Consider the following 226,326-nt stretch of genomic DNA (forward strand, 5'->3'; position numbering starts at 1 on the left):
GTTCCCGGCGGTGCTCCCGCACTGCCTGAGGGTCTCGTGTGTGGACAGGGCAGCTCCTTCCCTGGCAATATACTTGTACTGAAGGAGCCACATCACTCGGTGTCACGCCCCTTAATGAGCAGTCTTTGATATGAATGTAATTGATAAAGTGCTCTGTCCCCATTGCCACCCCGGTGAACACACCGGAATAAAACAGATGGGAGCCGGTTCCCCTTTCCCATTCCTGCGTGGATGAGACTTTTCTCCCCACTCGTAGGGACACTGCAGCCCCAGCTTTGGGGCTTCCCTGCTGCCACCAGTTCCACGGGGTCACTTGTCAAGAGGCTCCTGTGAGCTGTGGCTGTGGGGTGCGAGGTTGTGCTTTTGGCAATAGCCCGTGTCTTAAACTCATCACACTCTAAATATCGTGGAAATAAACAACTGATTGAAAATACAAGAGAGCTTTGGGAGCAGCAAAGCTTCAGCTCAGCACCACTTTCTCATTAACTCCTCAGACAGAGAATTTTCTGCAGCCACTTCCCAGAAAGCTGAATATTTGCTGCTTTGTCTTACTGAGTGAGCCTCTGCAGTGTAATATTTTCCCACCTGCATTGTCCAAACCCTTCACAGCGCTCAGGAAACATATTCCAGCTTTCTCATCCACATTTTGTCGGGTTATTTTTTTCCCTGTAACTGATCCTCTTTTTCTTTTTTACTGTTCTCTCAGTTCTACAACATTATCTCTTTTTCCTTTTTCTTCTAGGACACTTACACCAGGAAGCAGTGCTTGATCCTTTTGCAGTCATGTTCTTTCCTACCGTGAAATCCCTAATTTTTACCACTTTTCTTGTCTCCTTCACCCTTTTGAAGTGTCCTTTTCCTTACTCTGGGCTTTGACAGGAGATTGCTGATGTGTTGGGGAACCAGTAATCAGTGAGTTTATAACCAGAGTGAATCTATGTCAGTAAGATCTTATTAATCTGTGTCTGATATTACATGTGGCAGGGACATGTGCTTCCACATGGGATCTGTCAGCAGTGTCACTGTGTGTTTAGCAAACTTCACAGGGATTAGTTGGCTTGTAGTACGCTGCTCAACTCTTGTCCCAGTTCGTATCTAGGAAATTATTAATTCTCTTTCCTATTTTTAGATGAAATAAACAATAACTACCTTTTCTGTATAATAATGTAGAATATAGACTAATATTTTTGTAATAAAAATAGAAGTGAAACTGTAAATACAAAAATGAACATTGAAGAACTGTGATTTCTTAAAGATGCTGGAGCTGGAGAGCTGGACTTTTTTTGAGGGGAAAATGGTAAAATAGCATTGCAAAATTGTTTTTTTAAGGCATACTGATGTGCATTCTCATTCCTATCTTCTCCATTTGTTCTGGTTTGGATGGCTCTCCATTTCCCATCATCTTTTTTCAGTATTTTATTTGCTTTGTGAAATGGAAAGATTAACCCCCAAAATCTTCACACCACAATTAATATCAAGGAAGGTCTGAGGGAAAGGTCTTCCACTTATTTTCCTTTCTGGCACAGTGGATGGCAAATCATTCATTAAGGTACAATGAGGTAGTGCTAGAGAGTAAATTGCCCATTTTGCAGCATGGAGAAGTTTAATTAAATATATTTTAGTGTACTCAAAGATCTGAACTTTATTTTCACTTCCTTTTTTAATCTGTCACAGCCTTACTATTTCCTTTTGTTTTGTTGGAAGAGTGCAATGCTCCAAAAGAGCTTTAATGGTTCTAGAAATACACTTTTCACAATAGGACTGGTTTTCATAACTGAGTCCAGCGAAGAAAAAGGATGGCTTCTTTAAAAACATCCTTTTTTAACCGTCATTTTGGTTTAGAAAAAGAAAATAGCTCTATGGGCTGAAAGTGCTGGTCAAACGCACTGTCAGCTCGGCTGATGTGAAGCCGTGCTGACATTTTTTGTTAAAAAACCCCCCAACTTTGTTTAATGAATTTCGAATGTAAAAGGAAAAAAAAAAGACACTATAGGGTGATCAGCGAAATGCTGAATACAGTAAACATCTTTCATGACAAAGAATACAAATACCCTGCAGATCTGCTTTCAATAGCAAGTCCTAGGCCCCCTGCTTTCAATAGTTAATACCGAGGCCCCTCTCTCCCCAAGCCTTAGTGGTAACAATCACAAGCCAATGCTTAAAATGTTGACATGCTAAGCACATTTAGAAAAACCTATGTCTGCATTCCCTATGGATGGTGTAGCATAACTGTCTAACACCTAAAGAGCAGCAATTAAAACCAGTGAACTGGCCTAATCACCTCACCTCCTGAACAGTTGTGAGGGCAATGAGCTCTCTTAGATATTCCCCTTCTCATGATGTCAGTGGACCTGTAGCTGACCCGTACATGTATTTACACCCTGACAGGCTTTATGTGTCCATTGGAAAATATTTAGGAATAATATCTCTATTAGAAAAAGAATTGAGAGCTGTTGAGAGAGGCATTTTTATTATGCCCATTCATTCCCAGCTGCATCATCATCACGGATTGTAAAAAGCATCATAGCTTGAAAAAGTGTATCAGCAAAGGTCTTGGGGGAAACTTTTGGAGAAACAGTGGAAATAAAGATGACAAGTTGGTGCTGAGGGAGAGATATAAAGAGTTGCAAAGGAGAAATGAAATTAATATGCTGAAGATTCTGAACCCTTATCTGAAGAGAGTGATGAGAGGCAGGCAAGGATTAGTAGATTTGTGGAACAAACCTCTGAAATACCATGTTTGCACTGTAAGCTGACATCCTTTCTCTTCTTTCCTTCCCCCTAGACCTGTTGGGAGCTGGTGTACAGGCAGTTTCATGTGCAGGGTTGGAAACATGGCAGAGAAGTTACAGAGCATTTGCTGTGCCAGTTTTGGCCAACTTACAAGTCCAGTTAATCCTGACATGAAAAAGGGCAGCATCCATTGCATCCTGTGCACTGAGTCAGACCAACAGCTCTCAGTCTGCTTTTGGAGACCTTTCTCCTGGCTTTTTTTCCACAGGACTCCACAATAAGTGATTCTGAAGGATAAATGAATTTCTATCAGCACTACAATCTGTGTGTGATGGGCTTTACTTGTCCATCGAAACTTTTTGGTGGGGGTTTCAACTGAAAAGGGCTGAAAAACCTTTGCAGGTGGCTTTTAAACTTTGCCCAGCACTTCTATATCTGAAGATGAAGGTTCCTGGAGAGCTGGGAGCTGCCAGGGCTGTCCTGGCGCTGAGGACTGTTCCTGAAGCACTGCAGTTTGCCCATATTATTCAGAATTGATTTAGGATTTACAAAACCCCAAGGAGAAGAAAAGTCCTAAAAGTGGGAGTGGTTTGATTCTGGAGAGAAAAGCAGCTGGTGGATTTTGTGCTGGCATTGCAAGACGGACGTTGGGAGCACAAGTCAAACCCATTTGGTTCCCTAAATGGCTCTTAAATCCCTGCTGCAAAAAACCACGTGTATCTGTATGTGACTCCTCAGGGAGTTAGTGGTGTATCTGGATAAAAACTTTTGCCCGAGAGATAATGTCAGAATTAAGGAATTAATGTTTCACAGGCTCTCAGTCTCTGAGCCAGACAATTTTCCCTGCTGTTGCCTATGGGATTTTCAGCTATTTGGACTCAGTGAAGTGTCTTCAGGTTTACTGAGAACGAAAAGGGCTCTTGCAACATTTAATAGCACATAGATCAAATGGGAAAGCATCATGGTGATGGCTGATAAGACACCCGGCGCTGACGAGTCGACGGGTGCTTTAAAAGACAACAGGAGTATTACACAACTACTTCAGCCTCGCAGCACATGGCTAGAGATGAGATTTGGAAGGACCTTCGCGACACTGCTTTGACTTTATCATATTTAATAGCGGCTAATTGTCGATCTGGGCGAATTTTCAGGGCAATTTTAACTTCTTTTTCTAGAATGCGTACAAAGCGAGATGCGGGAAGAGAATCTTCATCGCCGGCATTGGTGGTTCAGTGGTAGAATTCTCGCCTGCCACGCGGGAGGCCCGGGTTCGATTCCCGGCCAATGCAGTCGCCCTTTTCTCTTTTTTTTTTTTTTTTTCCCCCCTTCCTCCTTATTTCTCCTTCCCTTTCCGCTTCCGTCGCGGCCGCCAAACCTTCCTTCGGCTCAGCCTCCCCTTTTGCCCCGCTCTTCCCCCTCCGTCTCCCACCGGGCCGCGGGTGCCCGAGCCGAGCGGGAGGAGCCTCAGGGAGGCCGCGGCGGGGCGGACAAGATGGAGGTGTAAGGCACGGGGAGGAACCGGGGACACGGGCTGCTGTGGGGACAGCGGGGGCTGCGGGGCCGGGGCTACATCTGTGTGGGTGTGGGGGGTACATCCGTGCGGGCCTGTGAGGTGTCTGTGTGTGTGGGGTACATCCATATGGGCCTGTGAGGTGTCTGTGTGTGGGGGGTAAATCCATATGGGCCTGTGAGGTGTCTGTGTGGGGGGGTACATCCGCATGGGCCTGTGGGGACAGTAGGTGTATGAGAGGTGTAGTGGGCCTTTAGCCCCCCCAGCAGCGGGTTCAGGCGTTCTAAGAAACGGAGGGGTTTTATTTGCTTTAACAATCCTGCTTGGAGCAGCTGTTTGGGCCAATCTCGCTCTGGTCCCATCTCCCCGCCCGCCTGTGCCCCGGGAGAGGTGGAACGGGAATCCTCTGGCGGCATCGGGAGGATGACTGTGTAGGAAGGAGCTGGACATGCCGGAGAAGGAGCAAGCCTGGAGTCTGTGCCAACAATTGCAAACGCAAGAGAATCGTGGCCGATATTTCAGGGCACTTACACCAGGCAGCGTGTTCTGCCTTCCTGTGCTGACAGTGCTGCGTGTTTCCATTTTTGGAGTGTAACCTGGGCACAAAACAATAGGATTTGACTAATTTTGAAGCTTAGAAACTCCCGAGTTCTGTGGAGCTCCTTAAACTTCATGTTTATATATACAGGGTGCTGGTTTCTTAAGAATGGGGGCATGGAGGATGCCAGTCCCATGGGATGTATCAGCATCCCCCAAAATCAGCTGAACTACTCTGGTCATGTAATCCATGGATGCTTTATTATTATTAAATCTTCTATATTATAATTATTAGATCTTCTAGACATAAAATTCAAAAGCAGATAAGAAACATCTGTTGAAAGAGGGGTTTGCATGACACAGGTCTCAACACGAGTGGCAGCCTGCAGGGAAAGGAGCTGATCCTGCTGTTGTACGCTGAGAAAGGTGCTTTTGATACCAGTAATAGTAAATCTGTGAGACTTCTTATACATCCACTTGGTTTTATTACTTTGGGTAGCCCAGTATATTTTAGTGATGCTGCCTCTTTTAGTACCAAAAAGGAGGTGCTTCAGAGGCAGAAGATGTGGGGACTGAAATCCGGAGCTGTTGGTGAACGTTCCTTTAATTGGAGTGGAACAATTTAGTCCATTTTGCACTTAAATTACTGTAGGAATTTAATCTTCCTCATCTTTTACCTCCTGCTTGATGGCATTCATAGAGGGAAGTTTTGCAACTAGGAAAACTGCTCCAGGATTTACCCTGCCAGAACTATCTGTTATTAGAGAAAAGAACCCTCCAGAAAATATTGCTTTTTAAATATGCACCATATTTGAAGCAGTAGACTTAAAAGGGTGAAGTGTCAGTGATATTTGTAGAGTTGGGATGCCATATACTAAGGTATTTTTTGATATATGCAGCAGACCTCAAGAATATCTTGGTTTGGACTAAAATTTGGGCAAATATTACCTATTTAAAGATTCTGTAAAGTGTTTATGCTTCTGGCATTACTATGAAAATTCTTTTCCTTTCTGCTTAAGTCTTAATCTCATAAAAATTAAGCACACTGTTCAGTCGACTGCTTAAAATATATGTTAGAATTCATTATTTAGAGTTCATTATGTAGAATTTCTTGTTTCCTGAATCTAAAATTGATAGTTGCTTCGTGAGAGTGGGGGCTGAAGAAAATTTTGTTTCTACTTTATAAGTTCTGCAAAAGTTCATCAGTTCATAATTTTGGTATTTCAGCACGACAGAAATTGTGCTGAAACACTATGAAAATATTCATTGTATTTTCCTTCTCCGTGCTCTTGACTTATAAAAAGGTGTGTAATGTGAATTATTTTTTCCCGTCCGTCTTTATCCAAATAAAACTGGAGGCCTTTTTTGTTGAGGGTTTGAGACTGAATCATTGGCTGTCTGTAGGGAAAAAATAAGTATTTTTCTGAATGACAGAGTGGGTTTGAATGAAAAAAGGAAGCAGTTGTCTTAAATAATTTAGCCTCAGATTGATTCCACGGGCTCATTTGCATAGCAGCTCATCGACTCTATATGACCCTTTCACTTACTCAACTCAACAATTCCATATGTAATTCTCCTATAGCATTATTATCTCTGACAAAGAATGTCTTTGATCCTGGGGGATTTCTGCAGCCACGGCCTGAATGCAAACATTCTGAAGAATTGCATTTACCTAACAACCGAAGCTATATGGTTTGTAAAACATGAATGAAAACTAATGCGTGCCTGAGCTCACTCGCTGGAGTTTCACTCCAGTCAGCAAATGGAAGTTGGAGTTCATCTCAGCGTATTTTAGGAGGTCCTTTTCATTTAAAAACAATGATAGAACCTGTGGAAGTTTGTGGACTCATTTAACTCGTTTGAAAGTGATGAACGTGACAGTTCTATTCAGGCAGTCGCCGGTGCTTAACAACACATTGTACCTTTTTTGTTCTTTTTTTTTTTTTTTTTCCCCATAAGCTGCTGCACAGACCTGAGAAAGGCCTTTTTTTCCTTTTGTATGGAAACTTTCTGTTGTTGTGGCTACTGACTGCTCAGCAGAACGTGTTGTTCAGGGAATATAGGATGTCCCCCTGTCAGTTTTTCCTCCCTTTTTCAGTTTAAAAATATAAAATTACAATATCCAGTAGTAATAGAGGCCTGATTAGTCTAAATATGTCACCCTGCCAGTGGTGGATAAGGATTCTTGCTTAATTAGTGGGGAGGTGTTTGGTTGCTGGAAAATGGGAAACTTGCCCTCCTGTTAAAGAATTAGGCCCATAAAAATGCAAAAAATAAAGAGGAAATGCAGTAAGTTTTTTTTACTCAGTAAAAAAATTGACTGATAAATTAATTTACCCATGTAAATTAGTGCCCTATCTATGTCTATACACACACATATGTACAGTGTACTAAAATACTCATTGTATTTTTTTTCTCTGTGCTCTTGACTTATAAAGAAATAGTGTGTGTAATCTGAATTATTTTTCCCATCAGTCTTTATTGAAATAAAACTAGAGGCCTGTTTTATAAGGAAGAGGCAAAGCAATTTGATTTTAGTGTATGAAATTGGGTGAGTGAATAAAATGGGGTGGCTGAGTAGGAGTGTGTTGTACAAGTGTATTGTGATTTTTGGGGCAAATTGTGCAAGATATATTCTATATGTCATAATTCTAGTAACAATGTGGAAAAATAAGGTGGCAACAACTTGGTAATGTAGAATCACAAAAAATAGATTTCTTGGGGTTTTCTTTTCTTAAAAAAACTTAATCAAAATAGTGTCTGTTCTTTAAGAGTCTGCAGGACTCAGCAAAGAAAAACTTTAAACAGTTTCATTTGCAACCTAATTAATTGGGTTTCATCTTTCCTTTTAGAAAAGATGCAAATGCTGCCTTGCTGAGTAACTTTGAGGTAAGTTTATCTGCATCCTGGTTTTAAACCAGCAGTTTAAAGCTGTCACCAGTCCCTTGTGTAACCTTTGGAAGCTGAAAATTGGCAGTGGCAATCAGCAGGACCTGTAGGTGATTTACACCCCCCTGCATTTGGTTTGTTTTTAAGAAAACAAGCTTTTTAAAGAAGATTTGGAGATGGTTTTGCCAGTAATGGATACTGCATTATTATCTGTTTGGTCCCGGAATTCTTCCAGAAAGTTTAAACGTTTTTCAGCTGCTGGAGTCAGTGTTTCCTATTTAACTGAATTGTTGTGATGTACAGTCTCATCTAAGAACCTGTAACTTATCAATGCAGAGTTGTATTAAAACCAGAGCTACTGGAAATGTGGGTTTACACCCTGGAATGGTTGACAGAAATTTTTTTTAAAGCTGGTCTGAGATCTGTTACTCAGGATAAACACTCCTAGAAGCCAGTGATGTACCTTAGCCTGGAGTCATGAGGAGGCTGCAGTGCCCTGTCACAGCAAACAGTGAATATTGGCATTCATATAACAAAAAATAATCTTACTCAGAACTTATCTACAGCAGAAAATAATTCTCCTCTCTCCTCAGTAAAGGTTTTTTTTTAGTGAGGTGGAAAGAAATGTCGTGGCCTTGTTGGTTTAACTTCAGCCAGGTAATGCAAAGATTTCAGTGCTTGTTTATTAAAGTAATTTTTGGAACAGTTTTAATAACCCAAGTGCTTTGTTTATATTATTTTATTGCTGAAGCTGTTTTTTATTGCACAGCTGTTTCATTCTGTTCTGAAATAAATCTTGAAGTGTTTTATCCTGAGCTGCATCTGCCTGTGAACAGCAGAGCAACCATCTGGTGACTTAGAAGGGCTTTAATGAGGTACCTGGAAAGAACTCTCTTGCCTAAGAAATAGATGGTACTATGTCAGCCAAACTAATATTAAGTGTCTGTTAAAAACATACTGTTGCAGTAAAGAAAATAGCAAGTATGGCTTTTCAGTGCTCTTCAAAGTACTGATTCCCTTAAAACTGCCAACACCTTTCCATTGGCTCCTCCTGCCAGTTGCAATTTGACTGGCACAGCCAACATTCTCCAAACTGAGGTGATACTTTTCACAGAAAGTGGTGTTTGACAGGAGCATTCAGGACTGACAGGTGTTTTCCATGCCTACAGTTCTTCTGCGAGTTTGGAGTTGTCATTTTGTGTTTTGTTGCCACTTGGCTGCATTTTCTTCAGATACTTATTGGGTAAAAGTTCACAGCTCGAGTTTTGGATTTCAGGTCAGGATTGACAGGGGTTCCTTTTTCATAGAAGATGCAGTGCAAAGTAATTGCTGGATTTATAGCTGATCATGTTCATGTTTCTCACTGTCTAGAAATGCTTTTTTCTTATTTCTGTGGCCCTGTCAGTTTGGAATGCCATTGGATCTGGATCTTGAATTAAGCTGGTTAAAAATGAGGGGATAAACAGTAAGGCATGGTACTTTGCTGTGGGTGTTGACTCTGGGTATACTGTAAAACCAGAAGCAAAACATCTGAAGAAATATCATTCTAGTGTGGTTTAATAGAGGAATAAAACAGTAATGGTGATGCTGTCTGCATGTTTTGCTGCATGTCTAGGAGTGATGAATCTCACTCCTACACTGATATTCATGGCATCATAAATGTGAAGACAACTTCATTACATGCTTTTCAAGAATGTCTGCTTGTATTACCTCGTGATGAAAGCTAATTTAATCCTTGTGGTTTAACATACCACAACACCATGCTGGTCACTGTAACACTTATGAATAACTCTGCTGGAATTTATGATGGGATCGTTAATCTCAGGAGCATCTGTAGGTCAAGCCTTGAGTTAGTGGGTTCCTGGCAGTGTGACAGGTGTAGAGTTTACTTTTATTTTGCAGACAATGGAAAAATGCCTCTCTGGGAGGCAGGATATGTATCCAGTTTAATGCTGTAGGTACATCTGTCATAACAAATCCAGTAGAGCCATAAACTGCTGCAAGATGTTGCTTCAAGCATCACTCATGTAAATGGGAGCTCAGTGCCAGCACAGCAGGGCATGACCCAGCTCTGTTCAGGACAGGAGATAAACAAGTCACATTCCTCCTGGCAACTTCTCCCTTGGGGCTCTTGGGTGACATTGAACAAGTGTTGAAAGTCTGTTTAAAATAGCCACAGTTATTAAAAAACAATTTACATACCTGTTCATCGCTCTGGGGCCAAAACAGCCACAGTTTTTTTTGCTGTTTGGTTGATAGGATTTTTTGTTGATCACTTATGTTTTCCTGTTATAATATTTTTAGGTAAAATACTCTCAAGTGGTCTAAAACACTTTATTTTTTCCCCTCAGGTGTTCCAGTTACTCACTGATCTTAAGCAGCAGCGCAAAGAGAGTGGGAAAAACAAGCAGAGCTCTGGCCAGCAGAACCTGAACACAATCATGTATGAGGTGAGTAGCACTGTCAAAGTCCTTTGAAAATTAGCCCAAGCTGGAGAAATTGACATCCTTAGGTCTGCATATTAATAATTCAGTATCAAATCTCCCCTATTAAGAAGCACAGTAGAATATTTGATTTGCCACTGGTCTGTGGTCAGTTTATTCAGGTTGCAGGGTAACTGTGCTCTCAGGGCAGAGTCATGCAGCTCTTGTTATTAAAATCTATCACAAAAAGAATTTTAACCCCCCCTGGTTTTGAACTCTTTAGTTTTATGTGTTGTTTTTTTTTTTTAATTCCAAATATTCTCTCTTTTTAATACACGGGGCAGAACTTGCAGTCGTCTAAGGAATTGATATCACATGATCAATGATTTCAAAACTGATCAGACAGATCACATATGGCATTTTTTTATTAACAGAATGAAACTAATGATTTCCTACTAAAATAGATTATTTTAAATTCTATTTTTTGGTCAAAGGAAAAGCAAAATCACGTGTACAGATAACATCAGCCGGACGCCAGGTTGGTCATAAACCTTTCATCTCCTGCCAGGAAGAGCCCCTCAAATCACATAATGCAAATATTAACATTTTAAATATCTCAAATTAGCAACTTGGTCCGGACTTGCAGTGTGACCCTTTGTGTCTGTGCTGGAGAATTGCATGAGCAGCACCCCGATGGACAGTGAGCTGAAAGCACTTTGCCCTGCTTGCATGAGTGATTCCGTTGAGCACTGAAACTGCTCATGTGAATAAGATTTGGCCTAGGCTCTGGTTTTGTTTTAGTTGTGGCTTTGTTTGAAAAGGTATAGAGTTTGTAATTCCCAAGCCTCGTGTTCAACAAAATAGTGGCTTAGAAAAAAATCTAAATTAAACCTTCATGGAGACTGACAGTCTCTCCCTGTACCTCTCTGAAACAGCTGAGAAAGATCCTGTAAGTAAATTTTATCAGGATGCACCTTAAAGCTTTAATTGCCTTGTTATATTTCTGTATGTTAAATACCCATAGGATGCTTGGTTTTGTGCATGGTATAAACTCTATGTCTATTTTCTTTATATTTGCCTGAAAGGAAACCAGAATTTGATCTTACAGGATTGTCTTTATTCTTGCTGAGTGTGTCTTCACGAGCTCTGTGCAGACTTGTGGCCATTGGTACTGAAATAACCAGATGAAGGGAACTTTGTTTTGCTGTATATTTGTCATTTTCATGATTTGAAATTACCAAGAAACAACTAAACTGGAAAAGGAATTACTCCTATTAAATAATTCTGTTACATGACAATATGATGATTTCATTCCAGTCATTACTGGTGAATAACAACTTCATTTCATCTGAAAAGGTCAGACAGGGCTTACATAAAGGAGGTTTATCCAGCACCTTATTGTGCTTTTAAATGTATTTCTCAGCAGTCCAGGGAAACTGGTCCTGAAATTTATGTTTCATCAACTCTCTCTCTGTTAAACAGGATGAGTTCTCATGTGCTGTTGAAGCCTATTTTCCTTACCAAGCATTTTTAAAGGAGAGCAGATTTTAATGGAAATACATTGAACATACATTTACATATTTTCTTGTAGCTCATTTTCTCCAGTATCTGTTGTTTTCTGCTCTGTGAACACAATTCAGCTTTTTTGGCTTCTGACATTTCAAGTATAAATATTCAGCTTAAAGATTTTCTGACAAAGAAACTCAGAGTATTATGGGAGTATTATTATTATTATTGATAATCTGTGCATGGGATATCCTACCACACATATGTCTGCATTTACAGTGCATTAAATGCATCACGAATCAGTTGTGCTGGTATTTTAAGCTTTAAGTGCTGTGCAGTATCAGCAGGTGAAGATTTTCTTCCTAAATTCCAAACAAGCATTGACAGTGCTCTTTGAAACCCTTCAGCTGCTGATTCACACAGTTCAGGAAGGATTTCCTTGACTTTTCTGTTGATGCTTATTATTTCCAACTCTTCATTTTGGGGTCCAATTCAAGCAACAATAAATACTAAAGAAGACTAAGCTACTTCCAGTGAAAAGTCAACTGTGAACTGGAATTTGTGTGGGGTTTTTTATCAACAAATTGGTTTTTTTTAACTCAGGTCGAATTACATTGTGTCTTGTCCATCTGTTAGAAATTGTGTTGTTTTAAATAAAGCAAACTAATGTAACATCTGCAAAAGTTAGCTGAGGTTAGTGGGTGTTACATGCAAAAAAATGGAGCAAAGATAAACTGTTTCAAGTCAGATAAACATTTCTAATAGTACAGTGTCCTTTCAGATTTGTGGCAACCCACCTAATCTGCTTCTGTGAACTTCAAGAAAGCATTGCCAAATGTGCAGATAAAGGATGAAAACAATCATAGATTAGAGGGTTTAAAGAGTGATTTATGGGTTGGCAGTGAGAGTATCCCTGGCACTGAGCACAGGAAAACTTGGCAGAAGGTAATGTGGGTTTAAGGATGAATAGGAATTCAACTTTCCTAGGTGCTTTTAAAAACAAAACCAAAACAATTAAAAAAAAATAAACACCACAGTAAACCCCCAAGCCTCCTATCTTGGTTCTTTTTGAAATAGCTGTGGATCTGTAAATATTTATTGGTTTGAAAAGGAAGAGTAAATAAGTGATACTATCCAGCACAGCTGTGTGTCTTGATCACAGTGTTACCACCACCTGAGATTATTTCAGACCAAGGGAGCAAATGTCTCTTCACAAAACAGCAGGTGGGTTTTTAGTAGACAGAGCTAAAACTCCCTCCTTTGCTGTGCCCTTCAATGTGCAGCTTTGGGCTCTGGACAGGTCAGATAATGTTGGTCCAGAGCCACAGAGGGAATAGTCAATGCTGTATTTCTCACCTGGGTGTGGGGGGAGCTGGCTGGGTTGGGGCTTTATGGAAGGAATTCACTGGGGCTTTGTGGATAAGTATTAATGTGGTTTTCAAGTACATGGAGTTGTAGTTAGATAAGATTTCTTACTCCCTCAGAAAATTTCAGTATATTCTTATTGGAGGCAGAACAATATGAGTGACCTGTCTCATCTATGACAGCACTTCCATATGTTAAAAAAAATTAGAAAGCCAAACCCCAAAACCTGAGTTGACTTTCCCAGTTTTTCTGAGTAGTACTGAGGAGGCTCTTCGAGATCTGCTTGTTTCATACACAACTGGTAAAGCAAATAGTAACTGTGCAGTGAAATGTTCTTTCTTTCTGTCCTTTGCAGACACTGAAGTACATTTCAAAAACACCCTGTAGGTACCAGAGCCCCGAGACTGTGAGAGAATTCCTCATTGCAATGAAAGGCCATAAGCTGACCAAGTAAGTACAGATGTGCCTTTGAACAGAAGTATAAACTCATGGCAGTGTAGAAAAACTGATCCCCATGTGCAGTGTGTGATAATCTGTCTGGTTTTAATGTGTTTTCTGCCATTGTTTAAAGACTCAGACAAACATCTTTTCCTTCAGTCATTAATGCCTACATGAATGAGGATTTCCTTCAGTGGGCTTGTGTTTATCAATGTATTTGTCAAACAGATTCTTGTCAGTATATTGATTTCAGAATGGTTTCACATGATCCAAGCACAAAGAGTTCATAGAGTGTTTTCTGTGGAAGAAGCTGGAAGTTGTAAAAGGGTTTTGAATGCAGTAAGAGAACTGCAAAAAAAATCCCCCCCAACTCATCCTTGGTTTGTTATTATCTTATTTTTATGAATGTCCTTAAGCAAAAATGTATTCATTTCTAAAAGGCAAAAAAAGAGCCATAAGCAAATAAATTCCTGGGAAGGAATAAGTAAATAAAAGTATAGAAGTATGGGAAAGAACATTACTCTTAATTTTTATATGAATCTGTGAACCCCAACTGCTGCAGATCATCTCTCAGGGTTGGGCTCTCTTCTTGAGTTTAGGAAAGTAAGATGTTTGTCTTTTCTTTATGTGCTGTTGGTCCACTCATATTTATATAACATTTATATTTACGTACATTTCAGTTACCAAAATATTACGTCAATCAACCTTCCACCCTCCCTCTGCAGTTTCTAATGAGGCTGAATATGCAGTTCGTTCTTATTTGGGGAATTTCTGCATAGAAAATAAAAGATTTCCTTCCCAGTTACAAGGAGACTCAAAGGGCATTTTCCCTCTTTGGCAGTGGTGAGAGTGGCTGTTCACAGTGCTTGAAACACATAATCCTCTTGAACCTCTGTGCAGGGTGGGAGTGAAGCCTGTTGTAAACAGTCAGACCCAAAGGAATGGAACCACTTGGCCACTTGCTCAGAGAGCTCCAATCGTTCATCTGATTTTTAAAGCAGAAAGAACTCATATTTAGCTGCTTCTAAATGACTCCTCCTTCACTTCAAAGGGGTGGTTTGTGGTTTATTCTGTGTAGACACTGTCTGTTTTTCTTCCCTGCTGGCAGGACTCCCGAGGAGTTTATCCCCTGGGAAAGAGGCTTTTATTAATTTGGTTGTGTCACAAAAACAGTGATACAGTGAGAGCATCTGGAGGGTGCAGTGCTACAGGGCAAGTTTTTTACCCTGTCCAAAGCAGAGGAAGTTGAGTAGAAAGCAGATTGTCAGCTATTTTGTTGACTTTCAGTGCCCCCTCTCTACAAACAATCACTCACATCCAGGATATCAGCAGCTCTGGGGCTGCTGGAATTGCAGACATAGGAGTGCTGGTACTTGGAAGCTTTGTCATGGATATTGGAACTGGGCTTGTAGTGCTTGCTTTGGTAGAACTAAAGTTGCCAGGTCAGTATGTCAGTGTTTAGTCCTCCTTTTATATAGCAGGATACTAATTTATGTAGTGGGGAAGGTGTCCTAATTGTTTTCTGACACAGAGGTATTGAAGCATGGGGAAAATACTCTATTATAAAAATACTGCTTGTTGTAAAGACCTGGTGGTATGGCAGTGAAAGTGTCTTAAAACTGGGAACAAACTATTTCTTGGGTAAATAGTGAGCATCCTTCATTTCTGGTAATGTGAAACAGTCCTGTTTGAAGTGAAATAGGCTGGTTCTGTCTGTACAGGGCAGCAGTTCAGGAAGGCACCAGCAGAACAATCTATCACAGCAAAAAGGCAACAGGAGTCAGAAAGGCAGAGTAGGATTTTTCAGAGAAAAAGTAACTGAATGATGCAGGTATAAAAGTCCCACTAGAAGTCAAAGGGTTTATTTTTATTTAAAGCTCATTTTTAAACTTCTTTCAGGTAGAATTTGACCAGAACCTTGGGGTTAACTCTTACAAAAAGTCAGGAGAGCTCTGTTACCACATTAGATACCTTGACTGTAGCTGCTCCCCTGCATGGGATCTGCAAGACTGCAGTACTACATTATTTGAGTCATAACACAGAAACTTGTAACTACAAAATCTGTGTCCCATGGTGCTGAGATATTTTGTAGAAGATCTACCCAAATATTCACCTTCCCACTCCTGCTCATTCAGTGAGCTGGAATACAGCACTGCTGCAAAGGTTGAAATAGTTACAAGCTTTAAATGAGCTTTTTGACTATTTAATTTTGTTATGGATGCTAGGAGGTGCCTTTGTGTTTAGGTATCATCCTCTCTGTCCTTTTTCTCTGAATCAGTCTGTAAGCTAAGGAAGAGGATTATTCCCAAGTCATTTCCTTGTGCATAATGGCAGAAGGATGAGAGTGAAGAGCCAACCACTATTTTATGTGGCAAATTTATTCTGTTTATGGCTTATCAGAACTCACATTGGGTGGTGATACCTTAGTTTTGTGAGCATCCTGTACAACTTCTGCTTTGTTAATATCTTTGTCATCTGGTCAAGAACTTGCCAACTCTGCATTTGCCATACACTTTACAAAATAAGGAACAGAATTGTTTAGTGTGATCCTGACACTTTTTTCCATCTTCTAATCTTTTCCATTCAGACACTTCAGCTTAGAAGTGTCAGAGCCCATCTGGCAGCCTCTTCACACCAAAACACAGAAAGCATATGGTGTGCAATTACTGTATAATGCACTTTGTGTTCAAACCACTTAAAATAGTAATGCCTCCAAGGAAATTTTGAACTACCCTTTGGTTCATGACCAGGGTCATTTCAACACTGCTCTCTTGTTGAATAGATGAAAAACTAAAGGCTTTGATCATTTCCATTCCGTGGGATGGAGGTGGTGTTTGTGTAAAAGACTTCACTAGAGATTTCATTCCAGCTATCTGGTGGAGAGCTTTCTTCCCTCTGAGAGGAAAGAACCTGCAGTGTTTGCTCTCCAGGACCTTCCTTGCATGATCTCTGGGATGACCTTTCCTCCCACGAAGAGTAATGAATTCCAGAGTCTGCCTTTGCTGCTCCCTTTCTGGGTAAGGCACTCCAGGATGGGCTCTCTCCCTTAATCTCTTAGCTGGTCAAACACTGTCTGTGCTGGTGACAGCTCTCTGAAGGTACCTGATTTGATTTCAGATATAGATATATGTGTTAGTTGGTGTCTGTCCTCAGACAAATCAATCTGGTTAAAGGGCATGACTGGCTAGAAACACCCCATCCTCTCAGGCTGCTTCCTCTGCTTTAAATTCCTCTGCCTCTAATCAAGGAGGAAACAATTAAACGGTGTCTTCGAGCTCATAATTAGGCTCAGAAACTTCTTTTCCAATACAAGGACTTTGAAGGTAAGAGAGGGATTTGCAGCCCTCCCTAAAAGCCCGCTGGAGGCAGGCGGTGGGACGAGCTGCTTCCCCTGCTCAGCGTGTGATGACGGCCCTGGGCACTAGGCTGTGCTCGTGCATGGGAGAATTCCCGGGGAGGGAAGGGACGCCAGACACCATCCGGAGAAACAGCAGCGATTGAGGCACAACAGAGCTTTTAATCAAGGGAATTCTTCTTTTTCCAGCCCTCCTTCCCCAAGCCTGCAGGACTGACCGTGCAGGATGTGTGCCAGGCTGCACAGCAGAGGGCTGATAGCACCGTGCTGGCAAATGTGCAGCTCCTGTAAAATCACCTCCAGTCATCAGTTATTGCTGATATTTGCTACTCAAAATACCAGGTTAACAGACCAGCATCCGTTTTCTGATGGGTTTTTCTCGTTAGTGTTACAGGCAGGGGAAAAAAAAACACCTAAAGGCGAATTTTAAATGTAAATACTAACGTGTGCAAGCAAACCTTTCAGAGTCATTTCAGAGAGCTGCCTTGCTACATGGAGCAAATTCAAAGACATCTAAACATATATTTCACTCATATAGTAAGGTTTGGTAAAGCACAGTTTTCTCCATGGTTTTTTATCCGTTTCATCAGTTATTTTGGTAAAATTGAAACTGTAGAAGTGGGATTTTTTTTTTTTTTTAATGAAAAACCTCTGAACTGACAGTGAATTTTATTATTACCTTGTTGAGGCCTCAAGCTTTGGCTAACACTGCAGTACAGTAAGCCATGTTGTACTTGGAAATACAGTATGCCACTAGCAGCTAATTTTCCAGTTTTTCTCCCTGGAATGGCTTCATATTTTGTAAGGTAGGGGGAGTGGAGTTGCATGAAAAGAACATTTATTAAGCTTGAGCTCTGTAATTATGGTTAAATGAAAACTGGCTCTACTTGTGCTTCTTCCTGTTACTGATAGCCTATCTTGGATCTAATTTTGGAATAACCAAATTTCCAAGCACTGCATATTACTATAATTTTCAAAAAACTGGACAGAAACATTGCCCTTTTTGTCTTTAAATCAACACAGTCAGGGAAGTGTTGAGCTGAAAATCGGTGATACTTTTAGAAAGTATTTTCCCTCATTCCTGCCAAAAACTACAACCTCTACAATATTAAAGGCTGAACGATTTACTTTGTAATTTTTGTCTCCTCCAAAGCTTTCCAAATGAATATTCAACAGCAAGTCAGGATGATGCTTAGTTAACAATGGCATCATTTAATAGACTTTACAAAGACTATTGTGTTTCCCTCTGGATTGATTGGAAATTAACCCTCTGATCTGGAGCAGCGTGGCTCCCTTTTGGTTTTTTTGCATTCAGATAACCACTGTCAGCCCTCAGATTTTGTCCTGGAGAAATGTCCTGGCTTGGAATTGCAGAGAACGCTGTGATTTCACATTTTGGGGCTCCTGTGATCTGGGTTCAGATGTCACACACGAGTTGCCGTGGTCGGCTCAAGGCCACGGGATTTGACTCTGAAGTATTTTCAGCAGTAATAAAATCCGTGGTTATGTGTACAGCTGTTACTTTATGGTTTTCTTAGCAACTATAAAACATACATTCCTGGGGATAAATTTGCCTCTGCACAGTCACAGATGTTTTAAGGGGGTTTTTTTGTAGCTCTGTGTGCTGTGTCTTGGCACTGATACTATAGATCTCTTACTAGAAAAACAGCACATGCTTGCTTATATATTTATGTACTGTCTGGGAGCTCAGTAGATAAAAGATGAACAATACCAAGATACCTAATAGGAGATTTTGGTTAAAATATAAATGCTGCAAGAGTTTGCTCACTGCTGATGCCATGTGATACATTTTGCCTTTAATTTCCACAACAGAATGTAACTATTTTTATTATTTTTTAGAATTGATGTACTGTAACAACATGCTGTCTGTGCTGTGTGGGATGTTAGACACATGACAGTGGGGTTGTTATTTTGTCTTTTAGGAGAACTGTTTTTTAGGATTATACTCTTGTAACCCTCCATCCTCAGCTCCTACAGCAGACACCCTCCCCTCAAACACAGACCTCAGACCCGTTTTCTTGCCCATAACTGCACACATTTTTGTCTCCTGCAGCCTGAGCTTTGTGTGTCCCCCAAGCCCACTCCACAGCATTTTGCCCTCAGCTGGAAATGCTGATCTTGGCTCCAGCTGAGTCCCAGAGCTGCTGGATGTGGCCTGGAAGCAGGAGGCTCTGCTCAGCCCCACAGCAGTAATTGCCATTTTGAGATTTCTCACCAGGCAGGTCCTGTGCAAGTCTGTAACACGGCCCATTAACTCTGATTAGTGGAATCTTGCTTTTATGTGAGAAAATTACTTTCAGCTGTCACTCATCTTTTGTACGTATTCTTCTCTTGAAAGAGCAGCTTTCATGTTCCAAACTGTTACTAAAATCCAGGCAGTCCAGAGAAAATACAAATATGTATGTTTGGGGGCAATTAAGCTGAAAATATCCTTCACCTTCTGTTTAGATGAATGGGAACAGTTACCCTTTTTATTTAATGAGTGTCAGTGTAGCAGGCATTCCATAGAAAGTGTGAAGATGAATTCATAGGAGTTGAAAAAAGTTAATTTTATTTTTTAGATTTAAGGGAGCACGAACTAAATTCAGGCTTATGTCTGTGCCCATGGCAAATACTGCAGTCAGGACTGATCCTGATGCATGTTCAGGCTTGCAGTTTGCCTTTCTCAAAGCTTATTTTTGATGGAATTGGGGTTATTCAGGTTCAAATTTGTGCCTGGGCTGTCAAGAAATTCCAGGTACACAGAGACCCTGATCCTGGCAGTCAGTTTTTGGTGTCAGTGTTAAAAAGATCAGTGTGGTGGGTTCTGAGCTCCAGCTCATACCACATATGCTGCTTTGAGGTGTCGAGGGCTCAGTAACCCAATTTTCTATCACACCAATGAGATTTAGAGACATTTTTTGAGTGTTTGTTTCCAGGGGATACCAAGATTCGTGGCCTCCTGGTCACTCCATTTGTGATGAGCTGGAAAAGGTCAGAAATTGCACAGGGGGAGAAGAGCTGGGACCAAACCATCCAGAGGGTCCCCTGGGCTGGTCTTGGATCTCACACTTGGAGTCCATGTCTGTGTTCTGGGCAAACAGCAGGAATTGCTGCTCACATGGAACTCCTGAATAAGCAGAGATAACCCTTCATGTACTGCACACACAGGCTTGATGTTTCTTAAATAATCCTGGGAGCTGGATATTTCCTGAGCAGAGGAGGAGAGAGAAATCCTACAGTTCTCTGTTGCAGGAGGAGCAGATCTCCCCAAACATGTGGTGTACCCACGTGTGTGTCAACATGTTTGTCCACATCTTCAACTACAATCAGTTCTCCCTTTGCAATCTTGCAGTATTTTTCCAAAATAAAACAACTTTATATCTTCATTATCAGAACAGTGTTTAGGTAGAGCAGCAAGTAACTGGCCTGGTACCAACTTTCAGATGGCAGTTACTGAACAGTTGGTTATTTCTCTGTGCCTTTGGATTCAATCTCGATGGAAATGAAACAAATACATTGCTTACATTGTAATTATGTGTGAACATGGCTAAAGGTTGTTATGTTTTAGTGTTAATTAGTGTTCATGCTACACGAGCACCTTCATTTATGTAGCTTTTGGGGTTTTTGCAGCCTGCTGTGAATTCCTTTGTGTGATGTTCTGTGTCAGTTTTTTCCAGTAGGGAGCTTTGCTGATGAAAAACAGGCATGCAATTCTTCAGATAACATATTTTTATGACTTGCAGGTTCTCTCTCATTCTTCTGTACATATTTTTAAAACTGCAAATCCCCTGAATGGTGCCACCTTTGCTGAAATGATGTGTTTGAGATCCCTTTGGCCCTACTGTAAAACTTACATCAATTCACTGAGTTAGAGTGATGTTAATGCTTATAAGCAAAAGGTCTTTGAGAAGTGACCTTTTTTATTGTGTTCTGTGTTTCTTGTCTTCAGGAAACATGAACAATTTCACTAATTGATTGTTTTAGTCACGATGTGTAATTGGTTTTAATTTATTTCTGTTTCCTGCTCTGGCAGTGATCTTCCTGTGATAAACATGATGGAGCTCTACCTGCTTTAAAATACCTCTGGATAAGTCAAGTTTGCATTCTTTAGCTCAGGCATGAAATGGCTTTGGCTATTTGATTCAGTTTATTTGGCTTTGAAGTTTTGTTGGCGAGAAATTTCAGAGGTGCTGCTTTGGAAAACGAGAAGATGAGAAAATTTATTTTATGTGTTCTTTTGTAAGATTCAAATAATATGCTTTGTCTGCAGCTGTGGTGGAGCTGTAGGATTGAACTGGGATATGTTTTGCTGCAAAAGAGAAGAAAGACTTGTTTGAAAAGGCTCTGATCTCAGAAGTGGCATGTGAGTGCAGTGCAGTGAGAAACTTGTATAAAGTATGAATTCATTACACAGCCTGTCTTTGTAAGTAGGGCTCTGGGAGGAAGGGGAAGTCTTTTACAAATAGGTGTCCTCAGAGAAACTTGTCTCTGTTTCAGAGGTCTGGAAACTGAGGCACAAACTCAGGCCTGGCCAGGGACTAAAAAGCAAATAACACTGAAAGCCAGGACTGGAGCACCAGCTTCTGCACCTCCATCAAGTGCTCCAGGCACTGAACCAGGCAGTTCTCAGCTCTTGAGGAAAAAGCACTAAATCTTTCATGCATTCAGCTGAATTGGCCAGACTTTTGTACAGTGAAGATGGTATTTAATATCTTTACCCAGCTCTGTTCACTTCTACGTGGGTGGGTTTTTTCTCATTGACTCCCTAAATGACCTGCTTTCAATTTTAAAGGATTTCAATGCTTGTCTTCTGTCATTGCTGAGGTTTTATATCTGTCCTTTCATTAGTTATGACAGTAGTAGATGGCAGCAGTTATAAATACCTCATCTCTTTGACAGTAGAGCAGCCACGAGTGGTGCTCTCAGCTCAGAGTTAAATCCTACCATGCTCTCCACAGTCTCATGTTGTAAACATCAAACTGCCAAATAGATCTAAGTGATTAGCATGGGGAAAAAAAGGAGGTGTATTCACTGCTTCCCACCAGTGGAAACATATTTGGTTTTCACCCTCGATTATCCAAAAGCAAAGCAATCCAATAATAAGTAAATAGGAGGGTTTCTTTGAGCTTTCTGTTGTGAATTGTTCATTTAAAAATCACAAGCTTTTCTTCTGAAGCTGAAAGTCATAATTAAAACAATTAAAACGATTTTCCAGCATTTATAAAAATGATGGCAGAATAACTCAGGGTCTAGGTGGGTCAATTAAAAACTGCCTTTTTTTTTTTTTAGGATTTTGGTTTTATTGCCAGCAGGTTGGATCTAAAACCGACAGCGTGTCATCTCTCTGGAGCTGTTTTCTGTTCTTAAGGGCTGTGATTACACATCACAAAACCCTCTGGTGTAACAAAGTTTGGTATCAGCAGAGCAGTTGTCTTTCCTGAGCCACAGTCCCCTCTCTTCTCCTGTTCCCATCACTGAGTCACTTGGAGTTATGGGCATTTTAGCTGAAGAGGGTCTGTTGGATCATCCAGTCTGTGGCAATACAGGATTTCTCCTTCAGGACACATCAGCCAGGAAAATGTGATGCCAGTGCTGCTCATTCTGTGTGTTCAGTGGGTAAATGCAGGGCCTTATTCTCTGGGGGTCAGCTGTGTGCTGCTGAAGTGCTGAATTCAGTCTCTGGACACGTCCACGTGTGTGAATGTACGACCAGAGCAAGGCATTGCTCCTCACAGGCTTCTCCCGAGCCCCTCGGGCTTTGGCCGTGCACCAGTGCCTGTCCCTGACTGCTGGAGGGCTGGAGTGCCTGGTGAGGGGGTTGGATTTCAGGGGCAGACGCTGTCAGAGGCCATTTGAGATGAGCTGGTGTCTCTGAGGTGTCTCCAGACACACAGACATCGCCCCGTTGGCTGTAAACGCCTGCGTGGAGTGATCTGTGCGCTCTCTTGAAAGCCAGAAGGTTTCCTTTCTAAGCAACCCACAGGTGCAGTAAACTGAGGGAAAACCCTTCAGAATTGTTTTCAACATGCATCAAAATGCCCTTTAAATAGTAATAAATTCCAAGATTTAGTTCTTCACAATTGTAGTTTACTAATAGTGATCTATTTGTATTTACTTTGTGTTTGCGACGGGCTAAAAGAATAAGCAAGTTATTGCCATTTGGCTGATGGATTGTGACTTCTTAGGTATGATAATTGTTCTTGTGGTTGTGTGTTCATAACAGAAGAGTCTCTGATTTCTGATGAGTTGTTTAGCATTTCTGCACAGCCTTAACAAAGTAACAGTGCAAGTTAATTAATGCTTGTACAGTGATGGTCTAAATGTCTCTGCTTGCCACCTTGGACTAGAGGTGGCAACAGCAGCCTGTCTAAACACACAAGAAAATACTGTTTTTAAAACACCCAAATTATGTCAATTAAACCACACTGCAAACCCAGTCAGAATTATTCCTGGCAGTGGCATTTCATGCCTAAGTTATCAGGAATGTATTTGCATCACACCAGTCAGTTGAGGGGATCCTCAAATTACATAGTAATGTGGATTGTCTTACACTTTGCTTTTAACCAGGGCAGAAAAGCTCCAGCTGCTGAACCACAGGCCTGTGACGGCAGTTGAAATCCAGCTGGTGAGTAACAATGCCTCTGACTGTTCAAAGCTTAAATGGAAGCAGCTTTAACCTTGAAGATCAATTGAATAATTACTTTCTCATGGCCAGTGATTGAATATATCCCTTTATGCACATCTTTACATCCACTGTTTCAAATCCACTCAGCTTCCTGTCTGAGACCTCCTTAGAGACTTGCCCATCTTTCTCTCAGACAGATTCTCCACCTCTTTTTTGCTTCAGTGTCACATGTTTAAAATGCTTGATGCAGTCATTAAAAGGTTAGTAACTAGAGTATTGCAACTAAGATTATATTTAACCTGGGTCTTTTTGCTGCTGCAGCTCTGCAATCATGTACTTCCCTTTTTGACAGCTGCCATGACATGGTTGTTTTGGTGGCAGAGTTCTGTGTTGCACTAAAACCAAACGTGGTAAAAAGAAATTAATGACTGATAGCGAATTGTGAGCAGTGATGCAGAATGAGATATGGATATAAACAGACCTCCTCATGTAAAAGTAGCCATTGCCAACCTGTTAAGCATAATTCTGGTGTAAAGAGGGATTGTCACTAAATAAAAAGAGATGATTGTATTCCCGGAAGGATCTCCTTAGGAATCCAAACCCCCGTGGTAATAAAGAGCTTGTTATAATCAGGATATTATTTCAATGAGGATCTCTTGCATTAAGAACATCTGTTTGCCATCTTAACCTGAAACCAAAGCGAGGAGTAACAGGATCGTATTTTGCTGCAAAGAGGGGAAGGATTAAAGAGGCACCAGTAGGACTATTTTTCTTCTGTAGCCACAGAATAGGGATTATAACGCTGAAGGCGTCTCTTGGAAGAATGTTTCTAGCTGAGGAATTAATGCTGTGTTTTGTGATTGAGGAGATCAGTGTCAATCATCAGCCCAACCAAGAGCATTAAGGCTTCATGAGCTCTGCTTAGGCACTTAGTCATAAGCCATGATGTGGAGCCTGTCTCGTGCCTTTGTTAGCCTCATGTGCTTAGACACAGATTTATTTTATTGCCATAGACAGTTTCTTTTTCCCTTCTTTAAATGCAATAATCTTTTGCTGCTTTCAGGTGACTGTATGGTTTTGTTTGTGTCTTCCCTTCTCTCCTTGTTAATCCCCCTTAGTTCCTTATTATCTTACCTACCCATAAAATATTGAAAATATTGCTTCTGTGTCATGTTTGAAGTCCAGGAGGTAAATATAAGAAATTTGGGCCTTTCTATTAGAAGTCAGGTTTCTGTAGAGTGTCGTACTTTGGATATTCCAAGGTTTGTAGTGTGAAAGTTAGATAAAACTCATTGCTAAAACTTGCAGAAACACAGACACGAGATTTGAGTTCAGTGGCAGTTCATTATTTATCCAGAACCTGTCCCTAATGGTCAGTTGTGAAAAATGTGATATTCATACATTTGGGGATTAGCCTGAATTTCTGTTGTCATGGAGGTGTCGGGGATGTACTTACTCCTGTTCCATTGCAATTCCCCTGTAATTCCCAGGGCTGGTTTCTCCAAAACTAGCATCACAGTGATCTGAGTTGGCTGGGTTGTTAACGCTGTTTGATGAAGCCTCCCCGAAATTGCAGTACATTTACTCTCTCATCAAAGTGCATCAAAGTTCTTTTGAGCTCAATAACTGCTGGGAAACTGCAGAGTGGTTCATTTAAGTGAAATCCAGAGCCTGGGAGCCTCAGCAAGGAAATGATTTTGCTGTTCAGTTGCTGTCTTGAACCATTTGGGGTTTTGGTGAGGACAGGGGAAGGAGATTGTAGCAATCACTGAACACACAGACCCTCTGTCTTCTGTGAGTGTGAAATAAGGCAGAGCAGGGGGGGCTGCTCTGTTTTCCTTTGATGTCCGTGGGGAGAAGATTATCCACACACAGATTTCATGCAGGCAAGTCAATTCACTGCAGCTGATGGATGGGAGACAACCTACTGAGAAGTGAATATTAGGGTCTAAAATTGCCTTGATTCTCTTTCCACTGAACTTCCCCCTGCCTCTTAAAAGCTGTGAGTTGCTCCTGGAGTTGAATCAGAAATAAATGATGATGAAAGCTTCTGACCAGTTCATTTAATGCAGGCACATCAGTCTTCTTTTTAAAAAAGCTTTAAACAAAATGCTAAACAAACCATATCTATCTCTCACTTGCTCAAAGAGTTTTGATGTCTCAAACTCTTATTCAGTGTTGCCCGTCCATGGAATGAAGACAAATTTACCTGACAGGCTTTTAATTGCTCATGTGACAGGATGGGTATATTTATTGTTGCTTTTTTGCCTTTCCAGCTTTTTAGTTTTTTACTCTCCCTCTACGAAATTCCCTGGTTTTAGTTGTATGCAAATAATAGATCAATTTTGATAAAAATATATTTAAGCTAAAAAACCAAATTTATGTTGTGATCTTTTGATCCCAGGGTCTTCTGTAAGTCTTTCTGCATAAATTGGTGCCATTGTCTGTATTTGTCTTTTCCAGACCGTGTGCCAGGGTTTATTTTCAAACAACAATAGCAACAAAAGGAGCATGAAATTCTAATTCATACCCCACAGGGTAAAACACTGTACACACTGCAGCTATCTTGACCTCCTGTTTTAATCTTTAACATATGTTGTTCCTGGCTCAGTAATTCACAAAGGAGGAAGAAAAAAGACACTGATGTTCATCTAACCATGACAGTGGTTCAGCTTTGCTTAGTGCTGAACTGTGGTGGGGTTGAAGATTAAACATCTTCTTTTCTAATGAACAAATTGCTCCACGTTCTTCTCTCCAAATGGAAAAGTAGATTTTAATTCTGTGCTTTTTAAAACTGGATTTCCATCTGTCAGACCAGACAACCTTGTACCTGTGTGCTCTGCATAACCAGGCTGGCAGATTCTCTTTTATTCTTGACTAGAAAGTAATAATGTAAAGTATTCTTCTGGAAAATGGAAGATCTTAGAGGATTTAAACATTTTATTTTCTCAACAATATATTCTGCTTCCCACTTGGTTAATTAGCTCTGAGGGACATTAATCCAATCATTCAGTCTTTCACTTTATTTCTTTTTTTATGTGTTTTTTTCCTATTAGTGTGTTAGTGCTGAACAATTTCAAATTACTGCTCAAAGGAGGAAATAACAGTCATTTTCTCATCAAACATCTACCTCCTACACTGGAGTTAAATTATGTACTTGATTGCTTTGGAAGTGATCAGAACCCCTATTTCCTTTATTACTGTATTTACTGTTTATTTTTTAAATAGAACTCTTGGCTTATGATTCAAATAAACAGTAGCTTTTGGCCCACAGGTTGTTCTGCTCTGTGATGCTGAGGTTTGTTCCCCGCCAAATATTACTTGTCCTTCAGACAGTTCCTGACTTCTTTCATTACTTTTTGGGGTTCTTCAGTGTGGCTTTATTTATTCTTCAACATTTGCACTGTGTCCTCCTGTCTCAGGAGACTAAACGAAATAAACATTAGCACTGAAAGCTTGAAAGAAGCACAGCAAGGACGAGGAAGTTTCTTATACTTGGCTTTTATTTGGGCAAGCAGAAAAGGTATGGTTTTAATTAGGAAAAGCGTGTTCCAAAGTGTTTGTCCTTGTTTCACCAACTAAAAAAAAAAAACCTACACAATTATGTGTGTTTATGTCTGCGTTCATATTTTGTGCTTACATCCATACGTGGCACTGTGAAGGTACAGATTTGCACATTTAATTTATGAACAAACGCTTTAATCTTTGAAATTATCTTAATAGACTAGCTGTTACTTTCTGATTTACCTCCTCCACAAACCAAATCTTTAAAAGCTTCTGAAAAATGACTTTCTGCCCTGAGAATTCACCAGCAGGTCTTGACGTGACTCAGCGCTTAATGTCGTTCTGTTGATTACGTCCTGATTTGGTAATTAGGGTTGTTTTGTTCCTCTGAGAAGTTCAGGCATAGTGCTCCATTTAAAAAAGCTCCTGTTAAAATGTGCAGCTGGGAAGGGCTGCGTGGAGGCAGTAAAATATCCCACATCCACATTTGTTTAATGAGCACAGCTCTGGTTCCCAGTAGTGGTTCCGTTATGGAACGAGGCATCTGCCAGGGCTTCAGGCTGCACTTGGAGAGGGATTTGTCTTTGCATTCTCTTACAGCAAGATTCAGGGATGGGTGTCAGATGCCTGTTTCATTTTCCAGGGTTAGAAAGCCCATGCACAGATGTATCTAGAGAGGAAAACTGGCATCATTTTCTTGAGCTATTCTCCATTTAGTAAACATTTGCCTCATTTTAAGCTTCAAGTCCAGTTAAGTTAGTTGGAGCTCTTAGATACTTGAAATTAAGTCCAAACATAAGCTCTGGCTTAACAGTTGTATGCACAAGGTGCTTAAGCAAGTGAAAAATGGGTTATTAGATTTCTAAATAAAAGTAGCATTGCTCTCAAAGGTGAGCAGAACTGTGGCTTCAGCTGCCCTCTGAATACTTGTATATATTGCACAGTTCTGAAAACCTGGCTGTTTTTATCAATACATGATCAATAAAGTAAGAAGCAACTCTGGGTACCCAGGCTTGAAAAGTAAATACAAACTGCAGAGGGAACGTGCCCCTTTTATTTTTAGCTGTAGGAATTTTATGCCAGTTAAGTTCCCAAATAAGGTTTTCTTGATTCCTTCTTTGGTTGTCTTGTAGATTGTATTGTGTAGAGCATTAGCTCTATATTATATTGTTCAGAGGATTGGGGAACTGAAATGTGAAAATTGCTTCCTGTATGAGTATATTGCAATGGGAATTTAATAACTAACTGTTAGGAGTTTGGGTGAAATAGAAGTTATTAGTGAGGCCTGACTTGACTGAATTATCTCGACCACAGAGTTGCATTTCACAGATAATTCATCCTGTGTGTATGTATGAATGACACTGTGCTGTAGCATTTGCTACTAAAACCCTGGAGTTATTTTGGGATGGTTTAGACTTGAATGTAGTGACTTGGGAATTATTTATTACGGAAGCCACAGAGCTGCCACAGCTCACTGCCCTTCCCTGTGTTCACTTCCAAACCCCCTCGCTCAGCCCTGGGAAAGGGACACGCTTGTCTTGCTGCACATCAGGGTGCTTTTTCTCTATAAATTGTATTTCTGTAACACTGCCCAGTTCTGTTACTTACCCAAATCCCTGAATATTGAAAATAGGTGGGTCAGCAGCGCTTGGGTTGACGAGACCCTAAACTTTGCACATGGCACAGTCTGTGAGGGTGAGCTGTTTCCATTTGGGGTGTGTGGCACCGCCAACATCAACATCTTAGGTCATACACTTACTTCAAACATTTGCATTTTTGTTTTCCTTACTATAAACTTTGCATTCCTGACTGCTTATGGTTTGAGTCTGTTGCCTGAGCAGTTTCAGCCAAGTGCAAGTTAGGGGTTAGCAAGGCTTTCTGTTAGATATTTTTTCATAGATTGGTAAAATGCTTGCTAGAAAAGTAGGTGCTTGAATACAGTCGTTTCATTTTGCCTCTTAGGCTTTTTCTTACACATAATTTCTCAGCACCATATTTTCTAGTACTGTGGGTAGCATTTTGTCTTATAGTTGTAAATCAGAAGGCTGTGAGAACATCTGTTGAATGCAGGAAAAGCCTCTGGGTGACCTTCTGTTCCCCTTGAGATCTGTTTTCCTTTAGGACAGTTTCATTTGTCTCTTTATCTGCATGCTGTCTGTGCTTAATTTTTGAATTCTGCCTTTTGGCCTTCTGCTTTGCTGCTTCCTCACTGCTTATGTTTTCATAAGTCAGGCTCAGGCTGGTTTTTTTCACTTCCCTAAAGACTGAAAAAAATTGATTTTTATAGTTTATGCTTTTGATCCTTTGAACTCTTGAATGGTATCACAGCAAAATAGCACTGGAACATCAACCTGAATAGTCAGCTGTCTGTCCATCCTGCCAAATTTGTGTCTTTTGGTGGTTCCTGATGTGAGAGCTGGTGGAGAGGCACCAAGAGGGATGAGCACTTGGTGAGGCTGATGCAGTAGTTTAAGGAATTACCACTTCCCTCTGGCAGAGGTTAGGGATCTGTCAGCAGAAGGGAATCTGGAGCTACATCCCCCCTTCTCAGAGCAGTGTCTGGCATCTTGCTTTAAAGATGCTTTTCTCAGTTACGGCACCGGAGCGTCTGAAACACGAGAGCCTATTTTCCTTCATCAACTCTGTGCTAAAGTGATTCCTTGAGCTGCCAGGGCAGTCACCAGAGCTCATCTGTCACTGTCCAAGTTGTGTCTGCAGTTTGTCAGCCGGGCAGGGCTCGTGCTCAGCCAGTACAAATGACATCAACGGGGTTGTTCGTCCTGGGAGTTGGGGCATTACTCATTTGGAGTGATGTGCTCACTGAGGAACATGCAAGAAAACAGTGATTAGATTCTCACATAAGTATATTCTGTCTTAAATAAGACTCAGTGCTGATCTAGAACTCAGTTTTCTGTTTGAGTTTTGATTCTGTCCTTGTGTTTAACTCTGTCTCCCTGAAGCAAGCACCTGAAGGAGAAAGTGTTCAGAGAAAAAGAAGGGAGAGGGGAGATATAAATAGGGAAGGATAAAATTAAAATGGGTGGACTTCATGCCATCCAATAAATCAAATCTAAACTAGGCAAAGTGCCATTTTTCTGAAGATCAGAAAGCAAAGGGGGACATTGGCCACTAAGAGCTCAGACATCCTGCCTGGAATGATATTGCCTGTCCAAAGCATGTGGGCTGGTTCTTTGTATTTTCCTGCTGCTGTGGGGCTGTCACCTTTAAAATTCAATGTAACAGTAATTAATAACACTATAGTCCAGTCTGAAAACCAGGCTGATAATCCTCTAAGAAACTTAATAGCACAGGGCATCTGTAGAGTAATGCAGAGTCAGCAGGATTGGTACCAAGGAGTGGGTGTAACATACTTTACTTTATCATGGAATCACAGAACCCCAGAGTTTTTTGGGTTGGGAGTGACCTGAAGGAACATCTAGTTCCAACCTCCCTGCCATGGAGAAGGACACCTTCCACTTCAACATTTCATGATATGGTGTTGATGCTCCAAGATGTGCTGGTCAGGCTGCTGGAATGATCCCCTCTGGATGCAGCCCAGCAGCAATCACCTGACCCCACTGCAGTAGCTGCAGCAGTTCTCACAGAAAAGGAGGATTTTTAGTGTGTTTTTAGTGTATTTTAGTGTGTTTTAGCACATGGAGTACAGTGGAGCAGGTGGCTGGAACAAGAGCCAGGACTGTTGTTCAAGCCAGTGTCCTACAGTAGTTCTTGAGCTAACAGTACTTGGAAAGCCACTCCACAGGGAATTTCATCCTTTGATCGGGGATAGTCCCCAGAAACAGTCATTTGCAAATGGATATTCAGTGTCTGCCTTTTGCTACATGAGTGGATTTGAGCTGTGTGCACTTCCACTCATCCAGGATCTGTGGATAATGCTGATGAACTATGATCAGATTGTGCAAAGAGGGCTCGTAGGACTCTGAAGAAAAAAACAAGTTAATTGAATATACCACTCAGCTTTTCAAAAGGCACGATGCATCTGAATAGCTGACAGTTTATAGCTGGAGCTGATTAAACCTGCATTGACTTGGAACCATAATTAATATAAATCACTGCTCTTCAAAGGACATTTTAAAGGACTTTGTGAAAAAAAGAAAACTCAAACCCCACAATCCTAATTGGTTTCATTTGCATTTGAAGAGTTCTTCTGACTTGCTTTTCCAGTCCTCTGACAAGCTTTTTTCCCTTTTAACAGCTGCCTATAAATTAGGGCAGTTGTTTTACTGGTGGCAGTGATATAAGAGTTCCCACAGCTCCACAGTGGGAGTAGGTCCCCAATTAATCTCATGGAATCATATAGTTGATTTTGTGACAGCATATTTTGTGTTGCTCAGAGCTTTTTAAATGCCTTTATACCCAGGAATCTCCAGTCTAAGCAAATTCCAGTAAAGAGTAGCTGCTGGAGGATTAGGTGGTTTCTTTTATGGGCTGGTTACTTACAGTCCAGGTGCCAAGGTTCAGGGAACCACTCTCAGGACATCTCATTTCAGTGCTCCCATGGAAGCACAGGAACTTGGGAAAACAGGTCTGGAAGGTGGGTCTGAACGAGACCTAGATGAAAAGCCTGGCTCAAGACATGGATGTGTAGGTTGAGAGAGACTTGAGGAGAAACCAGGGAGGAAAGACTGTTCCAAGCACGGTGTGTTCCTTGTTGGAAGGAAAGCAGGGTCTCATTCCAGAGTGCCAATTGTAGTGGTTAACAATGGAGCTCTCCTTTCTTTTTTTTTTTTAAATATTGCAAGAGTTCTGCTTTGTAAAATGCTTTTGTAATGAGCTCAGACTGTATCTTGCCTCCACTGACAAAGTATTTCCCGATGAGTTGAGCTCTACTCTTTGGAGCTGAGGAAGGAAGTGTGGATTTAATGCTGACAATGGATTGTTTTTTGACCTGCAGATGGTAGAAGAAAGCGAGGAAAGGCTCACAGAGGAGCAGATCGAGTCACTTCTCCAGACAGTCACGAGTATTCTTCCAGGGGATCCGGAAGAACAACAGAGAGACTCAGCAATGGCAGTGGAAGACAAAGGTGACCAAGCATAGGAGGCTCCTAGACCAAAGCTGGCAGCAGTTTCAGAAGAGAATCAGCTAATATTTTTCTGTTTTTAACTTGATACCGGTTTAATCCTGTACTGGACATAATTGTAAAATATATTACCATTTTTATTACTTGGAGGAGGTGGTGAGGGAACCAATTGTTTACAAGAAAGCACAGAAAAGGACACTATTGTTTTGGTGTTTTGTCATCAACAGGGATGGCAGTAACTGAGCCTGTAATGGAGCAGCCTGAGAAGGCATGGGGCACAGGATCTGAAGCTTTTGTAATTTTTCATTACCCATGTAACAGCTGTACATTTGAATAGGCCCATGTACAGCTGGCAATGTTTGAATTATCACAGCAGTGCTATAATGGTAATTGCTTTCATAAGCTTTGGAATTGCCCAACTGCCTTTCAGAGTAGGGGCTGCAATGCAAAGCCAGCTTCTGGGGCTGTTTGGTGAGCAAAACAGAGGGAGGTACAAGAGCTGCCTGGGGTCTGGCCAGGCACTTCCAAGGAGGCTTTTGGCATCACAGAAGTGAAAGGATCTGTTCTCAAGGGTGTCTGGCAGTCCCTCCTCAATAACAGAGAGATCCAGATCACCAGCTAACTCAGCAAATTGCCTCTGAAGCCAGGGAGTTGGGCCAGTTTACAGCAGAGAGGCTCTGGACTCAAATCTTAAAGCTCTGACTAACAAACAGCAGAATATTGAGGGGTGAGGTGTGTATTTGCCCTTTGAACATTAATTCCAATATTTATACACAGACCAGTCAGTCCTGTGGACGTGCTGTTGGTGGTGGAATAAATGAGTCAACACCGAGGTCCTGATCTGGTTTAGGAGAATGAGAGTCTGTCCTGGATGAGGCAGAATTTTCTGTGTGCTGAGCTTTTGTCTGGTTAAGGACTTCAGGATCAAGTGTTTAATGTTGAAAGCCTTGATGATTATAATAAATCATTTGTGTGTGAGTATATATACACACATAAAGTCAGGAGCTACCATGGCACTGCTTTATGTTATGGCTGCAGACCATTCTTTTGTAATTATTATAAGGTACTGGAAATAGAAGTAAAATTTTAAGTACATCCTGGGAATTTTGTGAATTGCAGACAAGATATTAAGACCTCAAATCAGACATCTGACTTTTTTCCCTCCTCAGGTCTATCATGGCTTTATTTTGTGTTTTTATGCAAAGAATTTACGCTTTCTGAGCTTTAGTTGTGCTGTATATGGAAGGGACTGATAAAGTCCCGTGTCTGGGGGATTTGTGATATGTGTTTCCGTGGTATTTAAGCTTCTTTGATGTTTGGAGAGGAAAGAAAATTATTGGAAAATGTATTTGTTGCCTCTAAAAGATAATTTATCTTATATTAAATGCTTTCCAAGGCTGGAGACTAAAGGTACATTTTGACTGGGTAAGTGTAGTACAAGAGGGGGAAAGTCCTCAGTGGTTTTGTGAATACATCAATAGGTATTTTTCTCTCTAAATGTGCAAGAAAACAAGAAAGATAAGTGGATCGTATCACAGAATGGCATTCAATTAATTTTAAAATTAGCATTTTTATTCACAGCAGTGACTGATGTTGTTTGACATGCTGCGGCCTTGGGCTGCGGGTGTTTACATTTTCATCTGTCCTTCTCTAAAATTAGGTTATTGAAGTATGTTCTAAACTTATAAAAAGCAGATGGAACCAGATCACAAGTATCCTTAGCCAGCAGGAATGTTTTAACAGATCCCCGAAGCTGGATGCTCCATCCTGGGAATTGGTGGTTGGTTATCATCATGGGTGTTTGCCAGCATCCGTGTTCTCTTGATGTGTGGGTGTTGCACAAGGTGCAGGAACTCATTCATTTGCTGCTGTATTTAACCTTTTCCTCAGTATCAGTTCCAGATGGATACATCTGTTGAATTCATGGGTCATTTGTTGAGACTCAAAGGTGCATAAACGATGCATAAATTTCCCTAAAAAATGCAATACTAAATGACATTTGAAAGGATCTGGGATTTTGGCATCTGCATTACATCAAGAAATGATTTTTAGATCTCCAGTCCGTGCTCTCTGTCGCTGTAAGTCCAGGGGGGGAGTTACTTGGGCTCTGAGGGCAGGTTTGTGTTGTGTTTTTCACTCTGGTCCATGTTGGAACCCCAAGGTCAGAAATGGTTTATGGAAAGCAAATGTCACTTTGCTGCTGTGACACCATTTTTCCAGTGTCTTGCATGTTGCACAAAAGCCCTGCCCCTCTCCCAAAGCTGCTTTTTGTTTCCTTAACTAACCAGTTAGACCACAATAGATGGACCCTGTGACAGTTCTGGTGGAGGAGAGGAGGCAGCACCAAGAGTGGCTCTGGGGGTGCAAGAAAGGAACGTGTGTGTTGGGCACTGAAAAGCTCAGTCCCTACTTTTTGTGAAGAAACACAGTCCTCAGCACCTTCTGAATGTTTAAGAAATTTATATTATTTTTACTTTTCTCATTTTTTTCTCTCCTCACTTTTATTCTCTGTTGTGTGTTTGGGTTTTGGCAGATGAATGGCTTTGCCCAGGGCAGCTCTTGTGCTCTCAGTGGGAGAAAGGGGGAATGAGCTGCCAGAATTCCTTTGCTGTTGAGATACTTTAAAACACCTGGGGTTTCTCTTTTCATAAATTCAAGCCTGAGAAGCCCAGATTTCTTTGGCTGGAGAAGTTTTATTAGAAGAAGCTTTATTTTATGGGAGGAGGAGGAGCTGCTTCTCCTACCTGGCTGTGCTCTGCTGCTGGGCAAGGGAAATAGAGATGCTGGAAACAGATGTCCACAGGGAATTTTGTGGAAGATACAGGAAATCCCTCCTGATATGCTGAGCAGCTTGGGTGGAGGTCAGGCTGTGGCAGGGCTGTGTGTGAGGCTGTGCCCACCACTAAAATGCAGAGTTTGACAAGCAGGGAGCAAACTGCATTTGATTTGTGTTTGTATGGCATGTTCATTAGCTCAAGGTGTGCAGTCCTAGTTAGAAAAAGCAAACCCACAAAATTTGGAGTTTTGGTTTTCTTTGGAAGCAGGTTTTCTCCTGCAGCAGGTCTTCAAAGAGCACTGAAGTTGTACATGGAAATGGTGTCCACACATGTGTAATTCATACTTTGCTCTTCATCCCATTGGAAATACATGTTTTTTCCAACTGATGGTTGAAGGGGGAGGACTTGGTTGACCCTGTCTGAGGTGGGAGGTTGGACTAGGTGATCTCCAGAGCTCCCATCCAACATCAACATTCCTGTCAATCTGTTTTTCCTTCCTCCCACTATGAACTCGGGCTCTCATTAAGGACTGGGGTGCAGCAGACTGGGAGTTCCTCCCTTGTCCCCCTTCCCATCCATGCCTTTGCAGATGGGAGTTTGAGGCTCTGACAAAATGCAAATACTTTATTTCTGGGATATCAGCAAAGAGAATGGGACAGACTTGAAGGATTGCAGCGGGATTTCGTGTCGTGGCTCTGGGTTTATCAGTCGCTTGAGGCCTTGAAATGGGGGTTTATGGAGTTGCTCCATGTGAGCAGCTGAGTCTGCTCCAAAAGAGGCTCCTCTGGTGTGAAGGATGTGTCCCAGGATGCTGCTGAGATAAGGTGGTGTTGCAGTTTTCTCTTGAATTTTGCTTTGTTGGAGCAAAATTTTCTCTTGAAATTTGCTCCATGGGCCAAATTAATCAGTGGTGCCTCTCCCCTGCCTTAAATTTGGCCCCAAACTCCTGCACTCTGGCTGTGCTGGGCCCCTCTGCATCGAGCCACGGGTGAGTTATCCCAGCCCAAACTGGGATCATTCTGGATCCCAGTTTTTAGACACACACATTTTTATTCTGTATTGCATTTTCTATGATGAAACTTTTTATTGCCTCTGCCTCCCTGGGGTGGCAGCTCTGCCACATTTGGCAATGTGCAAACAGCACGTTCGGAATCCCAGAAATTGCCTCGCTTCCTTTGGCATGACATCCACTTCCCTTGTCCCTTCCCATGACATCCACTTCCCTTGCCTTTGGACACAGGCTTGGGAAGCATCGGCCTCAACTGGGAGCTACTGTTGTTTGAGTGACTTATGAAACACTTCAGGCTTTGGCAGAGGGGAGTCAGGAGAGCCTGTGTGCACCTCAGCCTGGCCAATATCAGGCTTTTCCTTCTTTTCTTTTTCATTTCTACCCATAACTAGCCTTTTCCAGCCTGTTCTTGTCCCAGCTTCCGGAGCAAAGGGGATACCAGGCTGTTCCAAACAGAAGGAACAGGAAGATCTTCCATGCCTAAAAACTTGTCAGGTTTGTTTTTTGTTTTTTTTTTTCAATATTACCAGTTGGTCTCAATAACAGCATCTGGTCCCAGTATCTCTCACTGATAAGGACATCTGTGGTTATGAAATGTTCCTGGTAATTCAGAGGGACTCAGAGAAGTGTCTCAGTTGACTCTCCAGTGCAGGCTCACACGTTCACCACACAGCAGCTGCCTCTTCATCCTGTAAAACAAAGCCTTACATCTGAATCTGAGTGACAACTATTGTCCTTTCTAGATGACACAGTGACCAGACAGGCATTAACCCTCGGCTCCTGCTGTTCCCAGAGCTCAGTTCTTCACCCTTGGAGATTTATTCCCTTCCTGTGGATGAGCAGTGCTGGCTGGAGGATGCAGTGTGTGAGGAGCCAGCATGGCAGGACAGGTGATGGGAGATACCCATGGATGGCTGTGTGGAGCAGCACTTGGGGAATGAGGTGCATGTGGAGAGGGGACTGGATTGCAGGGTCGGTGTTTGCCACCTTGAGAGCTTTCCATGGGGTCCAGCAGAAGGAGAGTTACACAGTGCCTTTGGAGCTGGACTTGATCAGCCAGCTCTCCCACCAGCCTGTGGCCTCAAGGAAGTTGTTTCTCTTCTCCCTGCCTTGGTTTCTTCTTTGGCCAAAGCCCTCGGGGGTGACAGGGGTGATCCATGGGCTGGGCACTGCAGGGCTGGGGGTTCACAGCCCCCCAAAACCCTCAGGGTGATCTGTGGGCTGGGCATGGACAGGGCTGTGGGTTCCCAGCAAGGCTGACCCCTGGAGTGCTGCCCAAGGGCCTGTTTAACATTTTTGTGCATCCCCACGGATAAAAGAGCCTTTTGTGCTGACAGCTGGGAGCTGAGGAGGAGGCTGCAGCCCTCAGCTTCCCTGTGCTTTGGGAGCAGTGTGTGGGTGTCCATGACTGCTGTGACCGTGATCCCATCCTGGACACGCGGGTGTCGGTCGTGCTCGGGGCTCTGCTCCCAGCTGGGCCAGCCCTTCCACAGCAGCCCTGACACGACCATGTCCTTGCATCTCTGCAGTGGATGCTTGGAGGTTGTTCATTACAGGGACAAGAGTGTGGAATTCCACAGGGCACGGAGCTGCCAGACATCCCAGGAATTACCCCACCACGAAGGCACGTCCTGCGTGTGCTGCACAGCGTCCCCATCGCTCGCGGCAGAGGTAACGGGGAGCTGACCTGTGTGGGGGAATGACTTCCTGAGGAAAACATCTGTGCTCTTGAGTTGGGCACAGGATCAAGTCTGAGGGTGGGGCTGAGCCATGGAGCCAAAGGAAAACATTCCCTTGCAGCCAAGCACTGGCATCACAGGGCTGATGGCCATGTCCCCTTGAGGGGACAGCCACGATCCCCAGAGCAGCAGTGCAGTTAATTTATTTAATGGTGGACAGAGGGTTGTGTTTCTTCAGGAAACATAAATTGTACAGGTTTCTCTTGTGTGTAAACTGCAATTGTAGGAGCAGACCCTGAGCTGGGGCACATGGATGTTGCTCTCTGGACCTCAGTGACATGACTGTCACATGTGCCAGAACATCCTGTAACTCAAGGAAAACAGGGAGGGAGCAGCACTCAGTGTTATCCCAGGGAGAGTTTGCAAAGGGCAAGCTGGGAACACCAAAACTGGCCTTTTTGCATCAGCAGGGGGCTGGTGTTGGTAGGGAAGACCCAATTTGTGTCCCAAAGTGAATGCCACAGTAGAGCTGCTGATGCTGGGGATGTGGGCAGGGACATGAGAAGAGCAGGGCAGCGAGCAGGCAGCTGGAAAGCCACCAGGAGATAAAAGAGTGGTGAGTACCAAAATGAGCAAAGAAACTTCACTACCTGAGAGAGCAACACCTTCACCTGGGCAGCAAGAACCCGCCCTGGGGATGCTGGTCCTTCACCACCAGCTTGATAACCCAACACTCCTGATGCTCCTCTGTGAGATGAGGGAACGGGATCCCTGTTCCCAGGTGAGATCCTGTAAAAGGGGAGGTGCTTTGGATCAAGAAAGGCAGAGAACTGATTGTCCTTGGGGTGTTAAAGCTCTTTAAAACATTTAACAGCAGCTTGGATGCATCCAACTCCCACACACCCCCCCAGAGGAGCCCAGGGACTTCTCTAAAGAAGCCCAAAGTACCTTTAAAACCACGAGTGATATTTTATAACCATCCCAGAACGAGGAAGCTCAGGTTAGCCCCCTTTCCAAAGGGCTGCTCTGGAGACATGGATTGGGATCCAGCCAGCTTCCCTGGGGGGAGTTGATGGCAGGGTTGTTTAGGTTGGAGCTGCCGGAGACATTGACAGAGAAAATATTTTCTGTTCCCACAGAAAGAAATCCTGCTGCAGAGTTTTTACTGAGCAAAAAGAAATGCTTGTGCTGAAAAAAAAATGGGAGCTGTGGCCAAAGCACAACTGAAATGCAGAGAGCACTTGGGAAAGATTTGTTAAGCCCCAGAACTTTTGCTTGCCACGAGCAAGAGTCTCCCTGCACATGTTGCTTAAATTAATTTACCTCTGCATTAAGGAGCTTTATTTTATTAACTTTAATGTTTATAAAAGCAACCATCTGAGATGCTGTTAAACTTTAAAGATACGTAAAACAAAGCCAGCCTGGAACCAGCCAAATGGGGTGAGAGAACATCTGAAAAGAGAGGGGAAAGCCAGAAAATCATCGGGGAGGGCTTGGTGCAAACAGTGCTGCTGGGAAGGGACCTGCAGGGGGGGTCAGGGCCGTTGCAAATATTCCCAGCAGGGCTGAGTGCCTGGTGCTGCTGGTACCTGGGGGATTAGAGCATCCTCTGAAGGGCTCTCCCAGCACCTCTGACATCCAGCCTGGGGAGGCAGGTGGGTGAGGCTTCCTGGGAGCACCAGACAGTGCTGGAGACACTGCACTGGGCACAGGAGGGTGGGGGTGGCACTGGGGCCTTTGGTCACCTTGACAAGCTTCAGCACTGAGCACAGGGGCCTGTTGAGTGCTGTGTTTGGAAGACTTGGTGAGTGAATCCCACCCCTCGTGGGGATGAGTCCTCCTCCTAAGGAGCAGCTTCACTGCCCCACCCTCTGTGGGCAATTGGTACCTGGTCCAGCTGAGCTCCTGCTCCAGCTGTGAGAGGAGAGCTGGCAGGATCCCCCAGCCTTTGCTTTATGGGGCCTCATTGTTCATTTAAAAAAAGAGGGGAAAAAACCAAAACCAAAAAACCCCAACAAAACAAACAAAAAAACACAAGAACCCAGCTCTTTTCTTGAAAATCCCTCCACCTCTCACCCCAAAACCCCACAGCTGCCCCACCACTTCCCAGCCAGGATGGTGCAGTCTGCCATGAGCTGGGGCATGGAGCAGGGCTTTAACCTGGCACCTCAGTGCAGGGGGAATGGGGATGAGCTCAAACCATCAGTTCCAGCTGGAAACAAGTAACCAGATGCCTTCCCCACTGATCCCATCAGCACTGGGATGCTGCAGCAGGACGAGAACCTGGTATGTTTGTGTCTCTTCACAGGGCCATTCCTCTGGCTGGGTTTGCTCCTTATGCACTGGCTGCTTTTTTTTTCTCTTAAAAAACAGAGGTTTAAATAACTCATCAATTGCTGCTCTTGGATTTTAGGGCATTTGCAGCTTTTCCCTGCCCTCACGTCTCACCCCACGTCGCTCCCTGGGGCTCCCCTGTCATGGGATGTCAGGTATGGGGAGCAAATCCCTTTTATTACAGACCAGACACTGTCAAGAAATAGTCATCCCAAAATAGAAAGTCTGAGTTGTTGAAATTAGCCAGCTCAGCAGTGAGCAGGGGTGGGTGGAGGGGCTCTCCCAGCTCTTCCCACACTTTATTTATGCATATGCTTTTATATGTAGTGAAATTTAACCCCTGGAGATGTGTTAAAGGCTTTAAACTTGTGCTCTGTTGGACCAGAGGTGTTTTTGCCAGATCTAAAAGGATATTCAAGATTTTTCCTCCCTGTGCTGCCTGTCAAGGAGGGAGGGCATCAGCAGAGAGAAACCCAGGGGCTTTTTTTGGCAGTTGTGGGTCAAGTGTCTGCTCTGGTTCTGGGCTGAGAGGGCTCTAAAAAAATGCAATTTTTTTGTTAATTCATTGAGTTCAGTTCTCTGAGTGCCCCAGGACAGGATGCACAGCAACATGTGGTGAGCTCCAAAATGTCGTGGGTGGACAGAAGGCAGGTGGGGGCTGGGGGAAATGTGCAGAACAAGCACTTTGATGCCCCTGCAAAGCATCATCCCAGTCCCCATCCTGATGCATTGGGCACCTGGTGTCCCTTATCCCATATGGTGAGTGTTTGGTGCCACCACAATGGGACTCACCTTCCTGGGGCTTGGCCAGGCCCTGCTCCCCATCCCAGGTGGCTCCAGAGCAGCCCCTTCCCAGCCTCACCAGCTGCAGTGTTACATTTCAATCCTCTCTGAATCGTTTCAAGACACAGTTGCTTTTTTTTTTTTATACTCTTCAAGTTCATCTGCAAAGGTCTTTTTTTTTTTTCCCCTTTTGTGTTGTCCATGGATTTCCTTGCTGTCGTGGCACAGCAGCCCTTCCTTGGGGTGCAGCAGCTGGAGGGAGGGAAAAGGATGCTCCAAGAACGCCCACACAAAACCTAATGGGATCCAACTGCTTCCTCCCAGCAGGTTTGCTCCTTCATCACCCAGTAAAGCCCAGAACCCCCCCCAAATGCTGCTGCTCCCCCTGCCCACACCCAACATCCGTGAATGGGCTGGGGGATGGAAACGCTGTGTCAGGCCAATGTAAACATTTTCCTTTTTCCTGTGCAGCATCCAGCCCCCAGGCATGGGATCAGCAGGAAGTTGCCTCTTTCCCAGCCCCATGGGGCTGCTCTGAGCAGGACAGGTCCCTCTGCCTGTGTGTCACTACCCCAGGTGAGACCCCAGCAGTCGAAGCCACTGAAGAAGGTGGCTCAGACACTGTGTGTGTTGCACTGGAAATGGCCCTAAAATGTTCCTCATTCTCCAAGAAGCTGAGGGAGAGCAGGCAATTCATCCCTGCCTGGTGCTGGAGTTGTCCCATCCATGCCAGGTGCCTGCAGCAGGATCATTGCTGCCCTATCTTGGAAACCACCAGGTTGGTGAGATGAGATGGGATGTGCAGCATCTGAATGTTCACCCCAAAACCTGTGAGTGACTCTTCAAATGCTGCTTCTTTCATGATTCAGCCTCCAAATGCTGTTTCTTCCTCTTTGGACTCTGCGTTTTGAGCTTTTCCCAGTCTCTTCCCCTGCCTTTCCACAGCTTCAGCACTGGAGCCTTCCCTCCAGTGCCAACTGAGCTGGTTGTATCAGGACAGGAGCAGAGGCTCCAAGGAAAACCATAAATATTGTGGGACCAGTGCTGAAGCAGGGAGCTGGCAGGAGGGGGGTGAGGCTGAGGATTCGGCCTTTTCTGCTGGAGCCTCAGCAAAGCCCAATAGTTAATCATTAAAATATGCTTATGTGTAACTAATCTCTGCAGGACAATGAACTGAGAAATTATTTAATGCAATTTAAATGGGTCATAGTAGTTGCTATAATAAGTGTGTCCCGAGCCAATGGGAGCCATCAGGCTCCTATAAAAGCGGGTGGGGAAGAAATAGCAGCTGGTGGGAAGAGATCACCAAAGCCCCGACGCGTGTCCTGAGCTGCCTCTGGCCGCGCCGAGGTCCTCCCAGTCCGCCCCAAATCAGGCTCCGGCTCCAGGCTGAGCCCTTCTCCAGGCATTGGTGATCCCTGGCAGTGGATGCAGCGGGAAGGACGGGATCTGCCTGGAGCAGGCACTGGCTGTCCCTCAGCGCTGCCCGGGGGGCCGGGATCGCCTGTTTGAGACTAAAAGGATGAAATGCAGCAGTGCCGTGAGTCGGGGGCTGCACTGCTCTGCTCGGGGCTGAGGGGATGCTCTTCCTGAGGTGGGTTGGATCCATGGCAGGGGCTGGTGTTGGTGGAATCCTATTTGGAGCTGAGCTGGTGTCAGCAGTGTTCTCACAGTGTTATCCCATAGCACACCGAGCGGGTGCTGCTGCTGGAGCCAGAGGGGTGGGGAATGAATGGGAATGGATTTTAGGGGGCTTTAATCTGCCTGTGAGAGGGATTATATCAGCTGGGCTGACCCCGACAGCTGTCTCAGGTCCCATCCTCCTGCACACTCATCCCTTGGCTCCCAGCCTTCCCACCGGTTTTGGCAGGTTTTGGCTTTATCCCTGATAATGTTTGCAGCCCCACGGGATTGATGTGCCAGGTGCCACTGGTGAGCAGAGCTGAGACCCTCCAGCACAGCGCTGACCGTGGCTGGGAGGAGAATGTATTTGCTGGAGGGAGAAGTGACACGGGAGATTTCTGCCAGCCTCTTGCCTGCCTTAAAAATACCCCAACGAGGTGTTAAGTGCAGCTATTTCCAGCTCCAGGGTACAGACATTTATTCTCCCAGCAATGCCAGTCCTTAAATAAGCAGTAAATCTTAACATCTCCAGGCATCATATTCATCCTGCTACTTGCTCTTTCTCCAGGCTTTTAGTTTAACAGTATTTTATCTGTCTATTTTTGTGACTTTTCTGCCTTTTGTCTGATTTTAAGGCATAGGCAGATGATTTATACCAAACCCCACACGAAATCAGCTTTCAGCCCCCTTTTTTCCTGCTTGCAAAATGGGTGCAAGGAGTTTTGGATGTAATTGTTGCTGTGCCGGCCAGCTGCTCTCTGATCCAGAAAATAAAGAGCACAGCCTGTTTCCTGTTAAATTTTGCTGGTTGCATGGGTTTACATTGTTTGTCTCATGTTTTATGGCTTTCAAGCTGATGTTGCATTAAGCTGGCCCGAGTTTAGGCAAGAAATCAAATGCAGGCACTGGCAGGGTTCCCCAAACACATTCATGAGGGTTGATCCCATTTTCTTACTCACTGCAGGAGCCCTCCCAGCGCAGCCTCGCTGTGTCCTGGCCCTTTGCATCGGTGCTGTGCTGGGAAAAGGTGCTTGTTGGACAATGTGGGAGATGGGTTTGCTGGCTGTGAAGTGTCTCCTGCCTTTCTCTTGACCCAGGAGTTTGTTTTTCATCCTACATTCTTCCCTGTCCTGTTGAGGAGGGGAGTGAGAGCAGCTGGGTGGGCGCCAAGGCCACCCCACAAAAACCACAGACTGGGGCAGGAATTCATATATATATATATATGTATATATGTATGTATGTATGTATGTATATATATACATGTATACATGTATATATGTACATATATATACATATATATACATGTATATATGTATATATATACATATATATATATATTTATGTGTGTGTTTATAGAATAGGATATAGAATCATAGAATAGATCAAGTTGAAAGGGACCCCTAAGGATCTTTGAGTCCAATTCCCTGCCTCTCACCCCTACCTAAAACTAAACCCTGTGTTCTAAGAGCATCATCCCAGTGCTCCTTAACTCTGATGGGCTTGGTGCCACCACCCTTTCCCTGGGGAGCCTCTTTCAGTGTGTGCATGTGCATTATATGTATGGATATTATATATATATGGATATTATATACATAAAAATGTGTTTTAGGCAAAGCAGGGTGAGTTTCTCCCATCCCTGCACAGGCCATGCCATGGGGGCTTGGTGCAGATGAACAGGGCAGGGCTGATTTGAGGTGACATGTTGCAGACCCGGCCCCTCGATGGTTTGGTGTTGTCATCCTTGCTGGCTCTCAGCAAGCCTGTGCCATGAGCTGTGATTACATCCACAAAAAAACCCCCACCAAAACACTAAAAACAACTGCTTTCCCTCCATCCCAGGTTAGTCAGAGGCTGCCTGAAGGGATTTCTGCCCAAAGGAACCAGAAATACTTGGAACCAGAAGCCCTGACCTAAGGGCTAAAGCTTCTTGCTGGCCACATGAGCGAAGAAAGTTTCTTGCTTGGTTTTACAAGCATCAGCAGTGTGTTGGCCGAGGAGTTCTGCCCTTTCTGTGCCAGCTCTGGCAGAGAAAGCCTTGGTTTTTTCCTTAGGAAAACAAGAAATAGAGAATTGCTATAGGACTGAATGGGAGAGGGTGTGCAGAAGTTAATAATGGGAAAGACACCGACCAAATTTGACAGGTTCCCATGGCAATAGGTGGAGGGGCATTGAGCATTAACTGTAAATATCTGTTTGTGTGTGTGTGTGTGTGTATTTAGAAATGATGGAAAAGCTGTGCAGGGGGTCTTGGAACCAGGATGGGCCGAGTGACTCCTGATTTTGCCATTTCTGTGCCCTCTCTCTCCATCACAGCTGGAAAATTGCTGTATTGATGGCTGCTCTCTCTTATTGATTTAAAAGTGCTATTGCAGGGGGATAAGTTCATTATTTGCCTCTGCTGGGGCAATTTTGAGTTTCTTAAGGGAAAAAAAAAAGGAATTGTCTTTTTTGTGCCCCACATTTTTCACATGAGGGGGCAGAGCTTCAATAGATTATTTCTTTGCTGCATTTTATTCTTCTCTGTCCTGCTTTTTTAATTTCACATCTGTTTTATGGTTGAGGGGGATGTTATCCGGTGATTAGAGCAGGGGGAGGGGAGAAAGGAGGTCTGGATTTCATAGTTTATCTGCAATGAGTTTATAGTTGTTTTTTGGTGGGTGAAGATTTCAGTTGTCCTCACACCCTCAGGTTGTCCAGTTGGATTTCACCACTCCCATGACTCTAACAAGTCTGATGATTCCATGGCAGCCCCTGTGGAGGGAGAATTCAGGTTTAATTCAGTTTCTTTTAGCTGATAAAATCAAGCTGAGCCATGCAGGAGGCAGGGGATGATAAAAACGATGCTCATCTGGAACAAGGAACCGTGGTGGGGATGGGATTTAAATTCTGCCTCGTCTCACCTTTAATGGTGTGAATTTTAACATCACCTGTAGGAAACTCAGAGAAAAGGGCTGCACTGCTTTATTAGCAGCATTGGTGGTGTTCCTGCAGAGCTTTATGTCATTTTAAGATTGTTTTCACTTCTGTAGCTGCTTGTTCCTGCCCGTGGAATGCAGGGATGTGTGACAGACCCGCTGGGCACTCGCACAGTCGCTGCCTCCGAACGCCCGTGCCTGGCACGTGACAGAGGTGCCGGTGGATTTAGAGGACAGGATATTTTTGTTTTCAGAACTGCTGTGGTTGCAAGAGCCAAGTCCTGCAAGACCAGCCAAGCTGGCCAGCTTCTTCCAGAAAAACTCTGCATGGACTGAGCCAACTGCCCGGGCAGGAGGCGATGGCACTGATGTCTCACTGCCACCATCCCAACCAGAGGGTTTGAAAGCCTTTGATTCCCTGCAGGCAGAGCTCTGTGTCTTTGGCAGCTGGATTTATTTAGTTTTTTAGATGGTGAGGTTCGTGAGCTGCTCCTTCACCTCCTTGTGCTGTTTTCCAGACACAGATGAGATAATTTCTTGTATCTCCGGTGTTATAAATAAGCTGATGGATATTTAGCTCACTAAGTGGCCACCACACGTGGTAAAGCTTTACTAACTCAGGACTTGATCCTGCAAACCCCTGGGGATTTCCAGCTATTTAATCTTCATGGGACAAGCCCCACAAAAAATATCCCTCTTCTCTCAAGGGTCAGCTGAGAGCATCACACATCACTCAAAGCAAAATGCCTTCAGCAGTGTGGTCATGAGACTTTATAGAGCAGCTCCAGCTTAGCCAGTCTCTGTGATATTGCCTTTTTAAAATATATATATGTGTGTGTTTTTAGGGAAACTTAAAGAAGGGGAGGGAATTAGGCAGTGGCTTGTTCTCAGAGGTCCCCGTGCTCCGCCTGCACGCACCCGTCGTGCCACATCAGCAGCTGTGTGCAAGCCAAGGACATGGGGAGATAACTGGAAAAGAGGAGAGCATTCCCCCCTGCACTGTGACTGGAAAAACAGCTACTTCTGTGTTTATTGGATGGCTGGGACTGCCTACCAGCTGGAAAAACCTGAGGACACTGCACCTCCAGGGGCTCCGACAGCTGGGGGAAAAAAGTCTCTCCCCATGAAATAAATCCATCTGATGCCTAAAACACCTCTCCTGCAATAAGAGGGATGAGAACTGCATGGAGATATTCCTGTGCCTGTAATTATTTCTCCAGACACGTGGCAAAATCAATTTTCAGCTGTCACGTCTAGAAAGCAGCGGACACGAGATCAGAGCTGGGGGAATGTGGAGCCATTTATCACAAAATGCTGCTTTATGGGGTGGGAGCAGAAACAACTTCGATCCTCTCTGAGCCACAGGCAGGTTGAGGTTGGGTTGTAGTGACGTAAAAAGAAAGTCCACGTTCTCCTGACTTCAATAACCTCAGTTTAAATCCTCCCAAAATGGTGCTTGCAGCAGAAAAGGCAGCCCTTGCAGCAGAAAGGCAGCTTGGTGATGGAGCTGGCCCGGCTGGGATTTGGGCTCTAAGGGGTCACAGCCGGGGCTGGAGCTGATGGGGAGGTGGGTTTCTTGGGGCTGCAGCACCCAGGTGGTTTGAGCTGGGAGGGTCTGACTCACAAATGTGCCCAGACATGTGGCCTGTCCCTAGAGCAGTGGGCTGAGCTGCTGCAAAGTGTGTCCGATGTGTGAGCACATCCATGTCAGGCTTTGCCCTGCCAGGGCAGTGGGGAGTGAGCTGAGCTGTTTGTTTTTCAGGCTGATGCCCTTCCTGGCAGGTAGATGCAGCTGCAGCTTGGGATGAATGAAGAGCAGGACGAGTCCAAACCCTGCATGACCCAGGGATCACTGCCTGGGAGCCCAGGGCAAAGCTGGAGGTGGAGGAGAGATGCTTTCAGGTTTGCACAAGGGTGATGCTGTGCCTGCAGTTCAGGTGGATCCCTGAGCTGGCAGCTGAGGCCTTTTGCAGGCAAACACACCACGAATGGCACCTTTCTGGTCCCACAGTGATTCCCAAGGCTTGGTTTGGGTGGCTTTGGCTGTGGAACACAGACTGTATGGCTCCCAAAAATGCCCAGCAGGGCCCCAGCCACGGGTGCAGGCACCAAGTCTGCTCCAGCATCCCCTGGAGAAAACCTTGCTCTGCCAAGGACAAACTTTGCATGGCCACTGTCATCAGTACACAAGGCAGCCAGGCCAGAAAAATACCAGTAGCAGAGAAAAGCAGTAAAAAAGAGTGTTCCTCTGGGAGTCACTGAGACAGACTTCAGCATCCTTCTGAATTAACCAGTGTCCTCACTGGGTTCAGGGCTGACAGGTTTAGTCTGCCCCCAAGATGGACTGTGGGAGGTGCAAGGTGTGATTCTGGGTGCAGAATTATCTTATTTCTCCTGCTGTGAGGGGATGCAGAAAATGTCATCAGCTTTATGTCTCGTGGTGCCTGTTTTCCCTAAACTCAGAGGCTTGTGAACACAGTTCTTGGATCTTTCTCCTCCTCTGGGAATTGTAATTCTTCCCTGAATGTCCAGGCTGGGGTTTTTGGCTCAAGCTGCATTTACAGACACTGTTGTGGTGCTGGGTGCCAGCTGCCCCCATTGCTCCCCATCCTGCTGTGCTGTGCAGCCAGGAGTGGGTTGTTCCCATTCCCTGCCCCTCCTTCAGGGGTCTGGAATCACCCTCAGCCCAAGATCAATTTAGGGCATCTCAGAGACCCAGATGTGGAGAGGGACACCCCAGGCACCTGCCCAGGGCTTGAAATCCGTGCTGATTTAATGGTTGGCAGTTGGCTTTGTCAGTAAGGTGCTAAGTCCATCCTTTTTCCCGTGGTCAGAGGGCTGTTTGTTCATACCCATAAAGGCACAGATAACAGGATTGACTTAAGCACATCTTTGACACAGAGCCAACTAAGCACTTAGCAGGGTTGCTGGGGGAGGGAAGGATGCCCAGCCAGTGCTCTGAGCTGTGAGACAGCACAGGGAACACACAGGGCTGGAATTTCTGAATTGCTTCTACCCAAAGGCCAAATGAATTTCCCAGACACACAGGACAAGCTGAAATCCAACCCCCTTGCTTTGTGCTTTATCCTTTCAGTATCCTCCAAATCCCTCTGTCCCCTCAATGCCTTCTGTAAAGGCTCCATCTGTAGACAACCTTCTACAACAGAGGTAACAGGGAGATTTTTTTGAGGCTGAAGTGGCAGCTGAGCCCCTCACCCCTCCCTGGCTTTCAAAACCACCTTTACTGAGTTTAGGGGATGAAAACCACAAGCACCAACCCTCCTCCAGCTGCCTCTCAGTGAAGGAGAGATCCTCCTCGTGTGAGACAGCCAGGGAAAACTGGGTTCTGCAACTGCTGCTGAGGTATTCGAGGAAAAAGGATAATATTTAACAGTTCCAACATGAACTGGCCAGCAAGCTCAACTCTCCTTGCTCCTGGCTAGAGGAATAAGCTGGACAGAGCCAGAGGGAAATTCTTTGCATTCTTGGGATTGGGAAGGTGGAATTAAGGTAAAATACTCCTGGATGAGGGCCAGAGTATCTGGAGTAGCAAGGTTTCTCTTGCTTTTAAATATCACACTGGAATTGAATTGAAGAATATACTTTTGGAGTGGAGTTGGTGTCAGGAAAAGCATTGGATTGGAAGTCCAGGGAGGGAGAAAAGGACTCATTTTTGCCTCTGAATGTGCCAGACCTCCAGCTAGCAGAGGTCAGGGCAGCAGTGCTGGGGACTGTGCTTGCTCACCTGCTGGCCCAGCAAATTGTGTGACGTGGCAGGAAAGATGCTGTTCACCAGGCAGGCCTTGGGATGGGTGTAAGGAGGTAAAATCTGTCACTGCTGCTGGAGCTGTGGCAGGCTGGGCTGCCTGGGGCTGTGCAAGATGTGCCTGCCTGGCTCCTCTAGCCTGCCCTGGACCCAGAGCCTGGAGGGAGCACGGATACAGGCACTGGGCAACAGTGTCCAGCTGGTCTCTGCCACAGCAGTGATGTGGAGAAAACCTTTGGTTTATGTTGTGGCTCATGTTTGGAAGTAACATGGGAAAAAGGGCTTGATGTAGGCTCCTAAAGAGCACCAGCTTTCTGGACTCAGGGATGCTCTTCCCTCCTCCTCCTCCCACGAGCAGTCCCAGACATGCCATGTGGAGTTCCACGCATAGCAGGAACTTAAAGCATGGGAACAACAGTAAGCCATGTCTCTGCTGAGGGAAAACCAGGCAAAAAGCAGGCACAGCCACCAGGACCTTCTTCTGCTTCTCCTGGAGCTCTGCAGCCCCCAAGCTGTGCCCCTGCAGCCCCTGCTCTGCTCCCCCTGAGCTGTGCCTTTGGTGGGGGCTCCTCCTGAGCCGCGGTGAGGAGGAATTACTTCCAAGGAACAAAACAGGAACAGGCCAGCAAGGAAGAGCCAATGCAAATGTCAGAGATGAGCAATTGAGTGCTATCACTTCTCGTGGTGTTTATCCAACAGCAGCAGCCGGGAGCTGAGCTCTGTCTGTGCTGAGAGCTGTGTGATGCAATATTTGATGGGTTATTTGATCTGTGGCTCCCGGGTGAGCATTGATTAAAGAAGGGCCCAGCGTGGGGCACCCACTACACACAGTAGCTCTGTCTGCTTCATACAGCAGCATCCTGCTTTCCCCCTTCCCCCTGGAGAACAGCATTTTCTCCCCCCTGGAGGTACTGTTTGATTGCCACAGATTGGAAGGCTTTAAAAGGGACTATCTCTGTGAGTCACAGTTAAAGCCATAAAAGAAAAACCAATAAAGCCATCTGAAAAGTGCTGTTTAATGGATTGAGGCAAACTTACTGGAAACAGGATACAGATTGTTTCATCTTTAAATCGTTAGTTCAAATCCAGCTGCATTTGGGAGCAAAGGACATTTATTCCTCATCAACAGCTGTCAGAGAAGAGAAATGGGGGAGGGATTTTACCACCTGAAAGGAGTTGTTGGTTTTTCTGTGCTCCCAGCAGCTCCCTGAGCTGAAAAGCCTTAGGGGTGTTGAGTACTCTGGAAACTCAGTCCTTACAGGGCAGAACTTTCCATATAATGAAAATACTCATCACTGTGGTGAACACAGGTATCTGCTCACATGGAAAATATTTGTTTGCTAAGAAAATACTTATTTTCTTAGCAAATAAAACAGCTATGAGCTACACTGTGTTCACCCCTTTTGACAGTGATGCTTTTTCACCACCTCAGAGAAGCAGGAGCAGCACAAGAGCTCCTCCGTGTCAGCTCTCCAGGCAGTTCAGTGTCGGTGGAAACCGTGTCCTGACAGGCTCGTAAAAGTTTTATAACAGGCACTTTGCAAGGGCCCTGAGACACGAGGTAATGGGCTGTGATTAATTCCCCCATCCTGATGGTGTCACTGTCAGCTCAGGCCCCATCCCATGAGTCGGATGATGGCAAAGCCCAGCTGGTTGTCGCCCCAGCCACGAGGGATTTGTACCATCCCTCTGGGAGACAGGACAGAGAGTCAGATCTGATATGAGGGATTTCAGGATTAAAAGGGGATGTTTTCCCACATGGTGGTTTCCATCCTTTTTATACCAAGATCTTGCTGCTGGTGCCATCTCCCAGCCCCAAGCCCTCGAGTCTCGTGGCTCTGGTCAGCTGCCAGCCCTGCTGCAGTGATGGCAGAGGGGATGTCCCAGCCACAGGAGGATTTGGGACACAGAGGCCAAAGGGCACAAACATCTGTTGTGGATGAGCAGGGATGAGTGTCCCTTACACTGCTCATTGCAGAGGTAGCTTTTCCCAGGCTGAATTTTGGGATGTTAAATCCCTTGGGCTGATTTTTTTTTCCCTCCACTTGGCAAGCAACACAAATTTGGGGAATATCCCGTGGGATTGTTCCCCTTGATATGACCCTGCAGCAGCACTGGCATTTCCACAGGGTGTTTGTCTGCAAACAGTGACAGCTGCTGGGCCAGAGCTTCTGTATGTAAAGAAGAAATATGTTTTCAGTTTGATTTAGCTTTTACATATCACTATGTTAATGTTAACGAGTCCAACTCAACCTGTTTTCCTGCTCTTGAGGAACAAAAGTTGGCTCTCTGCATGGAGCACCGAGAAGGAAGTGGTTAGGATGGCCTAGGGCCACTCTTTGTCAGAGATGAGCTAATCTATAGAGGTGAGGCTCCTCCTAGAGCTGCACTTCCAGGGGCAAAAGAGCTGCTGCAGGTCATCCTCACTCCTTGCCTGGCCAACTCACCCGGCTGTGGGTCAGAGCACTTGGGAGATGTGCCAGCAGCTGGCGCAGGCTCAGGCTCGTGCTGCAGCCTGACGCTATTCCAGATGTTTTCACAGTCTCACACGTGGTGGGCACATGGCTTGTGCTTCCCCACTGCTGCAAACCAGGTGTGTGACCCCCGGGGACACCTGAGCCCTGAGCGGGGCTGTCAGCGCCTCGTGCCTGTTGTGATGCTTGGCTGTGACTTTCCTCAACTTACAGGGCTGCAGTTGGAGCACTGCACTCAGACATTTGCCCGGGACAGTGGGACTCTGTGTTTGGGATGGTTTCACCTGCAAGACCCACCTGCAAAAGCCAAACCGAGCGGCAGCACTCGCCAAAATATCCTTGTGTGAGAACCAGCCTTTACCTTTAGCGACGCGGGGGGTGCGGGGGGGGTGTTTTCGTGGTGTGAGCGGTGACCGGGCTCCCTCTCCCAACATCCGCCCGGCACAGCTGGCCAGATGTGCGTGCACGTGGGCCCCTCCAGACGCTCACGTGGCGGCGGCGCCGCCCAGATGTGCCCGCGCGCGCCGCCCGGCCCAGCTGTGCGCGCCAGATGTTCCCGAGGCCCCGCCCGCGGGGGGAGAGGCGGCGGCCACGCCCCCTCAGCTGCCAATCATCCGCTCCGGCCCAACCGCGGCCCGCGACACATCGAGGCCCGCGACCAATCAGGGCGTGGTTGTGATTTCCATGGCAGCCGCAGCCGCGCGGCTCCAGGGCAGGCGGCGGCGGCGGCCGGTCCCGGTCCCGGTCCCGGTGCCTGTCGCGATCGCGGGCCCTGTCGCGACCCCGGTCCCTGCCGCGATCCCGCTCGCTGCCCACTGCCATGGTGCCCGAGCGGAGCCGCGGCGGAGGAGGGGCGGCGGCGCCGCTGCCGCGCGGCTCCAGCCCAGCGCGGGGGCGGCGGCAGCAGCAGCGCAGGTGAGGGCGCGGCCGCACCTGGGGCGGGCGGGGCGGCCCCGGCAGCCGCCACTCCCCGTGCCCGCCCTGCCCCGCCCGTGCCGGGGCCGTTTTCAGTCCCGGCGCCGTTTTCAGTCCCGGCCGGGCTGTGGCGGCCGCGGCCTGAGGCGGCGGGAGCGGGTCGGTGCCCGCGGGGCTCGGGCCGGGCTGTGCTCCCGCAGGATGCGCCGCGGGGCCGGGGCGCTGCTCCCCGCGGATCCCTGCAGGGTAAATCCCAAAGTTTCCGTGCGGGGCGGGAGAACTCGCTTGGAGGAGCGCCCGGCGCTTTGTTCGGCGGAGCGGTGCCGGGGCGGCTCGGAGCGCCCGCGGGGGGTCGGGGATGGTACCTGCGGGTGCGGCGGTGGCGGGCAGGGGGTCGGGGAAGGGCTGGGTCGGAAGGGACAGGGAAGCTCATCCCGTTCCATTCCCTGCCGCGGGCAGGGACACCTTCCACCAGCCCGGGATACTCCACGCCCCATTAGATTTAAAGCTTTGCAGCCCTGGACTTTTATGTGCCGCTCAGCTGGACGTGGGTTCGCTGCTGGCGTGGCTGGAATGAGCCCGTTCGCGTTTGCTCCGGGGAACGTGTTGTGCACATTTCTGTAGGTCCGTGTGTTTCCAGCGCTGTGAAGCAGTTCGGTTCTCTGCAGTGCCTTACCCAGGGAACGGGGTGCTGAAATCCCTCTGCGGAGCCACAGCACATATAAAAGTGCACAGAGCGGTAGCTCATCTGCTCTTAGGGTGCCACTGAATTTTTTTTCATCTTTTTTCCCTTTCTTTTTCCTTTATATGTAACTTGAAAGAGCTTGAAGCCTCTGTGTGTTGCCAATAAAATTCCTCTCGTTGAATTGTTCTCAAGCAGTAACTGTAGAACTTAACAAATGCTGTTTATTCTTGCATAACCGGGAGCATGTTGGTAACTCTTTTTTTACCATCTTATGTGCAAATACAGATAATTTTCTCTATATGTCGTATATGTAAGTAGAGCAGAACGTATGGAGTTATTTTCTTTAATTTGAAGCAGAGCTTTTTAATTAGCTGAATTTCAATTAGTCGAATTTTAAGTGCTTTGATAACCTTATTGGCTGTTTTGGTATGTTTTTTCTAATGGTTGTTAAGGAAACCTGTAAGTGTTGCTAAATTCAGAGGAAGGACAAACACTTCTGAATTTCTCTGTACACACATATGTATTTATTCATGTGTGTATCTATTTATCTGACTAATGGAGGATTATGAAGAAAGCTAGATTTAGGGATGTCTTTTTGAGGGGGATAACTGGTAAAAGGAAAGTATACAGCTTTCTTTATCTCTTACTGATTATAGGGTGGAAATGCATAATAATGCATAAAAAGCATATTTTTTTTTTACTCTTTGTAACATGACTGTACTAGAAATTGTGGAATTATCACATAGTTGTATGTGTTATTCACCTGTTATGGAAATTTAAGATTCAGCAATAGAGTATGACCATGAAGGTTAATCTGGCCTTTTAAATTTCTCAGAGCTTTAGAGTTTAAAAAAAAAAAAGGTTCAAGGGAATGCAAATGTATGAACAATATTTCTAAAGCTCCTACAGTTTGCACTATAAGGGAAAGTTGTTCACACATCTGCATTTCCTTATCTTGTCCATCTTTGTTCTGTCATTCTAGCTGTGAAACTGCTTTTCAGGAAGACTGGCTTCACTAGGTCAAGTTTGCTGTCTTTCATCCCAGATGCTTTCTGCCACTGGTTAGTTCTTTGTGGACTCCTTATTTCTTTGTGGAGGTGAATAAAAATTGCTCATTCAATTTTATCATCCTTTTTTTCCCTATATGACTAATGGGAGGAGAAATCTGGGGGGGAAACAGCTGCAGGGCTTGAGAGCCATGAGGTTTTAAACAGCTAAAGATGGACTTGCTACTCAAGGCTTCTTGATTTTTATTTTTAGCTTTGAGTATTTTGCTTGGGATTTGCTTCCTGGTGCTGTTCCGTGACTGGTAGTAACACACATCCAGTCTTTGGGGGAATCATTAAGGTGATTGTGCAAACACTGCTTTGAAGGGATAAAAATGCTTCCTGAATACTCAAATTATTTTTGGAGCAGTCTTCTAAATGACCCTGTGATGGTTTGGGTGGCTCCTTGAAGTGGTGTTCTGGGAATATTTCAGCTGTGTTCCCTGGTGTTGTGCTATACCATTATCATGTAACTGTTGGCTTTCCTGTGCAATCTCCTTTGTGGTGAACACGCACAACCAACCAGAAACAAACCAGTTCATTGAAGGAAAGGTGTCAGGGAATTCCTTTCTTTAGCTTTCATTAAGGAATGCTGACAGACTTAACACTGTGTGCAACTTGGACTATTTCATCAGCTTAATATAGAACTTCCTCTAAAAAATATATTGTCTCCAGTTTTCTAAATGGGCTATTTCAAAGATGATTCTTGAGAATTCTCAGTAGTTGCTGCCTTTCCAGTATTTATGTTTACATTGTGAACTATAAAGGAAAGTTGTTCAGTGCACTTGGGCAGCTGCAGGAACAAGACACACTCCACAAAAATCTAAGCTGTACCACCATACTTGTCCTTCCTAGAAGATGATCCTGTTGTCAGAATCTGAGCCAAAAGCTTGAGACATGGAAGCAGAGGACAAGCTAATCACTGAAAAATGCTTTATATACATGTAGAGTTGGAATTTTTTTTGAGATGGATAATGCCAGTGTTGCTGTCCTGTCAATTTAGCCTTGGAAAAAAGCTGTCTGGTTGAACATGAGAAGGGAGATGGTCCCTTTCCAGCCTCCAAAGTGCAAGTCTGAGCTCTGGAGCTCGAGAGAATTCCTCGTGATTGGGTGGTAAAGGAACATCTTTTTTTCCTTTGGCAGGGGATGCTTCAAACAACAACGAGACCTGAACTGTTCTAACATAAAATACAAATGAATTATTTGCCTCTTGACTAAGCTAAAAATCTTCAACATTTTTTGGATGAACTCAAGGGAAAAGGTCTTGACCTGCTGCATGCAGGGGGAGGGAAGGAGAATGAGCGTCTGCAGCAGAAGGAAACAAAGCAGTCAGTTTTGCTTTACTAACATCATCTAGTGGCTGACTCATAGGCCTGACTTTTCTGGGCATAAAACTCAGTTACATACAATTCTGCTTGGCTGCACTTTCTTGTGATGAAACTTGTAGATCCTAATTCTTTTTTTTTTTTTTTTTTGAGTTACACTTAAATTTTTCTGGGAGTTCTTTTTAGTCTGTCATTTGAAACTTGCTGCCAAAGGCCTCTCTACCATTGTAATCATTGTAATCATCTGCAACTTCCTCACTGTGTTGTGTGTGTTAGGGGGTTGTGTTAGTTTTTAGTGGGTGATTTATATTTTTTGTTTTGGGGTATTTTTATTAAAAAGTTGTCTGTGCTTGTAGGGTGAGTGGCACTTTGCTCTCCTTGGGTCACAGTTGGTAAAAGCAATATTTCAAAGCTCTGCTTAAATGCTGACAAGGGATTGCTGATTGCCTTGTGATTTTTTTTGAATGCTGTCAGTTTAGTTACTGTCAACAGCAGAGCATTAATAACTTCTCTAATCCTTCAGGTTGACAGATGTGCTCCAGAGCACTTACTCATGGGGAGGAGGGGGAAGGTGGGGTTGATTTGCAGGCTGTTAGAAGGGCAGTAACTTCCATATGTCATATTTATCCCAAAGAGCTTTACTTGTAACTTCAGGCCCAGAGGGGAGTTTGCTGGCTCATAGAATAGATTAATTTGCTGAGAGGAGCTGTTTCTGACTGCTCCTCTCTTGGTTTCTTGACATACAAAGCCCTGGTCTTGCCACAGTTTATGGCTCCAGGTATTGATTCCAGGCAAAAAAAAACCAATACAGAAGGTTGTGGAAGAGTTTAATTCTGATCCTTTATGGTCTCACAGCCTTTGGCATCTTTGAACTTACCCAAGCGAGTTACTGCATCAAATGAAAGTATTTGTGGTTGATTGATGTGGGTTTTTTGTCACGTGGGTGGGGGTTTGGTGGGGTAGGTGAGTGGTCAGTACTCAACCCACTCACAGGCTGCAAGGCTCCTTTGCATTCCCAGCTGGAATTGTGCCCAGCATGAGTCATCATTTTGCTTTACCCAACCTGTGAGTTGAGGATTTCAGCCTTCAGTCTCCAGGCTTTCCTCCAACACTGCTTGTTGTGAAAGCTGGTGTTGGTTTTGTTCTGGTTTGGGGTGATATTCTGATAGAAATGACCAGAGTAAAGCAGTGGATGCCCTCGGTCTTGCTGCGTTTTTCTCTAATGATCAGTTACCAGTTACTTTAGAAGAACATTACTGATTTCAAGGAGTGGTTTTTAGTTTGGAAGATGGAGATTTTTGTGGAAGGTTTTTAATTTTATGGAATTTACTCAAACTGAGTAATGTTAGGGATTGTATGAAGTGTAAATATTTGCAGGTCTTGTGTGCTCTGTGGTAAAACACTGTTTCAGTTGTGTTAACTTTTCTCTTGAATGAGTACTGACTTTTAACTAAATCTTTACTGTCTCTAAAGAATTCAAAGAGATTCTGTGTACTTTTTGCTAGTTTTAAGCAGAACAGTTTCACCTTCCCTAACTGTAAGTTAGGTCTGCATGCTGAATCTTTCAGAAGAGAAACTTTCTGATTCTTGGTGCTCTGGAAGTATTGACTTCATGTTCTACATTTTTCTTTCTTTTTGAGCGTTGTTCAGATGACCTCCACTTAAATTTCTGGGAACTTGTTTTGTTTTGGTTTGGTTTTTTTTAATATTCAGATATTTAAAGTACAGTTCAAGCCAGCTCTTCAGCAAGGAGAGGTACGTACGTAGAATGAAACATGTTACAGGGGATGAATTGTTTATAAGAGCCATATTCTGGCCAGAGAGTGTGGGGAGCTCCTTGGCTGCTTTACAGAAAAAGAAGTGAATTAATCTTCAGGCTATATTTCCAGTTTAATTTTGGTAACAAAGACTAGAAGCTGAACTTTGAGTGCAGCATTGTGACAGCTGTTGATTGGAATAAGCTTTGTTAGTGCGAAGGGGCGAGACGTCCTCGTGCAGGTTGGTGACCGGCTCTCTTGGATGGAAAATTACTGTTGTGACAGGTGCCTGCATGAGGAATTCCTTCCTTTTTTTTTTTTCCCCTTGCACTGCTGTGGTGCTGAGTGGGAATTGGGTGCTCTGCCTGTGTGGCTGCCCAGCCTCACAAACAGGGGCTGTGGGGCGCGGGGGGACAGGGCCTTGCACAGATCCTGCCTTCGGAGTTACCGACTGGGTTGGCGTGGAGGGAAAGGTTAGGTGGATAATGCTTTGGAGGGAGTAGGCACAAGGGTGTTCTTCAGTCAGGGATGTGCTGTGCCTTGCTGACAGAGATGGAAAAGCTTTGAGGAAGCCAGTCATTTAAAAAGTTGGCGGTACCTCAGTGCTTGGAGATCCTCACAATTAAAAGCATCTGTGATTCAGACTGTTCACGGAGCTATTCCCGCCCTGAGCAGCCAGCTCCTACTTGAAAATTCAATTAGAGTACCAATTTGGTTTGAGTTCTGAGAGGAAGAGTCAGTTTTCAGCCTATCTTATCTGAAAATCCAAAGCAGTTGAACTACAGAACACAGGTAAAATGACTGTCTGTACATTATCTTTATTTTTTTTCCAGGCATCACAGTTACAGGTTGGCAAGAACAGATTGAATCATCCAGGCAGCAGAGTAGCAGATTTATGTAAGCCAGTGTTGGATGTGACCCTCTGGTATTCACTGTAGGACATGGCATGTTCTTAATCCTTCTTGTGAATGTCTACATTGGAATTCATCAGACAGACATTTAAATCTTTTGTTTCTATCTAAAAGTTTTATTCAGACTCTGAATAAAATAGTCAGAAATAGTCTAATATAGTCTGTTTTTTTTCTCATTTGTAAAAATTGAAATGACTTTTGAATAATGCGATTTTAAGAAGCTGAACTGAAAAAAAATAAATCATGAAAAACCTTGGGTTTATTTTGTGTATCTTGGGGTTTCAGCCTTAATCTCATCTCATTACAGCTTGGAGAAATAATTGCTCTGTTGATTTATTGTAGTAGTTCTTAACAATGTTCTAATTTTTTTTTTCTTTACTTTTTCCTCCCCTTTGACAGACCTTAATTTATTTTGGGGGATTCCCATGGCACGTGAACTAGAAGATAATTCAGACTAGAGGGTCTCCTTACTTTGAAGTGACAGTCTTTAACCAAAATGGTAGGAAAACTGAAACAGAACTTGCTGCTGGCGTGCCTGGTGATCAGCTCGGTGACGGTGTTCTACCTGGGCCAGCACGCCATGGAGTGTCACCACCGCATCGAGGAGCGCGGCCAGCCCGGGAGGGTGGAGAGCGTGAGGAGCACGGTGAGAACTGCTCCCAGTGGGAACGCCACCAAAACCTTTGCCTACAACAAGGACATGCCTTTGATATTTATCGGGGGAGTCCCTCGCAGCGGCACCACCCTGATGAGGGCCATGCTGGACGCCCACCCGGACATTCGCTGCGGGGAGGAGACGAGGGTGATCCCAAGGATTCTGGCGGTGAAGCAGATGTGGGCGAGGTCGAGCAAGGAGAAGATCCGGCTGGATGAAGCCGGAGTCACGGATGAGGTTCTGGACTCGGCCATGCAGGCGTTTCTGCTGGAGATCATCGTCAAACACGGGGAGCCTGCGCCCTACTTGTGTAACAAAGATCCTTTCGCTTTAAAATCCTTAACTTATCTTGCTAGGATTTTCCCCAATGCCAAATTTCTTCTAATGGTACGGGATGGCCGTGCATCAGTGCATTCCATGATATCTAGAAAAGTCACAATAGCTGGATTTGACCTGAACAGCTACAGGGACTGCTTGACCAAGTGGAACCGTGCTATAGAGACCATGTACAACCAGTGCATGGAGGTTGGGTTTGAAAGGTGTATGCTGGTGCACTATGAGCAACTTGTGTTGCATCCTGAAAGGTGGATGAGAACTCTCCTGAAGTTCCTCCGCATCCCATGGAACCAAGCAGTGCTGCACCATGAGGAGATGATTGGAAAAGCTGGGGGTGTTTCTCTTTCAAAGTGAGTATGAACGTTCCTCCTTTACCCTGGGTTGTTTTAAGAGTTGAAATAGTCCCAGTCATGACTTGGTTTCAGTTTTTACATAGCTGATGATTCCTCAGGAAGCTGATTTATGATGCACCTGGAAAATAAGAGTCACTGTTAACTAACAATTTGCAATCTGATTTGTTCCACTGAACAACTGTCCCGTGAACATGCATATGGAGCATATGAACAAACTTCTAATGGTCAAGTCTAACTTGACTTTGGATGTCTAATATCAGCTTTGCTTTTCTCTCTGCTCCAAAATAAACCTGAACTGCTTTATCTAGGCTGGTGTTATCCATCCCAGCAAGATCACCCATTTGATTTCAGGAGCAATGTTGTTGTCAATGCAAAAATGGCCTTTGAGTTATATTTGCCAAGAACAGACTCTTCCAGGAAACTTGAGAAGCTGTTCCAACAGAATAGAAAGCAGAGTTGGCCTGCTCTTCTGTTGGCAAGTGCTCCTAAAAGGACAAGCATTTTGATGAAAATTAACCTTGTTGTGAGCAAATCTCTCTCTATTCTGTTCAGCCATCTGTGCACCTGATTGAGCTGCTTTCAGAAACCAGTCCAGCCCTGCTTAGAAAACCTAGATGGTTATTGTGAAAAGCAAATCTATTAATTCTCTGGTTAAACTACTCTGGTTTCTTTGCCACTGTTTGCAGTTGAACAACTGAAATACAGAAGCTGGCTCATCTTTACAATGAGAGGGAAAAGTGTAAATGTTTGACTCTCTTCCCTGTTTTTGCTGTGGCAGATGCATCTACCAGGTTGTCTTGTTTAAGTTTCTAAAATATTGATTAAAAAGGCCCTATTCCAGCAGCAAATTAAATTACTTGGCTTCTGTTTTTTGAATATTCCTCACTGGCCAAGTGCTTCTGAGTCAGAGGCACCTTGCACAGCAAGCAGGGTGTGCTGGGCAGAGACATGTCTGACTGTTCCAGAGTGGGTGTATTCTTTGTAAACTGCAGTTTTGTGAAATACAAATTGTAAGATTTTTTTATTTTCTTTATTTCATACCTAGGAATGTGACTGTGGATTTTCTGATATATCATAGGGGCATATGATTTAAATCATAGAATTGTTAGTCAGTGGTTACAACGAGAACTTAAAATTCAGGTAATAGTTATATACTTACAGTCTGGAGGTTTTACATCACCAGCACTGTGTTCCCAGAGCTATCAGGAAGGGATCTCATCCCTTTTTTTTTTTGGCAGTGTTGTTTGGTAGCAGATTGGAGGCTTCTGGAAGTGTTAGCCCCAAGCACTGCACTGTTGTACCTCCCTGGAAGATGATCTGCTTGGGAATTCTCTGTAGTTACCTGTCTTTTGTTGCTTCTTCACAGTGGCAGCTGAGGGGGGAATAATGTTACATTTACTGATGTACATGGGTGGTTGCCAAGTTCTGTTAAGTGTCCTGTAGAAAATAACTATTCATAATGCCATCTCTAGTAAAATATTACTCCCCTGCAGCTTCCAGATTAGTGTTTTTAAAAATTAATGGACCTTTATACTATAAAACTCAATAACCTTGCTGAATTCATACAGTCTCAAGTAATATTTCTTGCTAAATGTGGTAGAATGTGATATGAGGAGTTGGGAATACTTGTTCATGGTTCTAAAAATTACAGAAATGGGCTGTTCAAAGTAAAATGTGGCTTGATGTTTATTTTTTTTTTTTTAGTGAAACTTTCCAGCTTAAGACAAATGAGAATGGATGTGTTCTTGTGATCCTCAATTCAGTCTGTTCACTGAATTCTTTATGCTTTTATTATCTCTCATGAGATGATATATGACAGTAATTTCTTATTTCAGAAGGCTCTGGCAATAGTGGAAAAAAGAATGAGTTATGAGTGTTATGTCTGTGGTGAGTTTTATCTAATCAAACAGCCTGGCAGAAGGTGGTGAGATTTGTTTTTCAGTTGCTGGAGACCTTTATGATTTGATAATGATTTCAGTGACTCAGTCTTTTGAGGGCTGCAGAAAAAAAACAGTGCATGTGAAAGCCTTGAACTTAGATGCCTGTGTTGTGTAATTATATGATACCAGTTGAAATTGTGCAGGGGGAGCCTGAGATTCCCCACTTTGTTCTTGTGCCAGTTCAAACCTGCTGGTTTTGGCATCCCCAGCCCCAAGGGGGGTCCTTGCCCAGGGCAGGGGGTAAGTGCCCAGGGGAATTTCTCTTTGAAGAGGTGCTTGGTAAGTAGTTTACTGAGAACTTGAGAGTCTGCCACAGCTTATCACATTTTGACAGCTGGACAAAATACACCTTGTGTTAGTTTTCCTTCTCTCCAGTTGCCTTTGGCTTGTTCTCAGCTGCAGCCAAGTCCTTTAAGGCCTCAGGTGTGTGTGGCTCTTACTTTCTGGGTCAGATTCTGACCAACATTGTTCTCTTCTGACTCCTTTCGGCTGAAACAACAGAATCTGCAGCAGTGGAGTTCCATATTCCAATTAGTGGCTTTCTCCCACCTCACTTTCCAAAGGGACAGTGCTGGAGATCAGAGATAATTAAGGAAATTCAAAGTGCTGCTGTCTCCTGCAACTCTGTCTTCTCACAGAGCTTTATTTTACCGTGTGCCTCATACCAAGTGCTCCAGGCTGTTTAATAATAGCATATTAAAATCAGAACACTCAAATCATATTGCAGTTTGTACTGACAGGAGGAGGAGATCACAAATAGCAAATCCCCTCTGTTGAAATGGGATGTTCATTTAAAAGATGTCACCGTGTAGGCCTGGCCTCTGTCACGTAGTGGGGAACAATATGAGAATCTTGATAAAATTAGTTCCCTGGTTGTCAGCAAGGTATTAGGTAGGGTAGAAAACCTCTGAAATCAGAGGATGAAGTACTATTATAATCTGCAAAGGGTGTCATACTGTGTAAAGGCTTAAGAAGACAAGCAGAGACACCTGCCTTAATCATCTTTCTGTCACCTTTGAGACTTGCAGGTCTTTCAGATGGGCTCAGCATCCACTTCAGAGGCATGGTGTGGGTCCAGCACCAGATGCCTGGAGGTATTTTAATTGTTGGAGGTTTTTTTGAAATGAAATCTGTCAAGAGTTTGTTGTCTTGAAATATTTAAAACACTTCAAGAAAGATATCCCACTAAAATACCTTTATGGTGATGCTGTTACCTGCTAACAGAAAGGAAATGTTTGAGAATATATTTTTCACTTGTTAGAAATCAAAATTAACGCTTTTCAAATGAAATCTGTGTCAGATGGAATGAGGCTTGTAGGCTGCAAGATGTTTTCTATTCAGTTGTGTATAGAATTAAACTGTGCATGCAGGTTGTTTCTTTTCCAGAGATGAGCCAGCCCCTGGATGGCAGAATTCTTCCAGCAGTGAGCTGACTCCACTTTTCTCTTACTGCAAACTCAGAAACTCTTATGCATTATTCTGGTAATAGCACTAGGAGATAGCAAACAGCCTGGATTTAAGATTCTGACTTCATTTGTTCCCCTGGCTGCTTGATTTGAGGAAACTTTTGGCTGCCTCACTCTCCTCTTCTGCATGTGTTTAGTAGTCCCTGCTTTGTCTGTTGCTGATGCAGCCCTTCCCTCACTGTTGTTCTGTTGTACTTAGGATTTTTGCCCTTATTTTGATTTTTGTCCAGCTGCAAGGAGAAACACTGCAAGGGTTCTAGAGATGAGCACCACAGCATTTGCAGTAGTGTGAAACCTTCTGTGGTTTGAAGTAATTGCCAACGTGGCTGTTGAAGGAATGTATTATGGCTGGACTACAAGCTATAACTAGTATTGTTAATAGAGCTCTGGCATTTGCCTCCTAACTGAAAGCAGCTGTGCTGACCACTGATGCAGAGAAATGTCAACCCTTTTATAGCAATTTTTATTAGGCTTATAATGGAAATAGCTGTCTAGGCAAAATTACTTCACAATATACACTGTATTTAATACATACCTTTCATTTGATTCTGGTGCAGATGCAGAATTACTTGGGGTTAGTCCTGTGTTCTGTCCTACCAGCTGCTTCCAAAGCTGAAACTGTTCCTGGGGTTTTCAGTGGAGCCTGGAATCACTGCCCAGCATTTGCCATAGACACACTTAACAAAAATTGCCAAGACTTGATGTGTTTCCTTGTTTTGCTGTTTGGATTTTTGGGTGTTTCTCTCCCCTAGCCCTCAGAAGTTCTTTATCTGAAGAACCTTTCCCTCAAATTGTGTTTTACTTTTCTTCCCACCTTAACTGAAAGGACAGAAGAGGATTTAAACAGCCCAGATGGAGTGGGGTGTTTCTGAGTCAGTGCCTGGGAGCAGCTCCTGTAGTCCCTGCTTTTCTATTCCCTGCTGTTAATCACCAGGAAATGTTTCATGCTGAGGGTGTTGTTACCAAAGTGGGGGCAAAACATACACCTTGAAAATGTGCTTTTGCTTCAGGATGAGGTATCCACATGTGTACAAATTTAGGTCCAAACTGATGTATAGCACCTGCTGTTTTGGGGTTCCATCAAGCTGTTAGACAAGCCCATTGCTTGGTTCTCACCCTTATTTTAATGGTAAAATCAATCTGCAGTTTTGGTGAAGGGATTTTGGGCTTGACTGGCTCAGTCTGAGGACCATAAATCTTACATTTTTCAAACACCTAGTGATAATTTTTTTCCTGAGGGTCCCAGCCTCCTTTTCCCCTGGACTCGTGACTGTTGTGGTGCTTTTGCCTGTGCCTTGGTACTTTGAGCTTCTGAAACTCAACTCTTAACAGCTATTTGCTTGCTAATTTGATGCTCATCTTTTAATGAGAAGGATCAAAAAGGCAATGCCCAGGCTTTTTAGTTTTCCATACAGACTTGGGAGCCTTCAGGGAGGCTGAAATTCAGTTGCAGCTCCCTGGTCCCAAAATCCCCTTCTGCGTTCCGGCCTTTGGTCTGAGTTACTGATAAGGGTTGAAGTGACTAAGGCTGAAAAATCTGGGGGTTGTTTTACAGGTGCTCTTTTGTTTGTCAGACCCTTACTCATCAGCTCCCATTAAACACCTTTTGCAGCAATCTGAGGGCCAAGACATTTTCCCTGTGGGTGACCATTTCCCTGTCTGGTTTGTTCTTTGTTGATTGTGGTTAAAGTACTGAAGTCACTGACCTTCCAGCAGTCTGTGAGTAATTTCCTTCCTCTAACCTGGAAGAATTTTAGTTATGATGATGAGTAAAAAAGAGGAACAAGGTAAAGCCTGGTGTTAAGATCAAACTGAGTTAATGACTGGCAGACATATACAGGTTGTTATTTAAGGCTCTCATTCTTGGTGCCCCTGTGAATGGGATGCCTCTTGCTATTGATTTATTGTTGGTCTGTACAACAATTCTTCAGCCTCTTCTTGGACTCATGAGGTTAATTTGAGAACTGTAATCAAACTTCTTCCTGTTGTAGTTGAGTGATGTCAGACTTGAGAGCAATTTCACTTCAGGCTTCTGACCTCAGAAACTGTTGTATGGAAATTTCTGTCCATTTTTCTCAGATGTTTTCTCACCTTGTGCCTGCTGAATATCTGAAGAATTAGCTGCTTGAGAATGAATTTGAATCTGTGTTCTCATTCTTTACCCTGTGTAGATGAGGTGCTGGTATTACGCTTTGTACTGTTACTTTCAGGTATAAAAATTCCATTTTCTGAGTGATAGAGCTCTTTGAGCTCAAAATTCTTTATGATGTAAAGGAGGGCAGTAGCCCCAAGTGGATGTGATGGGGTGTGCTCAGGTTTGAGGCAGGTGTAGCCAACCAGCAGCAACTACTGATATTAATTGCAGTGCAGGTACAAATATTCCTTTAGGGAACTTTATATATACAGATGATGTATATATAAAGAGTGCATGTGCACTCTTTTTTAAGGCCAGGAAAAAAAAAGCTTTAAATTATTCAGAGTAAAAAGTCAGAGTTTTCAATTACTCTGAGTCTTGCTGGCCTGTTCCAGAAATACACAACTTTACTGTGTTTATCTTATAATCTGAAAGAAGCAAATAATGTGTGAGAACAAAGCAGTGCCAGAATTCTTCCCTTGAAAAAAAGCACAACAAAACTAGAGCAAGAATGAAAATTGCATTAGGACCTTTGGTTAAATGACAGCTATTTTCTGTGACACTGCTGTGATTGTGCACTTGCCTTTAAGAACTATGTAATGACCAAACAATCAGTTAAAGGAATGGTTATGAAAAATATTACTGTAGTCCACAGCTTTCTTTCAAGTCTCAGGTCTCTCTTTTATTAAACAAAGGAAAAAAAAAAGAGATAAGTCACAGAATTGGCATGGGAAAAAATGGCACATGTATTTTAATTTAGAATGCAGCTTTTAAGAGCATCTGAGACAATTAACCAGCAAATGTGGGAACATGCCAGTGGGAAAACAGCTTTATATGTAGGTGTGTGCTTACTTCTCACTTAACAGCTCCTTGGGTTTCACTGCTGCCTTTATGTAAAGAACTTGCTTCAGTGTGTTCTGTGTGAAAGCCTAAACCAGGGAGCACGTGCAAATGTTGTGGTTAAAACTTCACTTCCCTCAGCTCTGTAGAAACATGAAATTTTGAGAGAGAAGAGGGAGGGGGAAAAAAAAAACCCAACACAGACAAAACAAGCTGAAGGTCTTGGTGATGGTGAACTGGCAGGTGTTGGTTGGAATGCAGAAAATAACCTTCCCTTCTCCCTCCACAGGGTTGAAAGATCCACTGACCAGGTCATCAAGCCAGTCAATGTGGAAGCACTGTCCAAGTGGGTCGGGAAGATCCCTGCTGATGTTCTGCAAGACATGCCTGTGATTGCCCCCATGCTGGCCAAGCTGGGCTATGATCCATATGCCAATCCACCAAACTATGGAAAACCAGATCAAAAAGTTGTGGAAAACACAAGGAGGGTAAGGCTGCTGTGTGTTTAACTACTGACTGACTGGCTGGGAGCTGTAGAGCAGAAGTCTTGTGTTTTGTTTGGGTTTTTTTTAAGTCTGTTTCTAATACCTTTTGATACTCCTTGCCCTGGAGGAGAAAAGAATTCTTTGGGACCTTGAGCACTGCAAGTCTGGCTCCTGCTGTTTGTCCAGTTTGATTCATCTCCCTTTATCCCAACCACAGGCTTGAGCTGTGCTCTTTGGTGTGTGGAGCTGGACCTCTTGAGAACTGTCCAGATAGTTGGGGAACTAGCTGGTAGTAGAAAAAAAGCTTTCTTGTCTGGATGTCAAACTTGATTGAGCTCAGCTTTTTATACATGAGGGTTGGCAGGAGCTCTGTCACAAAATTACACCCCAAATACTTGTTAGAGTTTGAAAAATGACCCATGGAAAACGGCCCAAGATGATTAACCTAAACTTAAGCATTTTAGTCTGAATTTAATGTTGTTGGAATTTGAGTAGTTAGGCTATAGGGCTGTTTATCCCTGGAGGTACCCATTGAAAAGTTCACTGCCATTGTTAGAAACAAAATTATTAACTCTGCTTCTGTTCTTCTGAGCACGTTTACTTTATTAAAAGATGGTGACTTTTGCTGCTGCAGCGAAGTAATCAGTGGAAAAATTGAATTAAACAATTTAAAAGGACTGTCTTCCACCAGCCTTCTGATACTGAAAAACTGTGGTAGGGGTAGTGGTTGGCATTTATAGCTCTCCTTGTACTTACTGTCTTAAAAGGCTCACAAACAAACTGACTTTTCTGCACTTAATTCAACCACTTTAAAAATCCAAATTTGTATTGTAATGCAATAATTCAAGGTTGGTTATGTCTTACTGATAAAATCTACATAAGTTTTCACAGCGTGTTGACCTTTTTGAGGCCTCTACCTGTGTGTGGCAAGCTCAGTCCAAGTTGTAAAAACTGTCTGGATTTCAGTTGCTTCTTGAAATCTATGTCAGTTCAAAATCCAAGAAAGAAAATCAGCTAATGAAGCTTTTAAAGAAATTAAAGCCTAATTTCAAAGGCTCAAGTGTTTTGAGGCTTTTTCCAAGTTTGTTTTGAAGGACAGTTTGTTATTTTTTTTTACTAATGTAAGAACAGCTGTTCAAAACTGAAGGCTAGTGCTATAATAGCTGATCTAAATATTGCAGACATATGGGACACTTGTTAATATTTTGACTGCTATTTTAATTAAATGGGTTTACTTACAGCCCGAGATAGGATTTTAATTTTGTTGCTTGTTGTAGTAGCCAGAGTATATTTTCCTAGTCACTTGCTCTTTATAATAAAATTCCATTTGCACATATGGTTTGATAGACAAAACGAGGGAGATGTCCTGAATTAAGGCTAAAATCCAAAAATTGCAAAAGAATTAAAGGTGGTTACACTTCAAAACTTAAAATATTCCTTTTGAAAGGGAATATTGAAGGGAATATTTTGAGGAGGGGCAATGTGAGGCTTTCAGAATGTCGTGTACCCCAGGAGCTGCTTAAACTATGGTTCAAATGAGTGTTTGGGTTTGCACTTGGAAGCTTGAATTCCTCCCAGGGCAGCAGGCTGGGCACCCTCTGGCAGTGCCAGTTCTGGCCATGCCATGTAGGGAATGCCCCTGGATGGCCTCAGAGCCAGGCCCTTGGGAATACCCAATATCCTGGTTGGTGTCAGGGGAACTGACTCACTTCTCAAAAACTTTGCTTTGTTTCCTCCCAGCATCTTTATTTTGTTTTTATTTGGGGAACAGACACATCAAAACACTTGAAGGTTTTGGGGAGAGGGAGAGAAGGAGCAAACTGGGATGTCAGTTTTGCCATCAGGGACAGCCTCTGTTGTCCTATGGATTTCCCTTTCCCTTCCATCAGCCTGTGTTAATTTATCCCTTGCTGCTGCAGCTTGGAGAAGGGAGCATTTATTTAAATAGATAAGTAAATATGTCTGGATTTTTCCAGCCTTTTGGAATTGGCACTTGGCAAGTTAAGTGTGTTCCTGTGAATTTTTAAATCACTGTAGCACTACTTTCCCTCTTGCTTTCTTTGAATTTCTTCACCTGGGATAGTTTTTCACAGCATTTTGCACTGGGTGTGTTTCTGGAGGTGAAGCTGTCCAAATAAAGCCTTTCCAGAGTTGCTGTTCAGTACATAGTAAGATTATGTGTATCTTGCTTGTAACCATTTATTCCTTCACTTTGTGTTTGGAAGCAGTTCTACTACGTTTATATTTGTGGTTTCCAAGACATTAAACTGAACACAGAACTTTATCTGTTTCCAATGAATACAATTCAAGTTCAGACTTCTAAAGCTGACCTGTGTTGTGTTGGTGTAGTAACCCCTCAGAGTGACTAATTTGAAATAAATTTGGATTATCTGACACTTGCTACTCTGATACCAGTCTCTTAGTCCAATTAAAATGGCATGAATGGCACTTCAGATGAAGGAATTTGCCCCTGCCTGGCAAACACAAAGCAATAATAAGGGGGAATAACTGATTATTTTATTTTAACTTTTTTGGAGGGGAGCTTGTCACTTTTGAGGGGGTTATGTAATGCTTAAATTTATTATGGAAGTTGCAACAGGAGGGTGGAAGCCCAACACCACTGAAATTATTGGCAAGGCAGATTCTGGCTCCACCTAAAGATGGAACAACACTCTGTCATCTGGTTCATTGCATAAAGATAAGTGGAATGAAAATTAAAAAAAATTGCTTAGTATGCAGAACATACTTGTAGCTAAAAAGCCTCTTTGGGATGTAGACAGGTCAGTATTTTATGATCAGTCCATGTATTGCCCTGTTGTAGAAGATAATTTAAAAATATTTCAGACTTGCAACTGCAAGATGTCTTTGTTCTAAAATGTGATTAAATGCAGCTGTAGATCTGTGTTTATACTGCACTGAGCAAAATCTGTGACTTCTTGGAAAAGACTGCAAATTGGACTTAACAGCGAAAATACTGTTCAACAATTTCAAAGCTGCTGCTGTTAGTTCAGAAGGGAAGAACCAAGTGTGTAAAAGTGCCTAAAACAAGGGCTGGTACTGAAGAAAAATGGAAAGAAGTGGCTAGTCTGGTGTAAAATACTGGTTTCCCCATAGCTTTCTGAGCAGTCAGGTCCTGTTCTTGTTTTTCCTCTTCTCTCCTTTCCTGTCCCCTGCCGGTGACTTGCATGTGTACAGCTTTAAATATTTCTCTTTTTCTTCAGTCTGATGACAAAATGATGGTTCTCTCCAGCTGAAATGCAGTGCTTGGATTAGAAATTCTGTCCACTTGTAGATAATGCAAGGAAAGCAATGCTCTCTGCCAAATTTGGATTTTTCACTTTGCTGTTACCTGTGTAGGACACCAAAACGCTGAGGCTGGTTTTCTGTGCACAGAAATAATAAGATACAACCAGTGCTTGTGCTTTGTCATCTTAGCTCTGCTTTTCTTTTAGGAACTAACAGAGCACGGAGCCAACTTCCCCTCTTCTTGTGTTGGTGTCCCAGTGCTGTGGGGTGTTATGAAATAAGACACCTCTGACGGTACCTGCATGGGGGGAGTGCAGAGCTGTCACAGTACAGCAGATTTTTCTGCTGTTTTCAATAACAAAGCCATTAACTTTCTGTTTATCTGTTTCATGTTAAGCCTGACAATATTATCTTTTATGGCAGTTTATCTTGTCTCAGTTAAGGAATGCAGAGCAGAGAGAACAAGGTCTGGACAGGATTGTGCTGTTCAGCAGATCTCTGCATGTGACCTCTTTACTTAGCCCAGTTCTGCCATCACTGAATATGTTGTGGTTTTCTTGTAAGTCTGTTGCTGGTCTGTTCATTTTATAATGACTGCAAGGGCTCCTTCCTTACAGATGCATAAATGACTACTTGTTTTTTCCCCTCCTAGAGTTTGAACAAATTCTACATCCTGAACATAAAGGAAAATAACATCCTTAAGTAAATGGAGTTTTCATCTGCAAACGATGCAGAAAATGCAAATAATTAAGCAGTGTGAGCTGATTACCCAGTCACTGTGTGATGGAGTACCAAGGCAGAATCACTTCTGGTTAGAACAGTCTCCTGTGTCCTTTCACTGTTGGGAGTTTGTGTGTGTCAGCAGGCTCCCAGAACACCCCAAAAGTGGGGACCAGCTCAGGGCTGCAGGGCTCTGCCTCGTGCCCAGCAGAGACTGGAGTATTGTTGTGTTATGGTTGGCAGAGTGGTTTCCTCCCACATCTGTAACACATTACATCAGATTTTCTTTGGCACATCCTAACCACTAAATGAATTTGTATGCTTGGAATACACACTCTAGTAAGTTCTTTTAACTTCTTCGTGGAGTTGTGTTCCTTGCCCTGGAGAGGTTGGGAGATGGAAGTGTAGAGAACTCTGTAGGAAAAGCTGTGGTTTAAATACACATGGTCCTTCTAATCACATCCAAAAGCTGTTATCTACCTCTGGCTTGTGTTCAGTTGGTGGCATTTTCTGCAGTAACATCTTGGAGGGAAAAAAAAAAAAAGAGTTTTCCTAACTCCAGTTTTGTGCCTGGTTTAAATTGTGAGGAAACATCTCCTGTCAAGAGTCGAAGTGTCCATGACAGCTGTGATTTCAAGACTTTGTTTCTATCTTTGGAAATCTCAATCTATGAAACAAATATACAAAGTATATTTATACTATCTGTATTTGTATTTATGCATGAGAATAATTTTGCTGCCAAAGATGTGTCATGGTGGAGGTGGCTGTAATGCAGGGCTGCTCAGGGCTGTGTCACCACTTACACTGGTTAATAAAGGCATTTGGCTTGTTGGGCATCTTCTCTGATATTTGAAACAAAAATTGGGGGAGGATATTTCATCTCACTTGTGACCACCAACAGCACAGAGGTGTTTAATACCCTCTTTAGTGGGTGTTTCTTCCAGCATGTGGATTTCCAACTGCACAGTTTTTTTCCAGAGGTGCTGATATCTCATTTAAAAAAAAAAAAAAAACCAAACCCCTCGAGTATGCATATATGTGATTAGTAATGCATGAAGAGTTATTAACAACCAAAGCAGAAAATGAGGTATGGTTGCAAGCTGCCTTTTGGCAGATATTCATGCCTGAAGTCCTGCTCTCAGTGTTGTTCCTGCTGGGTAAACATTTACATCTCAGATGTCCCTTCCTTGGCAGTTCCAGCAGAGGTGAAGAATTGTGTAAACCTTGAGAGCTGCTTTCAAAGTTAAGGAGAGTCTGAAAGAGCAGGATGAGGGTGTGCTGTGCAGTAGAGGATTGGTTGTAGGAAGAGGCTCTGGTCTGGTTTTGCCAGTGTTCTTTCTTTTTCTGACAATAAACTTGTACTCTGCAACTTTGTTTTTGAAGTCTACCAAGCCTAGACACACTTAGTTGCAGGGTGACTTTTACACAAAAAGAGCCATTATCTCTGTGACTGGAACTGGACAAATATACTGGGGCTCTTTCCAAACCAGGCAGGAAAGTGGGTGAAAAGGAGTGCTTTAATCTTCTGTAAAGATGAATTATAGGTTACACTTCTGTGTTATGCTTCTGTTCTTAAGTTTTCTCTGTGTTTTTTAAACGGATTTTTTCAGACAACTGGATGTGAAACTTGTTTTCTGATCTCTTTGAGAATATTGTGCATTTAGTTTGGCTATAAGAATGTGTTTTGTTTTTTTAATAGAACAGCTTGAATACTGCCAGCACTGAACATCAAACTGACACAGACTTAAAATCCCCCTCTTTTGGAATTCCATTTGGACTTACAAAATAATTCCCTTAGAAATGGCAAACACCATTTCTTCTCAATTCTACTGAATTCTTGCTCAGGCTGGAAATCATTCCAATGTCCTGCTTCTGTCTCTCTAATGCCACTCTGAGTAATGTGTTTTAGACTTATAAATTGGTCAGGAAGGAATTTTGAATCTGAAGCCTCTTTAATTTCTTTGGCTGCAGATGGAGTCATTGTTTTTAGAATTTCTGGATTGCCATTGATCCCTGGCTTTTGATTCAGAAGGGACCACTTACAGTTTTTGGAACTCCTTTAAACCAGTCTCTGTGCAGTCTCAGTCCTGACAAAACCAGCCTTCTAGGTAATGTCAGTTCTGAACTGAAATTAGGCACATTTGTGTGTTAAACCTGATCTTGGGCCTGCCACTGGTTAGATTTGCCTTTGTAAATTGTGGTGTATAATTGGTGATATTTCATGTGAATATAACATCAAATGCCCTCAAAGCATTTTCGTTCCAGGCTGTGACATTATTTTTCCTATGGATGGATGAATGCCCTTGGCTATCCACTGCTGGATGCCTGTTAGGAGTAAATGCTGTTCCTACAAAGGACATTACTGTGGTGAAGTTTTTAGGGCAGACAAATATATATAAAAGAGATAGATAGATACACATATATAGATAGAATGTAAAAATTAAACTGAGTCATAATTGCAGGAGAAGGGAAAAGGAGGAGGCTTCTAGAGAGACAGATGTGGCTTTGGCCACTGTGGTTCTGAATCAGTCACAAGGTACCATCATCTCATCAGTATTAACTGTTTTTGAGAATTCCCAGCTGATGACTGCAGTGCTTTGCCAGAAAAGGTGAAGACTCCTGCCTGTTATTCTGTAACATTTTTGATGTGATACTATTGTTCATTTGTAACTTCCATTCCTGCTCTCTGGGACACAGCCTGCATTTTAATGGCTTGGTTAAAAGCTGCAAATGTGAAATCCTCTCCTTCATTTATAAATATTTATGGTGTAAGAAGGCTCCAGTAGCCACCCGCTGGATTTCTGACCAGGGTGACTTTCATTAAGGTTTCCATGGGAATCACAGCAGCCCCTGGCTGAATACAAATGAGAGCTGTGCCTTTTGCTTTTCTATTTTAACTAAAACACGGAATATTGGAAGGAGGAGAGTTCCACAATATATGTTGGGGCTTAGTGAAGCCTCCTTTGGGTCTGTTTAGCCCAGGGATGAGGAGTGATGAGAGCTGCCAGCCCTGAGTCCCCCCCCCCAAGAGTCACAGGGTCCGATGCTTTCAGGGCTGAGGCTGCTGGGCAGGAAATTCCGAGCTGACTCAGCTGCACTGCCGGGCCACTGCAGCACATTGACAGAACCAGACTGGCTTTGTATTCTGGTCATCCCTTCGTGGGGAGCAGAGAAAATGGATATTGTTAATAAGCATCCCCTGCCTTCCTGAGTCTTCTCCCTTTGGCGCAAAGCAGGGAGTGCAGCTCTGAGCGAGGCTCTGGAGTAGCCCCATTTCCATTTTAGGGCCCATTTTCCACTTTTATAGAATTTTTCTACGTAGGTTTGTGCCTTTTGTAAAATTTTTTTTTAATTATTTTTAAATGATTACACAAGACTACAAAGAACTTAGGACATTGGGATGATTACTCTTTATGGTTCAGTAGAAAGAATGGTAAAACTCTTCAAGTGTACTTTTTTTTTTTTTTTTTGGGAAAAACTAGAACGAAACAACAAAAAAAAAAACCCAAACAAAACCAGAATACTTTTTTTCCCCCTTTGGAATATTTAATCTCAGAAGCTTTTAAGAATTATCCTCTGGAGAGAAGACAATATGTTGCCAATTTATTTCCTAATTGGTCAGATAGTGGAAAGGCTTGTTTGCTGTGGTTGTTGGTGTGTTGGAGGATGTTTATTACTTGCTCTTTCTCCAAACAGTGTTGTTTCAGAATTAATATTATGCTCTAAAAAATTGGAAATCTTGATAATTCCCATGCAGTCAGGCTGGTAATGAGGCTGCAGTATGTGTTGTAGCAAGTCACTCCTAGTGTTTTTAATCATCCTGTTGAAAATCTTTTTCTGAAAGCTTAGTGCATGGATTACACTGGACTTAGATGAGATTTCAAACTTGCTTGAAATAACTTGAATATATTTGAGTTGCATATTTTTACCATTTTAATGCAAACAGGGTCAGAGTGTTGAGTACAGACCAAGCCTGGAACTGAGAGAGCAGCTGTGGAACCACTTTGGAGAACCAAGCCTTGGGAATAAAACTTGCTTTTACAAAGACATTGTTCTCAGTTTAAGTAGATCTGTTCTAGCTTTACTGGATGCTAATAACACAAAGGAATCTTTTTTTCTTTTGTTCTTTTTTCCTTCCCTTAACAAGCTCTTTAACATTTCAAACAGTAGTGAATGAGGGCTTTGAGTAGTGTATTTTTTGTTTGTTTTTCCAGGTCTATAAAGGTGAATTTCAGCTTCCTGACTTCCTTAAAGAAGTGCCACAGGTACAGTATTGAATTAATTTCCTCATTTGTAGCAGCAAATCAGTGTGCAAACAGTCTTTATAAAACCACTTCTTCATGAACCTGATTTTTCTGAGTGATGACAAGAGAACAGCTTGTCCATGAGGTGGAATCTCCAGTTCCAAGCCTCTCTTGAGTCCATGTGTAACTCCAGTTGATGCTTGTCAACCTGAGCTGCCTGAATGTTGCTGTGAAACTCCAGGAAAGTTGGAGTTTCTTTTGTAGACCAAACTGAAAAGTGTGTTATTTGCAGAGGAGCTTTTATCTTTTGTTACCTTGCATGGAAAGGTTTAAAGCAAGTATAATACAGAGAGAGCAGAGTTATAAGTACTGAGAAACTTCTAAAAAGAGATAGTAATGTTATCAGACATAAACAAAACCAGTTCAGCCATGGATAGGGATGCTGTGTTGGGTTAATAATCAAGTGAGCTATTGAACTTCAGATTTTACTGAGAATTCATAAGTTGGTACCTTCAAATGCTGTTAATTGTCATCAGCTCCCTGAGGGGCCTGACCTGTGCAATTGCAGTTGAAAAACCAAAATCCTTGTCATGGAGCTCTCAAACTGCAGGATCTTGTGGCACCCTCCCCCAGCCATGTGAACATCGTGGAATCATAGAATCACAGGATGGTTTGGGTTGGAAGGGACCTTAAAGCTCATCCCTTCCATGGGCAGGGACACCTTCCACTAGACCAGGTTGCTCCAAGACCCCTCCAACCTGGCCTGGGACACTTCCAGGGATGGGGCAGCCACAGCTTCTCCGTGTGGGAGGCACACAGGTTAAGAGTACACAGGGGAATCTACCACGTGCAAACAAAGCATTTTGACTTTTTCCTTTTGTTCAAACAAAAATGAATTGCTTAAAAAGGAAAATCGGTTTCTTTTGTTCCAGCCAAAGAAGACAGTAGAAAGGAAGTCTCGTGGCAAGACAAAATGAACGTGGACCAGTGAAGTCAAATAGCTGTAGTGTCTGTGTCATGTTTTCAGAACATAACTTTGCTGTGGGCACCAAATCTCTCTGATCAGTCGTTGTGTGATCTCTAACGTGGGCTTGGCTTTTTACTGGATGTCTGCCTGCTCTCACCCTTGGAGCAGTTAGTGCTCCTGCTTTGCAAGTCGTGCTCAGCTCCTGGAAGCCATTCCAGGGCTGGCACCACGCAGCTGCCTGGGCTGTGCTCACGGCATCGTCCCCTCTCCACTGCTGGCCCGAGTCTCTGCAGCTTAGCGGCAGAAATGCTCTTTAAATGTTCTTAATGTGCTGCTTAACGGTCCTGTCAGCAAACTGTGCTGAGAGAGCTGCTGGGGTTAGTTCTGATGCTTTCACGTGCCATTCCTGTGGTGATTCCAAGATTATCTGCAGCCTTTCAGATAATCCTGTGGCATTATCTGGCTGCAGGCACAGGGTGTGCCATGACAGACTAAATATTCCTGATAAGGATTTATGGAAAAGGCAGGGATATGAGTTATCTTCAAAACTGAGCACACTGTGTGTGTGCTAGCAAAGTAAATCCTTGATTTTTTTTGAATGAATCCTTGATTAAATCCTTTAAATCCTCGATCTTTGTACAGTGTCCACTAGTTAAATTTTGCTATTTTTGTTTTTCAGTTATCTTGTGACACTTCAAAAGAACCTGGGCCACTCTAACTAGTAAATGTCCTTTCACTCCATGTGACAGGGAGGTTTCCAAATGGGACTCTGCTAAATTCCAGGAGGTGGATTTATACAGTTAGCTTGGTGCATTACAGTATTTACCAGACTCTGAGCAGATTTATCCAGAGTAAAAGAAAGATCATCTAAAAGGCAAAAAATAAGCTTTGTGAAATAGTAAAAGAATATTTCTTAAACCATAAAAACTGACACTGGAGTTGAAGTTGATAGTGTTCTCTTTTAGTGTATTATAGAAAAGATAACATTAACATAATGTAACTAAACACCTCAGTGGTTTGGAGTACAAACATAAGTGCTCATAATGATATTTTTTTTTCCTCTAATGTAAAATAGCTAATTTTAGTTATTTTTTTGACAGACTGAACCTATGGAATAGAAGATAAAATGGACATTTCTTGCACAGAAGGTAATAAAAGAGTGTTGCAGTCCTGCTCATTTGTTGCTCTGAATTTAGTTTAACTGATTTTTTTAAAACTTATGTTAAAAAACTCTGTGTAAGAAAAACATGAAGTACAGACCTTAGTTCAGAACATGTAAAAATCACTGTGAGGTAAGTGCAGTCCTATATGGCTCATCATAATTTCAGTATTTGCTATGAAGGAAGGAGTAGATAAAACTATACTTTTATTATTAAAAAAACAGGGAAACTTTAAGGATGACTCTTCATTACCTGTGTAATTTTGTTTTTAAAGTAATTGCCCTTTTGTGATAGTGGAAACTGATAAGCTCATTTGTTTTTAATGTGTCCCATAGCCAGTATTTTTAATAAACTGCATTTTAGTAATTGAATAAACAATGGCAAATTGTGCAGTAAATTCCAGACTAATTAAGGAATGAATGATGCAAGAATTACTGTATTAATCCAGGATTTTTACTTGTCAGCTATGTTATCAGATATTCTGGCTTGACAACAAAAGATGACAAAATGCTTCCAGTTTAAATATAGCCAAAAGCAACATGCCCCACCAATACACCCAAAATAGATCCTTACATGGCCATAAATATAGTGCCCTAAATATAGCCAAAAGCATTGCACCACTTAGAAATAATGGATGTAAAAGGTTTCCAAAGATTAATTGCAGGCTTTCAATCTGAAAGGGATAGAGAAACCATAATCTTTTCCTGTAGTCAATGTTAAAATGACTAAAACATCAACTTCATTTTGCCACTTAGCTCTGAAAAATATATTTAAAACTGCAATATTTCTGTCTAAAGCTGCTGCCCAGTTTCTGGGAAACCAAATTGTGAACTTCCCAGCAGTAACTTCCCCTGGTACAGTGCTGACTTCCAGCACGTCAGTGCAGCCCACTGTCACAAATTCTTGGAATGTGAGTGGAAAACCAATATATTTTTTGCATCTAAATGTTCTCCAAGAAGTCACTCTAATGATAAACGATGGACAAAGCAGCCACATTCCTTACAGGAACGTTTTAGTGGCTGTGTTTTGTCTCAACAGTGACTTTCCACCTACTGAAAGAGCAGTTAATTAATTCTGCATTATATGTAATTCTAAAACGTTGTCGAGGATAGGAGCCAAATATTACACAGAAAGCTCAAACATAACTTTATTTTTCCTTTTCTTTAGAAAATCGACTGCTGCCTTTTCCGTGGGGATGATCCATCCTGCCTGTCCCCTCAGGATCAGTGAGGTGTGCTGCTCATGGCCTGCTTCCTTCAGAATTTTCTCTCCCATTTCTTTCATACTGTTTTTGTTCCAAATTTTGCTGTTGTGAGCGCATGTAAACCTGTTAAAGAAAATAAAAAACACTGACGTTGATGTAGAACTGTATTACATTCGCACAACTATTTTTTTAAGGTTTTAAAAAAATGCAAAGCAATGCTTGTCTCTGAAATTGCTCTTCTGTCTTAATTACAAAGCTCCATCTTCAAAGATTTTGTTTGTTTGTTTCTTGTAGCAGTTTGGTTTTAAATGTATGAAGCTTTCAAGAGTGGTCTGTGCTTGTCCTAAAAGATTTCTGGTGGAACAGTTGTCTGTTTTATTCATATGTGGGAATTGTTAAATATCTTTTATTTAAAAAAAAAAAGTTGATAAATTACATGTATAATTACAATTCAATGATCTTTTGTATTTTATTTTTCAAAATAAATGCTTTAAATGTGATTTTTCATTTATTTATTAATATTTTTGCTTCGGAGTTAAGATTTTAATAATTCAAGATGTTGATGCATTAGTGGAGGGGAGATATGATCTCATGTCCTGGGTCTGGGTCTCTCTTTGAGGTTTGCAATTCAATGCTTTTTGTTTGCTTTTAATAGCTGGGTGATGAGGAGAAAGTAAATTGGAGTGTCCCACTGAGAGTTATAAAGAAAGTAACATGAGATTTCTTTACTGCAGGAGAACGAAGGTAATTTTAGCCTCTTGAATTTGTTCCTCCAAAGCCGTTGTGTTCAGAGTTGTGCTGCTGGGGTGAAACTGCTGCTGAACCCCTGCTGTGAAACTGTATCCTGGGTATCAAAACTTTAGGATACAACGTGGAAGGTGATTATTCCAGTAAGGTATTTTTTAGGTGGTTTTTACCTCATTTTGTCCCATTTTCTGTTCACCTCAGTGGCTCAGGATGCCGAAGTTGGGCTCAGCCTTCCCCACTGCTTTTAAGAGAAGTTCTTTCAAAAATACTTGTGTTTCCACAACTTTTGCCTCTTCGGCTCTGAAACAGTTTTGGTTTTTTTTTTTTATTTCCCTCCGTTCTTTTTGTTGCTCCAGTTGAGATGATTAACGTGTGTCTCTAAAACCAGCGCGAACACCAGTGAAGGATATCAAAGTGCCTTCAGGGAAGAAGGGAATTCGACGCCTCCCAGCTCCTTCACCGTCGGCTCGTTCTCAAAAGTGATCCCGGGGCCTCCCCTAGTGCCCGCCGGGGGCAGCGCGGCCGCGGAGCCGCCATCGGTGCTCCCGGTGCTCTCCGGCAATTAATCACGGCTAATTAATTACCCGCGGGGCGTTTCCTCGGGGATCGAGGAGCGAGGCGCAGCCCCGGGCGGGGCCGTGAGGGGAGTGGGGGGGTGTGGGCGCTCCCGCCGCCCCCCGTGTGGGGCCGGGCCCGGCCCCGCCCGCGCGGGACCCGGATGGGCCCTACGTGACGCGGGGCCGGGGCAGGTGAGGGCGGGCGGGGAGAGGCGGCCCCGCTGCCCCCCTCCCGTCCATCCCCCGGCTGATGCGGCGGCGGCTGCTCCCCCCGGAGCCGGGGCTCTGCTACCGACCGCCGGCGGCAGCGCGGGAGGGGCCGCTCAGGTGAGGGGCGGGAGGGGCCGCGGGGCGGGAGGGGCACGGAGCGGGGGCCGCTGCCCCGCGTCCGGGGACTCCGTTCAGACTGTGCAGGAGGCCCCAGCAAGTCGCTAGGTGACAGTTAATGGTTATTAATTAATTAATTAATTATTGATTTACTTGCCGGACGCCTGGTGTACCCACCTGAGCCCGCCTGGGGGCTGTGCTGCCCGGTCGTGGGTGATGCCTCTGCTCCTCTCGGCTCTTGGACTGCGGAGCGGCTCCAGGCTCTAAAAGCTGTGGAATTCTGTGTGAGGTGGCAGTGCCAGCCACCAGCGAGTACAGCCCCAGTGTCCTTTACCCACTGGTTGCTCGCAGCTCCCAGTCAGGTCTCCCTGCTGTCCTGCTGCTGCCCTGGAAGTCACTGGTGATGGAGGGTCCCATCGTACACACCCATACACCGTGTCTGTGCTCCCTGCTGCAAAGGTTAAGTTACACCATCCCTTCATCATACTCTGTGTTGGCTTTTGCTCGTGCCTAGAGGTGCTGAGAATGTCCAGGATTTTATAGTCCGATGTATAATACTGTTCACAGCAGCTCAGGGATCCTGCCCCCTTTTTCAGGGTGTTCCTTCGCTGTTCTGATGCAGATTTATGAGAATTTACTGGATGTCATGTCTCGTCCCAGTGTGTTCACACAAGCCTTTGATCATCTGAGTCTTTTGAAGATAGGTATGGAGAGACTGCTAAGTGACATCTCCTTCTGTGACCTCACAGGGACCCAGTTGCTCTTGAAAAAGGGGGAGCCTTCCTAAAATCCAGTTGGTATCTCCTCAAAACAAGCCCTTCCCAAGGAGTTAGCTTTGAACTGAAGTCTGTGTGGATCTCCTAGGATGGATTCATACATCAGTACTTTACTGAAAAAGACTTTGACCGTGTAATCATTATGTCACTTTTTTTGTAGATATGTAGCTTTTTTAGGTGTGTCACTTTGCCAACACTCATGTAATCTCAAAATATTTAAGAAAAGGTTGTTTAAACCAATACAGAAAAGCTGAGGGAACAGCAGAGCCTTGAAAAGTTTTGTTGACTCTTACTATCCAGTCCAACTCAATGCAGCTCTAGAGTTGCTATCATTCCCTGGGGAATGAAGCCAGACTGGCAGGGCCAGTTCATTTACTGAGATGTCTTTGGGGGGTGGGGGGGTGTGTGACAGTATCTGAGCTGTCCATAACAAAGCTCCAGGAAGCAATCTCTGCATTTAAATGCCGGGTAGAAGGACTGGCAGGAGGTATTTTTGGTAGAGTTGGATGCTGCTGACCTTGGTTCAGTTAAATATTTGATTTAATAATTTTGTTCATTGATGATACCTTCTCATTAACTGTCTGTTGATCTGCACTCAGATATACTTGAAAGTGAAATGGATGCATTTACTTAGTTTTAATAAATAAAACAAACCCTGTAACTTTAATGAGAGATTTAACAAAAGGAATATTTTTGTGCAAAATTAAAAATAATTATTGCACGTTCTTTAAATGGCAAGAAGAGGATAAGACCAGGTTGGATGGGGCTTGGAGCAACCTGGTGTAGTGGAAGGTGTCCCTGCCCAGGGCAGGGGGTTGGAACAATATGAGCTTTAAGGTCCCTTCCAACCCAAACCATTCTTGATTTTATGATACAGATGGATGCATATTCTTCATGAAATGCAGAGAACTGAGTGTCTGTCAGAGAACTGGGCAGTGATCAGCTTCTGTTTTTCTTTCAGGGAGACTCTGCTCCTGTCACCACTCCACTGTTCCACTGCTCCGTGCCCGGGGGTGAACTGAACTGGTGAAGCAAACCTAGAGAGGGACTTCAGTCACCTTTTAATGAAGGTCAAAAAACAGGTTAAACTTGTCAGTGATTAATCTCTTCATTTTACTGCCACTAAACTTAGTCTTGAAATCCCAGGCCGAGAACTTGTCTGCCAAACCTCGCTGTTGAGGGCATTGTTTGTGTGAATGTTCCAATGGCAAAGGAGGCTGTTACTCCTGGGTGTAAGAGAATTAAGGTATGCTCTCTCATGGTTTTTTTTTCTCAAACCTCTAGTTCTGGTAGGAAAGGGGCCCTTTTTGGTACAGTGCCCAATGGAGGAACTTACCCCAAACACATTCTGGGGTCGATGATTCCCATATACTTAATGGAGCTGAATGTTGTTTACTCACAGGATGATCCATTTAAGTGAAATATATGGGACATTCTTGAAAAATGTAGACAATTACAGAACACATTTTTGGTCAATCTTGAGTCTTAAGAGAACTGGAAATAGCAGGCAAAGCACTGGTGTCAAGTGACAGCATTATAAATAATACATTCACAGTAAATACAGGCTCACTCAATTTTGACTGTGCATCTTATAAATGAAGCTTCTGCAAGCTGTTTCTGGGTGATAATTTGTTTACTTCTTTAAAGGAGCCCTACCAAAATAATATTTCATTTATGTTGTGTCTGTTCTTTATCTGTGAGGCGTAGTTGAGTTGTTTTGATAATTGATAATGTCAGAACAAATGTTGTTTCAGGACAAATATTAAAATTGCTAATAGGGTGTGGACATTGAGAAGCCCTTCCACCCTTATTTGTCTGCCTATGCATTGGACTGTGGTGGAAAAATGGTTATAAACTGTAGAGAAGAGAAGTTAAATACCTGTCCTAAGCTGAGCCAAACCTCTTAACGAGCTGCAGCTTAAAGGGAATGTTTGACACTTCAGGGTACCTATTTATCTGTGTTTATTATGGTGTTAAACAGGGTGTAGAATTCACATCCAAATTCTGGTAAAAGCAGGCTGTGAGCACTCCCTCAGAACGTGGAGACTGTGGTCTGATCAGCTCTCTGCAGAGTATCTGTTTTGCCCAGGAGCATCCAGGGTCTGTCTGGGTTCTTTCTGAACTTGCAGCATTTCCTTTAAGAGCTGGGATCTACAAACAGGCTGATGATGTGCACAGTGCACTGTATTAGCAGAATTATACAGTTAATCATGTCTTTCAAAATTTTGTGTCATTTCTTCTTGCTGACTTTGATGGGAAGCACCCTTTATGAAACATTTGTTTAGTCAATAAATAAACGCACCAGATGTGCTCGTGTAAATAATCCTTCTCTTTTTATATTTCCTAGTGATTTCAGAGAAGGAGCTTGCAGGGTTAGAGCTAAAGCCTCTGGTAGTGCCTTTGTTATGGCGTTGTGATGCTGCTGGAGGCACCACAGCATTCCTGGAAATAGGGATTTTACATAATGCAGCGTAAAGGGAGCAGCAGGGTTTCCTCCTCTTTGCTGCTCTGCTCTTTCAGTTATTATTTTTATAGTGCAGCTGGTTAGTCCATCCCGTCCTGAGACTGAAGGTGGACTGTGAGAGCCTGCTCTGTGCCGGAAAGGAAATGGATAATTAGCAGTAAATGCGCAGGATAATAAGCAGAATTAAATACATGTGTGTCAGATGGGCGCGTTCATGTGCGATGAGATGTGATGCTGTGGGCACGGAGACATCAGTTTTCTCCGGCTGAGAAAATTGGAAAATTTGCCAGGGAACGCTGAGCGGAGCCTGCCCGTGCCCGTCCCTGCTCCCGGCTGAAGGTGACAGACGGAGCGCGGGTGTCGCCCGGCGCGGGGCCAATGGCAGGACGTGTTCCTGCATCCCGCCCATGGCGAGGGACAGGCTGGGCCAGCGGCCACCCAAATCCACCCAGCAAATGACATTTTCCTGCAAAAGCGCGGCGGAGCCAATCGCTCCCTGCACCGTGCAGCCAATGGATGCCGGGCTCTTACCCAGCCACTGACAGCGGCTCCGGGGCTGGAGGGCCTTGGGACAGCTCTGCCGAGCGCATTCCTGCACAGCCCGAGCCCCCGGTGTGGTCCCGTCCGTGCCGTGATTCATTTCCCGGCCGTAGCGATGCCATTGTGAGCCCTCGGGGTGACGCGGCCAGCGACGCGTCCCGCCCGCCCCGACCCGCGGCTGGCGGGGGCAGCCCGAGGTGATCCGGGGTTTGTGTTCCCGTTTAGCAGTGCCACGGCTGCCTACCCAGCAGACCTGCTCCCGAGAGCCAGAGGGATGGTGGTAGTTACGGGGCAGAACAAAGTGAGCGGAAACCCGGATGATGCCATGTCGAGCTCGGATGCAGAGGATGATTTCCAAGAGCCGGCCACTCCTACTGCAACCCAGGCAGGACAAGCTCTACCTCTGCTGCCCCAGGAGGTAAGAGCTCCCCGGTGCTGCTCACCTGACAAGGTCCAGTGATGGCAGCACGCACTGCTCAGCTGCCAAAGAATCCAGGATTTATTTGCTGGACTATTTGTGGATGCCCAGTTCAGTTTCCATTAGTAGCTAAATGTTTGAATAAAACTAAGCCTCTTGAATTTATTTCAGTTGCTTGGCGGCTTTAGTTGTAAGTTCCATCCATGTTTGGAGCTGAGAAATACAATGAAGTGTTTATTCTGGTACTTCAGGCGTCTTAGAGTGTAATACTAAGATTTTAGGCCTGATGTAAATACAAAATCACTGGGGATTTTTAGTGTATGGTTTAGCAGTGTAAAGAAACCACAGAGTAGAAACTGAGTGCAGGTCCCAAGGCTGGCCTGAGATTTCTTCCCTTTTTTTTTTTTTTTAGCTCTGCATGTGTGTCTGTCTCTGTGTAAGGGTGGGGAGCCAAGAGGAGGCGTTAATACTTTAAATTAATATCTGGCATTAAAGCTGAGTGGAATCTGCTGTTTCAGATTCCAGCTACAATTAAACCACTCATTGATTCCACCCAGAAGCCAAAGTATCCAAGCTGTTAACCCTCAAACCTCTCTGGTTTGTGGCAACAGGGCAGGCAAGAGGAGTTTGTCACGGCGGCAAAGACCGCATGCTGCGTTTCGGAAGCTGCAACCCTGCAAAGGGCTGGAGGCTCCTCTCTGATGATGTGATTGCTTTTGCAGTTTCCAGAAGTTGTCCCCCTGAACGTGGGAGGGATGTTCTTTACCACGAGACTGTCCACCCTGAGGCGGTACGAGGACACCATGCTGGCAGCCATGTTCAGCGGGAGGCACTACATCCCCACGGACGCTGAAGGCAGGTACTTCATCGACAGAGATGGAACCTACTTTGGGTATGTGCAGTGTCCCCAGTGCTCCCAGAGTTCTTCCTGAAGAAAGTCAGTTTTCAAGAAAAATAAGTTTTATAGTGTTTATTTTCCTTCTGGTGAAATCCCGTTTGTGTGGGGAGGTAAATGTGACTGGCTGGCATCCACACCCTCAAAACATACCAATAGTATATGGCAATTAAACATATTCATTTTGCTCTCAAGTTATGCAATGGGAAAGGAAAAGCAACCAACATTTTGTATTTGTACACTGTCTCCTCTAGAGTGTCTCCTTTCAAGGTATTAAGTTGTTTTGATGTTGCTTTACATAGGAAGCTCCTTTGAACAGCACTGGTTTTTAATTGATATTACAGTATCTAGGATAAAGAAGGAATGGAAGGAATGCCTCTAGGTTTCTTACACAGTTGAAAGTATGTTATTTTCAGTCTTTAAACAGGATATAACAGAACTGGTAAAAAAGCCCAAGCCTCAAAGAATTTCTTTTTTTAAAATTATTTTTGCTGGTAGTGCCACATCCCTTCACCTTCAAGATTCCTTCTTAAGGAAGGTCAGTAATAGTTTTGTTAGTTAATACTTACAAAGTGATTTCTTTCCCTTGTAAAAAATCTTGTCACATAACATTGTCAGAGCTGCAAGGAAATGTTCTCTCTCTTCTTTTTAAAATTCTTATTCTGTATATGGCCCTGAGCCTGTGTAGAGAAACCTCCTTTGCAGATGAACCATCCATTCAGATACAACCCTGGATCTGTGTGAGATAAAATGTCCATGCATATAATTCTCTAGGAAAATATTATTTTGTCACAGACCTAAATTTGAAATGCAGTGACTACAATCTCTTTCCCGTGGAATACTGTATCCTCTTCTATTTGAAGTGGTTCCTCCTCATTGAACTTTTTGTTTAAAATATGATTATGTTTTTTTGAATGAGTTTTGACATTAACAGAGGCAAAATATGGAATGGTGACTTGGAAACTTGAACGTGGCAAATGATTTTAAAACCAGATGTTGGGAATGTGGATCACTTGTTTCAGTTACTGTCTAAACATAAGGATTTCTGTCTCAAGAGAGTAAACAATAAATATCCAGCATTTCCTCTCTTTTACCACCTGCAACAGTTTTGGCAGAAATGTGTTCCTTAATAATATTTTTGCCCTTTTTTTTAGAGACATACTTAACTTTCTACGCTCTGGTGACCTGCCACCAAGAGAACGAGTGAGGTCAGTTTACAAGGAAGCTCAGTATTATTCCATAGGACCATTGCTAGACAATCTAGAGGATATCCAGCCTCTGAAAGGAGAAAAAGTTAGACAAGCTTTCCTGGGCCTAATGCCATATTACAAAGGTAAATAAATGAAGGAGTGTTGACTGTTTCTTCTAGTGTGATTCGAGTGTTGTGCTTTCAGTCTGCTTTCAGCTTCCAAGCTAATTCCACTGCAGTTGAGAAGTTCATTATGTGCTTTTCATGCTGGTTAGATCTGTGAGGTCTCCACATCAGACTTGTTACAAGGATGTGGATTTTTATTTAAGAAGGAGCAATATCTAGGCCATAACATGCAAGGCTTATTAAATGAGAGGGTTTTCTCTGCTTTTGTTGTGTCAGGACCTGCAGCTGAATAAACTTGGGCCTATTGTAGGGACACCAAGTTCACCAGATAACTGAGGTTGATTTGATTGCTGTCTATTTTGCTACATGCAGTTTCCTGTTAGGCTGAGAATAACTCATCAAACACTGCAGTAATATGTTTCACGTGAAATAGTTGCATTTGATCTCTTTTACTTGATACTTCATTGTAATTCTCTATTTTGGGGTGTTCTGGGTTTTTTTTTTAGATCACTTGGAGCGGATAATCGAAATAGCAAAGCTCCGAGCTATGCAGAGAAAAGCCAGATTTGCAAAACTGAAGGTCTGTGTCTTCAAAGAGGAGATGCCCATCACTCCCTACGAGTGCCCCCACTTCAATTCCCTGCGTTTTGAGAGGAGTGAGAGCGAGACCAAGCTGTTTGAGCACCACTGTGAGGTGGATGTGTCCTTTGGGCCCTGGGAGGCCGTGGCCGATGTCTACGACCTGCTGCACTGCATCGTGACAGACCTGTCTGACAGGGGCATCACTGTGGATCACCAGTGCATCGGGGTGTGTGACAAACACCTCATCAACCACTACTACTGCAAGAGGCCCATCTATGAGTTCAAGATCACTTGGTGGTGAGTTGTTTTGTGCGGGACAGCGCGAGGGATAAAAGGACTTCTGGGTGACGGTCGATTGCTTTGGATATTTTCGCACCGTGTCTCTGGAAATGCATTGCTGCTAACATTCCTGGGAGTCAGTGAGCTGCTCAGCAAAGGGAACCTGGTGCAGAGGTTAAAGAACCTCTGGAATCTTGACAAACCAGCCTGACATCAGACTGTTGGCTCAGGTACCTTAACGAGGCACAACACACAAAAATCACCTCATGGAAATGGTGGAGAGGAGTGTCTGACATCTTCTAAAAGGTGCCCCCAACCACGTGGCTTTAGTGTCCCAGTCTGCAGAATGGAATTGCAGATCTCTCCTGCTTTATTGGGAAGCTGGGGTGCTAATAATGCTGACATGTGGTTCAGCTTTACCCACTTAGAGATGTTTTAGTTCCTACTTAAACTTACCACTTTATAAAATTGAGTAATACCCAGCACAAAGATTCTGGAAATGTAATTTTGATGTAATAGATAATTTAAAAAAGGGGGGAAAAAGAGTGTTCCCTATATATTATTAATTGTTGTCAGGATTAAGGTGTATTTCTTTTTTAATTAAGAATCTACATTGTGAATTATAATGTTATATTTCAATTATTATTATTGTTATAACACGGAATAGCAGATTTGGAATATATTCCTTAATGCTTTTAGGAATAATAACTGTCCATGGAAGACTTGTGCCTGTTTTTAGCCTTAGAAATTCTAAATGTTTACAATATCTACAAAAAAAAAAAAAAGAAGCTCTATAGAATCAGGTCATTTACAAAGGCTTTTGGTAAATGAGAAAACCCTATATGTATGTTCCTATTAGCAGAAGTAAGAGGAATATTTAATGTATATTATTTTATTACTGACTCTTTTTACATTCTGTGATATTTAAACTTTGTTCTAGAGTTAAAGTCAGATGATACTGTACAAGTGCTTCCTTCACCTCACCTTCTTCAGACAATTAATTCTTATTTTTATCATTCTTGTTGACCCTTCCTGGTGTCAGATAAGGAAAAACAAAATTCAACCTTCCTATTCAAATATTTCTCCAATTATAAATCAGTAGATCTGGGTAATAAATCCCTTTCCATGCCAAAAGAGGCAGCCATTGCAGAATCACATTCTTTTCAGAAGGCAATTGTTGCACTTCTGACAGGAGTAACCACATCCCAAAGTTGAATTACTTGATGTCCAAAACCAAAAGGGAGATTTAAACATCTGCAGATATTAATGTTTTGTGAGGTACAGGAAACTCAGCTGTTTTTCTAAAATACTCCACTTGAAGGGACTTCCAAATAATCTTAAGGAGGGAGAAAAAGTAAATATTTGCATATTGCATTCCACTGGATTAGATGATCCAACAATATTGCTTAATTAAGCTTTTGACCAAAACGCTTAAGAAACACATTAATTACAGGGATCAAAATTCTTAGTTACCTGAGGTAATTTTTAGTGTAATTCTAAAAACTTTATGGTCAAATTGTCTTGCAAAAAAAGAGCCAAATTGTTTGCATTGTCACACTTTCAGGCACCTAATTTAGCAATTTTTAGTAAATTGTCTCTCTGTAGTGGGGGCTCTAATGATCTCTTTGCAAATGTTTACTTACAGAGGCTCGTTGTCAAGTGCTGAGTTTCAAGTCCAGAGCTTGAAATGGCATTTGGATCTTAAGTTTGTTTTAATTGTTTTCTTAAATATTGGCCTTTGAGTTACAAGTTCTTGTACTTGTGTTTGGCGACCCAAAATTAAGAGTTAAACTGAGACTAGTAAAGCTTCCCTACAATGAGAGGAACTTGGTTTCTTTGCTGCTTTGCTGGCTTCATTTATTTTCATTTTATTTTTTTTTTCCCAGGGAATCTTAAACTGCAAACCACAATTTCTTCCAAAATTACGTAAGATCTTAAAGCTGAGGCTTACAAACTTTTGACTGCTTGTCCACTTCAGACATTTAAGTTCAGGATTTCCAGCATAGTTTATTTAGGGATTACAATGAGAATTGCAGTTTTAAGGGGAGGTTTCAGTGTTTTTTTGCCATTTCCCATATATGTATTTACACAGGACAGAACTCTGGTTTGAATTTCAGCACCACTTGCAGAAACAGGACACAGTCTGATTTTTAACAGTGTGTTTTTTGGTTTGGCTTTAAGAATTTTCTCACTGTTTTTACAGAGAAGCTGTGACAACAAAACCCCTGTTTTGACCACGTTTGCTATTTCTTAATATGCACATGCTGATATTTTATTACTTTTCCCAGTTCATTGCTTTAAAAAAGTAAGGAAAACCACCAACCCAAAAAGCTAAAATGAAAATCTTGGTCTGTATCAGCTGCATCTTAATCAAAGCTCTCGTCCTTCCAATCCTCCTGGAGGCAGCAGACATTCAGTGCAATAATGGGAAGGAAAACATGGATTTAAGCCCCCGTGCTTTCATCAAACACATCCGTTCTGTGCTGGGATTTGGGCAGGTTAACCCCATTTTTATTGACTGCCCCTGTTCTAAGCAGTCTTTGTTTACAACCATTTAGATGATCTTGCCTAATCTGTGCTCATTTTTTGACAGAAGCAGAGGAGTTGTGCAGGAGGATGGCAGGGGAGTAGAATCTAATCACTGCTTTATGTAACATTATTGACTTTTCTTGGCGTGTAGCATAACTTTGGAAATTCTCCATTTGCAACAGAAATGTGAGTAGCTGATCTACTAAATCTCTGTTTAACAGGATTGATGTTTTTGTACATTGTGGATGCTTTAGAATTGTCTGATTAAACTCAATGCCTATGGAATACTGCTTTTTTTTTTTTTTTCCTTTAGGACTTTTCTTTATATCCAGCCAGGCCAGAGGCTTGCTAGAACATATTTACCTATTTCTCCGTGCTTCTCTTGGCTTTTTTGCCACTTTAGCATCTACAAAGCTACTTTTCCACCCCTACACTCTCAAATCCCTGTGTTTGTGAGCTGGCACTGGAAGCAAATTGGGCACAGTAAATAATCTGGTGTCATCAATATAACCTTGCTGTGAATATCATGTTTGCAGATCATTAAAAGGACAGTGCATGTCCATTTAGCTGATTCAGTTTGAAGGACATACATTTTTTATTTCATATTCTGAGACTGGATACAGGCCCTTTTTCCATTTTTAGTTCCAGATTGATACACAGGAACACACATATTACAAATGACTTTTTTTCCTCCCCCAAATAAGTCTGAAATATTTTCAGAGCCCAGATCACACACCTGGATTGCAGTGATTATTCTGCTTTTATCAATACTGGTGGGACAATTGGGGGATACTTATTTATAATTAAAATTGTTAGCTATTGTTTTATGTTGCTGTGTGTATGAAAAAAACATGACAAGACTAATTCTTTTTAACATTCCCTCTGGAACATTTAACATTCCCTCTGGAATACACTCTGCAGTGGTTTTTAACAGGGAGCAAAGGGAGGTCTAATTATCAGGTCTCATCTTAAATGACTTGGCCAATTCCACAGCACATTCAGTATTTCTGCATCTGTTTTACACTTGTAAAATAAGAAGGGTGAGAAAAGGAAAATTTAAAAATGAAGGGAAAAAACTCATCTTTCTGAATCACTCAAAATGACCTGAAAATATATTTATGTGCAGCAGCCACTTTATTGATTTCAAGAGCTTAAAAAAAAAAAATTAAAAATAACTTTTGAGCTTGGTGTGGGCTTCTTAACTTGAATACCCAATACCCTACATAGGAATCTGAAATACTCCTTGGTGAACTTCAGTCCTCCTTGGAGGACAGTGAAGGTGCTGCCAGCTTTGATCTGGGAAGCCTTTGAGCCATAAACAGATTCTCTGTGGTCCTCTCTGTGGTGCATGTTTTCTTCTGAGACTGCTGGGCTTTTATTTTTATTTTAAAGCTTATTTTAACCAAAACTTTTAATGAGGGATCAGCTTCTGCATTGGTGAGGGTGTGAGTTCTCTGGTTTGTTTTGGAGCACTTCAGGTCTTAGTTACCTGAGTAACAAAAGCAGTGAGTTATCACAGCAGGGAGTTCTGCATGACCCCCTTTTGATGGATTTTTTAAAGTTTTTAGGAAGTCTGCCTGGGAGACACCTCATGATGTAATATATGCAAATACCTGAACTTGTTAATGTGAATATTTTTGAGATTTTGTGGTTCAGTTTTGTAATATTCTCCCCTGAAACTAGCAAGAGTGCTAAGGGTTGAGTTAAACACTGGTTTTCTGATAAGCCAGCTTATGCCTTAGATATCTCCTGCCCTCATTTTGTAAAATCACTCATCCCAAAGGCGTTTGATGTAGGAAAAAGTCAAGGCTGTTATAGTTACAGGAAAACCAGGAATCTTCCTTGATTCTCAACAATGAGTCATTTAGAGAATTAGGGCTTGTTAATCCACTCACACCCTCCATTCTTTGCTCTGGTGGTCTCAGGGCTGGGTCTGGCTCACAAGAGTCCTTGAAGGCAAAACTCAAACACTTCTGTTATGAGAAACGAGCTGATTTGCATAAGCACCTAATTTGGCCTTTGCTGAGTGGTTGTTAAAATTCCTGCAAACCGAAGGATGTCGATATTTTAAACTGTTCCAAGCAATAGCTTTGTTAAACCCTAATCTGCTTTGAGCCAGTGGATGTATTGTCAGGGGTTGGCCAGGTCTTTTATCTGTGCTTCTCGCTGTATCTGTGTTTTCCCAGTGGAGTCTGAAGCCCAGGGAGGTTGCTGATCACATCCAGGGAATACATTTTCAGGTGTGTCCTGAGCTCGAGCTGGATTTTGGAAATGCAAAAGTGGGAGGGAATTAGTTCTGCAGTGTGTTCCCCAGGGATGATCCTCACTACCTCTAAGGGAACACTTTGGTGAGGTGCTGATCCACACTCCCCCACAGCTCCCTTTGTGAGCTGAAGTGTAAAAGGCAGGAGGAGATGAGGTGTCTGGGCTGAACACTCACAGTGAGATAATGACTCTGACTGGATCCCCCCTGGGCCTCCCCCCCTTCTCTGACCCTGCAGATGTACAACTCTGTGTGCAGGAAATTTAGTACTTCTCTCTGCTGCACCCTCAGATTTGTTTGCAAGGTGAATGCTTAGGGGTTGTTTTAATATTGCAATATGGTGACTGATAGTTGCTAAAGAATCAGTGAAAACCTTATTACTGTCAAAAATACCTGAGTAAATCAATTAAACTAACTTATAGCATAACCACTTTAATTTCACTCTTCTTATTTTTTTTAGTAAAGACTTACTTCTTTTAAGGGCTTACATTTGTTTGTCCTTCAGCTTGCTATGAGCTGAAGGATAAACTGCACAATCCCTCATCTGTTTGGGGTTTTTCCCTTAAAATCTAATTACTCATATAATTAAAGGTCATGATTTTCTAGCTTCATTTGGCATTTGCAAGCCCTGGGAACCCTCCTTCCCAGCTTTATTCTCACTGCTCATTCTTTATAGATGACGTGGGACAGGTGACATGATGAGGAAGATGATGGAAGTGCCAGCAGGGAAAAGCTCCTGTCAGAGCTGGTGGTTTCCATTGCAGGGTGTTCTTTGGGCTTGATTTCAGCTCTTGTTCTGTGTGAGGCACAGGAACCTTCAGCACCATTTGTGTGAGCTCAGTCTGTCAGGAATTCAGGGCAACTTCCACTGGTCGTTCATTTCTGTGTGAGTTCACTGTGGTGTTGATTCTGGGAGGTAAGAGGGTGGGAAAATCCAGTGGATTGCTGGGTCACACTGCTTGAACTTTATGCCACAGCTGGATCTTTCTGCATGGCAAAGCAGAGGAATCATTTGGGACACAACTGCAGGACAGGTAAGAGAAGACTTCAGAGCAGGGACTGTAGAAAAATCATCTCTGAACTCACTATAAAACTCTGGGATATATTTCTTTCACTTCCATCATTTAATAACTACTTTGCTCTGGGCAATTTATAGACCCCACTGGCTTTAAGCTGTGGTTCCTGGAGTTGTGCTGACCTCTTTGGTCATTTGTAGGTAAACAATTGAAAATGTTTTCAGGTCGTTCACACACAGCAGAGAGGACCGAGGATGGTTCTGAGTTTTGGGCTATGGAAACAGAATTTCACTTAACAGAATCCCCCCCCTCCAGTCTTTCGTTATCTTTCTGCACATAAGCTGATTTCAGAGGGTAATTATGCTCTGTTTATTATCTCCTGTATATAGTTCTCTAACTGGAAATCACTTTCCAGAACAGCAGTTCTTAGTCATTTTACTTACACAAGCTTAGTATTAAGTTTACCTCCACTTTCACTGTGACTTTTATAAATGGATTTTGTTTTGCTGAATTATGAATTGTATGTGTCTATGCATTGTAACCCGTAATGCCTTTGAAAATCCAGCCTGGATGCTAACGATCAGGGTTTGGAATTCTCTCCAAATGTGTTTTGTTAATAATTCTGTTGACGTGTGATGTTCAATACTGTGAGTACTGCAGTGTATTATTTCTTAATATTTTTGACTTTTCAGTTCGGGTAATATATAGTCTATGTTTTTTATTTAAAACACATAGAAGAAAATGTGGATATAAATTTGTGTTGTGCAATAAAAGATTATTATACTGAAAACTCTTGGAATCTGGCTCCTCTGGTCTGCAGCCCCTGCGGTGCCCCTCCTCACCTTCCCTGGCATTCGGGTTTGCTTTGCATGACTGCAAATGAAAATTAAGACACCAGTCTCTGTCTTGGGCTGTTTTAATGGCACCAAGTCGTTCATCATCACTTCCCTAGCAGATGGCATTTGTGCAGTGTCTGCTCTCTCCCCGGGGATGCTGACTGGTGTCAGATCATTTCAGTTCTGTTTCCTTCCCTCCGGTCCATGTGACACAGCGCAGAGAAAGTCCCAGTAGCTGTCCCTGATTGTGCAATGCTCAAAAACAAAGTTTCTGGATTTGCTTAGCTGGCTGCTTTCAGAAATATGTCTCTGAAGTAACTAAAATACCATTTCTTTGCTGTCCATCTGTCCTGTTGTTTCACAGCACGATGACTGAGACCCAATGTGGCAGGGAAAAAAAAGAGACCACAACCAGGTAACTGAGAATGGGAGGAGGAGTAAGTTTGAAATAGCAGTGGCTATTTCTCTGTTTGCTGCAGTCAGCACAAATGCAGCTCTGGGGCAGGGCCTGGCTTTGGGGCGACAACAGAGGAGCTGGCCTGGGGGGTGTGTGGGGAGAGGGAAGGGGAGGCAGCCGTTCCCTGGGCTGGAAGGGGAGGAAAACAAGAAGCCGAAGAGAACCGCGGATCTATTCGCATTTCCAGGACTCAGGAACATGTACGTGTGTGTAACAGCCCCGGTGCCGCCGTGCCAGGGCAGCTCCCGGCGCTCGCCCTTCCACGGCTCCCGCTCCCGCCGGTTCCCCCTCAGGGCGGCGGGGCCGCTCCGCCCGGCCCGGCCGGGCTCCGATCCCCCCTCGGGGCGGCGGGGCCGCTCCGCCCGGCCCGGCCGGGCTCCGATCCCCCCTCGGGGCGGCGGGGCCGCTCCGCCCGGCCCGGCCGGGCTCCGATCCCCCCTCGGGGCGGCGGGGCCGCTCCGCCCAGCCCGGCCGGGCTCCGCTTCCTTCCGTGCGCGGTCCCGCCCCGGAGGTGCCGCCCGCCCTTCCGCCGGAGCGGAGGGAGGGCCGGAGGCAGCGCCGGGCCGGGCCGGGCCGAGCGGGGCCGCGGGAGCAGCGCAGCCGAGCGGGACGGGACGGGACGGGACGGCCCCGCCGCCCGGGGCAGCCGGTGAGAGCCGAGGGGCCGCGGGCCCTGCCCCGGGTGCGGGGGCTGCGGGGACCCTCCGGTATCGCCACACTCGTTATAAGGGTCGGGGGTCGGGGTCCGAGGGGCTTCGCTCCGGCCCCGCTCCCCGGGGCTGGGCGGGGGGTCCCCCGGGCCCCACAGGGCGGCAGCGTCGGGATACGCTAAACTTGACCTTCCTCCGTGTGCGGCTCCTAAAACTAACCTTTATTATATGTGTATATATATTAATTCCATGGGTGTGCTCCAGCAGTTAAGCAGGTGTCACTGATACCTTTCCCAAAATGCCCCCCCAGCCTGTTTTCCTGATGAGTTCCTTGTGGATCAATGAGTTTTTGGCTTTTTTCTTGTGAGTATTCCCACTGCCTAGCTGAGGGTTAAAGCCCTTTAAACTCAAGCCCGGTGAAGCTGGGAGAATTATTTAAGATGCCTCTGAGCAGTGCGTTTTGGATGCTTTTGTGGGTGTTTGTCTTCTTCCATGTGCAGCTCCTAAAACTAATTTCTTTTTATTACGTGTAAATATTTTTATATTTTTTAATATACTTAATGTGGTTTTAAAGAATTTCTTTTTTTTTTTTAATTCCATGGGTCTGTTTCCATAGTTAACAAGGAGCAGGTGTCACTGATACCTTTCCCAATATGCTCTCCTTCCCCCCCACCCCTCCCCGCCTCTTTTCCTGATGAGCTCCTTGTGGATCAATGAGTTTTTTGGCTTTTCTCCTGTAAGTATTGCCACTGCCTGGCTTCTCACTGCACGGCTGGGGATCAAAGTCCTTTAAATTCAAGCCAGGTGAAATCTGGAGAATATTTAAAGATGCTGAGCAGCATGTTTTGGATGCTTTTGTGGGTGTTTGTCACTCTTTGAGGCACTTTGTGTAGTGTTCAGGTTGTTCCTTCCAGCAGGGAGTGGCTGTACCCTCAGAGAGGGTGTGAGATATTGAAAGATGAATGACGTGCTTGGAGTCACAAAAAAGTTCTCTGAGGGGTTGGTTCAATGCTGTCCTAAATCCTGCTGGTGTATGGCAGGGGCAGCATCGTTGTGATGTGGAGCTGGGTTGGTTTGAGGGGGTTTTAGAAGAAAAAGTAAACTGGTTTGGTTTTTTTTTTTTTGGGTTGAGTGAGGCCCTGATCTGGCCCAGTGCTGGGAATTAGCAGCACTGCACGGTTTTGGAGAAAGGGTGGCATTGTGATTATGGTTTAAATCCCAGTAGTCACTAAACTGTTTTTGAAGCAGTGCTTTGTGTTGGCAGTACCTCACACCAGCACTTTGGGAAGAGCACTGAGCTGCTCTTGGCTTTCCAGTTACTCAAGACTCCTTTGAGACCAATGACCAACCAGCATAGAAGGACGGGGTGATATCCAGGAACAGTGCTTTACTCTGGAATTGGATCTGTTGGCCTTCTGGATGTGGTTACAGAAGTGTTTTGCAGCAGGGAGGATTAGGAAGAGAATTATAGCTCAATGGAATGCTTTGCTGACAAAAAAAAACCCCAAAGCAGCATAAAATAGAATGGAAGAATAGGATAAAAAGCCAAATATAGCGATTCCCAAGACCCCTTTACTTACCCCTTTACACAACAAACTTGTTGATTATAAGCTTGAAGATAGTCCATGATTCTGGTATTTAATTTTGCTCTGCAGTGTTATTTAAGATGGAACAGTCTTTCTTAGCTCCCTCCTCCCCCTCTTGATGTTTGCTGTATAATCCCCAATTATGCTTGGTTTTTTATCCAGATGATTAACTACTTGTGATCTAAAACTAGACCTTAAAATTATGCTTGTGAAGTCCTGCTAAAATGCTGTAACGAGCCAGGTATAAAGTGTATAAGATGTTTTGAAGTTTTTCTCTGAGGTTATAGCCAACTTAAATTTAATCTGTGTCCAGGTGAGCATGGCTGACAGGTTTGCAAAACATAGTGTGGAGAAGAAGTTTCTGAGGAGATTTTAGAAGTTTTAGCTAATCCTCTTCATCTTCTTGAATTCCCAGTGAAAGAGTGCAAAGAGTTTTTAGATGTTTCCTGTGATTTCATTGAAAAGCACGGTTGTGAGTCACATGTAGAGGGTGAGGCACAGTCTGTTAATTCATGAGTATGTGCTACTCCTGCTGGTAGCTGAGTGCTCATGGCTACAGGCAGGAGTTAAGGATTTAATGGGGACAAACAAACCTGTAGCTTCAGGCCTCTGCTGACATTTGAGGGGGGAAAGCACATCTCCAAGCTGAGTAAACTCTGAGCTCTCTGGGCAGCGTTGGAGCCTCGTGGCCATGAGGTTTTGGAGGTTTGAAGTAGTGGCTGCAATTTCCCCTCCAAATGACAGTCCCCAGCAGTGTGGTTTGTTTGAGGTGGCTGCTCAGCCCTTGTCTGGCATCACAGTAACGACTGTTTGTTTCCTTGGCATCATTTTTTTAGCAGCCTGCACTGTTTGTCCAAGGAAACAACTGCTCTGGCTGGAATCTCTCAACTGCAAGAAAGGGGCACGTTAAAACTGTGAACACAGCAAAGATAGCAGCTGGGTTTCTTGCCTAATTCCCAAGTTGTCTAATGGCTTTTGTATTTGCTGAGATCATATTGCCCCACCCTTTCCTTCGGAGGAAATTAGCTCATGTTTAATTAGCCTTCTGCTAATTACATACCTGAATGTTCGGGGTTACACCTGAATCACAGCTATTTCAACACGTAGGTTGCTCTTAGGAGTTTTGTGGCATTTGGGTCAGTGATTGTTTTTTGGATTAAATACGTTTTAAGGGGCCTTTTCCACTGGCAAAATACACAGTTGTTAGAGAACTTAACCCTGCTCCATCCTTCCACCCCCTCAGTTTCCATGCACTTTCTAATCTACCTCGTAAATTTATTTTTAGTAAATGAAGTTGCTTGTTTCTCTCTTGATCTGAAGTATGATGTAGTATTCAGGCACCAGTAAAATGTGAAACAGCAGCACTTAATGTAAGCATTGTGTGTTTGGAGACTTCCTCAGTTTTCCTACTTTTCCTGCTCTAAAATCCCACGTCTGGGAATGGCCATCAATGACCAAACAGTTGCAATGAGTGATGTTTTTGAATAAGAGAAATTAAAGTTGTGTATTAAGTGCTATGAAGAAACTTGAAGAGCTGAATCACGTTTGCTTCAGTTCAGTGAAAGGGCTGGTGTGGGTTGTTGCCAGTAGTTGTGCCAAAGGCTTTTTGAGAAGACTGTTGGTTTCATGGAGGAAAACAAAAACCCCAAAATAACAACAGCAAAAAGAAACCAAAACAAAGCCACAACCCAAAGCAAACCCCTGCGTTATGAGTCTGTTTTGTAAGTTTTTTCCTGATTTAGATACATTCATTAATGCACTTTGTTACTAATAGTGAAACTCATTTACAGAACAGTCTTGCAAAGCTGCTGCTTTAATTTCCAGCGTTAGTGTGCAGAGTTTCTACCAAACTGTTTTTCATAGCTTTCAGTAATTATATGTTGCCTTGCAATTGCCTCTTACCAGAGGTGTTTATGGATTGATTAAACGAGACCCTTCCTATTCAGCTTTGGTGTGTGAGCTTTTCCAGCCAGCTCTTCTCTCAAAGGTGACCTCAGCAATCCAGGACTAATAAATAGTTTATGACCCAGTCGATATCTTGTCGTTGTGGTGGTGACACAACCTGCACTGGCAGCAGAGGGACCTGCCTGCTCCAAGCCTGGGAGCTGGAAAAGAAGGAGGAAAACAAGCTGGTGGTGCTGGAGCCCATGGGAAATCTGTCCTGCTCCTAAACTGTGTTTCACACAGTGCCTTTCCTGAAGCCAAAGCTGTGTCTGCAGTCTTTGGAAACCCTGATGTGTTATGAAAACTATCTTGGGTTTATTGCTGAAAAGAAGGTGTTATGTAAGTTTAGTCTTTCATGTGTGCATTAAATCAGCCCTCAGTGACAGATCCTATTTGGATTGAAGGAGCCCCTTTTTCCTACCACATAAAAGCTAAGGATGCACATGCTCTTTGCTGTGACTGATACCTGCTTTAATAGGTTCACTGTGAATTTTTCTGGCTATTTTGTGATCTGGTATCCTTAAAATACAATCCTTTCTGTGTCATACAAAAGGTCCAATGGCCTGGAGCAATGATTGCTGCTCCTCCAGTCCCCACTGTGGGACAAAAATGGGCTGAGGATTTATGGACTCATAACAAAATTCGTGTTTCCTGTGTCTTAACCCCTTCTGTGTTTTCTTCAGTAAATCATCAAAGGCAGATCAAAGTATGTGCTGGGGAAAGTGATGTGGCTGTCAGCCAGAGTATTTTGCAGAAAAGTTGGTTTTGCTGGTTTTGTTCATGGTCTGCTTCCCTGGCTGTGGTAACTGAAACCCTGTACTGTTTGCACATCTGTTCTCAGTTTCAGTTCTGACAGAGGCACAGAGGAACTGGTAGGCAGGCAGCTGGTTTATCCTTCCTAAAAAAAAAAAAAAAAATGATGTGAATTTCCATTTTCTGGAGTCAGAGCTGTGATTTGTTGCATGTTCTTCTTGGATGACAAACTCGACAGGAAAAACCTGGGAGTGTGAGCAAGGGATGAGAAACCTCTGAGTTGGTATTGCACTTTTTAAAATGTATTTGCTCTAAGTAAATAGGTGAATAAAAGAAAAAATTTAGGTAAGCCTAGGCACAAGAAAAATGTGTTGATAGGAAGATGGATTTGACAGCTTCAGAATAAATTGCATTAAAGCAAGTAAAAAGCTAATTTTGAATCAATCCACAGTGGCTTGGGGTTTTTCTCCACATGCCAGACATCATAAGAAAACTGCTGTAAGGTGCTTATGAGAAAGTTGGAGAAGGAGATCTGATCTGTCATCAGAGACCTTTGATGTGCAACCCTTCAGATACATCTGAGTTAATATGAATCACATGCCTCATTTACCAGCTGTGCACCAACATTCATCTGCTCCTGATGGCTCTGCAGTTTGGAAAAGCAAAGCTGGATGTGTGGAAGAGCCTGGAAGGACGTGGCCATGGGCAGCTGAAGCTGTAGCTGGGGACCAGCCTGGGGGTGCTCGTGGCAGTGAGACCAGGGGAGCTCTGTGGTGTCCCCACAGCCTCGTCCTCTGGGGGCTGGGGTACAGGTGCACTGCTTGCCAGCAGGGGGACAGCTTTCCATGGTGGGATTGCCCAGAATAAATCCCCTTTTTCAGCCAGGCTGTAACAGCACGTTTGCAGTGACCCTCTGAGGAGCCACACACGGGGTGTGAGGTGGAGCTTAAAGATCCTGATCATGGAAAGGAGTTTTCCATTTTTCCATTTCAGAGGAGAACGGGAGGCAAGAAGCTTTTACTTGCAAATGAGTAACAAGGGGAAAGGGATTTTATAAATTAATAACTAAGAGCCCATTCTTTTTCTAAACTCTTCAGAGGGATGTTGCTAATTAACATAGATATTAATGTGTGATGGGGTGTAGTACTGGTACAGAAACCCTTAAAAGAAGATTCTGTACCATGGTATTTGTGAGGGGATGTGCAAGGAGGTGTCATTTCCCTGCTTTCCCTGATGATATTCACAGCAGAGCTATTTGAGGCACTTAAACAAAAGCAGTGTATGAGTATATTTTAAATTACAGGTGTTTGCTCCTGGGAGAGAGATGTGTTTTAACTGGGATACAGGAGATGCAAGAAGGATGTTTGGTGTAAATCACCTCTCCAAATGTTACTAGTTACTTAGTTATTATCTTCTGATACTTTATTGTCCTTGATTAGTTTTGTGGATTTTTTGGCTGAGTTTTTCTGTTGGTTTGGGCTGGGGTTTGTTTTTTTTTTTTATAATGTGGAAGTTTGTTACCTTCTTTACTGTTGTTTTCCTGGCTTCTCAGTGGTCAGGTGGTATGAAAGCTCTTCAGAGTTGCCTGCTCTCTGACTCCAGGAAAACAACAAATTTGTTCTTTGTTTTGTATCATGTTGCTCAGAGTTGAGCTTTGAACAGGCCATGCACAAGTAAAATAAGAGGTCTGACCCTGCAAAATGAGTGGTGTGACTGTGCAAACACATCGAGGAGTTGATCTTTGAATAAGGAATGATACACCTTTAGCTGGGGTGGGAGGGAGAGAAGGGAATCGAGAAAGGGGGGGAAAAAAGAATTTTGGACACTCAGAAGTCCCAACAAAACATTTCTAGGTATGCAAGATCATAAAGTACACAGGGATTTAGCTGTTGAAAATTGGCTCCAGAGGGTTCTTTTCGTCAGTTTAATCAAAACTCGAGTTGTTCTGCTCATTAAAACGTTGATGCTGACCTGCAAAAATTGGCTGCAAAACTTTTTCTGTAATGGCCTTTTCTGTTTGAAGGAGGCAGAAAGGCTCTGCTTTATGTGCAGCATGTGACTTCTTCCTATTGATTCAGGGTGACCTCTTCAGCCCCTGGATCTGGAGCTGATGTAACTGCGATCGAAAACACTTGAGAGGGAGGGAACAGAACAACTTTCTAGTGCCTTGACTTCGCAGCTGTTTACAGGCCTGGGGAAAGCTGCTGGACTTTGACACTAAACAGAACCTTATTTTTAGCTCTGGTGTGCACAGAGGGTGAGCAGGATGCCAGAGGTAATTGTGGGTAAAGCTCTGTGGGCACAGAAAGCTGATTTTTGTGCTTCTCTGGAGAGAGTGAAAGTGCACAACTGGCATAGAAACAGCACATGGTGGCTTTCAGAGAGGCAGAAGTTATTCAAAACATCTGAGTGTCTGGAGCACGGGTGCTTTTGAGTAAGAACACGCACCTGAGTTCCTGACATGGGCCTGCAGACTGCAGTGGCAAAGCTGTTGTGACTGCTGTGGTGGGTGAGAGGAACTGGGCTTTATTTCCTTGGGTGCTACAGAATTTCTGGGAAGTTCGTGTTATGAAGATGTTTTTGTGTGTTGTGTCTTTATAGCTCCCTGTGGTTTCCAGTGAAAACATTGAGACTGCTCAGCTTTACCAGTAATGGCAATATTGAGCATTTTAGGCATGTTGTTTTTTTTCTAGTGCAGGCACCTGCAATAGAAGCCTCTGATCAAAATGCTGCTGCAGCTTCTGGTTTTAAGAAGTGATCTTGAAACTGAATCAGCAGCAAGTAAAGATTTTCAGGCTTTTGCTTCCCTTTTCTTTCCAGAGTTGGTGGTAAAGGGCAGGTGTGATGCTCTGAGAGTGGGCAGTGTGTCCAGATAGTGCCAAGGTGCAATTTCTGTCCCAGGCTCTGCAGCTGACAGACAGTAGGTGTTTAATTTCTGGGCTGTGAGGTAGATTGTCAGATAGATTGTATAACATACACCATCAGTATGTTATAGCCTTCCTTGAGAAGTCAGTAAATGAAACCAAAATATTTCTGTGAAGGCAATGTGTTTATGTTTGTTAGTTTGTCCATATGGGAATGAAGTAAAGCTCTCAAATATTTAAAATCTAGGTTTGGGGATTTTTTATTATTTTGCTTTGCAGAAGCACATTAATGTCTGTTTAATTGTCAGACATATCAGAGGGAAAGAAAAGAATATTCAGCTGCTCTCTGTCTATATAAATGCAAAAATGTATCTTCATAAATTATGCTGTTAAGAGACTGATTCCTTTAATATACATGTCTCTACAATGAAACTGTTTTTAGATTATTTTTCAAAACTCATTACTTCTTTCCAAGATAGAAAAGATGTTAGTGAAGAAGGAGTCTTAATGGATAAGATGGAATATTCCCCCCTCAGAGAAAATCATGTTTCCTGTTACTGTACTTAAAATAACTTGATTAGATTAATGGGAAATGTTAAACATTATCAGTCTTTTTAAGTGGTTGACCTTAGATAATCCATCTTGGAAGAAAATAGCTGTTATTTCCTCTAGTAGAAAACTGTCAGTGGCAGTGACAGTTGTGCATCACATCTGTTTTGGTGGATGACTCAGGGAGGAGTTTGAGGCAGAATTTTAGGGGAAAACAAGATAATTCTGACAAGCTACTGCTATTCTTCAGATTAAGAAAATCACTTTTCATCTTGCTTTCCATCCATGGCATCTCCAAGTGTGTTCTGGTTGCCTTGTGTGATCTGAAGCCATGTGCTGGAGGGGAGGGCAGGGTCTTCAGGCTGGGGCAGTGTTGGTTTAAAAATCTGCTGCTCCCGTTGCAGGAAGGATGTCCTGGGGCACCTTTGATTGCCAGTGTGAGAGCAGTTGCTGAGGTGTTTGCTCAGCTTACAGAAAGCTCTCTGCTGAGAGTGGCAGGAAGAAAAAGGGGCTGGATTTGCTGGTCAAGACCTGCTTTCCACTGCCTCACTGATATTTTGTGTGTGTGTGTGTGTTTGTCAGTATTGTAATCCAGATATTAATATTTGAATAGGCAGGCCTTAGACTTGCTAATGCAGATGATCCTGTGCTGCTTTTCTTCTCAGATGAATGCAGCATTTAGCATTAGAACACAGTGTCTGAGGTGCCTTTGGGAACAAGCTGGCATGTGGGATGGTTTGTGCCAAGGGAAAGGAAGAGGAGGGCTGGATCCTTGCAAGACAGGCTCGGCACAGCGGTGGTGTGGGCACGAGAATCTTTTTGTAGCAGTCACTATATATAAATTCTATAGAGCTGTGCTGTGTGCAGGCACCCAGCTTAACTCTGGAGTAACTTGAGCACTGGAGGAAAGGGAGATGCACCTTCTACACGTCAGTGTGCCTGGCTGGGTCGGCTCGGATACCTCACTGTGCTCTGAAGACATTCTTTGCATCAGACATGATACCTAAAGCCTCACCAGGGTGATTCTGTGCAGTCTGAACACAAACCCATGTTCATTCTGTCTCTCACTCAGCCTGCTCCCTTTGTTGGTGGTTGGAACTTCCTATATTTCTTTTTTCCTCTGTTGCTTTGTGCCTGTGACTGGTAGAACGTTGTGCTGGTGAGATCAGAGCCTCTGGCTTTTCTCCCTGAGTGTGACTGGCACTGCTGCTGTGCCCCTGGGCCAGCCCTGGTGCTGTTTGCAGGTCACAGCCATGCAAACACATTCTAAGGCTGGGCTGGCTTTGGGGCTCCCTGCTTATATAACTGTGCTCTTCCTCCTCTGGCATTTATTTCGTTGCTATGGAACTGTTAAATAATTAAAACAGGTGACTTCCTTCTGAAAGGCAGACCTTCAAAAGAAATTATTTCTAGCTGGCTGTTGCCATGTCTCTGACTTTAACCCTTTTTCTCTTTAAACAGGAAGAAAATGAACCTGAAATCTGAACGCAGAGGAATCCACGTGGATCAGTCGGAGCTCCTGTGCAAGAAGGGATGTGGTTACTATGGCAATCCTGCTTGGCAGGGATTTTGCTCCAAGTGCTGGAGAGAGGAATACCATAAGGCCAGGCAGAAGCAAATCCAAGAGGATTGGGAGCTGGCAGAGCGGTAAAGAAGCCCCTTTATTCCTTCAGCTTTTGCAGTAGGGTGACTTCACTAAGTGCTATTCCTGGCTCCTGTTTGCTCTGGCTCAGTTTCATCACAAGTTCTCATATTTGACCTTTCCAGCAGGAATTAAAACCTTCCTCTTGATGCAAAGATGAATATTTATGACATTCTAATTTAAGAGGATTCAGAAGAAAGTCTATGAGTAGCAAGTGTAAACACCCACCTACCTCTCAATAAATACTTTGACCTAATTTGCATACTTAAATCTGTAATTTTATGTAGCAGTTGGAAGGGTGGAAGTGACAATGTTGATTAAAATACCCCTGCCTCTGGAGTTGGCAGTTATTGTCTTGCATAGCCAGCACCATGGTTTTACATTTCAGTAGCTGATTGAAAAAAATGGTTTTAGTCTTGTCTATGGTCATTCTTTTAAACTGCAGGGTTAAGCCCAAAAGCATCAAAGCTTTGGCTTTAATAATTTAGGTAATTTTTCTTAGCAGTTATTTTCTGCAACACAGTTTAGCTTTCTTAGTGTGATAAATGCTTGACCCTAAAAATGGGTGTTAGAGGTGTTCTGTGCTTGGGTGAGAAAATACAAGCAGCTACAACTGCTTTTTGTTGGAGCTGGGTAGAGCTTGGAACCCTTTGGAGACCTTGAGTTACCCAGTGATACATTAACCAAGGTCACTGAGGAAGGAAGAAAAGTTATTAAGTGCACTGGAGGAGGTGGCATCTGTGGAAGGTCTCTGAGCTTGAGTTGGGTCCAAACTGATGGTTACAGTTTGGAAGCCCTAAGTTTTCTGACATCTCAAAGCCTTTGAAGTAGTTACTTGGTTTGTTTTTCAAATTCTCTTTCCTGTCAGGCACTGGAACAGATTAACTGCAGAGAAGGTGTTTGGAACCTTTTCTAGCCCAATCCAAAGGTGCCAGGACAGAGGACATGTCATTTTATAATTCTGCCATAAATTTGTCTTAAACAGTTACTAAGAACTTAAGTATTATTAGAGCAGATAGTTATGCTGTCAGTCTTGTAACATCTCTGTACAAGAAAGTGGGGTATTTAAGGAGTTCTTCAATAAGTAGCTGCTCAGCAGGGAGATACTAAAGGCACAGATAAGCTGTGATTGTTTGTTGTAGTGCACAGACAGGCTTTCAGCACAGATAAGATACAATTCCTGCCTCAAGAGATTGCAGATCCAAGACTATTTATGGTCCATCCTGAGCTGGATGGATGTTTAAAGACAATGGCTCAACCTTCTAGCATCTTGAAGGGCAATATAATTTAACCTATTTTAATCCTCCTGCACAGGAAGAAGAGTTGAAGGATTGGTACATTTGGCCTTCCCTGCTTTGTACCTGTAGATTAAAAGCTGGCCTTGGTCTCTGCAGAGCACCCAGCAGAGTTGCAGTGAGGGGGTTTGCCCCATTCCTTCAACTTTATCTATTACTAAGACTTAGAAAACAAATGATGACAACAATGATGTGTTTCCCAGAATATTTGTGAGATTGTGACAGGCTGTTTCCCTTCAGTGAGGGGGCAGAGGATTGAATTGCCTGTGGTTGTGAAACTCAGCATGATGCAGGGAGGGAGGCCATGAATGGATTTTTGGAAATCCTCCCACAGTCTATCCCCTCACTTCTGCCTTATAGAATTGAGGGCTGTGACATGAGGGGAAGGTGACCATGATTATACCTCAGTCTCCTCCCTTTTGACCTTACTATTTAATCTTCCCTGGACATCTTGACCTTTCCCTCACTTGGACCATTGCACCATGGAAAAGGTGGATGTCATGTAGCCAAGGGAGGAAGCAAGAAATGAAGATGGGCATAGGGGAAATCAGTGTGTCAAATGAGTAATTAATTATTGCAGAGGAAATTAGCTTATTTGTCTTGTTTTTAAGCCCTTAAATTAGACCTATATTTTTCTAATTCCAGGCTTCAGCGTGAGGAAGAAGAAGCCTATGCCAGTAGTCAGAGCACCCAAGGGGCCCAGTCACTGACCTTTTCAAAGTTTGAGGAGAAGAAAACCAATGAGAAAACACGAAAGGTCACTACTGTGAAGAAGTTCTTCACTGCTTCTTCCAGAGCAGGAGCTAAGAAGGGTAACTGTCTCCTTTGCTTTTAATGGTTCTGTACAACACGGTAAATTAAAAAGTATTTTTGACAGATGTCACGTTCTAAAAGGCAGAGGAGTGCTCTGTGGTTTGACTTTAAAGAAGCTGCAATAGTGACACTTCTGGAGAGCAATTGCTACTGAAAACACAGAAAAATGTGGGCTTTTGAGTGATGCCAAACAATCTTTTAAATAGAATCCTATGCAATCCTAAACCTGTGGCTGTGTTTGTGTGCATTCCACAGTTCTTCCACTAAAGTACAGCATAAATGTATTCCTGGTGGGGGTCTGCCACTGAAGGACCTTGTTCCTCTGACATATATCCTTGCTAAATTCCTGAGTCAGCCACAGTGTCATGCCATGGTTTAGGAGTTGAAGGGGAATATCTCCTGAAGGAAGCAGGAGAAAAGGTACTGGCTGTCACTCACCTTGAAGAAACTGGTATGTCTAAGTGTGATAGAAACACTGAGATAACATATCAGCTGATGCTGCCAGAATGGAGCACTTTGACAGCCTGAGCAGGAAAAATGGGATGTGTAAACAGGGTGTCTTTAACTGAAAATAAATGTGAGACTTGTAGTGTTTGTGTGTATGTGGGTTGTGAATACCAAGTTTGTGGTTGTCTGGATGTTTGTTCTACAGAGTGTGTTCCAAGTAAGAATGATTAATGGCACTGATGCCTTTGCACAGCAACAGCTTAGACAGGCAAAAACCAGAAAATGCTGGGCTGTGGAGTAGGAATTCCAGAAGGGAAATCAACACAAATCTACCTTAGCCTTATAGACAATGCATTTCCTTAATAAGAAACATGCCTGAATTTCATCCTGGAATTGTCCTGGTGCATGGCAGCAGCTGGCTACATGAGGCATTCATTCACCTGTGTAATTAAAGCCTTTTTTTATGTTCACTCTTCTCACTTTTCCATATTTTCTTTTTTTGCCCCCCTGCCATCTCTCCTGCCACGCTCCTGCTCTCGTGTCCCGCTTGCTCTCGCGTTCACTGCAGCTGCTCAAGAGAAAATCGTTAAGCAAGGACAGCCTGGGAGGGAGAGAAATGCTGATAACATTCTCAGGGATTTGAAGGAGATTTTTACTCCCTCCTGGGAACTGGCTTCCCCTTCTGAAGGTAATGCAGCACAGCCTGAGCAAGCTGTCTGCCTGGTTTTAGTGAGCTTACTTCTTAGTTGGGCTTTGCAAAGTACAAACTAGGGTTGTGCCAGTTCAAACTCGTGCTCTTGAACATGAAGATGACCAAAAAAGCAAGTCCAGCATCTTGAGGTGAACTTGAATCTCTAAACCAGTTCTTTGCTTTTTGGTAGGGAGAGTACAAGAATAAAGCTGAAGCTTCTTGGAGCTCCACCTTAGTGTGACCACTCTTTCAAAAAATAAGAATTTTGTAAGAAGTAGCTGGATCTTGTGCTGCTTCACGTTTTTTTATCAAAAAAGAATTCCAGATTGCTGTTCTAAATCTGATTATAAGTTGAAACTGCTGTTTCAATTTAATAGTTGACACTTCAAGCACTTTTGCATTCTCAAAACATCTCCAGATGTTTGTTATGTTAACCAAGAAGACAATTTCATATCAAGAGAAGACATCCTAGTTCCATTGACACCAAAAGGATGCCAACCCTCTTGATGCAAACAGCTTCAGGAGCTCGTCCTGTGTTATTTGTGTGCAACTCTGACTTGTTGTGCTGACTAAAGAAATTTGAAGATGTACCATTCTTTATTTTGCAAATTATATGGAGAAGAGGAGTGGCTGTGTGTAGCAGAGCTAATGACAAACCCTTTTTTTGTGTTCCTTGCTTGGACTCAGATCCCTGACCGTGGCACAACCATAGTGAATCACTGGAGTGCTCATGTTCTGCTGTGACAATTAGCATTTCTGTAGAATGCCTTTAGAAAGATTTTACTATTAATAGTGTTTGTTCCTTGTGAAGGTGATCCTTTCTTAACTCCTCCAGTGCTCTTCCTTTTCATTTGGGGCATATTTCCTCTACTGGGTTCTCTTTAACTTGGTCAAATGGAATTTCTTTTCCGTAATCGGCTTCTTTTTAGTTGGACTTAATTCTTTTAGAGCACGTGACAAACCTGAAAACAGTTTGTTGCTGAAAGTACATTTGTTCCTGCAGTCCTTCAGTAATCAGTGCATATTGTACAGATCAATTTTCCTTAAACCAGGATTTCAGCTCAGAGATTAATGAAGCTGCAACACTTCTGAGTGACTACAAGTAGTTCTTGGTGTGACTCGTTGAAGACAGTTCATTCTAACATTGTTTTTTAATACTTAACAGTAATCTGCCTCAGCTGACTACATCTCTCTAATAACTAAAAAAAATAAATCTGTTTTCAATTTGTGACTGAAAAAATCATATTCTTTATGGCCAACTAGCAGAATGAGGTTCATTATTTTTATAGTAGAGTGAACTCAGTGTTGAAGTAAGTAAATAAATCTTCAACTGTACTGCAGACTGAGATCAGTAATTAATCATGGAAGAAATGTCATATAATTCTGCCCTTCTGAAAGCAAACCTGCTTTCTTTGTTTATTATTTCAGAACTAGGCTTCCTACTTATTGGTTATCTAATATGAAATGTGACAAATTTAGATCAACATGCAGGAGTGGTCACCCTTCAGCCTGAACCCTGTCCAGGCATTTGTATTGCACTGCTGGGAATCTTAAATACAAAGAAATCCCCTCTGGAAAAATGTCCTTGTGGAACACAAAAGGAGGGTTTTTTTGCACTTTCTATCTCGATTGCTACAGTTGGAATTTAAATATTTGCTAAACCTTTTCTGTTCTTATCACTTAAATACCATAAATGTTCTAATGGTGCCTGACCAAATTATTACCCAGAGAAGGTTATGCTGAAGTCTTGTGCTTTGGTCAGATGATCAGTGTTTGTTAATCACTGGATGACACAGCTTTGAATTTAGTGCTGAATCTTTTTAAAAGCAAATAACAGCAAACAAACAAAAAACCCTAGTAAGATACCTTAAGTATATTAATCCCATGTATTTCTTTTTATTTTGGAGTTCTGCATGTGTGCTTATTGAAACACGGATTTTTTGTTGTGCATGTTAGTATTTTCAGATTGAAAGATTTCTTTGTATCGTGTTGACCATGAATATTTTCATGTTTTCTGTCCCTCTGCTGCTTGCTTTTCACCATGTTCATTTACATCATCTCTATTCAATCCTTCCATTTTGAACAGTGTTGGCTGGCAAGTTGAAAGGTGGGTGAACTAAACTTGGTTAGTGAAGGTATTGGAGCAGCAGAATTAACTTGCAGCTTGGAAAATCTTGTGTTTTGTGTGGGGAGAAAAAAAAACCTCTGTGGTTGCAGCTCTCTAAACTTACATCCAGTGGTGTGTGCAGTGTCCCTGGACTAGAACTGCCCAATCTGCTGCTCCCTGAGCTGGTTCATGAGCCAGTTGGATGAATACTTGTGTTGGTGCAAGCAAAGGAGCAGGAATTAGAGGTGAGGGGGAATTATCTTAAACTGCTGCTGTCTGGAAGCCTTGATCTTATATGGAGATACCTTACCTGGGAATGAAAATGTAAGAAACCCAAAAGCAAACCCACATTACAGTCATTTGCTGCTATAAAAAGGCCATTAGTGCAAATGAGTGTGTGGCTGAAAATGTTTCCTTTCCGTGGAATACTCAGTTTCCTGGAGTTCTGTTTAACAATATCCATCATTTCACTGGCAGAGCCTGAGAAATAAACGATTAATCATCTGCACAGTTAAAAAAAAAAGAAGAAAAGACCAACCTGAAACTTTAATACCTGTTAAACACTTGCTGAATTTATCCATCAGTGTACAAAAGCTTATCTGATGTGCCCAAATTTTCCCAGCAGAGATCCAAGAAGCCAAGGCTCCCAGCCCTTCCATAAACAGGCAGGCGAGCATCGAGACAGATCGAGTGTCCAAGGAGTTCATAGAATTTCTCAAGACATATCACAAGCCTGGACAAGACATCTATAAGCAATGTAAACTATTTTTGGACACAATGAATCATAAAAGGGTAAGTCCTGCATGCCTTTTGCATCAATCAAATGGGGAAACTGGGGAGAGATGGAGAAAATGCTGCACTTCTTCCAGCAGTTTGGATTTTATGGAGTGTACACAGGAGCCTTCAGGGGATGTGCTTAGTCAAGTGAAGATCTCAGGGCAGCTTTAAGTTCTGGCTGCCTTGTTTTTTGGTGTGGTGTGTGACCAAAGAATCCTTCCAACTCCAGTATCTCAGACAACTTTCCTTTGCAACCCAAATAAATTAGTCCTGAATAAATCCCATATATATTAGTCTGTCCGATGGTTTTCTAGATAAATATGACTTGTGGAAATTAAAAGATATTACATGCTGAGTTTTTAGATATCATGGGATCACCACAGAATGGTTTGGGTTGGAAGAGACCTTAAAGATCATCCAGTTCCAACTCCTGCCATGAGCAGGGACACCTTTCCCTAGCCCAGGTTGCTCCAAGCCCCATCCAACCTGGCCTGGAACACTTCCAGGGATGGGGCATCTTAAGTCTAAAAGGTTATAAAGATAATAAAACATCAACCCACACATCTTTTATTTGGGGAACAGGAACTTGACTGTACTTTTCTTTTTAGTATGGAATAAGGGTTACATCTTCATTTTCCTTTTAAAAAAAAATCAATGGTTTTGAAATATTAATCAGTCTGTGGTGCCACCTACGGTTGGAATGAGTCAGTATTCAGCACAACTCTTTTCTTCCCCCTTCTCCTACCTTTCCTGCTTAGTATGTAGTTACTCAGGTTGTTTCCTCAAATTGGACTGAATGTTAAAGGCAGTTCTGATGGAATCTTACATTCCCTCTACTTTGAAAACATCTTGAAGGCTTTTTTTTTTCTTTTAGAACTTATTCATTCTGAGTTTCACAAACTGAGAGTTTGTGAAAACAGCGTGGTGTTATTATTGGTTTCAAATACTGAAGGTGCTCTCATTTCCTACTTCCTTGATAGTTTGTGCTGGTCAAAAAGAACTCAAAACATACAATTTGCTATCACACACAAACCAGAGCTAAAATGCAGCACTGCCAGCAGAGCTGAGACTTTGTGTTCAGGGCAACTGTCCAGTTTTTGCCCTTAGAGAATTCAGATGCCAAGTTCTCTCTCCATTTTTTTAAGTGTGGCTTTATGATGCTATTTAATGGTGAAAAATGACTTGATCAGTAATGTTAATTTTAACCCTTCAAACCTCTGTTATGTTCTTCAGGAGCTCAGTTAAGTAATGCCCAAAAGACAGTGTTGTTTTACAAATAACATTGTGAATGTATTTCAGAGTAACTTTATCATTAGAAATGTTTACTGTATAGATACTCTTCCAAACTATGATCTGTGTTCTTGGGTTTTTGATACATCGTATATAATATTTTAAAAATTAGAGGCAAAATAGGGACAAACTTTCTCTTAGTACTCTGTTATTTTGTCAGCATTACTCAGGGATGTGCCTGGGGAAAATGGCATTGCACCTATCCAGTCCCATTGCTAATATTGATCTGTTCAGCAAATAAATGCGAGTCTTTCCCATGTCAAAGAGCCAGTGTGTCTTGGTTTCTCATATTTTTTAATATAATTTAGCCAATATAAACACCTCTGACGATACCTTTGCATTCTCAGACTATTACTGCAGCTGGACACTTTCCTTAAACAGAAACAAAACATCAGAGGTGTTGCTGCCAATCCTTACACACACAGCCACCTAATCTGTGTTCTGTTACAGGACTTAAGTATTGAGGAGCAGTCAGAATGTGCCCAGGACTTCTACCAAAATGTAGCAGACAAGTTACAGACACGTTGGAAAGGTATCAAGTTCCTCTTCCTGTTGAAAAAGTGATTATTTGAAGCTCAAGCCTCTTGCATTTTCAAGTAAAACTCAAGTAAAAATTGTAAAATATTGCAGCATTCCAAACCAGCTTTCAGAAATGCTGGTAGCAAATTCTAGTCCCATAGTTGGAATTATTCCCAGTTCTGTAAGGTTTTGCAGTCTAAATTATTTGTTTGTACAGGTTTTGCTTGAAGTCTCTAAAATTTGGTTCAGTTGTTTTAATTTTTTGTTTTAAGTCCAATACTGTTTGTTTAAAACTCAAGGTGAATGTGTAGCCTCCACTCAGGTAACAAACAGGCTTTTTGGGCCTTGTGTTACCCTGTAATGCTCCAGCAGCCAGTTCTGCTGGGAACTGCTTTTGTGTGTCTGGGATGTGAGAGACACAGCTCCAACCCAGGGAGTTTTTCAGACATAAACAGCAACAGAGGACTTGGAGGACCTCACTGGATTTATTTTCAAAGGATGACAATATTCTTGTAGGCTACAAGCAGCTGAACCTGCTCTGTGTGCTGAATGTGCTTCACTGTGACCCTTTGGCATGTGATGTTCGACCCATTATATTTTTGCTTCTGCTGTAGAGAGAGAAAATGCTCCAATTATGTCCATCCTGTGTGAGCTCAGGTTGGCTCGAGTCAGTCGTATTGATTTGATGGTGTTGGGGTCAAACTGTATTAAATCTTCAAAGGAGCCATGGAATACTTCATTTATGGGATTTGTACCTTGCAGTGCCCCCTGAAAAAGTTGAGAAGGCAATGGATCAGATTGAAAAGTACATTATGACTCGGCAGTACAAATATGTCTTTTGCCCTGAAACAACTGATGATGAGAAGAAAGACCTTGCTGTCCAAAAGAGAATCAGGTAATGCTTTAAAGGAAAAATAGTTGAGTAATCCCCAGCCCTGTAAATGAGCTCTGAATCAAACATGTTAAAAACTTTGTGCTGTGCACACAAAAATGGCAAAATTGTTGAGCAGAAAGGGTTAAAACCACCCTATTTAAAAACCAGAAGAAACTAAGGGAATGGATAATGGAAGTTGCTACACTGGGAAAACCAAGTGGTTTGCTTTTGTTAAATTATGGCAAAAATACAAGAAAGTATTTCTTCTGAAAATAAATTACTTCAGTGGAATAAACTGGCTTAAGGCTGGACTAGTGCCTCACCCACACAAAGCACTCCTTGTGCCTTGAATTCAAGAAGCAGCTGGTTTCAAACACCTGAATGTCACTGGCACAGAAGAGTTTAACACTTCTGTCCTCTCACAGGGCTTTGCACTGGGTGACTCCCCAAATGCTGTGTGTTCCTGTCAATGAAGAAATTCCAGAAGTCTCTGATATGGTTGTAAAGGCAATTACAGGTTTGTCAATGATGAAATTTGAAGCTGCAAATGTAAACTTTATCTCTCTTGCTTATAGAGAGTCGATCACCAGAGGGGGGTCCAGGCTGTTAGATTTGCAGGAGTCTTTGTGGTATTGGACTGGAATATCACATGTGAGGCAGGAATAATTTTTCCACCACGGAAGTGTTTAGGCCTAACTGATCTGTTTGAAACACTTGGACTGAACCAAGAGAAAGTTGAATAAACAGATACTTTTATGGAACAGCAAGAACCACAGATAGAAATGATGCAATATTAGCATTGCCTGCTCATTCAGGTGTCTGATTAATACACTTTTAATGATCTGAGAACTCTTTTTATCTTACAGATATTATTGAAATGGACTCGAAGCGTGTGCCCCGTGATAAGTTAGCCTGCATCACCAAGTGCAGCAAGCACATATTTAATGCTATTAAAATCACAAAAAATGAACCAGCCTCTGCTGATGACTTTCTCCCCACACTCATATACATTGTTCTGAAGGGGAACCCCCCCCGCCTGCAGTCCAACATCCAGTACATAACACGCTTCTGCAACCCCAGCAGGTTAATGACAGGAGAGGATGGCTACTATTTCACCAACCTGGTAAGTGCAGGAATAGTGTGGGTTTTATACAAGGAGCTTGTCTTTTATTTGGATGTAGGAATTGCCAGTAAAGGGAAACATAACATAAGGTAGAAAAAAAATTAAAATGGTGGTTGAGGTTACTTAGAGTACAGCCAGTTCTGCTGTGTTTTATCTCCTCTCTCTTCCTTTTCTGCTTTCCAAACCAGGAAGTGCTTTTCTTTCTTTATGATATTAAGTCCTTCGTTTGAACAGTCTGATGCTAAGACTGGTGTATTTTCACTCTGCCAGGAAATAAGTCCTTTCTATTCCTAAAATCCCAAGTTTGGACAGTGCAGATGTTACAGATGCAAAGTTTCCTACTTGCAAGAGCCCATGAGATTTTTCTCTTGAAGGGGCTGCAGAACTAGGCCATTAATTTGTGGAGGTAAACAGGCTTTTTAAAGCTCCAGCAAGAGGCGTTGATTGGTGTGCTCTGCATTTCATCATAAAGCAATTTGTGAGGGAAATAATGTAGTTGAATGAAATACTTGTAATATTAAAATTTTACTTCAGTAGGAGCAGAGAATCCACAAGATGAGATGGGGATTTGACATTGCTTCCTTCAGAATATTAAGAGCATGGCAGATCTCTGCTGATCAGATTATTAAATATTAATTTAGTGCTCTTGTCCTGTTGTCGTGTTCCTTCTGTTCTCCCACCTCCCAAACACCCTGAGGTGACCCTGAAGTTTGGAATGTACATTGCCCAGCTAGTCACTGCTGTTCAACTGGGTTTTTGACTTCTTCAGACTTTGGGGAGAGGAAAGAGGCATATGAACTGTTTGGTACAGTGATCTTCTGGAAAAGATCAGTCTGCTGGGGCATTAAAAAGAAATAACCAGTTACTGGTCTAACAGCAGGATGGAGAATAGAACACACACATTCCAGTCTGTGGCTTGCAGTGATCTCTCTCTGTTTTGTTTGCAGTGCTGTGCTGTGGCCTTCATTGAAAAGCTGGATGCTCAGTCTCTAAACCTAAGCCAGGAAGATTTCGATCGTTTCATGACGGGTCAGACGTCCCCGAAGAAGCAGGAATCCGACAGCTTCTCCCCTGACGTGTGCCTGGGGGTTAAACAGATGTGTAAAAGCTTAGACCTCCTCTCTCAGTTGAATGAGAGACAGGAAAGAATTGTCAGTGAAGCCAAGAAACTTGAGAAAGACCTAATAGATTGGACTGATGGAATCACAAAGGAAGTGGAAGATATTGTTGAGAAATATCCGTTAGAAATAAAACCAAAAAGTCAAGCCTTAGCAGCCATTGACTCTGAAAATGTGGAGAATGACAAGCTGCCCCCACCACTGCAGCCTCAGGTTTATGCAGGATAATTATCAGTGTTAACTCTGAAAAGCAGCATTATCCTCACCTAGTACTATCTGCTACTTGGGAAGGGAAATAAATGTAACGCTAAAAATCAGACGAGCTTAAATCAGTACATTTTTAAAGGTACATTTTTCTTTTTGTTAAGTGTAATGAATTGTATTTATTTTAGTCGAGTAGATTTCTATTAGGCTTTTGTGGGTTTTTGAACTGAATTTAAATTTTCTACACAAACTGGTGTAATTTTTAAGCAACACTAGTCCATTGACATCTTTCCTGAAAGCTTCCTTCTGAGCATGCACTTACTCGTTTTTAATGATTAGTTTAACCTGAATCCGAGTTCCAGCAGAAACTCAAAAGGTACCAATGTTAGTTTGAATTCATTCTGTAGCTGTAAAGATGAAATATATATTGTAAAATATGTAAAATTGTAAATAGATTTAAAACCTGATGTCTCAACTGTGCATGACAGCTTGTGTATGAGTGAAAATGATCTAAAAGTGTTCATTTTAGCACCTTTCAGTTACATCATGTTGCAGTGTAAAGGCAAAAACACTTAGTATTTGGATAAGCTGGATGGGAGAACTGATGAATTGCAGAGGATATTGTTGTAATGATTTGAAAACTTGACACTCAATCTGCTTTGTAAAAAAAAGGAAAAGTGCTATTTAAAAAATGACATTTCCCTTCATGTAAACCTTCTCCCTGCTTTGTCAGGACACCTGGTAGCCTTGAGTGGTGCACAAAAGTGCTGATATTACTGCTTTGGAAGAGAATGTGGAGCCAGGCTTCAGAACCAGGAAGGAGTATTAGTATTAAAAAATTACATAATGTGGAACAAGAGGTGGGAGGGGAGAAGATCATGCAAGAATTGCACCAAAAGTGGCTTTCTCTTCTGGCATTGCCTGGTCATTTCCAAGTGGGATAAGTCTTGGTTGCTTTTGTGACAATCCTGGTAGATAAATAAGTTCATATAATTAGAGGTTGCTTTTTAGAAGAAGCATGAGCAGAAAAATGCACTTTATTTTCATGAAATATCAATCTTCTGATCTTTAGTTACCCCTTTAGCAAAGGGATTGACCTTGAACATCAAGGTACATATGGCTTTGTGTCACTAAAAGTTTAGATCTGTATTTCAAGAATAACAGCTCACTCCACAAAAGAAGTAACCTCTTGCAATATAACTTTTTTATGCCAGTGAAACATTTTATATATCATTTGAAGTATCTTCCAGCTAATCCAGTTCTGCCGTGACTCCTTTGTGTACCTGAGATATTGAACATGGAGCTGCTTTTAAGCAATGTTAAGTTCTTACCATCAAGGAGGAAAGTACCTACCTCTTTTATTAAGTTCCACTGCTTTAAAACACTGCTCTATTAAATTTGCACTGCAATAATTTCAGACCACGACTGTGATTTGTCCCTTCCTGTCAGATGTATTTATCCTTATAAACTATGCATCCCTGGTGTTCCAGATAACCAGCTCCCCAAAGCACCACTGCTGAGGTGCAGCAATGAGCTCACTAGAAATTAAATTGAGGTTTCAATTATTCAGTGTATCCATGTGTCACCGCGCCCAAATTGCTTCGGATCTGACCAGTGCTTGCAGTAAATAATACTGTAAAGGCTTTAGTTTTTAAACACTAGGTGCTAATTCTGATATCCAGGTACACAGGTTTTCCTGAGGCAGGGTGGGGGGGAAGCAAACTTTTAGCTATTGTGTAAATTACCATGTTTAAATAAAAGTGTGTACATTATGCCCTTGTTAATGAGTTCCTGAAAACTTCTTCACCCGGGTTTTGTTATGCTGTTAATGATTAATGTGAATATAATTAGGGCTGCTTCTGCATTCCCTGTGATTCAGAAGACAGCAATTCTCAGCCATTCAAGTGCAAGTCTGGGTAAGTCTTTTTTTTTTTCCTTTGCAGAAAGGTCATTGTAGTGATTAAGCACTTAAGGATTTACTGGTGCATTTGTAACTGAAGTATCTTTTATGTATATGCCATCTTGTTATCAAGCCACTAAAGGGGGAATGTTTTCAGCAAACAAATCGGGCAGGTAAGATGGATTTCCAAACCTTACTTAGCAGTCAGAAAGCAGGAGTGATTTCCTCCTGGGCAGGGCTGTAGTACAGGGGTGCTCTGATGAATTGCAGAGTTTGAGTAAAAGACAGTGAGAGACCCCTGTTCTGCAAAACATTATGGAATTGTATCCATGAACAAGTTACTTGTGAAACTGAGTTTAACTGAAATATGCTCTTCCAGTGAATTGGAGTACAGGTGCTGTGCTGTGGTGAGTCATAGTATTGGGGTTTTTTTCCAACAGCCCACTGCTAGTTCAGTATGACTGAAAACAAAGACTGCAGCTCATCCTTGGGAATCAGAATTTACGCTGTAAAATACTTCTTTGCATGTGAGCTCCCTGTTTTGTTCAGTAAAGAAGATATTTTACAGGAAATGCTGGTTAATTAAACTGTGCGGCGTCTTTGGTTCCGCACAACCGAGTTACAAAATTCGATTGATTTCTTCTACCCAGTTATCATCAGTGTTTACAAGTGCTCTAGGGTATATTCTCCTGTGGCTGGGGAGGGAGGCACTGGCAGATGCTGGTACAGCTGGTGCTGCTGAACAGCGGTTTGGAAACGGGGGTTACGAGGGTTGGGGCACAAGGAGCGTTTTTCCATCTGACACAGAGCTGACCCTCGGAGACTCAGACGCTCGAGTGGCTGCCACAGGAGACCCGACAGCTGGACACTTCATCCGGGCATCCTGTGAGAGGTGAACACGTCCTTGTCCTGGATCTGCAGCCAGGTGTGTACAGGACTGGTGTTTTTTACAGGATGATTTTTTGCTGTCTGAGAGGCTGCCAACTGTGCTACCTCCTGCCTTCCACAGGCCTCGGGCGGGAGGAGGCTTTGACTGTGACTAGTAGTCATTAATTCAGGGCTGTCTTGGACATCTTTGAAGGCACGAAGTTCAGGAAACTATTTAGTTTTACCCTCCTAAAGTACCAATTCCTGGCAGAGCCCGGCTCTGTCCCTTCACCCATCCCCACACCATCCATGTGCTTCCCTGGAATCACTCCGGTGTGTTACAGCTTCAGGGGAAAAGATTTCACATTATCCTCCTGTGAACAGCATAATCATCACCATACTAATTATATCACCATTATATTAATATTACTGTTATTACTGATAATTATAATGATAAATATTAATGGCGGTTATGATGACGGTTTCTTCTGTTATGCCCTTTGCTTTAAGCATTTAACCCCGAACCCTTCAAGGTATTGGGCACCTTTAGAAAACTATCGAACAAAAGAAAAGAGATGTTTTGGGTAGTTTTTATTGGAAGTTTTTTGTTGGAAAAGGGGGTGAAGAGCGGCTGGAGAAGGCGAGGAGTGTCGGGAGGGAGGGAGGAGCGGGGCTGCACCGGCCTGAGGGGACAAGGCGGTGAACCCCGACAAGGTTCGGCGGAGCCGCTCCCGGGGCCTGTTCCTGCTCGGTGCCGCTCCCGAGCCCACTCCCGGTGGAGCCCATTCTCGTGGAGCCATTCCCGAGCCCGTTCCCGGTCGCAGGCGCTGCCAGGGCCCCGCCCGCCGCCGGCTCCTCCCGCGCTGCCGGCGCCGCCGCAATCTTGTCCCCCCCGCGCCACCGTCGGCCCGCCCGGCGGGTGAGGGGTCACGGCTGCGGCCCCGGAAGCGGCGGCGGGGGCGGGCCCGGCCGTGTGTCTGTCCCGGGCTCCGTGTGTCTGTCCCGGGCTCCGTGTGTCTGTCCCGGGCTCTGCCCGGGCAGCGGCCTCTCCCCCCCGGCCGGGCAGGACGATGGTGCAGAGCCCGCCCGCTCGGCAGCGCCGCCGCCTCTGAGCCCCGCCCGGCCCGGGGCGCCGGTAAGGAGGGGACGGGGGCGGCCCCGCGGCCTGGCGGGGGTGGGTGGGGGGACCTGGGGTCCCGCCGGTGTCGGGAGCGGGCTCTGGGCCGGGCGGGTTGGTTTGGCTGTGGTTTGGCTCAGCCTCGTGGATTTTAGCCTTGACTTGGCTTTATTATTTAAATTATTATTATTAATTATTTTTAAACGGGGTCCGTTAGTTTGAACTTTGTATGTGTGGCGTCGTACCAGAAAAAAAAAAAACCAAAACGGCAAAAAAAGAGTAATTTCAGTAGCGCTGTATTTCCGTTTCAAAATAGCTTCTGAATAGTGATTCCTACATTAGGGTTTTTTTGTTTGGTTGCGCCTTTTTTTTTCTTTTCTTTTTTTTTTTATTTTTTTCCTATTCGCTACGTACTTGTGTTTCATCCTCTTTTACTCTTCTGGGGTTTAACTTGACTAACGATCTCATGACGTCTTTAATAATAAAATTTCTGGTGCATCATGCCTGGGAACATGGCTGCTACATCCCCCTGTTAAATTCAAACTATGTATCGGAAAGGTTGGAGAGAACAGATTACAGCACAGCTGGGTGTTGGGTTGTTTTTTTTTTCCCCTCCTTTTCCCTTTCTTTGCTGTTTAAGAATTTGTCTTCTCTGGGGAAAATTTATTGGCGGGATTAGCTCTGGCGGTGTAATTTTCCCTGTTAGACAATCCTGGAGTGTAGATAGGGATTCATTAAGGGTTGCTCTCCACATCCTCGTCGAACTTCCATGAACTTTTTGCGATTGGGAGGAGAACCTGTCGTGGAAGGAGAGACCCTCTCACGGCCGGGCCTGCTGTGGGAAATCATTACTGCGTTTTTATAAAGGCTGAGTTCCAGGAGATAACGCACTAATCCTTGAGCTTTTAGGCTGCACATACAAAATGTTTCGACTTTCATCCGGTGAGTTATTGCCGCTTCCATCCCCCTCCGGTCCCTGGGAATCAGCCGGTGGCTGCAATCCAGCTCCTGGTCAGCAGGTGTGCCCAGGACAGGGATAACTTTTGTAGGCAGACTGAGCAGAGATCGTATTGAATTGCGAGATAATATTGAATTGTGCCTGCGGGACTGAATGATGCTCCCTGACCCCAGATTTAGTCGCATCGGAGAGGATTAAGCCCTTGGTGGCTTTGTTACCTCCCGCGATTTGAGGAGTGGCTCGGGGCCGGTGGAATGCGATTCTTCTCTTCCACTTGAAAGACAAGAACTTGAAATGCCGCCTGATAAGACAAAATAGTCACTGTGCTCTGTGAGCACCGGGGAGCATCCGAGGGCACGAACAAACAGACCTTGGTGCCCTTTGTGTGAGCCGGATGAGCCCGGAGAGACAGGGGAGAAGGAACCTGGCACATCCAGCCCCCTGTGTGCAGCTCCCTCCTGGAACACCTCCCGACCTGATCCTGCAGGTCTGTCACCTGTGATCATCTCGGGTTTTATTAAAGCATCGGAGGTTTTGCAGAAATGAAGCTGTTTTATCAAACGAGCCCTAAACTGGGTGTTAATGAAACTCACTGGTGTCAGAATTCTGTTGCTTTTCCCAAAGCTGCCCTTGCCAAAAGCAAGTATGTGTGGGAGTTTATTTTCTCTTTGAGAAGACCGTCCTGACCTGTGAATAAAGCTGGTTCCCAGGACTCAGAACTCCCAAGTTTTGTTTTGGAAGAAAACTGGTGTCCTGGCATGTCGGTTTTTGTTAGTTATCTGTAAAATGGAAACTGAACTCACCTACGGGAGTTTGGGCTGAGCAAAATAAAGTCCTGTTTCCTTTGACCAGTGGGGGTGAAGTGATAATATTGCTGATGTGACATGATAATATTACTGCCATAGCCTTCATATTTCAGCTGTTGCCCAGGTCCCTTATTTCAGTTGTTTTTGCTGCTGTTTCTATTTTCATAAGTGGCTACTGGCTGCTTTCCTGCTTGTCTCACACAGCCAGAATTACCTTCTTTCTACACCCAGAGCTCTTTATTTTGCCATTCCCCAAAGCTGCCATTTCCTCCACTTGTCAGTCATTTTCTGCTTGGGATTCAAGCTGTGTATCTCTCTGCAACCTTGTCTCCTTACAGTTCTCATTACAGGCTGAAGAGCCTTTTTCTAGCATTTCACTGCTGAATTTGGTACCACATTCCTTGACAGGTGGCTTTAAAGAAGTCAGCAATTAACCTTATTAAACTGGGCACTCAACCAGTTCCTGATTATTAAACTGTTAGTGAGCATTTACATATTTCTTGATTAAAGATGTCCTGTATTTGTTTGGCCGTTGTCAGTACAGTATACACAGAATTTAATTTCTCATGGGTCTTTAAAGATCCTATAAAACAACATAACTTTACTTTTGCCTTCCTCTCCCAGGTTCTCTTGCTAAGCAGCAGTAACCAGAATATCATTTTTAATACAACTTCAAAGCCCTTCAGTCTATTATTGTATGTTTTATTGTAGTCTGTATTATTTAGATTATGGTAAGTCATGTTGTAAGTCATGACTTTGGCTTGTAGAAGTTGGAAGGTTTAAAAATGCCCATATACCTTCCTATATGGAAGTGTCCTCGTCCCCATGGCACAGGCTCGCTTGCCCTTTTCAAGTTTGGCACCAAAATATGTATTTTCAACCAGAGGTAAGGTTCATTTTGATTTTACAGCTGGCTATGTTTTAAATTGTGTTTTTCACTTTTAACAAAAGTCAGAATTCAGAGTTCATTGGACCAGTGAAAAAAGGCTTCCTCACATTATTTATATTTCCTAACTTATAACTTCTTAACTTATAACCCTTTACTGATTCTTTTTTTTTTTTTTTAAACTCCTAGCATTTAAAAAAAAAAAATATTTGGAGCTTGTTTGGATTTGTCTGTTTCTGCATCAATTTTTCTTCAAGTGGGAAATGAAAATCAGCTTTGCTGTCCCAGGAGCAGCAGCTGGCACAGAGTTCAGGTGCTTGTGGTAAATCCACCACAGACATTTTGGGCTACAACACGTATTTTTTGGGAGGGGCTGTCATACACAGGTTGAGTAATGGGTGATCCACATATTTTCCATTTGATTTCTTAAGTCACCTGCCTTTTATAGTAACTTTTCTGTCTTTATAGAGAGTTAAAGTCAGAAACATGGGTGTTTGAAATTCAACATCAATTTGGTCTTTAAAATTTGCTATAACCAACCAAATTACTTCCTTGGCTTTGTTTTATGGGCAGAACTGAAACGTTTGCTGTTCATGGAGCTCTTGGGGACGTTGAAATGCTTAATTATGCTTTGAAAAGGGTTTTGAGGGCTGGAGAGAAACATTTCATGCAAGTATGAAGCATTTTGCTTCATTCTGTTCTCGCGAGTCCCCAGGCTCTCAGGCTTTTGTTAATAATCCGCTTCCATATTTATTATTTATCAGAATAACACCAGGAAGGAATGTCCTTTTCAACAGGTGACATTCTCACTCTTGTTCTGCCCTGTACAGTGTCCTCTGCCTGTGCTCTTTGCATATGCAAAGGGCCAGGCCGTTTTTCTGCCACAATTTCTGCTTCCAGGCTGTAGGGAAATATGGGGAGTTTTATTTGTAGAATAAAATAGCTCAGAAAACTGATAAGCCACTGTCTGGTTTGAGCCAATCCTCTGTTATCTCCCACTCAGGAGCTTTCTCCTGGAGCAGTCCTGGGGGAGGAGATGTGCTTGTGCACATCTGGCTGCAGATCTTTTGGTTGTGTTCGGTTGCAGTGGGTTCAAGAATCCAAGGTGATGTTTTCAGCAGGTTTCACCCTCCTCCACACACCCCAGTCACTTCTTTTCCTCTGTGTTGTGGAGAAGTCCAGTGGCATTTACTGGGAGGTTGTTTACTTTGGTGTATATTTTAACAGTGAAGAACAGGAGAAGGAGAAGAGGCTCAGCTGGACAGAGGTAGTGCTCTGCTCTGGAGGATTCCCCTCCTTTCGTTCCTCTAGGATGAATTCCTCCTTCCTGCCTGCCCTTCTGCTGCTGACAGAGATTTTAGGCTGTACAGTTTCATCCCACACGGTCCTTATCTGCTTTCTAAAAGGATTTCCCCGCAGATATCAGTATGGTAAAGTAAATCTTGCACTTGGCCTTGTTGGACCTCATGAGCCCCACCTCTCCAGATCCCCCTGGGTGGGATCCCTTCCCTCCACACGGCTTGGTGTCATTGTCAGACTTGCTGAGGGTGCCTTCAATCCCATGTCCATGTCATTTGCTTATCCCAGCTCCAACCCCAACTTCCCAGCTCACACACCTGGGATCTGTTCTGCTTCACTCTTTTAGTTTTTTCGGTGTTGGATACCAAGTTCGATTTGAAGAGAAGAAAACAAAATTAAAGGTAATTTTGGTACCTGCTGCTGTTTACTACTCTGAAATGAGTGGCACTTTAATTTGAGATGAACAGCACTGCTTTGTTTGCATGTTATTTAGGGATGGTTTGCTAAGAAAATCACCCTTGGATTGATTTGTGTTAGTAAATATTTTTCTGGCAGCAACATTATTTTCATTCAAAGTGGTTAACCCTGATGTGACCCATTTCCTAACCCCATTGTACTGCTGGTAATGGGGCAGCTTTGAAAACCTAATTGATTTATAAATAAACTGAGCTGCACAGCTCAGATTAAACTCTGTTCTGTGCAGTGAGATGTTCAGGCTTGGAAAACATCCGAGGTCTTCATGGGGCAGTGCTGCCTGTGTCCTTCCCTTCCACCCACAGTTTTCTTCCTTAAGATATTTCAGTGGTGGTTTTGTATTTAAACCCTTCCTCTAGACTGAATATCTTTACATGCACAACAAGAATGGGGATTATTTATAAGGAAATTCCATCATCTTAAGCTTTCTAGTGGGAAGATGGTAGTTGACATTATGGTAAGATACAGGTAAAAAATGTCAAACAGTTTTGATCTCTTTAAAATTCATGTTTGGGTGGGTTTTTTTCCTTTTGGCAACTGCAATTTTGCTTTTAATATCTGCTTTAGTACAGCATACATTTTTTTATTGTTGTTAGGGATTCAGTTCCTTTGATATTAAGCTCTGAAATGGGAATTTAATACTTCAGCTGTGACTCACTTCATTGACTTTTTGGTCTTTGCAACAGACTTCAAGATTTTCCTTATTTGTAATTTATTCTCAAAAAACCTCATCTGTCTGTTTCAGCAGTTTCCTTTTTTCATATATAAATAAGGAGGAATTACAAATGTTATTCCTTTGAGGTTGCTGTCTGTGATCTTGAGCTGTACCGGAGGGAAATTCCCCGAATTGCAGAATACGTGACTATTTTCTTGCTTTTTAGACAGCTGCCCAAATCTCTGTTTCCCTGGGACTCTGGTAGATTAACTGTTATATTTCCATCCTATCCTTTTCCATTTGTATCTCTTCACCTGTATAACAGAATTTCCAGGCTTTGTGGGGCCTGATTTAAGAGCATCTCCAGGGCTTGTCCAGGGTTTCCCAGTGAGTTCCATCAGCTGTAACTCTGCATTTGGTCCCGATGAACACCCTTCACTACCCAGCAATTACTTTGGAGCTGGTGGCCAATGTTCCAGGCTGGCAGTTTTCATTCTTCCCGTTGTACTTGAGCTACTTGTGCAGTAAAAATCTCCCCAGTCAGCCTAACAAGTATTAAAAAGCTTAGCCAGAGTGGGGAGAGGCAGCAGAGTCATTAGAGCCACTCACTAAATTATTTATTTGGCTAAAAAGTGAAATCTGATCTTGCTTGCCTGACCTGCCAGGAGGTAATAGCATTGGGTTTCTTTTTTTTAACTGTGTGAAGAAGAAATAAAAGTCTAAATCATAGTCTTTAAGTTATTCGTTTACACAGAGGAGGGAGTTAGTTACAGCTGGAGCTGGTAAAAGAATTGTGTCTGTGTTGTGATTCTCACGGGTCCTAAGAGAAAGGAGGAGGTTAAGAAAGCCCTAAAATCTAGTGGGAATATACATTTAGACGTACCTGCAGTGATCTGGTTCACGAATTCTTTAATAATTAATGTTATTTAAGTACTTTGATAAAAAATCAGTAGCTCTTCGGGCAGCAGTGTGGAAACGTTTGTCATTCTGGTTTGCACCAGCCATATCCAATTGCTGTTTTCATGTCAGCTCTAGTATTGAAATCCACAGTTGTTCCCTTTTCTCTCACAAATGCTCAAAAGGCATATTAGGCCTCGGAAATTGAGGCTTATAGCATTTTCTAATTGCTTTCAAAGCCGTTGAGTTATGGGAGCATATTAAGCAACTGGCACTTAAAAGCCGGTGCTCTCTTACATAAAAATATTAGCCCAAATATTTTCCTGCGTGTGCTTTTCAGCACATCCCGTTTTATGGCTGAATTTAGGCCCTGTGGTAAACAAACATGCTAATGGAGCTGTTGGAAGCCCCTTTAAAAAGGACTCACAGCCCTGTATATGCTGTGAGTGACACTCAGCTCTGATTAAATGCTGCAATAAACCCTGCATCTGTGGTGTTTTCAAAAGGAAATTCAGAAGGGAGCACTGAATACAACTCTGCTTTTGGTTTATCTTTTGATCTTTTTCCATCTCAACATGTGTCTCCAATGTTTCTAGATGGAGTGTTTGGGATTTTTAACTAGGGCTCATTTAAGAAATTTGCTGCCAGGGACAAGACAGGCAGAACATGCGGGAGGGCGGATCGTCCCCAGCATGATCCCTGCCAGCACCAGCTCTGCCTTCCCCTCTCATTCCTGCCTTCTGACACCTTCACTGGCCTGTTTGGCCGTGGCACAGCTGGTCTGGGACAAAGAGAGGAGTTCTGGTAAGGTGCACATTTATCATCACCTTTTCTTTCCTCTCTCCTTCCCCCCCTTCCCCTGCACTGTGCTCTCACTCAGAGGCACACCTTATTTTTGGAGAGGTGTTTGCAGCACCCGGTTGTTCTCCCTGATAAAAACTTGCTGGCTTTCCTGGTCTTTGCAGAGTGGATGAAAATGGGTTGATGGTGCAAAATAGTAAACCCAGGACGTGGTCTTGTGCTCTGCAGAGCACTGTCTCAGCAGGTTTCACCCAGGAGAGCAAGTAGGTGTGTGGGGAGAGTCAGCAGGCACAACTCAGTGTTGTGTTATTGTTGCAGGACCTCGGGGCTCTTCTCTGTAAGCTGAATTTTTCCCTCTCTCTGGGGCAGTTTTGCAGGTTTTGTCGGTATTTCTTCTGTTAATACTAATGGGAGCATTTCTGCCAGTAAAATCCTGAGTATACACAAGGAAGTTGTGATCATTGTATACTGAAGGATCTGAAAAAGGCTTTGTTTCAATGCTTGTCCTTTACCCTTCTTTTGTTTTCTTTTAAATCAATAGATCAGATCAAAGATCACTCCCTCCCTTGCCCTGTTTCTCAAAACCTGTCCCTCTCATCCTCAGCCCTGCTGCACCTGGATTCTAAATGACAACTGTGTGCTTTTAATAAGAGTCAGTGAGGATCACCCAGACCTGCAGGGAGCAGAGTTCCTGACTTAATTAAATGTTACCAGACCTGTATGGATGCTCAAACATTAACTCTAGCAGTGTGGAATTCTCTAAGATGCTGGTTCTGAAGCTGGCCTTTCCCTATGAATTTTGGAGATAGGCAGCACATTGGTGGGAACTGCCTTTCTAGTTCAGTTGGGGTTAAAAGCCTTTTCAGCCAGGATTTTAGGTATGACATAGATAAGAGGTTGGCTTGAAGTAACTCCTTGCAGACCTTCTCAAGTAGATGTCACAAGACTGCCCTTTAACACTGGACTGTTTGCTTTTCCTTTTGAGTGGAGATGGGGAAGTTGATACAGTAAAGTTAATTTGGGTCTTTCTGCTCTGTAAATGAAAATTCAGGAGTGGAATCAGACAAAATATTATATTTTGGACAAAAATTAATGATGCAGTACATTTCCTCAGCATGTGTAAGTCTGTCTTTGCTTCCAGACTCTAGCAAAAGTTCTAGATCCTGCAAGAATCAAATAGAGTCTTCCAGCCTCCACCCTAGTGCAGTTCTTAGGTGTTTCTGACCTCAGGATTCTTGATGCAGAAGCCTAAAATGCTTCTCAGATCCTGTTTTGAAAGTAGAGGCATTTGGGGCTAAGGATGGTGTAAAGAGGGATCCTTAAGGCTCCAGCCTCAGTTTTGAAAGGGTATACAAGGTTTGACCTGTGGGCTGTGTTACAACTCTGTCCACACTGTAATTTGGTGAATCCAAACCTCACTGGAATTCAGGTGTAACAGTGTGTATATATCCTGCCTCGGGGTGTGGGGAAAGGAAAGAACTGGGTTTATTTCTTATCAGTGATACTGGGCTGTGCTGGAAGTTCTCCTCATTTCTTAAAATCTGTTCCCAGCTGGCAGTTTCAGGTGCTGAGAAGGTGATGTCGAGCATGTTTTGATTTATGCTGTATTTAAGGCTCACAGTCTGTGTTCAGTGAGCAGTGCAGTCGGATAATTGAATCTCACTTCGGCGTACGATTCCATTTCTTGTCGTCAAACTTTTGTCTGGTGTGATCTGCCAGCCCCTCCACACTGTAGCACACAGCCCAGTCACTCTGTTGTAATATTCTTTCTTTTCAGGTGAACAATCAGAATAATGTTCTACATAAACCTGTTGGAGAACCTGAAGGTTTACATCAGCAGCCGACCTCCGCTCGTGGTCTTTATGATCAGTGTCAGTGCTATGGCAATAGCTTTCCTGACACTGGGTTATTTCTTCAAAATCAAGGAGATCAAGTCACCAGAAATGACAGAGGTAGGTACAAAAAGTTCCTGAGCTAAGCAGTGGATTATTTCCCCCCCCCCAAGAACTCTGTCTTGTGTTGTGGTTTAGGAATGTTCAGTGCCCCCACTGAGTGTTCCCTGCTCCCCCTCTCCAGCTGGAAGCACAAAAGGCAAAGATCACAGGTTGAAATAAGAACAGTTTACTGGAAACAGCAATGACATAGCAAAACAAACAGTAACAGCAACAATATCAATGACAAAAGGTGTAAGAAAAGAAATTATTTACATGGACTGACATTCCCGAGAATAGACAACACTGGACAGCTCCCGCCACCATGTTTTCTCAGCTGGAAGGAACACTCTTTCCCCCACCAATGATGTGAGGTGGTGTAGCATAACTCAGCTCCTGCAAAAAATTACCCCTGTCCTGGCCAGAATCAGAACATTATGGGAGAGCACAGAGTCTTGTGGGAGATTGTCTTCATTTATACTTGCCTCTCAACAGGGGAGAGGCTGTTGGTGTCACTGTTTGGCAGTCTTGTTTTATTTCGAGAATGAGCCCAAATCATCTGTCATGGATCTTCCCTACTATGTCTAGAAACCTTCCTGTTTCTTGCTCTGTTGGCCCAGCTGGCTGTTTTGGGGAACTCCTTACCTAGCAGGACTGTTCTGTAATGAGGGAAACCTCACCAGAAACCGCTCCTACCCTGGGCACGGTGGGAACAGACCGAGTTAGGATGTTCCCTTTGTAGTTCAGAGGATGCTGTGCTGAGCTGTGGTCAGGCAGTGGCTGGGATTGAACACATCTGACTTCTGCAAACAGCTTGCCCCGTTGTTGAGACAGCCCTGGTGGTGTTTGTGCTTGCTTTGTGAGCCATGTAATTTTTGTTAAATGGCTTGGAACAGGGCAGGATGGTGCCTCTCAAGGCGTGCACAGCTCCCCAGAGGTGGCAGCCAGCAGAAACTGGCTAATCTGGTTGAAATCTCTGTGTTTGTTTTAAGGACTGGAATACTTTCCTCCTGAGGTTTAATGATTTGGACTTCTGTATATCTGAGAATGAAACCTTGAAGCATCTCATCAACGACACCACAACTCCAGAGAGCACCGTGACCAGTGGACAGGCGAGATCTTCCACACAGTCCCCACAGACTCTGGAGGACTCTGGCCCAATAAACATCTCAGTTACCATCACACTGACCCTGGACCCACTCAGACCATTTGGAGGATATTCTCGCAATGTCACACATCTGAGCTCCACAATTTTTGGGCACCAAATTGGACTTTCAGGTATGCAAGACTGGGCCTTTAAAAATTCAGTTTACAGTTGACTCTTAGAGGTTTTTTCATTTCAAGAGGGATTGGCTTCAAGCTGAAAGAAAGTAGGCTTAGATTGGATATTAGGGAAGAAATTCTTCCCTGTGAGGGTGGTGAGGCCCTGGCACAGGTTGCCCACAGAAGCTGTGGCTGCCCCATCCCTGGAAGTGTCCAAGGCCAGGTTGGACAGGGCTTGGAGCAGCCTGGGATAGTGGAAGGTTCCCTGCCCATGGCAGGGGCGTGGAATGAGTTGAATTTTCCCTTCCAACCCAAACTATTCTGTGATTTAAATGCTTCTATCATTTGAATGCTAACTGTATAATCAAAGTTCACCAGCTAATTATTGGTATATAAATCTTTTGTGTACAACAGAGATGTGTTTCCAGATTTGTTGTGAGTATATTCCTGTGTAGAGCCCTTTACTTCTTTGTTAGAAGAACTCTTCCCTGCATTCAGAGTGGCAAAGAACCTGCAGATGGACCCAGATCAGTCTTTGCAGTTTTAAATGATTAACCTAATAACAATGGAAGGTAATTTTTAAGCCAACAGAATTCCAAACAGCAAAAGCTTGTAAAGTGACTGTATTCAGATCTGTCTTGATACATCTTCAGGTCCTTAACTGACATTTTAAAGGCAGTGACAAATATACATTAGAGAGCAAGTATCATGTTGTCTAAAAAAATGTGGTTTATCTGAAATACATATGTGAATAAGCTTTAATATCACAAACAGCAACAGATAAGATGATTACAGTTTCTGTGGTGGGGAATGACCAGTCTGCTGTGTGGCTGCCTACCAGTAAGTTTTGACAGGAGTTTTTAGAAAATTAATGGAAATTGATAATAGAACCTCACTGAATTTTAGCTTTTAGCCAGGGTTGCATTTTATAATAATCCCTGAAGGAGTCTTGAACCTGAGAGACCTGTGGAGAGACATTGCCCATAGCTGCAAATCTATATTATTGTGTTTCCTGTTGTTATTTTGTTGCTGCTTTAAGAGCTATCAAATGCAAGTTCCATTTCCAGCAGCCTGGATTTATTTTGAGTCTGAATATATTCACGTGGAGTTATTGTACCTGACTTTATTTGCAGTCCAGTGTCTGCTGGTACCTTTTTGTCTACACAGATACCTCCAATTTGAAAAGTGAGCATCAGAAAAAACAAATGTGGAACGAAGTTTTTAAGAGGAGAAAGGCTAAAGATCTAAAGATTTTACTTTCTAATAAAGTTCTCTGGAACATGCAGGAGTTCACTTATAAATAGTTTTTAATTTCTGAAAGGAGCTTAGTGACCCCAGTTCTTCTGGAGCAGGAGAGATTAGAAAGATCAGCAGCTGGGGTTTTTGTAGTTTGTTTTGGTTTTTAACTTTGTTTTTGCTCTCTTTGTTGCTAGTAAAGATCCGGGATGACTTCAAAGGTACAGATTCAGGGTGGTGGTTGCTGCCTTAGTCCTTTGTGTGTTGTCCTTATCCTGGTGATTGTTGCTCAGATACTTTTGTGAACTAAAACCAGCTTTCCTTCTCTCTTTCTCAAAGGCAGAGAATCCCATGAGGAAATAAATATTACATTCACCCTGCCAGCTGCCTGGAATTCAGATGACTGTGTTCTTCATGGCCACTGCGAGCAGGTCGTGTTCACAACCTGCATGACTGTGACAGCAGCCAGCAATGTATTTCCTGTCACTGTGTAAGTGCTTTTTAAACACTCCTTCCCAGACTGGTTCCTGGGTGATTAATTCCTCAGCTGGTTCTCTGAGGATGTTAGTTCCTGATGAACATTCCTGTTGACCGTGGAAATTATGTCCCTTCCCTCCTTCCCCCACAGTAAAACATTTGTCTTGGAACTTCTGCTGTCTTTTAGCAGCACTAGATTTTTCTGAGGGTGTTTTAAACCATAGCATGTTTTTTAAACATGCCTTTCAACATGCTACCTAAACTTCACTGGGAGCAAAACAATCCGTGGAGATTTAAGAAAGATACCCTATAATTTAATGTCACTGCCTTGGGTGAGAGATAAGATTTGACCCTAAGGTTCTTATCCTCTTCCCTGCTGAGAAATCAGCAAAATGCTATTGTGCTGCCATGCCCCTGCCCCAGCAGGCACAGACCTTCCATAAAATAGTTTCCCTTTGTCTTGTCTGGATTCCCTGACACTGTTCAACCCAAGCTGGAGAACCACCAGATAGATTAACACGTGTGAAGCCTTATGAAAACCAGTGTTTTCCCAATTAAGCTGTGGGATGTTGACTTACTGGAACAACATGCAGTTAAAGTCTAATCTTAGTATGGGAATCATATGGTTTTTATAGACCCTTTTGGTTAGGCTTTGGGTTTTGCTGTTGTTTTGGAAGGTCCAAATTAAAACCGGGTTTTGAGAGGGCAGTAAAAGTTGTCCTTACTGAACATGGAGAATGTGCTCAGGGTGCTAATTATTTCTGTTTTTTCTGCAGTCAGCCACCACATTGTGTTCCTGAAACATACAGCAATGCTACCCTGTGGTACAAGATCTTCACCACAGCAAGGGACTCTAACACCAAATATGCACAAGATTATAACCCTTTCTGGTGTTACAAAGGAGCAATCGGAAAAGTGTATCATGCTTTAAATCCCAAACTAACTGTTATAGTTCCAGATGTAAGTGCTGGGGTGTTTCTATGTGTTATTTTGGATAAATGCTTAGCTCTGTTTTAATTGAATGTGGTTCTGTTCACGTCCTAAAATAGGCATGTTCAGTGCTGGTTTATTATGCAGGGCTGAGACAGAGCTGGGAATGCTCTGCCCCCAGTGATGGTCTTCATGTAATCTCCATGTGCCTCACCGCTCTTAATAACAAACATTTATATTTTGAAATCATTTAAAAGCCTCTGCCAGTATTTGGGAAAAGATCTATAACACAGGTTTTTAACACAAGGAACATTTTGGCTCTTTGTGCCACAATTAGGAATCGCTTTCATTACTACACCAGCTGCATAAAGGGGGGAAACTTGATTCATGAAGTAATTTCCGTGTTGATCTGATAATTATTGCTTTAATATAAAATGCCAACCTTTGGTGCTCTGTCAGTAAATGGTTTTAATTCTCTGTGCAGGATGATCGCTCCCTAATAAACCTGCATCTCATGCACACCAGTTACTTCCTTTTTGTGATGGTGATTACAATGTTCTGCTATGCAGTTATTAAAGGCAGACCAAGCAAACTGAGGCAAAGCAATACAGAATTCTGCTCTGAAAAGGTGAGTCTGGGTGGTAACAAAATATTGACTCTGATAAGAAAACACAGAAGATGTTTTTTACACAGGACAGACTGGTTTTTCTTGTCTCTGGAGATGTAGATTTAATGGCCTTCCAAAGAGACATGGGTGTTTCACTGTGGACAGTATAGGTGGGTGCTACAAAAGGCATATATGTGCTTTGTACATCCTAAGAATTAGATTTCTGTCCCACAGAAGTGGATTATTGCAGCTCAGTAAGTGCAGGGCTGCAGCTCTTCTGCCATAATTCTGATGTTACTTGAACTGTTTTGTGTGAAGCACTGAATAGATGGCATTGAGTAGTTCTATTTATCTTTTATCACAACAGGCTGAAAGCTTTGACTAAAACATGATACATACTTCTAATGGTTGTTAATCAGAATTTAATTAAAAACAATAACAAAGCTATTGAAGCAGTCATTGTTCAGTAGTGCATTGGAGGATTTGCACTTTGCTTGAAGGATTAAATATTAAATTTATTAACTTGTGAAGTAGAAAGCCGTTGTTGACACCTTTTGATCTTAATGATGTTTTGTAGAATAAGCTGGTTTGGTTTTTTGGGTTTGAATGGTTTGAGTTTTTTAATTTTATTGATTATGCTGAGTACAAAACACCTTCAGACTTACTTTGATTTCCTTTCCAAGTTAGACTTCCCAAGGTTCTTTGAAAAGGCAAGCACAGATATGCCAGCTGCACAGAGATAAGTAATATCACTGTAACAGGATTAAGAACTTGCCTTTAATTAAATGTTTTCTTTCTCTTTTGTTTAGGTTGCTTTGTCAGAAGCATAATCCATCCTCTCCTTTTACCGAGAACGACCGAGAACCGTAATCATTGCCTGCTGAACCCAGAATGGGTCTTGACACTCTGTGAATACATTACCTTGCAATGTTGGTTTATTCCAACCAAAGACATTTCAAGTGCCTGTAATTGATTTGTACATATTTATAAAAGTATATTCAGACTAGGTCAGGTGATGCACTTGTTCCGCATCGTAGTGCGGCCGGAAACCTTCAGTCTTTCCCTGTGGACATAGCGGAATGTTTGTGTAGATATGTTTAGTGATATGGCTACTTATAGTCAGAGCAAGATATTTTTGTCTAGCTGCATCTGGGCAGGTTAAGATGCCTTTGCAAGTGTCTCAAAGAAACCAAGAGATCTTTGGTTATTTTTTTTTGCCCAATATGTACAGTGTGTTTGAAACAGTATGCACCTTTGATATAATACTGCATTTCCAAAGCCACCAATCTACTACATGACTTAAATGTGTATTTGTGTGGCCTAATACTTTCTTCCATTTGCTCCTTGCTTGCAAGAAAAGATATCGACATTTTAGAATTTTTTTTCAAAAAAAAAAAAGAAACACATATTCACATTTTAATAGTGCTCTATTTAGGACAAACTTGTGCTTTTATTCATAGTAAAAAAATTAAGAAGTGAAGTCCCATTTTAAAATGTTTCTTACTGAAAAGTACTGATTGATTTTTTTTTTTGTAATTTATTTTTTGGGTGTTTTTTTGGTTTTTTCATTTGGCTTGCTGAATGCCAGAGAACCAGTCAGCACAGAGACTATCTGGAAAACTTTCCACTTGGCCTCCCATCCGCAGCCCTCAAGCCAGGATTGTGTGTCTCTGCTGCAGAGCAGCTTTCTGTAAAGTTCTTCTTTTTTTTTTTTTTTTCTAGAAAGTGAAACTTAATAAAAAGATGTATTGTATTAACAGTCTGTCAGGGCTCTGCACAGCCTTGGGCAAGTGCAAATAATGAAAGGAAAAGAAATCCCATAGTCTGTTACAGAGCTTCACTTTGGGACTCTCCATCCATCTCCGAAGGGCAGCTAAAATGACCCTTTGATTGGCTTTGTCATTCCCATTTAATGCTGTCCACTCAGGGGAAAATGACAAGAAGAGTAGGGCTGTTGTGATTAAGGTCAAAGAAACCACACAGTCAAACACTTTCTGTTCTCTGTGTCCATTCTTAAATCCGAGGTTTTATTCTGTGCATTTCTTCTCTTTCCCATTCTGCCTTTTGCTGTTTTTCTTTCTGGTTCCTTATTGAGTAGCCTCCTTGATTTCAGGAGTCAGGGTCTTCCTGCAGACATTTCCACCACTGCTTTTAAAATCTCACTGGTTGCCTTAATTGACCTTTCATCGTCTCTCAGCTTTCTCATCAGTGTAACAGGTCTGCGTTCATACCCACAGGCTTTTTTTTCCTCCTCCTTCTGCTCTAAACTACACAAAAGAAAAAAGCCAACTCAGAATCTCATAGTCTCAACTATGCTGGCATAAAATTCTCAGTTTGTTACCTACAGACACCATTGATTGGTATCCACTGGGCTGTGTGTGGGACTTCAGTAACTTCACGAGTCTTAAGAGTGTTTGAAGCGAGTCACAGTTTTCTTCAGAACATGTTTCCTTTAGAGTTTCAGTTACTTAAGTGGTATTAACTAACATGTTTTCTCCAGGGATGTTAAGGCAGAGCTTTAGACATGGCCTAGTTTGAAGTCTAGGGACAAAACGAAGCTTCCAGTTTTCTCCTGATGCTGCTATGGGCTAATGCTGCTTCCCTGAAACGAGTCAGAGGAGTCAAACAGGTAGACAGCTTCTCCTGAAAACAGTTCCTAATTCACCCATGCCCAGCCTTCTGTGTTAATACTGACTTTGAGAGTTGCCTACAAGGGTGGCTTGATCTGGGGACCAAAGGCAGGAAATAGGAAATGGATTGGGGGGGGAGGTATTTCTGGAAATACCTAGAAAACATCCAGTGTAATGTGACTCCTTTGGAAAAGCAAAGCCAAATCCTTTCCCTTTCACAAAATTAAGAATCAAACTCCAAATGTCCAAACTGGAATTTGGTCTGCTGGGGAAAAGAGATTTGGTTTTTTAATCTGGCTTTGCTAGTTGACAATTAAAGGAGCCTGCTCAAAAACTTCTCACCCACTGTATTGAAGCCCTCAGAAGTACTAAGATTGTGACCCACAAATGCAAAAGGGAAGATGTTAGAGAGTTGTATTTTTGGCCTTAGTTTATCCCTTTGCACCCCTGTATTGCAGCAGAGAGGTGAGAGTGTCCCTCCAGGTGGACGTGCTGTAATACTGAGGGATATTGGATTGTTCCTAGGCGCGGTGTACAAAGTTAAATGCAGCCAAACAGAAGAGTTAAAACTTAATATTAAAGTTCAGATCATATTGATCTTTCCTTTTTTTGTTTTCTTTTTTCTTTTTAACTATGACTTGAATCAGTTTTGATTCTATTTGTACGTGTTTTCTTGTTCTTAGAAAGCTGCCGTTTTCTTTTGCGTTTTCTTTGGCATTACATAGAAAATCTGAGCCTTGGTTTCAACCCTCTGCAGGTGATTGTAGGGTTAAAGATGGCTGTTTTGTTTTGTTTTGTTCTTACATTTCACTTGTCTTGTTGCATGATGGTTAATAGCTGATTTGGAAATGACATTTCTCTCCTAGATTAATTTTGTGTTTGTAAGATGTGCATATTGCTTTGCAGAATAAAAACTATGAAGTTTATTCCGTTGTCTTTATTTCCACAGCCCAGTTGCTGCCGAGGTTTCATAGATCACCTACGTTATTTGGGCCACTGGAGGAAATTAGTAGTGACAATCTGCAGCAGCGTGGAATTTCAAAACCTTTGTGTACCTAAGGTGGAGTGAGCACCTTATGTAGACTTGTTTTCTTCATGTTTTGTGCTGTAGGGAATGTAGCCTGATGCCCATCACACAGACTTTGTGTCCTAGCCCCACCTCTCCTCTTGCTATTCCTTGGTGATGATCGTTCCTTCCACTGCCTCCTCTCTACAAATACTGGGTAACTTACTCAGATGAACCAAGACCAGATGCTGAGCATTTCCCAGTGTCTGCAGGTGGCTGGAGGATTTATATGGATGAGGGTTGAAATGAAGATAATGTGGCCTGTTAAGTTCTAACCCCAGCTGGAACAATTTGCACCTGCATGTTTTCAGTGCTTGACAGAGTGGGAACATCCTTGTTTTGCTCTTGGAAGCTTGTTAAGAGCCAGGCACTGTGTGTTTGACAAGTGCAGGAAGGCCAGCCTGCCTTGCTTCTCTGAAAAACACTTCAAAGCATCCAAATGCTGCCTATTCACATCTGGTGGTGAAAGGGAGCATCTTTTAAAAGCAAATCTGTGACACTGTTTTATAATTTCTACTGAGAGACCCTGAGAATTAGTAGAAAAAAAGTGATTTTAATATAATTCTTTTTTTTTACAAATCCCCTTGGGATGGGTCTAGGAAACCTGGCTAGTTCTGAAATGCCTGGAATGAGCCTTAATGCCCTGTGTTAGCACTGTCCCAGGTTTGGGTGAATGTTGCTACTTCAGGGAGCAAAGCAGTCGTCTTGGCCTCCTCTGAATTCTGTCCCTCAGCCAGCAGAGAGGAAGAGAAAGGCAGTTGGACACGTATCCACTTGTTTTGTTAAACAAACTCTCTTTTCATAATGAGCAGCTACTATTTGGCAAGTGCAGGGCTTTGTTCAAAGGGTTTTATACAAGTGCAACTTCCTTGAAGAAAGTCCTGGTTTCATACTCATGGAGTTACACTTGAGTAAACTGACAGGAGGATCCGTGGGGAGTTCCTGCTGGGGGAAAAGTACTGAGCAAATCAATAGGTGATTGAATTTGGTTTGTTCTAAAGTTAAAAGGTGAGCAACCTGCTGCCTGGACTATTTCCCAAAGCCTTTTACTTAGCAAAAGTCCTGCTGCAATTTAGTGCCACAGCCTTAAGTCAGGTTTTTCCAAAGCTGGCTCCTGATGGTATGAGCAGCTTAGAAGTAGGTGTTTTAAGGAGGTGGAGGGGAGGGGAAGAGGCCATTCTGCTGATATTTCCAGCTGCTGGAAGGGTGGGGTTCACTGGATAACACTGCAATCAGGCTGTTTGCTCATAACAATGGTGTTTGTTAACAAACTGAAATAAGGGCAATGAAAACTTACATAAAGGTTGCTCATCTGGAAAACACACACGTGCTGTGTCTGCAAGCAGATTACACCCAACGTGAGCAGGCTGGGATGAGAGGGACCATCTGCCATCAGCGATGGCATTTCTTTAATCGGGTGTTTTGTGCCAAATATTTTGGTCTTACGTGAAAGCGTTGCTGAAAATTAGGAGCAGCATCTGTCTCCTTGCAGCAGCATCTTCTTCCTGCAAGGAAATTGCTCCAGCTTTCTTCGTAAAATGGAGAGTTTCAATGAAATGTTGCTCTCCAAAGTTCATATGAATGAGTGTGCCGGCAGCTGCTGGAATTTGGATTGTAAATTCTCCTTTTCCCTCCAGCACTAATCAAAACCTCGCTGGTGATGAATTGCCTGGCAGAGTCAGAAAATAAATCTGTAGCTAAAGGTAGAAACCCATGTTTCTGTTAAGCTCTTGTGACTTGTTTGTCTGCTGGCAGCAGCTAACTCGGTGACATTCAGACTTTTGATTTCTGGGCCCCACAACTGTCCTGGAAGGTCCTCAGAAGCTGCACACACAAAGGTTCCTTTGTGGTATCCTTTCTGTCAGCTTTTGCCAACCTTTTGGATGTAGTCTGTGGACTGACCTTGAGGTGTCTGTTAACCCTGGGTTGAAAACAGCTCAGCTAAATAAACCAGCCGTGCTGAGGAGCAAGGTGGGAGCTGGCTGGGTTTGGATCTTGCCCCAGCACCGTTGCTGAGCAGTGTCCCTGTCCCTCAGTGCCCTGCTCTGGAGATCTGGGTTCCTTGCTGTGCCTTTTGCTGGGTTGCTGGGACAGCCTGCTCTGTGTTTCTCCTTTACAAAGGGGTTTTACAGCTCTAAGTGCTGTGACCTTTACTGATAGCAGGAACTTATCCTTGGCTTGCCAATGCATCTGACCAACCAGGCTGCTACAGGGAGGGAGAGACACTGTCCTGCCCTGCAGGGCTTCCCAGCAGAACCAATATTCCCCATTTACCTTTGGAAGATGTTTCTTTACAGGATATTAAAGAAACAGTTGGGATCTAAGCATAGACTTCCATGTGCTGTCTCTATTATTAGCTCCTTGCAACATGATTCTTGCACCTTAATGAAATAAATAACAACATTAGATTTAATCTGTAGTGACAAAAGAGTAGGGCAAGGCAGAGACCAGCTTTTGAGTAGACCTTACTAATGTTTGTGAATAAAAGATTTTACAGCACACTACCTTATCCTTTGGAAAGGTCCTTGCTGGTAATCACCTCTATTTTCTAGCAAGAGGAGACTGGCAATATATTTTCTGTGGTCTTGGTGTAAATCACACCATGGAGTTGTTTTGTCACTGGGGAAAGGATGAGAGCCCATGGGCAACTTGAGTAAGGTGAGTGACTGAGAAACTCAGTGGTTCAACTCGTGATGTCCTTGTACCCCATTTCACAAAATTGTCACCTTTGAGCAAGCACAAAGGGGTAAGAAAGGTGATTATGGGGCTGTGGCCTTGTGCAGCTCCTCCCAGCCACCCAGGTGGGGTTTTCACCCTGGAATTTCATTGTTTTCCCTGGTCTCTTCCCCTCTCCTTCCCTTGCCAGCAGAATTGGTGGAGCAGCTGAGACTGGTCACTGCCTGCTCTGTTGTGGAGGGTCCCAGGTGGGTGGATTCACCGTTTTGCAGAGTAATGAGGATGAGCAATCCTGCAGGACAAGGGGCAGCTGCAGAGGGTTTGCTCTGCAGTTGGGGTATAGCCGGGTAGGCTGGAACCCTGGGCAGCCCAGCTGGAGCCTGGCCCTTGCCCACAGGTGATGCCAATCCCCCTGATAACCTCACAGGTGATGCCAATCCCCCTGATAACCCCACAGGTGATGCCAATCCCCCTGATAACCCCTCAGCCGGGTGGTGGGGGCTGTGCCAGACCTAGGGGAGTCACCCCCCAGCAGTCCCTGCTGCTCCGTGGTCAGGGGGGTCACTTGTCTCCCCGGGGAGACCCCAAAGAGGTATTTTAAGCAGTAAATTGATGGTTTGTGTGTGATGGAAGTGAACAGGCTGCACTGGAGCTGCTGGATTCCTCCGGCCCTGGTGAGTCCCTGTGGGTGTGGGGGGCTGCAGGGGTGTATTTGCTGTTGTGGGGCAAAACTGAGCTTTGGAGGGAACTCAGGGGGGTTTAGGAGACTGTGGTCAGTGGGCTCGGGGGGCACTGTAGTGAGGGGAGGATAAGGAGACCACTGTCAGGGGCCTCAGAGCAAACGAGGGTGGCTGGATGTGCCCTAAACTTGAGCCTGACTCTCCTCAGCCTGGAGGGGGGGTCCTTAAGGCTCAGGGAGGAGGGAAACAGCTTGAAAGTGCAGATTTCCAAGGAAATCCTCTCACAGGCAATGCAGGTGACCTGAAAATGCTTAGAAACAAGGAGAAACCCAGCACTGATCTGGGTCAGGAAAAGAAACCTGAGCCTCCCGCAAGGGAGAACTGAGGCGAGCTGAGAACTGTCAGCGGGGAAGAGGGGCTGGAAAGGGGAGCCCGGAGTGAGGGGAGCCCTGTGGTCTCGGGGCTGGAAGAGGGAGCCCGGAGGACGTGGGGGCTGGAGCGGGGAACCTGGAGTTGGGGGAGTCCTGCGGAGGGAGGGGCTGGGGGGGAGCCCAAAGGAGGGGTATCCCCGCGGATGGAGGGGCTGTATTTGGGGTATCCCTGTGGCCAGAGGGGCTGTGTTTAGGGTGCCCCCGGGGCCGGAGGGGCCGTGTTCGGGGGTATCCCCGCGGATGGAAGGGCTGTGTTCGGGGTTATCCCTGCGGATGGAGGGCTGTGTTCGGGTTATCCCTGCGGATGGAGGGCTGTGTTCGGGGTTATCCCCGCGGATGGAGGGCTGTGTTCGGGTTATCCCCGCGGATGGAGGGCTGTGTTCGGGGTTATCCCCGCGGATGGAGGGCTGTGTTCGGGGGTATCCCCGCGGATGGAGGGGCCGTGTTCGGGGTTATCCCCGCGGATGGAGGGCTGTGTTCGGGGTTATCCCCGCGGATGGAGGGCCGTGTTCGGGGTTATCCCCGCGGATGGAGGGCCGTGTTCGGGGTTATCCCTGCGGATGGAGGGCTGTGTTCGGGGTTATCCCCGCTCTGCCCCCGCAGCACCGCGAGGTGGCGGCAGGAGCTCGGCCTGAAGGCGCCGAAAGGAGCCGATGGAGCCGGGAAAGGCTCCCCCGAGGGGTGTGTGCGGGGCACCCCTGCGTGGGGCTGCTGCGGGCTGGGGTCTGTGTCTGTTGGGTTATGTCACATCTGAGCGGCTGCTGCCCTCCTTCCCCTGGCGACCGGCTCCTTGTCCGATGTTGTGGACCCCCTAAATTAGCGGGTATTGGTCTAGGAAGGGATGAAAAACTGTGTGAACAGTAGCAGTTTTCCAGCCTTTTCCCCCCCACGATGTTCCCCAGTGGTCTCTCACTTCAGGTGCTGTTTGGACTTGGGTCAGTTCTCAGGTTCTGTGTGCTGAGCGCAGGTGTAGGAGTGAAAACGGGGATTTTCCAGCGAGGTTGACTTTATCTATAGCTCCTAGCCGAGGCCGTGTCCCTTGGCAGGCCCTCTTGTAGCAGACCCAGCTGAGGTGCTGGTGAGAGGGAGAGCTGTGAGATCTCCCCATGGGAGAGGCATTCCCAGCCGGCACAGGGAGACCTGCGTGTCTGGGGGGGCTCTGGTGCTCCCTCCTGCATCCCTGCTCTCCACCGTGCCCCCCACTGCCTCCAAGCACAGCAGGAGACCACGCTGTGCCGAAACACCTACCTGACAAAATGCCTTGTGTCTTTCCCTCCATCTGTATTTCCAATAAACAGCAAACCCAGCCTCAGCACTCACTTAGCAGCAGGCACGTGGTGTCCCTCTGAGCAGCATCCGAGGCGGTGGATGCACTTGTAATTACAAACACTCCACATCTGCAGTTGCTTGTGGAAAGTCTGGGGAATGAGTTTGTTTTTCCCAGGTCTTGCTTCTGCGTGGGGAAAAGGAAGAGCAGGAAACTTGTAAGGAATAAATTGGGCTTGTGGATCTCCCCCATCGAAGCCCAGCCTGGTGAGGAGAAGGTTTACTGAGCAAGGGTCAAAGCAGCTAGACAAACCTTTTCCTGCTTTTGATTAAAGGAAGAATTCCATAGGATTTGCTTTTCTCTGTTGTGACAATTGTAAACCTCAGCCCCCAGGTCTGATGCTGGTGCTGGTTGTCACACACAGGGTCTGTCTTAATTCATAATTAACATCAGTGGTGATATTGGGAGGAAAGAGATGGTGTTTCTAGGTCTGTGCCTCAGATCCCTGATGGCAGCAAGACATTAGTACATCTTGACCAGGACCCAACTCCCGTGCCTAACTTTGCCCTGAAGGCAGTGGGAATTAGTCACCTAATTGTTCTCTTGAGGATCTGAGCTTTTCCCCAGTCTCCTACTTCAAATAAAGCCACAGTTCTGTGTTTCCTGGCCCTGGTGGATGAGGGAACTCTTCTCCTTTCTCCCTCTGCTTTTGAATGAAGATGCTGTGTGCGTGGTTCCCTCTGGCTCTTACGGAGTGAGGCAAACTCCTGGCACACTGTGCTGCACCCTGTGCTCTGGGAGCACAGCCTGCTTGTAATTATTTATGACACTCCATTGTGCATGAATAAAATGGTTTGTAGGAATACAGGAAGCCTTAATCATGGGAAATCTCCCAGGAGTGCCTGCCCTGGGAATGTCACTCGCATGAGGATGCTCTGCCATCGCTGGAGCACCATGCAGGGTTGCTGACTCCCCAGCATTTTGTGTGCAGAAGGGATGTAGACCGACACAAAGCAGTTTTTCAGAAGGAAATCTCTCTCCCCCGGGCATTGACTGTCCGTGTGTGGAACAAACAAGTGGCTGTGGCACAGGGGAAGCCGTGCCCTGGCACACAAGGTGCCCATCATCTCCTCAAAGCCTGGGCACAGCTGGAGGCCGGCAGGGACCCTGGTGTCAGTCAGAGCAGCTTGAAAGCTGCTGTGTTGGAGGTGACTGGCAGGAGGAAGGAGTCCCCCGGAGCCCAGGGCTTGTTGGAGCCCAGCATGCCGGGACTTGCCTGCTTCTGCTTGACTGTGGTAGCTGAATATGCAGGGGCACATAATGGCCCCCTAGAACGGTTGCCCTGACAAAATCAAAATGCTTAGAGAAGCACTTCTGTGTGGTTGACAACTGGGATCTGAGCAGATCTGCTGAAAACTGGAGGGCTGAGTGTGAGCATGCACTGAACACACCCTGGGCTACTGCAGCATCAACACCTCGAGTCATCTGTGGCATTGCAGCAGCAGATAGAGATAAATGTGAGCTAAGGTTTATAGCTGCCCAAGAATAGAGTCCAGGCTACCATTCCTGGATGGGAGGACATGGGGATGCTCCCTGGGAGGAGCAGCAGGCTGTGCAGGGTGGGTGCTGGCAGCCCTGCTGCTGAAGGTGAGGGGCTTCTCCCTATACCTGCCATCTGCTGCTGGCATCTCCACTGAACTCTCCCAAAGCCCTAAGTTCCCTCAGGCCTTCTGGTGCTGTGCAGATCTGGCTGCCACGGGAATATCTTGATCGTCAGATTAGAGCTCAGTGGTCTTTACCCAGGTGTGGGGAGCATCAGCCTTTGGGGGCTGACAGCGATGGGAACAGGCCTGGTGAAGGTTTGCTGGGTGGCCTGAGCTGCTGTGTATGAACAGGGTCGGTGCTTCAGATCATGGGCAACAGAAACTTGCTGAATCCAACGTTTCTGGTAGCATTGAGTCCTTCCATGTGTGGTTTATAACCTACTTTGAGCAGTAGGTGTGTGATGTTACGAGTGCTCTCCATGTGAGTCTCATGGTGTGACCTCAGGAGGGTCAAAAGTTTGTGACTCTTGAGGATAGCACGTCTGCTATTTTTGGCCACATTTCCTGAGAGCAGCTTGCAGATGTTCATGTTGTTGGAAGCACAGAGTTTCCAAGAGCTGGCTGGGACAGCCCAGGAGAGCCACTGGGTGCCTGCTGGAGAGGTCTCTCTGTTGGGGTCTTCTTCTGGGGCTTTTAGTAATGCTGGCAATGCTGCTGCCTCCTCCTCCTCCCAGCCTCATGTCATGTGACACTCAGCCTTGCCCATAAGTGTGCCATTGACTGCAAAACCAGATGGTACCTTGCCAAGAGATTTTGGGAAACATCCCTCCCTGCTGCTCTCTCTGTGGGGAGAGGGTGCTCTGGGCATCATTCTGCTCGTTTCCCCTAAACAGGTCACCTCCAGCCACAGAGCTGTGGGGTTTCTGCTGTTGCAGAAAGCTGCCAGTAAGGCTGCAGCCTTCAGCATGGCTGTGAGGGAGCCCATTCCTGGAAATGGGAAGCCCTCCACTGGGCTGACTGTCCATCCAACTCATCACCCAAACTTCTCCCCGCCGAGTGTTAGCAGGGATTGCTTTTCCTTCTGGCAAATGAAAGCACTGGGATTTGTTTGTTTGCTTTAACCTTCTGGGAGAAGATGCCAAGGATGTGTTAGAGGAGTTTAATTTAATTTCTTGGGCTGCCAGAGGTGCTGAAACCAGAGGGTGAATCACTAATCCGTCCCGTGTGGGAAGGCTGGGGTCTGGATCTGCATCGTGCCAGGGTGGATGTCTGTGAATGGCAGGGGGGCATTTTTGAGGCTCATGCAAAGGGAAGGCAGAGTGATTTATTTGCTACCAAAGCCACAACAGAGAATAACCCCCTCAGCAGAGCCAGAAAGATCATTTAATCCAAAAATCTTTGATGTCTCTGTATTGATTTGGGGGTCTGTTTGGGGCATTTGGCCTTGCTTATCCAGGGATGCTGTTACAAGTGGGTAGCTGCTGGTGACTGGGGTCATCTCCTGGGTGGATGGATGGAAAGATGGGGTGGGAATGGCAGCATGCCAGATGGGAGTGGGCAGCCCCAGTGGTTTCTTTTAGGGGTGTTTTTTTGGGGCTGTCATAGTTTTGACGAATGTTGATACGGAGCACCCAAGTCAGGCTGCACTGCTGTGATGTAGGACCTGACTCAGATGGATTCCAAGCTGCAGCTCTACCCTTTCCATGGATGGAAGTGGCTCTGTTGGGCTTTCCCTCACCCACCACAACCATTTACTGTGACTGTGTTAAAAAAAAACAACCAGTATCATGTCTCACCTTGTACAAACCTCACCTGCCTCGATGCCTTGGTGCTGAGGGATTGGGGTTTGTGTGTGTTTCTATTAAAATTCATGATGCACAACAAAAATTGTGGCCAGACTAAAAGCTGTTCATGAAGAATTGAAGTCTGTTTCGGGTTGGGAAATGCTTTACAGGGCTAGGGGTGTGTTAAGATAAAGCAGACTTGAAGCAAAGCATGGCTGTACCTCTGCAGTTTAGGTATTTAAATAAAAAACTATCAAATCTCCTGTTCTGGCAAAGATACAAACTCAGGTGAATCGGAGAGAAACCCTGTTTTTTGGGGACCACCTCATGCCCAGTCTGCCTCTTGTTTCATGTCCTCATCTGCAAAACAGGGATAAAACCTCTCTGTCCTGATGGTTGAGAAGGGGGAAAGAGCTTTGGACTGGGAAGGGATCAATGCTCCCCCCAGGAAGAGCACTGGTGTGAGGCTGCTGCAGTTGTGGGTGGCAGTCCCACATCACTGCCTCGATGTTTGCTAAAGGAGAGGTGGTGTTTGGAAGGATTTTGGGGGGGTGGTGAGGTCTGTAAGCCCCCCTGGGATGGCCAGGAGGAAAGGCAGGGCTCGTTGCTTCCCGCTGTGCTCGGGGTTAATGCTGCTGGTGCTCACAGTGCTGTGGCTTGAATCCAAAATCAGATGTTCAGAGCCCTCTCTGCAGGAATTCAAAGCACTCCTGGATTATTTCAGCGCTGGAGGTTGTAGTGAGAGGGAGAGCTGCAGCATTTAGCTTTGATTTGATTTCTCTTTCTTCTTGTGCCTTTTAAGACTTCCAGGCCTGTAACTTTCCCCTCCTACCCCCCAGGATCCACCACACCACGTCCATCTGCTCATCCCTTATCTGCAGCTGCCAGACAACCTTGGCAAACCTTGCTCCTGTCCTCAGCAGCAGGAATGTGGCTGGTTGTGTTGACAGCCTGAGAGTGGAGATCTCCCTTGTGCTTTCACAAGTTTTCCCTCCTATTTATGGCCAGGGCGTTCCCACATGACAACAGAGGGAAGCCTGTTGTGTCTGTTGTCCATAGGTGGGTTGACCTTCCAGTGCCAGATGTGCTGCTTGGGTAACATATCCAAGCACAGGTTTCCTTCTGAAAGTGTCATATGGAAATCCAGATGCCATTCCCTGCAAATCACAGAATGGTTTGGGTTGGAAGGGATCTTAGAGATCATCTTGTTTCAACCCATTGCCATGGGCAGGGACACCTTCCACTAGACCAGGTTGCTCAGGTCTTCATCCACCCTGGCCTTGAACACTTCCAGGGATAGGGCAGCCACAGTTTTTCTGGGCAGAGTGAGAGAAATCACTTTCAGAGTGATCCAAAGAGACACAAGCTTGGCTTTACCCCTGGGATTTGCTTACAGGTGGCCTTACTGTAGCATTTGGGTCCTGTATAGTCTTACAAACCTGGGTCTAAAATGTCTGAAAATTGGCAAAATCCTTATTTCAGGGGTCTGAGCTGTGGTCAGAACCAACTGAAGTTACTTTGAAGAGCTTTGGCTCTTCTCTCCTGGTGGGGATATAGCCTGTCCCAGGTCACCTGGTGATTTACCTCCAGCTATGAGGGAGGGTGAGATTGGGAACGTTTAGTGCAATATCTGAAACATGTTTCATCACCTTCTCTAAATAGCAATACTCCCCTGGCTCTCCACGATTTAACACCCTCATCTTCTTAGTGGGGAAAATAAGCTCTTTGCTCAAGAAGCAAGGGCTTTTATCTAGATTAGGGCTGAGAAGACTAAGCAGGGAAGAGGCCTTAGAGTCTGCTCAGGACTGCTACCATCTGGTGCTTGAATGAGCTTTCTGTATTCTTTGCTGAATCTCTTTGTGGCTTTGGGTTAATTTGTGCTTGTTCCCTGACAAAAATAAACCACTGAGTGTCTGACTGGTTGTCCCAGGGACAGAGGGTCTCACTGATGGGAGCTGGTAATAGCAGAGGCTCTGGGTGGTTGAAGAGCTGTGAAGTGATCACTGTTATCATTGTGCTGATGACAGAGAGCCCTGAAAATGCTGCTCTGGACATGGCAGAGTGTTGGCTCTGCAGAGGAGCCCCAGCACTGGAAGGGAGTTTGGAGCACGGCCTCTGTGTTGAACCTCTGCAGAGGTGAAGGTCTGATCCACTGCTGAGAGATTTCTGTGGCAGTTTATGTTATTTTTATTATGTTATTATTAAGTGATGGTGGCTGTTGCTTTTAACTGCTCTAAGTACAATTACTGCATTTAAAAATGTGGGTTTTTTGAGTCCTGTGGTACTTTTTTCTTGCGTGTGGTATCGCTGAGATGCTGAGCAATGTCACAAAAGGAGCCCTACAGTAAAAGGAAAGTAGATCCACACTTCTCAACACCGTTTCTAAATTATCCCTGAGTTTTCAGTCTATATTTTGGGTTGTGGCTCATCTGCACATCTCCTTTTTCTTTCTAAAGTGCCCTAAGCTTTTGGTGCTCCTGCCTGTGGGAGGGAGAGGACTGTCCACCTGCATCCTCTCCCTCTAACCCCATTCCTCTTCTTTAAGCTGCAGTTTCTTTCCTTCTATTTACCCTCACAAAGTGGTTTGTGCTGTTATTTTCTTGCCATACGTCCTCTTGTCCCGACGAGAAAAATAATCCTGGTTGTGCTGTTGAAAAAATTTAAATAAATAAAATTGGGAGGAGCAGATTTTGGCTTTCCAGGGACTGGGCATCACCTGCAGGGAGCAGGCCGTGAGTTGTGTTGCTGTGGCTGTTCCCCTTCCATTCCTGCCTGTCTGCATTTCTGCATTCCCCCGCAGTTGCTTTGTATTTAACATCTTCCTTTTATGAACGCATTTTCCATCTGGGCTGGATTATTTAGGCATCCCAAGGAATGTTTTAAGCTGCGTCCCCCCCTCCCCCTCTTCCCGGGAAACAAGTATTTTATGCAAAAGGCTTCACCCGCCCCTCGCGCGGCGCTGGTTAATTAACTTTCTGGCAATGAATGGGGCTGTTGGATACGGACAAGCCGAGAGGGTGGAGATGAATGAGCTCCAGTGACTGAGCACCCGGCTCTGGGCTTCTCTGCCAGGTTGGAAAAGGGAAAATCCGTGATTCCATCAAATCTTCTGACCCTTTGTGGGGGGGATCAGAGGACGGGGAGCACTCACCAGCGAGGTTAAAACCTGAGCTGTACCCACTGCTGTGCTGATGGGGGGTCTTGGGCAACTGGGCTGGGAATTGGGGCCGCTTACCTGGGGGTGTGCTCGGGAACCAGCCCGAGGCAGCGTCGGGATGTTAATGCCTGGTTAAATCTCTTTGCTATAATCTAAAATCAGGCGTGGTTCTGCAAAGCCCTGGGCTGCTCCGCTCCCCTGCCGCGGTGGGAGGGGATGGGGAGCTGTGACCCTGCGAGCCCTCAGGATTGCTCGGCACAGTCCCAGTTCAGCCCAGCCGTGTTCTCTGCCAGGGGAGTGCTGAGAGAGCACATCGTGCTGGATCGGGTCAGCCTGACTTGCATTACTGCGTTTCTGAAATGACCCAAACCCGTTTGATTATTTCAACGAAATTAAGTTGAATCTTGCTGCTGGTGCAAAAGGGGTTTTTTTATTGCCTATTTAATCCCGTGGATGAGGCTTCCCAGCAAGGTCTATCCCATCCCTGCCTGGCAGGTACCTCGTTAGGTCCACTTGGAGAAAGGCATCATCCCTGGAGCCCAGCCAGACCAGGAACCATCCCTGAGAGAGAGGAGGAAATGCATTATTAAGGAGATACACGGTGTAAAGTTGATTCCAGCTGCCTTGATCTAGTCACCTTATCACAGTAAACTGATAACAAAATTAGTGTTTCCAAAATCAGAAAGTGTTCCTCACACAAGTGAATGCAGACTTTGATTTATATTTATTTCTGAAATTCCAAGTTTTTACTCCGAGTTGGAAAGAAATGTGATTTAAGCCTCTCTGTGGACAGGAAGTATTGGATGTAGGTCAGTTTTAGCCCATGCTTGAGAGATTTGAGCTGAAAACACAAAAGATTTTACTTATTCCTTCTCAAAAGAAAGGATGAGAAAGGTGCCTGAGCTGCACCATGGCATTACTTCAGACTTTGGGAAGGTCCAGATCTTGGTGTAATACATGCTGGGGATCTTGTTCCTGTTTGGAAAAATATGCCATTCCACTCTTTCCTCTAAATATTGTATTCTCTAAATAGAATTCAGCTTCAGCAAAGTTAAAATGAAGAGGGCAAAAATTTTGCAACTAAAGGCTGTTGTGCTGCACATGGAGGAGTTTGCAATCTCCAAACAATTGAGAGTTTAAGCCCAAATCTTCTGCTTTTTTGAATGCCCTGGAAACAGTCCCTTCATCCTAGCTAAAGCCTGGGATGACAGCACAGCTCGCTGAGGACACATCCAGTCAATGAACATTCACAATCCGAAAGGCAGATGAAATTATGAGGATTTATTTGCTGCCCTCCCCCTCCCGTCTGCCTCTATCTTCCTTTCAGGCTCCGTTGAGCAGCAGGTAACAGAGCTCAGAAATCACAATTTATTTATTATTTTAATCCCAGGGAGCTGCAAATGCCTTGCCTGCCTGAAATGCAGCCCTCAGGTGCCGGGGCTGATGGCAAACCCAGGCTGTGGACCTGTTTTTCCCTGGCCCTGGTCAGCAAACGTGCCCAGCGCCTGCACCGGGCAAAACGAAAAGGCTCCGAACGAGAGGGTTTTAAGCAGCTTTGCACAAATAGGATTTGTACCAGTTTGTTTCTGATAAACAAGCCCTGAGTTCAGCTCCTCCTGCTCAGCCCCAGTAGCTCCAGTGGAGAGAGGTTCTTTTGTTCCTCCCCTAGCAAAAGGCACCGTGAGCTGGGCTGTGTGTGTTTGTGAAGGTAACTGGGCTGGCATCGCTCTTGCCCTGCCTCTGGCACCCAGATTTGACAGGGCTGAGGCTGCCAAACAGCTGCAACTCGATCTCTGCTGTGGAACTCTGGGTCCTGGATTAGGTTATGGAAGCAGGGAGCAGGAGGGTTGGGATGGAGGAGAGATGTTTGTGCTCCTGCATGTGAAACCTTTCAACTTCGGAGGCCACAAATTCAAACTGGGAATGGGCAGTGATGGCTGGAAAGGCAGTGCCTGTGGTGGGAAATGGGTCAGCCTTGTGTCCTCGTGGCCCCACGTTGTCCCCAGAAGCCACCTCAGCCTGGGGCTTCCAGCAGCACATCCATTGCCCCAGAGCTGCTCCTCCAAAGGGGCGTTAATGCCGAGCAAGAATTAGAGAGCAGGTACCCAGAAGTGCTTCATCCCGGGACTCTGGCACGTGCAAAACTCAATAAACTCCTGTAATAACCAGTCACCCTCCTCCCGAGACAAAACATGCTCGGAGTTGGGCTGTGGCAGCGATGGATGGGGGTGGCCCCTCCAAAACATTCATCTTCACGTCATGGCTGGATTCTGGGAAACATTTGGAAACCATCAGGAGTGTGAGTCAAACTGACTTGTGGCTCTTGGCTCCGACCGGGTGCTGTGCTCGCTTCTCCCTCCCTGCAGAGGCTCCTCCAGGAGGGCTGGGTGTGATCCTGGTGGGGCTCCCCTTCCCAGTGATCGGCAGTGGGGTTGGCTGGGGATGGATCAGCCCCTCTGGCACTGCTGGGTGTTCATATCCCACTGTGGATCTGGTGCTGGAGCCCGGGGGGGGATACAACTGTGGCACAAAGCTATCCTTGGGAAAAATCCAAGAACACGCTCCCAGAGTCTTGTCTCCCAGTTCCACATGTGAATTAGTGTTTTCCTTACAGCACAAAAAGGTAATTCTCCATGAAAATGCTCACTGATCTTTATTCCTGCTAAAGCATCTCAAGGTTCCCTGCAGACCAAAGTGCAGAAAGTTGCCCAAGACTTTTTAATCCTGCTGGCAGGAAAGCAAAGGGTAGCTTTCAAGATGACTCCAGAAAAATGTTTGGCAGCTTTAACCTCTTGCTAAACAACTTTTGGACAGTGTGTAAACAGCCTTTTGGTTTCATAAACACGGCATCCAGACTGTTGAGTGGGAAAGAAGCTGAAGCCATCACGTGAAGGGAAGATGAATTGCTTCCGGCTGCTTAAGTATTTTTGTGTTTGCTCAGGGTTAAGGGTTTGAGTTTGGACATATTTTGCATGGGAAATCTGGGAGGAGAGAGAGAGAGGTGGCACTGCAGGGGGGAAAGCACCTGAATTTGGAAAAATATGAGATTGTAAAAGTGCTTCTAGACAGCAATCCCCATGCACGTCTGATACCTGAGTGTGGGGGAAGGTCAACACTGCTGCCCTCTGCTCTGGAGGGATAAGTTTGGATGCAGAGGGGTCCATCCTCCCAGCACCCATGGGTGTGACACAGGCCTCTACAGACCATCCCTTTGGACTGAGGAAAGGCTTCTGGTACCTAACAAATATTTTTCCGCTCTTCTGATTTGACTAAGTGGTTAAACACTTGTCAGTGGCAAAAAACACCCCAACCATCACTCAGAAACTGAAACCAACAAATCCCTCAGCATGCAACCCCTGGGAGATGAATGCAGCCTTTGCTGGAATTTAAATTTTTTAAAGTTAAAAGTCCCACAAGAAAGCAGCTGGTGGTGGGATAACGGGATGACAGCACATTTTGGTGGCACCCAGTGAGCCTGGCTTGGTGACAAGAATGGGGCATGGGGAGGTGAAGTGGTTTGGCCAAGGGTGTTGCATGAAAAATCCCCATTTCCATCTGTGGCAGCAGAATTGCTGGGAAGGGGTGTGGGATTTGCTTTGAATCCTAATCCTTTTCTTCTGAAAACACTTGTGTAGGTGCAGCTGTTGCAGTGTAACGAACGTGATAAGGTGCAGCAAATTAACAATTAAGAAGAAAGCTTTCCACATTGTGGTTTGGGGATTTTGGCAGCTCTGTGCTCTTGCCTGTAGGAGCTTTTTCCCCTGGTACCCAGCCCTGAGGAACATGCCTGCTTTCCTCATCCCCAGCCCCTCTCCAACCTGGGCGATGCTGAACTCAGATGAAATTGGAGTTCAGGGCAGATTTCAGGCAGCAAGGGAGAGCAGGAGGAGGGTGTTTCCCTCTGCATTGCACTGATATTTCTCTGGCTGCTCAGGTTGTGTTCTCCCTTGGTTTGGGGGATGAAGATAGGGATTTTTTAAATTTTTTTTTTAATTCTTTTCACCTGCCTTTTGTAGCTTAGGCCAAATGTGGAGAATTAATTCAAAGGTGAATACAGGACAACTTCATTCATTTCCAGGAGGAAACATAAGTGCTTCTACATGAGATTCTTTCATTTCTCCTCAGAAACATCTCTCGGTACATTCAATGTTTCTCATCCCCGTTTATCCTGGAGTTCAGTTCATCTGCAATTCCACCTTGCAGCATTTCACAAGGCCCTTCAACCCTGTCTCACTGCTGTGCCTTGTCAAATCTGAACTGAATTAAGCTGAGGATGTGGATAGCCTTTTGTTCTTTTAAAATCACATTTTTCAATTGGACCTTCTTCCCCAGAGATTGTCTGTTGAGACTGACTGCTCTCCTCCTGTTGGATTTGGTGGTGTCTTACAGTAAGGTTGCTTTTTTTAAAGTAAGAGACAAAAATCACATTAACTCTGGGATTCCTTTAAATGCCATCTTGAAAGTAATGTTTCTCTTAGTCAGCTTAGTCTTTTCACAGAGTGAGTAGCACTAACCTGAATCTGATGCTGACATTTAAAATTAATCCTAATAATTCCATCCCAGTCAAGAAAAATTGGCAAGTCCTGTGCTGCCCTTCAAAGCAAGAGGGTTTGATGAGAAACTGAGCTTGGTCCCTCTTGCAAAATACCCACTTATGAAGGTCTGCAGGGTTAGACCCTCTTTTGAATATCCCACGCTGGATCATACTTGTCCCAAGTGGATTTTCCAGTTCAGGGTGGGAGTCCTGGGCAAAACCTGGGATCAGAAAGGGCAAGTTATGAAATCAATCTCCCCCATCCAAGCCTGTGAGTTCATGGATAGAGGGGGGAGCTCCAGCACTTTACAAAGCACATTGCAGAGGACAGCACAGGTGGGCTGGGAAGAGAGAAGCGTGACTGGATTGTGAACTTCCAGTAAAACCAGTCAGTGCTTCCTGGAAGTGGGAAGTTAGTTTTGTCTGTGACTAATCTGGAGCCAAAGGTATATGCTACAGGTGTGCCAAGCAGTTTGGTGGTGGGTCCCCACACCTGGGATGTTGGGGAACTGAGGGTGAATGTCTCCATTTTCAGGTATTTGATGTCAGACTTGCTGCACACCAGCTTATTCCATCAGGTTATTGACTCACACGGTGTGGATGTTCCCTGGCCTCTGCAGAATGCACTGAAAAGCTTTAATTTCTTTTTGATGTAGAAGCAAGAACATTCTTAAATCTGAGTTTTGTGGGGGAGGAGAAACTGTTGTCTTTCACGATTTCACAGTCTGAAGTTATTTCCCTTTAAAGCAGCAGATTTTTCTAACTCGCCCTTAATATTAGACATCATAAAAAGCATGAAAGGAGTTTTTAAAGAAAAAAAAAAAAAGAAACCCCCTTAGACAAACATCTACTAATTTGAAGTTTGCACACATCTGCACTAAGGAAAAAATGCACATTGGCTGTGGATCCACTAATGAGTTTAGCAGAACATTTCATCAGTCAGAGCTGCCGAGCGAGCCCCAGCCCCCAGAGCACTGCAGGACAGCCCCAGTTCCCAGCACACGAGGGCTGGGCTCAGGTTTTCTGGTGCTGGGTGGGCTTGGTTTACATGTTTTGAGTGTGTATGGAAAACTGTGGGTGTCCATGAAAGCTGAGCGTTGCCATAAGGTTGGGTCTGCAGCTGGATGGGACCTTTCGAGGGTGTAGAAGTGAACAATGCTCTGGGATGGAGCGTTGCTGAGGGATCTGCACATTTTGTACCATTGAGCCACCAGTGCTGAGCCTGGAGGTTATTCTTGAGCTGCCCTGAATGGTCATAGTTCCTTTGCATCCACTCACAGGGAACATAAATCCAGCTCCTCCAACCTGGCAGTGCTTGGTGTTTGCTCTGCATTCGTGTAACAAGAGCACACCCCACAATTTTGTCTCTTCTTTTTTTTCCCCCAGGCTTTGTCCTGTGTGCTATAAGTAAGTCTGATCAGAGAGGTTGATGAACTCTGCCCTGCTGACAGAAGTGTCAGGAGTGCAAAGGTTGGGCTTTATTTATTTACTCGGGCCATGGTTGCTGTGCAAAGCCACCTCCTTGGCCAGGATCCTTGTGGGCCAAGCTCCTCTCTCCTCTGGGCAGCAGGTGGGAAAGGGAGGGGGTCTGTAGCTTTAGTCCCAAGGGGATAGGTATGGTGGTATCCCACAAATGTGAGGTGGCCCCCTGGATGGACCTGAAGAGGTGGAGAGATGTCTGTGCCTTCCTGGCGTGGTCAGTCCTGCAGCCTGTGCTGATAAAGCTGCCCCAACTCATGGGAAAGGGCACAAACAGCCCTTTTTTAAGTGGTTGAAAACCAGAGATGGGCTGGATTTGGTTCTCCATGTGCCTGGAATGAGTGATGGCTCTTGGCATAAGGGAGGTGTGTGCTTTTCCCTTCATCCTGGATGAGATGCTCTGTTTGTACAGAGCTGTGTCTCTTTGGAGGAGGCCCCGTAGCCTCAAATTCTGGAGGAGTGCAGGGAACGGGGGATCTCAACCCTGGCAGGGGTTTCTCTTTCTGTTTCTTTTCCATTATTCAATATTTTTGTTGGAAAGGTGAACTGACCTGACCTCGCTGGCTTCTTGCTGTACCACAGGCTTACAGATGTAAGTAAGGAACAGGCTCTGAGATGAAACTCAGGGACAGGCAGAGGATTTTAGGGCTGGAAGCACCTTGTCTGCCAGCTCCTGTTAGGCAGGAAGGTTGTGTGTACCAGCAGCACTGTGTCTGCAGTTGCTGCTCAGGAAAGTACTGACAATGCTGCGTCTATTCCAGTGCAGAACGAACACATGAGGTGACCAGTCCTGTCCCACGGATTTTGGGGCACAGTGTAGGGCTCCAGGTCTGAAATGACTCTGCTTCAATTGCATTTTCAGACACAGACCCCACACAGCATCTTGCAGGGTCACAAAAGCCCTTCTTTAATGTCATTATGTGTCATAACCCTGCTAAGAGGACTGATCCTTTCGAAGGGAGGAGGCTGTACCTGGGATGACGTCTGCAGGGGAAAATGCTGCTGGAGGGCTGTCAGGCACCGCTTCCCGCTGCCTCCTGTTGACATTGGCAAACTGGCTGCCTCTCCCTGACTTCTCCAGGGAGATTTACTGCCAGGTGAGGCCTTTGGTTAACACAAACTTGTGGTTTCTGCAAACCATTTGGCTGCGTGTTTCCTCATCTGACTTTACCTGATATGGCTGAACCACTGAAGTGTAGTTTTTGGCTCATGACAGCAGTCATGAGCTGTTTTTTGGGGGAAGACACCAGTGTTTGGTCCTGTTTTGGATCATGTGCTGCATGACTCTGTAAACCAGGGCCAAACTCTAGTGAAGTTAGTGGAGGTCTATGTTGTTCTCGTGGTGTGGGTACAAAAATGCATTACATGAGTTGGCCTTTGGACTTTTAGGAACAATTACATGGGCCTCCAGCTGTTTGGTGATTGAGGAGAGCTGCCTTTTATACATCAACATAACACAGCATTTGTGTGTCCATGGATGTGCAATTGCACAGGATGCAGAAACTTCTCACGTGTTGCTTTGGGATTGTTTCTAACACAGTTGCAAAATGCCCCCATAGCTCGTTCCTACCACAGGAGGTGATGCTTTCCCAGCTTGGGCACTGCACAGTGGCTGTGGTGTGTCTTCTGCCCTGGCCAAGCGGAGGTGTGGGGGTGGATGGAGAGTTTGCTGCGTGTCTGTGTTGGAAAACAGCCCCTTGCATTGGGATGGGGTCTGAGGCTGCTGCTGGGCCTCGTCAGTCCAAACCTTATCCCTCCCAGGCACTTCTGGAGCAATCTGTCTCCTGCAGCAGGTGAGCAGTGCCTGTATAAAGAGTTGTTCATCAAAAGCTTTATCCAGGAGCTTTAATCTGTGCCCTAAGTCCTGCCAGCGGAGTGCCTGGAAGATAAGGAGTGACTGAATATTGGATGGGAAGCTGCTGGAAAGGAGCAGCACGTGCAAGGCGTGGCTGGAAGCTCGGGATGGGGTGGCAGGGGGGCTGTAGATGGGGCAGGGGATGGCAGGGCACAAGTGGTGACTTCCAGGTGGGCACCGGAGCGGCCGCAGGCAGGGGTGGAGGTGAGGGAGGAGGCCAGCGGGTGCAGGAGCACGGCTCGGTGTGGCTCGGCAGCCGGCAGTGCCCAGCATCACCCTGCGCGGAGCTTTCTCCCGGAGAGGAGCCCGGAGGGGACCGGCACGTCCTGTCCAAAGCACATCCCTGCGGGGCACGGGCACGGCCAAGCGCCTGCAAATCCCCTGGGGCGAGAATCCAACGGGAATCCCTCCGTGCTCCTCCCCGGGAAGCACCGGCGGGGATGCCCCTCGCTGCCTCGGGGAGGGGCTGCCGGCAGCCGAGCCCCGCTGCCATCCCCGCTACACAAACCCGGTGCGGCTCCCTCCGGTGCCCCCGTTCGGTGCAGCCCCTCGGGGTGAGCAGCCCCCAGCCCCGCCGGGCTCGAGAAGGCGGCGGAGGAAGGAAGAGAGCCCCGTCCGGCTCCGGCTTCCTCCGCAAGCCCTGCCTCGGTGCCCGGTGCCCGCCCCCGTTCCTCCCCCGGCTCTCCCCGCTCCGTGCACCCCTCAGCCGGGCGAGCCGAGCCGCCTCCCGGGGGAGCCCCCGCCGAGCAACAGTTGCCCCCAAGTCGCGGCCGCCGCCCCCCGCCCTGCCCGGGGGAGCCCCCTCGGCACCGGGAGGAGGAGGAGGAGGAGAGAGCAGCTCGGGGGGGGCTCGGGGGCTGCGCGGAGCCGCCGCCGCTTTGCAGCGCTGAGCGCCGCCGGTCTCTCCCACCGCCCCGGGGCCGCCCGGAGCCGCAGGAGCAGCTCCTCGGATCCGGCTTCCCGGCTCCCCGCGGCGATGGAGCGGAGCGGCGGGGCCGCGGCGCGGCTCCTCTTCGCCGGGCGCAGCCTCCCTCTCCTCCGCCTGCGGGAGCGGAGCCGCCCCGCCGCCGGGCACCGACCCCCTTGCTAGGCTCCCGCACCCCCTGGACCCTTCGTGCATCCTCTGAACCCTCCGCGCATCCCTCCCCCCTAAACCCTTTGTGCATCCCCCGACCCCTGTTCACCCCCCAACCCCCTTTGTGCATCCCTCTGGGCGTCCCCCAACCCTTTGTGCGTCCCCCCTGTGTACCCCACAACCCCTTGTGCATCCCCTCCATCCTCCTGTGCGCCCCTCAGCCGCCTTGTGCCCCCCCCTCCGTGCCATCCAGCCCCGTCCCCCCCCTTGCATGCAGCCCCAGGGCTGCGGGAGCCGGGGTTGCACACCATGGGCACGAAGCAGACCAAGGGCTGCCAGCCGGGCAGCGCCGGGGAGAGCTCCCCGGCCCACCACCGCAAGAAGGTGCCCCCCAGGGAAAGAGGGGACTTCCTCGCTTCCCTCGTGGTGAAGTCCGGCGAGAAGTTTGGGAAGGGCGGTGGCAGCAGCTTGCCCCCTTACCACCGGCGGATCTGCATGATCCAGGACATGCTGGTGCTGGTGAAGCAGGGGAAGCAAGAGGAGGCCACCGAGCTGCTGAAGAACCTGCGGCAGGTGAGGATGGGCAGGTTTCTCCGGGCGTGGGCTGCCTGCTTTCGGTGGGGAAAAGACAGTCTAGGAGCAAACCCCAAGCTGATTTCGAAAGCCTGTTAGCAAAGAGGGGCACGCTCTGTTTTTGTGGGTCTGACTTTCGTGGCGTAATTTTGGGGAAGTGACTGAGGAGCTGCAGGGTGGTCATGGTGTTGGAGATGCTAAAATACCCCCGGGGAGGTGCTTTGCATTGTCTGCAGCGAGGAACCCTGCCGGGTGCATTTTTCTCCTTCCCTTCACTGCTGGCGCTGATAGCTCTGGGTTTTGCAGCGTGCACAGCCCACTCAAGGTGGTTCCCACTCAACTTTCCAAAAGTTTGGTGTTTAGAGCAGCTCTGTAACAGCGCTGAGGCAATTTGAGCTGGCAGCTTTTGAGGATCAGCTCTTTTCTTCCTGGCTCAGAAATACCCAGAGTTGGCAGCTTTGCTTTTTATCTCGTTCTTTTTGACGCACGATCGCGTGGTGGAGTTTTGCTGGTGTTGGCTTGGAGAAACGAGACGCTGTGCGGGAGTGGGGAATTAATTGTACAGAGCTCGAGACCTTTTGCCTTGAAAGTCTGTTTGAGCTGGGCATTAGCTGAGAAGCAACAGGACGGAAAGTTGCTGTGAGCAAACAGAAAGGCAGCTGAGGAGCACTGCTCTGTATCCAGCAAATTAGCATTTAATCTTTTCTACTGATAGGTGGTGATAAAAAGACCGAAGTGCTGGGCATTTTCAAGGCTCTGGGGTACGCAGGGCTTTGAAAGGCAGCAAGTTTTCCATGCAAACCAAAAGTAGACCTGTCTTTAAGCTCAGGTTTTCTCCCAAGGAGCCTGCATGGCACTCAGCTGTTCAGTGTAACCAGTTCTGCCACCTGGGAAAAAGTTGCTCAGAACTTCGCTGGGCACTGGGAGCAGCTTTCTTGCCCTGTAGTTAGTCTGTCCACAGGAAAACACAGCTGGTGCAGAGTCTGATGATTTTCTTTTTGGATTTTGTGTTTTGATTTTAGCATTTTCCACCCCCACTCCCACCATTTTCTGGTCCAGTTAAGTTTTTAGCAAGTGGATGTGTCATTTGGGGCATGTCCCTGACCCATTTATCCTGTCAGCCAGGGTCCTTCTGCCCAGCTGGTTTACATGGTTTAGGACTATCTTTGGAACAACTCAGCTAAGAAATCTGAGCAGTGTCATATCTGTTTCTGTTTCTTTATGGAAAGCTCTTGGAACTTACTCTCAACCTTGAGATAAGGTGCTTTTCCCCAGATGAACGTGCCCCATCACTGGGAGTTGGCAGTACAACTGTTTGGGACAATGACCTCTCCATTTGGGATCTGTGCAGCAGTTGTGGGTTTCCTTGGCTGGGAAAACCCCGTGGGACAGGAGTGGCCATGAGTTGGGCAGCAGATCAGTGCCCAAATGTTGCACCCTCTCAGCCACGCCAGAGCTTTATCGCTGCCCCAGCCCACTGGAGCTGGCAGAAAGGCAGGTGCTAATTTTAGAAGGTGTTTATCTCAAACACCTCCCCAAAAAACAAATCTTGGTGCCTGGGGAGTGCCATGAATCACTCTCAAGTTCTCTCTGGCTTCGGAGACTGTTTTTTCTCAGCGATGCTCTGGACTGTCCTCGCCCTCCACACAAGTCGATTGTGCAGAGTGAGGGAGCTGGGAGGTGTCACAGTGGATGCCCTGATGACAAATCTGACCGTGGGGGCATTGTGTCATCTGACTTGGGGGGGGGAAAGGGGGGGGAGAAAAAGCTAAAAATTCATTCTAAAATGCTGGGGGAAGCAAGGAATCTGTTACAATCAAGTATATCTTTGTCAGTGAGTGTTTCTGAAGAGCTTGCTCTGATAAAATGTATCTTAGAGTGTCAAAATAGGGAACACTTTGTCCTAGATACTATAATAGACTCAAAGCACGTTTTTAATGAGGTGGTATTATTCCTTGCCTACAGGTGGTGAATGTGGGATGCCCCAGTGAACAAATCCTGATTGCTGTGGTTTTCCACCAGCTGGCTTTTGGGAGGGGACGTTTTAGAGGTGCATTGGTGGCTGCAAGGGACACTTGGTTTGCTCCCCACCAGCGGGAGCCTCCAAAAGCTGAGCCCCTGGCACGTCTCAGCCTGAAAGTGAGGATTTGGAGGGAAGGATGAGCTTCCCCCTGTGGAGAGGGATGGATGGGTGAGCCTGGTGGGGCAGAGACTTTTCCCCTGAGCCATTTATAGGGTGTCTACTGCAGAGGGGCTGTGGCACTGGCTGATGTAACGTGGGATGCTGCTCCTGCAAAACTGGGCTTTTCGAGCAAACCCAGTGACCTGGTGCCCAGCTCTCAGTTGAGATTTTTTAAATCCCAGCCATTTAGGTCACTGGGAGCCTTTCCACTGACTTCATCAAGCTTTTTAGCCAGCCCAGCACGCTAGTGAGGGGATAGGTGACAGCATCCCTGCGTTTGGAGGTGCTCCATCCTTTTTTTTTGAGCAGGATGAGCATTCCAGCCCCACCACTGGTACCAACATCCACTGTGGCCTTTTACATTTCACCAGATTTATCCATCCTGCTCCCCTCCTGAGATAGGAGCGGTGCTGTCTTCTTTTCAGGCTCTTGTAAGGACTAATTAGTGTTTCCAGGAATGCTTGGAGGTTGCAAACAACTATAAAATGCTGAGATACAAAGCAAACTTCTTTTTGTTTGAAAAGATAAAAAATGTGAACAGCAGACAGACTCCTTTGCTTCCAGACTGCTCCTCAGAGAGGTCAGCAGCAGTCTCTGGAGCGGAGGCAATTCGATCCCACTGCCTGCCCTCAAAATAACACTCGTGTTATTCCTGCATGCAGGAGCTGGCAGCGGCCACTCCAGAGGGTATGTGCTCCTTTGGCACAGCCAGGCTTGTTTAACTACAGGCTCTTGAGCTAGAGATACCCACTGCTTTTTCCTTTCTGCTCTGGTAACGCTGTCAACGACCCAGAGCCCGAACCCCAGGCTGCAGAATTAAAATCCCTTCCCCAAAAAAGTGCCGTCTGCCTCTCTCTTTGGCTGAGGTGTTTGCCCTCTCAGTGCTGCTCGTAGGGTGCTTTTGGCAGATAAACACATTGGAGGATAAGTGGGAATGCACTGAAATGCTTAACATTTCGTTGAGGCTGGAGTTTGGGGTTGCCAGGAGCTTGCTAGTCACCTGGAAGGAGCCAGTTGCCTTTCATGGAAGTGATTCTTGCGCTGAATGACTTGGAATCCGGTTTCTCTGCTATAAAATGACTTCCCAGATTTACCTGTCAGCATCTTCTCTGTTTTCCAACAAGGAGCTGCAGCAGGGCCTCACCCTAAGAGAGGATGAAGAATGAATTAATTCAGGGTGTCCAGCACTTGAGGCATGGGAACCTGCTCTCAGACCCTCCACCTCATCCATGTCCTGAGTGGGAAAACTGCAGCTCCACTGTGCCCAATACCACCAGTTGCAGAGTAGGATGGGCTTTAGCATTATGTAGCGTATCACTTTTATTTTTACTTTCTTATTTTTTCCCCACTCTGGAGTTTCAGCGGTTAAGGCAGCCAAGAGCTGTCAGTATATTAAATTCTGGGAGTGTCTCTCCTGCTGGGGAGAGGATTTGTAAAACAAAGCATGTTTTCCTCCTCTCTGCTGCCAAATGGATCGGTTTTCCCAAGTGAAATGGTGAAGCGCTTCCCAGCACATTACGTTTCACTCGAGGAATTTGCCATTGGTTATGGCTCGACGTGGAGGCTTTGCTGGGCTGTTGCTGCTGCTCCAGCAGAGCTGGTGGGAGAGGGGAGGAGGAGGCATCCGCCGGATCTGGGCATCATCTGTGCTGGGCAGGAGGTGTGCAGCAGTTCCAGGAATTAAACAGAAAAAGGAGGAGAAGAAAGCAAAAGTGTTGTAATAAACCTCTGGGTGCTGGAGGTGGCCAGAAGCCAAATGGCAAGGTCCAAGGTACGGCAAAGCTGCTCCACTTGTAAGGCGGATTCTCTGCCACAACAGCTTTGCCTGGGCAGTGATGGGGTGTGAAGGGCAAGGGAGGGGGGGCAGGGCCCCAAACGGGCAAAGTGATGATTGCAGCTCATCAGGATGAAGGGGGTGGTTTTTGTTGCTGCCTTGTCTCAGATTCAGACATTTTCCCTGAAGGATGCTGGCCCCTGGCTTTGCCCCAGCCTCGGAGCACACGCTTCAGCCCTGCCGGTGCCAAAACTGCTGAAATGTTCCTCCTCAGCCGTGTGGTTGGATGTGCTTATGGACACCCAGAGCAGACCTTGGGGAGCGTTGCGGTCTGGCTGATACGATGCAGCTTATCCGCAGCCTGCGGGTGCCTCGCGGCTGGACTGTGCCACTCTCTGCTCCCTCTTGGCCCTGTGCACACCAGCCATGGGGCATCACTCCTGTGGAGACCATCCCGTGGCCTCTGGAATGCTGGAGGACCTTGGCAGTGTTGTGTCTGCGAGGAAACCCCTGGTTCCTTCTCATGAGTGCCAGGACCAGCCAATGTACCTAAGGTGACCAAGGCTGGGGTTTCCTGCAGCCCCTGAGCTGCCAGGAGGGCAGGGATGAAGAGGTTTGCAGCACTGGGTTTGGCTTTTTTGCAAGTGGGAGATCCTGAGGCTGGGAAGTGGGGGCTGAGGCCAGGGACCTGTTCTGCTGTGCACTGCAGGGTGGAAGTTGGGTAACCCAGCTCTCGAGTGGGGCAGCTTTGGGATTAGCACTCATTTCCTCTAGTTCAGGCTGCTGCTGAAACCACCAGTGCTCCCCTCGATTTTTTTTAACCCTTAGGCTGCTGGAGGCAGCAAGTGACAGTGATGGGGTGTTTTCTGCCCCAAACAGGGTCTCTGATCTTCGCACCCTGCTCCCTAACCCTGCCCTGCTGGAAGATGATCTCTTGCACTGTGTGTGCTTCCCATCCTGGCTCCTTCTGCTCTTTTTCTTTCCCCTGTGGGATTCACAGGTGGATGTGTCCCATGTCTGCTTGGCATCCAAGCAGCCTGGTTTTAATTAACCCCCTGCAAGGTGACTGCTGCTGCTCCTCCTAAGGAAAAATGTGTCTTTGGAGGATGCTGAGATGCAGGGAGGGAGAGGAAGGTCAGGCAGAGGAGTTATGTGTTTGGCAGTGTGGCCTCAACCCTGCAGCCCCCCTGTGCAGCAGTGATGCTCACCCTGCCACTGACATGGGGCAGAGTGGGTATTCTCTCCTATCAGGATTGGGGAATCACACACATTAGGAATCAGTGTTGGTAGTGGATGCATTAGTGTAACACACTTGGGCAGGCCCTGCCTGCTGTAGGGCTGGCAGTGTGGGGGCCTGAGCACGGGTGAGATCTGTGTTCATGTACCCATTTCATTTGAGGGGCACGTCCTGGATGAGCTCCCTCCATGACCAGCTTCCCAGGGGTCCCTGGCTCAGCCTGTCTGGAAGTGCTGCTGGCTGGGAGGACTGTGTGCCTGGAGAGCTGGTGATTCCCACACATGCCATAGCTCTGGATCGGGGAGGTGCCTCAGCTGAAAAGGATCTGAGATGAAACTGCTGGGTCAGACTTGGTTTCCTTCCTCTGGACCTGTGGAGCCGGGCTGGGTTAGACTGGGTTGGGTTAGACTGGGCTGTGTTAGGCTGGGCTGGACTGTCTGCCATGGGCTGCTCCCAGAGGAGGGGGAGGTCCTGCCTTGTGCCCTCATTGGAGACAGAAGTCTCCAAGCTGGGAGAAGTTAATGGTTGCAGTTGGCACCCCAGCCCCTGTTCAGCACTTTATCTGTTTATACAATAGCAGGAATGTGCATTTCCCCCCTCCAGGCTTTCCCATCTGATGTGAACTGCAGCAGCTCTGGTCTCCAGCCTGCAGACAGCCTGGCATGCACTTTTATTTTTTTTTTCCTTTTTTCTTTTTATCTTGCTTCAAACTGTAAAACCCCAGAGTGTGAGGATGTCTCCTCTGTCTTGCCAGCGTGTGGGTGTGATGGCTGTGTGGGCAGAGACCTCCCTGCAGATCCCAGTGCTGGGATCTGTGCTGTGATGCTGTGCTGGGCTGTGCTGGGCTGTGCTGGGGGTCTCAGGGGGCAGGAATGCAGGATGATGCACTTGAAATTCAGTATATTGTAGCTTCTCAAAGGCTTTAGGTCAATAATAGTATTTGATGTGTTGGGGTGGTTGGTGACTGCAGCTCCCTCTTAGGTAAGGGAGGTGGTTATATATTAATATTAATTTCATTCTCCTACAAAGTGATGTGGAATTTTTAGTATTTAACTTCTACAGGTCCTAGCTAAATGCCTAATATGATTTAATGCCTAATTCCCTTTCTCTTTTTTGTGTGTCTCAGCCTCCTTCTATTCCAGATTTTGGAGAAAAGACCACTGAATGGTAAATTTAATCTTGCCTCTAAAAGGAAAAGCAAATTGTCCTTTCCATTCCTCTACAAGCAGAAGGTTTTAACTCCAATTATTCCTGGCTCTGACCTTGCTGCTTTGCAAGTAGAAACTGCTTCGAGCTTTCCAGCTTTCTCAGATCTTTTCAAGACTCTTTATCTTTCAGAATTCATGTCTTTCAAAGTCAGCAGCACTTTCTTTGTGTGAGGGTTTGAGCTTCACCAGCTCGAGAGAGAGCCTTGGACACGCACCAGAGCCGACGGGAGGGAGCTGCCTCCTTCCTCATGCCTTTGGGTATCTCAATGGATATCTCATTCCTTAGGCCCTCTTTATATTGCAGTATAACCTTCCTAGAGGCCTAGCTCTCTTGCCATTGCAAAACAGGACTCAGGTTTGATATTGGTGGGGGAATTTCTTTGGGAGACATTTCTGAGTTTTGCGGGTGTTCCAACAGCCTGTGTGTCCTTGTTGGCCCGTGGAGGGTTTCCCTGCTCTCCACTGGCACTGGATCACACTGCTGTCTGCTGATTTCAGTCCTTTAATGTCCCCTTTGCCTTTGAGATTGGCTTCCAAGACGTAACAGCAGCATTTCCAGCTGCTTTGCTGCAGACCTGTTCCTGCTTCCCGCTGGTGCCGCTCCGCTGCCCGTTCCTGCGCGGTTGTGCAACGTTCGTGAGTGATCACGGGGGGCCAGGGGTTGCATTTGTGTGTTGCACAAGAGATTACTTGTGAGGCACTGTCTGTTAGTAACAGTGATTCTAATTCTGATAGTAACTGAGTTGACATGAATGTTAATTAATTAAAGGAGAGGCCAATCAGCCAGCCTGCACTCCGAGCAGGACCCTCGAGTGTGCAGGTTTATTTGGAGGATGGGGAGGGGGTGTGTGCTGAGTTTCTCAGCTCCTTGCTTTATGTTTAGCTACAGAAAATGAGAAAGTGGATGTTAGCTGGGAAAGCAAAAATAAACCAGGTTAGAAAGGTGAGGGGTGTAGGGTGCAGAGCAGCTCGGCCAAGCTGGGGGTGACGGGGTAAGTGCTGGTCACTGCCTTCACCCAGCTGGGGGATGGATGGTGTAGCACCCACAGGGGCAGGACCTCCAGGTTCCTGGGAAGTGAGGCCACATTTTATAACTTTCAGCATGCAAAAGAAGCCAAGAGGAGTGAGTTCTATCTGTCCCTTCCTCCCCCTCCAAAGCAGGATGAGCCTGGAAAACGGGAGACTAAAAGCGCCTTGAATGGTTCCTGTATCTCCATCTCTTGTAGGCACTCTGTGTGCAGAGGAGGAGATTCCTGGCCCAAGGGCATGGGGCTTTAAGCCAATCTGTGCCTGAGAGCCCCTGGTCCCATGGCTGGGTACCATGCTGGGAAACACTCCCAGAGCTGGCTTCTCCTCTCTCTCAGGGGATGGTTGATCTGAGCTCGCTCGGGGGTGGCTGGGAGCGGCCGAGCAGTTCATCACTCTCTTGTTCTGCAGGGCTGTTCCTTTGCCCCCATCCTCCCCAGGGCCAGGCAGATCTTGGCACAGCAGCTAAATCCCAGCAGGGGAAAGCAAAGTCTGCTGAGGAAGGAGAGCAGACGTGCCCTCAGCCTTTTGCAGTCTGTGGTGGGAAATGGTTATTTTAGGCAGGGATGTGCTGAGGGTTTTTGGTGGGACACCTCTGTCCCCGTTCCCACCCTGCCTGCAGAGCTGGTCCCACGGAGCACAGTGAGTGTCGTGGGGACTGGTACCACCTCTCTGGCCATGATTTGGGGCAGCCCTACCTCCAGTGGGAATTGGAAAGCAGGAGGTTTGGGGTGTCCCATGAGATGTCAAGGTGGGGGCGAGAGCCTCGGGTTGGACTTTGGCAAAAGAGCACACTGGGGCAGAGCCCCAGCACCCCTGCACGGGGGATGAATCGTACCTGTTGCAGCATCTTCCATGGATTTTATTTGTGTTGAATAAGCCTCAGGCCCTGGTGCACCAAAATCAGGGTAGTGAAGCACAAATCTCTGCAGAAGCAGAACTCAAACCTTTTCAAACAGCCCATCCTTGATGGTTCCTTCTCTGAAGGTTCTTGTTGATCCATGGTGGCACATAGCACCAGCAAAGCCTTGGTTCATTCTGGCATTCCTTCATGTACTCCCATTTATAGCATCAATTTAGATACAGTTCTCCTCGCTCCAGGATTGGAAGAAGAAGGGATTTGGGAGAAATCTTGCTCCCAATGGCTCCGTGGGCTTCCTGGGCCAAGGCAGAAAGTGTGAAGCAATTTGGGATGTGAGTGTGAATGACCTACATCCATGGTGGTGACCACAGCCAAAATCAGCAAGGAGAAAATCTTGACTTAAGCAGTCCTTTTTTTAGGATTTTTTGGGGGATCATTCTATAAGAAAGAGGATGTTTTCCTGTTTGGTTGTAAAAAGCTGCTTCTGCTTGGTGTAATCAGATACTTCCTTTTCTGAGTAAGGAGCCTGGTGGATCTGGGGGTGTTTATTTAGGCAGCTGTTTGGCTGGGTGATTAATTTTGTATGTTTTTATTCTGGTGGGAAATGGTGAATTTGGGGTTTACACAATTGATTTATTCTTTTCTATTTCTGCCTCAAGTTATGTGGAGATGAAAACGAGTTTAAGCAGCAGAAAACTAGTATTTGAATGTTATTTGATCAGTTAATAAAATAGGCTGGATATGTGAGGCAGAAAAAGTAAATGTCTCAAAGAGAATTTACATTTAAAGCTAGTTGATTCATTAACTGCAGTATTAATTGTACCTAATGAGTTACACTGGTCACCATAATTAGAGATCTTGGTCTCTCATGTTGCAGTTTTACTTGCAGATTGGAAAACATGCATTTCTCCTTTGTACTCCTGATTTGTTCATTGACTTGCTGAAATGAGGTGTTAAACTGGACTAAGTGAATTACAATCATGGAATGATAGAATGTCAAGGCGTTGGAACAGATCATAGACTCATTTAGGTCAGAAAAGACCCTAAAGATCATGGAGTCCAACCTTGGAATTAATGGAATTTAAGATGTTTTCTTTGTCCTGGTGAGAGAACCAGACTCCCCCAGAAGCTGTGTTTGTGCTTCAGTCTTTTCTGGTTGTGTTTTCATCAGTGTCTTCCCTTAAAATCCTCAGCAGCTGATGTGTCCTGCTTACCTGGGCAAACAGGAGCTGTTTAATATTAAAGCATGACCAGAAGTTGGCGTCACCTTGAATTGCTTGTTTGAAATGGGTGTTTTAAATTTAATTTTTAAATTTAATGTTTAAAGCCACTTTGAAGAGCACTATTAATTGAATTTTAATGTCATTGAATTGAATCCTTGTGCAGCCCAGTCATTAATTCTTCCATAGCAAGTTTGGGCATTTACCGATCACTTTGAGCCAAATAACTTTACCATTGGGTTTCTCTGAAGAGACTGAGAAGTCTGGGAGGATCCCACCCCTGCAGCTGCCACACATCACATTCCTCCAGTTGGGAGATACCTGCTAAGTTGGATCCTCAAAGGAGCATCCAGCTTCCTTAGTGCCAGACAGGGAAGTTACTGTGAAAGCCTTCAAGAAAGATTTCACTTTCCAAACTTCTTCCCTCTGAGCCAAGTACCAAATACCAGATCTTACACTGCAAATCAAAACACTCAAGCATGGGATAAAACATGGGAAAGACTTAATTTCTTCCCTTAACCCCCGAAACCTCCTGACATTCCTTTGATGATATATTCCTGTCAGGTAAGGGCAATGGTGGCACTGATTGAGTCTTAGGATGGGAAGATGGGAGGCTTTCAAGCCACCCTGCAAAAAGTGGAGATAATTTGCCCAGGCTGATGGTCTCATCCATTACTTTCCCCATCAGCATCCCATTTTTCTGTGGGTGTTTTAAGAAGAAACCCTCATCTCAGCAATTCCCTTCCTCGAGCCACCTGGCAGCCTCTCCTACAGCAGCCAAAATCGATGTATGATTGTGTGCCATTCCCAGCCTGTCAGAGCCTATAATGGGATTACAGAGTGCCCTCACCATTGCTGAGCATGAGGCTTTTCATCCTCTCTTCAGATTAAAGGTGCAGCTCTTAACCACGTACCTGAGTGCCCTTAAAAACCCTGAGCATCACCAGCATGGGTGATGCAAACAGGCTCCTTCCACGTCTTTGTGGAGGGGCTGCTGTGGCTTCAAACTGATAGAGGGTAGATTTAGATTAGATTTTTTTGGAAGAAATTCTTCCCCTGTGAGGGTGGTGAGGCCCTGGCACAGGTTGCCCAGGGAAGCTGTGGCTGCCCCAGCCCTGGAAGTGTCCAAGGCCAGGTTGGATGGGGCTTGGAGCAACCTGGGCTCAGTGGTGGGTTGGAATGAGATGAGCTTTAAGGTCCCTTCCAATCCAAACCAGTCTTTGCACAGATTTGTGCATTTGGCCCAGGCAGGGGAGAAAGGTGTCTCAGCTGTATGTGCACAACTTCTGCCCTCTGACATCTCCTTTTTGAGTACAAAAATCCTCTCCTTTCCATGGGAGAATGCCAGAAGAGGCATTTTACCTCTCTTGCCCTTGTTGCTTCAGAACAAGGGTGTCAGCAGCTCTGAGAGCTGGTAGGACTGCAGGTTGTCCTGGATTTTAGGATGTGTGCATCTCTGTAAAGCCCCTGGGTGCATTGTAAGCAACAAGAGCCCGTGGGTGTGCAGCACCTGGCACAGCACGTCCCTGCTCCCACATGGGGACCAGCTGCTGGAACTGTACCAGGAGCTGACTGTCCAGTACAGGGCACTGGTCATTAAGTGGAAAGGCTGAGCTGGAAAAAAAAAGGAAACAGCACCAGTGCTCTTCCTGAGCTCCTGCACACTCTCCATGCACAGCTTGGAGCTGGTTGGTCTTCCCTTTGTTTTCCTTCCCACCCTGTTGCTGTCCAGAGGGGGAGGGTGGAGAATCTGGCACGGTGCAGGTGATAGGGTCAGCCTGTCTGCACCCAGTGCAAGTTTTGGCTCCGACAAAATTCTCCATCCTTTTTCAAACAGATGTAAAGCAGTTCTCAGATGAGATTAACTCCTGAAACGCAGTGAGGAATCTCTGCTTGGGGTGCTTTCATCTTGTGCCCATCAGCTGCTATTCTCCACCAACACAAAGAAAATAAAGAAGCTAAGCTTCTCTCCTGCAAGCTATTTAAAAAAACTCAGAAAACTTTAAGTGTTGCTTCATCCTATAAATCAATTGTATTTTCTAGAAGGACTCATGTTTGCTTATATGCCCTCCCTTCAGAGGACACAGTGCTGGAGCAAAAATACAGAAGCCTGAAATAATCCAAAGGCAGGAATACAGTGCCATTCCTGCAGGCTGAGATCATTTCACAGGGCTGCCTCTGTTGACTGCAGAAGATCAGGATGACATCGTGCTGCTGAGCACCACGTGCAAAGCCTTGTGGGACCCAATGCTGACCAAGCTCCATCTCCAGATGTTTCATCTCTGACTGACCCATCCACGAGCCACAGGGTTGTCCAGCCCTGGAACAGGCTGCCCAGGGCACTGGTGGAGTCGCCATCCCTAGAGGGATTTAAAGGATATGTAGATGAGGCGCTCGGGGACGTGGTTTAGTGGCGGCCTTGGCAGCTCTGGGTTCGTGGTTGGACTTGATGATCTCAGAGGGCTTTTCCAACCTAGAGGATTCCACGAAAAGTATCTGTTCTACTTGCTTTGCAGAGGGAATGGAGGGGCAGAAAGGCTGAGTGTCCCCCTGGCAAAGAGGAATGGGAACATCCACTGGAGCAGGGAAATCCCAAGAGCAGGAATGAAGAGTGCAGAAGTGGCAGAGCCACGAGTAGGGCTCCCAGCAGCTGCTCCTTATCTCTTTCTGAGCAGTCTCGTCAGGGAAGATAAAGTAAAAAGGGAAAAGATAACACACATTGAGTCTGCTTGGCAGCTCAGCGGCTCTCAGAAGTAGGTTTTTCCAACCTATTTACTTGTCAGTGGTGATTTTGGACAAGCCTGTGATATCTTCAGAGAGAAACAAGGTTTTTTTCTTCTTGTTTAACGTCTTGCAAAAGGAATCTTTCTTTCAGGCACGAATTTCTGGCATTTCTTGGCAGGGGGGAGTAAGGACCCAAGGCTCATTTGGTGTCACCCTGTGCTAAATGCCACCCCAGCCCATTGTGAGCACCGTGGTTCACCCACATCTCGTGCGTGTGAGGCTGTAGGTGTCTGGTTCACCACAGACCAGTTGCTTCTACACTTTGAAACCAGCTCAATTAGTATTAGTCACGTCTCGGTGCTGCCTTAATATTGAAATCAGCTGTTCGTGGCCATTGGAGGAATTCCAGCCCAGGGCAGTGGATGTCTCGCTGGGACCAAAGCAGGGAAGGGAAGGCTCGACTTGCTGGCGGATGGGGCCGCACAGTGAGCTCATCCTGGCCTTGCTCTTGCTCAGCTCATTGTCTTGCATCAGGTTTCAGTGATTATTCAGCCCCGTGGTCATATCTGGGAAACGATATTAAGAAGTTGGTCCAGTGTCCTGAAAGCTTCTTGGGTTCTTCTTCCTCTGCTGTTGACTTCAGGAGGAACTGGTGGTCAAAAATATTAGTGTTGGCTGTTTTGAAGTTGGAAAATAAACGTCCTGGGCTTGCAGTGCCGGAACTGTGGTGGGAACTTCAAGCCAAAGACTTTGTTCTAGCACCTGTGGGAATATTCTTCGGCCACAGCATTTCATGGGCTCTGGTTTAGTTTTCCCAGGAAGGCTCAGCCACCCGTGGGATGCAGCAGCACAGGGATTAGCAGGGTACTGTGTTGCCACCGGCATTTCAGACCTCTGCTTCATGGGATGGTGTCACATTGTAAGGAAAGAGGGAAATAGCCCAAGGCATGGAGGCAGAGGCTTTTCTTGGTGGGTGCTTTGCTGATGTTCCCCTTCTAGATCTGCCCCTGCCTTGTTCCTATGACTGACTTGTTGTCTTTGGGTCCTCAACTCAGACCCCAACAGTCGAGGTCGGGTAGAATCCACTGGTGGAAGGGAACTCCTCATCAGCCTGGGAGCTGTGAGAAGCAAAAGCCTGCACTGCATCAGCTCCAAGTGCAGGAGCTGTGGTGTGACTCAGCAGCAGAAGCAGCAGGTTTTCCATGCCCAGTGATCTTCAGGCGTGGTTATTGTCACCCACGAGTGCCAGCTAATGGAGTGTTACCGTGCCCTGGGCACTGCACTGCCACTGATCCATCATGTGCTCGATTTCCTTCACGGAAGCTTCCTGGGCAAAGGTATGTTTTCTGTCCCTGGCATCCCAGCTCACTTGGCACACGCTGCCGGCACCTCCGCTGGGAAATGAAGTATCAACAAGAACAACTTAATGGCCCCGACTGTCAAACAAAGCAGAAATATTCTCATTTTTATTTGGGGCTGGGAGGGGACTTTGACACCTTTTATTGCTGAACAAGATGTACTGCTGCCCTCCGAGCAGGAGGTGGCTCCTGGGGGGAAGGAGGGGCTGTCCTTGTTTCTCCCAGCTGCCCCCCAGCCTGCCTGGTGTGGGGGTGCTGTGGGTTTGGGGGTGCAGAGAGCACCTCTTCCCCCTCACAGAGAACTCAGAGCCTACAAGAGGGGCAGGAGGAACAGGGCACAGCAGAAAGGCTGTTCATTACCTGTGTCTGCTCAGCACCCCCAATGAAACCTGGGGTGAATTTCTTGACCAAGCACAGGGGCTCTCAGGCCACGTGTGGGTTAATCTGTCACATCCCAGGCAGCCCCTGGGGCTCAGAGGAGCAGGGCCAGCAGCCACCACCCTCAGGCCTTTCTGCAGCAGTGTGTGGTGAAATGAAGAGGAGGATCTTAATAGCACTTACTGGAAACATTTGCTGGCGAGTCAGTGCTGGCTCTGGAAGGGCAGAGCACTGCTCGGACCAGCCCAGCCTGCAAATTGCCTGGGATCTCCTGGGATCTCATTGCTGATTTTGTGCAAAATGCTCTTCCACTGCTCACTGAAGCTGCATCTTGCTCTGGTGAGCTGATGGTTGTGGTGTGTCCTGGCCATCAGCTCCCTGGGCTGCTGTGAAGGGACTGGGGTGGAGAGGGCTGAGGAGGAAAGAAGTTTTGCTTAACGAAAACCTGTATTAAGTGCTCGCCTAATCCAACCCCTTTGGCTTCAGTGGGACTTAAACATGTGCTTGTAGTTAATCAGGTATTTAAGTGGCTTTCTGACTTGGCAGGCATGAGAGAAGATATCCCAAAGGAGAAGGAGGAGAACAGAACCGTGGCCTCCCAGCTAAAGGTGTTTGGAAATGTGGACTTTGGAGGCAGAAGGCAGCGGTGTGAGTTTGAGGATGTGGCTCTAACTTTCTGTGGCTCAGTTTCTCCTTTTGTTCAGGGAAAGACTCCCTGCATACCCCACATGGGCTGTGAGGCATCAAAGATTACAAAAAAGGCAGTGATTAAGTGAGACCAGTGAGCTGGGATCAGTTTGTATCAGTAAATACATCTGAGCTGGCAGTGGAGGACAGAGGAAAGGTCCTACCAGCAGCTGCTGAGCTCCAGGGGCAGGCAGCTCCTGGAGAGGAGGGCTCTGCCAGGCACCCAGGGTGAGACCAGAGGGGTTTGAGGAAGGATTTGAAGGGAGATCATCTCCCCTCACACATCAAAAAGCTGCCGAGCATGAGGAACTCGACAGCTGTTTGGTAGGGCTGCACAGGAGAGGGTAATGCAGTGCCTCACTTGTGACTGCTCAGGAGTGTAAGAAATGCTTTCCCTTCCCTCACTGACTCCACCCCAGAGACACTGAGCAGTGTGGTTATCAGGATTGACTCAATAAACTCACACTGCTCCAGGGCTGGGGACCAGGCTTTTCAAAATGTGGGTGGAGCTGCCTTGCATCTTCAGGCACTTTGCTGAGGTACCTGGTCCTGTGGACTCCATCAGATCCACTTCCATCTTGCTGCTGGGGAAGCTGAAGGAAAGAGAAATTGAGTTTCTTGCCCTCTGTGTGAAACAGCATCCTCCCTGATTTCTCCCTGCTGCAGCCACTTTGTGCACAGGTTTATATGACTTTCTTGCTTGGTGTTTGTGCTGTGGCTGCTCAGCCCAGTGCTGGTTGCATCCCACAGCAGGAGAACGAGCTCGTCCGAGCTCATTTGATGGCCTGGGCTGGTCTGGAATATGTCTCCACACAAACACACAGCATTACAGTTACTGTGATTATCATGCAAAGCGTAAATTATTTAAGCATAAGAGTTTGTTATGTATTGATTTGCCATTGCTTTGAATCCCATTACATGAATCTGCTTTATTAATGGACTTCGTCCATGCTCGAGATTAACTGTGATGCTGGATTTGCAAATGAAAGAATTGAAATTCATGTTGTCCATAATAATTACTTGGGTGATGCTGGCCACCTTGGCACGCTGTTGGAAGCTGTGGAAACCTTTGTTTTTATTTCATTCCTCTTGCCTTGTCTTAAGTAAGGAAATTAGTTCGGTGCTGTGGGATTTGGTTGGTTTTCTCCTTTGCTGGAAGCCCCTTTTAACTGTTGGGAAGGTACCAAGTGAAAAAAGAGGCCTCATGCTCAGTGTGGAACAGGGTGTTCTTACTCAGAATAAATCTTAATGCAGAAAAGGGTCAGGGTGATTTTATTTCAGTGTTGAGCTCAACCCTATTTTCTCCTATTTTGCACTGAGCTAAAATCTGTCGGTGTCTTGTTTCCTCTTTTACAGTGCAGAATCTCTGCTAGGTGTCTTTCTGCAGCAATATGTAGCCAGATTCTTGTGCAAGGCAGCTGTAAAGAGTAACTCCACTCTCCTTGCTGGCAGAAAACCAGGGATATACCTGGATTTCGGATGTCCACATGCCTGCAAAGCAAGAATGAGGATTTTGTGGATAAAGGTATCAAGATTTCCCTTCCAAACCCATTTCTGTCCCTGTGCTGCTCCCACCCAGGCTCCTGCAATGGTATAAATGGCACAAAAAAAAAAAAATCAGCCACAATTTGTTCATTTAAATTATCTTTTTGTAACATTCACATTATTCCACAGCAGCCAGTTTAAAGAGTGAATTGAATATTTGTGTCTCTCAAAGATGTCTTAAATTACTTCCCTTGAATAACTGACACTGGGAAAGAGCTGAGATGAGGAATCATTGATGCTTCTCTTTACTAAGGCCTATAAAGAGAATCTTTAAATCTGAGGTTTTATTCTGGCACCTCTCCACCTTGAAGGATCCCAAAGCAATTGTCAAAAGATTCCTACAGTCTCCCACCACCGAAATTCAGTCCCTTTGAAGTCAAGCTTAGCATTCATTGAGCGGCAACAATACTTCCCTCCATAGCTAATGCAATAATAATCAACCCAGGGCTTGGAAGTGGAACCAGGGTTTAGGTGGCAGTTATTGGATTGCAGGCTCTTGTTGTGTGTGCAGGAACAGATTGATTTCCTTTGGGTGCTGGTGGGGTTCCAGGAGGCTCCCTGGTGATCCAGGAATGTCATTGGTGCCACAGGTTCCGCGTGATGTGCCTGGGAATGTCCTGGGAATGTTGGTGCTTGGGGCTGATGTGGGAGGGATTCCCAGTGGCTCACACGGCTGGCTGCATCCTCGCTGCTGGGCAGAGCTGTGCATCAAAACAAAACCCCCGTGTCGGAGAGGTGTGGGTAATCCCCACCTCGGCATTTTTGGCAGCACTGCAACACGGACCTGATCTATCCCCCGAAATAATGAAGTTTCTTTTTCCATCCCTGGAGTGCAACAGCTCTGCTGGCTGAGGAGAGCGAGGGATGCCATCAGAAAGTAGCATTTTGAATGGGTAGAAAAAGCAAAGGTGATGTTTCAACTGTGAGTTGCAATTCCTTCTGTGCTTGGCTGTGTTGGGATCACCTGCTCCTGGGAACAGCTGACTGGGCTGTGCTCAGAGAAGGCTTTTCACCCAAGGGCAGGATTGCACTGTTGTACATCAGGAGATCCACGCTGACCTTCTCCTCTCACGGTGACAGCTGCTGGAAACAGGAGATGGGGCTCAAGTGGGCCAAGACAATAAATCCTGCTTTCCTGATAACTAGACCCTGGTTCAACAGAATTAATGCCAGAGCCTGGCAGCTCATGCCATGTTGTGTTAATCTGTGAAGTGAACTTTGGAGAAGGTGGCTGGATTAGAGCAGGGAGGAGTGAGAGGTGAGGACTCCCAGTGTCTCATTTTCTCTGTTAGAAAAGAGGGTGGGTCCTCAGCACAGGGTGAGGTCAGGCTGGCTTTCCTGCAGGTTTGTCTTTATTGTCCATCATGTCAGCCAAACCTCAGCTCTAGGAGAATCCATCTTCTCCTTCTGTGCCTTCCTTGAGGTCCCAGCCAGTCAACCCTGTCAGCAGCTGGGGACCATCTGGCCCAGCTGCAGAGCATCCATTCTGTCCATCCACCTGCTGCCATGCAGGGTGTACCACAGCCAAGGCCTGGTCCTTCCCTTACTGGGGTCCCTTCCTTCCCCTGACACTGATTCCCCCAAACTTACAGGACCTTAATTACCTTTGAGGCTTCTGCCCCTTTCCCACAGTTTAACGAGACTGGCTGACACACAGAGTTACGTGGGGAGGGACAGAGAGGTGGGAGGATGGACAGAGGCAGCACAGTTGCTCCAGCCTTGTTGCCTGTTTGACTCTCTGGTAAGGCTGGGCCTTGTGAGTCAAGATTTTGGGACTCTTTTCTTAGCATATCCCTTAGCAGAGACGTTTGCAGGGATGTGTTTGGGTGTTTGGGTCATGCAGCACGTGCAGGTGGGGATGAGGAGCAGATTGCACGAAGTGCCTGTGGACTCGGTGTTGCTCCAGCAACTCTCATCAATTGTAGTGTGTGTAGGGAGAGGGAGACTTGTCTGTAATTCCAAACAGGGAAGGTGTGTGATTACAAATGCTGCTCTTGTGCTGGGAATCGTTCACTTGCTGCATTCCCAGACACCGGGGCGGTCTCTAACAGGCAGTGGAAATTATGAAGGCGAGTGATTCCTCCCCATCTGACAGTGTCATCTTCTGCTTGGGAACCTCTTCCCCTTTTCTGCAAGGATCCCAGTTCTGCTTTTTGTTTTTGTTCCTCTAAATACTTACTACAAAGATGTGTGTGTGTGTATTTACTGCGTGTGAGCACAAAAGATACAATATCTGCATGCACAAATAAAAGTCTTCAGTGGCCGTAAGGCACCTCCTGTCACCTTCTAAGGGACAAGAGTTGTTTGAGCTCCTGTTTACCTCCAACAAAACCATGGGGGCCTGAAGCAAATCTTAAAAATGTAACTAATATTGATGGGTGATCAGCTGCAAAACAGATGGGGCTCTTCTTTGGCTGGAAGAGTTGGTACAAAAACCACACAGAGCTGAGTGCTTGCTGTGCTGGAAAACAAAGGTGAGAACAGTACGAGTGGGATTTTCCTGCTCCAGTTGCCTAAACATTAAATGTCTAGGATAAGCTAATTAGGGGGCTTTTCTTGGCAGATGACTGATAGAGACAACCACATCCAGAGACTGAGTCAGCCCAGCTGTCTTAGAGTAGGATGAATCACCATCTTCATGTGAATTGACAGTAGACTGAGCTTAGGTGACAGGTCTGGATCCTTACCTGACAGGAGACGATATGAACCCAGTCCTCAAAGGCGGTTTTCCAGCAGAGATCTCAGAGGCTTTTGCAAGGGAAAATAAGAAAAAAAGGCAGGGAGAAGAGGTGCAGATGGGAGCTGGCACTGGTGCAGACCCTTCACCCTGGGGATCAGCCACTGACCTGTGCTGGGGCAGGAGTTCCTTCTGCAGCCCTGAGAGGTGCTGGTCACAGAGCAAAAGGAATGATAAATTGAAGTTCTGCTTCTGACCTGTGGTTTGGATACCTCAGTCAGCACCTGGGTTGCTCCAGCAAGCTGTTTCAGCACACATGAGGATGGAAATGGCAGATGTTTGATTAAATTTGTCCTATTTCCTTTTAGTGCTTCACTGCAGAGTTGTTAATGGGAGGTCCAGCGGCAAGAGCAGAGTTAATAGGGTGGGTGTCTTGCAGGGTTGATGCATTAACCTTTTCCTTTGGATTTTGGCCATGTAGTGTGGGGGGCTCTGGGTGGGGCTGGTTACAGGAGGTGAGGAGGCCGTGAGAGTGGCCCTTCAGTGTTTGCACTCAGCTGTGCTTTGCTCACAGCCTCCCCCACACCTTGCCCTTAGACCTGCAGCTTTTTCTGCCCCGCGTTTCCATTGCAGGAGGAAACTTTGGGGGATTGCTCTCCTTGGGAAGTTGTTGGTGCAAAGGCTAAAGAGACTCTTGTGCTTTAGGGCTGAGACTGCTGGGAGGTCGGGCTGTCACCCATCCATCCGGGAGCAGGAGGAAGAAGTGACAAGTCCCACCAGAAGCCATCTGGTGCAGGCTCTGTATGGCCAGCAGGATCCTGGCTTGGGGCTGGAGCCCCAGCTGGAACAACAGCCCCAGATTGATCACTGGGTTGGATGGGAAATCAGGATGTGGGCAGCTCCTGCTGGTTTAGAAGGGATGAGTGAACAATATTTTGTGAGCTTATGACATACAGTTGCATTAAAGGGAGTGATGGATCTAAATTGTTTGAATTGTTCAAAGCAAATCCTGGAGTCACCTTACCCAAACAGCATTTCCAAGCTTTCTCTGTGCCGGGATCCCACTGGCTCTGTAAATCAAGATGGGATGGGTAGCTGAGGCTCTCCTCATTAAATGTCCACAGGCACTTTCCTGAAGAATTCTTTTAACTGTGGTCTGGCCAAACTCCAGTTGGAGTAATTGCCTTTGCCTCGCACTATAAAATAAAAGCAGGGCATTTTTCTGCAGATCTCTTATTCTCAGTTGTTTATTATCTGGATGGTGGCATCATCTCTCTGCCCATTAATCCATCTCTCCAAGTTTCTATAATTCCAGCCTCCTGGAGGGGGTTCAAGCTGCCACCATTTATTATTTGAGTCAGTCTGCCAGGGAAATGTTTTCTTCTTCCCCAGAGCATCAACTCTCTTCTCTAGTTGCACCCTCACTCCAGGCTTGAATGAGCAATCATCAGTTCCAAACCAATATTAACTCTGTTAAAAATATCCCACATATTGAAACTGGTTTTACACTAATGGGGTGGATTAGTTGGGCATCTTTGTGTTGCTGAGGTCTGTTTTTTCTCCAAAACGTGTTGGAATGTCATTACCCTTCAGGTGCTTTACTCTTCTCTCAACCTGTCAAATCGGTTGCTGTCTTATAAAGCTGTTTGGGGAAGAGGAGAAGGAGATGGATGGACAACGTGACTGTTTCAGCCTTGTTTCCTTAGGATACCCAGTTAAGAATTAAGCTGTTTATGGCATGTGTTGAACACCTTATTGCAGTGTATAAAGCCATGGTTTATAGGGGGTGTACACAGATGACAGGAGCTGTTGGGCTGCAGTCAATGCACCAGGCAGATAATCTTTTCAGCAGTGCAATTCCACGTTCCTTGCCCTTATCTCACGGGAAAGTGAAGCTGCACCAAGAGCAGGGAAGCAAACGCTGGAGGGCTCATCACGTGCAGAACGGGTGGAGGCTGATTCTACACCCTGTGCCCATCGTAACAGGCACACCCATAAACACCGAGTTTTACAGTGACTTCCTAACCTCGGAAATCAACCACACACGGGAGGGTTTGCGATGGAGCCGAACACCCTAAAGATCAAAGGCAGTTTTGCTCGCTTGTTTTCGAGGGGGGGCTTCACCAGACACAGGAGCTGAGCAGCTGAGTGTGTCCTCCACGCACAGAAACAACCCCGCGGCCTTCGAGCGGCCCACGCTGTGAGTCACACCTCACACGCCTGTCTCTGAGCTGACCTTACTCACCACACTGCTGATGCTCACCTCATGAAATCACTCTTCAGTCGCTGCAGATGATTGATGGCACACAGTATTATTCCTTCTCTTCCTCCGTGCCCGACCCTTGTTTATAACACCAACCTCTCCGCTTGGAAATTCATTGTGCTGCCCTGGCTATTAGTGGAGATAAGAAGCAGTTTTGGAAGAGGTGCTGGCCAAAAGAGCAGATATTGGAATATTTATGAGCAGCCCCGATGGCAGGAGCTCGGGGTGGTGTTTTGCACAGTAACCTCATTTGGGCAGCTGGTAACTGCATTTGCTCCATGTTAGGGAAAGCAGCAACAGCATAACCTGCTTTCTCATATGACTTCTCACATGGACCTGCTGGATTTGCCTCTAATTACAATTCAATTTGCAGTGATAAATAGTTTAATAAGCGAAAATGGGCTTGGCTTCCGTCGATCATGGCTCTGTGTGGCTTAGGGGAGCTTTACATGATGCTGTATCTCATGGAAACACAACTTGGAGCTTCAAAATCTGGTTGCTCGACTGGCAGCTGTTGTGCTGTTGTTTTTTTGACAGGCAGCAGAAGGGGAATAACAAGTTGTTTTACCTGGTATTAAGGAAAGATAAGCCGGGGGTACAGCTCCCAAATGTCTTGCTTGCATTGCCTGGGTCGTGTTGGCCTGGAGAGTCGATGCTGGGCACTGAATTTGGGATGGTTTTTGGGTCTGTTTGGGCTGTTTTTGTGGTTGTTGCTTGCAAAAGGGACCCAGGTTGAGCACAGCATCAGTTCTGCAGAGCAACAGGACTGACTGTGCCTGGGCTCTCGCTTGGCTTGGTGTTTTTCAAAAATAATTGGATTTTCTTATGCCTTTCATGGCTGTGGCTGGGAAGTTTCAACTGCTGACTGCTGAAGGGAAACATTACATTTTTCTGCTGGATTTCTTTGATATAAATTTCTAATTCCCAGCGGGGGGGGGCTGGTGTTGGGTTTTTTTGGTTGGGGCTTTTTATGTGTGTGTGTGTCTTTTTTTAGAATTTAATAGCTTTACATTGCTGCATTCGCAGAGACTCCTCCTGTGGAGGCTGAATGCAACTAGTTGGTGGCAGGAACTTTTCCTTCCAGTGGGTAAGCCTTCCCCAAGGACAGATGAGCGGTTTGGCTTCCTCTCAGCCTCTTAAAGCTGGAAAGAAATCGGATAAATTGCAGGGAGGTCATGGGTGACTGTCAGTTTGAAGCCATTCCCCCTTGTCCTGTCACTACCTGCAGAGATGTTCCCCTCCCCTGCACGTGCACAAACCATCTCAGCACGGTGCAGGGTTCTGGGTGCACTCTAGAAATACTCCCCTCCAGCCTGTGCTGAGAGAGCCATGCTCCTGCCTGGCTCACAAATACCATAACTTTAAACCCTGACACCCTTCCTGTTTCAAAGCTGCACTTGCTATCCAGGTAAAATCCCCCAGGAAAAGGGAACGTGCTGAAAAAAACCCCAAGTGACTGGAGCCAGATGCTGGGCGTTTTCTCCAAAGCTAGAGATTTGTGATTTGCTGCTGACAGCATGAACTGGTGTGAAGTTATTAAATTGCAGATGAGCTCATCACTTGGCCTCAAACAAGTTTCAGCCTTGAGTGGCTCTAAAATATTGCATGTGGTGGAAAAGAGACAATGCTGGTGTGGCAGAGAGATTTAGGGAGCAGCTGAGAAAGACATCTGTGCATAAAAAATGCATACCAGGAGGGAGGAGGGAATACTTCATGTGAAAAATGTAAGTTCTCCCAGGAGAGAGGAGGAGAAATTCTCTTGATTTATTAGCTCTACATTTTAATTTTAGCATGAGAGAAAATTGTCAAGAGTTTTGAGATGCTTAAAGAGAAATGGCAGGATGCTAAACCTGGTTTGATCCTGAAAGGTCCCAGTGAGCTGAGTCTTTAGGATTACCTTTACCAAGTCCCCAGACTGGCTCCTTTGGTAATGTGTGGTGTTTGCCAGCAATGCCATATGGCCATGGACCAAATCCAACTCTTAGCTGATGTTTGCTAAATCCTAATGTTGAGCTCTACCAGACTGGGAAGGTGACATCCACACTGCTGTTTGGTGTTTCTCCTCCTGAAAGAGAGGGAGTTACCTCTGGGCATCTCCCTTTCCTACATTATCCACACAATTTCTCTTTTCCCTGTTATTCCTCTTGCAGAGGAACCCAAGCTCCAGTTCTGCGCAGTCACCTGCAGGTCCTCATGGTGCTGAAATACAGGAGGGTGAAGATGACCTTGAACAAATGAGTTGGTAGTTTTTCCAGCCTAATCAAAGGCAACCACTCTGGAACAGCTTTGGTGGGCTGGCCTGGCTGCCACAGCGAGCACAGCGCATGCCCTCAGCTGAGCTCTGCATCTCCACACTGAGATTAGTTCTTCTTTTTTAAAGTGCCAACTTGGCAGAAGCCACGAGATAGACCATAAATCAGTTTGGCCACTTCAGTTTTCCAGCTGGGCACGTTTGCTCTCAGTGGGCAGGTTGGCTGGTTGGGTTTTGTGGCCGGTTGGATTTGTTGTTTTGAGGCTTTTTTGGCGCTCCCGGCAAGGGAGGGCAGCCTCATTTGTGTGATTTTTAACTGCCTTGGCTCTTTTTTACTAAATGACATGTTTGCAGTCAAAGAGTTGGCAAAGCTGGTGTTAACTCAGTCAGTGCTGCAGGGGTGATCCTAAAAATACCAAGGAAACCAGTGTGATAAAGACTTGCCACCTCATTTGTGGCCCCGAGCTGTAATTGCAGGTAATGTGAGATCCCTCTGGCTGCTGCAGCCAGAGTCTGAAGGCACAATTTTTTTTTTTAAGTGAAGATGGTTGTTTTCAGCCTGGCTGAAGTCACAGAGCATCAACACCTAAAACCAATGTGGTTTGGTTTGTTGGGGCTGGAGCATCTCTGAGCTCAGGACAGACTCCAGTTTATTGCAGGGGGCCACGGAGTTATTGGCTTATATTTGCCAACAGGAAAGTCTTTGTGCCAGATGTCACCAGCTCCATGGGAAGTAAAAGAGTACACTATATATATATTTGGATATTATATACATTTGAAGTTAAAGGAGTACACTGTATATAACCCTTCCCCTCCTCATCCCTGTGCAGCAACATATTTAATATAATGATGAGTTCTCTGCCAAAATTCCTCAAATTATTATGTCTAAGAATTGCAAATCATAAAAAATAGTCTTGGAAGGCACCTCAGGAGGTCTGATCCATCCCTAGGGCAGGATCAGCTCGATCTGAACTGCTCCTGACACAACCTTGTCCAGTTTCCAATGGCAGAGCTTCCACACCTTCCCTGGTCATTCTAGTCCAGCACTTTGTTCTTCCCCCACTCCAGTTTATCCTCCTGTTTCCATTGCTGCAATTTTAGGCTCATTCTTTCCTCCCTGTGCACAGCAGACCCAGAGCACATCTATGCTGTGTTTATTCTCCAGCTGCAGTTTCATGTTGATCGAGCTGTTACGTTCTCTGGAGTCTTCTTTGGGTTGACTTTGTTGCAAGTGTACTGTTAGCTCAGTGGCTTTATGGCTTGTTTGGATTTTGTTATTTATTTATGGCTTGTATGGATTTATTATTGGCACGAGGGTGTTCTTTCTGTACCTCTAATGCCTCTTTGCAGTGTGTCCCTTCCTTGTGTTGGGTGGTGGTGGGAATCACTTTCTTCTTGGCTTCTCCCATGGGCACCACCAGTGTGGGATAATTTTAAGATCCACACTAGGCATTTGTAGCACTTCTAATATTGCTGCTTTGCCCTGTTTCCTGCAGGATTTAGGAATGGAGTCGACCTCTCTCGATGATGTCCTGTATCGATACGCCAGCTTTCGAAACCTGGTGGATCCAATCACTCATGACTTGATCATCAGCCTTGCTAGATACATCCACTGCCCCAAACCGGTAGGTACCATGGTCTCATCCCACTTCCATGACTCTGCTGGCTTGGGAGACTGCTGGGAGTGTGGAGCTTCTCCCTGAGTGCCAGGGAAAAAGCCTCCTGTTTGCTGCAGTGCTTGTGTGTCTTTGGACCAGGAGAATTTGCTTGGAGGTCGTGGTTTGATTGCACAGCATTGGGCTTTCCAGCTGACCAAGTGACATTCACCTAATGTTGGGTTAGCACTTGGTTTGCAAATTATTTCTGCTTTCTGCCACTGTGTGTTGTAAAGACTGTGCCCCATCAGGAATGCTTTGTGCCTCATGAGGATAACACACCATTCCTCGCCCCATGTGATATTTATCACAACCCAAATGACAGGAGAGTCCTTGGCCGTGTCTTCAAGGCTGGGTTTCCAAAAAAGCACAGCCTCCATGGGCTGCTGTTTGGGCTCTGCCATGAGCAGTCTGTGAGTGCAGCCCTGGGCAGATGTGGACTTCTAAAACTATCAGCCCCATTTGCCCCCTGGCAGCTCTAGCAGCAAAAGGGCTTTGGAAAATCCTGGGCTGGCTCCCTCCATTCCAAGGTAAATGGGACTTTGCATGGTGGCCACTGGCTGCTTGGATATTTAAGGTTTCTTTCCCCCTTTTTTTTTAAATAATCAATACTGTCAGTGCAAAAAGCACATTTGTTGCGCTCTCTGTCCTTGGATTTTGTTGGAGAGGGGGTTGTTTTTCCCTTCTGAGTCAGCAAACTTGGAGCTGGCTCATCTCTTCTTATCTCTATTGCTGAGCTCAAGGCTTTTACCCATCTCATGCCTCCTTTTGACTTGCCTGTGGCATTTTTAAGCTCTTCTTGGGAAGGGACCATCCACAGGTGTGATGGGACAGGGGTCTGAGCTGGGACCTGCAGGCATCGCTCTCCTGTACTTGCTGCTAACAATGGGTCTTTAACTTTCTGTGAGAGTGTATGAAGGGATGGAGTCATTCACTGCTGTTTCTTGTGGGTGTTTTACTTAATAATAACCTCCACCAGTATTTAAAAATGAGGGAAATTGCTTTTTTGAGACATTTAAAAATTTTTTTAGTGTGGTGAGGAAAAGCCATGGTGATGCTCGGAGTGTGTCTGCCTGGACTATGATGTGAAACTGGCTCTGAAAGTGCTTCATGAAACTCTGTTTCATGTTGGGAAGGGTGGAGTGGGTGCAGCAGCATGCAGGGGACATCAGGGACCCAGATGTCCATCTCTGATTGTCCCGTATCCTACAGCATGAGCTCAAAGTACAGACACATCCCTGTGCTGCGTAGCTAAACCTGTGCAAGGGTACTCACAGATCCCTTTCCCTTTTCTTGTGGAGAATAAGATCCTTTCCTTTCTCCTCCCCCATGGGGCAATGAGGTGGGAAACTGGAGAAACCTATTTTGCCGGGCGTGTTTCCAGGCAGAGAGGCCCCGTTCCCCCGCTGAGGTTCCCCTTTTCCAAAGCATCGTGACTAAGCTGGTTTCTCCTCCACGTCTTGCCCTGGGAGACTGACAGTGAGCCGTGGCCAAGTGTGTGCTCTGCACTCCTCACAAAAACAACCCCAGGCCACTCATGCAGTGCTGAGCTGCTCCACCACCAAGTGCCTGCTTTTGCATGTCTCCCTGCACGTTTCTTTTGGCACTGGATGCTGTGGAGAAGCTGGTGCCAGTGTAAGCATGGAGATGCAAACCCCTCATCCTGAATCAGGTGGGAGTCCAGCAATCTGTGGTTTCCTCTACTCAGCCCCGGTGAGGCACATCTGGAGTGCTGTGTCCAGTTCTGGGATCCCCAGGACAAGAGAGATGTGGAGCTTCGGGAGCAGGTCCAGGGGAGAGTGACAAAGATGATGAAGGGACTGGAGCATCTCTCTTAGGAGGAAAGGCTGGGAGAGCTGGGCCTGTTCAGCCTCGAGAAGAGACACTGAGAGGAGACTTCATCAATGTCTGTCAGTATGTGCAGGGAGGTGTCAGAGGATGGACCAGGCTCTGCTTGCAGGTGCCCAGCGATAGGACAGGGGGGAATGGACAGAAACTGATGCACAGGAAGTTCTGCCTGAATAGGAAGAATAACTTCTTTATTGTGCTGTGACCACGCACTGCAACAGATTGCCCAGAGAGGGTGTGGAGTCTCCCTCACTGGGGATATTCCAGAACTGTCTGGACACAGTCCTGTGCCAGGTGCTCTGGAGGTGGGACCAGATGAGCCACTGTGGTCCCTTGCAGCCTGAACTATTCTGTGATTCTGCAGTGGTAAAACATGCAATGAAAACCCAAATAAATCCAGCCCGTGCAGCACTGAACACACTCGTCCTCTCCCCTCTTTTGGGCAGCATCACAGATTATGCTGAGTTGGAAGGGACCTGCAAGGATCATCAAATCCAAACCTTAGCCCAGCCTTTAGCCCTGCACAGGACCATTCCCAAGAGTCACACTGTGTGCCTGAGTATCATTCAAATGCTTCTTGAGCTCTGTCAGGTTTGGAGGTCGGGCTTTGCAGCACACCACGCACTTGCTTTGGTGCTGGAGCAAGGAACAGCTTCTCTGGGCCAGCAGTCCCTTACGAGGCTGTGGTGGCAAATGCTGGCAGGTGGCAAGTGCTCACATGAGAGTGGTGACAGCTGTATTAATGCAGCAAAGAACGTACTGTCTTCTGTGGTGCAGTGAGGAGCTCCACCAGGGAGCCCCAGGGGCTCACAGACATTTGCTGAGTCCCAGGGCATCCCCAGGAGATGGATGGGTGTTGCCTTGGAGAGGAAAGCAGGGGTTGTGCAGGGGACAGACAGCAAGTGCAGCAATAGCAGGACTGTGCCTCAGCTCCTGGTCCATGACTTCACCTTGCTCAGGTTTGGGTGCCACCGGCTGTGCTTTAACTTTACCCTCTTCTTTTCGGCAGCTCGGGGTGCTGGGTGAAAAGTCATTTCATCCCAGTGTTTCCTGGTGGTTTTCTGAGACACTGATTTTCTTTAAGTCCCCAGAAACCTGCAAGCCTCAGTCACCTGGGTTATTTTCCATCTCCCAGACCTCTTTCCCTCCCTGCAGTTTCTTTGACAGAGACTTGGCAGGGACGTACGAGAGCAGGAGAGAGCTCAGGGCCAGGAGTGTTGCAGAAGTTTGGGCTTTTGCTTTGCCTGCCAAAGGAATGTCTCTGCATCCTGTGGCACAAATATACGTAAATATGTAGGTTGAGGCAGCTGTGACCTTGCCCACATCCATATGGAGGTGGGAGAGGTGGGAGAGATGGGGCTGATCTGGACCCTGGTCCCTATTAATCTGCTTTATTAAATATCTCTCTGGTCAGGGCTTTGGGGTCTTGCTTTCCTCCTCCCTCCTGGAGAGAGCATTGAGCACTTCCCTGACTTTCTGTACATTGCTTTTTTACTCAGCCTCTATTTATACCACCCTTAGCTTAAAGGTGACCCCTTGGTCTCTCCTCTGAGCTAAAATAAAGCTCTGGGTAAACATGTCCTGGTCTGTATGGCCAGAAAAAGTTGGCCTGGGCTCTCTAACGTGGCTGTGGCTCAGCACAGTTCAGTGGATGCTTATTCCAGCCAGTAAATTCAAACCTGCAGCAAGGCAGAAAACTTAACTTGTGCTGGAGGAGCCTGGATTGCTGTGAATGAGCCCTGAGTATGGAAATCATTTGGGTGAGATTTTGTATGGACGTCACAGGCTGGATTGAGTCTCCCAGACCCTGCTGAGATCCCAGCCTTGCCCGAGGCGCTTGAAAGCTCTTTTCCAGATCATTTGGAAGTCAGGGTTTGGATTTGGTCCCATCCCTACTTACTGACGTATAATGCAGTTCAACCAAGCCCAGGTGCCTTGAGTACCCCTTCCTGGAGGGGCTGGGATGTGCCTGCAGCACGGCCACGCAGCGTCTCCGGAGACGCTGATGGAGCCGTGTGGGAGCAACTGCCCAGGGTTGCTCTCTTGACAGGGGAGCTTTTGGATGGAATAAATGCTGCTGTTGCATTTCAACATGGTGTTGAGTGGTGGCCATAGATGCTGCTCTTGGTATTTGTCACCTCATTCAGCTGTTGTCAACCTTTGGGGTTCCTCACACCTCGGAAGAGGCAGTTTTGCTCTTCAGGAAACTCTCACACTCCGCAGCGAATTTTCCAATGTTGGTTCAATGGGGTGTTTGCATTGGGTCAAAGACATTTGAACAAGTGTTTTCTTCCCCATGGCCATGACCTTGGGGCAGTCTTTTATCTTCCTGCCTCTCTCCAATGCCAGCCCCATGGAAAGGTGCCAGGCGTGTTCCTTGGAGAGCAGCTCAGCTCTCTCTGCAAACGCCGCTTTCCAAAACCCTTGCTGGGGTGAGGAGGCAGTTGGTGCTGCTGGTGCAGCCCCCAGGGCAAGGTCTGCCTGTCCCCACGGTCAGGCAAAGGGGACAAAATGCTTCAGCAAAGCCACGTGGTGTGGGGCAGAGCAGCCACAATGCCCTGCATCTTTCCTGTGGCTGCTCCGGTTTCCATTGGGAAGGAGCTGAAAACACAATCGCGTAAGGAGCAAAGGGCCCCCGTAAAAAATTCACAGGTCTTCTTGCCAGCAGGAATATCTGGCTGTAAACTGTTGGAAAATTAAACTGGTTTCTTTTTCCACACACCAAAGCCACATGCATGGATGGCTGGGATAGGGAGGGAGTCAGGCTTTCCTCCAGTTTGGGGACTTGCTGAATTTGGGATAAGCACTGAGTGGGGCTGGGGGGGAGGAGAAAGTGAAGCCTTGGGCTTCACAAGCCTTTTTGGCCTTGTGACCTTGGGCTGTTGGATTGCACCAGTTCTTGCTGGCCTGGGGATGTACTGTGGAAGCTCCTCCAAGCCCTGAAGGCTGCCCAGAGTAAATACACAGTGAGATTTTTGGCTTTGCTGTCCCCCATCCTGCTGCTTTCTCTGAAGGAAGGCTTTTCTGCAGGTCAGTGGCCAGGGAAGGGCTGGCAGAGCAGTTTAGGAAAGCCCCACCAAAGTCCAGCTTTGCCTGTCCATTCTCCTATTGGTGCCTGCACCTCTTGGGCAGCAGCTCCTCCAGGGCAACAGTTGAAAGACGTGATCCCGTTCACACACAGGGTGTTAGATGTGGGCAAACACCTCAGAGTGGAAGCTGTGCACAGCAGGGAACATGGTGCACAGCTTCCCCACCAAAATTCGTAGTGTTTCAAGATGTATGGTGACAGCAATGGGTTGGGGGAGGGTATTTAAAACCTCTTCTAAGCAGTTGGTGTAGCTGGAGAAGTGACTGGAAGCAAAATGGATTTTGCCTGTGTAGCTCTGGACAGATTGAAGATCTATATTCCTGTTCACTTTTGTGTCATTTGAGCAATATATGCTTAGCCACATCCCTGGCTCAGCTGCCTTTTCCTGCATGAGCTCCAAATTGATCAGGTTTGCAAAATGGGTTTGATTACATGAATTGTCACCCATGAAAAGAAGAAAATATGGAAAGAGAAAATGGTTATTGTGATCTGGGTGAAATAGTCTATTTCTATCCCTTCTTCAGCCCTGTGGTGTAAAGACTTAACTTACAAATGATGTTGGGGCTTTCATGCCCAGAGTTTTTAAAATATATTATTTCTGATGGAGCTGCACTGAAGCTAAAATGAGCATTTTTCCTCTGATTTATCCTGAGTGCTGTAACATGTGGCTAGAACTGTATTAATCAACTCAGTTTATACAGGGTGAATGTAATCAGGGCACCATGACCACCAGCTCGGTGCCTTTATCCCCAAACCAAGCACATAATCCAGCTCCTCCATCATGTGTGCTGTTATTTGATCTTGAATTCAAATTATCATTCCAAGCTTCTGACATCAAACTTGTTTTTACAGCAGTATGAGCTGACATTGTGGGTATGGAGCGATGACTTGTTGAGGGACACTCTGGCACAGGGTGTCAGGAGAGCTTGTCATCCTCAGAGAGTTTCTTACCTTTCCCTTTTGCTGTGAGACGTGCAAGGAAAATCTCACACATCTTGCAAAGCTCTCAGATTCCAGATGCAAAGTGCTATGAGAGCACTAAGTATTACTTATTCTTTGCTTTAAGAAACATCATAGAAGGAGGCTGATTTATGAAGAAAATCCCTCTAAACCCCCAAATATCTGATATAAAAGCAAAGGGGATGATGGGGATTCAGCTAAGTCTATTCTGTGTGAGTGGCTCTTTCTGGGTTTTTTTTGGCTGGTCTTGCTCCAAGTGTGAAGATCACTCTTTATGGATATTTAAGACATCTGCAATACATTAAAATGTCCTGAAGTATGAAAGAGGCTGCAAAGCTCGGGCCCCACTAATGACAGCTCTGGTTCTTTGCTAACTTAATGTGCCATGCTCTCTGCTCATCTTCCCTTTGAAAAACAGAAATGTTCCCTAAAACCCTTGTGTGTGAGCCAAAGCTGAGCAGAGTGCCTCGGTTGGAAACAGGGGAAAATTGCACTTTGCAGGTTTTTAAAGTATTAAGGCTAAAAGGGAATAATGGTGAGGTCTAGATGGGCTTTGATGGTGCCACTGCTGGCAACTTAATGGATTGTGGGTGGAGAAGGGATGAGCCCTGCCTCAGCCTCCTTAGCCAAACCCCGTGGGGTGCAAGGAAGCCCCTGCTGTCCTTATCCCTCCCAGCCTGATAAATGTGCTCCCCGGTGCTCACTTTGCATGTGGGGATATTGAACAGTTAATCACAGTCTGATCATAAAACCATTTATGTTGGAAAAGACCCTTCAGATCATCAAACCCAGCCATTAACCACTCCAAGCGTGGCCAAGGTGACTTTTATCATTAACCACTCCAGCGTGGCCAAGGTGACTTTTATCAAACTTCTATCTTTTTCTCTCTTTTCGTGTTGCTTAAACCCAAAATCCCAGTGCCAGCTGGCAGAATTGCCAGGCCCTTTGCTCAGTTCCCACAATAATAGGACAACCTTTCCTAACCACGGCGTAACCATCTGCAAACCCTCCGAAATGCCGCAGGGTGCATTTTATCGGCTCGGAGGTGGATTTTGCAGCGCCTCCAAAATGTCAGGTGCCACATCATGCAGCAAGTGATGTGTGGAGAGCTGCGTGCTCAGCTTCCCTTTTTCTGCCAAGCAGTTGAGAGCGTCTTGGTGACACCGGTTGCCAGTGACGAGCATCATCGCGCGGGTCGGAGCTGGAGCAGGAGATTAAAACGAGCCAGTAGCAGGAAAAGATATTTCATGGCTATCTTGGGCTTACCATGGGGGTAAAGAAGAGTCTGTGGGTGAGGCTGTAGTTGCCTAGTTTAGCTTTGGATCTTTCCTAAGGACCCTTTCACCCACAGCCTCTCCAAGTGTCCCCAGGGGAAAGGACGGATGAAGCAGCAGGTACCTCATTAAACAGTAACAACATATTTTATTGATGTTTTCTGATGGCAATCGACGTTTGAGTTCAGCTCATTTAGCTTTTAATCAGAACATAATTTACCACAAAGGAAGGAAGCATATTGATTCCCTGCCTCCTGGCAGGAGTGTTATTTATTTACCTGGAGTGCTGAGGAGTGCGTGGTGGGGACCTGTCCTGTGGGATGGCTGGAGGGCAGAGCTGCCACTTGGATGGGTATTTTAGTATCTGTTTCTAGCCTAACTCACAGGTGTGTCACTACTAAGTGAGCAAATGGTCTGCTGGCAATGTGGATTTGCAGAAATGAGTCTGAGGGGTTTAATGAGCAGTTTCCTCTCCGTTGATAGACCACTGCTGGTGGCTGAGGAATTGATGTGGTGTGTGGCCACATCTGACTCGGTTAAGGCAGAAGAGGCCTACTCACCATTTGCCAAGGTGGCTGAAAGAAGCTCTAACAGATATTAGGATCCAATCGCAGCAGTTTTGGGGCTGCAGTCAGCTGGTACACCCATTTTTCAGCCCTGACCACTGGAGGTGCTGGGGCATGTTTTGATTAGCCCTGCTGCACCACAGCGAGTGTGCTGCTGTCCTGCAGCATCTGGGGGAACAGATGGAGATGGTGATGTGCCCAGGGTCTCTGCCCCAAATCCTGCCTTTGCCCCATGCTGTGGGCTTGAAGAAAAATCCATTGTTTTGCATGTGCCCCAAATTTCAGATTCTGTGCACCATGGCCAGGCTTTGCACCGGAGGTGCTGAGTACCCGTGGTGCTGCAGGGTGAGCTGAAAGCACTGAGGATAAGCCACTGGTACTGCCAAACAGCTCTCTGTGCCCTTTCCTTCTGGTTCCTCAAGCCCTGTATGAGAAAGGGAAAGAGCCCTTCCAGCATTTCGCAGTAAGGAAAAGCGATGCCTGGATTTGGGAAAGGTTGTGCACAACACTGAACTCACCAGAGCTCTCTCATTTCCAGCACAAATCCCGGAATTTGAAGAGTTACTGGCATTTAGCCTGTCTGCAGCATCACAGCTGTCCTGACATATGCTTCAGGCTATTTCTTGGAGCAAGGAGAAGTTTGTCCCTTTGCTGCTGATCTCCAAGCTCTTGCCTTGGCAGCTCCCAGCACAGAGTCACCTTGCAGGGGCAGCTGTGCATCCCCTCAGTTTGGCTCAGAGATGCTTTCACCCAGCCAAATAGAGGAGCTGTCTCAGTGAGCAGCATTGCAGGTTTGGGGTAGGGCACAGACCCCTCTGTCTGGTTCACCCCATGTGTAAAATGTGCCCTCCTTTCCCTGAGAATCACCATGTGATTGATCCTTCCAGTGGGGATGCACCTGCCCCATCTCTAGTAGGAAAAAAAGTAATAAAGAGAAGCAGAGAGATGAGTTCTTGTAGATAGGGAAGGTGCCAGGAGGATTTTCAGTGATTGCTCTTCCTAGATGGCAGGGACTGTGATTTCTGGTCGAAGTCCAGCAAGTGATTATCTCACAGTTTGGAGTATTTGAGGATTTGGGTAAGAGCTTTATCCCACCCTTTCCATCTTCAAAGAGTTTTGCAATCATAGGGTAATTTACTAATCCTCCCAGTTTCTCTGTCACTTTCCTTTTTCTCCTTGCCATCCATCCTTCCAGGAAATCCCCAGTACAGCTCTTGTGTCTGCATCCATAGTTTCACATCTGCTTGGAGCACGTGATGAAGTGACCCCACTCCTTCCCTGAGCTGTTGCTGGGAGAGCTTGGATGCTGTCGACTGCTGCTTCCTTACTGTGATCTTATCTTTTTCCTTAAAAAAAAAAAAAAAGGAAAATTCCCAGTTCTCTTGTGCCTACGAGGGCCCCACAGTGGTTAATGAGCTGGAGATGAGCATTGCTCTGAGGGTTATGCCCTTGCCCTGGGATTCACATTTGCAGGGAACAACAGGGACTGATGTGAGGGGGTCGCTGCTGCCCCTCCCCAGGCTCTCATGCACATCATGAGGCTCCCAGGGCTGTGGTGAGGGGCTGAGAGCCTCCAGGGAATGACATAAATATTTGCAGCAGTATCCCAGGGATGGTCCTGGTCTCCTCCAGCAGCAATAACAGCCTGGACTGGGGGTGGCTTCCCGTGGGATCTGGCGCGGTGCAGCTGAGACACAGGCTCTGCAGGAGACTTGTTGGGCTGGGAAAGTCTCTGCGTGGTGTCCTACATCTGGGACATAAATAACCAAAGAATCCACGTCTGGTTTAGCCCTGGGGGGAGGTGGGTGCAGAGGACAGTGAGAGGTTCCTGCATTTAGCAGCAAAGGCAGGTGCTGGGCTGTGACCTGTGGTTCCAAATGGGATGTTCCCTCAGAAATACCAGCTCCTGCAGAGAGAGGCCAAGGCAGGGTCTGGCTGAAGAGCCAGGTTTGCTCAGGGCAGGATGGTGGGAGACTCACAGACTCCATGGTAAGCTCTGTGCCCCCATCACTCCATCCCTGAGCAGGGGCTGAGAGGCTGAGAAGTAAATAGAGGAGCCCCTCAGGAGGCAGAGCACTTTCTGCAGGCTGAGGCTGGACAGGTAAGTAGAGACATCAGGCAAGGGATGATGCTGTTTGCCAAAACACGATGGAGCTTCACCTGCAAACTGCTCTTGGCCAGCCAGAGAGTGGTGGGGAGCTCTGCACCCCCTGGGCAGGAGCTGCCCATGGGTTCTGCATCCCCAAGGCTCTGAAATCAATCCTCCCTGTCTGTGTGTGGAGGAGGAGGGTGAGTGCCATCACCCACTGACCACACTGACTTCAGCAGGCGTTGGAGGTTGACACCTCTGACGGCCCTTCCTGTTCTCAGCCCAGTCAGCAGCACCTTGGGTGTTTTTCTCTTTGCTGTTCTGCACCAGCTGTAATGATTATCTTGCCAGTTGGTTGTTTGCTGAGATATTTCCAGGGTAATGAATGGCTCTTCTGGATTTTTAGCTGCTCTCTTTGTTTTATGGCAGCTCCCTGTGTCTGTCAGGAGGGTACAGATGCATCTGTCATTAAAAGGATGGTCCAGTGACCTTTCCAGGAACGGACACTGGCACCTAAATGGCCTCCCCATTGGTGACTTTGTTTATAGCACTCAAGTGGGCCCAATTTATTTGGCTGAGGACCTTACTGTGTATGTCAGGAACACGTGTTGGAGTGATGCTGCTCAAAGGCCTCCTCCACAGGCACAGCTTTGCTGTGCACATCTCGGGCAGGCATTGGGCATCACAGCATGGGGCAGTGCAGCTGGTGGGTGCAGATCCCTGCCATTCCCCACGCTATTCTGACTGCTGCTCATTCCTCCTCTGCTGTGGAAGCTAAGCTGGGAACCCTCCAGTAGCTCTCACAGAAGATTTTTATATTCTTTTTTGCAATTTCCCTTTATCTTACATGTCCCCCCCCAGGGCCATCTATCACCTCGAATTTTATTGCCTTCTTTAATTGCTTCTCTGAAGTCCAAGTGTAATATTACTCCAGAATCCTTTTGAATAACTTCCTGAGTTGCTGCAGATCCCATTCATCTCATACTTCTGGCTCTCTCGATAAGCCCCACTGTACATTGCTTTTCATTTTGGTGTGTCAACACTGAGTCCAAGGCCTCACGCTTTGGCCTTTCATCAAAGCAGATGGGGAGTGCTGCTTATGGCAGGACCTGAGCTGCCATGAGCTCAGTGCTGGAGCCGTGCTGAGACAGGGGTCACCGAGCCCAGAGCTGAATTTCCTATGCCAAAAAAATGCATTTTTCCTGTAAGCAGCCAAATGGCCCTTCTCCTATAAGAGACCTTCATTCTCTTCTGAGACCAGCTGCTCTTTTTTTGGCCATTTCATGATGTGAATTAATTCTGGGGCACATCCTTCCCTTACAAAAGCCATCAGGGTGTCTCTGCTGCCAGTGAGTGCTTGGCCCTAACCTTGAGCAGGGGGAGGCAGGGGTGGTGTTTGGCCTCATGGCTGAGTACCTGGAGAAACTCAGGAAAAATCAAGTGGAATTAGCTCAGTTGCAGTGAAGCCTTCTGGGAACAACCTCATTGTTATTAAAATGGCCTTTATTAAATTTGTTCCGTCCCTCCTCTAACTTGAATTAAAACAGACGTGATTTATTTTCAAAAGAAGTTCTGCACGGTGTTGTTGGGTGGTCAGACTGGCCCATCTAAGGCCAATATTGTCACTTCACTTGGATCTAGTTTTCCTCCATGTGGACAAGATATGTCATTTCCCTCCACTGTGCCAATATCTGCTTGCCTTTGGGCATCATCCACCTCATCACTCATTCTCCACACTCTGGATTCTCTTCCCAGAGGAGCCTGTAATGATGGAGAGGGAATTGCAGTGCCTTTATGGTGATATTTTAAGGACACTTCCCTGGAGAGCTCTTCCCTACAGGACAAGGGGGGTTTCTCATGCCTTGCCTGAGGAATTCAGCCACGCAGCAAGAGGGATTTGTTGCTGCTGTGGATCCTCCCCTGCTCACCTGGATGGGGTTGTAGGGTACTGCCATGTTTTGGTCTTCAGTGAGATGGGAATGGTGGATTTAAGGCCTTTCCTACCTCCTCAGCTCCTGGTCTCACAGGAGGAGGTCAGTTCTGAAGGCACGTCTGGGGGTGGGCGCTGGGGCTGCAGCGCAGATGTCTGCAGGCAACAATAGGCTGCAGTTTAGCCCCAGGCTTTGAAAGGGAAAAAAAAAAAAGAAGAAAGGGAAGAAAAAAAGAAAACCAGCAAGCCATTAGATGACTTCAGCTCCGCGTGACTACATCAAAAAGGAAGGCGGCGTAAATTCGGGTTCTGTGCAGCGCCGGGGCCGGGCCGGGGAGCAGGATGCAGTTCTGGTGCCAGCAGCCAGGGAAAGACATTTTGGGGCCACAGGAGCAGCTGCAGGTTTTGGGTGGGCAGAGCTTTCTCCCAGCCACCGTGTTGACCTGGGTTATGGGGGGGTTCACCCGCTCTGCGCTGGTGGGTGGCGGGCGCGGCTCTCGCTGATTCCCTGAGATGTGTCCCTGTGCCTTCTCCTCCTGCCTTCCCAGCAGGTGTTTGGAGGTCCCTGTGTCCCATCAGCTTTAGGATGTGTCAGGGACCTCACAGCGTGTGAAACCTTCGCACGTGGGGCCATTTCACAGCGGTGAGGCAACATTTCCTCTTCATTTCCTTGTCATCCTTTCCAGGCTCTATCCCCACACCAGCACGGGTTACTGGGGATTTGCTCTCTTTTGCTTCTTGCTGATTTTTTAATAACTGATTTGATACACATTAAAGCCATTGAGGATGATCTGTCCTAGGGTTTCCCAGAGCATCTCTCACTATTTCCTACCTTTGTTTAACTGTGTAATAACTCCATTTATCATTGTGAACATAGGGGTTTTTTATCTCTCAGCTGTTTGGGTTTTTTTGCTTAATAGTCTGAACTATTATCCCATTGTCCTAGCTAATCACCCAAGACAAAAAAAAAAAACCAAGGAGGAGGATTTGGAACGAAATCTATCACACTCTGTATTTTTTGTGTGAAATAGGTCATGTTTTAAGGTTTACCCTCTACTGAACTGTATGGAAAGCAAATGGAACGGGTCTCCACATCAAATATTTCATATGCAGGAATGGTGCTCCCAGGATGAGTGCAGTTTCCTTGGCTTGTGACTGCAGTGGTTTGTGCCTGGACAGAGCTTTTTGTGCAGCAGAGCAGCAACTGCAAATCCTGCAGCATCCAGGAAGTGATGCTGCAAGTTTGAAAAGTTTTTAAAAAGAAATCAAGAAAGGAAAAAAAATATTTTTTAATCAAGTCAAAATCACGATTTGGGAGGGCCAGTATGGAAGTTCTTGTGTGTTAAGATTTGCAGGACAGCACCATTTTTTTTTTTTTAATTTCCTCGGGATTGATTGTGAGTGACAGAAATGTGGGACTGTGTAATGACACAAAAAAAAACCTGTCGCTTCCTCCGCCTGCAGACAATGGCTAATTGTTCTAATTTGGGTCAATCCCCTGCTGTGCTGCAGCAGGAATTCTTCACCAGGGCTCTTTAATCATTAACGTTGGCCTATTTTACAGGATGTTTGGCCCCAGTGCAGCCCCCCCAGAGCTCTGCACATCACCAGGGATTCTGCTGCTGGAGGAGGAGCGGGTGATTAATTTCTTAATGAAAACAAATTAATTTGTAATAACATCTTTATCATGAGGCTTTCCTGTGCTTTGTGTCCTCCTCCGAGTTCTTTGGCTGCTTCTTCTGGAGCAGTTTGTGAACCCAAACCTTACGTCTTGCATCGCCCAGGAGTTGTTGCCGCGTGGTGATGCAAGGAGGGCAGGCAGCGATGCCAGGGTTGTTTTTCCCAGTGGAACCATGGTCCTGTTCATCCCGTGTTTGCTTTCCCATGGTGTAATCCCTCTGCTTCCAATTAGCCCCTCCCTCTCTGGCAGTGAGGAACGTTTCCAGGGATGGCTCATTAGTGGTTAAAGGTGGTGTGCAGATGCCGGGTGATGCCTCACCCACGGGATCTGTTGTGGGGTGCGGGTGGAGGCTGAATGGTTTCCCCTCTACACCACATTTTACACCATCAGTGAGGATAAAACTGGTCCCCCTGCAGAACCCAGGGCAGGTTTGGCAGGACAGAATGTGGTGATCCTGGCTCTTGGCCTCCACCTGCTCTCGCTTATCCCTGGAGTTTGACTGAATCCTGTTTCTTCATCCAGAGCTCCAGCCCTTCATCCAGAGGTCCCCTTCCAGGGCTGGAGCCAGCAGCAGGACCCTGGTGGTGCCCAGCACGTGCCTGGGGCACCCCCTCCCCTGTGGGGACAGCCAGGGCTCAGCTCCTGCTGCTCCCCCTTGTTTTCCAGTTGAACGGGATCCCGCTGGCACGGGGCTGGTTGTGGATTGCAGATGGGGCATGTGCCATGAATCCCTGTCCCAGCTGAAATCTGTTAAGGGATTAAAATCTCATGAATCTCTGGGCTCTTCCCAGCAGTGAGCAGCCCTTTGCTTCTCCAGGGCAGGCAAAGGCAGAGGAGAACGATGGGGAAAGGGGCCCTTTGCAGGGAAGAGCCTCTGCTCTCAATTTTCCCCACATCCCTCCTCTGACCCAGGCTTTGCCTCGTGCCTGATGGCTGGGAGCTGTGCTGGGTCTCTGCCACCTTGGGGGGGACACAGTTGAATAGAAACCAAGATATTGCCCAAAAACTGCTTCCCTGAGCTGAGTCTTGCACCAGCTGGGCTTGTGCTTCGTGGGCTCCCTGAGCCTTGCCGAGAGCCAGGTGCTGTGTGATGTGCTCACATCTTCTCCTCAGAGCTTTCCAGCTGGGCAGCCAAGATGCATGGAAGGGAAAGCAAGTGCCATAAAACATTCCTGCTTCTTGCAGTGAGGCTTTGGCCCCCATTTGGGTGCTGCTCACAGCAGTTCTGCTGTGTGACACGGGATTCTGTCCATGCAGGATCTGTACATGTGTGTGCAACACCATGGCACTGAGAGTTTTTGGGAACTCACGGATATTTCCAGATGTGTGGCTGATGGATCTCTGGGGAGCTCAGTTGAGCTCGTCACCAGCCTCTTACCAGCATTTATCTGCTGGCTTGTGAGTGCAGTGCTAAGGGAAAGGCCATATCCCAGCTCTATGAAACAGGCTTTTTCCTGGCAGCACTGTCAGCTGGGAAAGCTGAGCTCTCTGTGTGGTCTGTCCTATCTCCCCAACCCTGAGATGTTGTGCAGTTTTCCTCCCAGAGTTTGGAAACCAGAGTACCAAATGCACTTTCCCACACATGTACCCACAAATGCCTGATGTTTAGAAGGGCCAGATCTTATGTGGTGTCACTGGTGATGCCTTTGCTAGAGATTCATCCCTGTGTGTTATTTCAGGAATGATTACTGCTGCAGTTTGGGTCTGGTGGTGTGACAATGTGCTCCCTGTGCTTTATTATTGCCCTTTCTGTGGAAAGGGCACGCGGTGTTTGCCAAAAGCCAGCGCTGTGGGTTTCGGTCTCTGCGGGTTGAGGGAAGTCTGCCCGGCCACTCATGCACCCTCTGACCACAAAACCCCAGCTTTATACTGACCTTGCATGAGTGATGTGATCCAGACTGGAGCAGGTGGGGCAAAAAGACCTTTTGGCTGGTGCTTTTCATTTTGTGGGAAGCAGTTAAATCACTGGAAGCAGCAAGGCAGGATGGCAGCAGGATCTGCCTGCCCGGTGGGGTCTGGGGCTTCTCTTCCATCATGCCTGAGGATGCTGATGGTACAGACAGCGAGGTTAAAACTTTGCCAACACAGGCAAGCTGGGCTGATTTTTAAGCTGACTCAGTTTTCAAACAGTCTCTTGGGCTCAGTCCCACGAGGGTGTGCGTCAGCTTCAATTGTTTCCTGATAGACTTGGATCATAAACAGTGAACAAGCTTTTGTTTAGACCGTAAGAGGAGCCTTTGGCACTGCACCAGCAAAACTCCCTTCTCCTGCACACAAGTTCTGTGCAGCCCAGGGCAGCCCTCGTGTGCCAGGGATCACCCCTGGGGCTGCTCTGGAGACTCCTGGAATTGCAGAGGTTCTGGAAAGTACCTAAAAAATGTGGGTTCTTGAAGCAGAAGGGTTTGTGTCTCACCCATGGGCAGGTGAAGTGCAGTGATGGGAATGAGATGTGCAGAAGTAATGTGTCTTTTGAGGGCTCTGAAATGGACTGTTTGTTTATCCCAGTGTTTAACTGTAGCACTTAGCTACAGACCATGCATGAGTTGGTGTGTGTAGAAACTATGTTCTCTAAATCATATTTTAAAACTCAAAAATAGAAGTAGCCCAGTATGTGCAGGGTTTGGGAGCTGAGCTTGGTAAGAAAAAGGGCTGAAAGAGTGGTCTGTTTGGGATGACCATGGAAGGATGAGCTGGGTGTGGCTGCTGATACAGAGGATTAAAACACTTTGCCCTGCTGCAGCCTCTTTCCTTGGACCCCCCTCAGTGTGCTGTGTCAGTGCTGTTGGACGATTTGCTGGGTTCTGTTGAGAGGAATTCTTTGGGATGAAGTTCTCAGAAATCAGTTTGATGTGAAATTCAGGTCTGAGCTTCCACCAGCCACCTGGACCCACTGCAGCAGAGGTCTGGCAGCTGAAGGGGAAAAGCCTTTTATTGGAGAGGCAAGATGATCCTGTCACATTTGTACTAGCAAAAATTTGGGTTTTTTACTTTCTCAGCTTCTTTTCCACATTCTCTTGTGCATCATTTCACTTCCCTGGCAGTTCAGTTGTTGGGAGATAATACTGGAGACAAATTTCATTATCTCTTTCAGGGTTATGTTGGACGTAATTTGCAGCACAGAATGTCAGCACTGTGTCCTTACTCCACAGCATTTTAGCACATTGTTTCCTTCTCAACAAGGAGTTTTTTTCAGAGGATGCAGGGAGGGCTGGGAGATGGGAACCCCCGCACAGCACCCAGGGTGGATGCTGCTATTTCAGGGGCTTCCGCGGTGCTTTGCAAGAGAACAGCTGAAAAAGAATAAAACAGATAAAATGAAACCTGATGGCACCTGGCAGCTTGCTGTGGATATTACACAAAGGTAGAAAAAATAGGGAGGTGTCAAAACTCGTGGTGTTTTCCTCTCGCTTTGGGGATGCTGGTTACACAGCGAGGAAGGTGTTGCTGGCAGAGAGCGCTGGGAGGGAGCGGCGTGCGCTGCTGCCTTCCCGAAATGTGTTGAGGCTTTAATTAAGGAATGACTGCAATGTGTTTCCAGACCTTCCAGTGGAAAACATGAAATAAACCCTTGTCTTTCTTTTTTTTTTTTTTTTTTACCTGTGTTAATTGGCCAGGCTGAGGCTCCCAGGGTTCACCCACCCCCAGGCCCAGAGCAGTACCTGGTTCTTGCCGCAGGGTCGCTGGCGGGAGAGGAGCTGTGGGCATGCCTGGGGTTTAGCACAGGCTGACATCCCGTTGAAATCTGTGGGATTAAAACCCTTGTTTCAATTTAAGCGCGGTGATAAATGAGGTGTTGAAAAGCATGGGTTTAAATATGCTCTTAAACCCATATTTCCCGGGAATCGGGAGGTACATCCGTCAAACTCTTGCGGAGCTCAGGTGAGAAATGGCTCCTGGCTCAGGCTGTTCCCAGCTCGTGCTGACACAATGTTTTCCATACACCGTGCCCTGCTGGTATCTGTGGATCTGGAGTTTCTACCTGAGCTGCTGAAATCACCTGTCACTGCGTGCCTTTGGTGCAGATGGAGCCGAGAAGGTATCACCCTGCATTAAATCAGCTTTGGATTAATGGTAGTCACTGTGTAGGCACTTGGATATGTCTGGGAATAAACTACCCCAATTTATGTCAAGACTTCGTTTTTACAGAGTGGATTGAACAGAGAAACTAAAAACCACAAGTCCCGCACTGGTGTTTCTGCTCCAGCCATCTGTAGAGACGCCCTTTTGTCCTGTTTGTTGGGGTTTTTTTACCCTGAGAAAACCTGATGTAATTGTTTTCCTGTACACCCAGAGGTGATTTGTCAAAATCCCAACTGCTCCTTGGTAATTCAATATTTATGATGTCTTTATAAGGCCGGTCCCGCTCTGCTGACTCGGAGGCGAGGGGGAGAATACATTGCATAAATTAGGCTGCATGAAACACGAGCTCACAGCTCTGCCAGGGCACCTGGGCAGGGAGGACGTGAAGGCAGCAGTAATTGGGTGTCCAGCAGCATCTTCCTCAGCATCTTCCTCAGCATCCCTGCCTGGCTTGTCCCAGCACACAGAAAATCCTGAGCCATCTCTGTGATCAAAGACCCCAGACCGAGTGCTTATCGTAGGGTTTCCTGGTTGAGTTTCTGTGTCTTCTCTAAGATGTTTCATGATGCAGCAGTTTGATAAAACCAGGCTGACACCGCCAATTGTCACATCTTGATCTTTTTTATCATTATTGAACTTTAGGTTGGGTTAATCTCTGCCTGTGACCTTTCAGAGAGCAAGCAAGGCAGAGCAGGATGGGTGGTTTATGTTATTGGATGTCACAGCACGTATGTGAAGATCTTGAAATGAGACATGATTGAACAGTCCAGATACTGGGGGTTGTATTTTGTTTTATTTTTTGGAACCAAAATTTCCAAAGTTTAGGAACCAAAATTTAACCAGAATTAAAGTTTTCCAAGCCAGTATCCTTTGTGGTGAAAGTTTTACTTGAAATTGAGAGGACAACAAAATCCCTGTTTTCCTTCAAGCCTTTTTTTTTTCCTAAAATATAAACGTTTTGAGAGTTTCTGCTGAGCTCTGTTGCCAAGATCTCCATCAGCTCACAAAGCCCCTGTTTGCTCTTCTGTGAAGCAGTTTTGACAGTAATGGATGGGTAGTTTGCTTTATTTAATCCATCTCTGTAAAATTTTAGTGCTGAAAGCTATTGCGTAGTGTCCGATGATAACGGTGCATCCTTGCAGCTTCTTATCAATCAGAGGGGTTTTTTTCCCCCTTACAGAGTTTGGAGCACGGTTCCAGCATGGTGCCAGCTCCTGGAGCCTCTCTGGGGTCGGAGCATCCCTTGGGTGTGACGGCAACGCTGCAGACCCCTCACCTGGTGTCCTTCCCTTGTCTCTGCAGGAAGGGGACTCCCTGGGGGCCATGGAGAAGCTCTGCCGGCAGCTCACGTACCACCTGAGCCCCCACTCGCAGTGGAGACGCCAGGGCATCATGAAGAGGAAGCCACAGTCCTGGTGAGTCGGTTTGGAAACCGCTGTCACCCCGGTGGGTCGCTGTCCCCAGCCTGGTCCTTGCGCCCTCAGGGCCACCACAGGCTCAGGAGAGCAGGAAGGGGGATTTTCATGTTGCTTTTAGCTGTGCTGTGCAAATGTGGGTGCTGGTGGAAGGGAGGAAGGAATCCACCACGATTTGGGAAGTGCTCAAAGCCCTTAAATGCTCCTGGAGGGAGCCAGGATGTCAAAACCTCCCAGCTTGCCACAACCTCCAGAATCCTCTGTTGTCTCCAATCTCACCAGTGTTTCCCCCATTTGTGGTTGTGTTATCAGGTTGCTTCATGCTGAACCAGAGGCGTTTTCCTCCTTTTCCATTTTCCTTTCCCCGTTGCATCCTGGTTTCCAGAGAGCAGCACAGTAGCACCCAGGGAAGGAAAACCTGAACCATCCATCCTCCAAACATCCTGTGCTGGGCATTGGAGAGCAGCACACAAACTGCTCCAAGACATCCTAGTTAGGTGGTGATTAAAGTACAGGCACCATGAACACTGTGGCTTGCAGTGTGTTTACACAAAAGGAATTTTTTTATTAAAAATGGGAGAAGATGACTCCGATCCTCTCCTCATCCAGGTCCTCAGCAAAGCATCCTGGATCCACAGAGCCAAGAAACCTGTAGATAAGGCTGAAGGGAATAGAAAGAACTCCTTGTTTTCTGTGATGTTATGCATGATATATTTACTATTTTTGTATAAGGAGGCAAGAAATAGAAAAGAAGCCACAATCTGGCAAAGTCAGAATTTTTATCCAAGTGCTGGCTCATGGTTCTAAGAGAGGTCTGGTTCCTGTTGTAGTAGATGCTGTTTTTAGCCACAGTAGAAACTAATCCAGTGAGAAAACTGGGTCTGGAAAGACAAGAAGAGGGGAGGAACATGGACACAGGAGGAAAACAGACACAAGCAAATAAAAGATTGCCTGGCCTAATAGGATTAGGGCCATATATCCTGGAGATCTGGCTCAGCACCCGTACACACTGCTGTCCTTAGAGACTCAAACGTGGAGAAACACCTCCATTTCATTAGCAGTGGGAACTGCTTTTGGTGTTGAGCGTGTTTAAGGTGTACTGGTGACTAAAATTTGCTCTTTCCAATAAAACAGCAGAAAGGGAGGGAGCATGTTGGGGATGTGTCCCTCGGGCTGGGCTCAGCACACAGAGCTGGGTAATGACCCAGCAGCTCATTGCCCTCTGGAGTTTTTTTCTTGATTGGAATAGGAAATGCACACCCCTTGTCACCCCATCAGGGCATTATCAAAGTTATGGTGATGGGGCAGTGGGGAGCTCTCTGCAGCCCAAAACACAAGAAATTCTTGAAAATGAAAAAATTTAAGGCAGTGCTTTGTGCCGCTCTGTCTTTAATTGCCAATCCTCGTCCTTAATCATCAGCTTGGAGCGGCTGTGGGAGCACATCCTCGTGCCAGAGATTTGCAGGGCTTTATCTGACAAGGCTGCTGGAGCACTTGCCTTTCCTTGGAGCAGCCAGGGAATAGCTGAGGTTTTTCACGGTTTTAACTGCAGGGATGAGGTTTGGGCAGTAAACGAGGCCCTGAGCACGTGGCAACGACCCCAGGGCTGGGAACATGGGACACAGTGGGAACATGGGACACTGGCTGCTGGCTCTGCCCAGGCCAGGGTTTGGAGGATGGGATTTGCCTGGGTTTCTGGTTTAGATGCTCTGTGAGTTGAAGGCAACCCTTTCCTGGAAGATGAGGTCAGCCTTTTGCTGAGGTCTAAATGCCACGATGTAGAGGTTATAAGGAGACTAGAGAGAGCATCTGTCTTGTCTGTGCTGGAGCAGTCACTGCTTTATTCATGTGCTGGCAGTTCCCCTGCCAGGAATGCTCCTGATCTCTGTGTAAGTTGATTCCTTGCACAGCAGGTATTTCCCCAGAGTCCCCACTCTGGGTTTGCCAGTGTCTTGACATGCTTCCAAGGGAGTAATGGGGTCCTATTCCCAGGTGTTGGTGTTGCCTTGGCTCAGCCCTGCTGTCAGATGTTTCAGGAACTTTCAAATATTAAGTTTCCACACTTTTTTGTGTGTCTGTTGGCCATCCACACCCCATCAGTGCTCTGCCCTGAGGCTGCTCCTCCTGCCATTCCCAGCTCCAGCTGGGAAAAACAGGACAGGGGCTGCTGCAGAAGAGATGATGGTTTTTCCTTTCCCTCCCCTCCTTCTCCCTGCAGCACCGACCTTGTAACATCCCTGGGCTGCACCTGTGAATAACACTTTCTTAAGCCATTTCTCCTTTTTCTTTGCTCTTTCTTAGTTCTTTCTTTTAATTTTCTCTCCTTCTTGTTGGAGAGGAAGTCTTCTGACAACCTTGGGGTTAGAAAGGGACAATTTAGAGTCACCCCCTGTCCTGTGTTGTGTCTTCCCTGGAGGATGCACCCACAGGAAGCATTAGCTCTATATTTGGATGTGGAAACCTGGTCCCTCATCTCCTGCACAGTGATTCTGGTCCTTGTCATGAATGTTTTGGCTTTGTCCCTGGTTCACTGCTGATAATATGAATTAGGGATTGCTAAAGGATAACAGCAGGGGCAGTGGAACCCATCATGGAGAACTCCCAGTCCAGAGCTGCAGAGTTCCTGGAGAATGCTTTGTTGATTAGGAATCTATATCTCAGTGATACCTTGTGCTCCTGGGTCCCATCTGCAGAGGCACAGTCATTACTGCACTGCCTCCTGACAAGCCCAAACACACACATCATCCTCTGTGGCAGGGCTTTATTAGAAGGCATCATTTCTCTGAGCTCACGGCTGTGCTCCACAATCCCCTGTCCCCTGCAGCTGGGCTGGAAGTGCTGGAGCTGTTTGGGAAAGAACTGAATTTTAATTATCCCTACAGTCGGGAATGGTGGGAGTGCATTTGTAGGAGATGGGTGCATTAGTGCAGTGCTGATCCCTCTCTTTGATCCAGAGTTGTGGGATCAAGGGGGTCTCAGACACAGTGGGATGCTGAAGGGGCGGTGGCTTCTGGATGTCATTGTATTGCCACCTCCTCGGGTGCACAGAGTCAAATTTTTAGTGGGATAGCATTCCTTCTTCACCAAGTGCCTGTTGGCATTTCCACTGGGCAGTGGGGGACGCAGCCAGCAGCAGAGGGGTGGATCAGTCCCTCCTGGACCAGCTCCTGGCACCCCCTGGTACCTTTGCTGAGGTCTCGCTGGCGTGGTGAGTGAGAGCCCTGCACAGCTCAGCTGAGTGCTGGGCAAAGCCAAACAGCCATAATTAATCTCACCAGAAATATGGCAAAATAATTACAGGGGAAAATTGCTTTTCTTTATTCCACAACTGCCATATCCATTACAGGTGATAATGGGAAGCAGAGCAGCCAGAGGAGGAGGATGGGGACGGATGATAGAGGGGACTGGAGCTGATTTTGCAGTCAGTCAGTCGTGCTGTGGTCAGGCAGCCTGCTGTGTAGGCAGAGGGGGAGGCTCGTGCTTCCCAGTTCCATCTCATCCCAGGCATCACGTCCAGCCTGTGTGTGCACAGGCAGAGCTAAATGGAGGGAGACGCTCTCAGCCTTGGCTGCCCTGCTCTGCTGTGTTGCCTGGCACCAGAGCACCCAAACCTGTGCCAAATGACCTTACTTTCTTTGCATATTATAAATCTGTCTGGCTCTCCCTTGCTGTCTCTGTGCCTCCCTCTGAATTGCATGCATTAAACATCCAGGATGAGAGGATAGCCAATAGCAGGAGGATGAAGCCAGCCTGCAAAAGTAATTTGTATGTCCCTGGCTCTGCCTAGGGCCACGATTACAGTCCAGTGTTTAACTAGCAAGTGTTGAATTGGATCCTGGAATCTCCCTGCTCCTCCTGCTGCCAAGTGCTCGCTTCAGCATCACAAAAGCAAAACTGGGAATCAAAGCTCCACGTGCCTGTAATTGCTTTGGAGAACAGGCTGGATGCTCTGTGGGGAGGGAGGAGGTGTTTCCCTGGGGCTTTGCCATGTCTTTCCTATCCCTTTGGGATATCCCATTACTGTTCCTGTTCTGTGTTGCTGCTGTGTCCAGGAGAGATAAAAGGAGCCAGGAATGCAGCAGGGAGGATCCTGCAAGGGATGCAGCAGGGAGCAGTGGTGCCTTCCCCACTGGGCTGAGCAGTGAGCACCAGCTGAAGGAAGATTGATAATTCATATCATAACTCCAAATCTAGCCCCATTTTGCATCAGGTAAAACCCACAGTTCCTGTTGATGCCACTGGAGCATGAAGCATGGAAGGATTTAGGGTGAAGCAGCTCAGTTTGAGCACTGTTATTAAATGGGGTGAATCTGGACCCAAATTTGTGGATTTTCTAACTCTGTTGTTGCTCTGCAATAAGCAGAGAACCCCCTAAAAAGATTTTGTAGGTGGCTTTACTTAGCTCCAGCCAACTCTCTTCTCATTGCCACTTGTCCTTTCTGCTGATGGCAGGGCCAGCCTGGGGTTCTCCTTTACACCCGGGAGTCAGCCTGAACTCCCCTTGGCTCTCTTAAGACTCTCTGAGGTGAAATAGTTAGAAATCAATTTGAAAGTACCTGGCTGAAAGTGCAAATAGTTTGGGACACCTTTTGGAAATCAGGAGGCTCTGTCAGGCTGTGGCAGATTTTAATCCCTGGTTACCTGTGGGTTGAATGTTCTCCATTGCATCTGGCATCCAGGTAGAGAGACCTGTTGAAACAGAAGAGAAGGGTGTTTTGATTTAGTGATGAACTTGTGGAGGCTGAGCAGCCTTATTTTGTTGGTAGGAATGATCTTTGAACATCCCACTCCTAATTTCATCAGGGGCACAAAACACTTCTGTCCTGGAGGAATGCTGGGTGCTGGTTTTTTCACACTTGCTTGCAGTGCCTGCTTGAATTCCTTTATAAGGCAAAAAAAAAAAAAGGGAGTTTTCAAGGGAGAAGCCCTTTTGAAAACAGAAAGAGAATGTTTGTGGATGGAAATCCTCCGCTGCTGCCGGCAGCTTGTGGGCGAGCGACAGGAGAAGTTGTAGCTCCTGCAACAAACGGTCCCTTCAGAGCATCCGACACAAATCCGCTGTCGGTGGGAGGAGGCTGGAGCAGGAATTGTGCAGTGTCTCCTCTTCATTAGAATCCCTCTGTGTGTCTGTGTGTGCACAGCAGGCTGCTGGTCACTGCTGCAGGAGAGCAGAGGATTTGTGATCCAAAGCCTTTGGGACGCGCGTGTGGGCGATCCCTGCTCTCCGTGTCCGTGGGACGTTGTTGTGCCCTGTGTTACATGACTGTCCCAGAGAGCAGAAGGGAGACAACAGCAAAGTGCTTTACAGGACATGGAGAAAATGCCACAAACCCCAGAATGAGTTATTGGCTGGTGCTGTGTTTTCAGGGGGTGTTCTAAATCGCTCTACCTTTTACAGTGGAAAATAGGCAATTTCCAAACTTTTCCAGCACGGCCTGAGCCTTCGTGCATGTGGAGAAAAGCAAAGTTCTGATTCTTGGTGGTTCTTTGGGCTGCCTGGGGTTGGGAACTGAGGCCTCAGCAGTGGGATGCTGGGCCATGGCTTACAGGTGGGTCCTGCATCCCACAGGAGGAGGTGGGTGAGGCACAGAAGTGCTCCTGGCCGTGGTGGATCTTCTGACCTTTACTGGGTTCTATAACGACAACCAAGGTCTGCAGCCTTGTGGTCACTGAGTCCATGAATCCTTGTGCTGCCATCCTCCTCAGGAGCTAAGTACCTGCTTCGGTGGCTGCGATTTGGTGATGGCTCAAAAAGATGGTTCACCCCCAGGGCAGGACAGGCTGTGGCCCTCTGCACCCTGTGGCTGCCAGTGTTTGTCCTTGTCCTTGCCCAGGCGTGTTGTCACCAAGCTCCAGCCACCTGTGGCTGTGACACAGAGCTTGGGTTGTCTCTGACACGATGGTTGCAGTGAGGATGCAGGAGGGAAGCAATTCATTCCCAGGGTGGGCACTAAATACCAACTGCTGCCTGCCTGTGCCTGGAGGCTGTTATTAAGAGCTGAGCTGGGGTGAAGCAGAGCCTCCCCCTCTGTGTACCCTGCAGCATAGAAACATTGTGGTTATTCACTATGTTATTTCTGTTAATTGCCCTAAGAGCACAGGAGAGGCCACCTCCAAGCACGTCCTGCCCTGCTCTTGTGGTTGAGGTTTGGAAATTAGAATTTATTCTCGGCGTATTGTTGTGGTTCAGCGCTCAAACCCCAGCCTGGCCGAGGCAGACCAGGTTTTCCTCTGGAAATATTGAATGGCCACCAAAAGTGTCTTGCAAGGTGTCTGATGTCTGGTTGTCCCTTGTCACCAGGGCCATGCAGGAGGGAGTCCCAGGGCAGCAGGTCCTGCAGAGCCATTTGATGCAAAGGGGTGTCCCTGCCTGAGCAGGGCTAACTGGGAATGGGGAGGGTTAACCACGGGCACTGAGTAATCCTCCACTAATAGATGATGACTTCATGTGATGGGAAGACCTGGAGTGACCCAGAAGTCAGAAGGGAGTTAAGATTTTGGGAGAGAGAGTGGAAAACAAGGGGAGGATGAGCAGGACAAAAGAAACCTCCCCCTTGGCTGCTGTCAGAGACGTTCTGAGTGATTTTGCAGCTTGAGGCCGTGTCCTGTGTGCCCCAGCATGGCTGTGGTCAGGGTTGCCACTGGCATCAGCTGGCTCGTGGTGCACCCTGCCTATCTCATGTGTTTGCTTGGCCTCTTCTGAGGCATCAAACTCAGACTTATAAAGCACTTTGTTCAGCCTTATTCATGAGTTATTAATGCCAGCAATAGCAGGGTGGGGTGTGGTGTTCCCTCTGTATCAGAGGGTGCTCGGCCCCCATGGAGCAAATCCCAGTTGTGCCCACGGGCAGCACTGGCATCACACAGGGCTGAGGATGCCTGGCACCTACAGCAGCTCCTTTGAGAGATACCTTTGGTTTGGTCTGGTTCACGCTGAGCCAGCATGCATAAACCTGGAATATTTTCTCTCCTTTGGCAGAAATGTTTGGAAACCTGCGGTCCTGAAGAGCGGTGGGGGCTGGTTCCAGCAGCGCTGTGGGATCCAGCTCTTTGCCAAGCAAACAAGCAGGTTTGCTGGGGTTCAAGGCATGCACCATGGCCAAACAAAAAAGGAAAAAAAGAAACCTTTAGAGGTACCAGCAAGGAGTTGGGAGAAATATTTGGATGTGGATAATTCTACAGTTCATATCCGAGGAGTGCACTTTTCATCATCTCTGTCCTTCTCACCTCAGTCTCCTCCATGGCCATGGGGCATTTCCTACATCTGCCAGTCTGGGACTCTTTGGACTTTTTATAGTGACTCAAGATGTGACTTTCTATTTCTTTTATAGCTGGGATTGGAACAACCATGATTTGACCTGTCACTTGTTCAGTTCTCAGTGCTCCCCCACATGATGCTGCTTCTGGGCTGCTGCCTCTTGAATTTATTCCCTTTGGCACATGCATGGCTGGAAGCACAGTGCCTTCTGTAGTTTTGCTCTCTGATGATCTGTGTGACTTCAGAACTGCCTGGTCAGGAGCTCCTTTGTCTGTGGAAAGTCCATTTTCCAAGATAGCTGAACTGGAGCAACCTTTTGGGGGCTGGTCCTTTGCACGCACCAAAGTACCTGGCCGGGATTTTTTGCTCCATGCTGGCACCCCAACAGAAGGGTTTGAATGAGTGTGGTGGAGAGGTTAAGCCTGGGGCTAAATATGCCTAAATTGCTTCACAAAAATGAGGGACATGCTGGTGAGCTGCTGTGGCTGTGCCCTGGCCCTGCGTGGTGCTGGGCAGCTGCCCCGTCCACACTGGCTCCAGCCTGGCTGTTGGAGCCAGTTTATCCCTGGGAAATCCCAACCCTTTGAAGCTACCCTGCCAAGATGCAGCTCTCTGCAGCCAGGCAGGCATCACAGCACTCACTCACTGCTTGCTGTGTAGAAAATCTGGTGAATCTCTTCTCAAAAAATGCTGCTTAACGTGAAAACGTCCCATCCGGCGTGTCCGGCGTTTTGTGACTGTGCAAAAAACGTTTTGTCCTCGTCACACATATGGTGTGTGACGTTGGAGGGGAGAGGATGATCAGGCCAGCAATCATCCACCACAGGTCAACAGCACAGGCTAAGCCACGTGGGAGGAAGGGAAGGATTTCATCCATTTGGAGATGGATGTCTCCTGATGAGACAGGAATTGAAAAAAAAAAAAAAGCTATGTCATTTTAAAGTCAATAATGTACAGCACTAAGAGGCTTTTGCATTAAATAATGCTCTTTTAAGGCTAGTGGGGTATAAATACCAGGGTGTCAGGTTGTTCCTGGTGTGCACTTTATCCCTGAATCAGTGTGTGTGCATCAGACGGGGCGGGATGGACCCGACGGTGCAGGGAGATGCCCTGAGCTGCTCCTGGCTTTGCCCTGAGCTGCTCCTGGCTTTGCCCAGCTGAGCAGCCTGAGTGTGCCATTGTTATAGCAAAGCTTCCACAGCAGCAAGTAGCAGGCTGGAAACAAACAGAAGGAATTCCTTTTTCACTCAGCTCTCCTTGTTGAATGATGTTAAAGGGCCCAAAAGCACAGAGAATTCAGGACAGAATATTAAGCACTCTAGTTCAGACTCAAGAAGGCTCCAAACATGGGAAGCTCAGAGGGTTTGCCAGGGAGGAGTAACTGAATAAAGCTCTGGATCCTTTACCCAAATATTGACTAACATCCAGACATTAACTGACATCCAGACACAGGATCTGGACTTGTTAGCCCTTGCTGTGACTGAGGATGGTTATTCCTTTGCATTGATGTTTATCACTACCCCAGCATTAGTGCAGTGAGGAGGTGAGATTTTTCCAGAGTCTGCAGGGTCCTGCCATTCCCTAAGAACTACAGAGGCTCCCTCCAGCCTGTAATTCACTTGATGCATCCTGCCCTTCTGCCTTGAGTTTTCTGCCTACTTCTGACTCCATCAGGGTGACCTGTCTCTGCTTGCCTGAGGGCTTTGGGGAGCCCTGAGCAGTTAAAGGGCATCCTCAGAGGAAATCCGTACTGAGAGTGACCTGAGACAGGATCCAGCCTTGGAGAAAAAGCCATTTAGATGTTCTGCAGAGGGCAGAAGTGCTCTGATGTCGATTGAGCCAGGGGTGTCCCCTGCCAGGGTCCCTTGACATGTCAACACACATCAATCTGCCCTGGCTGGCAGGGTGGTCTGTCTTTCCCGAGAGGCTTGGAAGGAAATGCAACATTTCTTGCTGAATTTAAAGAGTCACAGTCACTGGAATGACCTTTGGTGCGATGAAAACGGGACTAAACAGCGAACAAATAAAGTGCCTGTTGTGGAGGGAAAGGTGAAATGCTGCAAATCCAGGGGAGCAAATATTTGTGAGGGCTGTGGCTAAGAAATAATTCTGCAACATGCTGTTTGTGGCAATTGAAGAAGCTGCCACCCTACAATCATAGAATCATTAAGGTTGGAAGAGCCTCCTAAGGTTGAGTCCAACCCTTGGTGTAACTGCCAGGTCCACCACTAAACCATGTCCCCAAGGGCCACATCTACATGCCTTTTAAATACTTCCAGGGATATCTTTAAATAACTCCAGGGAGTTTGCTTATTGCTGATATTGAGGGGAAATTTGATTTCTCCTGTGCCTGTCGGAGCGAGAGCTGTGGGCTCTGCTCCACTGTTTCCTGGGAAGCCTGGGCATTCTGCACACCCCAAAGCACACCAAGCAGAGAGGGTAAGCAGGTGGTGAAATCACTCATTTTGTTCTTCATTGCCGCTGAGAGTCATTTGGGCATGAGATTGGCAAGTCTGGGATGGAAATTTTTGCTGAATATTGCAGCAGCATCTGGAAGGTGGGACTGCTGGCTGGGCAGGATCATCCTCTGTGCAGCTGAAGGGGAATTGCTGGTGAGCTGGGATGGATGGGATCACACAGCTGACTTTTGCTGGGGGAGAAGTTATTCCTGGGGATTCCTGACAGCTCCCTGGTCATGGAGAGGCTGCAGCTGCTTCTCGTGTGCCAGCCCAGCCCCATCACACCTTGCTCAGTCAGGAGTTGGTGTTAGCAAAGACCTACTTTTTAAGCTGCTGGAGCTAAACTGTAAATAATGCATGGATTTTGAAATGCCACCCGGGTAGGTGCTACAGGGCAAGCTGTCACCTTGGAAGAAGCTTAAGGTTTTCCACTGACTCAGTCTGTAAAATGAGCCCTTCCCCTGTTTGTTGCCCTCCACAAGTTGTCTGTGTTGCTCCAGAACTTAAAGCAATTAACCCAAACTGTGCAGTACCATTTCTCGCCCCACAATGATGAATATCCACCCCGACAAATGCTTGAATTGCCTTTGCTGTTCCCTCGTTCAGCAAATGAACTGACAGCCAGAAGTACTAGAAAATAATTTAAAGTAGAAAAATCCTGAGGCTGGGATGAGATGATTTACAGCAGCAGGACATCCCTTCCCACTGACTCGCTTCTCTGAGCTTGCTCACATTCTTGCTGAAGCCTTAAAAACTTCGGGTGATCACAGGCACCACCTGTGATTTAAAACCTCGATTTCAAGCCACCCTCTTCTCCCCTCCTGCAACTGAACTAAGGAATAACCTGGTAGTTTTCCTCCCCTCAGAGGGAACATCCATCCTGCTGGCATTGCTCCCCTCCCACCTCCCTGCACTTAGGTGCTTGTGCTCCCTTAAGTATGTTTTTAAGTCCTGTGCCTGATTAAAAAAGGCCTTTGACTGTGAAAAGTGTGGGGGTTGTAATTTATTTTTTTTTTTAATAATTACTCCTCTGCTTCTGGGCAGAGTGGAAATTAGATTTTCTATTGACACATGGCAGGGATTATTTAAACCAATCCTCACAACTTGGGCTGCGGAGCGGGGAATCGAGTAGTAGAAATTGTTATTAAACGAGGGAATCAGCTGGTGAGATAATTAATCTCCACACTCGCTTCTTCCCTGCACTGGTACTCCTCCAAACACGCCGTGGTTATTTGTCTTGTCTAAAACAGCCGCTGCCTGGCTCCTTTTTTAGGTGGTGAGGGGCAATTTGGTCCCTTGCCTGGAGCCTGGATGCTGCTCCTGCCCTGGGCTCCTGCCACCGTGGAGGAAAGGCATTGCTCCCCAGCAGTGGTGCCCATCTAATTACCAGCCAGCCCAGCGTGCCTGTCACCCCTGGCTGTATTTCCCAATTAAGAGAATCAGGCTTTATGATGAAGCTTTGATAGAAGCTCTTTAATTTTTTTTTTCCCAAGCCCTTTCACACGGTGCATCGTTAGCGATGGTGAACGAAGGTGTTCAGTGAGCTCATCCATCACTTGGATTCGGGGCTCCAACTCGCTGTCGGGGTGAGTTTCCACCTCCCACGCCTGCTGCTGCTCTCTTTGAGTGAAAGCAATGCTGGTAAAATAATTCTGCAAATGGGGATGGTGAAGGGAGCACTGGAGGCGCTGCTGCTCCTTGTGCTCCAGGAAGGAGAAGGGCTGGATTGAGGTTTTCAGCCAGCAGGGATGGAGCTTTCCTGGCATGGGCTCCTGCCTCTCCAGCCCAGCCCTGACTGCTCATATCCAGGCATTTCTATCTGTCCCCTGGGAGCCAGGCCCTGAGGTCTCCCCTCAACCCATGGGTGACCCAGACACAGACTTGGCTCATCCCCTTCCAGTCTGACACTTCAGCATTGGACGTGGGGTCCTCCCTTGGCTCACGGGTGATGTGGTGGAGAAAAAACACCCCTTTGGCCACTGGCTGAGCATCCCACCAGCACTCAGGGAAGCACAGAAGGATCCTTTGCATCTCAAAAGTGGCTGGTTGGCACCTCCAAGAAAAAAAGAGACCAAACTGCAGAGTGCAGACCCTGCTAACGTTCAGTTCCCAGCTTTGGCTGTCACAGGTCTTGCCAACTCATGGCAGCCTGTGTTTTGACACATCCCAGTCCCTGAGAAATGGGGTATTCAGCCCCAAGACTGATTTCTTTTGTCTAGCACTGTGTAGCCCAGGGTGGCAATATGCTCTTCCAGGTGTTTCACTCTCCCCCTGTCCTGGGTTGGTTTTTTGGGGGGGAAGAAGCCACCCTTGTGTGCTGCTCTCCTTTGTGCTCAGTCTCTTGTGAAGGTCACTTCTCACCGTGCTGCTGGGGGTGAGGATTATTCCTCAACAGCATCTTGGCTGGGAGAAATGCCCATCTGGAGTTGAGTCCTCTCCTGCATTCCCTGGTTTAATCAGCTCTGGGTCACGCTGGTCACTGAGTGCTCAGTTGGGGCTCATTATTCCAAAGATGATGAGTTGGAGACTTGGGGAAGGGGGGGGGGAAGTACGTGTGTGTTTACATAATATGGATAAATTACTTACCTTGGGAAGATTTGTTGTTGGGCTGATCTTTCCAGCATCACTCCCCTTGAACAGCCAGCTTGGAGCACAGTGACCTGACAAAACCTCATCACTGATGGGTGCAGAAAACAGAGAAAAGGGCAAAATGTTTGCATTTGGAAAGCTGAGGGAGAGAGGTGGTTGGGTTGTAGTCTGATACAGCTGATAACAGGGCCTGTGTTGTAGCAGAAAAGCTAAACAGCCAGTCAGGGAACACTCAGGGAAGGTTTCTGTGGTTTTCCTGCTTGTCCGGCGGAATTTGCTGTGCCGTGGGGACCGGGGGAGCTGGGCAGTGCTGCTGTTTTGCTGCAAAGGGCAGCGTATCACATTCCTTCTCTGTTCTGCCCACTGAAAAGGCGTCTTGGCAGCCAGCTCCACCTCTTAGCTCTGTTTTCATCTTTAGGGGGGAGCTGAACGCTGAAATCTCCAACATCAGCGAGGAAATAACCTGCCAAAAGCAATGAAGTGCTGGGGGAAGAGGAGGTTTTCTTTGGGCAGTTAAAGCTGTTCCCTGTTGCCTGTTTTCCTTTGTTTGGCTTCGCAGCCCCAGAAATGGCCATGGCTGCTTTCTGCTGATCCTGTGCTCAGGGAAGGGGCTGCTAAAATGAAATAACTTTGGGAGGGGGAGCAAAACTGCACAAGGAACTGTGCCCAGCAGGAAAAGGAACCCACGGGATGCCAGTAAGTCAGGTTCTACCCCTGCTGCAGTGGGCAACGTTTTGCTGTACTTACAGAGGAGGAGCACTATTAAATCTTCTCATTGGAACAGAATATGAAAAACCTACAAAAAATATCCCTTTTTTCTTTTGAAGACACGAGCAGGGAACTAGCAGTGGGTCAGGTTGTATCCTGTTATTCCTCATTTGATGAAAGCTGAGGTTACAATGGTCGCTCTGTTCTGCTGGGTTGAGTGGGACCCATTATTTGCTGTGCACATTAATGTAAAGCAGATGCATCCCTGGTGCGGGGAGGGCTCAAGGAAGGAGCCACACACTGGTCAGGTCTCATTAGCTTAACCCAGGGATCTCATCCCTCTGTAGGTATCCTGTGCCCCTGAGGGGAAGCAGGACAGCGACAGGACAAGGGCTTTCTTGGCCGATGTAACATCTGTTCATTGAAAATAATGCAAAACAGGACTTTTTTGGCTCGATAGATGTGCAAATTGTGATCAAAACTGATAGCAAGGCCAAACATTAGATGAAAGGTTCTTGGCTGCCTCAATTTGCCTGTCTCCTCTTCATTTGGCAACTGGTTACTCCTGCAAGTGAGACCTTCTCGACATGTAGCTCCCCCAGCACAAGTTCCTGGGTGTCCTGTGCTCTGTCACTGAGAGCTGGGGGGAGGTCCTGACCCCCCAGATGTGGTTGGAGGACACAAACTCCATAGCTAGGGATAACTGCAGGTCTGTCCATCCTCCACCCTGGATGGGGAAGTGATACATGTCCCCCCCAAAAAACCAGCTGTCTGAAATGTGTCCGGGGTCAGGCTGGAGCAGGAGGTGGTGGCTTCCCTTTGTTCCACCTCTGTGTGTGTGTCAGGACCCATGTTGAGCTTCAGACCCTCACTTTGGACACCAGAGGTGTTGGGATGGCAGTGGGAAAGGCAGGGGTTTGGCATGGAAGGAAGATAAGCCAAGGATCAGGAGGGGAAAGGGAAAAAGAGGGAGGTGATACCAGCTCCTGGCTCTGGAGAAAACCTCTTCCCAAAGAGTGTGAGGGACAAACAGGGACCCTGGGAGCCAGGCTGGCGGCTGCCTCTCGTGCTCTGGCTCTCATCAGAGCAGCACAGGCAATAGGGGACTTCAGCCTGCCTAAACTCTTCCAAATGTGATCTGTGCTCCAATAAAATAAACAGTTTAGGGAAAGCGAAGCCCCAGGCACACACTTTGGCAGCTGATCACTCCCTAATTGCAGGAAGAGAGTTGGGAGACGGGGTTTTTTTTTATTTCTTTGGGCTGGTTTCTGATGAGAAAACTGGGCTGGAGGATCAGAGTTGAAGCTTCTCTCCCCCTCATCCCCCCACCCCCAAAAATCCTGTTTTCTTCCCCTTTGTATTAATGGAATTCAACTTATTTCAAGGAACAGGAAATACAAACAGCCCCTACAAAGCGTGAACCTCAAACCTTCAGCAACAGCCTGTTCAGTTGGGTATGTGGAGTTCTCTGCAAACTTTTCCTGGGCTTTTTTTTTTGTTGTTGTTGTTGTTTTTTGATGGCACCAGGGGCAGGTTTGAGGGCTGGGAGAAGATTTTGGTGGGCAGAAGTAAACTGGAGCCTGACTGTGTGTGTTTCCACCACCCAAAAGCTCCAGGGGCTCCAGAGCAGGATGGAGATAATTAACAACAGCCCCTTTCATCTACAAATAGACTCAGCGTGTCAAAACTCATTTTTCTCTAAAATCTCTGGTCAGGGGGACAGAGCAGGAGCAGCCACGTGCCCCAGCCCCACACTGGGGTCACATCCAGCCTGTTTCAGGGTCGTTCCTTGCAAAAATAGGACAAAGCAGTAAAAAAGCCAAGGGAGAGGTGAAATTAAGGATTTCAGGGAACCATCCATCCCGCTTTTGCAGAAGGGGCTGGAGCCCCAGCCGGCACTGCCTTGTCATTCTCAATCCATCCCTGTGGATCTCCCATCCCTCACCATCTCAGCCCCTTCCTCTTGCTCCCTCCCACTTTTTTCTTTTTCCTCCTCTTCCTTTCAACTCACTGATTGTTTTAAACGTACTGGCAGCAAATTGTAATGTTTTTATGAGCAATTTACTGGTGATTTCTCTTCCTGTGGCCCCTTTCCTTTGGCCACTGAGGATTGCAATTCGATTCAAAGGTCCTTTTCCCAAGCAACCCAGAGCACATCAGCTTCCTATCTCCCTAGTGGGGAGTTGTTCATGTAAATCCACAGTGACTTGGGTATTTTTGTAGCTACTCAATCATAAAAGTCCCTTTCCAAGAGTCCTTTCAGCTTTTCTTTTATTTTCTCCTGTGTTAGAATTTAAACAAAATGTTATTTGTTTTATTGCAAACTATCGTTTATTATAATGCAGACTTGAACAAATTCTTATTTTGGGCCAATTCTCTTCCAGGGGGGTCATTTACAGAAGCAACAAGCCCAACATGTTTTCCTTTGAATTCTTGATTGTTTTTCTGTTGGCACTTGTGCAAATTGCCTTTTCTGCAAATGCAGGTTATTAATGGGGCGTCAGCTGCAGTTTCTTGTTACGCTGGAGTAGAATTTGTTGAAAATACTCCAGCACAGTTTCTCTTTAGGGAAACGCAGGCTTGAGAGCAAAATTTGTCATACAAGGGGTGATACAAATACATTTTATTTTGAGGAGGACGAGGATAGAAAAATGGAGTACTCCAGCAGCTGTATATTTACATTTCTTTTTTGCAATAAGTTAAATAGAGTTATAATTATAGCAAAGCACTTTGATGGATCCCAAGTGCTTATTTTTAGAATTTTGTTTAGCAGGAAGTTAAAAACAAGTGGGGGGGGGGGGGGGAATCCCCATCCCCTAACAAAGAAATGGTGGTTCTCAAACAGAGCAGGAGACTGTCACTTCACTCTGTGTCTGAATCCAGGCTCCTCTGGACCATGACAAGGAGCTGGATGTGCCTCATGCAAATGAGAGCAGTTCTGCTGCTTAATTGTCCCTGCTGGAGATATTTATCAAGTTGCTTCTCCTGATAGCAGTGCTTCATTTTCCAAGAAGCTTGTTGCTTTTAAAGGTTTAATTAGGTCCTTTCACTAAATACCACAGAGGTTGTGACGCAGCAGCTGAGACGGGTGAGAGCGGCAGGGGAGGGTGGGCTGATGGTGGGGCTTGGCTTGGGGGGCATTTCCAAGGAATTATTGAATCACTGAAGTTGGAAAAGACCTCTAAGATCAGCGAGTCCAACCATTAACCCAGCACTGCCAAGCTCCCCCCTAAACCACTCTCTGTGGGGTGACACAGTTGGGTGACACTCCTCTGTGGGGTGACACTGTTGGGTGACACTCCTCTGTGGGGTGACACTGTTGGGTGACACTCCTCTCTCAGGTGGCACTGCTCTCTTGGGTGACACTGTTGGGTGACACTGCTCTGTGAGGTGACACTGTTGGGTGACACTCCTCTCTCAGGTGGCACTGCTCTCTTGGGTGACACTGTTGGGTGACACTGCTCTGTGGGGTGACACTCCTCTCTCAGGTGGCACTGCTCTCTTGGGTGACACTGGTGGGTGACACTGCTTCATGAGGTGACACTGCTCTCTGGTGGTTGGCTCTTCATCAGATGGGTCGAGGTGAAGGAGTTGAGGCTGGTGGAAAAGGTCAACACTCATTCAGGGCTAAAAATCACTTCTTCTTGATATTTGCATCATGAGCTTTTAGAATTTTATGCGGAGGCATCACCCCATGAAGTAATGGGGGTTGGAACAAGATGATCTTTAAGGTCCCCTCCAACCCAAACTGTTTGGTGATCCTATGAATTTAGTAAAGGAGTATAAATCACAGCTGCTTGACTTTTATCATTATGATGGGAAGGATTTATTGATCAAGATCGTTCTGATACCATCAATCCTTCCCCTACCACACCATGGCCAAAGCTACGAGACCTGTGTCAGTTCTCCTGGTGCACAGGATGCTCTTGGATGCCCAGAATTTACCCTTCCCATCAAATACCCCGTGCACTTATTGAGCTTTAGGCCTGGAGTAGAGGTGGAACAGGCCTTGGTGTGGAGCCAAAGAAAATGCAGTGGGATTTGGGAAGGGAAGCCATGTCAACACAGAGTTATTCCTGGAGGAGCCCGTGTGCTTGGACACGCAGAGGAGGTCACTGGGAGCATCATTCCCGGCGTGCCACGCTGGGGATCCTGCTGCAAGAGGAAAATTTAGGGGAAATTTTAGCATTCCCTCCAGGTTTGCTCTTCAGCTGCTTAAAAAAAAAAAATAAATGCTGTGCTGGGTTGTCCAAGAAACAGCCCAGTGTTTGGTTTCTCCTTGGCAATGGGAGATCCTGTTTAGGGATGTGATTCCCACAGAGCATTTCCCTGCAGGCACAATTATTTTGGAAATGACCATAATAAAGTTAATTTTCACGTCAAACATCAGGGACAAAATGATGAGGAAACAGCCCCCTGAGATGAGCTCCAGGCTGACCAACCTGCCCTTCCTACCCCCCAAATCCAATGGCACTCATTGGAGAATTGGGCTGGGATTTTGGGAGGAGGGGAAGGACGTTAACAAAGGGGGTGTCTAGACTTAATGACATGAAAACTGCAAACCTTAGCAAAACTGGGAAGGCTCTTGGAACAAGAAGAGACCAAAATAACTAATCCCCACTGGTACCTTCCCTCTTAACAGTAAAGACTTTGGAATTTTGAATGTATTTATTGGTAAGCTCTAAAGGGGCTTTAAAGTTACATATTTTTATATTTATATATTTTAAAAATCCTCTTTACCCTGAATCTCTCTAAGGAGAGGAGTGAAATCTTTCCAAGCTGTTCATTTCTAAAGGCAGTGAGGAACAGAGACTTTAAACTGTGCTGTTAATAAACCTCTAAACCTTTCTGTGGTGGTAAACAAGGAGCTGAATGAGCTACTGAGTAACCACAGCCACACACAGACCCTGGAGTGGGTGTAAAACTGAAGGAGTGAAGTAAAAGCTGAGGATGGTGGGGCCATTGTAGGAATCTGCTGTCTCTGAATTTTGGAGAATTTGGCAGCTCCAGTTCTGACCTGGGCTCTGTCTGCATTATTCTGGGATCTGTCCCATCACATCCGTCACGTTTCGATGATGAGTGTTGGGTTTTTGTAAAACAAAAGAAAGGAAAAGGAGAGGAAATTATTCAACCAGGCAGCATCACAAACCTGCTAAAAGAGTTTTTTTAACTGAGCTGGGGAAGCACAGCCCTGGCCTTGCCACTGGAATAAGTAGAAATGTTTTTGCTCTGGGTCTGTGGTGCCTCTCCGTAGTTTAAATAAGGACCAGCTACAAAAGACACACCCAGGCACACACAGGTGTATTTTCACGTGCCCCCAGGTCCTGACACAGCCTTTGGACCAACATTCCAAGCCCCCTGGCCCTTGCTGTCCCACCACAGGCTGCTCACCCAGCAAAGCAAAAGGGCCCCATTGGGGTGAATTGCAGAATTTCTGTGATTACTCCCCAGAACACAGACCCAGCTAATTTTTTATTTTAATTTTTTTAAATCTTTTGATATTCTCAGCCACAGCAGTGCCCTGTCTGCTTCAGACCTCCCACAAAGCCCTTGATCCCAGTGATATCCCGTGGCTGGAATGGCAAGATTAATTTGAGCTCTGTGTACTCACTCCTTCCCTTTTATCCACTGGGAGTTTAGTCTTTCAGCATCAGTGGGTGTCCTCAGGTCCTGCACTAACAGAGATGAAAAAAGAGCAGTTCATTCTCATCTTCTCTGTTTTAGTCATCCTTATTATTATATAAATATTATATATATGTTATAGAATATAGGATATTCAACATATAATACATTATTATATACACCTTAGCCAGATTCCTCATTTAAGCTAAATAATTATGTTTTCTGTCTCTGTTCCTCCTCTGAGGCTGGGGGGAGCTCAACCATTTAGTGAACATTATTTACTAACAGAGGACCTGCATTTGCAGCATTTGTTTGTATTCCTTCCCTCCATTTCCCAAATATCTATTCCAGTGTTTGACTGCCATCATTTGGAGCAGGGACTTTGAAAAAGCACTTATCTTTGATACCACCAGCATTTCAGGGCAAGTCTTTCATCTCAGTATTTTACCTTTTTTTTTTTTTTTTTTTTTTCTGGTGACTCATTATGTTCAATAATGTTTTGCTGGCATTTTCGTAAGTAGTTTTCTCACCAGGTATCATATGAATTTCTTACTGTAATTCTTCACTCTATGAGGCTGCCTCTTCATTTCTCTTGAGCTATTCCCTTGCCCTGCAAGGAAGAGGCTCAACAGCCCAATTATCCTCCAGTACATGACACATTGGTGTCTCATGTCACGATTCGTGCAGTGCTTGAAAGAAATGTCATGAATTTTAAACCAAGAGGAAATCCCTTTCTTTTCATTCTGTTTGATCTAAACATCAATATTCCTGTTTATGGGATTTTTTTTTTCTGATCTGATTCCACACTGCATGTAAAATAGCTTTTAGTTCAGCGTGAGTGTGTATAAAGCAGCATCCTGCCAGTGTGTTATCAGGAGCTTAGTGCAGGGCTTTATTCCCAATCCTCTCATTACATTGGTCAAAACCCCAGCTGGGGGGAAAAAAGAAAAAAAATCAGTGTTTTTCCCTATGGAATAGCCTCATAAAACATCAGGATGAAACCAAGTGGGTGTAACTGATCCCCCACTAAAGCTCGTAGGGATTTGTAAGATCTTCCTCCAGAGATTTGGGGCCATTCTGTGGCCAACTTTATGGCAGGGCTACAAGTTGTTACAGCTGTTTGTTAACATAACATCCCCCTCATTTCCATGGGATGGCTCAGAATATCCACAGAACTGTTTGTATTGAGTCATGTTTGGGGTTGGTTGGTTGGTTGGTTTGTTTCCCGAGGGACAGAAGGAACGTGGGCTGATGCAGGAGAGCAAACCATCCCCCCAGGACAAGCCCAGGGCTGCTCTGACCTGGGGATTCAGGAGATTTCCTTTGATACATCAGCAGGGGGAAAAGGCAGTTTGTACAAGAGAATCAATTCACTTCAGTAGGTACCAGCTAAATCCCTCCCAGGGGGAAAAGTATAGAGCCCTAGTGAGAAATCCTCTTTTACTGGCTGGCAGAAATCATACACGTACTCCAAGGGGAAAAAAAAAATGTGGAGCAGTATTGAAAGCAGCTCAAAACACACACACGAAAAAGAACTGCCCCAAAATTATCCCCATTCTCTTTTCATTATCTCCTTGGCTTTGCTAATTTAAAGGCACACCAGAAGTCCCACAAGATGATGGCAGACAGGCAGCATCACTCCAAGCAGGGGATATCCATGCTGGATAAAAGAAGGATCAACCCCTATTTTTTTAGCCATGCTATTAAATCAGTTACACAGAGAGGTACTTTGTGCTTTATTTGTATTTATTTATAGTGAGATCCCTCTATAAACAGCTTTGGTGCTCGAAGACTGCAGGACAAGAGTAATCTGGGTTTTTTAGGTGGGAAGGGCTTGTTACTGAGGCATCACCTTGGTTCCAGATGGGGCTGCTTCCAAAAAATTATGTGGCTGTACATATCACAGAGAAGTAGCTGCCAACACATGAACACCAAATTATTCTTTTTACAATAATAAATATACTCTTTCATTGATTTCTCTCCCAGTATTGGCAAAAAATTACCAGTACAGAGAAGCCCCTCACATTAACAGCTGTTTTCTGCCCACATTCAGGTTAAACCAGACCTTGTAAAGGGCTAAGTATAGACTTTGTTGAATGACTGTGGGGGTGTGTTTGAGGTTTCAGCCAACCCAGCAAACCACAAACTGCCACTAACAGAAGTGCCACCACAGCAGAGAAATGTGTCCCCAAGGCACAGGAGAGTTTAGTGAGAGCCCACATGTGTGGACATTATTGACCTGCCCACTGGAGCGTGGCCCCAGATCACTTAATAATAGCTTAGCACTGTAGGATCTGTCTTACCATAAGAAAAAAAAAAACAAAATAACAAAAAACCCCCCCACAAACTAAACACCAAACCTCTTAAACAAGGAAAACCATTAAAACATCAGGTTTGTAACCTTTTTAAAAGCCTTCTCATCCTCCTACTATTGAGGACTGATCCCCCCCCCTAAGTTACTCCTATCAGACCTTCAGGAGCTGTTTGCTCCTAGAAATTTTGAGCTATTTCGTAGTCTTAAAGCTTGTTTAACATAACTAACACTGTCTAAGTCAGGGCCCAACTCTTTGGGTGGGCAATGCTTAGATTCAGCCTGTCAATTTTGATTTAAAACCTGTGGCAGCTCAGGGTCCTGCCTTAGGCAAAGGGGATTTAGATCAGTTACCTGACATAACTTTTCTCTCACCGATTTTAGGCTGGAAAGTTTTTTACCTGCATCTGCATGAAAATTAAAGGCTAAGTTAGAAGTTGCTCTGGCTTAGTCTGAGCAGCCTGGGCTGCCAGTGAGGTTTTGCCCCTTGCAAAGCCAGGCTTAGCCCTGATGGAGGGTTTGATGGGCAGTGCTGAGCTCCCACAGCCCAGGGACTGACAGATGCTGTCCCAGCCCATGGCACAAGGGTGGACACAATGGACAGAACCTGCTGAGCTGCCCCACTCACTCACCTGGTGCTGTAACCCAACATTTTCTTTGTGCCAGGGCTGCTGCCAGGATGATGGATCAAAATTACCCACAGGTCTCCCAGGTACTTGGGAGGTTAATAAGAAATCAGTCGCTCATTTTAATGGTTCAGATATTGCCCAACTGCTGCACAAACCCACGTTTTTAAGGATGAGGAATTAATTCATGCAGTGCCCATTTGGGCTTGTGCCATTCAAGCACTTTTTGGGAAGACTTGCTGTTTTCCTGGATCCCACAATGTCCCTTCGGCCTCTCCCTCCCACCTGGCTCCAGCCCACAGCAGTGACCACAGCCAGGACAAGCTCCTCTCTTCAGACATAAAATCCATGAGTAACACACACACAGCAGATGAGCAGATTCTGGGGCATAAAGTAGGGGCTGGGGAGTGAGGAATTAAGGTCCTTAACTAGACTTTAGCAGTGCATAGCCTAGTTTAGGTGAAATTCAGGCATTTTGCTCACTGCATTACAGGCAGTCGGAGCAGGAAGGTTGCACTGGGCTCAAAGATCTACAAAAAGAGCCTCAAAATTAGTTATTTCCTGTGGAGTATTCCCTGAAAACAAATAGTTCATGTGAAATGACTGTGATCCAAGGTGATCATCAAGGTGATCATCAAGGACTTTTGCACAGGAATTACATCCAGCTCCAGTTTCAGTACCTGGTCTTGCCAAGGAGGCTCTGTGAAATCACCTCCCTTTCTGCCACAGCTAAAGTGCAAATTGGAACTGGGAAGAGAACCTGTTTTCCTAGTGTTTAGCCAAGCCTCTGGATGGAAGTTGCCTTTAATCCCAGCACTTATCTACATCCATTTCTTCCTTGTAATAAGATCTTCAAAGGAGGGGTAAGAACAAATTACTGCTAAACAGACCACAGAGGGTAATCCGGCATCACCAGGGGAGCCCTAAAAGACATCTTTCACCTCTCCCAGCCTCCCCATCACAACCTGGTCAGGATTTGTGAGATGTTTCTGGTCTAAAAACAGCACCCAGGAGATTGTCTAAAAGGATAGCCTCTAAAAGGACAGCCTCCTTATTCCAGGGGTTTGCAGTGGCTCTAAGAAAGAACTCTGCACTCTGTCTGAATTATGGGTTTTGAGCATGGTCTCCTTGTTTCTGGCCATTTTCTATCAATAAACAGCCTTGAAATATCTCTCTGCCCCACAACTGCACAGACACACTCCTGGCCTCTGCAGAATTGATTATCAGCCCCTGTTGAACATCCTACATAAATAACTCACGTTCTTGCTCTCTCCAGGAGCGGCCACGGAGCCCAAAGCGACGCCCCCACACAGAGACACCCCCTCACATTAACGCCCCTCTCCTTTCCTTCCTGCCCCAGCTTGAAAGCCGTCCTGATGGGGAAGCCCCAGGACAACACCGTGGACTTGTCGGGCATCCCGCTGACGCTGAAGGACTTGGAGCGGGTGACGTCCTACCTGCAGCACAGCTCGGAGCACATCGACACGGTGGAGCTGTGCTTCACGGAGCTCACGGATGACATGCTGCTGCAGCTGCTGCCGGCGCTCTGCGGGCTCCCCCACCTCACCACCCTCTCCCTCAACGGCAACCGGCTCACCAAGGCCATCCTGCGGGACCTCACCGAGACCCTCAAGGACCCCAAGAAGTTCCCCAGCGTCACCTGGATCGACCTCGGCAACAACGTGGACATCTTCTCCTTGCCACAGCCCTTCCTGGTCAGCCTGAAGAGGCGGTGCCCAAAGCAAGGCAATCTGCCGACCATCCTGGAGTTCGGGGAGGGTCAGGTGAGCGATCTGGAGGAGCAGGATGGCCTGGCTGAGAGCCAGGAGGACCTGCGAGCTGCACCAGGCAAGACTGACAGCACAGACTCGCAGCAGACGGACAGAACGGCCGAGGCCGGGGAGCTCCCAAACTCAGAACGAGGTGCTGGGACACCACAGACATGATGTCCAGCTCCGGGGCTCTTGGGTGAGTGTGTTGAGCAAGGATTACTTAAATCCAAGACCTCGGTGTTGGGGGTCCTGGCAGAGGGTTGGATCACACGGTGGGATCCTTTGGGGGCCCGGACTGCTGCCTCCCCCCTGGACCATGAATGTCGATGGTTTTCTTTTCAAAGAACAGGTAAAGGTGATCATGTTGAATATTTGTATTTTATAAAAGCTGCCCAGGTATTTTTGAGCATTAGTGATGTGCTGTGCTTTTGGTTCTCTCAAAAATGCATCTCCATGAGGGTCTTAGAAGAGCAGGAAAAAGGAGCAGGAAGGTGCCCAGACTGTGCAGGGAAGGGTTCCCTTTCCTTAGTGCTGGATCTGCCCAGGCCCAGCTGCTCTCCCACACGTGATGGACAGACAGCAGCCACCCCAGAGAGGGCTGCCACTGAGATAAACCTTAACTCCTTTCCAGTCCTGACTTCAGGAGCTGGTATCTACTGAGATACAACAAAAGTCTGGTCACACACTAACCAGGGATGTTTTTCTTAATATTGAGAGCCAGCCTGGAGGGAGAGCTTTGCTTTCCTGGTGTGGAGCTAAATCCCAGCCCGCAGTGTGCCTGGACACCACCCTCACCTTCCAGCCTTACCGAAATCAGGCTGGCACTTGTGCCTGCCCAGTATTTATTCAGATGTAACAACCAGTTTCCCACCAGCTGTGCTGCTGTAATAACTCCAGAGCTTTTCATGTGGTTTCTGGAACTTGCACCAGCAATGCTGGGAGTATGTGATCCATTCTGGGGAGTGATACACAAAACATGGAGTGCTCAGCTCAGGCTCATTACTGTTGCTGACAAGAGACCACAATACTGAAGATTTTTAAAAGGAAAATCAATCCTGGGGTTCATCCCTCTGTCACTGCCACTGAGGGTTGGGCAGTCCCAGCCAGCTGGGATTTAAAGCTTCAGAAAGGCTTTGGGTCACTCAGCTGTGTCCTTTGCCCCCTGGACCAGAAGTGCTCTGTTTCTAAAACGTCCTTCTGTTTTTCTGTAAGAGACATGGGTTTGATTTTACTTTATTTTTGATGGAAAATGGATCACCCCAGAGCAGCAGCGCTGGAATGTGCACCTTGGCTTTTGAACCAGAATTTCATTTGATCCTAAACCTTGGGGGAGGGCAGGAAAGTGTGAAAAGCTTCCTCTCCCCTATGGACCAGACGTGACAACCTTTGCTGAGAGGGAGCCCCTTTCTTTGTTCCAAGCCCTTCCCAGCTCACAGATCATTCTCCTGGCTCCCAACAGTGACTCTGGCTTTGCTTTTTCTGGGTGCAAACAGACTTTTGGTCGTGCCTTTGGCTCTGTCCATGTAACATCCCAGCACCTGGAAGCTTTTTCCAGAGGGGCTTCATGCTGCCAGTGGTTGTTCCTCCTCCGTTTGCAAGTAGGTAACTTAGAAGAAACTCTGTTACTTGTTTTAATACATTTGGCAACATTCAGTATGATTTGCATGTATCCAAGCCTTTTTCCTTTTTTTTTTTTTTTTTTTTTTTAATTCTAACTCTTTCCAACAGGCATGAAAAACCTTTGCAGTGAATAAACTGTTCTGTTTTAAATAAAGGAGCTATCCGTAATCAAAATAAATGACAGTGTTTAATAAAGACCCAGCATTGATTTTTTTTTTTCCTCTGTCCAGGTGGAATGCCCAGCAAAAACGAGAGGAGAGCTAAGAGCTCTGATCTGGGTTCCTCAGGGGACTTTAAAAAAAAAGGATCACTGGAGCTGGGCTGGAGAAATAAATAGCCCAGTTTATGGGCTGGATTCTTCAGGGTGGGCACAAGGTGGACACAGGAGCATCATGAAAGAAAGAGTTAAATTTTAAATATCACCAGTGTGTAAAATAATATGGGAGAAAGGAGTGATGAGAATGGCACAGTGCTCCACAGGGTATTTATCTCCAATACAAGTCTCAGTGCACCACTTGAGCTGCCTCTGCTCCACAGGTGCTGAGAGGCTGTGCCAGCACCTCTGTGCCCAGCAAACATTCAGCCCCTCTGAGACAAGGAAA

General features: G+C 45.7%; 6 protein-coding genes, 1 long non-coding RNA gene and 1 other non-coding gene across 30 annotated transcripts; 7 read left to right on the top strand and 1 right to left on the bottom strand.

Annotated features, from left to right (window-relative positions):
• The first annotated feature begins 3,951 nt into the window (after nucleotides 1-3,951).
• TRNAG-GCC (transfer RNA glycine (anticodon GCC)) lies at nucleotides 3,952-4,022 on the top strand. Its single transcript has one exon. It is a non-coding gene; the product is annotated as a tRNA-Gly (tRNA).
• Nucleotides 4,023-4,080: 58 nt separating this feature from the next.
• Nucleotides 4,081-33,343, top strand: CRCP (CGRP receptor component). Of its 2 annotated transcripts, XM_064677873.1 has the most exons (6): nucleotides 4,081-4,233; nucleotides 7,633-7,669; nucleotides 10,021-10,119; nucleotides 13,319-13,413; nucleotides 23,327-23,384; nucleotides 31,804-33,343. In XM_064677873.1, exons 1-6 carry the CDS (start codon nucleotides 4,226-4,228, stop codon nucleotides 31,945-31,947), a joined length of 441 nt encoding a protein of 146 aa, XP_064533943.1. In that variant the 5' UTR covers nucleotides 4,081-4,225; the 3' UTR covers nucleotides 31,948-33,343. The 2 variants fall into 2 exon arrangements, with proteins under 2 accessions (XP_064533943.1, XP_064533944.1); XM_064677874.1 differs by lacking the exons at nucleotides 4,081-4,233; nucleotides 7,633-7,669 and adding an exon at nucleotides 8,801-8,819.
• An 18,651-nt stretch (nucleotides 33,344-51,994) lies between these two features.
• Nucleotides 51,995-78,179, top strand: TPST1 (tyrosylprotein sulfotransferase 1). 7 transcript variants are annotated; one of them, XM_064677887.1, is made up of 7 exons: nucleotides 51,997-52,205; nucleotides 58,329-59,270; nucleotides 65,943-66,141; nucleotides 74,319-74,369; nucleotides 75,281-75,356; nucleotides 76,416-76,463; nucleotides 77,643-78,179. In XM_064677887.1, the coding sequence occupies exons 2-5, from the start codon at nucleotides 58,426-58,428 to the stop codon at nucleotides 75,323-75,325; spliced, it is 1,140 nt and encodes a 379-aa protein (XP_064533957.1). In that variant the 5' UTR covers nucleotides 51,997-52,205; nucleotides 58,329-58,425; the 3' UTR covers nucleotides 75,326-75,356; nucleotides 76,416-76,463; nucleotides 77,643-78,179. The 7 variants fall into 7 exon arrangements, with proteins under 7 accessions (XP_064533961.1, XP_064533957.1, XP_064533963.1 ...); XM_064677893.1 differs by lacking the exons at nucleotides 51,997-52,205; nucleotides 75,281-75,356 and adding exons at nucleotides 52,347-52,451; nucleotides 53,873-53,951; XM_064677888.1 differs by lacking the exon at nucleotides 51,997-52,205 and adding an exon at nucleotides 52,347-52,451.
• On the bottom strand, nucleotides 77,598-80,201 carry LOC135425531 (uncharacterized). The gene is made up of 2 exons (XR_010435621.1): nucleotides 79,488-80,201; nucleotides 77,598-77,802 (listed from the first exon to the last, which is right to left on the bottom strand). It is a non-coding gene; the product is annotated as an uncharacterized LOC135425531 (long non-coding RNA).
• On the top strand, nucleotides 78,889-93,177 carry KCTD7 (potassium channel tetramerization domain containing 7). 7 transcript variants are annotated; one of them, XM_064677898.1, is made up of 6 exons: nucleotides 78,889-79,310; nucleotides 81,048-81,332; nucleotides 83,316-83,508; nucleotides 84,231-84,367; nucleotides 85,558-85,736; nucleotides 86,225-93,177. In XM_064677898.1, exons 2-6 carry the CDS (start codon nucleotides 81,283-81,285, stop codon nucleotides 86,599-86,601), a joined length of 936 nt encoding a protein of 311 aa, XP_064533968.1. In that variant the 5' UTR covers nucleotides 78,889-79,310; nucleotides 81,048-81,282; the 3' UTR covers nucleotides 86,602-93,177. The 7 variants fall into 7 exon arrangements, with proteins under 7 accessions (XP_064533968.1, XP_064533971.1, XP_064533967.1 ...); XM_064677901.1 differs by having other exon boundaries at nucleotides 79,108-79,310; nucleotides 81,048-81,156; nucleotides 83,319-83,508; nucleotides 84,231-84,400; XM_064677897.1 differs by having other exon boundaries at nucleotides 79,109-79,310; nucleotides 83,319-83,508; nucleotides 84,231-84,400.
• Nucleotides 93,178-93,863: 686 nt separating this feature from the next.
• Nucleotides 93,864-116,698, top strand: RABGEF1 (RAB guanine nucleotide exchange factor 1). 9 transcript variants are annotated; one of them, XM_064677877.1, is made up of 11 exons: nucleotides 93,864-93,880; nucleotides 103,488-103,673; nucleotides 105,609-105,775; nucleotides 106,792-106,911; nucleotides 109,001-109,021; nucleotides 109,644-109,813; nucleotides 111,539-111,620; nucleotides 112,370-112,502; nucleotides 112,907-112,998; nucleotides 113,348-113,604; nucleotides 114,552-116,698. In XM_064677877.1, coding segments are annotated over exons 1-11 (1,629 nt in total). In that variant the 5' UTR covers nucleotides 93,864-93,878; the 3' UTR covers nucleotides 114,951-116,698. The 9 variants fall into 9 exon arrangements, with proteins under 9 accessions (XP_064533947.1, XP_064533948.1, XP_064533951.1 ...); XM_064677878.1 differs by having other exon boundaries at nucleotides 109,647-109,813; XM_064677886.1 differs by lacking the exon at nucleotides 93,864-93,880 and adding an exon at nucleotides 94,189-94,329.
• Nucleotides 116,699-117,607: 909 nt separating this feature from the next.
• TMEM248 (transmembrane protein 248) lies at nucleotides 117,608-135,586 on the top strand. Of its 2 annotated transcripts, none has more exons than XM_064677902.1 (7): nucleotides 117,608-117,751; nucleotides 127,364-127,538; nucleotides 128,510-128,795; nucleotides 130,356-130,506; nucleotides 131,270-131,453; nucleotides 131,908-132,051; nucleotides 132,840-135,586. In XM_064677902.1, exons 2-7 carry the CDS (start codon nucleotides 127,380-127,382, stop codon nucleotides 132,858-132,860), a joined length of 945 nt encoding a protein of 314 aa, XP_064533972.1. In that variant the 5' UTR covers nucleotides 117,608-117,751; nucleotides 127,364-127,379; the 3' UTR covers nucleotides 132,861-135,586. The 2 variants fall into 2 exon arrangements, with proteins under 2 accessions (XP_064533972.1, XP_064533973.1); XM_064677903.1 differs by lacking the exon at nucleotides 117,608-117,751 and adding an exon at nucleotides 118,644-118,828.
• Nucleotides 135,587-155,577: 19,991 nt separating this feature from the next.
• On the top strand, nucleotides 155,578-225,921 carry LRRC75A (leucine rich repeat containing 75A). Its single transcript, XM_064677904.1, has 4 exons — nucleotides 155,578-156,781; nucleotides 181,670-181,798; nucleotides 200,647-200,759; nucleotides 223,693-225,921. The coding sequence occupies exons 1-4, from the start codon at nucleotides 156,518-156,520 to the stop codon at nucleotides 224,276-224,278; spliced, it is 1,092 nt and encodes a 363-aa protein (XP_064533974.1). The 5' UTR covers nucleotides 155,578-156,517; the 3' UTR covers nucleotides 224,279-225,921.
• Nucleotides 225,922-226,326: the final 405 nt, after the last annotated feature.

Source organism: Pseudopipra pipra, chromosome 21 (assembly GCF_036250125.1).
Source record: "Pseudopipra pipra isolate bDixPip1 chromosome 21, bDixPip1.hap1, whole genome shotgun sequence".
Lineage (NCBI taxonomy): Eukaryota > Metazoa > Chordata > Aves > Passeriformes > Pipridae > Pseudopipra > Pseudopipra pipra.

Bases quoted from the DNA above. Each gene is read 5' to 3' on its own strand.
- CRCP (XM_064677873.1), top strand. The intron at 13,414-23,326 runs GTAAGTACAGAT...GCTTTTAACCAG, and splicing joins AAAGGCCATAAGCTGACCAA to GGCAGAAAAGCTCCAGCTGC. The intron at 23,385-31,803 runs GTGAGTAACAAT...TTTGACCTGCAG, and splicing joins CGGCAGTTGAAATCCAGCTG to ATGGTAGAAGAAAGCGAGGA.
- TPST1 (XM_064677887.1), top strand. From the start codon at position 58,426: ATGGTAGGAAAACTGAAACAGAACTTGCTGCTGGCGTGCCTGGTGATC. The intron at 66,142-74,318 runs GTAAGGCTGCTG...TTGTTTTTCCAG, and splicing joins TTGTGGAAAACACAAGGAGG to GTCTATAAAGGTGAATTTCA. The intron at 74,370-75,280 runs GTACAGTATTGA...CTTTTGTTCCAG, and splicing joins TCCTTAAAGAAGTGCCACAG to CCAAAGAAGACAGTAGAAAG.
- KCTD7 (XM_064677894.1), top strand. From the start codon at position 81,283: ATGTTCCAATGGCAAAGGAGGCTGTTACTCCTGGGTGTAAGAGAATTA. The intron at 83,509-84,230 runs GTAAGAGCTCCC...TTGCTTTTGCAG, and splicing joins TACCTCTGCTGCCCCAGGAG to TTTCCAGAAGTTGTCCCCCT. The intron at 84,401-85,557 runs GTATGTGCAGTG...CCTTTTTTTTAG, and splicing joins AGAGATGGAACCTACTTTGG to AGACATACTTAACTTTCTAC.
- RABGEF1 (XM_064677877.1), top strand. The intron at 112,503-112,906 runs GTAATGCTTTAA...GTCCTCTCACAG, and splicing joins GCTGTCCAAAAGAGAATCAG to GGCTTTGCACTGGGTGACTC. The intron at 112,999-113,347 runs GTTTGTCAATGA...TTTATCTTACAG, and splicing joins GGTTGTAAAGGCAATTACAG to ATATTATTGAAATGGACTCG.
- TMEM248 (XM_064677902.1), top strand. From the start codon at position 127,380: ATGTTCTACATAAACCTGTTGGAGAACCTGAAGGTTTACATCAGCAGC. The intron at 131,454-131,907 runs GTAAGTGCTGGG...TTCTCTGTGCAG, and splicing joins TAACTGTTATAGTTCCAGAT to GATGATCGCTCCCTAATAAA. The intron at 132,052-132,839 runs GTGAGTCTGGGT...TCTTTTGTTTAG, and splicing joins CAGAATTCTGCTCTGAAAAG to GTTGCTTTGTCAGAAGCATA.
- LRRC75A (XM_064677904.1), top strand. From the start codon at position 156,518: ATGGGCACGAAGCAGACCAAGGGCTGCCAGCCGGGCAGCGCCGGGGAG. The intron at 156,782-181,669 runs GTGAGGATGGGC...TGTTTCCTGCAG, and splicing joins TGCTGAAGAACCTGCGGCAG to GATTTAGGAATGGAGTCGAC. The intron at 200,760-223,692 runs GTGAGTCGGTTT...TTCCTGCCCCAG, and splicing joins AAGAGGAAGCCACAGTCCTG to CTTGAAAGCCGTCCTGATGG.